General features: G+C 48.4%; 1 protein-coding gene across 1 annotated transcript; it reads left to right on the top strand.

The window, feature by feature from the left end:
* The first annotated feature begins 53,891 nt into the window (after positions 1-53,891).
* Positions 53,892-55,901, top strand: LOC139254945 (uncharacterized). Its single transcript, XM_070873854.1, has 2 exons — positions 53,892-54,575; positions 55,470-55,901. Exons 1-2 carry the CDS (start codon positions 53,892-53,894, stop codon positions 55,899-55,901), a joined length of 1,116 nt encoding a protein of 371 aa, XP_070729955.1.
* Positions 55,902-288,358: the final 232,457 nt, after the last annotated feature.

Raw genomic sequence — 288,358 nt, 5'->3', positions numbered from 1 at the left:
ATGACTCCAAAACCAGGAGTTGCTCATGGCTCTCCCAAACCAGGAGTTGCTCATGTCTCCCAAACCAGGAGTTGCTCATGCCCCTCCCAAACCAGGAGTTTCTCATGCCCTTTCCAAACCAGGAGTTGCTCATGCCTCTCCCAAAGCAAGAGTCGCTCATGTCCCTCAAACCAGGAGTTGCTCATGTCTCCCAAACCAGGAGATTCTCATGCCTCTTCCAAACCAGGAGTTAATCATGCCCCTCCCAATTCAGGAGTTGCTCATGTCTCACCCAAACCAAGAGTTGCTCATTTCTCTCCCTAACCAGGAGTTGTTCATGTCTCTCCCACACCAGGAGTTGCTCATGTCTCCCAAACCAGGAGTTGTTGATATCTCCCAAAAAAAGCAGTTGCTCATGTCTCCCAAACCAGGCGATGCTCACGCCACTCCCAAACAAGGGGTCACTCTGTCTCCCAAACCAGGAGTTGCACGTACCACTTCGAAATCAAGAGTTACCCATGTCTCCCAAACCAGGAGTATCTCATGTCTCCCAAATCAGGAGTTGCTCATGCCACTCCCAAATCAGGAGTCACTCACGCACCTCCCTAAACAGGAGTCACTCATGTCTCTCCCAAAAGAGAAGTTGCTCATGTCTCTCCCAAACCAGGAGTTGCTCCTGTCTCCCAAACCAGGAGTCACTCATGTCTCTCCCAAACCAGGGGTTGCACGTACCACTTCCAAATCAAGAGTTACTCATGTCTCCCAAACCAGGAGTATATCATGTCTCCCAAACCAGGAGTTGCTCATGCCCATCCCAAATCAGGAGTCACTCATGTCTCTCCCAAAAGCAGGAGTCGCTCATGTCTCTCAAACCAGGAGTTGCTCATGTCTCGCAAACCAGGAGTTGCTCATGCCTCTCCCAAAGCAGGAGTCACTCATGTCTCCCAAACCAGGAGTTGCTCATGCCTCTCCCAAAGCAGGAATCGCTCATGTCTCCCAAACCATGAGTTGCTCATGTCTCCCAAACCAGGAGTTGCTCATGTCTCTCCCAAACCAGGAGTTGCTCATGCCACTCCCAAACCAGGAGTTTCACGTGCCACTCCAAAACCAGGAGTCACTCAAGTCTCACAAACCAGGAGTTGCTCATGCCCCTCCCAATCCAGGAGTTGCTCATGCCTCTCCCAAAGCAGGAGTCGCTCATGTCTCTCCCAAAGCAGGAGTCGCTCATGTCTCTCAAACCAGGAGTTGCTCATGTCTCCCAAACCAGGGGTTGCTCATGCCTCTCCAAAAGCAGGAGTCGCTCATGTCTCTCAAACCAGGAGTTGCTCATGTCTCGCAAACCAGGAGTTGCTCATGCCTCTCCCAAAGCAGGAGTCACTCATGTCTCCCAAACCAGGAGTTGCTCATGCCTCTCCCAAAGCAGGAATCACTCATGTCTCCCAAACCATGAGTTGCTCATGTCTCCCAAACCAGGAGTTGCTCATGTCTCTCCCAAACCAGGAGTAGCTCGTGTCTCTCCCAAACCAGGAGTTGCTCATGTGTCTCCCAAACCAGGAGTTGCTCATCTCTCTCCAAAACCAGGAGTTGCTCATGTCTCTCCCAAACCAAGAGTTGCTCATGCCTCTCCCAAAGCAGGAGTCGCTCATGTCTCTCAAACCAGGAGTTGCTCATGTCTCCCAAACCAGGATTTTCTCATGCCTCTTCCAAACCCGGAGTTAATCATGCCCCTCCAAAATCAGGTGTTGCTCATGTCTTACCAAACCAGGAGTTGCTCATGTCTCTCCCACACCAGGAGTTGCTCATGCCCCTCACACACCAGGAGTTTCATCTGCCTCTCCGAAATCAGGAGTCGCTCAAGTCTCGCAAATCAGGAGTTGCTCATGCCTCTCCCAAAGCAGGAGTTGCTCATGTCTCTCCCAAACCAGGAGTTTCTCATGCCTCTTCCAAACCAGGAGTTAATCATGCCCCTCCCAATTCAGGAGTTGCTCATGTCTCACCCAAACCAGGAGTTGCTCATTTTTCTCCCAAACCAGGAGTTGCTCATGTCTCTCCCACACCAGGAGTTGCTCAAGTCTCCCAAACCAGGAGTTGTTGATATCTCTCAAAACAGGAGTTGCTCATATCTCCCAAACCAGGCGATGCTCACGCCACTCCCAAATCAGGAGTCACTCATGCCGCTCCCTAAACAGGAGTCACTCATGTCTCTCCCAAACGAGAAGTTGCTCATGTCTCTCCCAAACCAGGAGTTGCTGCTGTCTCCCAAACCAGGAGTTGTTGATCTCTACCAAACCAGGAGTTGCACATGTCTCTCGCAAAACAGGAGTCACTCATGACTCCAAAACCAGGAGTTGCTCATGTCTCTCCCAAACCAGGAGTTGCTCGTGTCTCCCAAACCAGGAGTTGCTCATGCCCCTCCTAATCCAGGAGATGCTCATGCCTCTCCTAAAAGCAGGAGTCGCTCATGTCTCTCCCAAAGCGGGAGTCGCTCATGTCTCTCAAACCAGGAGTTGCTCATGTCTCGCAAACCAGGAGTTGCTCATGTCTCTCCCAAACCAAGAGTTGCTCATGCCCCTCCCAAACCAGGAGTTTCACCTGCCTCTCCGAAACCAGGAGCCACTCAAGTCTCGCAAACCAAGAGTTGATCATGTCTCACAAACCAGGAGTTGCTCATGACTCTCAAACCAGGAGTTGCTCATGTCACTCCCAAACCAGGGGTTGCTCATGGCTCTCCCAAGCCAGAAGTTGTTCATGTCTGTCCAAAAGCAGGAGTTTCTCATGACCCACCCATACCAAGAGTTGCTCATATCTCCCAAACCAATAGTTGCCAATGTCTCCCAAACCAGGAGTTACTCATGTCTCTCCCAAACCAGGAGTTTCTCATGCCTCTTCCAAACCAGGAGTTAATCATGCCCCTCCCAATTCAGGAGTTATTCATGTCTCACCCAAACCAGGAGTTGCTCATGCCTCTCCCAAACCAGAAGTTGTTCGTGTCTCACAAACCACGAGTTGCTCATGCCAATTCCAAACCAGGAGTCAATCATATCTTTCCCAAACCAGGAGTTGCTCATGTCTCTTCCAAACCAGGATTATCTCAAGCAACTTCCAAATCAGGAGTTGCTCATGTCACTCCCAAACCAGGAATTGTTCATGTCACTCCCAAACCAGGAGTTGATCATGTACCTCCCAAACCAGGCGTCAGTCATGTCGCTCCCAAACTAGGAATTGCTCATATCTCCCAAACCAGGAGTTGCTCATGTTTTCCAAACCAAGAGTTATTCATGTCCCTCCCAAATCAGGAGTTGCTCATCTCTCTACAAAACCAGGAGTTGCTATTTTCTCAAAAGCAGGAGTTGCTCATGTCTGTCCCAAAGCAAGAGTTATTCATGTCCCTCCCAAATCAGGAGTTGCACATCTCTCTCCCAAACCACAAGTTCTTCATGTCTCTCCCAAACCAGGAGTTGCTCATGTCTCTCCCAAACCAGGAGTTGCTCATGTGTCTCCCAAACCAGGAGATGTTCATCTCTCTCCAAAACCAGGAGTTGCTCATGTCTCTCCGACACCAGGAGTTGCTCATATCTCCCAAACCAGGAGTTGTTGATATCTCCCAAATCAGGAGTTGCTCATATCTCCCAAACCAGGCGATGCTCACGCCACTCCCAAACCAGGAGTCACTCTGCCTCCCTAACCAGCAGTTGCACGTACCACTTCCAAGGCAATAGATACTCATGTCTCCCAAACCAGGAGTATCTCATGTCTCCCAAACTAGGAGTTGCTCATGCCCCTCCCAAATCAGAAGTCACTCATGCCCCTCCCTAAACAGGAGTCACTCATGTCTCTCCCAAACATGAAGTTGCTCACGTCTCTCGCAAACCAGGAGTTGCTCCTGTCTCCCAAACCAGGAGATGTTCATGTATACCAAGCCAGGAGTTGCTCAAGCCTCTCGCAAACCAGGAGTCACTCATGACTCCAAAACCAGGAGTTGCTCATGTCTCTCCCAAACCAGGAGTCACTCATGACTCCAAAACCAGGAGTTGCTCATGGCTCTCCCAAACCAGGAGTTGCTCATGTCTCCCAAACCAGGAGTTGCTCATGCCCCTCCCAAACCAGGAGTTTCTCATGCCCTTTCCAAACCAGCAGTTGCTCATGCCTCTCCCAAAGCAGGCGTAGCTCATGTCCCTCAAACCAGGAGTTGCTCATGTCTCCCAAACCAGGAGATTCTCATGCCTCTTCCAAACCAGGAGTTAATCATGCCCCTCCCAATTCAGGAGTTGCTCATGTCTCACCCAAACCAAGAGTTGCTCATTTCTCTCCCAAACCAGGAGTTGTTCATGTCTCTCCCACACCATGAGTTGCTCATGTCTCCCAAACCAGGAGTTGTTGATATCTCCCAAAAAAAGCAGTTGCTCATGTCTCCCAAACCAGGCGATGCTCACGCCACTCCCAAACAAGGGGTCACTCTGTCTCCCAAACCAGGAGTTGCACGTACCACTTCGAAATCAAGAGTTACCCATGTCTCCCAAACCAGGAGTATCTCATGTCTCCCAAACCAGGAGTTGCTCATGCCACTCCCAAATCAGGAGTCACTCACGCCCCTCCCTAAACAGGAGTCACTCATGTCTCTCCCAAAAGAGAAGTTGCTCATGTCTCTCCCAAACCAGGAGTTGCTCCTGTCTCCCAAACCAGGAGTCACTCATGTCTCTCCCAAACGAGAAATTGCTCATGTCTCTCCCAAACCAGGAATTGCTCCTGTCTCCCAAACCAGGAGTTGTTCATGTCTACCAAACCAGGAGTTCCTCATGTCTCTCCCACACCAGGAGTTTCTCATGTCTCCCAAACCAGGAGTTGTTGATATCTCCCGAAACAGGAGTTGCTCATATCTCCCAAACCAAGCGATGCTCACGCCACTCCCAAACCAGGAGTCACTCTATCTCCCAAACCAGGGGTTGCACGTACCACTTCCAAATCAAGAGTTACTCATGTCTCCCAAACCAGGAGTACATCATGTCTCCCAAACCAGGAGTTGCTCATGCCCATCCCAAACCAGGAGTCACTCCCGCCCCTCCCTAAACAGGAGTCACTCATGTCTCTCCCAAATGAGAACTTGCTCATGTCTCTCCCAAACCAGGAGTTGCTCCCGTCTCGCAAACCAGAAGTTGCTCATGTCTCTCCCAAACCAGGAGTTGCTGCTGTCTCCCAAACCAGGAGTTGCTCCTGTCTCCCAAACCAGGAGTTTCTCATGTCTCTCCCAAACCAGGAGTTGCTCATGTCTCCCAAACCAGCAGTTGCTCATGCCCCTCCCAAACCAGGAGTTGCTCATGCCCCTCCCAAACCAGGAGTTGCTCATGCCTCTCCAAAAGCAGGAGTCGCTCATGTCTCTCAAACCAGGAGTTGCTCATGTCTCGCAAACCAGGAGTTGCTCATGCCTCTCCCAAAGCAGGAGTCACTCATGTCTCCCAAACCAGGAGTTGCTCATGCCTCTCCCAAAGCAGGAATTGCTCATGTCTCCCAAACCATGAGTTGCTCATGTCTCCCAAACCAGGAGTTGCTCATGTCTCTCCCAAACCAGGAGTTGCTCATGCCACTCCCAAACCAGGAGTTTCACCTGCCACTCCAAAACCAGGAGTCACTCAAGTCTCACAAACCAGGAGTTGGTCATGTCTCACAAACCAGGAGTTGCTCATATCTCCCAAACAAGGAGTTGCTCATGCCCCTCCCAATCCAGGAGTTGCTCATGCCTCTCCCAAAGCAGGAGTCGCTCATGTCTCTCCCAAATCAGGAGTCGCTCATGTCTCTCAAACCAGGAGTTGCTCATGTCTCCCAAACCAGGAGTTGCTCATGCCTCACCCAAAGCAGGAGTCGCTCATGTCTGTCCAAAAGAGGAGTTTCTCATGACCCACCTATACCAAGAGTTGCTCATATCTCCCAAATGAGTAATTGCCAATGTCTCCCAAACCAGGAGTTACTCATGTCTCTCCCAAACCAGGAGTTTCTCATGCCTCTTCTAAACCAGGAGTTAATCATGCCACTCCCAATTCAGGAGTTATTCATGTCTCACCCAAACCAGGAGTTGCTCATGCCTCTCCCAAACCAGAAGTTGTTCGTGTCTCACAAACCACGAGTTGCTCATGCCAATTCCAAACCAGGAGTCAATCATGTCTCTTCCAAACCAGGATTAGCTCAAGCACCTTCCAAACCAGGAGTTGCTCATGTCACTCCCAAACCAGGAATTGTTCATGTCACTCCCAAACCAGGAGTTGATCATGTCCCTCCCAAACCAGGTGTCAGTCATGTCGCTCCCAAACTAGGAATTGCTCATATCTCCCAAACCAGGAGTTGCTCATGTTTCCCAAACCAAGAGTTATTCATGTCTCTCCCAAATCAGGAGTTGCTCATTTCTCTACAAAACCAGGAGTTGCTATTTTCTCAAAAGCAGCAGTTGCTCATATCTATCCAAAAGCAAGAGTTATTCATGTCCCTCACAAATCAGTAGATGTTCATGTCTCACAAACTACGAGTTGCTCATGCCAAACCCAAACCAGGAGTTGCTCGTGTCTCTCCCAAACCAGGAGTTGCTCATGTGTCTTCCAAACCAGGAGTTGCTCATGTCTCTCCAAAACCAGGAGTTGCTCATGCCTCTCCCAAAGCAGGAGTCGCTCATGTCTCTCAAACCAGGAGTTGCTCATGTCTCCAGAACCAGGAGTTTCTTATGCCTCTTCCAAACCAGGAGTTGCTCATGTGTCTCAGAAACCAGGAGATGTTCATATCTCACAAACTACGAGTTGCTCATGCCAAACCCAAACCAGGAGTTGCTCGTGTCTCTCCCAAACCAGGAGTTGCTCATGTGTCTCCCAAACCTGGAGTTGCTCATCTCTCTCCAAAACCAGGAGTTGCTCATGTCTCTCCCAAACCAGGAGTTGCTCATGCCTCTCCCAAAGCAGGAGATGCTCATGTCTCTCAAACCAGGAGTTGCTCATGTCTCCCAAACCAGGAGTTGCTCATGCCTCTTCCAAACCAGAAGTTAATCATGCCCCTCCCAATCCAGGAGTTGCTCATGTCTCTCCCACACCAGGAGTTGCTCATGTCTCCCAAACCAAGAGTTGTTGATATCTCCCAATACAGGAGTTGCTCATATCTCCCAAACCAGATGATGCTCACGCCTCTCCTAAACCAGGAGTCACTCTCTCTCCCAAACCAGGAGTTGCACATACCACTTCCAAATCAAGAGTTACTCATGTCTCCCAAACCAGGAGTATCTCATGTCTCCCAAACCAGGAGTTGCTCATGCCCATACCAAATCAGGAGTCACTCATGCCCCTCCCAAAACAGGACTCACTCATGTCTCTCCCAAACTAGAAGTTGTTCATGTCACTCCCAAAACAGGAGTTGCTCCTGTCTCCCAAACCAGGAGTTGTACATGTCTACCAAACCAGGATTTGCTCATGTTTCTCGCAAACCAGGAGTCACTCATGACTCAAAAACCAGGAGTTGCTCATGTCTCCCCCAAACCAGGAGTTGCTCGTGTCTCCCAAACCAGGAGTTGCCCATGCCCCTCCCAAACCAGGAGTTGCTCATTCCTCTCCCAAAGCAGGAGTCGCTCATGTCTCTCAAACCAGAAGTTGCTCGTGTGTCTCCCAAACCAGGAGATGTTGATGTCTCACAAACTACGAGTTGCTCATGCCAAACCCAAACCAGGAGTTGCTCGTGTCTCTCCCAAACCAGGAGTTGCTCATATGTCTCCCAAACCAGGAGTTGATCATCTCTCTCCAAAACCAGGAGTTGCTCATGTCTCTCGCAAACCAGGAGTTGCTCATGCCTCTCCCAAAGCAGGAGTTGCTCATGTCTCTCAAACCAGGAGTTTCTCATGCCTCTTCCAAACCAGAAGTTAATCATGCCCCTCCCAATCCAGGAGTTGCTGATGTCTCTCCCATACCAGGAGTTGCTCATGTCTCCCAAACCAAGAGTTGTTGATATCTCCCAATACAGGAGTTGCTCATATCTCCCAAACCAGGCAATGCTCACGCCAGTCCCAAACCAGGAGTCACTCTCTCTCCCAAACCAGGAGTTGCAAGTACCACTTCCAAATCAAGAGTTACTCATGTCTCCCAAACCAGGAGTATCTCATGTCTCCCAAACCAGGAGTTGCTCATGCCCCTCCCAAATCAGGAGTCACTCATGCCCCTCCCTAAACAGGACTCACTCATGTCTCTCCCAAACTAGAAGTTGTTCATGTCACTCCCAAACCAGGAGTTGCTCCTGTCCCCCAAACCAGGAGTTGTACATGTCTACCAAACCAGGATTTGCTCATGTTTCTCGCAAACCAGGAGTCACTCATGACTCTAAAACCAGGAGTTGCTCATGTCTCCCCCAAACCAGGAGTTGCTCGTGTCTCCCAAACCAGGAGTTGCCCATGCCCCTCCCAAACCAGGAGTTGCTCATTCCTTTCCCAAAGCAGGAGTCGCTCATGTCTCTCAAACCAGGAGTTGCTCATGTCTCCCAAACCAGGAGTTCCTCATGCTCTTCCAAACCAGGAGTTTATCATGCCCCTCCCAATTCACGAGTAGCTCATGTCTCACCCAAACCAGAAGTTGCTCATTTCTCTCCCAAACCAGGAGTTGCTCATGTCTCTCCCACACCAGGAGTTGCTCATATCTCCCAAACCAGGCGATGCTCACGCCACTCCCAAACCAGGAGTCACTCTGTCTCCCAAACCAGGAGCTGCACGTACCACTTCCAAATCAAGAGTTACTCATGTCTCCCAAACCAGGAGTATCTCATGTCTCCCAAAGCAGGAGTTGCTCATGCTTTTCCCAAAGCAGGAGTTGCTCATGTCTCTCCCAAACCAGGAGTTTCTCATGCCTCTTCCAAACCCGGAGTTAATCATGCCCCTCCCAATTCAGGAGTTGCTCATGTCTCACCTAAACCAGGAGTTTCTCATTTCTCTCCCAAACCAGGAGTTGCTCATGTCTCTCCCACACCAGGAGTTGCTCATGTCTCCCAAACCAGGAGTTGTTGATATCTCCCAAAACAGGAGTTGTTCATTTCTCACAAACCAGGAGTATCTCATGTCTCCCAAACCAGGAGTTGCTCATGCCCCTCGCAAATCAGGAGTCACTCACGCCCCTCCCTAAACAGGAGTCACTCATGTCTCTCCCAAACGAGAAGTTGCTCATGCCTCTCCCAAAGCAGGAGTCGCTCATGTCTCTCAAACCAGGAGTTGCTCATGTCTCCCAAACCAGGAGTTGCTCATGTCTCTCCCAAAACAGAAGTCACTCAGGTCTCGCAAACCAGGAGTTGATCATGTCTCACAAACCAGGGGTTGCTCATGTCTCTCCCAAGCCAGAAGTTGTTCATGTCTGTCCAAAAGCAGGAGTTTCTCATCACACACCCATACCAAGAGTTGCTCATATCTCCCAAACAAGTAGTTGCCAATGTCTCCCAAACCAGGAGTTACTCATGTCTCTCCCAAACCAGGAGTTTCTCATGCCTCTTCCAAACCAGGATTTAATCGTGCCCCTCCCAATTCAGGAGTTATTCATGTCTCACACAACCAAGAATTGCTCATGCCTCTCCCAAACCAGAAGTTGTTCGTGTCTCACAAACCACGAGTTGCTCATGCCAATTCCAAACCAGGAGTCAATCATGTCTCTCCCAAACCAGGAGTTGCTCATGTCTCTTCCAAACCAGGATTAGCTCATGCACCTTCCAAACCAGGAGTTGCTCATGTCACTCCCAAACCAGGAATTGTTCATGTCACTCCCAAATCAGGAGTTGATCATGTCCCTCCCAAACCAGGTGTCAGTCATGTCGCTCCCAAACTAGGAGTTGCTAATATCTCCCAAACCAGGAGTTGTTCATGTTTCCCAAACCAAGAGTTATTCATGTCCCTCCCAAATCAGGAGTTGCTCATCTCTCTACAAAACCAGGAGTTGCTATTTTCTCAAAAGCAGGCGTTGCTCATGTCTATCCCAAAGCAAGAGTTATTCATGTCCCACCCAAATCAGGAGTTGCTCATCTCTCTCCCAAACCACGAGTTCATCATGTCACTCCCAAACCAGGAGTTGCTCATGTCTCTCCCAAACCAGGAGTTGCTCATGTGTCTCCCAAACCAGGAGTATATCATGTCTCCCAAACCAGGAGTTGCTCATGCCCCTCCCAAACCAGGAGTAGCTCGTGTCTCTCCCAAACCAGGAGTTGCTCATGTGTCTCCCAAACCAGGAGTTTCTCATCTCTCTCCAAAACCAGGAGTTGCTCATGTCTCTCCCAAACCAGGAGTTGCTCATGCCTCTTCCAAAGCAGGAGTCGCTCATGTCTCTCAAACCAGGAGTTGCTCATGTCTCCCAAACTAGGAGTTTCTCATGCCTCTTCCAAACCCGGAGTTAATCATGCCCCTCCAAAATCAGGAGTTGCTCATGTCTTACCAAACCAGGAGTTGCTCATGTCTCTCCCACACCAGGAGTTGCTCATACCCCTCACAAACCAGGAGTTTCATCTGCCTCTCCGAAACCAGGAGTCGCTCAAGTCTCGCAAACCAGAAGTTGCTCATGCCTCTCCCAAAGAAGGAGTTGTTCATGTCTCTTCCAAACCAGGAGTTTCTCATGCCTCTTCCAAACCAGGAGTTAATCATGCCCCTCCCAATTCAGGAGTTGCTCATGTCTCACCCAAACCAGGAGTTGCTCATTTCTCTCCCAAACCAGGAGTTGCTCATGTCTCTCCCACAAGTCTCCCAAACCAGGAGTTGTTGATATCTCCCAAAACAGAAGCTGCTCATATCTCCCAAACCAGGTGATGTTCACGCCACTCCCAAACCAGGAGTCACTCTGTCTCCCAAACCAGGAGTTGCACGTACAACTTCCAAATCAAGAGTTACTCATGTCTCCCAAACCAGGAGTATCTCATGTCTCCCAAACCAGGAGTTGCTCATGCCCCTCCCAAATCAGGAGTCACTCATGTCGCTCCCTAAACAGGAGTCACTCATGTCTCTCCCAAACGAGAAGTTGCTCATGTCTCTCCCAAACCAGGAGTTGCTGCTGTCTCCCAAACCAGGAGTTGTTCATGTCTCCCAAACCAGGAGTTGCTTATGCCCTTCCCAATCCAGGAGAAGCTCATGCCTCTCCCAAAGCAGGAGTCGCTCATGTCTCTCCCAAAGCGGGAGTCGCTCATGTCTCTCAAACCAGGAGTTGCTCATGTCTCCCAAACCAGGAGTTGCTCATGTCTCTCCCAAACCAAGATTTCCTCATGTCCCTCCCAAACCAGGAGAAGCTCATGTCTCTCCCAAAGCGGGAGTCGCTCATGTCTCTCAAACCAGGAGTTGCTCATGTCTCCCAAACCAGGAGTTGCTCATGTCTCTGCCAAACCAAGAGTTGCTCATGCCCCTCCCAAACCAGGAGTTTCACCTGCCTCTCCGAAACCAGGAGTCACTCAAGTCTCGCAAACCAGGAGTTTATCATGTCTCACAAACCAGGAGTTGCTCATGTCTCTCCTACACCAGGAGTTGCTCATGTCTCCCAAACCAGGAGTTGTTGATATCTCCCAAAACAGGAGTTGCTCATATCTCTCAAACCAGGCGATGCTCATGCCACTCCCAAACCAGGAGTCACTCATGTCTCCCAAACCAGGAGTTGCTCATGCCCCTCCCAAATCAGGAGTCACTCATGCCGCTCCCTAAACAAGACTCACTCATGTCTCTCCCAAACGAGAAGTTGCTCATGTCTCTCCCAAACCAGGAGTTGCTGCTGTCTCCCAAACCAGGAGTTGTTCATCTCAACCAAACCAGGAGTTGCACATGTCTCTCGCAAACGAGGAGTCACTCATGACTCCAAAACCAGGAGTTGCTCATGTCTCTCCAAAACCAGGAGTTTCTCGTGTCTCCCAAACCAGGAGTTGCTCATGCCCCTCCTAATCCAGGAGATGCTCATGCCTCTCCTAAAAGCAGGAGTCGCTCATGTCTCTCCCAAAGCGGGAGTCGCTCATGTCTCTCAAACCAGGAGTTGCTCATGTTTCCCAAACCAGGAGTTGCTCATGTCTCTCCCAAACCAAGAGTTGCTCATGCCCCTCCCAAACCAGGAGTTTCACCTGCCTCTCCGAAACCAGGAGCCACTCAAGTCTCGCAAACCAAGAGTTGATCATGTCTCACAAACCAGGAGTTGCTCATGACTCTCAAACCAGGAGTTGCTCATGTCACTCCCAAACCAGGGGTTGCTCATGGCTCTCCCAAGCCAGAAGTTGTTCATGTCTGTCCAAAAGCAGGAGTTTCTCATGACCCACCCATACCAAGAGTTGCTCATATCTCCCAAACCAGTAGTTGCCAATGTCTCCCAAACCAGGAGTTACTCATGTCTCTCCCAAACCAGGAGTTTCTCATGCCTCTTCCAAACCAGGAGTTAATCATGCCCCTCCCAATTCAGGAGTTATTCATGTCTCACCCAAACCAGGAGTTGCTCATGCCTCTCCCAAACCAGAAGTTGTTCGTGTCTCACAAACCACGAGTTGCTCATGCCAATTCCAAACCAGGAGTCAATCATATCTTTCCGAAACCAGGAGTTGCTCATGTCTCTTTCAAAGCAGGATTAGCTCATGCACCTTCCAAACCAGGAGTTGCTCATGTCACTCCCAAACCAGGAATTGTTCATGTCACTCCCAAACCAGGAGTTGATCATGTACCTCCCAAACCAGGTGTCAGTCATGTCGCTCCCAAACTAGGAATTGCTCATATCTCCCAAACCAGGAGTTGCTCATGTTTCCCAAACCAAGAGTTATTCATGTCCCTCCCAAATCAGGAGTTGCTCATCTCTCTACAAAACCAGGAGTTGCTATTATCTCAAAAGCAGTAGTTGCTCATGTCTGTCCCAAAGCAAGAGTTATTCATGTCCCTTCCAAATCAGGAGTTGCACATCTCTCTCCCAAACCACAAGTTCTTCATGTCTCTCCCAAACCAGGAGTTGCTCATGTCTCTCCCAAACCAGGAGTTGCTCATGTGTCTCCCAAACCAGGAGATGTTCATCTCTCTCCAAAACCAGGAGTTGCTCATGTCTCTCCCACACCAGGAGTTGCTCATGTCTCCCAAACCAGGAGTTGTTGATATCTCCCAAACCAGGCGATGCTCATGCCACTCCCAAACCAGGAGTCACTCTGCCTCCCAAACCAGCAGTTGCACGTACCACTTCCAAGGCAATAGATACTCATGTCTCCCAAACCAGGAGTATCTCATGTCTCCAAAACTAGAGTTGCTCATGCCCCTCCCAAATCAGAAGCCACTCATGCCCCTCCCTAAACAGGAGTCACTCATGTCTCTCCCAAACGAGAAGTTGGTCACGTCTCTCCCAAACCAGGAGTTGCTCCTGTCTCCAAAACCAGGAGATGTTCATGTCTACCAAACCAGGAGTTACTCAAGCCTCTCGCAAACCAGGAGTCACTCATGACTCCAAAACCAGGAGTTGCTCATGTCTCTCCCAAACCAGGAGTCACTCATGACTTCAAAATCAGGAGTTGCTCATGGCTCTCCCAAACCAGGAGTTTCTCATGCCCCTTCCAAACCAGGAGTTGCTCATGTCTCACCCAAACCAAGAGTTGCTCATTTCTCTCCCAAACCAGGAGTTGTTCATGTCTCTCCCACACTAGGAGTTGCTGATGTCTCCCAAACCAGGAGTTGTTGATATCTCCCAAAAAAAGGAGTTGCTCATGTCTCCCAAACCAGGCGATGCTCACGCCACTCCCAAACCAGGGGTCACTCTGTCTCCCAAACCAGGAGTGGCACGTACCACTTCCAAATCAAGAGTTACCCATGTCTCCCAAACCAGGAGTATCTCATGTCTCCCAAACCAGGAGTTGCTCATGCCCCTCCCAAATCAGGAGTCATTCACGCCCCTCCCTAAACAGGAGTCACTCATGTCTCTCCCAAAAGAGAAGTTGCTCATGTCTCTCCCAAACCAGGAGTTGCTCCTGTCTCCCAAACCAGGAGTCACTCATGTCTCTCCCAAACGAGAAATTGCTCATGTCTCTCCCAAACCAGGAATTGCTCCTGTCTCCCAAACCAGGAGTTGTTCATGTCTACCAAACCAGGAGTTGCTCATGTCTCTCCCACACCAGGAGTTTCTCATGTCTCCCAAACCAGGAGTTGTTGATATCTCCCAAAACAGAGGTTGCTCATATCTTCCAAACCAGGCGATGCTCAGGCCACTCCCAAATCAGGAGTCACTCTATCTCCCAAACCATGGGTTGCACGTACCACTTCCAAATCAAGAGTTACTCATGTCTCCCAAACCAGGAGTCACTCTATCTCCCAAACCAGGAGTTGCTCATGCCCATCCCAAATCAGGAGTCACTCATGTCTCTCCCAAAAGAGAAGTTGCTGATGTCTCTCCCAAACCAGGAGTTGCTCCTGACTCCCAAACCAGGAGCTGCTCATTTCTCTCCCAAACCAGGAGTTGCTCATGTCTCCCAAACCAGGAGTTGCTCATGCCCCTCCCAAACCAGGAGTTGCTCATGCCCCTCCCAAACCAGGAGTTGCTCATGCCTCTCCAAAAGCAGGAGTCGCTCATGACTCTCAAACCAGGAGTTGCTCATGTCTCCCAACCAGGAGTTGCTCATGCCTCTCCCAAAGCAGGAGTCACTCATGTCTCCCAAACCAGGAGTTGCTCATGCCTCTTCCAAAGCAGGAATCGCTCATGTCTCCCAAACCATGAGTTGCTCATGTCTCCCAAACCAGGAGTTGCTCATGTCTCTCCCAAACCAGGAATTGCTCATGCCCCTCCCAAACCAGGAGTTTCACCTGCCACTCCAAAACCAGGAGTCACTCAAGTCTCACAAACCAGGAGTTGATCATATCTCACAAACCAGGAGTTGCTCATATCTCCCAAACCAGGAGGTGCTCATGCCGCTCCCAATCCAGGAGTTGCTCATGCCTCTCCCAAAGCAGGAGTCGCTCATGTCTCTCCCAAAGCAGGAGTCGCTCATGTCTCTCAAACCAGGAGTTGCTCATGTCTCCCAAACCAGGAGTTGCTCATGCCTCTCCCAAAGCAGGAGTCGCTCATGTCTGTCCAAAAGGAGGAGTTTCTCATGACCCACCTATACCAAGAGTTGCTCATATCTCCCAAACCAGCAGTTGCCAATGTCTCCCAAACCAGGAGTTACTCATGTCTCTCCCAAACCAGGAGTTTCTCATGCCTCTTCCAAACCAGGAGTTAATCATGCCCCTCCCAATTCAGGAGTTATTCATGTCTCACCCAAACCAGGAGTTGCTCACGCCTCTCCCAAACCAGAAGTTGTTCGTGTCTCACAAACCACGAGTTGCTCATGCCAATTCCAAACCAGGAGTCAATCATGTCTCTCCAAAACCAGGAGTTGCTCATGTCTCTTCCAAACCAGGAATTGTTCATGTCACTCCCAAACCAGGAGTTGATCATGTCACTCCCAAACCAGATGTCAGTCATGTCGCTCCCAAACTAGGAATTGCTCATATCTCCCAAACCAGGAGTTGCTCATGTTTCCCAAACCAAGAGTTATTCATGTCCCTCCCAAATCAGGAGTTGCTCATCTCTCTACAAAACCAGGAGTTGCTATTTTCTCAAAAGCAGGAGTTGCTCATGTCTATCCAAAAGCAAGAGTTATTCATGTTCCTCACAAATCAGGAGATGTTCATGACTCACAAACTACGAGTTGCTCATGCCAAAACCAAACCAGGAGTTGCTCGTGTCTCTCCCAAACCAGGAGTTGCTCATGTGTCTTCCAAACCAGGAGTTGCTCATCTCTCTCCAAAACAAGGAGTTGCTCATGCCTCTCCCAAAGCAGGAGTCGCTCATGTCTCTCAAACCAGGAGTTGCTCATGTCTCCCAAACCAGGAGTTTCTTATGCCTCTTCCAAACCAGGAGTTAATCATGCCCCTCCCAATTCAGGAGTTGCTCATGTCTCACCCAAAACAAGAGTTGCTCATTTCTCTCCCAAACCAGGAGTTGCTCATGCCCCTCACAAACCAGGAGTTTCATCTGCCTCTCCGAAACCAGGAGTCGCTTGAGTCTCGCAAACCAGGAGTTGCTCATGCCTCTCCCAAAGCACGAGTTGCTCATGTCTCTCCCAAACCGAGTTTCTCATGCCTCTTCCAAAACAGGAGTTAATCATGCCCCTCCCAATTCAGGAGTTATTCATGTCTCACCCAAACCAGTTGTTCGTATCTCACAAACCATGAGTTGCTCATGCCAATCCAAACCAGGAGTCAATCATGTCTCTCCCAAACCAGGAGTTGCTCATGTCTCTTCCAAACCAAGATTAGCTCATGCACCTTCCAAACCAGGAGTTGCTCATGTCACTCCCAAACCAGGTGCCAGTCATGTCGCTCCCAAACTAGGAATTGCTCATATCTCCCAAACCAGGAGTTGCTCATGTCTCCCAAACCAGGAGTTGCTCATGCCCCTCCCAAACCAGGAGTTGCTCATGCCCCTCCCAAACCAGGAGTTGCTCATGCCTCTCCAAAAGCAGGAGTCGCTCATGACTCTCAAACCAGGAGTTGCTCATGTCTCCCAACCAGGAGTTGCTCATGCCTCTCCCAAAGCAGGAGTCACTCATGTCTCCCAAACCAGGAGTTGCTCATGCCTCTTCCAAAGCAGGAATCGCTCATGTCTCCCAAACCATGAGTTGCTCATGTCTCCCAAACCAGGAGTTGCTCATGTCTCTCCCAAACCAGGAATTGCTCATGCCCCTTCCAAACCAGGAGTTTCACCTGCCACTCCAAAACCAGGAGTCACTCAAGTCTCACAAACCAGGAGTTGATCATATCTCACAAACCAGGAGTTGCTCATATCTCCCAAACCAGGAGGTGCTCATGCCGCTCCCAATCCAGGAGTTGCTCATGCCTCTCCCAAAGCAGGAGTCGCTCATGTCTCTCCCAAAGCAGGAGTCGCTCATGTCTCTCAAACCAGGAGTTGCTCATGTCTCCCAAACCAGGAGTTGCTCATGCCTCTCCCAAAGCAGGAGTCGCTCATGTCTGTCCAAAAGGAGGAGTTTCTCATGACCCACCTATACCAAGAGTTGCTCATATCTCCCAAACCAGCAGTTGCCAATGTCTCCCAAACCAGGAGTTACTCATGTCTCTCCCAAACCAGGAGTTTCTCATGCCTCTTCCAAACCAGGAGTTAATCATGCCCCTCCCAATTCAGGAGTTATTCATGTCTCACCCAAACCAGGAGTTGCTCACGCCTCTCCCAAACCAGAAGTTGTTCGTGTCTCACAAACCACGAGTTGCTCATGCCAATTCCAAACCAGGAGTCAATCATGTCTCTCCAAAACCAGGAGTTGCTCATGTCTCTTCCAAACCAGGAATTGTTCATGTCACTCCCAAACCAGGTGTTGATCATGTCACTCCCAAACCAGATGTCAGTCATGTCGCTCCCAAACTAGGAATTGCTCATATCTCCCAAACCAGGAGTTGCTCATGTTTCCCAAACCAAGAGTTATTCATGTCCCTCCCAAATCAGGAGTTGCTCATCTCTCTACAAAACCAGGAGTTGCTATTTTCTCAAAAGCAGGAGTTGCTCATGTCTATCCAAAAGCAAGAGTTATTCATGTTCCTCACAAATCAGGAGATGTTCATGACTCACAAACTACGAGTTGCTCATGCCAAAACCAAACCAGGAGTTGCTCGTGTCTCTCCCAAACCAGGAGTTGCTCATGTGTCTTCCAAACCAGGAGTTGCTCATCTCTCTCCAAAACAAGGAGTTGCTCATGCCTCTCCCAAAGCAGGAGTCGCTCATGTCTCTCAAACCAGGAGTTGCTCATGTCTCCCAAACCAGGAGTTTCTTATGCCTCTTCCAAACCAGGAGTTAATCATGCCCCTCCCAATTCAGGAGTTGCTCATGTCTCACCCAAAACAAGAGTTGCTCATTTCTCTCCCAAACCAGGAGTTGCTCATGCCCCTCACAAACCAGGAGTTTCATCTGCCTCTCCGAAACCAGGAGTCGCTTGAGTCTCGCAAACCAGGAGTTGCTCATGCCTCTCCCAAAGCACGAGTTGCTCATGTCTCTCCCAAACCGAGTTTCTCATGCCTCTTCCAAAACAGGAGTTAATCATGCCCCTCCCAATTCAGGAGTTATTCATGTCTCACCCAAACCAGGAGTTGTTCGTATCTCACAAACCATGAGTTGCTCATGCCAATTCCAAACCAGGAGTCAATCATGTCTCTCCCAAACCAGGAGTTGCTCATGTCTCTTCCAAACCAAGATTAGCTCATGCACCTTCCAAACCAGGAGTTGCTCATGTCACTCCCAAACCAGGTGCCAGTCATGTCGCTCCCAAACTAGGAATTGCTCATATCTCCCAAACCAGGAGTTGCTTATGTTTCCCAAACCAACAGTTACTCATGTCCCTCCCAAATCAGGAGTTGCTCATCTCTCTACAAAACCAGGAGTTGCTATTTCCTCAAAAGCTGGATTTGCTCATCTCTATCCCAAAGCAAGAGTTATTGATGTCCCTCCCAAATCAGGAGTTGCACATCTCTCTCCCAAACCACGAGTTCTTCATGTCTCTCCCAAACCAGGAGTTGCTCATGTCTCTCCAAAACCAGGAGTTGCTCATGTGTCTCCCAAACCAGGAGATGTTCATGTCTCACAAATTACGAGTTGCTCATGCCAAACCCAAACCAGGAGTTGCTCGTGTCTCTCCCAAAACAGGGTTGCTCATATGTCTCCCAAACCAGGAGTTGCTCATCTCTCTCCAAAACCAGGAGTTGCTCATGTCTCTCCCAAACCAGGAGTTGCTCATGCCTCTCCCAAAGCAGGAGTCGCTCATGTCTCTCAATCCAGGAGTTGCTCATGTCTCCCAAACCAGAAGTTTCTCATGCCTCTACCAAACCAGGAGTTAATCATGCCCCTCCCAATTCAGGAGCTGCTCATGTCTCACCCAAACCAGGAGTTGCTCATGTCTCTCCCACACCAGGAGTTGCTCATGTCTCCGAAACCAGGAGTTGTTGATAGCTCCCAAAACAGGAGTAGTTCATATCTCCCAAACAAGGTGATGCTCACACCACGCCCAAACCAGGAGTCACTCTGTCTCCCAAACCACCAGTTCCACGTACCACTTCCAAGGCAATAGTTACTCATGTCTCCCAAACCAGGAGTATCTCATGTCTCCCAAACCAGGAGTTGCTCATGCCCCTCCCAAATCAGGAGTCACTCATGTCCCTCCCTAAACAGGAGTCACTCATGTCTCTCCCAAACGAGAAGTTGCTCATGTCTCTCCCAAATAAGGAGTTGCTCCTGTCTCCCAAACCAGGAGATGTTCATGTCTACTAAACCAGGAGTTGCTCAAGCCTCTCGCAAAGCAGGAGTCACTCATGACTCCAAAACCATGAGTTGCTCATGTCTCTCCCAAACCAGGAGTTGCTCATGTCTCCTAAACCAGGAGTTGCTCATGTCTCTCCCAAGCCAGGAGTTCCTCATGTCTCTCCCAAACCGGGAGTTGCTCATGTCTCCGAAACCAGGAGTTGCTCATGTCTCTCCCAAGCCAGGAGTTCCTCATGTCTCTCCCAAACCAGGAGTTAATCATGCCCCTTCCAAACCAGGAGTTGCTCATGGCTCTCCCAAAGCAGGAGTCGCTCATGTCCCTCAAACCAGGAGTTGCTCATGTCTCCCAAACCAGGAGTTTCTCAGGCCTCTTCCAAACCAGGAGTTAATCATGCCCCTCCCAATTCAGGAGTTGCTCATGTCTCACTCAAACCAAGAGTTGCTCATTTCTCTCCCAAACCAGGAGTTGTTCATGTCTCTCCCACACCAGGAGTTGCTCATGTTTCCCAAACCAGGAGTTGTTGATATCTCCCAAAAAAAGGAGTTGCTCATGTCTCCCAAACCAGGCGATGCTCACGCCACTCCCAAACCAGGGGTCACTCTGTCTCCCAAACCAGGAGTTGCTCGTACCACTTCCAAATCAAGAGTTACCCATGTCTCCCAAACCAGGAGTATCTCATGTCTCCCAAACCAGGAGTTGCTCATGCCCCTCCCAAATCAGGAGTCACCCACGCCTCTCCCTAAACAGGAGTCACTTATGTCTCTCCCAAAAGAGAAGTTGCTCATGTCTCTCCCAAACCAGGAGTTGCTCCTGTCTCCCAAACCAGTAGTCACTAATGTCTCTCCCAAACGAGAAATTGCTCATGTCTCTCCCAAACCAGGAGTTGCTCCTGTCTCCCAAACCAGGAGTTGTTCATGTCTACCAAACCAGGAGTTGCTCATGTCTCTCCCACACCAGGAGTTGCTCATGTCTCCCAAACCAGGAGTTGTTGATATCTAACAAAACAGGAGTTGCTCATATCTCCCAAACCAGGCGATGCTCACGCCACTCCCAAACCAGGAGTCACTCTATCTCCCAAACCAGGAGTTGCACTTACCACTTTCAAATCAAGAGTTACTCATGTCTCCCAAACCAGGAGTATATCATGTCTCCCAAACCAGGAGTTGCTCATGCCCCTCCCAAACCAGGACTTGCTCATGCCCCTCCCAAACCAGGAGTTGCTCATGCCTCTCCAAAAGCAGGAGTCGCTCATGTCTCTCAAACCAGGAGTTGCTCATGTCTCCCAAACCAGGAGTTGCTCATGCCTCTCCCAAAGCAGGAGTCACTCATGTCTCCCAAACCAGGAGTTGCTCATGCCTCTCCCAAAGCAGGAATCGCTCATGTCTCCCAAACCATGAGTTGCTCATGTCTCCCAAACCAGGAGTTGCTCATGTCTCTCCCAAACCACGAGTTGCTCATGCCCCTTCCAAACCAGGAGTTTCACCTGCCACTCCAAAACCAGGAGTCACTCAAGTCTCACAAACCAGGAGTTGATCATGTCTCACAAACCAGGAGTTGCTCATATCTCCCAAACCAGGAGTTGCTCATGCCCCTCCCAATCCAGGAGTTGCTCATGCCTCTCCCAAAGCAGGAGTCGCTCATGTCTCTCCCAAAGCAGGAGTCGCTCATGTCTCTCAAACCAGGAGTTGCTCATGTCTCCCAAACCAGGAGATGCTCATGCCTCTCCCAAAGCAGGAGTCGCTCATGTCTGTCCAAAAGGAGGAGTTTCTCATGAACCACCTATACCAAGAGTTGCTCATATCTCCCAAACCAGTAGTTGCCAATGTCTCCCAAACCAGGAGTTACTCATGTCTCTCCCAAACCAAGAGTTTCTCATGCCTCTTCCAAACCAGGAGTTAATCATGCCCCTCCCAAACCAGGACTTGCTCATGCCCCTCCCAAACCAGGAGTTGCTCATGCCTCTCCAAAAGCAGGATTCGCTCATGTCTCTCAAACCAGGAGTTGCTCATGTCTCCCAAACCAGGAGTTGCTCATGCCTCTCCCAAAGCAGGAGTCACTCATGTCTCCCAAACCAGGAGTTGCTCATGCCTCTCCCAAAGCAGGAATCGCTCATGTCTCCCAAACCATGAGTTGCTCATGTCTCCCAAACCAGGAGTTGTTCATGTCTCTCCCAAACCAGGAGTTGCTCATGACCCTCCCAAACCAGGAGTTTCACCTGCCACTCCAAAACCAGGAGTCGCTCAAGTCTCACAAACCAGGAGTTGATCATGTCTCACAAACCAGGAGTTGCTCATATCTCCCAAACCAGGAGTTGCTCATGCCCCTCCCAATCCAGGAGTTGCTCATGCCTCTCCCAAAGCAGGAGTCGCTCATGTCTCTCCCAAAGCAGGAGTCGCTCATGTCTCTCAAACCAGGAGTTGCTCATGTCTCCCAATCCAGGAGATGCTCATGCCTCTCCCAAAGCAGGAGTCGCTCATGTCTGTCCAAAAGGAGGAGTTTCTCATGACCCACCTATACCAAGAGTTGCTCATATCTCCCAAACCAGTAGTTGCCAATGTCTCCCAAACCAGGAGTTGCTCATGTCTCTCCCAAACCAAGAGTTTCTCATGCCTCTTCCAAACCAGGAGTTAATCATGCCCCTCCCAATTCAGGAGTTATTCATGTCTCACCCAAACCAGGAGTTGCTCATGCCTCTCCCAAACCAGAAGTTGTTCGTGTCTCACAAACCACGAGTTGCTCATGCCAATTCCAAACCAGGAGTCAATCATGTCTCTCCCAAACCAGGAGTTGCTCATGTCTCTTCCAAACCAGGATTAGCTCATGCACCTTCCAAACCAGGAGTTACTCATGTCTCTCCCAAGCCAGGAGTTGCTCATGTCTCTCCCAAACCAGGATTTGTTCATTCTCTCCCAAACCAGGAGATGCTCATGTCTCACAAACCAGGAATTGGTCATGCCCCATCCCAAAACAAGAGTCATTCATGTCCCTCCCAAACCAGGATTTGCTCATGTCTCCTAAACCAGGAGTTGCTCATGACTCTCACAAACCAGGACTTGCTCATGTCTGCCAAACCAGGATGTTAATCATTCCCCTCCCAATCCAGGAGTTGCTCATACCTCTCCCAAACCAGAGGTTGGTCATGCCTCTCCAAAACCAGGAGTTGCTCATGACTCTCTCAAACCAGGACATGCTCATGTCTGCCAAACCAGGAGTTAATCGTGCCCCTTCCAATCCAGGAGTTGCTCATGTCTCTCTAAAACCAGGGATTGGTCATGACTCTCCAAAACCAGGAGTTGCTCATGTCTCCCAAACCAGGAGTTACCCATGTCTCTCCCAAACCAGGAGTTGCTCCTGTCTCCCAACCCAGGAGTTGTTCATGTCTACCAAGCCAGGAGTTGCTCATGTCTCTCGCAAACCAGGAGTCACTCATGACTCCAAAACTAGGAGTTGCTCATGTCTCTCCCAAACCAGGAGTCACTCATGACTCCAAAACCAGGAGTTGCTCATGTCTCTCCCACACCAGGAGTTGCTCATGTCTCTCAAACCAGGAGTTGCTCATGCCCCTCCCAAACAAGGAGTTGCTCATCTCTCTCCAAAACCAAGAGTTGCTCATGCCTCTCCCAAAGCAGGAGTCGCTCATGTCTCTCAAACCAGGAGTTGCTCATGTCTCCCAAACCAGGAGTTTCTTATGCCTCTTCCAAACCAGGAGTTAATCATGCCCCTCCCAATTCAGGAGTTGCTCATGTCTCACCCAAAACAGGAGTTGCTCATTTCTCTCCCAAACCAGGAGTTGCTCATGCCCCTCACAAACCAGGAGTTTCATCTGCCTCTCCGAAACCAGGAGTCGCTTGAGTCTCGCAAACCAGGAGTTGCTCATGCCTCTCCCAAAGCACGAGTTGCTCATGTCTCTCCCAAACCGAGTTTCTCATGCCTCTTCCAAAACAGGAGTTAATCATGCCCCTCCCAATTCAGGAGTTATTCATGTCTCACCCAAACCAGGAGTTGTTCGTATCTCACAAACCATGAGTTGCTCATGCCAATTCCAAACCAGGAGTCAATCATGTCTCTCCCAAACCAGGAGTTGCTCATGTCTCTTCCAAACCAAGATTAGCTCATGCACCTTCCAAACCAGGAGTTGCTCATGTCACTCCCAAACCAGGTGCCAGTCATGTCGCTCCCAAACTAGGAATTGCTCATATCTCCCAAACCAGGAGTTGCTTATGTTTCCCAAACCAAGAGTTATTCATGTCCCTCCCAAATCAGGAGTTGCTTATCTCTCTACAAAACCAGGAGTTGCTATTTCCTCAAAAGCTGGATTTGCTCATCTCTATCCCAAAGCAAGAGTTATTGATGTCCCTCCCAAATCAGGAGTTGCACATCTCTCTCCCAAACCACGAGTTCTTCATGTCTCTCCCAAACCAGGAGTTGCTCATGTCTCTCCAAAACCAGGAGTTGCTCATGTGTCTCCCAAACCAGGAGATGTTCATGTGTCACAAATTACGAGTTGCTCATGCCAAACCCAAACCAGGAGTTGCTCGTGTCTCTCCCAAAACAGGGTTGCTCATATGTCTCCCAAACCAGGAGTTGCTCATCTCTCTCCAAAACCAGGAGTTGCTCATGTCTCTCCCAAACCAGGAGTTGCTCATGCCTCTCCCAAAGCAGGAGTCGCTCATGTCTCTCAATCCAGGAGTTATCATGTCTCCCAAACCAGAAGTTTCTCATGCCTCTACCAAACCAGGAGTTAATCATGCCCCTCCCAATTCAGGAGCTGCTCATGTCTCACCCAAACCAGGAGTTGCTCATGTCTCTCCCAAACCAGGAGTTGCTCATGTCTCTCCCACACCAGGAGTTGCTCATGTCTCCGAAACCAGGAATTGCTGATAGCTCCCAAAACAGGAGTAGTTCATATCTCCCAAACAAGGTGATGCTCACGCCACGCCCAAACCAGGAGTCACTCTGTCTCCCAAACCACCAGTTCCACGTACCACTTCCAAGGCAATAGTTACTCATGTCTCCCAAACCAGGAGTATCTCATGTCTCCCAAACCAGGAGTTGCTCATGCCCCTCCCAAATCAGGAGTCACTCATGCCCCTCCCTAAACAGGAGTCACTCATGTCTCTCCCAAACGAGAAGTTGCTCATGTCTCTCCCAAACCAGGAGTTGCTCCTGTCTCCCAAATCAGGAGATGTTCATGTCTACTAAACCAGGAGTTGCTCAAGCCTCTCGCAAAGCAGGAGTCACTCATGACTCCAAAACCATGAGTTGCTCATGTCTCTCCCAAACCAGGAGTTGCTCATGTCTCCTAAACCAGGAGTTGCTCATGTCTCTCCCAAGCCAGGAGTTCCTCATGTCTCTCCCAAACCAGGAGTTAATCATGCCCCTTCCAAACCAGGAGTTGCTCATGGCTCTCCCAAAGCAGGAGTCGCTCATGTCCCTCAAAGCAGGAGTTGCTCATGTCTCCCAAACAAGGAGTTTCTCAGGCCTCTTCCAAACCAGGAGTTAATCATGCCCCTCCCAATTCAGGAGTTGCTCATGTCTCACCCAAACCAAGAGTTGCTCATTTCTCTCCCAAACCAGGAGTTGTTCATGTCTCTCCCACACCAGGAGTTGCTCATGTTTCCCAAACCAGGAGTTGTTGATATCTCCCAAAAAAAGGAGTTGCTCATGTCTCCCAAACCAGGCGATGCTCACGCCACTCCCAAACCAGGGGTCACTCTGTCTCCCAAACCAGGAATTGCTCGTACCACTTCCAAATCAAGAGTTACCCATGTCTCCCAAACCAGGAGTATCTCATGTCTCCCAAACCAGGAGTTGCTCATGCCCCTCCCAAATCAGGAGTCACTCACGCCTCTCCCTAAACAGGAGTCACTCATGTCTCTCCCAAAAGAGAAGTTGCTCATGTCTCTCCCACACCAGGAGTTGCTCATGTCTCCCAAACCAGGAGTTGTTGATATCTACCAAAACAGGAGTTGCTCATATCTCCCAAACCAGGCGATGCTCACGCCACTCCCAAACCAGGGGTCACTCTATCTCCCAAACCTTGAGTTGCACTTACCACTTTCAAATCAAGAGTTACTCATGTCTCCCAAACCAGGAGTATATCATGTCTCCCAAACCAGGAGTTGCTCATGCCCCTCCCAAACCAGGACTTGCTCATGCCCCTCCCAAACCAGGAGTTGCTCATGCCTCTCCAAAAGCAGGAGTCGCTCATGTCTCTCAAACCAGGAGTTACTCATGTCTCCCAAACCAGGAGTTGCTCATGCCTCTCCCAAAGCAGGAGTCACTCATGTCTCCCAAACCAGGAGTTGCTCATGCCTCTCCCAAAGCAGGAATCGCTCATGTCTCCCAAACCAGGAGTTGCTCATGTCTCTCCCAAACCACGAGTTGCTCATGCCCCTCCCAAACCAGGAGTTTCACCTGCCACTCCAAAACCAGGAGTCACTCAAGTCTCACAAACCAGGAGTTGATCATGTCTCACAAACCAGGAGTTGCTCATATCTCCCAAACCAGGAGTTGCTCATGCCCCTCCCAATCCAGGAGTTGCTCATGCCTCTCCCAAAGCAGGAGTCGCTCATGTCTCTCCCAAAGCAGGAGTCGCTCATGTCTCTCAAACCAGGAGTTGCTCATGTCTCCCAAACCAGGAGATGCTCATGCCTCTCCCAAAGCAGGAGTCGCTCATGTCTGTCCAAAAGGAGGAGTTTCTCATGACCCACCTATACCAAGAGTTGCTCATATCTCCCAAACCAGTAGTTGCCAATGTCTCCCAAACCAGGAGTTACTCATGTCTCTCCCAAACCAAGAGTTTCTCATGCCTCTTCCAAACCAGAAGTTAATCATGCCCCTCCCAAACCAGGACTTGCTCATGCCCCTCCCAAACCAGGAGTTGCTCATGCCTCTCCAAAAGCAGGATTCGCTCATGTCTCTCAAACCAGGAGTTGCTCATGTCTCCCAAACCAGGAGTTGCTCATGCCTCTCCCAAAGCAGGAGTCACTCAAGTCTCCCAAACCAGGAGTTGCTCATGCCTCTCCCAAAGCAGGAATCGCTCATGTCTCCCAAACCATGAGTTGCTCATGTCTCCCAAACCAGGAGTTGTTCATGTCTCTCCCAAACCAGGAGTTGCTCATGACCCTCCCAAACCAGGAGTTTCACCTGCCACTCCAAAACCAGGAGTCGCTCAAGTCTCACAAACCAGGAGTTGATCATGTCTCACAAACCAGGAGTTGCTCATATCTCCCAAACCAGGAGTTGCTCATGCCCCTCCCAATCCAGGAGTTGCTCATGCCTCTCCCAAAGCAGGAGTCGCTCATGTCTCTCCCAAAGCAGGAGTCGCTCATGTCTCTCAAACCAGGAGTTGCTCATGTCTCCCAATCCAGGAGATGCTCATGCCTCTCCCAAAGCAGGAGTCGCTCATGTCTGTCCAAAAGGAGGAGTTTCTCATGACCCACCTATACCAAGAGTTGCTCATATCTCCCAAACCAGTAGTTGCCAATGTCTCCCAAACCAGGAGTTAATCATGCCCCTCCCAATTCAGGAGTTATTCATGTCTCACCCAAACCAGGAGTTGCTCATGCCTCTCCCAAACCAGAAGTTGTTCGTGTCTCACAAACCACGAGTTGCTCATGCCAATTCCAAACGAGGAGTCAATCATGTCTCTCCCAAACCAGGAGTTGCTCATGTCTCTTCCAAACCAGGATTAGCTCATGCACCTTCCAAACCAGGAGTTGCTCATGTCTCTCCTAAGCCAGGAGTTGCTCATGTCTCTCCCAAACCAGGATTTGTTCATTCTCTCCCAAACCAGGAGATGCTCATGTCTCACAAACCAGGAGTTGGTCATGCCCCATCCCAAAACAAGAGTCATTCATGTCCCTCCCAAACCAGGATTTGCTCATGTCTCCTAAACCAGGAGTTGCTCATGACTCTCACAAACCAGGACTTGCTCATGTCTGCCAAACCAGGATGTTAATCATTCCCCTCCCAATCCAGGAGTTGCTCATGCCTCTCCCAAACCAGGGATTGGTCATGCCTCTCCAAAACCAGGAGTTGCTCATGACTCTCTCAAACCAGGACATGCTCATGTCTGCCAAACCAGGAGTTAATCGTGCCCCTTGCAATCCAGGAGTTGCTCATGTCTCTCTAAAACCAGGGATTGGTCATGACTCTCCAAAACCAGGAGTTGCTCATGTCTCCCAAACCAGGAGTTACCCAAGTCTCTCCCAAACCAGGAGTTGCTCCTGTCTCCCAACCCAGGAGTTGTTCATGTCTACCAAGCCAGGAGTTGCTCATGTCTCTCGCAAACCAGGAGTCACTCATGACTCCAAAACTAGGAGTTGCTCATGTCTCTCCCAAACCAGGAGTCACTCATGACTCCAAAACCAGGAGTTGCTCATGTCTCTCCCACACCAGGAGTTGCTCATGTCTCTCAAACCAGGAGTTGCTCATGCCCCTCCCAAACAAGGAGTTGCTCATGACTCTCCCAAAGCAGGAGTTGCTCATGTCTCTTCCACACCAGGAGTTGCTCATGTCTCCCAAACCAGGAGTCGCTTATGTCTCTCAACCCAGGAGTTGTTCATGTCTACCAAACCAGGAGTTGTTCATGTCTCTCGCAAACCGAGACTCACTCATGACTCCAAAACCAGGAGTTGCTCATTTCTCTCCCAAACCAGGAGTCACTCATGACTCCAAAACCAGGAGTTGCTCATATCTCTCCCAAACCAGGAGTTGCTCATATCTCCCAAACCAGGAGTTGCTCATGCCCCTCCCAATCCAGGAGTTGCTCATGCCTCTCCCAAAGCAGGAGTCGCTCATGTCTCTCCCAAAGCAGGAGTCGCTCATGTCTCTCAAACTAGGAGTTGCTCATGTCTCCCAAACCAGGAGTTGCTCATGCCTCTCCCAAAGCAGGAGTCGCTCATGTCTCCCAAACCAGGAGTTGCTCATGCCTCTCCCAAAGCAGGAGTTGCTCATGTCTCCCAAACCACGACTTGCTCATGTCTCCCAAGCCACGAGTTGCTCATGTCTCTCCCAAACCAAGAGTTGCTCATGCCCCCCCAAACCAGGAGTTTCACCTGCCTCTCCAAAACCAGGAGTCACTCAAGTCTCGCAAACCAGGACTTGATCATGTCTCACAAACCAGGAGTTGCTCATGACTCTCAAACCAGGAGTTGCTCATGTCTCCCAAGACACGAGTTGCTCATGTCTCACCCAAACCAAGAGTTGCTCATTTCTCTCCCAAACCAGGAGTTGTTCATGTCTCTCCCACACCTGGAGTTGCTCATGTCTCCCAAACCAGGAGTTGTTGATATCTCCCAAAAAAAGGAGTTGCTCATGTCTCCCAAACCAGGCGATGCTCACGCCACTCCCAAACCAGGGGTCACTCTGTCTCCCAAACCAGGAGTTGCACGTACCACTTCCAAATCAAGAGTTACCCATGTCTCCCAAACCAGGAGTTGTTGATATCTCCCAAAAAAAGGAGTTGCTCATGTCTCCCAAACCAGGCGATGCTCACGCCACTCCCAAACCAGGGGTCACTCTGTCTCCCAAACCAGGAGTTGCACGTACCACTTCCAAATCAAGAGTTACCCATGTCTCCCAAACCAGGAGTATCTCATGTCTCCCAAACCAGGAGTTGCTCATGCCCCTCCCAAATCAGGAGTCACTCACGCCTCTCCCTAAACAGGAGTCACTCATGTCTCTCCCAAAAGAGAAGTTGCTCATGCCTCTCCCAAAGCAGGAATCGTTCATGTCTCCCAAACCATGAGTTGCTCATGTCTCCCAAACCAGGAGTTGCTCATATCTCTCCCAAACCAAGAGTTGCTCATGCCCCCCCAAACCAGGAGTTTCACCTGCCTCTCCAAAACCAAGAGTTGCTCATGCCCCCCCAAACCAGGAGTTTCACCTGCCTCTCCAAAACCAGGAGTCACTCAAGTCTCGCAAACCATGACTTGATCATGTCTCACAAACCAGGAGTTGCTCATGACTCTCAAACCAGGAGATGCTCAAGTCACTCCCAAACCAGAGGTTGCTCATGTCTCTCCCAAGCCAGAAGTTGTTCATGTCTGTCCAAAAGCAGGAGTTTCTCATGACCCACCCATACCATGAGTTGCTCATATCTCCCAAACCAGTAGTTGCCAATGCCTCCCAAACCAGGAGTTACTCATGTCTCTCCCACACCAGGAGTTGCTCATGTCTCCCAAACCAGGAGTCGCTTATGTCTCTCAACACCAGGAGTTGTTCATGTCCAACAAACCAGGAGTTGCTCTTGTCTCTCGCAAACCAAGAGTGACTCATGACTCCAAAACCAAGAGTTGCTCATGTCTCTCTCAAACCAGGAGTTGCTCATGTCTCCCAAACCAGGAGTTGCTCATGCCTCTCCCAAAGCAGGTGTCGATCATGTCTGTCCAAAAGCAGGAGTTTCTCATGACCCACCCATACCAAGAGATGCTCAGATCTCCCAAACCAGTAGTTGCAAATGTCTCCCAAACCAGGAGTTTATCATGTCTCTCCCAAACCAGGAGTTTCTCATGCCTCTTCTAAACCAGGAGTTGCACGTACCACTTCCAAATCAAGAGTTATTCATATCTCCCAAACCAGGAGTATCTCATGTCTCCCAAACCAGGAGTTACTCATGTCTCCCAATGCAGGCGTTGCTCATGCCCCTCCCAAATCAGGAGTCGCTCAAGCCCCTCCCTAAACAGGAGTCACTCATGTCTCTCCCAAACGAGAAGTTGCTCATGTCTCTCCCAAACCAGGAGTTGCTCCTGTCTCCCAAACCAGGAGTTGTTCATGTCTACCAAGCCAGGAGTTGCTCATGTCTCTCGCAAACCAGGAGTCACTCATGACTCCAAAACCAGGAGTTGCTCATGTCTCTCCCAAACCAGGAGTCACTCATGACTCCAAAACCAGGAGTTGCTCATGTCTCTCCCACACCAAGAGTTGCTCATGTCTCTCAAACCAGGAGTTGTTCATGCCCCTCCCAAACCAGGAGTTGCTCATGCCTCTCCCAAAGCAGGAGTTACTCATGTCTCTCCCACACCAGGAGTTGCTCATGTCTCCCAAACCAGGAGTTGCTTATGTCTCTCAACCCAGGAGTTGCTCATGCCTCTCCCAGAGCAGGAGTCGATAATGTCTCCCAAACCACGAGTTGCTCATGTCTCCCAAACCAGGAGTTGCTCATGTCTCTCCCAAACCAAGAGTTGCTCATGCCCCTCCCAAACCAGGAGTTTCACCTGCCTCTCCAAAACCAGGAGTCACTCAAGTCTCGCAAACCAGGACTTGATCATTTCTCACAAACCAGGAGTTGCTCATGACTCTCAAACCAGGAGTTGCTCATGTCACTCCCAAACCAGGGGTTGTTCATGTCTGTCCAAAAGCAGGAGTTTCTCATGACCCACCCATACCAAGAGTTGCTCATATCTCCCAAACCAGTAGTTGCCAATGTCTGCCAAACCAGGAGTTACTCATGTCTCTCCCAAACCAGGAGTTTCTCATGCCTCTTCCAAACCAGGAGTTAATGATGCCCCTCCCAATTCAGGAGTTATTCATGTCTCACCCAAACCAGGAGTTGCTCATGCCTCTCCCAAACCAGAAGTTGATCGTGTCTCACAAACCACGAGTTGCTCATGCCAATTCCAAACCAGGAGTCAATCATGTCTCTCCCAAACCAGGAGTTGCTCATGGCTCTTCCAAACCAGGATTAGCTCATGCACCTTCCAAACCAGGAGTTGCTCATGTCTCTCCCAAGCCAGGAGTTGCTCATGTCTCTCCCAAACCAGGATTTGTTCATTCTCTCCCAAACCAGGAGATGCTCATGTCTCACAAACCAGGAGTTGGTCATGCCCCATCCCAAAACAAGAGTCATTCATGTCCCTCCCAAACCAGGATTTGCTCATGTCTCTTAACCAGGAGTTGCTCATGACTCTCACAAACCAGGACTTGCTCATGTCTGCCAAACCAGGATGTTAATCATTCCCCTCCCAATCCAGGAGTTGCTCATTCCTCTCCCAAACCAGGGATTGGTCATGCCTCTCCAAAACCAGGAGTTGCTCATGACTCTCTCAAACCAGGACATGTTCATGTCTGCCAAACCAGGAGTTAATCGTGCCCCTTCCAATCCAGGAGTTGCTCATGTCTCTCTAAAACCAGGGATTGGTCATGTCTCTCCAAAACCAGGAGTTGCTCATGTCTCCAAAACCAGGAGTTGCCCATGTCTCTCCCAAACCAAGAGTTGCTCCTGTCTCCCAAACCAGGAGTTGTTCATGTCTACCAAGCCAGGAGTTGCTCATGTCTCTCGCAAACCAGGAGTCACTCATGACTCCAAAACTATTAGTTGCTCATGCCTCTCCCAAAGCAGGAGTTGCTCATGTCTCCCAAACCACGAGTTGCTCATGGCTCCCAAGCCACGAGTTGCTCATGTCTCTCCCAAACCAAGAGTTGCTCATGCCCCCCCAAACTAGGAGTTTCACCTGCCTCTCCAAAACCAGGAGTCACTCAAGTCTCGCAAACCAGGACTTGATCATGTCTCACAAACCAGGAGTTGCTCATGACTCTCAAACCAGGAGTTGCTCAAGTCACTCCCAAACCAGGGGTTGCTCATGTCTCTCCTAAGCCAGAAGTTGTTCATGTCTGTCCAAAAGCAGGAGTTTCTCATGACCCACCCATACCAAGAGTTGCTCATATCTCCCAAACCAGTAGTTGCCAATGCCTCCCAAACCAGGTTTTACTCATGTCTCTCCCACACCAGGAGTTGCTCATGTCTCCCAAACCAGGAGTCGCTTATGTCTCTCAACCCAGGAGTTGTTCATGTCTACCAAACCAGGAGTTGCTCATGTCTCTCGCAAACCAAGAGTCACTCATGACTCCAAAACCAGGAGTTGCTCATATCTCCCAAACCAGGAGTTGCTCATGCCCCTCCCAATCCAGGAGTTGCTCATGCCTCTCCCAAAGCAGGAGTCGCTCATGTCTCTCCCAAAGCAGGAGTCGCTCATGTCTCTCAAACCAGGAGTTGCTCATGTCTCCCAAACCAGGAGGTGTTCATGCCTCTCCCAAAGCAGGAGTCGCTCATGTCTCCCAAACCAGGAGTTGCTCATGCCTCTCCCAAAGCAGGAGTTGCTCATGTCTCCCAAACCACGAGTTGCTCATGGCTCCCAAGCCACGAGTTGCTCATGTCTCTCCCAAACCAAGAGTTGCTCATGCCTCTCCCAAAGCAGGAGTCGATCATGTCTGTCCAAAAGCAGGAGTTTCTCATGACCCACCCATACCAAGAGATGCTCAGATCTCCCAAACCAGTAGTTGCAAATGTCTCCCAAACCAGGAGTTAATCATGTCTCTCCCAAACCAGGAGTTTCTCATGCCTCTTCCAAACCAGGAGTTGCACGTACCACTTCCAAATCAAGAGTTATTCATGTCTCGCAAACCAGGAGTATCTCATGTCTCCCAAACCAGGAGTTACTCATGTCTCCCAATGCAGGCGTTGCTCATGCCCCTCCCAAATCAGGAGTCGCTCAAGCCCCTCCCTAAACAGGAGTCACTCATGTCTCTCCCAAACGAGAAGTTGCTCATGTCTCTCCCAAACCAGGAGTTGCTCCTGTCTCCCAAACCAGGAGTTGTTCATGTCTACCAAGCCAGGAGTTGCTCATGTCTCTCGCAAACCAGGAGTCACTCATGACTCCAAAACCAGGAGTTGCTCATGTGTCTCCCAAACCAGGAGTCACTCATGACTCCAAAACCAGGAGTTTCTCATGTCTCTCCCACACCAGAAGTTGCTCATGTCTCTCAAACCAGGAGTTGCTCATGCCCCTCCCAAACCAGGAGTTGCTCATGCCTCTCCCAAAGCAGGAGTTACTCATGTCTCTCCCACACCAGGAGTTGCTCATGTCTCCCAAACCAGGAGTTGCTTATGTCTCTCAACCCAGGAGTTGCTCATGCCTCTCCCAAAGCAGGAGTCGCTCATGTCTCCCAAACCACGAGTTGCTCATGTCTCCCAAACCACGAGTTGCTCATGTCTCTCCCAAACCAAGAGTTGCTCATGCCCCTCCCAAACCAGGAGTTTCACCTGCCTCTCCAAAACCAGGAGTCACTCAAGTCTCGCAAACCAGGACTTGATCATGTCTCACAAACCAGGAGTCGCTCATGACTCTTAAACCAGGAGTTGCTCATGTCACTCCCAAACCAGGTGTTGTTCATGCCTCTCCCAAGCAAGAAGTTGTTCATGTCTGTCCAAAAGCAGGAGTTTCTCATGACCCACCCATACCAAGAGTTGCTCATATCTCCCAAACCAGTAGTTGCCAATGTCTCCCAAACCAGGAGTTACTTATGTCTCTCCCAAACCAGGAGGTTCTCATGCCTCTTCCAAACCAGGAGTTAATCATGCCCCTCCCAATTCAGGAGTTATTCATGTCTCACCCAAACCAGGAGTTGCTCATGCCTCTCCCAAACCAGAAGTTGTTCGTGTCTCACAAACCACGAGTTGCTCATGCCAATTCCAAACGAGGAGTCAATCATGTCTCTCCCAAACCAGGAGTTGCTCATGTCTCTTCCAAACCAGGATTATCTCATGCACCTTCCAAACCAGGAGTTGCTCATGTCACTCCCAAACCAGGAATTGTTCATTTCACTCCCAAACCAGGAGTTGATCATGTCCCTCCCAAACCAGGTGTCAGTCATGTCGCTCCCAAACTAGGAATTGCTCATATCTCCCAAACCAGGAGTTGCTCATGTTTCCCAAACCAAGAGTTATTCATATCCCTCCCAAATCAGGAGTTGCTCATCTCTCTACAAAACCAGGAGTTGCTATTTTCTCAAAAGCAGGAGTTGCTCATGTCTATCCCAAAGGAAGAGTTATTCATTTCCCTCCTAAATCAGGAGTTGCACATCTTTCGCCCAAACCATGAGTTCTTCATTTCTCTCCCAAACCAGGAGTTTCTCATGTTTCTCCCAAACCAGGAGTTGCTGATGTGTCTCCCAAACCAGGAGATGTTCATGTATCACAAACTGCGAGTTGCTCATGCAAACCCAAACCAGGAGTTGCTCGTGTCTCTCCCAAACCAGGAGTTGCTCATGTGTCTCCTAGACCAGGAGTATCTCATGTCTCCCAAACCAGGAGTTGCTCATGCCCCTCCCAAATCAGGAGTCACTCATGCCTCTCCCTAAACAGGAGTCACTCATGCCTCTCCCAAACGAGAAGTGGCTCATGTCTCTCCCAAACCAGGAGGTGCTCCTGTCTTCCAAACCAGGAGTTGCTCAAGTCTCTCGCAAACCAGGAGTCACTCATGACTCCAAAACCAGGAGTTGCTCATGTCTCTCCCAAACCAGGAGTCACTCATGACTCCAAAACCAGGAGTTGCTCATGTCTCTCTCAAACCAGGAGTCACTCATGACTCCAAAACCAGGAGTTGCTCATGTCTCTCCCAAACCAGGAGTTGCTCATGTCTCCCAAACCAGGAGTTGCTCATGCCCCTCCCAAACAAGGAGTTGCGCATGCCCCTTCCAAAGCAGGAGTTGCTCATGCCTCTCCCAAAGCAGGAGTCGCTCATGTCTCTCAAACCAGGAGTTGCTCATGTCTCCCAAACCAGGAGTTTCTCATGCCACTTCCAAACCAGGAGTTAATCATGCCCCTCCCAATTCAGGAGATGCTCATGTCTCACCCAAACCAGGTGTTGCTCTTTTCTTTCCCAAACCAGGAGTTGCTCATGTCTCTCCCACACCAGGAGTTGATCATGTCTCCCAAACCAGGAGTTGTTGATATCTCCCAAAAAAAGGCGTTGCTCATATCTCCCAAACCAGGCGATGCTCACGCCACTCCCAAACCAGGGGTCACTCTGTCTCCCAAACCAGGAGTTGCACGTACCACTTCAAATCAAAGTTACTCATGTCTCCCAAACCAGGAGTATCTCATGTCTCCCAATCCAGGAGTTGCTCATGCCCCTCACAAATCAGGAGTCACTCACGCCCCTCCCTTAACAGGAGTCACTCATGTCTCTTCCAAACGAGAAGTTGCTCATGTCTCTCTCAAACCAGGAGTTGCTCCTGTCTCCCAAAACAGGAGTCACTCATGTCTCTCGCAAACCAGGAGTTGCTCATGTCTGTCCCAAACCAGGAGTTGCTCCTGTCTCCCAAACCAGGAGTTGCTCATGGCTCTCCCAAACCAGGAGTTGCTCATGTCTCCCAAACCAGGAGTTGCTCATGCCCCTCCAAAACCAGGAGTTGCTCATGCCCCTCCCAAACCAGGAGTTGCTCATGCCTCTCCCAAAGCAGGAGTCGCTCATGTCTCTCAAACCAGGAGTTGCTCATGTCTCCCAAACCAGGAGTTGCTCATGCCTCTCCCAATTCAGGAGTCAATCATGTCTCTCCCAAACCAGGAGTTGCTCATGTCTCTTCCAAACCAGGATGAGCTCATGCACCTTCCAAACCAGGAGTTGCTCATGTCACTCCCAAACCAGGAATTGTTCATGTCACTCCCAAACCAGGAGTTGATCATATCCCTCCCAAACTAGGTGTCACTCATGTCGCTCCCAAACCAGGAGTTGCTCATATCTCCCAAACCAGGAGTTGCTCATGTTTCCAAAACCAAGAGTTATTCATGTCCCTCCCAATTCACGAGTTGCTCATCTCTCTCCAAAACCAGGAGTTGCTATTTTCTCAAAAGCAGTAGATGCTCATGTCTATCCCAAACCACGAGTTCTTCATGTCTCTCCCAAACCAGGAGTTGCTCATGTCTCCCCCAAACCAGGAGTTGCTCATGTGTCTCCCAAACCAGGAGATGTTCATGTCTCACAAACTACTAGTTGCTCATGTGTCTCCCAAAGCAGGAGTTGCTCATCTCTCTCCAAAACCAGGAGTTGCTTATGTGTCTCACAAACAAGGAGTTGCTCATGACACTCCCAAACCAGGAGTTGCTCATGTCTCTCCCAAACCAGGAGTTGCTCATGCTCTCCCAAACCAGGAGATGCTCATGTCTCCCAAACCAGGAGTTGCTCATGGCCCTACCAAACCAGGAATCACTCATGACTCCAAAACCAGGAGTTGCTAATGTATCTCCCACACCATGGGTTGCTCATGTCTCCCAAACCAGGAGTTGCTCATGCCCCTCCCAAACCAGAGTCATTCATGTCCCTCCCAAACCAGGATTTGCTCATAGAAACATAGAAACATAGAAAATAAGTGCAGGAGTAGGCCATTCGGCCCTTCTAGCCTGCACCGCCATTCAATGAGTTCATGGCTGAACATTCAACTTCAGTACCCATTCCTGCTTTCTCGCCATACCCCTTGATCCCCCTAGTAGTAAGGACCTCATCTAACTCCTTTTTGAATATATTTAGTGAATTGGCCTCAACAACTTTCTGTGGTAGAGAATTCCACAGGTTCACCACTCTATGGGTGAAGAAGTTCCTCCGCATCTCGGTCCTAAATGGCTTACCCCTTATCCTTAGACTGTGACCTCTGGTTCTGGACTTCCCCAACATTGGGAGCATTCTTCCTGCATCTAACCTGTCTAACCCCGTCAGAATTTTAAATGTTTCTATGAGGTCCCCTCTCATTCTTCTGAACTCCAGTGAATACAAGCCCAGTTGATCCAGTCTTTCTTGATAGGTCAGTCCCGCCATCCCGGGAATCAGTCTGGTGAACCTTCGCTGCACTCCCTCAATAGCAAGAATGTCCTTCCTCAGGTTAGGAGACCAAAACTGTACACAATACTCCAGGTGTGGCCTCACCAATGCCCTGTACAACTGTAGCAACACCTCCCTGCCCCTGAACTCAAATCCCCTTGCTATGAAGGCCAACATACCATTTGCTTTCTTAACCGCCTGCTGCACCTGCATGCCAACCTTCAATGACTGATGTACCATGACACCCAGGTCTCTTTGCACCTCCCCTTTTCCTAATCTGTCACCATTCAGATAATAGTCTGTCTCTCTGTTTTTACCACCAAAGTGGATAACCTCACATTTATCCACATTATACTTCATCTGCCATGCATTTGCCCACTCACCTAACCTATCCAAGTCGCTCTGCAGCCTCACAGCATCCTCCTCGCAGCTCACACTGCCACCCAACTTAGTGTCATCCGCAAATTTGACTCTCTCCAACCAGGACTTGCTCATGTCTGCCAAACCAGGAGTTAATCGTGCCGCTCCCAATCCAGGAGTTGCTCATGCCTCTCCAAAACCAGGGATTGGTCATATCTCTCCAAAACCAGGAGCTGCTCATATCCCTCCCAAACCAGAAGTTGATCATGTCTGTCCAAAAGCAGGATTTTCTCATGACCCACCCATACCAAGAGCTGCTCATATCTCCCAAACTAGGAGTCACTCATGTCTCTCCAAAACCAGGAGTTGCTCAAGTCTCCCAAACCAGGAGTTGCTCATGTCTCTCCCAAACCAGGAGTTGCCCATGTCTCTCCCAAACCAGGAGTTGCTCCTGTCTCCCAAACCAGGAGTTGTTCATGTCTACCAAGCCAGGAGTTGCTCATGTCTCTCGCAAACCAGGAGTCACTCATGACTCCAAAACCAGGAGTTGCTCATGTCTCTCCCAAACCAGTAGTCACTCATGAATCCAAAACCAGGAGTTGCTCATGTCTCTCCCACACCAGGAGTTGCTCATGTCTCTCAAACCAGGAGTTGCTCATGCCCCTCCCAAACCAGGAGTTGCTCATGCCTCTCCCAAAGCAGGAGTTGCTCATGTCTCTTCCACACCAGGAGTTGCTCATGTCTCCCAAACCAGGAGTCACTTATGTCTCTCAACCAAGGAGTTGTTCATGTCTGCTAAACCAGGAGTTGTTCATGTCTCTCGCAAACCAAGAGTCACTCATGACTCCAAAACCAGGAGTTGCTCATGTCTCTCCCAAACCAGGAGTCACTCATGACTCCAAAACCAGGAGTTGCTCATGTCTCTCCCAAACCAGGAGTTTCTCATATCTCCCAAACCAGGAGTTGCTCATGCCCCTCCCAATCCAGGAGTTGCTCATGCCTCTCCCAAAGCAGGAGCTGCTCATGCCTCTCCCAAAGCAGGAGTCGCTCATGTCTCCCAAACCAGGAGTTGCTCATGCCTCTCCCAAAGCAGGAGTCGCTCATGTCTCCCAAACCAGGAGTTGCTCATGCCTCTCCCAAACCAGGAGTTGCTCATGTCTCTCCCAAACCAAGAGTTGCTCATGCCTTCCCAAACCAGGAGTTTCACCTGCCTCTCCAAAACCAGGAGTCACTCAAGTCTCGCAAACTAGGACTTGATCATGTCTCACAAAGCAAGAGTTGCTCATGACTCTCAACCCAGGAGTTGTTCATGTCTCGCAAACCAGGACTTGATCATGTCTCACAAACCAGGAGTTGCTCATGACTCTCAACCCAGGAGTTGATCATGTCTCACAAACCAGGAGTTTCTCATGATTCTCAAACCAGGAGTTGCTCATGTCACTCCCAAACCAGGGATTGCTCATGTGTCTCCCAAGCCAGAAGTTGTTCATGTCTGTCCAAAAGCAGGAGTTTCTCATGACCCACCCATACCAAGAGTTGCTCATATCTCCCAAACCAGTAGTTGCCAATGTCTCCCAAACCAGGAGTTACTCATGTCTCTCCCACACCAGGAGTTGCTCATGTCTCCCAAACCAGAAGTCGCTTATGTCTCTCAACCCAGGAGTTGTTCATATCTACCAAACCAGGAGTTGCTGAAGCCTCTCGCAAACCAGGAGTCACTCATGAGTCTAAAACCAGCAGTTGCTCATGTCTCTCCCAAACCAGGAGTCACTCATGACTCAAAAACCAGGAGTTGCTCATGTCTCTCCCAAACCAGGAGTTGCTCATGTCACCCAAAGCAGGAGTTGCTCATGTCTCTCCCAATCCAGGAGTTGCTCATGTCTCTCCCACACCAGGAGTTGCTCATGTCTCTCAAACCAGGAGTTGCTCATGCCCCTCCCAAACCAGGAGTTGCTCATGTCTCTCCCAAACCAGGAGTCACTCATGACTCCAAATCCAGGTGTTGCTCATGTCTCTCCCAAACCAGGATTGGCTCATATCTCCCAAACCAGGAGTTGCTCATGCCCCTCCCAATCCAGGAGTTGCTCATGCCTCTCCCAAAGCAGAAGTCGCTCATGTCTCTCCCAAAGCAGGAGTCGCTCATGTCTCTCAAACCAGAAGTTGCTCATGTCTCCCAAACCAGGAGTTGCTCATGCCTCTCCCAAAGCAGGAGTCGCTCATGTCTGTCCAAAAAGCAGCTGTTTCTCATGACCCACCCATACCAAGAGTTGCTCATATCTCCCAAACCAGTAGTTGCCAATGTCTCCCATACAAGGAGTTACTCATGTCTCTCCCAAACCAGGAGTCACTCATGACTCCAAAACCAGGAGTTGCTCATGTCTCTCCCAAACCAGGAGTCACTCATGACTCCAGAACCAGGAGTTGCTCATGTCTCTCCCACACCAGGAGTTGCTCATGTCTCCCAAACCAGGAGATTTGCATATCTACCAAACCAGGAGTTGCTGAAGCCTCTCGCAAACCAGGAGTCACTCATGACTCCAAAACCAGGAGTTGCTCATGTCTCTCCCAAACCAGGAGTCACTCATGACTCCAAAACCAGGAGTTGCTCATATCTCTCGCAAACCCAGAGTCACTCATGACTCCAAAACCAGGAGTTGCTCATGTCTCTCCCAAACCAGGAGTCACTCATGACTCCAAAACCAGGAGTTGCTCATGTCTCTCCCAAACCAGGAGTTGCTCATATCTCCCAAACCATGAGTTGCTCATGCCTCTCCCAAAGCAGGAGTCGCTCATGTCTCTCCCAAAGCAGGAGTCGCTCATGTCTCTCAAACCAGGAGTTGCTCATGTCACCCAAACCAGGAGTTGCTCATGCCTCTCCTAAAGCAGGAGTCGCTCATGTCTCCCAAACCATGAGTTGCTGATGCCTCTCCCAAAGCAGGAGTCGCTCATGTCTCCCAAACCACGAGTTGCTCATGTCTCCCAAACCAGGAGTTGCTCATATCTCCCAAGCCACGAGTTGCTCATGTCTCCCAAACCACGAGTTGCTCATGTCTCTCCCAAACCAAGAGTTGCTCATGCCCCTCCCAAACCAGGAGTTTCACCTGCCTCTCCAAAACCAGGAGTCACTCAAATCTCGCAAACCAGGACTTGATCTTGTCTCACAAACCAGGAGTTGCTCATGTCACTCCCAAACCAGGGGTTGCTCATGTCGTTCCCAAGCCAGAAGTTTTTAATGTCTGTCCAAAAGCAGGAGTTTCTCATGACCCACCCATACCAAGAGTTGCTCATATCTCCCAAACCAGTAGTTGCCAATGTCTCCCAAACCAGGAGTTACTCATGTCTCTCCCAAACCAGGAGTTTCTCATGCCTCTTCCAAACCAGGAGTTAATCATGCCCCTCCCAATTCAGGAGTTATTCATGTCTCACCCAAACCAGGAGTTGCTCATGCCTCTCCCAAACCAGAAGTTGTTCGTGTCTCACAAACCACGAGTTGCTCATGCCAATTCCAAACCAGAAGTCAATCATATATTTCCCAAACCAGGAGTTGCTCATGTCTCTTCCAAACCAGGATTAGCTCATGCACCTTCCAAACCAGGAGTTGCTCATGTCACACCAAAAACCAGGAATTGTTCATGTCACTCCCAAACCAGGATTTCATCATGTCCCTCCCAAACCAGGTGTCAGTCATGTCGCTCCCAAACTAGGAATTGCTCATATCTCCCAAACCAGGCGTTGCTCATGTTTCCCAAACCAAGAGTTATTCATGTCCCTCCCAAATCAGGAGTTGCTCATCTCTCTACAAAACCAGGAGTTGCTATTTTCTCAAAAGCAGGAGTTGCTCATGTCTATCCCAAAGCAAGAGTTATTCATGTCCCTCCCAAATCAGGAGTTGCACATCTCTCTCACAAACCACGAGTTCTTCATGTCTCTCCCACACCAGGAGTTGCTCATGTCTCTCAAACCAGCAGTTGCACGTACCACTTCCAAGTCAATAGTTACTCATGTCTCCCAAATCAGGAGTATCTCATGTCTCCCAAACCAGGAGTTACTCATGCCCCTCCAAAATCAGGAGTCACTCATGCCCCTCCCGAAACAAGAGTCACTCATGTCTCTCCCAAACAAGAAGTTGCTCATGTCTCTCCCAAACCAGGAGTTGCTCCTGTCTCCCGAACCAGGAGATGATCATATCTACCAAACCAGGAGTTGCTGAAGCCTCTCGCAAATCAGGAGTCACTCATGACTCCAAAACCAGGAGGTGCTCATGTCTCTCCCAAACCAGGAGTCACTCATGACTCCAAAACCAGGAGTTACTCATGTCTCTCCCAAACCAGGAGTTGCTCATGTCACCCAAACCAGGAGTTGCTCATGTCTCTCCCAATCCAGGAGTTGCTCATGTCTCTCCCACACCAGGAGTTGCTCATGTCTCTCAAACCAGGAGTTGCTCATGCCCCTCCCAAACCAGGAGTTGCTAATGCCTCTCCCAAAGCAGGAGTTGCTCATGTCTCTCCACACCAGGAGTTGCTCATGTCTCCCAAACCAGGAGATGTTCATATCTACCAAACCAGGAGTTGCTGAAGCCTCTCGCAAACCAGGAGTCACTCATGACTCCAAAACCAGGAGTTCCTCATATCTCTCGCAAACCAAGAGTCACTCATGACTCCAAAACCAAGAGTTGCTCATGTCTCTCCCAAACCAGGAGTCACTCATGACTCCAAAACCAGGAGTTGCTCATGTCTCTCCCAAACCAGAAGTTGCTCATATCTCCCAAACCAGGAGTTGCTCATGCCCCTCCCAATCCAGGAGTTGCTCATGCCTCTCCCAAAGCAGGAGTCGCTCATGTCTCTCCCAAAGCAGGAGTCGCTTTGTCTCTCAAACCAGGAGTTGCTCATGTCTCCCAAACCATGAGTTGCTGATGCCTCTCCCAAAGCAGGAGTCGCTCATGTCTCCCAAACCACGAGTTGCTCATGTCTCCCAAACCAGGAGTTGCTCATGTCTCCCAAGCCACGAGTTGCTCATGTCTCCCAAACCACGAGTTGCTCATGTCTCTCCCAAACCAAGAGTTGCTCATGCACCTCCCAAACCAGGAGTTTCACCTGCCTCTCCAAAACCAGGAGTCACTCAAGTCTCGCAAACCAGGACTTGATCTTGTCTCACAAACCAGGAGTTGCTCATGACTCTCAAACCAGGAGTTGCTCATGTCACTCCCAAACCAGGTATTGCTCATGTCTCTCCCTAGCCAGAAGTTTTTAATGTCTGTCCAAAAGCAGGAGTTTCTCATGACCCACCCATACCAAGAGTTGCTCATATCTCCCAAACCAGTAGTTGCCAATGTCTCCCAAACCAAGAGTTAATCATGTCTCTCCCAAACCAGGAGTTTCTCATGCCTCTCCCAAACCAGAAGTTGTTCGTGTCTCACAAACCACGAGTTGCTCATGCCAATTCCAAACCAGGAGTCAATCATATCTTTCCCAAACCAGGAGTTGCTCATGTCTCTTCCAAGCCAGGATTAGCTCATGCACCTTCCAAACCAGGAGTTGCTCATGTCACTCCCAAACCAGGAATTGTTCATGTCACTCCCAAACCAGGAGTTGATCATGTCCCTTCCAAACCAGGAGTTGCTCATGTTTCCCAAACCAAGAGTTATTCATGTCCCTCCCAAATCAGGAGTTGCTCATCTCTCTGCAAAACCAGGAGTTGCTCATGTCTCTCCCAAACCAGGAGTTGCTCATGTCTCCCAAACCAGGAGTTGCTCATGCCCCTCCCAAACCAGGAGTTGCACATGCCCCTTCCAAACCAGGTGTTGCTCATGCCTCTCCCAAAGCAGGAGTCACTCATGTCTCTCAAAGCAGGAGTTGCTCATGTCTCCAAACCAGGAGTTTCTCATGCCACTTCCAAACCAGGATTTAATCATGTCCCTCCCAATTCAGGAGTTGCTCATGTCTCACCCAAACCAGGAGTTGCTCATTTCTCTCCCAAACCAGGAGTTGCTCATGTCTTTCCCACACCAGGAGTTGCTCATGTCTCCCAAACCAGGAGTTGTTGATATCTCTCAAAAAAAGGAGTTGCTCATATCTCCCAAACCAGGCGATGCTCACGCCACTCCCAAACCAGGGGTCACTCCGTCTCCCAAACCAGGAGTTGGACGTACCACTTCAAATCAAGAGTTACTCAAGTCTCCCAAACCATGAGTATCTCATGTCTCCCAAACCAGGAGTTGCTCATGCCCCTCCCAAATCAGGAGTCACTCACGCCCCTCCCTAAACAGGAGTCACTCATGTCTCTCCCAAACGAGAAGTTGCTCATGTGTCTCCCAAACCAGGAGTTGCTCCTGTCTCCCAAACCAGGAGTTGTTCATGTCTACCAAACCAGGAGTTGCTCATGTCTCTCCCAAACCAGGAGTTGCTCATGTCTCCCAAACCAGGAGTTGTTGATATCTCCCAAAACAGGCGATGCTCATGCCACTCCCAAACCAGGAGTCACTATTTCTCCCAAAACATGAGTTGCACGTACCACTTCCAAATCAAGAGTTACTCATGTCTCCCAAACCAGGAGTATCTCATGTCTCCCAAACCAGGAGTTGCTCATGCCCATCCCAAACCAGGAGTCACCCACGCCCCTTCCTATACAGGAGTCACTCATGTCTCTGCCAAACCAGGAGTTGCTCATGTCTCTCCCAAACCAGGAGTTGCTCATGTCTCCCAAACCAGGAATTGCTCATGCCCCTTCAAAACCAGGAGTTGCTCCTGCCCCTCCCAAACCAGGAGTTGCTCATGCCTCTCTCAAAGCAGGAGTCGCTCATGTCTCTCAAACCAGGAGTTGCTCATGTCTCCCAAACAAGGAGTTGCTAATGCCTCTCCCAAAGCAGGAGTCGCTCATGTCTCCCAAACCACGAGTTGCTCATGTCTCCCAAACCAGGAGTTGCTCATGTCTCCCAAGCCACGAGATGCTCATGTCTCCCAAACCACGAGTTGCTCATGTCTCTCCCAAACCAAGAGTTGCTCATGCACCTCCCAAACCAGGAGTTTCACCTGCCTCTCCAAAACCAGGAGTCACTCAAGTCTCGCAAACCAGGACTTGATCTTGTCTCACAAACCAGGAGTTGCTCATGACTCTCAAACCAGGAGTTGCTCATGTCACTCCCAAACCAGGGGTTGCTCATGTCTCTCCCAAGCCAGAAGTTGTTCATGTCTGTCCAAAAGCAGGAGTTTCTCATGACCCACCCATACCAAGAGTTGCTCATATCTCCCAAACCAGTAGTTGCCAATGTCTCCAAAACCAGGAGTTACTCATGTCTCTCCCAAACCAGGAGTTTCTCATGTCTCTTCCAAACCAGGAGTTAATCACGCCCCTCCCAATTCAGGAGTTATTCATGTCTCACCCAAACCAGGAGTTGCTCATATCTCTCCCAAACCAGAAGTTGTTCGCGTCTCACAAACCACGAGTTGCTCACGCCAATTCCAAACCAGGAGTCAATGATGTCACTCCCAATCCAGGAGTTGATTATGTCACTCCCAAACCAGGTGTCAGTCATGTCGCTCCCAAACTAGGAATTGCTCATATCTCCCAAACCAGGAGTTGCTCATGTTTCCCAAACCAAGAGTTATCATGTCCCTCCCAAATCAGGAGTTGCTCATCTCTCTGCAAAACCAGGAGTTGCTCATGTCTCTCCCAAACCAGGAGTCACTCATGACTCCAAAACCAGGAGTTGCTCATGTCTCTCCCAAACCAGGAGTTGCTCATGTCTCCCAAACCAGGAGTTGCTCATGCCCCTCCCAAACCAGGAGTTGCACATGCCCCTTCCAAACCAGGTGTTGCTCATGCCTCTCCCAAAGCAGGAGTCACTCATGTCTCTCAAAGCAGGAGTTGCTCATGTCTCCAAACCAGGAGTTTCTCATGCCACTTCCAAACCAGGATTTAATCATGTCCCTCCCAATTCAGGAGTTGCTCATGTCTCACCCAAACCAGGAGTTGCTCATTTCTCTCCCAAACCAGGAGTTGCTCATGTCTTTCCCACACCAGGAGTTGCTCATGTCTCCCAAACCAGGAGTTGTTGATATCTCCCAAAAAAAGGAGTTGCTCATATCTCCCAAACCAGGCGATGCTCACGCCACTCCCAAACCAGGGGTCACTCCGTCTCCCAAACCAGGAGTTGGACGTACCACTTCAAATCAAGAGTTACTCAAGTCTCCCAAACCATGAGTATCTCATGTCTCCCAAACCAGGAGTTGCTCATGCCCCTCCCAAATCAGGAGTCACTCACGCCCCTCCCTAAACAGGAGTCACTCATGTCTCTCCCAAACGAGAAGTTGCTCATGTGTCTCCCAAACCAGGAGTTGTTCATGTCTACCAAACCAGGAGTTGCTCATGTCTCTCCCAAACCAGGAGTTGCTCATGTCTCCCAAACCAGGAGTTGTTGATATCTCCCAAAACAGGCGATGCTCACGCCACTCCCAAACCAGGAGTCACTATTTCTCCCAAAACATGAGTTGCACGTACCACTTCCAAATCAAGAGTTACTCATGTCTCCGAAACCAGGAGTATCTCATGTCTCCCAAACCAGGAGTTGCTCATGCCCATCCCAAACCAGGAGTCACCCACGCCCCTTCCTAAACAGGAGTCACTCATGTCTCTGCCAAACCAGGAGTTGCTCATGTCTCTCCCAAACCAGGAGTTGCTCATGTCTCCCAACCAGGAATTGCTCATGCCCCTTCAAAACCAGGAGTTGCTCCTGCCCCTCCCAAACCAGGAGTTGCTCATGCCTCTGTCAAAGCAGGAGTCGCTCATGTCTCTCAAACCAGGAGTTGCTCATGTCTCCCAAACCAGGAGTTGCTCATGCCTCTCCCAAAGCAGGAGTCACTCATGTCTCCCAAACCAGGAGTTGCTCATGTCTCTCCCAACCAGGAGTTGCTCATGCCCCTCCCAAACCAGGAGTTTCATCTGCCTCTCCGAAACCAGGAGTCACTCAATTCTCGCAAACCAGGAGTTGCTCATGACTCTCAAACCAGGAGATGCTCATGTCACTCCCAAACCAGGGATTGCTCATGTCTCTCCCGAGCCAGAAGTTGTTCATGTCTGTCCAAAAGCAGCAGTTTCTCATGACCCACCCATACCAAGAGTTGCTCATATCCCCCAAACCAGTAGTTGCTAATGTCTCCCAAACCAGGAGTTACTAATGTCTCTCCCAAACCAGGAGATTCTCATGCCTCTTCCCAACCATGAGTTAATCATGCTCTTCCCAATTCAGGAGTTATTCATGTCTCACCCAAACCAGGACTTGCTCATGCCTCTCCCAAACCAGAAGTTGTTCGTTTCTCACAAAACACGAGTTGCTCATGCCAATTCCAAACCAGGAGTCAATCATGCCTCTTCCAAACCAGGATTAGCTCATGCACCTTCCAAACCAGGAGTTGCTTATGTCACTCCCAAACCAGGAATTGTTCATGTCACTCCCAAACCAGGAGTTGATCATGTCCCTCCCAAACTAGGTGTCAGTCATGTCGCTCCCAAACCAGGAGTTGCTCATATCACCCAAAGCAGGAGTTGCTCATGCCCCTCCCAATCTAGGAGTTGCTCATGACTCTCCCAAAGCAGGAGTCGCTCATGTCTCTCCCAAAGTAGCAGTCGCTCATGTCTCTCAAACCAGGAGTTGCTCATGTCTCCCAAACCAGGAGTTGCTCATGCCTCTCCCAAAGCAGGAGTCGCTCATGTCGCCCAAACCAGGAGTTGCTCATGCCTCTCCCAAAGCTGGAGACGCTCATGTCTCCCAAACCACGAGTTGCTCATGTCTCCCAAACAACGAGTTGCTCAAGTCTCCCAAACCACGAGTTGCTCATGCCCCTCCCAAACCAGGAGTTTCACCTGCCTCTCCAAAACCAGGAGTCACTCAAGTCTCGCAAACCAGGACTTGATCATGTCTCACAAACCAGGAGTTGCTCATGACTCTCAAACCAGGAGTTGCTCATGTCACTCCCAAACCAGGGGTTGCTCATGTCTCTCCCAAGCCAGAAGTTGTTCATGTCTTTCCAAAAGCAGGAGTTTCTCATGACCCACCCATACCAAGAGTTGCTCATATCTCCCAAACCAGTAGTTGCCAATGTCTCCAAAACAAGGAGTTACTCATGTTTCTCCCACACCAGGAGTTGCTCATGTCTCCCAAACCAGGAGTCGCTTATGTTGCTCAACCCAAGAGTTGTTCATGTCTACCAAACCAGGGGTTGCTCATGCCTCTCCCAAAGCAGGAGTCACTCATGTCTCCCAAACCACAAGTTGCTCATGTCTCCCAAACCACGAGTTGCTCACGTCTCTCCCAAACCAAGAGTTGCTCATGCCCCTCCCAAACCAGGAGTTGCTCATGACTCTCCCAAAGCAGGAGTTGCTCATGTCTCTTCCACACCAGGAGTTGCTCATGTCTCCCAAACCAGGAGTCTCTTATGTCTCTCAACCCAGGAGTTGTTCATGTCTACCAAACCAGGAGTTGTTCATGTCTCTAGCAAACCAAGAGTCACTCATGACTCCAAAGCTAGGAGTTGCTCATGTCTAATCCAAACCAGGAGGTGCTCATGTCTCCCAAACCAGGAGTTGCTCATGCCTCTCCCAAAGCAGGAGTCGCTCATGTCTCCCAAACCACGAGTTGCTCATGTCTCTCCCAAACCAAGAGTTGCTCATGCCACTCCCAAACCAGGAGTTTCTCATGCCCCTCCCAAACCAGGAGTTTCACCTGTCTCTCCAAAACCAGGGGTCACTCAAGTCTCGCAAACCAGGACTTGATCATGTCTCACAAACCAGGAGTTGCTCATGACTCTCAAACCAGGAGTTGCTCATGTCACTCCCGAACCAGGGGTTGCTCATGTCTCTCCCAAGCCAGAAGTTGTTCATGTCTGTCCAAAAGCAGGAATTTCTCATGTCTCTTCCACACCAGGAGTTGCTCATGTCTCCCAAACCAGGAGTCGCTTCTGTCTCTCAACCCAGGAGTTGTTCATGTCTCCCACACCAGGAGTTGCTCATGTCTCTCAAACCAGGAGTTGCTCATGCCCCTCCCAAACCAGGAGTTGCTCATGCCTCTCCCAAAGCAGGAGTTGCTCATGTCTCTTCCACACCAGGAGTTGTTCATGTCTCCCAAACCAGGAGTCTCTTATGTCTCTCAACCCAGGAGTTGTTCATGTCTACCAAACCAGGAGTTGTTCATGTCTCTCGTAAACCAAGAGTCACTCATGACTCCAAAACCAGAAGTTGCTCATGTCTCTCCCAAACCAGGAGTCACTCATGACTCCAAAACTAGGAGTTGTTCATGTCTCTCCTATACCAGGAGTTGCTCCTATCTCCCAAACCAGGAGTTGCTCATGCCCCTCCCAATCCAGGAGTTGCTCATGCCTCTCCCAAAGCAGGAGTCGCTCATTTCTCTCCCAAAGCAGGAGTCGCTAATGTCTCTCAAACCAGGAGTTGCTCATGCCTCTCCCAAAGCAGGAGTCGCTCATGTCTCCCAAACCACGAGTTGCTCATGTCTCCCAAACCACGAGTTGCTCATGTCTCTCCCAAACCAAGAGTTGCTCATGCCCCTCCCAAACCAGGAGTTTCACCAGCCTCTCCAAAACCAGGTGTCACTCAAGTCTCGCAAACCAGGACTTGATCATGTCTCACAAACCAGGAGTTGCTCATGACTCTCAAACCAGGAGTTGCTCATGTCACTCCCAAACCAGGGGTTGCTCATGTCTCTCCCAAGCCAGAAGTTGTTCATGTCTGTCCAAAAGCAGGAGTTTCTCATGATCCACCCATACCAAGAGTTGCTCATATCTCCCAAACCAGTAGTTGCCAATGTCTCCAAAACCAGGAGTTACTCATGTCTCTCCCAAACCAGGAGTTTCTCCTGTCTCTTCCAAACCAGGAGTTAATCACGCCCCTACCAATTCAGGAGTTATTCATGTCTCACCCAAACCAGGAGTTGCTCATATATCTCCCAAACCAGAAGTTGTTCGCGTCTCACAAACCACGAGTTGCTCACGCCAATTCCAAACCAGGAGTCAATGATGTCACTCCCAATCCAGGAGTTGATTATGTCACTCCCAAACCAGGTGTCAGTCATGTCGCTCCCAAACTAGGAATTGCTCATATCTCCCAAACCAGGAGTTGCTCATGTTTCCCAAACCAAGAGTTATTCATGTCCCTCCCAAATCAGGAGTTGCTCATCTTTCTACAAAACCAGGAGTTGCTATTTTCTCAAAAGCAGGAGTTGCTCATGTCTATCGCAAAGCAAGAGTTATTCATGTCCCTCCCAAATCAGGAGTTGCACATCTCTCTCAAAAACCACGAGTTCTTCATGTCTCTCCCAAACCAGGAGTTGCTCATGTCTCTCCCAAACCAGGAGTTGCTCATGTGTCTCCCAAACCAGGAGATGTTCATGTCTCACAAACTACGAGTTGCTCATGCCAAACCCAAACCAGGAGTTGCTCGTGTCTCTCCCAATTCAGGAGTTGCTCATGTGTCTCCCAAACCAGGAGTTGCTCATCTCTCTCCAAAACCAGGAGTTGCTCATGTCTCTCCAAAACCAGTAGTTGCTCATGACTTTCCCAAACCAGGACTTGCTCATGTCTCCCAAACCAGGAGTTGTTCATGTTTCCCAAACCAAGAGTTGCTCATGTCTCTCCCAAACCAGGATTTGCTTATGTGTTCCCCAAACCAGCAGATGTTCATGTCTCACAAACTACGAGTTGCTCATGCCAAACCCAAACCAGGAGTTGCTCGTGTCTCTCCCAAATCAGGAGTTGCTCATGTGTCTCCCAAACCAGGAGTTGCTCATCTCTCTCCAAAACCAGGAGTTGCTCATGTCTCACCCAAACCAGGATTTGCTCAATTCTCTCCCAAACCAGGAGTTGCTCATGTCTCTCCCACACCAGGAGTTGCTCATATCTCCGAAACCAGGAGTTGTTCATATCTCCCAAACAAGGCGATGCTCACGCCACTCCCAAACCAGGAGTCACTCTGTCTCCCAAACCAGCAGTTGCACGTACCACTTCCAAGTCAAGAGTTACACATGTCTCCCAAACCAGGAGTATCTCATGTCTCCCAAACCAGGAGTTGCTCATGCCCCTTCCAAATCAGGAGTCACTCATGCCCTTCCCTAAACAGGAGTCACTCATGTCTCTCCCAAACGAGAAGTTGCTCATGTCTCTCCCAAACCAGGAGTCGCTCATGTCTCCCAAACCAGGAGATGTCCATGTCTACCAAACCAGGAGTTGCTCAAGCCTCTCGCAAACCAGGAGTCACTCATGACTCCAAAACCAGGAGTTGCTCATGTCTCTCCCAAACCAGGAGTTGCTCATGTCTCCCAAACCAGGAGTTGCTCATGCCCCTTCCAAACCAGGAGTTGCTCATGCCTCTCCCAGAGCAGGAGTCGCTCATGCCTCTCCCAAAGCAGGAGTCGCTCATGTCTCCCAAACCACGAGTTGCTCATGTCTCCAAAACCACGAGTTGCTCATGTCTCTCCCTAAACAAGAGTTGCTCATGCCCCTCCCAAACCAGGAGTGTCACCTGCCTCTCCAAAACCAGGAGTCACTCAAGTCTCGCAAACCAGGATTTGCTCATGCCTCTCCCAAAGCAGGAGTCGCTCATGTCTCCCAAACCAGGAGTTGCTCATGCCTCTCCCAAAGCAGGAGTCGCTCATGTCTCCCAAACCACGAGTATCTAATGTCTCCCAAACCAGGAGTTGCTCATGTCTCTCCCAAACCAGGATTAGCTCACGCTCCTTCCAAACCAAGAGTTGCTCATGTCACTCCCAAAAGAGGATTTGCTACATACCTCCCAAACCAGGTGTCAATCATGTCTCCCAAACCAGGAGTTGCTCATGCCCCTACCAAACAAGGAGTCACTCATGACTCCAAAACCAGGAGTTGCTCATGTCTCTCCCAAACCAGAAATTGCTCATGAGTCTCCCAAACCAGGAGTTGCTCATGTCTCCCAAACCAGGAGTTGATCATGCACCTCGCAATCCAGGAGTTGCTCATGCCTCTCCCAAACCAGGAGTTGCTCATGTCTCTCCCAAACCAGGAGTTGTTCATGTCTGTCGCAAAGCAGTATTTTCACTTGACCCACCCATACCAGCCATTGCTCCTATCTCCCAAACCAGGAGTTGCTCATGTTGCGCCCAAACCAGGAGTTGTTCATGTCTCTCCCAAACCAGGATTAGCTCAGGCTCCTTCCAAACCAAGAGTTGCTCATGTCACTCCCAAAAGAGGATTTGCTATATACCTCCCAAACCAGGTGTCAATCATGTCTTCCAAACCAGGAGTTGCTCATGCCCCTCCCAAACAAGGAGTCACTCATGACTCCAAAATCACGAGTTCTTCATGTCTCTCCCAAACCTGGAGTTGCTCATTTCTCTCCCAAACCAGGAGTTGCTCATGTGTCTCCCAAACCAGGAGATGTTCATGTCTCACAAATCAGTGGTTGCTCATGCCAATCCCAAACCAGGAGTTGCTTGTGTATCTCCCAAACCAGGAGTTGCTCATGAGTCTCCCAAACCAGGAGATGTACATGTCCCACAAACTACTAGTTGCTCATTTCCATCCCAAACCAGGAGTTGCTCATCTCTCTCCAAAACCAGGAGTTGCTCATGCCTCTCCCAAACCAGGAGTTTCTCATGTCTCTCCCAAACCAGGAGTTGTTCATGTCTGTCCCAAAGCAGTATTTTCACTTGACCCACCCATACCAGCCGTTGCTCCTATCTCCCAAACCAGGAGTTGCTCATGTCGCCCCAAAACCAGGAGTTATTCATGTCTCTCCCAAACCAGAATTAGCTCACGCTCCTTCCAAATCAAAAGTTGATCATGTCACTCCCAAAAGAGGATTTGCTATATACCTCCCAAACCAGGTGTCAATCATGTCGCTCCAAACCAGGAGTTGCTCATGTCTCCCAAACCAGGAGTTGTTCATGTCGCTCCCAAACCAGGAGTTGCACATGTCTCTCCCAAACCAGGAGTTGCTCATGTTCTCCCAAACCAGGAGACACTCATGTCTCCCAAACAAGGAGTTGCTCATGCCCCTATCAAACAAGGAGTCACTCATGACTCCAAAACCAGGAGTTGCTCATGTCTCTCCCAAACCAGGAGTTGCTCATGTCTCTCCCAAACCAGGAGTTGCTCATGTGTCTCCCAAACCAGGAGATGTTCATGTCTTACAAATTATGAGTTGCTAATGCCATTCCCAAACCAGGAGTTGCTCGTGTCTCTCCCAAACCAGGAGTTGCTCATGTGTCTCTCAAACCAGGAGTTGCTCATCTCTCTCCAAAACCAGCAGTTGCTCATGTCTCTCCCAAACCAGGAGTTGCTCATGCCCCTCCCAAACCAGGAGTTTCACCTGCCTCTCCGAAACCAGGAGTCACTCAAGTCTCGCAAACTAGGACTTGATCATGTCTCACAAACCATGACTCTCAAACCAGGAGATGCTCATGTCACTCCCAAACCAGGGGTTGCTCATGTCTCTCCCAAGCCAGAAGTTGTTCATGTCTGTCCAAAAGCAGGAGTTTCTCATGACCCACCCATACCAAGAGTTGCACATATCCCCCAAACCAGTAGTTGCCAATGTCTCCCAAACTAGGAGTTACTCATGTCTCTCCCAAACCAGGAGTTTCTCATGCATCTTCCAAATCAGGAGTTAATCATGCTCCTCCCAATTCAGGAGTTATTCATGTCTCACCCAAACCAGGAGTTGCTCATGCCTCTCCCAAACAAGAAGTTGTTTGTGTCTCACAAACCACGAGTTGCTCATGCCAATTCCAAACCAGGAGTCAATCATGTCTCTCCCAAACCAGGAGTTGCTCATGTCGCTTCCAAACCAGGATTAGCTCATGCACCTTCCAAACAAGGAGTTGCCCATGTCACTCCCAAACCAGGTGTCAGTCATGTCGCTCCCAAACTAGGAGTTGCTCATATCTCCCAAACCAGGAGTTGCTCATGTTTCCCAAACCAAGAGTTACTCATGTCCCTCCCAAATCAGGAGTTGCTCATCTCTCTACAAAACCAGGAGTTGCTATTTTCTCAAAAGCAGGAGTTGCTCATTTCTATCCCAAAGCAAGAGTTATTCATGTCCCTCCCAAATCAGGAGTTGCTCATCTCTCTCCCAAACCACGAGTTCTTCATGTCTCTCCCAAACCAGGAGTTGCTCATGTCTCTCCCAAACCAGGAGTTGCTCATGTGTCTCCCAAACCAGGAGATGTTCATGTCTCACAAACTACGAGTTGCTCATGCCAAACCCAAACCAGGAGTTGCTCGTGTCTCTCCCAAATCAGGAGTTGCTCATGTGTCTCCCAAACCAGGAGTTGCTCATGAGTCTCCCAAACCAGGAGTTGCTCATGTCTCCCAAACCAGGAGTTGATCATGTCTCACAAACTACGAGTTGCTCATGCCAAACCCAAACCAGGATTTGCTTATGTGTTCCCCAAACCAGCAGATGTTCATGTCTCACAAATCAGGGGTTGCTCATGCCAATCCCAAACCAGGAGTTGCTCGTGTATCTCCCAAACCAGGAGTTGCTCATGAGTCTCCCAAACCAGGAGATGTGCATGTCTTACAAACTACTCGTTGCTCATTTGTCTCCCAAACCAGGAGTTGCTCATGTCTCTCCCAAACCAGAAATTGCTCATGAGTCTCCCAAACCAGGAGTTGCTCATGTCTCCCAAACCAAGAGTTGATCATGTCTCACAAACTACGAGTTGCTCATGCCAAACCCAAACCAGGAGTTGCTCGTGTCTCTCCCAAATCAGGAGTTGCTCATGTGTCTCCCAAACCAGGAGTTGCTCATCTCTCTCCAAAACCAGGAGTTGCTCATGTCTCTCCAAAACCAGAAGTTGCTCATGACTTTCCCAAACCAGGACTTGCTCATGTCTCCCAAACCAGGAGTTGTTCATGTTTCCCAAACCAAGAGTTGCTCATGTCTCTCCCAAACCAGGATTTGCTTATGTGTTCCCCAAACCAGCAGATGTTCATGTCTCACAAACTACGAGTTGCTCATGCCAAACCCAAACCAGGAGTTGCTCGTGTCTCTCCCAAATCAGGAGTTGCTCATGTGTCTCCCAAACCAGGAGTTGCTCATCTCTCTCCAAAACCAGGAGTTGCTCATGTCTCTCCAAAACCAGTAGTTGCTCATGACTTTCCCAAACCAGGACTTGCTCATGTCTCCCAAACCAGGAGTTGTTCATGTTTCCCAAACCAAGAGTTGCTCATGTCTCTCCCAAACCAGGATTTGCTTATGTGTTCCCCAAACCAGCAGATGTTCATGTCTCACAAATCAGGGGTTGCTCATGCCAATCCCAAACCAGAAGTTGCTCGTGTATCTCCCAAACCAGGAGTTGCTCATGAGTCTCCCAAACCAGGAGATGTGCATGTCTTACAAACTACTCGTTGCTCATGTCTCTCCCAAACCAGGAGTTGCTCATGTCTCTCCCAAACCAGGAGTTGCTCATGTCTCTCCCAAACCAGAAATTGCTCATGAGTCTCCCAAACCAGGAGTTGTTCATGTCTCTCCCAAACCAGGATTAGCTCACGCTCCTTCCAAACCAAGAGTTGCTCATGTCACTCCCAAAAGAGGATTTGCTATATACCTCCCAAACCAGGTGTCAATCATATCACCCAAACCAGGAGTTGCTCATGCCCCTACCAAACAAGGAGTCACTCATGACTCCAAAACCAGGAGTTGCTCATGTCTCTCCCAAACCAGAAATTGCTCATGAGTCTCCCAAACCAGGAGTTGCTCATGTCTCCCAACCAGGAGTTGATCATGCACCTCGCAATCCAGGAGTTGCTCATGCCTCTCCCAAACCAGGAATTGCTCATGTCTCTCCCAAACCAGGAGTTGATCATGCACCTCGCAATCCAGGAGTTGCTCATGCCTCTCCCAAACCAGGAGTTGTTCATGTCTGTCGCAAAGCAGTATTTTCACTTGACCCACCCATACCAGTCGTTGCTCCTATTTCCCAAACCAGGAGTTGCTCATGTTGCGCCCAAACCAGGAGTTGTTCATGTCTCTCCCAAACCAGGATTAGCTCACGCTCCTTCCAAACCAAGAGTTGCTCATGTCACTCCCAAAAGGGGATTTGCTATATACCTCCCAAACCAGGTGTCAATCATGTCTCCCAAACCAGGAGTTGCTCATGCCCCTACCAAACAAGGAGTCACTCATGACTCCAAAACCAGGAGTTGCTCATGTCTCTCCCAAACCAGAAATTGCTCATGAATCTCCCAAACCAGGAGTTGCTCATGTCTCCCAAACCAGGAGTTGATCATGCACCTCGCTATCCAGGAGTTGCTCATGCCTCTCCCAAACCAAGAGTTGCTCATGTCTCTCCCAAACCAGGAATTGTTCATGTCTGTCGCAAAGCAGTATTTTCACTTGACCCACCCATACCAGCCGTTGCTCCTATCTCCCAAACCAGGAGTTGCTCATGTTGCGCCCAAACCAGGAGTTGTTCATGTCTCTCCCAAACCAGGATTAGCTCACGCTCCTTCCAAACCAAGAGTTGCTCATGTCACTCCCAAAAGAGGATTTGCTACATACCTCCCAAACCAGGTGTCAATCATGTCTCCCAAACCAGGAGTTGCTCATGCTCCTACCAAACAAGGAGTCACTCATGACTCCAAAACCAGGAGTTGCTCGTGTCTCTCCCAAACCAGGAATTGCTCATGCATCTTCCAAGCCAGGAGTTAATCATCTCTCTCCAAAACCAGCAGTTGCTCATGTCTCTCCCAAACCAGCAGTTGCTCATGCCCCTCCCAAACCAGGAGTTTCACCTGCCTCTCCGAAACCAGGAGTCACTCAAGTCTCGCAAACTAGGACTTGATCATGTCTCACAAACCATGACTCTCAAACCAGGAGATGCTCATGTCACTCCCAAACCAGGGGTTGCTCATGTCTCTCCCAAGCCAGAAGTTGTTCATGTCTGTCCAAAAGCAGGAGTTTCTCATGACCCACCCCTACCAAGAGTTGCTCATATCCCCCAAACCAGTAGTTGCCAATGTCTCCCAAACCAGGAGTTACTCATGTCTCTCCCAAACCAGGAGTTTCTCATGCATCTTCCAAACCAGGAGTTAATCATGCCCCTCCCAATTCAGGAGTTATTCATGTCTCACCCAAACCAGGAGTTGCTCATGTCTCTTCTAAACCAGGATTAGCTCATGCACCTTCCAAACAAGGAGTTGCTCATGTCACTCCCAAACCAGGAATTGTTCATGTCTCACCCAAACCAGGAGTTGCTCATGCCTCTCCCAAACCAGAAGTTGTTCGTGTCTCACAAACCACGAGTTGGTCATGCCAATTCCAAACCAGGAGTCAATCATGTCTCTCCCAAACCAGGAGTTGCTCATGTCTCTTCCAAACCAGGATTAGCTCATGCACCTTCCAAACCAGGAGTTGCTCATGTCACTCCCAAACCAGGAATTGTTCATGTCACTCCCAAACCAGGAGTTGATCATGTCCCACCCAAACCTGGTGTCAGTCATGTCGCTCCCAAACTAGGAATTGCTCATATCTCCCAAACAAGGAGTTGCTCATGTTTACCAAACCAAGAGTTATTCATGTCCCTCCCAAATCAGGAGTGCCACATGTCTCTCCCAAACCACGAGTTCTTCATGACTCTCCCAAACCAGGAGTTGCTCATGTCTCTCCCAAGCCAGGAGTTGCTCATGTGTCTCCCAAACCAGGAGATGTTCATGTCTCACAAACTACGAGTTGCTCATGACAAACCCAAACCAGGAGTTGCTCGTGTCTCTCCCAAACCAGGAGTTGCTCATGTGTCTCCCAAACCAGGATTTGCTCATCTCTCTCCCAAAGCAGGAGTCGTTCATGTCTCTCCCACGCCAGGAGTTGCTCATGACTCCCAAACCAGGAGTTTCTCATGCCTCTTCCAAACCAGGAGTTAATTATGCCCCTCACAATTCAGGAGTTGCTCATGTCTCACCCAAACCAGGAGTTGCTCATTTCTCTCCCAAATCAGGAGTTGCTCATGTCTCTCCCACGCCAGGAGTTGCTCATGTCTCCGAAACCAGTAGTTGTTGATATCTCCCAAAACAGGAGTTGTTCATATCTCCCAAACAACGCGATGCTCACGCCACTCCCAAACCAGGAGTCACTCTGTCTCCCAAACCAGCAGTTGCACGTACCACTTCCAAGTCAATAGTTACTCATGTCTCCCAAACCAGGAGTATCTCATGTCTCCTAAACCAGGAGTTGCTCATGCCCCTCCCAAATCAGGAGTCACTCATGCCCCTCCCTAAACAGGAGTCACTCATGTCTCTCCCAAATGAGAAGTTGCTCATGTCTCTCCCAAATCAGGAGTTGTCTCCTGTCTCCCGAACCAGGAGATGTTCATGTCTACCAAACCAGAAGTTGCTCAAGCCTCTCGCAAACCAGGAGTCACTCATGGCTCCAAAACCAGGAGTTGCTCATGTCTCTCCCAAACCAGGAGCCACTCATGACTCCAAAACCAGGAGAGGCTCATGTCTCCCAAACCAGGAGTTTCTCATGCCTCTTCCAAACCAGGAGTTAATCATGCCCCTACCAATTCAGGAGTTGCTCATGTCTCACCCAAACCAGGAGTTGCTCATTTCTCTCACAAACCAGGAGTTGCTCATGTCTCTCCCACACCAGGAGTTGCTCATGTGTTTCCCAAACCAGGAGATGTTGATATCTCCCAAAATAAGAAGTTGCTCATATCTCCCAAACCAGGCGATGTTCACGCCACTCCCAAACCAGGGGTCACTCTGTCTCCCAAACCAGGAGTTGCACGTACCACTTCCAAATCAAGAGTTACCCATGTCTCCCAAACCAGGAGTAGCTCATGTCTCCCAAACCAGGAGTTGCTCATGCCCCTCCCTAAACAGGAGTCACTCATGTCTCTCCCAAATGAGAAGTTGCTCATGTCTCTCCCAAACCAGGAGTTGCTCCTGTCTCCCAAACCAGGAGTTGTTCATGTCTACCAAACCAGGAGTTGCTCATGTCTCTCCCACACCAGGAGTTGCTCATGTCTCCCAAACCAGGATTTTTTGATAACTAGTAAAACAGGAGTTGCTCATATCTCCCAAACCAGGCGATGCTCACGCCACTCCCAAACCAGGAGTCACTCTGTCTCCCAAACCAGGAGTTGCACGTACCACTTCCAAATCAAGAGTTACTCATGTCTCCCAAACCAGGAGTATCTCATGTCTACCAAACCAGGAGTTGCTCATGCCCATCCCAAACCAGGAGTCACTCACGCCCCTCCCTAAATAGGAGTCACTCATGTCTCTCCCAAATGAGAAGTTGCTCATTTCTCTCCCAAACCAGGAGTTGCTCCTGTCTCCCAAACCAGGAGTTGCTCATGTCTCTCCCAAACCAGGAGTTGCTCATGTCTCCCAAACCAGGAGTTGCTCATGCCCCTCCCAAACCAGGAGTTGCTCATGCCCCTCCCAAACCAGGAGTTGCTCATGCCTCTCCCAAAGCAGGAGTCGATCAAGTCTCTCAAACCAGGAGTTGCTCATGTCTCCCAAACCAGGAGTTGCTCATGCCTCTCCCAAAGCAGGAGTCACTCATGTCTCCCAAACCAGGAGTTGCTCATGCCTCTCCCAAAGTAAGGAGTCGCTCATGTCTCCCAAACCATGAGTTGCTCATGTCTCCCAAACCATGAGTTGCTCATGTCTCTCCCAAACCAGGAGTTGCTCATGTCTCTCCCAAACCAGGAGTTGCTCATGCCCCTTCAAAACCAGGAGTTTCACCTGCCTCTCCGAAACCCGGAGTCACTCAAGTCTCGCAAACCAGGAGTTGATCATGTCTCACAAAGCAGGAGTTGCTCATATCTCCCAAACCAGGACTTGCTCATGCCCCTCCCAATCCAGGAGTTTCTCATGCCTCTCCCAAAGCAGGAGTCGCTCATGTCTCTCCCAAAGCAGGAGTCGCTCATGTCTCTCAAACCAGGAGTTGCTCATGTCTCCAAACCAGGAGTTGCTCATGCCTCTCCCAATGCAGGAGTCGCTCATGTCTGTCCAAAAGCAGGAGTTTCTCATGACCCACCCATACCAAGAGTTGCTCAGATCTCCCAAACCAATAGTTGCCAATGTCTCCCAAACCAGGAGTTACTCATGTCTCTCCAAAACCAGGAGTTTCTCATGCCTCTTCCAAACCAGGAGTTAATCACACCCCTCCCAATTCAGGAGTTATTCATGTCTCACCCAAACCAGGAGTTGCTCATGCCTCTCCCAAACCAGAAGTTGTTCGTGTCTCACAAACCACGAGTTGCTCATGCCAATTCCAAACCTGGAGTCAATCATGTCTCTCCCAAACCAGGAGTTGCTCATGTCTCTTCCAAACCAGGATTAGCTCATGCAACTTCCAAACCAGGAGTTGTTCATGTTACTCCCAAACCAGGAATTGTTCATGTCACTCGCAAACCAGGAGTTGATCATGTCCCTCCCAAACCAGGTGTCAGTCATGTCGCTCCCAAACTAGGAATTGCTCATATCTCCCAAACCAGGAGTTGCTCATGTTTCCCAAAGCAAGAGTTATTCATGTCTCTCCCAAATCAGGAGTTGCTCATTTCTCTACAAAACCAGGAGTTGCTATTTTCTCAAAAGCAGGAGTTGCTCATGTCTATCCCAAAGCAAGAGTTATTCATGTCCCTCCAAAATCAGGAGTTGCACATCTCTTTCCCAAACCACGAGTTCTTCATGTCTCTCCCAAACCAGGAGTTGCTCATGTCTCTCCCAAACCAGGAGTTGCGCATGTGTCTCCCAAACAAGGAGATGTTCATGTCTCACAAACTACGAGTTGTTCATGCCAAACCCAAACCAGGAGTTACTCGTGTCTCTCCCAAACCAGGAGTTGCTCATGTGTCTCCCAAACCAGGAGTTGCTCATCTCTCTCCAAAACCAGGAGTTCCTCATCTCTCTCCCAAACCAGGAGTTGCTCATGCCTCTCCCAAAGCAGGAGTCGCTCATGTCTCTCAAACCAGGAGTTGTTCATGTCTCCCAAACCATGAGTTTCTCATGCCTCTTCCAAACCAGGAGTTAATCATGCCCCTCCCAATTCAGGAGTTGCTCATGTCTTACCCAAACCAGGAGTTGCTCATTTCTCTCCCAAACCAGGAGTTGCTTATGTCTCTCGCACACCAGGAGTTGCTCATGTCTCCGAAACCAGGTGTTGTTGATATCTCCCAAAACAGGAGTTGTTCATATCTCCCAAACAAGGCGATGTTCACGCCACTCCCAAACCAGGAGTCACTCTGTCTCCCAAACCTGCAGTTGCACGTACCACTTTCAAGTCAAGAGTTACTCATGTCTCCCAAACCAAGAGTTGCTCATGCCCCTCCCAAATCAGGACTCACTCATGTCCCTCCCTAAACAGGAGTCACTCATGTCTCTCCCAAACGAGAAGTTGCTCATGTCTCTCCCAAACCAGGAGTTGCTCCTGTCTCCCAAACCAGGAGATGTTCATGTCTACCAAACCAGGAGTTGCTCAAGCCACTCGCAAACCAGGAGTCACTCATGACTCCAAAACCATGAGTTGCTCATATCTCTCCCAATCCAGGAGTCACTCATGACTCAAAACCAGGAGTTGCTTATGTCTCTCCCAAACCAGGAGTTGCTCATGTCTCCCAAACCAGGAGTTGCTCATGCCCCTCCCAAGCCAGGAGTTGCTCATGCCCCTTCCAAACCACGAGTTGCTCATGCCTCTCCCAAAGCAGGAGTCGCTCATGTCTCTCAAACCAGGAGTTGCTCATGTCTCCCAAACCAGGAGTTTCTCATGACTCTTCCAAACCAGGAGTTAATCATGCTCCTCCCAATTCAGGAGTTGCTCATGTCTCACCCAAACCAGGAGTTGCTCATTTCTCTCCCAAACCAGGAGTTGCTCATGTCTCCAAAACCAGGAGTTGTTGATATCTCCCAAAAAAAGCAGTGGCCCATATTTTCCAAACCAGGCGATGCTCACGCCACTCCCAAACCAGGGGTCACTCTGTCTCCCAAACCAGTAATTGCACGTACCACTTCCAAATCAAGAGTTACCCATGTCTCTCAAACCAGGAGTATCTCATGTCTCCCAAACCAGGAGGTGCTCATGCCCCTCCCAATTCAGGAGTCACTCACGCCCCTCCCTAAACAGGAGTCACTCATGTCTCTCCCAAACGAGAAGTTGCTCATGTCTCTCCCAAACCAGGAGTTGCTCCTGTCTCCCAAACCAGGAGTTGTTCATGTCTACCAAACCAGGAGTTGCTCATGTCTCTCCCACACCAGGAGTTGCTCATGTCTCCCAAACCAGGAGTTGTTGATAACTCCCAAAACAGGAGTTGCTCATATCTCCCAAACCAGGCGATGCTCACGCCACTCCCAAACCAGGAGTCACTCTGTCTCCCAAACCAGTAGTTGCACGTACCACTTCCAAATCAAGAGTTACCCATGACTCCCAAACCAGGAGTATCTCATGTCTCCCAAACCAGGAGGTGCTCATGCCCCTCCCAATTCAGGAGTCACTCACGCCCCTCCCTAAACAGAAGTCACTCATGTCTCTCCCAAACGAGAAGTTGCTCATGTCTCTCCCAAACCAGGAGTTGCTCATGTTTCCCAAACCAGGAGTTGCTCATGTCTCTCCCAAACCAGGAGTTGCTCATGTCTCCCAAACCAGGAGTTGCTCATGCCCCTCGCAAACCAGGAATTGCTCATGCCATTCCCAAACCAGGAGTTGCTCATGCCTCTCACAAAGCAGGATTTGCTCATGTCTGTCAAACCAGGAGCTGCTCATGTCTCCCAAACCAGGAGTTGCTCATGCCTCTCCCAAAGCAGGAGTCACTCATGTCTCCCAAACCAGGTGTTGCTCATTCCACTCCCAAAGCAGGAGTCGCTCATGTCTCCCAAACCATGAGTTGCTCATGCCTCCCAAACCAGGAGTTGCTTATGTCTCTCCCAAACCAGGAGTTGCTCATGCCCCTCCCAAACCAGGAGCTTCCTCTGCCTCTCCGAAACCAGGAGTCACTCAAGTCTCGCAAACTAGGACTTGATTATGTCTCACAAACCATGACTCTCAAACCAGGAGATGCTCATGTCACTCCCAAACCAGGGGTTGCTCATGTCTCTCCCAAGCCAGAAGTTGTTCATGTCTGTCCAAAAGCAGGAGTTTCTCATGACCCACCCATACCAAGAGTTGCTCATATCCCCCAAACCAGTAGTTGCCAATGTCTCCCAAACCAGGAGTTACTCATGTCTCTCCCAAACCAGGAGTTTCTCATTGTTGTAGAGAGTAGAAATATATATATAGACTTCGGCATTAGGCACCTGCTGGATATTTAAAACTCACATAAGCTTAAATGGACACACACATAAAATGGCTGCCCAGGCATTATGGGAAATCAGGTAGTCAAACTGTGAACTGTTGAACGTTCACTGACCGAGCAATAACCCTGTGAGGCCCACTGTAGGAATGCCTGGGAAGACAGAGATAAGAAGGAAACCATCTCCTGTGAACAAGGCCATAAACCAATTAATTCCCCAGGAAGAAAGATAAGAGGGAAACCATTTGCTGTAAACAAGGCTATATACCAATTATTTCACCCAGATGAAAGAACTAGGGAGAGAACCTATAAAGCCATCGATCAGCCCAAGCTGACAATAACCGAACATATGGTTCCCTGGATACTAGGAGAATTCTATTGGGTTAAAAGAACCTATATGTAATCTATAATCGTTGTGATTGGCTTGTGTCCAGCCGTGATGGGCTGTGTAACTGTAGTAAACTGTTTTGTAACTGTTGTGAAACATATAAAGGTACATGTAACTCTTTGTTCTGTGAAGAGAAACCTGGATACGGTCCTGAGTTTTTCCTTCCCGCTGAGCGTAATAAAAGCTGCATCAGCATTGGAACCGACCCTGAGTGTTGAGTGATTCTTCTAAGAAAACACTAACGCTAACAATGGCGTAGTCGACGGGATTTCCCGGAGTCGCTGGACGCCCTTGGAAAAAGCCCGGGTGAGTATAAAAAACAATTTTTAAGTATAAAGGGTGCGGAAGGTGGAAGCTGGTTGATCGACATGAGGAGACGGTCTAATATCTCAAACGCCTAGCCTGAGCCTGAATTAAGAGGACTTTTGTCCCACGTGACGGCCAGGAACCAAGTAGGCGTAGGGAACACACTTAGACCGTGGGATCGTGATACCGAGAGACATCTTCTGGACCCAGTAGTGTAATTTGAAATACCCCGGGATAGAACCAAGCGGTGTACAGCGGCTAACGGAATCCAAACCTGTGAACAGGGTCGGACCAACGGGCTGAGCGGTGGTAGGTAGTCGTTAAGGATACGTAGAGCACTGCGGGAATTGCTTAAACGCGTTTTTAAGAATTGTATAAGTTTGTGTAACAGCAGAACTTGTGACCTGACAGTAGCCAAGAGACAGTTTACTACAAGTCGCGCTAGAAAGAAAGCGGACCTCTGAGAGTAGATTCCTAACGGTACTAGTCCTACCCAGGAATGGCCATGAAAACAAGTAAACTCGAGTGGAGACCAGAAGGGTCGCTTACCCGCCACCTGGCGGAAAAAACAAAAGAAGCTAATTGAAAAAATGATTAAAGCAGGGTGGAATCCTCAGGAATTAATTATGTGAGGAATTATTTAGATAAAACTACGAATTCCCTGAAAGGTCATGGATCCAAAAATAGAGCCGGCCAAAACAAGAAGAGAGACTGTTGTAAATCGTTGAGTGAGAAGTGTCTGTGTGATTTTTGACTGCAGAATGAATTTTTTTATGTTTTCATGTTCCGAAAGCCTGGTTGGAAGAGGAATGCAAGTGTCTGTTTATTTTAGAAACAGAGTGAAAGTCTTTTTTTTAACCCTTTGTAATGTTGTCCTGTATGTGGGAAGTTTTAAGACATTTAAGTTAGAAACGCAGGTGTGGATTTATTCGGATGATAAGTTACGGAGCTAGGAAAATAAACAAATAAAGAATAGGTTTGTTAAGCAAAATATTTATTTGACATGCTCACTTACTTGCCGAAAGAAAACATGCAATGATTGATTGGGTTGAAAGACATAAATTTGGTCTCGGAATGAGATAAAGAATGCTTTAAAAAAAGAGAGCTTCTAAAAAAAAAAAGTTTTAAATAAAGATTGAAATTACAAAGTTTGAATTGGGATTTTGAGATATTCAGAGAAGGCACAGGAAATACTGAGGTGGATTTAAAAAAAAAGAAAAAGATTAAATTAAATCTGATCAGGTCAAACTCCTGGGCAAGTGGCGAGCTATCTGCGAAGGTGTAAAAGGAACTTTTGGAAAATGTTAAAAAACAGCAAGCTTTAGTAACGACTTTGAAACTGGAGCATTTTGAGATAACGAAAGGCAGCCCTCAAACTCTCAAAGCTGGTCTCCATTCCAGTTATGGAGAAAAAGAAAAAGATAAAGACGCCACTTTGAAAGTAAACAAATGATTTTAAATTAACAACTTTATGGAGTTACGAACCCTCCGTGTAAAATACAAAACCTAATTTGAAGAAAGAAAAAAAAAGATGTAACGGACTAAATGGAAAAAGACATAACTTACTAAATACTAGTTGATGTTTGCTGTGAAAAAGATATTGGTTTAATTGGAATAAGTAAAAAACACTCTACATGGATTCGAATTTTCAATTATGAAAAAGTTTCAATGCAGTTTGAAAAGATTTCCAAAATGGACAGTGTTTATCAAAAATGTCCCGAACAGTCTAAACAAGCAGGAGGGTTTTGAAGATAACGAGGAGAAAGAGAGAAATAAAAAAAAACAGAATTGAATTTCAGTAAACAAAATTGCTATTGTATGTGTGGTCTTGTTTTAAAACAATTAAAAAAAAAAATTCTTTGGCAAGTACTTGAATTAGAAGTTAAGAAAACATTGGAGTTTACTCTAATGATTTATGCTGTTTTTAACGGATTCCTAATTTCGAAGCCAGTTTTGAAGGCACAAAGACTTTTTTTTCAGATGATTACGTGAAGTCACGTAATGACATCAGGTCTTCTTACAAATCTGGAAAGGAGTTAACCCTTTCCATTGACAGCCGTTTTATACTGAACATTATTAATTTGGATTTCTTAATAGGGAAAAAAAAAGACTCACCTAACAGAGGAAACAAAAATAAAAACAGAACTAGCTTATGTAATAATACTTGCCTGATACAATAAAGAAATAGATATTCAATAAAACAAATTGAAGAGTTAAAAGCTAAGATAAACAGGCTGGAAGAGATAACAGGACTAGACGGATAGTGCAGTGCGCAGCCATAGCACCATCACCTCTGGCAATAGAGCCAATGTACCCCACGGTGGGTAGGTGTAGTCCACAAACCCAACCTAATGGTAAAGCAGACAGCGATGTTTGGAGGAATAGCTTTGGCCTTGGTCATAGGAGTTTGGGTAATATTTAAGTGAGTAAAGACACGGGCGCACGCCCTACAGATTCAGCTCGAAATGGTTCGATTATAACCTTGTGCTTCTGATTTTGCAGGGTGACAGGGACTCTCGTAGAGCAAAAAACTTAACCCCTGGTGACGACCAGGCCGTCTGTTTAAAATTACAGATAATACTTACCGGAATGGGAATACGAACGGCGCTACTCGTAATATGGATAGCCCTGCGACATGCACGTACCCTGGGCAACACCGACGGACAGCAGAGCACGCTGGAAATAAACAACTATATGAACTATGGAGTCTTGTTTAATTTAACGGCCGGAATGTGCATCCCAGCAGCCAAGGACTGGAGCAAGGACAGGACTTATTTTAATGCATGGTTACAAGTGAATCCTAATAAGAATCCTAATAAGAATAAGAGTATGTGTACAGTGCTCCACAGGTATAAGGAGCAGATGCATTAAACGGAGGGATGTCAAAGGGCCTGATGAATGTACTTTCGGCATAATTTGCGCGCCTCCGGGACAATCCCAGCAATCAGTCATCCGCAAGAAGGGAGTGGGGCTGTGTGGGTATTACGAGGAGGCGGGGGCGGCTGCAATATCATTGTATGTATGTTTCTCACCCCCTCCGACACCGCGCCCCATAAGAATCACTACATTGCCCGAGGAACTGCCTTGCCCCATAACTACGAAGGGACCAGAGAATGGGATTGTAATGTACAGCGAGGGGGAACTGTTGTATGATAATGTTAGACATGAAATTGTGCCTGTTCTGATCAATATTTCAGGCATCCAGATGCTGGAATACGGTACAGAACAGTCAAGGAAGATGTACAATGTATTAAGTAAAGTTGTAATGCAGCAGGCTGCCGATGCAATGGGTGCCAGTAGGTTCCGGGGACAGGGGTTAGCCCCAGGATGAAGAGGGAAATAGTTAATGATGTTGCTACCGTTTTCAATACAGAGACCTCCGTAGTGAACTCGATAGACATACAAGGATTAAATGAGAGGGTGGAACAGCTTAGAGGGGTGATGAAGGGGTTATTGGAGAGGGTGGAGCAAAACCAGGAAGACCAGGCCAACCTAGGAAAGGAGGGTGCCAAAATCCAGTTGGATGGCATCTCAGTCCTGGAAGCTCATGCTAAAACCATCAATCACCTCATTGATAGAGAACAAGAAGATACAATAAAGCAAAGACAGGGGCAACTCTGTCATGCTTATGGTCTGTGGATGGTGGGACAGATCCGCCACAACCTCGACCAGATCCAACGCGGGGAAGTACCCGATTGGATAGACAGTTCACATTTAGCTCAGTTGGCGAACCAAAGGGGGACACTGGATAATTGTACTCTGAAGGGACTGACCCGAGTATACCCCGCAATTCCAGATTGCCAGATGGGTAGGACTACCGGGATAGGGATAGTCCTGTTGATCCCTATAGCAACGCCGGACTCAGGGCCGTTCCCCTTATACCAACTAGAGAATATCGGAGTAATACGGGAAAATGTCTCCATACGCTACTACCTAACCACCACCTCTGCCGTTCGTCGAAACAATATACTTACTGGGATTTCCCTAGCAGATTGCAAGCAAAGGGGGAAATCACAGTATGCCCTCACCCGGTGGGCCGAGGGGAACTAGACGAGTGCGGGTTTAACCGAACCAACGGGTGTGTACTAGAAATAGTGCCCGCACACATGCACTTCGCGAGGGCAGGCTACGGAGGGAGGGGAAGATACTGCGTCTCTACCACAGAGCGTTCATACCAGTATAATGACCTACAGTGCCCTATACCGCAGCCAAACTTTTGCTTTACACCACTACGACCTGTCGCGATCGGGCAAGCACATATCACCCAGGTTAGGCGCCGGAAGTCCGAAGTTATTGAAGTAACTGATCAGCTCCATGATCATTTGCAGGATTATGACGAGCCAGAGCAGGTCCCTATCCCACATCTAACCGAGGTATTACGGGAGTTAAGGCTCAGAGTGGGGCAATCCGTAAAACTCTTATCACCAGCTACAAACTAAAATCAAAGAACTGGAAGAAGATACCGAGGTAGACTTACAAAGTCAGAGTTGGTGGAGAAAAGTCTGGGACTGGGGAATAAATGTGAACATCCACCCATGGATCCGAATTATTTCACACACACTGGTCGGAATACAATTAATCTTAGCAATAACATGGGGCGTGATGGCCTGCCAGGTATGCAGGCGCCACAAACGGCGGAAACGGACCAATCACCGTTCCCTGGATATTAAACAAGCCTGTTTGATAAGGGGACGGGAGGAGCTAGCCTATTGTTAATTTGATCTAAGCAACCGTGACTCCTGAAACCGCGTGACTGGCCAGCACGTTGAGGCAAGGAATACCGGGCCGTGCACAAATATCAGATAAAGGCAGTACGGTCGGTTAAAAGGGGACTAGGACTAGTCCCTTTACCGAAAGGGGGAATTGTTGTAGAGAGTAGAAATATATATATAGACTTAGGCATTAGGCACCTGCTGGATATTTAAAACTCACATAAGCTTAAATGGACACACACATAAAATGGCTGCCCAGGCATTATGGGAAATCAGGTAGTCAAACTGTGAACTGTTGAACGTTCACTGACCGAGCAATAACCCTGTGAGGCCCACTGTAGGAATGCCTGGGAAGACAGAGATAAGAAGGAAACCATCTCCTGTGAACAAGGCCATAAACCAATTAATTCCCCAGGAAGAAAGATAAGAGGGAAACCATTTGCTGTAAACAAGGCTATATACCAATTATTTCTCCCAGATGAAAGAACTAGGGAGAGAACCTATAAAGCCATCGATCAGCCCAAGCTGACAATAACCGAACATATGGTTCCCTGGATACTAGGAGAATTCTATTGGGTTAAAAGAACCTATATGTAATCTATAATCGTTGTGATTGGCTTGTGTCCAGCCGTGATGGGCTGTGTAACTGCAGTAAACTGTTTTGTAACTGTTGTGAAACATATAAAGGTACATGTAACTCTTTGTTCTGTGAAGAGAAACCTGGATACGGTCCTGAGTTTTTCCTTCCCGCTGAGCGTAATAAAAGCTGCATCAGCATTGGAACCGACCCTGAGTGTTGAGTGATTCTTCTAAGAAAACACTAACGCTAACACTCATGCATCTTCCAAACCAGGAGTTAATCATGCTCCTCCCAATTCAGGAGTTATTAATGTCTCACCCAAACCAGGAGTTGCTCATGCCTCTCCCAAACCAGAAGTTGTTTGTGTCTCACAAACCACGAGTTGCTCATGCCAATTCCAAACCAGGAGTCAATCATGTCTCTCGCAAACCAGGAGTGGCTCATGTCGCTTCCAAACCAGGATTAGCTCATGCACCTTTCAAACAAGGAGTTGCTCATGTCACTCCCAAACCAGGTGTCAGTCATGTCGCTCCCAAACTAGGAGTTGCTCATATCTCCCAAACCAGGAGTTGCTCATGTTTCCCAAACCAAGAGTTATTCATGTCCCTCCCAAATCAGGAGTTGCTCATCTCTCTACAAAACCAGGAGTTGCTATTTTCTCAAAAGCAGGAGTTGCTCATTTCTATCCCAAAGCTAGAGTTATTCATGTCCCTCCCAAATCAGGAGTTGCTCATCTCTGTCCCAAACCACGAGTTCTTCATGTCTCTCCCAAACCAGGAGTTGCTCATTTCTCTCCCAAACCAGGAGTTGCTCATGTGTCTCCCAAACCAGGAGATGTTCATGTCTCACAAACTACGAGTTGCTCATGCCGAACCCAAACCAGGAGTTGCTCGTGTCTCTCCCAAATCAGGAGTTGCTCATGTGTCTCCCAAACCAGGAGTTGCTCATCTCTCTCCAAAACCAGGAGTTGCTCATGTCTCTCCAAAACCAGTAGTTGCTCATGACTTTCCCAAACCAGGACTTGCTCATGTCTCCCAAACCAGGAGTTGTTCATGTTTCCCAAACCAGGAGTTGCTCATGTCTCTCCCAAACCAGGATTTGCTCATGTGTTTCCCAAACCAGCAGATGTTCATGTCTCACAAATCACGGGTTGCTCATGCCAATCCCAAACCAGGAGTTGCTCGTGTATCTCCCAAACCAGGAGTTGCTCATGAGTCTCCCAAACCAGGAGATGTGCATGTCTTACAAACTACTAGTTGCTCATTTGTCTCCAAAACCAGGAGTTGCTCATCTCTCTCCAAAACCAGGAGTTGCTCATGTCTCTCCCAAACCAGGAGTTGCTCATGTCTCTCCCAAACCAGGAGTTGCTCATGTCTCTCCCAAACCAGAAATTGCTCATGAGTCTCCCAAACCAGGAGTTGCTCATGTCTCCCAAACCAGGAGTTGATCATGCACCTCGCAATCCAGGAGTTGCTCATGCCTCTCCCAAACCAGAAGTTGCTCATGTCTCTCCCAAACCAGGAGTTGTTCATGTCTGTCGCAAAGCAGTATTTTCACTTGACCCACCCATACCAGCCGTTGCTCCTATCTCCCAAACCAGGAGTTGCTCATGTTGCGCCCAAACCAGGAGTTGTTCATGTCTCTCCCAAACCAGGATTAGCTCACGCTCCTTCCAAACCAAGAGTTGCTCATGTCACTCCCAAAAGAGGATTTGCTATATACCTCCCAAACCAGGTGTCAATCATGTCTCCCAAACCAGGAGTTGCTCATGCCCCTACCAAACAAGGAGTCACTCATGACTCCAAAACCAGGAGTTGCTCATGTCTCTCCCAAACCAGGAGTTGCTCATGTCGCTCCCAAACCAGGAGTTGCTCATGTCTCCCAAACCAGGAGTTGATCATGCACCTCGCAATCCAGGAGTTGCTCATGCCACTCCCAAACAAGGAGTTGCTCATGTCTCTCCCAAACCAGGAGTTGTTCATGTCTGTTGCAAAGCAGTATTTTCACTTGAACCACCCATACCAGCTGTTGCTCCTATCTCCCAAACCAGGAGTTGCTCATGTCGCGCCCAAACCAGGAGTTGTTCATGTCTCTCCCAAACCAGGATTAGCTCACGCTCCTTCCAAACCAAGAGTTGCTCATGTCACTCCCAAAAGAGGATTTGCTATATACCTCCCAAACCAGGTGTCAATCATGTCTCCCAAACCAGGAGTTGCTCATGCCCCTCCCAAACAAGGAGTCACTCATGACTCCAAAACCAGGAGTTGCTCATGTCTCTCCCAAACCAGGAGTTGCTCATGTCGCTCCCAAACCAGGAGTTGCTCATGTCTCCCAAACCAGGAGTTGCTCATGTTTCCCAAACCAAGAGTTATTCATGTCCCTCCCAAATCAGGAGTTGCTCATCTATCTCCAAAACCAGGAGTTGCTATTTTCTCAAAAGCAGGAGTTGCTCATGTCTATCCCAAATCACGAGTTCTTCATGTCTCTCCCAAACCAGGAGTTGCTCATTTCTCTCCCAAACCAGGAGTTGCTCATGTGTCTCCCAAACCAGGAGATGTTTATGTCTCACAAATCAGTGGTTGCTCATGCCAATCCAAAACCAGGAGTTGCTTGTGTATCTCCCAAACAAGGAGTTGCTCATGAGTCTCCCAAACCAGGAGATGTACATGTCCCACAAACTACTAGTTGCTCATTTCTCTCCCAAACCAGGAGTTGCTCATCTCTCTCCAAAACCAGGAGTTGCTCATGCCTCTCCCAAACCAGGAGTTTCTCATGTCTCTCCCAAACCAGGAGTTGTTCATGTCTGTCCCAAAGCAGTACTTTCACTTGACCCACCCATACCAGCCGTTGCTCATATCTCCCAAACCAGGAGTTGCTCATGTCGCGCCCAAACCAGGAGTTATTCATGTCTCTCCCAAACCAGGATTAGCTCACGCTCCTTCCAAACCAAGAGTTGCTCATATCACTCCCAAAAGTGGATTTGCTATATACCTCCCAAACCAGGTGTCAATCATGTCGCTCCAAACCAGTAATTGCTCATGTCTCCCAAACCAGGAGTTGTTCATGTCACTCCCAAACCAGGAGTTGCTCATGTCTCTCCCAAACCAGGAGACACTCATGTCTCCCAAACCAGGAGTTGCTCATGCCCCTACCAAACAAGGAGTCACTCATGACTCCAAAACCAGGAGTTGCTCATGTCTCTCCCAAACCAGGTGTCAGTCATGTCGCTCCCAAACTAGGAGTTGCTCATATCTCCCAAACCAGGAGTTGCTCATGTTTCCCAAACCAAGAGTTATTCATGTCCCTCCCAAATCAGGAGTTGCTCATCTCTCTACAAAACCAGGAGTTGCTATTTTCTCAAAAGCAGGAGTTGCTCATTTCTATCCCAAAGCAAGAGTTATTCATGTCCCTCCTAAATCAGGAGTTGCTCATCTCTCTCCCAAACCACGAATTCTTCATGCCAATCCCAAACCAGGAGTTGCTCGTGTATCTCCCAAACCAGGAGTTGCTCATGAGTCTCCCAAACCAGGAGATGTGCATGTCTTACAAACTACTAGTTGCTCATTTGTCTCCAAAACCAGGAGTTGGTCATCTCTCTCCAAAACCAGGAGTTGCTGATGTCTCTCCCAAACCAGGAGTTGCTCATGTCTCTCCCAAACCAGAAATTGCTCATGAGTCTCCCTCACCAGGAGTTGCTCATGTCTCCCAAACTAGGAGTTGATCATGCACCTCGCAATCCAGGAGTTGCTCATGCCTCTCCCAAACCAGGAGTTGCTCATGTCTCTCCCAAAAGAGGATTTGCTATATACCTCCCAAACCAGGTGTCAATCATGTCTCCCAAACCAGGGGTTGCTCATGCCCCTACCAAACAAGGACTCACTCATGACTCCAAAACCAGGAGTTGCTCATGTCTCTCCCAAACCAGAAATTGCTCATGATTCTCCCAAACCAGGAGTTGCTCATGTCTCCCAAACCAGGAGTTGATCATGCACCTCGCAATCCAGGAGTTGCTCATGCCTCTCCCAAACCAGGAGTTGCTCATGTCTCTCCCAAACCAGGAGTTGTTCATGTCTGTCGCAAAGCAGTATTTTCACTTGACCCACCCATACCAGCCGTTGCTCCGATCTCCCAAACCAGGAGTTGCTCATGTTGCGGCCAAAGCAGGAGTTGTTCATGTCTCTCCCAAACCAGGATTAGCTCACGCTCCTTCCAAACCAAGAGTTGCTCATGTCACTCCCAAAAGAGGATTTGCTATATACCTCCCAAACCAGGTGTCAATCATGTCTCCCAAACCAGGAGTTGTTCATGCCCCTACCAAACAAGGAGTCACTCATGACTCCAAAACCAGGAGTTGCTCATGTCTCTCCCAAACCAGGAGTTGCTCATGTCGCTCCCAAACCAGGAGTTGCTCATGTCTCCCAAACCAGGAGTTGATCATGCACCTCGCAATCCAGGAGTTGCTCATGCCTCTCCCAAACCAGGAGTTGCTCATGTCTCTCCCAAACCAGGAGTTGTTCATGTCTGTCGCAAAGCAGTATTTTCACTTGACCCACCCATACCAGCTGTTGCTCCTATCTCCCAAACCAGGAGTTGCTCATGTCGCGCCCAAACCAGGAGTTGTTCATGTCTCTCCCAAACCAGGATTAGCTCACGCTCCTTCCAAACCAAGAGTTGCTCATGTCACTCCCAAAAGAGGATTTGCTATATACCTCCCAAACCAGGTGTCAATCTTGTCTCCCAAACCAGGAGTTGCTCATGCCCCTACCAAACAAGGAGTCACTCATGACTCCAAAACAAGGAGTTGCTCATGTCTCTCCCAAACCAGGAGTTGCTCATGTCGCTCCCAAACCAGGAGTTGCTCATGTCTCCCAAACCAGGAGTTGCTCATGTTTCCCAAACCAAGAGTTATTCATGTCCCTCCCAAATCAGGAGTTGCTCATCTATCTCCAAAACCAGGAGTTGCTATTTTCTCAAAAGCAGGAGTTGCTCATGTCTATCCCAAATCACGAGTTCTTCATGTCTCTCCCAAACCAGGAGTTGCTCATTTCTCTCCCAAACCAGGAGTTGCTCATGTGTTTCCCAAACCAGGAGATGTTCATGTCTCACAAATCAGTGGTTGATCATGCCAATCCCAAACCAGGAGTTGCTTGTGTATCTCCCAAACCAGGAGTTGCTCATGAGTCTCACAAACCAGGAGATGTACATGTCCCACAAACTAATTGTTGCTCATTTCTCTCCCAAACCAGGAGTTGCTCATCTCTCTCCAAAACCAGGAGTTGCTCATGGCTCTCCCAAACCAGGAGTTGCTCATGTCTCTCCAAAACCAGGAGTTGCTCATGTCTCTCCCAAACCAGAAATTGCTCATGAGTCTCCCAAACCAGGAGTTGCTCATGTCTCCCAAACCAGGAGTTGATCATGCACCTCGCAATCCAGGAGTTGCTCATGCCTCTCCCAAACCAGGAGTTTCTCATGTCTCTCCCAAACCAGGAGTTGTTCATGTCTGTCTCAAAGCAGTATTTTCACTTGACCCACCCATACCAGCCGTTGCTCCTATCTCCCAAGCCAGGAGTTGCTCATGTCGCGCCCAAACCAGGAGTTATTCATGTCTCTCCCAAACCAGGATTAGCTCACGCTTCTTCCAAACCAAGAGTTGCTCATGTCATTCCCAAAAGAGGATTTGCTATATACCTCCCAAACCAGGTGTCAATCATGTCGCTCCAAACCAGGAGTTGCTCATGTCTCCCAAACCAGGAGTTGTTCATGTCACTCCCAAATCAGGAGTTGCTCATGTCTCTCCCAAACCAGGAGTTGCTCATGTTCTCCCAAACCAGGAGACACTCATGTCTCCCAAACAAGGAGTTGCTCATGCTCCTACCAAACAAGGAGTCACTCATGACTCCAAAAGCAGGAGTTGCTCATGTCTCTCCCAAACCAGGAGTTGCTCATGTCGCTCCCAAACCAGGAGTTGCTCATGTCTCCCAAACCAGGAGTTGCTCATGTTTCCCAAACCAAGAGTTATTCATATCCCTCCCAAATCAGGAGTTGCTCATCTCTCTCCAAAACCAGGAGATACTATTTTCTCAAAAGCAGGAGTTGCTCATGTCTCTCCCAAATCACGAGTTCTTCATGTCTCTCCCAAACCAGGAGTTGCTCATGTCTCTCCCAAACCAGGAGTTGCTCATGTGTCTCCCAAATCAGGAGATGTTCATGTCTTACAAATTATGAGTTGCTGATGCCATTCCCAAACCAGGAGTTGCTCGTGTCTCTCCCAAACCAGGACTTGCTCATGTGTCTCCCAAACCAGGAGTTGCTCATCTCTCTCCAAAACCAGCAGTTGCTCATGTCTCTCCCAAACCAGGAGTTGCTCATGCCCCTCCCAAACCAGGAGTTTCACCTGCCTCTCCGAAACCAGGAGTCACTCAAGTCTCGCAAACTAGGACTTGATCATGTCTCACAAACCATGACTCTCAAACCAGGAGATGCTCATGTCACTCCCAAATCAGGGGTTGCTCATGTCTCTCCCAAGCCAGAAATTGTTCATGTCTGTCCAAAAGCAGGAGTTTCTCATGACCCACCCATACCAAGAGTTGCTCATATCCCTCAAACCAGTAATTGCCAATGTCTCCCAAACCAGGAGTTACTCATGTCTCTCCCAAACCAGGAGTTTCTCATGCATCTTCCAAACCAGGAGTTAATCATGCTCCTCCCAATTCAGGAGTTATTCATGTCTCACCCAAACCAGGAGTTGCTCATGCCTCTCCCAAACCAGAAGTTGTTTGTGTCTCATAAACCACGAGTTGCTCATGCCAATTCCAAACCAAGAGTCAATCATGTCTCTCCCAAACCAGGAGTTGCTCATGTCGCTTCCAAACCAGGATTAGCTCATGCACCTTCCAAACAAGGAGTTGCTCATGACACTCCCAAACCAGGTGTCAGTCATGTCGCTCCCAAACTAGGAGTTGCTCATATCTCCCAAACCAGGAGTTGCTCATGTTTCCCAAAACAAGAGTTATTCATGTCCCTCCCAAATCAGGAGTTGCTCATCTCTCTACAAAACCAGGAGTAGCTATTTTCTCAAAACCATGAGTTGCTCATTTCTATCCCAAAGCAAGAGTTATTCATGTCCCTCCCAAATCAGGAGTTGCTCATCTCTCTCCCAAACCACAAGTTCTTCATGTCTCTCCCAAACCAGGAGTTGCTCATGTCTCTCCCAAACCAGGAGTTGCTCATGTGTCTCCCAAACCAGGAGATGTTCATGTCTCACAAACTACGAGTTGCTCATGCCAAACGCAAACCAGGAGTTGCTCGTGTCTCTCCCAAATCAGGAGTTGCTCATGTGTCTCCCAAACCAGGAGTTGCTCATCTCTCTCCAAAACCAGGAGTTGCTCATGTCTCTCCCAAACCAGTAGTTGCTCATGACTCTCCTAAACCAGGACTTGCTCATGTCTCCCAAACCAGGAGTTATTCATGTTTCCCAAACCAGGTGTTGCTCATGTCTCTCCCAAACCAGGATTTGCTTATGTGTTTCCCAAACCAGCAGATGTTCATGTCTCACAAATCAGGAGTTGCTCATGCCAATCCCAAACCAGGAGTTGCACGTGTATCTCCCAAACCAGAAGTTGCTCATGAGTCTCCCAAACCAGGAGATGTGCATGTCTCACAAACTACTAGTTGCTCATTTGTCTCCAAAACCAGGAGTTGCTCATCTCTCTCCAAAACCAGGAGTTGCTCATGTCTCTCCCAAACCAGGAGTTGCTCGTGTCTCTCCCAAACCAGGAGTTGCTCATGTCTCTCCCAAACCAGAAATTGCTCATGATTCTCCCAAACCAGCAGTTGCTCATGTCTCCCAAACCAGGAGTTGATCATGCACCTCGCAATCCAGGAGTTGCTCATGCCTCTCCCAAACCAGGAGTTGCTCATGTCTCTCCCAAACCAGGAGTTGTTCATGTCTGTCGCAAAGCAGTATTTTCACTTGACCCACCCATACCAGCCGTTGCTCCTATCTCCCAAACCAGGAGTTGCTCATGTTGCGCCCAAACCAAGAGTTGTTCATGTCTCTCCCAAACCAGGATTAGCTCACGCTCCCTCCAAACCAAGAGTTGCTCATGTCACTCCCAAAAGAGGATTTGCTATATACCTCCAAAACCAGGTGTCAATCATGTCTCCCAAACCAGGAGTTGCTCATGCCCCTACCAAACAAGGAGTCACTCATGACTCCAAAACCAGGAGTTGCTCATGTCTCTCCCAAACCAGGTGTCAGTCATGTCGCTCCCAAACCAGGAGCTGCTCATGTCTCCCAAACCAGGAGTTGCTCATGTTTCCCAAACCAAGAGTTATTCATGTCCCTCCCAAATCAGGAGTTGCTTATCTATCTCCAAAACCAGGAGTTGCTATTTTCTCAAAAGCAGGAGTTGCTCATGTCTATCCCAAATCACGAGTTCTTCATGTCTCTCCCAAACCAGGAGTTGCTCATTTCTCTCCCAAACCAGGAGTTGCTCATGTGTCTCCCAAACCAGGAGATGTTCATGTCTCACAAATCAGGGGTGCTCATGCCAATCCCAAACCAGGAGTTGCTTGTGTATCTCCCAAACCAGGAGTTGCTCATGAATCTCCCAAACCAGGTGATGTACATGTCCCACAAACTACTAGTTGCTCATTTCTCTCCCAAACCAGGAGTTGCTCATCTCTCTTCAAAACCAGGAGTTGCTCATGACTCTCCCAAACCAGGAGTTGCTCATGTCTCTCCAAAACCAGGAGTTGCTCATGTCTCTCCCAAACCAGAAATTGCTCATGAGTCTCCCAAACCAGGAGTTGCTCATGTCTCCCAAACCAGGAGTTGATCATGCACCTTGCAATCCAGGAATTGCTCATGCCTCTCCCAAACCAGGAGTTTCTCATGTCTCTCCCAAACCAGGAGTTGTTCATGTCTGTCCCAAAGCAGTATTTTCACTTGACCCACCCATACCAGCCATTGCTCCTATTTCCCAAACCAGGATTTGCTCATGTCGCGCCCAAACCAAGAGTTATTCATGTCTCTCCCAAACCAGGATTAGCTCACGCTCCTTCCAAACCAAGAGTTGCTCATGTCACTCCCAAAAGAGGATTTGCTATATACCTCCCAAACCAGGTGTCAATCCTGTCGCTCCAAACCAGGAGTTGCTCAAGTCTCCCAAACCAGGAGTTGTTCATGTCACTCCCAAACCAGGAGTTGCTCATGTCTCTCCCAAACCAGGAGATGCTCATGTTCTCCCAAACCAGGAGACGCTCATGACTCCCAAACCAGGAGTTGCTCATGCCCCTACCAAACAAGGAGTCACTCATGACTCCAAAAGCAGGAGTTGCTCATGTCTCTCCCAAACCAGGAGTTGCTCATATCGCTCCCAAACCAGGAGTTGCTCATTTCTCCCAAACCAGGATTTGCTCATGTTTCCCAAACCAAGAGTTATTCATGTCCCTCCCAAATCAGGAGTTGTTTGTGTCTCACAAACCACGAGTTGCTCATGCCAATTCCAAACCAGGAGTCAATCATGTCTCTCCCAAACCAGGATTTGCTCATGTCGCTCCCAAACCAGGATTAGCTCATGCACCTTCCAAACAAGGAGTTGCTCATGTCACTCCAAAACCAGGTGTCAGTCATGTCGCTCCCAAACTAGGAGTTGCTCATATCTGCCAAACCAGGAGTTGCTCATGTTTCCCAAACCAAGAGTTATTCATGTCTCTCCCAAACCAGGAGTTGCTCATGTCTCTCCCAAACCAGGAGTTGCTCATGTGTCTCCCAAACCAGGAGATGTTCATGTCTTACAAATTATGAGTTGCTAATGCCATTCCCAAACCAGGAGTTGCTCGTGTCTCTCCCAAACCAGGAGTTGCTCATGTGTCTCCCAAACCAGGAGATGTTCATGTCTTACAAATTATGAGTTGCTAATGCCATTCCCAAACCAGGAGTTGATCGTGTCTCTCCCAAACCAGGAGTTGCTCATGTGTCTCCCAAACCAGGAGTTGCTCATGTCTCTCCCAAACCAGGAGTTGCTCATGTCTCTCCCAAACCAGAAATTGCTCACGCTCCTTCCAAACCAAGAGTTGCTCATGTCACTCCCAAAAGAGGATTTGCTATATACCTCCCAAACCAGGTGTCAATCTTGTCTCCCAAACCAGGAGTTGCTCATGCCCCTACCAAACAAGGAGTCACTCATGACTCCAAAACAAGGAGTTGCTCATGTCTCTCCCAAACCAGGAGTTGCTCATGTCGCTCCCAAACCAGGAGTTGCTCATGTCTCCCAAACCAGGAGTTGCTCATGTTTCCCAAACCAAGAGTTATTCATGTCCCTCCCAAATCAGGAGTTGCTCATCTATCTCCAAAACCAGGAGTTGCTATTTTCTCAAAAGCAGGAGTTGCTCATGTCTATCCCAAATCACGAGTTCTTCATGTCTCTCCCAAACCAGGAGTTGCTCATTTCTCTCCCAAACCAGGAGTTTCTCATGTGTTTCCCAAACCAGGAGATGTTCATGTCTCACAAATCAGTGGTTGATCATGCCAATCCCAAACCAGGAGTTGCTTGTGTATCTCCCAAACCAGGAGTTGCTCATGAGTCTCACAAACCAGGAGATGTACATGTCCCACAAACTAATTGTTGCTCATTTCTCTCCCAAACCAGGAGTTGCTCATCTCTCTCCAAAACCAGGAGTTGCTCATGGCTCTCCCAAACCAGGAGTTGCTCATGTCTCTCCAAAACCAGGAGTTGCTCATGTCTCTCCCAAACCAGAAATTGCTCATGAGTCTCCCAAACCAGGAGTTGCTCATGTCTCCCAAACCAGGAGTTGATCATGCACCTCGCAATCCAGGAGTTGCTCATGCCTCTCCCAAACCAGGAGTTTCTCATGTCTCTCCCAAACCAGGAGTTGTTCATGTCTGTCTCAAAGCAGTATTTTCACTTGACCCACCCATACCAGCCGTTGCTCCTATCTCCCAAGCCAGGAGTTGCTCATGTCGCGCCCAAACCAGGAGTTATTCATGTCTCTCCCAAACCAGGATTAGCTCACGCTTCTTCCAAACCAAGAGTTGCTCATGTCATTCCCAAAAGAGGATTTGCTATATACCTCCCAAACCAGGTGTCAATCATGTCGCTCCAAACCAGGAGTTGCTCATGTCTCCCAAACCAGGAGTTGTTCATGTCACTCCCAAATCAGGAGTTGCTCATGTCTCTCCCAAACCAGGAGTTGCTCATGTTCTCCCAAACCAGGAGACACTCATGTCTCCCAAACAAGGAGTTGCTCATGCTCCTACCAAACAAGGAGTCACTCATGACTCCAAAAGCAGGAGTTGCTCATGTCTCTCCCAAACCAGGAGTTGCTCATGTCGCTCCCAAACCAGGAGTTGCTCATGTCTCCCAAACCAGGAGTTGCTCATGTTTCCCAAACCAAGAGTTATTCATATCCCTCCCAAATCAGGAGTTGCTCATCTCTCTCCAAAACCAGGAGATACTATTTTCTCAAAAGCAGGAGTTGCTCATGTCTCTCCCAAATCACGAGTTCTTCATGTCTCTCCCAAACCAGGAGTTGCTCATGTCTCTCCCAAACCAGGAGTTGCTCATGTGTCTCCCAAATCAGGAGATGTTCATGTCTTACAAATTATGAGTTGCTGATGCCATTCCCAAACCAGGAGTTGCTCGTGTCTCTCCCAAACCAGGACTTGCTCATGTGTCTCCCAAACCAGGAGTTGCTCATCTCTCTCCAAAACCAGCAGTTGCTCATGTCTCTCCCAAACCAGGAGTTGCTCATGCCCCTCCCAAACCAGGAGTTTCACCTGCCTCTCCGAAACCAGGAGTCACTCAAGTCTCGCAAACTAGGACTTGATCATGTCTCACAAACCATGACTCTCAAACCAGGAGATGCTCATGTCACTCCCAAATCAGGGGTTGCTCATGTCTCTCCCAAGCCAGAAATTGTTCATGTCTGTCCAAAAGCAGGAGTTTCTCATGACCCACCCATACCAAGAGTTGCTCATATCCCTCAAACCAGTAATTGCCAATGTCTCCCAAACCAGGAGTTACTCATGTCTCTCCCAAACCAGGAGTTTCTCATGCATCTTCCAAACCAGGAGTTAATCATGCTCCTCCCAATTCAGGAGTTATTCATGTCTCACCCAAACCAGGAGTTGCTCATGCCTCTCCCAAACCAGAAGTTGTTTGTGTCTCATAAACCACGAGTTGCTCATGCCAATTCCAAACCAAGAGTCAATCATGTCTCTCCCAAACCAGGAGTTGCTCATGTCGCTTCCAAACCAGGATTAGCTCATGCACCTTCCAAACAAGGAGTTGCTCATGACACTCCCAAACCAGGTGTCAGTCATGTCGCTCCCAAACTAGGAGTTGCTCATATCTCCCAAACCAGGAGTTGCTCATGTTTCCCAAAACAAGAGTTATTCATGTCCCTCCCAAATCAGGAGTTGCTCATCTCTCTACAAAACCAGGAGTAGCTATTTTCTCAAAACCATGAGTTGCTCATTTCTATCCCAAAGCAAGAGTTATTCATGTCCCTCCCAAATCAGGAGTTGCTCATCTCTCTCCCAAACCACAAGTTCTTCATGTCTCTCCCAAACCAGGAGTTGCTCATGTCTCTCCCAAACCAGGAGTTGCTCATGTGTCTCCCAAACCAGGAGATGTTCATGTCTCACAAACTACGAGTTGCTCATGCCAAACGCAAACCAGGAGTTGCTCGTGTCTCTCCCAAATCAGGAGTTGCTCATGTGTCTCCCAAACCAGGAGTTGCTCATCTCTCTCCAAAACCAGGAGTTGCTCATGTCTCTCCCAAACCAGTAGTTGCTCATGACTCTCCTAAACCAGGACTTGCTCATGTCTCCCAAACCAGGAGTTATTCATGTTTCCCAAACCAGGTGTTGCTCATGTCTCTCCCAAACCAGGATTTGCTTATGTGTTTCCCAAACCAGCAGATGTTCATGTCTCACAAATCAGGAGTTGCTCATGCCAATCCCAAACCAGGAGTTGCACGTGTATCTCCCAAACCAGAAGTTGCTCATGAGTCTCCCAAACCAGGAGATGTGCATGTCTCACAAACTACTAGTTGCTCATTTGTCTCCAAAACCAGGAGTTGCTCATCTCTCTCCAAAACCAGGAGTTGCTCATGTCTCTCCCAAACCAGGAGTTGCTCATGTCTCTCCCAAACCAGGAGTTGCTCATGTCTCTCCCAAACCAGAAATTGCTCATGATTCTCCCAAACCAGCAGTTGCTCATGTCTCCCAAACCAGGAGTTGATCATGCACCTCGCAATCCAGGAGTTGCTCATGCCTCTCCCAAACCAGGAGTTGCTCATGTCTCTCCCAAACCAGGAGTTGTTCATGTCTGTCGCAAAGCAGTATTTTCACTTGACCCACCCATACCAGCCGTTGCTCCTATCTCCCAAACCAGGAGTTGCTCATGTTGCGCCCAAACCAAGAGTTGTTCATGTCTCTCCCAAACCAGGATTAGCTCACGCTCCCTCCAAACCAAGAGTTGCTCATGTCACTCCCAAAAGAGGATTTGCTATATACCTCCAAAACCAGGTGTCAATCATGTCTCCCAAACCAGGAGTTGCTCATGCCCCTACCAAACAAGGAGTCACTCATGACTCCAAAACCAGGAGTTGCTCATGTCTCTCCCAAACCAGGTGTCAGTCATGTCGCTCCCAAACCAGGAGCTGCTCATGTCTCCCAAACCAGGAGTTGCTCATGTTTCCCAAACCAAGAGTTATTCATGTCCCTCCCAAATCAGGAGTTGCTTATCTATCTCCAAAACCAGGAGTTGCTATTTTCTCAAAAGCAGGAGTTGCTCATGTCTATCCCAAATCACGAGTTCTTCATGTCTCTCCCAAACCAGGAGTTGCTCATTTCTCTCCCAAACCAGGAGTTGCTCATGTGTCTCCCAAACCAGGAGATGTTCATGTCTCACAAATCAGGGGTGCTCATGCCAATCCCAAACCAGGAGTTGCTTGTGTATCTCCCAAACCAGGAGTTGCTCATGAATCTCCCAAACCAGGTGATGTACATGTCCCACAAACTACTAGTTGCTCATTTCTCTCCCAAACCAGGAGTTGCTCATCTCTCTTCAAAACCAGGAGTTGCTCATGACTCTCCCAAACCAGGAGTTGCTCATGTCTCTCCAAAACCAGGAGTTGCTCATGTCTCTCCCAAACCAGAAATTGCTCATGAGTCTCCCAAACCAGGAGTTGCTCATGTCTCCCAAACCAGGAGTTGATCATGCACCTCGCAATCCAGGAATTGCTCATGCCTCTCCCAAACCAGGAGTTTCTCATGTCTCTCCCAAACCAGGAGTTGTTCATGTCTGTCCCAAAGCAGTATTTTCACTTGACCCACCCATACCAGCCATTGCTCCTATTTCCCAAACCAGGATTTGCTCATGTCGCGCCCAAACCAAGAGTTATTCATGTCTCTCCCAAACCAGGATTAGCTCACGCTCCTTCCAAACCAAGAGTTGCTCATGTCACTCCCAAAAGAGGATTTGCTATATACCTCCCAAACCAGGTGTCAATCCTGTCGCTCCAAACCAGGAGTTGCTCAAGTCTCCCAAACCAGGAGTTGTTCATGTCACTCCCAAACCAGGAGTTGCTCATGTCTCTCCCAAACCAGGAGATGCTCATGTTCTCCCAAACCAGGAGACGCTCATGACTCCCAAACCAGGAGTTGCTCATGCCCCTACCAAACAAGGAGTCACTCATGACTCCAAAAGCAGGAGTTGCTCATGTCTCTCCCAAACCAGGAGTTGCTCATATCGCTCCCAAACCAGGAGTTGCTCATTTCTCCCAAACCAGGATTTGCTCATGTTTCCCAAACCAAGAGTTATTCATGTCCCTCCCAAATCAGGAGTTGTTTGTGTCTCACAAACCACGAGTTGCTCATGCCAATTCCAAACCAGGAGTCAATCATGTCTCTCCCAAACCAGGAGTTGCTCATGTCGCTCCCAAACCAGGATTAGCTCATGCACCTTCCAAACAAGGAGTTGCTCATGTCACTCCAAAACCAGGTGTCAGTCATGTCGCTCCCAAACTAGGAGTTGCTCATATCTGCCAAACCAGGAGTTGCTCATGTTTCCCAAACCAAGAGTTATTCATGTCTCTCCCAAACCAGGAGTTGCTCATGTCTCTCCCAAACCAGGAGTTGCTCATGTGTCTCCCAAACCAGGAGATGTTCATGTCTTACAAATTATGAGTTGCTAATGCCATTCCCAAACCAGGAGTTGCTCGTGTCTCTCCCAAACCAGGAGTTGCTCATGTGTCTCCCAAACCAGGAGATGTTCATGTCTTACAAATTATGAGTTGCTAATGCCATTCCCAAACCAGGAGTTGCTCGTGTCTCTCCCAAACCAGGAGTTGCTCATGTGTCTCCCAAACCAGGAGTTGCTCATGTCTCTCCCAAACCAGGAGTTGCTCATGTCTCTCCCAAACCAGAAATTGCTCATGATTCTCCCAAACCAGCAGTTGCTCATGTCTCCCAAACCAGGAGTTGATCATGCACCTCGCAATCCAGGAGTTGCTCATGCCTCTCCCAAACCAGGAGTTGCTCATGTCTCTCCCAAACCAGGAGTTGTTCATGTCTGTCGCAAAGCAGTATTTTCACTTGACCCACCCATACCAGCCGTTGCTCCTATCTCCCAAACCAGGAGTTGCTCATGTTGCGCCCAAACCAAGAGTTGTTCATGTCTCTCCCAAACCAGGATTAGCTCACGCTCCCTCCAAACCAAGAGTTGCTCATGTCACTCCCAAAAGAGGATTTGCTATATACCTCCAAAACCAGGTGTCAATCATGTCTCCCAAACCAGGAGTTGCTCATGCCCCTACCAAACAAGGAGTCACTCATGACTCCAAAACCAGGAGTTGCTCATGTCTCTCCCAAACCAGGTGTCAGTCATGTCGCTCCCAAACCAGGAGCTGCTCATGTCTCCCAAACCAGGAGTTGCTCATGTTTCCCAAACCAAGAGTTATTCATGTCCCTCCCAAATCAGGAGTTGCTTATCTATCTCCAAAACCAGGAGTTGCTATTTTCTCAAAAGCAGGAGTTGCTCATGTCTATCCCAAATCACGAGTTCTTCATGTCTCTCCCAAACCAGGAGTTGCTCATTTCTCTCCCAAACCAGGAGTTGCTCATGTGTCTCCCAAACCAGGAGATGTTCATGTCTCACAAATCAGGGGTGCTCATGCCAATCCCAAACCACGAGTTGCTTGTGTATCTCCCAAACCAGGAGTTGCTCATGAATCTCCCAAACCAGGTGATGTACATGTCCCACAAACTACTAGTTGCTCATTTCTCTCCCAAACCAGGAGTTGCTCATCTCTCTTCAAAACCAGGAGTTGCTCATGACTCTCCCAAACCAGGAGTTGCTCATGTCTCTCCAAAACCAGGAGTTGCTCATGTCTCTCCCAAACCAGAAATTGCTCATGAGTCTCCCAAACCAGGAGTTGCTCATGTCTCCCAAACCAGGAGTTGATCATGCACCTCGCAATCCAGGAATTGCTCATGCCTCTCCCAAACCAGGAGTTTCTCATGTCTCTCCCAAACCAGGAGTTGTTCATGTCTGTCCCAAAGCAGTATTTTCACTTGACCCACCCATACCAGCCATTGCTCCTATTTCCCAAACCAGGATTTGCTCATGTCGCGCCCAAACCAGGAGTTATTCATGTCTCTCCCAAACCAGGATTAGCTCACGCTCCTTCCAAACCAAGAGTTGCTCATGTCACTCCCAAAAGAGGATTTGCTATATACCTCCCAAACCAGGTGTCAATCCTGTCGCTCCAAACCAGGAGTTGCTCAAGTCTCCCAAACCAGGAGTTGTTCATGTCACTCCCAAACCAGGAGTTGCTCATGTCTCTCCCAAACCAGGAGATGCTCATGTTCTCCCAAACCAGGAGACGCTCATGACTCCCAAACCAGGAGTTGCTCATGCCCCTACCAAACAAGGAGTCACTCATGACTCCAAAAGCAGGAGTTGCTCATGTCTCTCCCAAACCAGGAGTTGCTCATATCGCTCCCAAACCAGGAGTTGCTCATTTCTCCCAAACCAGGATTTGCTCATGTTTCCCAAACCAAGAGTTATTCATGTCCCTCCCAAATCAGGAGTTGTTTGTGTCTCACAAACCACGAGTTGCTCATGCCAATTCCAAACCAGGAGTCAATCATGTCTCTCCCAAACCAGGAGTTGCTCATGTCGCTCCCAAACCAGGATTAGCTCATGCACCTTCCAAACAAGGAGTTGCTCATGTCACTCCAAAACCAGGTGTCAGTCATGTCGCTCCCAAACTAGGAGTTGCTCATATCTGCCAAACCAGGAGTTGCTCATGTTTCCCAAACCAAGAGTTATTCATGTCTCTCCCAAACCAGGAGTTGCTCATGTCTCTCCCAAACCAGGAGTTGCTCATGTGTCTCCCAAACCAGGAGATGTTCATGTCTTACAAATTATGAGTTGCTAATGCCATTCCCAAACCAGGAGTTGCTCGTGTCTCTCCCAAACCAGGAGTTGCTCATGTGTCTCCCAAACCAGGAGATGTTCATGTCTTACAAATTATGAGTTGCTAATGCCATTCCCAAACCAGGAGTTGCTCGTGTCTCTCCCAAACCAGGAGTTGCTCATGTGTCTCCCAAACCAGGAGTTGCTCATCTCTCTCCAAAACCAGCAGTTGCTCATGTCTCTCCCAAACCAGGAGTTGCTCATGCCCCTCCCAAACCAGGAGTTTCACCTGCCTCTCCGAAACCAGGAGTCACTCAAGTCTCGCAATCTAGGACTTGATCATGTCTCACAAACCATGACTCTCAAACCAGGAGATGCTCATGTCACTCCCAAACCAGGGGTTGCTCATGTCTCTCCCAAGCCAGAAGTTGTTCATGTCTGTCCAAAAGCAGGAGTTTCTCATGACCCACCCATACCAAGAGTTGCTCATATCACCCAAACCAGTAGTTGCCAATGTCTCCCAAACCAGGAGTTACTCATGTCTCTCCCAAACCAGGAATTTCTCATGCATCTTCCAAAGCAGGAGTTAATCTTGCTCCTCCCAATTCAGGAGTTATTCATGTCTCACCCAAACCAGGAGTTGCTCATGCCTCTCCCAAACCAGAAGTTGTTTGTGTCTCAAAAACCACGAGTTGCTCATGCCAATTCCAAACCAGGAGTCAATCATGTCTCTCCCAAACCAGGAGTTGCTCATGTCCCTTCCAAACCAGGATTAGCTAATGCACCTCCCAAACAAGGAGTTGCTCATGTCACTCCCAAACCAGGTGTCAGTCATGTCGCTCCCAAACTAGGAGTTGCTCATATCTGCCAAACCAGGAGTTGCTCATGTTTCCCAAACCAAGAGTTATTCATGTCTATCCCAAATCACGAGTTCTTCATGTCTCTCCCAAACCAGGAGTTGCTCATGTCTCTCCCAAACCAGGAGTTGCTCATGTGTCTCCCAAACCAGGAGATGTTCATGTCTTACAAATTATGAGTTGCTAATGCCATTCCCAAACCAGGAGTTGCTCGTGTCTCTCCCAAACCAGGATTAGCTCACGCTCCCTCCAAACCAAGAGTTGCTCATGTCACTCCCAAAAGAGGATTTGCTATATACCTCCAAAACCAGGTGTCAATCATGTCTCCCAAACCAGGAGTTGCTCATGCCCCTACCAAACAAGGAGTCACTCATGACTCCAAAACCAGGAGTTGCTCATGTCTCTCCCAAACCAGGTGTCAGTCATGTCGCTCCCAAACCAGGAGCTGCTCATGTCTCCCAAACCAGGAGTTGCTCATGTTTCCCAAACCAAGAGTTATTCATGTCCCTCCCAAATCAGGAGTTGCTTATCTATCTCCAAAACCAGGAGTTGCTATTTTCTCAAAAGCAGGAGTTGCTCATGTCTATCCCAAATCACGAGTTCTTCATGTCTCTCCCAAACCAGGAGTTGCTCATTTCTCTCCCAAACCAGGAGTTGCTCATGTGTCTCCCAAACCAGGAGATGTTCATGTCTCACAAATCAGGGGTGCTCATGCCAATCCCAAACCACGAGTTGCTTGTGTATCTCCCAAACCAGGAGTTGCTCATGAATCTCCCAAACCAGGTGATGTACATGTCCCACAAACTACTAGTTGCTCATTTCTCTCCCAAACCAGGAGTTGCTCATCTCTCTTCAAAACCAGGAGTTGCTCATGACTCTCCCAAACCAGGAGTTGCTCATGTCTCTCCAAAACCAGGAGTTGCTCATGTCTCTCCCAAACCAGAAATTGCTCATGAGTCTCCCAAACCAGGAGTTGCTCATGTCTCCCAAACCAGGAGTTGATCATGCACCTCGCAATCCAGGAATTGCTCATGCCTCTCCCAAACCAGGAGTTTCTCATGTCTCTCCCAAACCAGGAGTTGTTCATGTCTGTCCCAAAGCAGTATTTTCACTTGACCCACCCATACCAGCCATTGCTCCTATTTCCCAAACCAGGATTTGCTCATGTCGCGCCCAAACCAGGAGTTATTCATGTCTCTCCCAAACCAGGATTAGCTCACGCTCCTTCCAAACCAAGAGTTGCTCATGTCACTCCCAAAAGAGGATTTGCTATATACCTCCCAAACCAGGTGTCAATCCTGTCGCTCCAAACCAGGAGTTGCTCAAGTCTCCCAAACCAGAAGTTGTTCATGTCACTCCCAAACCAGGAGTTGCTCATGTCTCTCCCAAACCAGGAGATGCTCATGTTCTCCCAAACCAGGAGACGCTCATGACTCCCAAACCAGGAGTTGCTCATGCCCCTACCAAACAAGGAGTCACTCATGACTCCAAAAGCAGGAGTTGCTCATGTCTCTCCCAAACCAGGAGTTGCTCATATCGCTCCCAAACCAGGAGTTGCTCATTTCTCCCAAACCAGGATTTGCTCATGTTTCCCAAACCAAGAGTTATTCATGTCCCTCCCAAATCAGGAGTTGTTTGTGTCTCACAAACCACGAGTTGCTCATGCCAATTCCAAACCAGGAGTCAATCATGTCTCTCCCAAACCAGGAGTTGCTCATGTCGCTCCCAAACCAGGATTAGCTCATGCACCTTCCAAACAAGGAGTTGCTCATGTCACTCCAAAACCAGGTGTCAGTCATGTCGCTCCCAAACTAGGAGTTGCTCATATCTGCCAAACCAGGAGTTGCTCATGTTTCCCAAACCAGGAGATGTTCATGTCTTACAAATTATGAGTTGCTAATGCCATTCCCAAACCAGGAGTTGCTCGTGTCTCTCCCAAACCAGGAGTTGCTCATGTGTCTCCCAAACCAGGAGATGTTCATGTCTTACAAATTATGAGTTGCTAATGCCATTCCCAAACCAGGAGTTGCTCGTGTCTCTCCCAAACCAGGAGTTGCTCATGTGTCTCCCAAACCAGGAGTTGCTCATCTCTCTCCAAAACCAGCAGTTGCTCATGTCTCTCCCAAACCAGGAGTTGCTCATGCCCCTCCCAAACCAGGAGTTTCACCTGCCTCTCCGAAACCAGGAGTCACTCAAGTCTCGCAATCTAGGACTTGATCATGTCTCACAAACCATGACTCTCAAACCAGGAGATGCTCATGTCACTCCCAAACCAGGGGTTGCTCATGTCTCTCCCAAGCCAGAAGTTGTTCATGTCTGTCCAAAAGCAGGAGTTTCTCATGACCCACCCATACCAAGAGTTGCTCATATCACCCAAACCAGTAGTTGCCAATGTCTCCCAAACCAGGAGTTACTCATGTCTCTCCCAAACCAGGAGTTTCTCATGCATCTTCCAAAGCAGGAGTTAATCTTGCTCCTCCCAATTCAGGAGTTATTCATGTCTCACCCAAACCAGGAGTTGCTCATGCCTCTCCCAAACCAGAAGTTGTTTGTGTCTCAAAAACCACGAGTTGCTCATGCCAATTCCAAACCAGGAGTCAATCATGTCTCTCCCAAACCAGGAGTTGCTCATGTCCCTTCCAAACCAGGATTAGCTAATGCACCTCCCAAACAAGGAGTTGCTCATGTCACTCCCAAACCAGGTGTCAGTCATGTCGCTCCCAAACTAGGAGTTGCTCATATCTGCCAAACCAGGAGTTGCTCATGTTTCCCAAACCAAGAGTTATTCATGTCTATCCCAAATCACGAGTTCTTCATGTCTCTCCCAAACCAGGAGTTGCTCATGTCTCTCCCAAACCAGGAGTTGCTCATGTGTCTCCCAAACCAGGAGATGTTCATGTCTTACAAATTATGAGTTGCTAATGCCATTCCCAAACCAGGAGTTGCTCGTGTCTCTCCCAAACCAGGAGTTGCTCATGTGTCTCCCAAACCAGGAGTTGCTCATGTCTCTCCCAAACCAGGAGTTGCTCATGTCTCTCCCAAACCAGAAATTGCTCATGATTCTCCCAAACCAGCAGTTGCTCATGTCTCCCAAACCAGGAGTTGATCATGCACCTCGCAATCCAGGAATTGCTCATGCCTCTCCCAAACCAGGAGTTTCTCATGTCTCTCCCAAACCAGGAGTTGTTCATGTCTGTCCCAAAGCAGTATTTTCACTTGACCCACCCATACCAGCCATTGCTCCTATTTCCCAAACCAGGATTTGCTCATGTCGCCCAATCCAGGAGTTGTCCATGTTTCCCAAACCAGCAGTTGATCATGTCTCTCCCAAACCAGGAGTTGCTTATGTGTTTCCCAAACCAGGAGGTGTTCAGGTCTCTCCCAAACCAGGAGTTGCTTATTTGTTTCCCAAACCAGGAGCTGCTCATGTCTCTCCCAAACCAAGAGTTGCTCATGTCTCTCCCACACCAGAAGTTGCTCATTGCTCTCCAAAACCAGGAGTTGCTCATGTCTCACAAACCAGGAGTTGATCATGCCACTCCCAAACACAGAGTCGCTCATGTCTCCCAAACCAGGAGTTAATCAAGCACCTCGCAATCCAGGAGTTGCTCATGCCTCTCCCAAACCAGGAGTTGCTCATGTCTCTCCAAAATCAGGAGTTGTTCATGTCTGTCCCAAAGCAGGATTTTCACTTGACCCACCCATACCAGGAGTTGCTCCTATGTCCGAAACCAGGAGTTGCTCATGTCGCTCCCAAACCAGGAGTTATTCATGTCTCTCCCAAACCAAGATTAGTTCACGTTCCTTCCAAACCAGGAGTTGCTCATGTCATTCCCAAAAGCGGAGTTACTATATCCCTCCCAAACCAGGTGTCAGTCATGTCGCTCAAAACTAGGAGTTGCTCAAGTCTCCCAAACCAGGAGATGTTCATGTCTCTCCCAAACCAAGAGTTGCTCATGTCTCTCCCAAACTAGGAGTTGCTCATGTCTCTCCCAAACCACGAGTTGCTCATGTTCTCCCAAACCAGGAGACACTCATGTCTCCCAAACAAGGAGTTGCTCATGCTCCTACCAAACAAGGAGTCACTCATGACTCCAAAAGCAGGAGTTGCTCATGTCTCTCCCAAACCAGGAGTTGCTCATGTCGCTCCCAAACCAGGAGTTGCTCATGTCTCCCAAACCAGGAGTTGCTCATGTTTCCCAAACCAAGAGTTATTCATATCCCTCCCAAATCAGGAGTTGCTCATCTCTCTCCAAAACCAGGAGATACTATTTTCTCAAAAGCAGGAGTTGCTCATGTCTATCCCAAATCACGAGTTCTTCATGTCTCTCCCAAACCAGGAGTTGCTCATGTCTCTCCCAAACCAGGAGTTGCTCATGTGTCTCCCAAATCAGGAGATGTTCATGTCTTACAAATTATGAGTTGTTGATGCCATTCCCAAACCAGGAGTTGCTCGTGTCTCTCCCAAACCAGGACTTGCTCATGTGTCTCCCAAACCAGGAGTTGCTCATCTCTCTCCAAAACCAGCAGTTGCTCATGTCTCTCCCAAACCAGGAGTTGCTCATGCCCCTCCCAAACCAGGAGTTTCACCTGCCTCTCCGAAACCAGGAGTCACTCAAGTCTCGCAAACTAGGACTTGATCATGTCTCACAAACCATGACTCTCAAACCAGGAGATGCTCATGTCACTCCCAAATCAGGGGTTGCTCATGTCTCTCCCAAGCCAGAAATTGTTCATGTCTGTCCAAAAGCAGGAGTTTCTCATGACCCACCCATACCAAGAGTTGCTCATATCCCTCAAACCAGTAATTGCCAATGTCTCCCAAACCAGGAGTTACTCATGTCTCTCCCAAACCAGGAGTTTCTCATGCATCTTCCAAACCAGGAGTTAATCATGCTCCTCCCAATTCAGGAGTTATTCATGTCTCACCCAAACCAGGAGTTGCTCATGCCTCTCCCAAACCAGAAGTTGTTTGTGTCTCTTAAACCACGAGTTGCTCATGCCAATTCCAAACCAAGAGTCAATCATGTCTCTCCCAAACCAGGAGTTGCTCATGTCGCTTCCAAACCAGGATTAGCTCATGCACCTTCCAAACAAGGAGTTGCTCATGACACTCCCAAACCAGGTGTCAGTCATGTCGCTCCCAAACTAGGAGTTGCTCATATCTCCCAAACCAGGAGTTGCTCATGTTTCCCAAAACAAGAGTTATTCATGTCCCTCCCAAATCAGGAGTTGCTCATCTCTCTACAAAACCAGGAGTAGCTATTTTCTCAAAACCATGAGTTGCTCATTTCTATCCCAAAGCAAGAGTTATTCATGTCCCTCCCAAATCAGGAGTTGCTCATCTCTCTCCCAAACCACGAGTTCTTCATGTCTCTCCCAAACCAGGAGTTGCTCATGTCTCTCCCAAACCAGCAGTTGCTCATGTGTCTCCCAAACCAGGAGATGTTCATGTCTCACAAACTACGAGTTGCTCATGCCAAACGCAAACCAGGAGTTGCTCGTGTCTCTCCCAAATCAGGAGTTGCTCATGTGTCTCCCAAACCAGGAGTTGCTCATCTCTCTCCAAAACCAGGAGTTGCTCATGTCTCTCCCAAACCAGTAGTTGCTCATGACTCTCCTAAACCAGGACTTGCTCATGTCTCCCAAACCAGGAGTTATTCATGTTTCCCAAACCAGGTGTTGCTCATGTCTCTCCCAAACCAGGATTTGCTTATGTGTTTCCCAAACCAGCAGATGTTCATGTCTCACAAATCAGGAGTTGCTCATGCCAATCCCAAACCAGGAGTTGCACGTGTATCTCCCAAACCAGAAGTTGCTCATGAGTCTCCCAAACCAGGAGATGTGCATGTCTCACAAACTACTAGTTGCTCATTTGTCTCCAAAACCAGGAGTTGCTCATCTCTCTCCAAAACCAGGAGTTGCTCATGTCTCTCCCAAACCAGGAGTTGCTCATGTCTCTCCCAAACCAGAAATTGCTCATGATTCTCCCAAACCAGCAGTTGCTCATGTCTCCCAAACCAGGAGTTGATCATGCACCTCGCAATCCAGGAGTTGCTCATGCCTCTCCCAAACCAGGAGTTGCTCATGTCTCTCCCAAACCAGGAGTTGTTCATGTCTGTCGCAAAGCAGTATTTTCACTTGACCCACCCATACCAGCCGTTGCTCCTATCTCCCAAACCAGGAGTTGCTCATGTTGCGCCCAAACCAAGAGTTGTTCATGTCTCTCCCAAACCAGGATTAGCTCACGCTCCCTCCAAACCAAGAGTTGCTCATGTCACTCCCAAAAGAGGATTTGCTATATACCTCCAAAACCAGGTGTCAATCATGTCTCCCAAACCAGGAGTTGCTCATGCCCCTACCAAACAAGGAGTCACTCATGACTCCAAAACCAGGAGTTGCTCATGTCTCTCCCAAACCAGGTGTCAGTCATGTCGCTCCCAAACCAGGAGCTGCTCATGTCTCCCAAACCAGGAGTTGCTCATGTTTCCCAAACCAAGAGTTATTCATGTCCCTCCCAAATCAGGAGTTGCTTATCTATCTCCAAAACCAGGAGTTGCTATTTTCTCAAAAGCAGGAGTTGCTCATGTCTATCCCAAATCACGAGTTCTTCATGTCTCTCCCAAACCAGGAGTTGCTCATTTCTCTCCCAAACCAGGAGTTGCTCATGTGTCTCCCAAACCAGGAGATGTTCATGTCTCACAAATCAGGGGTGCTCATGCCAATCCCAAACCAGGAGTTGCTTGTGTATCTCCCAAACCAGGAGTTGCTCATGAATCTCCCAAACCAGGTGATGTACATGTCCCACAAACTACTAGTTGCTCATTTCTCTCCCAAACCAGGAGTTGCTCATCTCTCTTCAAAACCAGGAGTTGCTCATGACTCTCCCAAACCAGGAGTTGCTCATGTCTCTCCAAAACCAGGAGTTGCTCATGTCTCTCCCAAACCAGAAATTGCTCATGAGTCTCCCAAACCAGGAGTTGCTCATGTCTCCCAAACCAGGAGTTGATCATGCACCTCGCAATCCAGGAATTGCTCATGCCTCTCCCAAACCAGGAGTTTCTCATGTCTCTCCCAAACCAGGAGTTGTTCATGTCTGTCCCAAAGCAGTATTTTCACTTGACCCACCCATACCAGCCATTGCTCCTATTTCCCAAACCAGGATTTGCTCATGTCGCGCCCAAACCAGGAGTTATTCATGTCTCTCCCAAACCAGGATTAGCTCACGCTCCTTCCAAACCAAGAGTTGCTCATGTCACTCCCAAAAGAGGATTTGCTATATACCTCCCAAACCAGGTGTCAATCCTGTCGCTCCAAACCAGGAGTTGCTCAAGTCTCCCAAACAAGGAGTTGTTCATGTCACTCCCAAACCAGGAGTTGCTCATGTCTCTCCCAAACCAGGAGATGCTCATGTTCTCCCAAACCAGGAGACGCTCATGACTCCCAAACCAGGAGTTGCTCATGCCCCTACCAAACAAGGAGTCACTCATGACTCCAAAAGCAGGAGTTGCTCATGTCTCTCCCAAACCAGGAGTTGCTCATATCGCTCCCAAACCAGGAGTTGCTCATTTCTCCCAAACCAGGATTTGCTCATGTTTCCCAAACCAAGAGTTATTCATGTCCCTCCCAAATCAGGAGTTGTTTGTGTCTCACAAACCACGAGTTGCTCATGCCAATTCCAAACCAGGAGTCAATCATGTCTCTCCCAAACCAGGAGTTGCTCATGTCGCTCCCAAACCAGGATTAGCTCATGCACCTTCCAAACAAGGAGTTGCTCATGTCACTCCAAAACCAGGTGTCAGTCATGTCGCTCCCAAACTAGGAGTTGCTCATATCTGCCAAACCAGTTGTTGCTCATGTTTCCCAAACCAAGAGTTATTCATGTCTCTCCCAAACCAGGAGTTGCTCATGTCTCTCCCAAACCAGGAGTTGCTCATGTGTCTCCCAAACCAGGAGATGTTCATGTCTTACAAATTATGAGTTGCTAATGCCATTCCCAAACCAGGAGTTGCTCGTGTCTCTCCCAAACCAGGAGTTGCTCATGTGTCTCCCAAACCAGGAGATGTTCATGTCTTACAAATTATGAGTTGCTAATGCCATTCCCAAACCAGGAGTTGCTCGTGTCTCTCCCAAACCAGGAGTTGCTCATGTGTCTCCCAAACCAGGAGTTGCTCATCTCTCTCCAAAACCAGCAGTTGCTCATGTCTCTCCCAAACCAGGAGTTGCTCATGCCCCTCCCAAACCAGGAGTTTCACCTGCCTCTCCGAAACCAGGAGTCACTCAAGTCTCGCAATCTAGGACTTGATCATGTCTCACAAACCATGACTCTCAAACCAGGAGATGCTCAGGTCACTCCCAAACCAGGGGTTGCTCATGTCTCTCCCAAGCCAGAAGTTGTTCATGTCTGTCCAAAAGCAGGAGTTTCTCATGACCCACCCATACCAAGAGTTGCTCATATCACCCAAACCAGTAGTTGCCAATGTCTCCCAAACCAGGAGTTACTCATGTCTCTCCCAAACCAGGAGTTTCTCATGCATCTTCCAAAGCAGGAGTTAATCTTGCTCCTCCCAATTCAGGAGTTATTCATGTCTCACCCAAACCAGGAGTTGCTCATGCCTCTCCCAAACCAGAAGTTGTTTGTGTCTCAAAAACCACGAGTTGCTCATGCCAATTCCAAACCAGGAGTCAATCATGTCTCTCCCAAACCAGGAGTTGCTCATGTCCCTTCCAAACCAGGATTAGCTAATGCACCTCCCAAACAAGGAGTTGCTCATGTCACTCCCAAACCAGGTGTCAGTCATGTCGCTCCCAAACTAGGAGTTGCTCATATCTGCCAAACCAGGAGTTGCTCATGTTTCCCAAACCAAGAGTTATTCATGTCTATCCCAAATCACGAGTTCTTCATGTCTCTCCCAAACCAGGAGTTGCTCATGTCTCTCCCAAACCAGGAGTTGCTCATGTGTCTCCCAAACCAGGAGATGTTCATGTCTTACAAATTATGAGTTGCTAATGCCATTCCCAAACCAGGAGTTGCTCGTGTCTCTCCCAAACCAGGAGTTGCTCATGTGTCTCCCAAACCAGGAGTTGCTCATCTCTCTCCAAAACCAGCAGTTGCTCATGACTCTCCCAAACCAGGACTTGCTCATGTCTCCCAATCCAGGAGTTGTCCATGTTTCCCAAACCAGCAGTTGATCATGTCTCTCCCAAACCAGGAGTTGCTTATGTGTTTCCCAAACCAGGAGGTGTTCAGGTCTCTCCCAAACCAGGAGTTGCTTATTTGTTTCCCAAACCAGGAGCTGCTCATGTCTCTCCCAAACCAAGAGTTGCTCATGTCTCTCCCACACCAGAAGTTGCTCATTGCTCTCCAAAACCAGGAGTTGCTCATGTCTCCCAAACCAGGAGTTGATCATGCCACTCCCAAACACAGAGTCGCTCATGTCTCCCAAACCAGGAGTTAATCAAGCACCTCGCAATCCAGGAGTTGCTCATGCCTCTCCCAAACCAGGAGTTGCTCATGTCTCTCCAAAATCAGGAGTTGTTCATGTCTGTCCCAAAGCAGGATTTTCACTTGACCCACCCATACCAGGAGTTGCTCCTATGTCCGAAACCAGGAGTTGCTCATGTCGCTCCCAAACCAGGAGTTATTCATGTCTCTCCCAAACCAAGATTAGTTCACGTTCCTTCCAAACCAGGAGTTGCTCATGTCATTCCCAAAAGCGGAGTTACTATATCCCTCCCAAACCAGGTGTCAGTCATGTCGCTCAAAACTAGGAGTTGCTCAAGTCTCCCAAACCAGGAGATGTTCATGTCTCTCCCAAACCAAGAGTTGCTCATGTCTCTCCCAAACTAGGAGTTGCTCATGTTCTCCCAAACCAGGAGATGCTCATGTCTCCCAAACCGGAAGTTGCTCATGCCCCTACCAAACCAGGAGTCACTCATGACTCCAAAACCAGGAGTTGCTCATGAGTCTCCCAAACCAGGAGTTGCTCATGTCTCCCAAACCAGGAGTTGATCATGCACCTCACAATCCAGGAGTTGCTCATGCCTCTCACAAACTAAAAGTTGCTCATGCCAATCCCAAACCAGGAGTTGCTCGTGTCTCTCCCAAACCAGGAGTTGCTCATGTGTTTCCCAAACCAAGAGTTGCTCATGACTCTCCCAAACCAGGACTTGCTCATGTCTGTCCCAAAGCAGGATTTTCACTTGACCCACCCATACCAGGAGTTGCTCCTATCTCCCAAACCAGGAGTTGCTCATGTCACTCCCAAACCAGGAGCTGCTCATGTTTCCCAAACCAAGAGTTATTCATGTCCCTCCAAATTCACGAGTTGCTCATCTCTCTCCAAAACCAGGAGTTGCTATTTTCTCAAAAGCAGGAGATGCTCATGTCTATCCCAAACCACGAGTTCTTCATGTCTCTCCCAAACCAGGAGTTGATCATGCTCTCCCAAACCAGGAGTTGCTCATGTCTCCCAAACCAGGAGTTGCTCATGCCTCTACCAAACCAGGAGTCACACATCAGTCCAAAACCAGGAGTTGCTCATGTCTCTCCCAAACCAGGACTTGCTCATGTTTCCCAAACCAGGAGTTGCTCATTTCTCTCCCAAACCAGGAGTTGCTCATGTCTCCCAAACCAGGATTTGTTCATGACTCTCCCAAACCAGGAGTTGCTCATGTCTCTCCCAAACCAGGAGATGCTCATGTCTCCCAAACCAGGAGTTGGTCATGCCCCTACAAAACAAGAGTCATTCATGTCCCTCCGAAACCAGGATTTGCTCATGTCTCCAAAACCAGGAGTTGCTCATGTCTCTCCCAAACCAGGACTTGCTCATGACTCCCAAACGAGGAGTTGCTCATGTCTCTCCCAAACCAGGAGTTGCTCATGTCTCCCAAACCAGGAGTTGTTCATGTCTCTCCCAAACCAGGACTTGCTCATGTCTGCCAAAGCAGGAGTTAATCGTGCCCCTCCCAATCCAGGAGTTGCTCATGCCTCTCCCAAACCAGGGATTGGTCATGTCTCTCCAAATCCAGGAGTTGCTCATGTCTCCCAAACCAGGAGTTGCTCATGACTCTCGCAAACCACGACTTGCTCATGTCTGCCAAACCAGGAGTTAATCATGCCCCTCCCAATCCAGGAGTTGCTCATGCCTCTCCCAAACCAGGGGTTGGTCATGCCTCTCCAAAACCAGGAGTTGCTCATGACGCTCTCAAACCTGGACTTGCTTATGTCTGCCAAACCAGGAGTTGCTCATGTCTCTCCCAAACCAGGAGTTGCTCATGCTCTCCCAAACCAGGAGATGCTCATGTCTCCCAAACCAGGAGTTGCTCATGCCCCTACCAAACCAAGAGTCACCCATGACTCCAAAACCAGGAGATGCTCATGTCTCTCCCAAACCAGAAGTTGCTCATGTTTCATCCAAAACAGGAGATGTTCATGTCTCACAAACTATAAGTTGCTCATGCCAATCCCAAACCAGGAGTTGCTCGTGTCTCTCCCAAAGCAGGAGTTGCTCATGTGTCTCCCAAACCAGGAGTTGCTCATGACTCTCCCAAACTAGGACCTGCTCATGTCTCCCAAACCAGGAGTTGATCATGCACCTCGCAATCCAGGAGTTGCTCATGCCTCTCCCAAACCAGGAGTTGCTCATGTCTCTCCCAAACCAGGAGTTGTTCATGTCTGTCGCAAAGCAGTATTTTCACTTGACCCACCCATACCAGCCGTTGCTCCTATCTCCCAAACCAGGAGTTGCTCATGTTGCGCCCAAACCAAGAGTTGTTCATGTCTCTCCCAAACCAGGATTAGCTCACGCTCCCTCCAAACCAAGAGTTGCTCATGTCACTCCCAAAAGAGGATTTGCTATATACCTCCAAAACCAGGTGTCAATCATGTCTCCCAAACCAGGAGTTGCTCATGCCCCTACCAAACAAGGAGTCACTCATGACTCCAAAACCAGGAGTTGCTCATGTCTCTCCCAAACCAGGTGTCAGTCATGTCGCTCCCAAACCAGGAGCTGCTCATGTCTCCCAAACCAGGAGTTGCTCATGTTTCCCAAACCAAGAGTTATTCATGTCCCTCCCAAATCAGGAGTTGCTTATCTATCTCCAAAACCAGGAGTTGCTATTTTCTCAAAAGCAGGAGTTGCTCATGTCTATCCCAAATCACGAGTTCTTCATGTCTCTCCCAAACCAGGAGTTGCTCATTTCTCTCCCAAACCAGGAGTTGCTCATGTGTCTCCCAAACCAGGAGATGTTCATGTCTCACAAATCAGGGGTGCTCATGCCAATCCCAAACCAGGAGTTGCTTGTGTATCTCCCAAACCAGGAGTTGCTCATGAATCTCCCAAACCAGGTGATGTACATGTCCCACAAACTACTAGTTGCTCATTTCTCTCCCAAACCAGGAGTTGCTCATCTCTCTTCAAAACCAGGAGTTGCTCATGACTCTCCCAAACCAGGAGTTGCTCATGTCTATCCAAAACCAGGAGTTGCTCATGTCTCTCCCAAACCAGAAATTGCTCATGAGTCTCCCAAACCAGGAGTTGCTCATGTCTCCCAAACCAGGAGTTGATCATGCACCTCGCAATCCAGGAATTGCTCATGCCTCTCCCAAACCAGGAGTTTCTCATGTCTCTCCCAAACCAGGAGTTGTTCATGTCTGTCCCAAAGCAGTATTTTCACTTGACCCACCCATACCAGCCATTGCTCCTATTTCCCAAACCAGGATTTGCTCATGTCGCGCCCAAACCAGGAGTTATTCATGTCTCTCCCAAACCAGGATTAGCTCACGCTCCTTCCAAACCAAGAGTTGCTCATGTCACTCCCAAAAGAGGATTTGCTATATACCTCCCAAACCAGGTGTCAATCCTGTCGCTCCAAACCAGGAGTTGCTCAAGTCTCCCAAACCAGGAGTTGTTCATGTCACTCCCAAACCAGGAGTTGCTCATGTCTCTCCCAAACCAGGAGATGCTCATGTTCTCCCAAACCAGGAGACGCTCATGACTCCCAAACCAGGAGTTGCTCATGCCCCTACCAAACAAGGAGTCACTCATGACTCCAAAAGCAGGAGTTGCTCATGTCTCTCCCAAACCAGGAGTTGCTCATATCGCTCCCAAACCAGGAGTTGCTCATTTCTCCCAAACCAGGATTTGCTCATGTTTCCCAAACCAAGAGTTATTCATGTCCCTCCCAAATCAGGAGTTGTTTGTGTCTCACAAACCACGAGTTGCTCATGCCAATTCCAAACCAGGAGTCAATCATGTCTCTCCCAAACCAGGAGTTGCTCATGTCGCTCCCAAACCAGGATTAGCTCATGCACCTTCCAAACAAGGAGTTGCTCATGTCACTCCAAAACCAGGTGTCAGTCATGTCGCTCCCAAACTAGGAGTTGCTCATATCTGCCAAACCAGGAGTTGCTCATGTTTCCCAAACCAAGAGTTATTCATGTCTCTCCCAAACCAGGAGTTGCTCATGTCTCTCCCAAACCAGGAGTTGCTCATGTGTCTCCCAAACCAGGAGATGTTCATGTCTTACAAATTATGAGTTGCTAATGCCATTCCCAAACCAGGAGTTGCTCGTGTCTCTCCCAAACCAGGAGTTGCTCATGTGTCTCCCAAACCAGGAGATGTTCATGTCTTACAAATTATGAGTTGCTAATGCCATTCCCAAACCAGGAGTTGCTCGTGTCTCTCCCAAACCAGGAGTTGCTCATGTGTCTCCCAAACCAGGAGTTGCTCATCTCTCTCCAAAACCAGCAGTTGCTCATGTCTCTCCCAAACCAGGAGTTGCTCATGCCCCTCCCAAACCAGGAGTTTCACCTGCCTCTCCGAAACCAGGAGTCACTCAAGTCTCGCAATCTAGGACTTGATCATGTCTCACAAACCATGACTCTCAAACCAGGAGATGCTCATGTCACTCCCAAACCAGGGGTTGCTCATGTCTCTCCCAAGCCAGAAGTTGTTCATGTCTGTCCAAAAGCAGGAGTTTCTCATGACCCACCCATACCAAGAGTTGCTCATATCACCCAAACCAGTAGTTGCCAATGTCTCCCAAACCAGGAGTTACTCATGTCTCTCCCAAACCAGGAGTTTCTCATGCATCTTCCAAAGCAGGAGTTAATCTTGCTCCTCCCAATTCAGGAGTTATTCATGTCTCACCCAAACCAGGAGTTGCTCATGCCTCTCCCAAACCAGAAGTTGTTTGTGTCTCAAAAACCACGAGTTGCTCATGCCAATTCCAAACCAGGAGTCAATCATGTCTCTCCCAAACCAGGAGTTGCTCATGTCCCTTCCAAACCAGGATTAGCTAATGCACCTCCCAAACAAGGAGTTGCTCATGTCACTCCCAAACCAGGTGTCAGTCATGTCGCTCCCAAACTAGGAGTTGCTCATATCTGCCAAACCAGGAGTTGCTCATGTTTCCCAAACCAAGAGTTATTCATGTCTATCCCAAATCACGAGTTCTTCATGTCTCTCCCAAACCAGGAGTTGCTCATGTCTCTCCCAAACCAGGAGTTGCTCATGTGTCTCCCAAACCAGAAGATGTTCATGTCTTACAAATTATGAGTTGCTAATGCCATTCCCAAACCAGGAGTTGCTCGTGTCTCTCCCAAACCAGGAGTTGCTCATGTGTCTCCCAAACCAGGAGTTGCTCATCTCTCTCCAAAACCAGCAGTTGCTCATGACTCTCCCAAACCAGGACTTGCTCATGTCTCCCAATCCAGGAGTTGTCCATGTTTCCCAAACCAGCAGTTGATCATGTCTCTCCCAAACCAGGAGTTGCTTATGTGTTTCCCAAACCAGGAGGTGTTCAGGTCTCTCCCAAACCAGGAGTTGCTTATTTGTTTCCCAAACCAGGAGCTGCTCATGTCTCTCCCAAACCAAGAGTTGCTCATGTCTCTCCCACACCAGAAGTTGCTCATTGCTCTCCAAAACCAGGAGTTGCTCATGTCTCCCAAACCAGGAGTTGATCATGCCACTCCCAAACACAGAGTCGCTCATGTCTCCCAAACCAGGAGTTAATCAAGCACCTCGCAATCCAGGAGTTGCTCATGCCTCTCCCAAACCAGGAGTTGCTCATGTCTCTCCAAAATCAGGAGTTGTTCATGTCTGTCCCAAAGCAGGATTTTCACTTGACCCACCCATACCAGGAGTTGCTCCTATGTCCGAAACCAGGAGTTGCTCATGTCGCTCCCAAACCAGGAGTTATTCATGTCTCTCCCAAACCAAGATTAGTTCACGTTCCTTCCAAACCAGGAGTTGCTCATGTCATTCCCAAAAGCGGAGTTACTATATCCCTCCCAAACCAGGTGTCAGTCATGTCGCTCAAAACTAGGAGTTGCTCAAGTCTCCCAAACCAGGAGATGTTCATGTCTCTCCCAAACCAAGAGTTGCTCATGTCTCTCCCAAACTAGGAGTTGCTCATGTCTCTCCCAAACCAGGAGTTGCTCATGTTCTCCCAAACCAGGAGACACTCATGTCTCCCAAACAAGGAGTTGCTCATGCTCCTACCAAACAAGGAGTCACTCATGACTCCAAAAGCAGGAGTTGCTCATGTCTCTCCCAAACCAGGAGTTGCTCATGTCGCTCCCAAACCAGGAGTTGCTCATGTCTCCCAAACCAGGAGTTGCTCATGTTTCCCAAACCAAGAGTTATTCATATCCCTCCCAAATCAGGAGTTGCTCATCTCTCTCCAAAACCAGGAGATGCTATTTTCTCAAAAGCAGGAGTTGCTCATGTCTATCCCAAATCACGAGTTCTTCATGTCTCTCCCAAACCAGGAGTTGCTCATGTCTCTCCCAAACCAGGAGTTGCTCATGTGTCTCCCAAATCAGGAGATGTTCATGTCTTACAAATTATGAGTTGCTGATGCCATTCCCAAACCAGGAGTTGCTCGTGTCTCTCCCAAACCAGGACTTGCTCATGTGTCTCCCAAACCAGGAGTTGCTCATCTCTCTCCAAAACCAGCAGTTGCTCATGTCTCTCCCAAACCAGGAGTTGCTCATGCCCCTCCCAAACCAGGAGTTTCACCTGCCTCTCCGAAACCAGGAGTCACTCAAGTCTCGCAAACTAGGACTTGATCATGTCTCACAAACCATGACTCTCAAACCAGGAGATGCTCATGTCACTCCCAAATCAGGGGTTGCTCATGTCTCTCCCAAGCCAGAAATTGTTCATGTCTGTCCAAAAGCAGGAGTTTCTCATGACCCACCCATACCAAGAGTTGCTCATATCCCTCAAACCAGTAATTGCCAATGTCTCCCAAACCAGGAGTTACTCATGTCTCTCCCAAACCAGGAGTTTCTCATGCATCTTCCAAACCAGGAGTTAATCATGCTCCTCCCAATTCAGGAGTTATTCATGTCTCACCCAAACCAGGAGTTGCTCATGCCTCTCCCAAACCAGAAGTTGTTTGTGTCTCTTAAACCACGAGTTGCTCATGCCAATTCCAAACCAAGAGTCAATCATGTCTCTCCCAAACCAGGAGTTGCTCATGTCGCTTCCAAACCAGGATTAGCTCATGCACCTTCCAAACAAGGAGTTGCTCATGACACTCCCAAACCAGGTGTCAGTCATGTCGCTCCCAAACTAGGAGTTGCTCATATCTCCCAAACCAGGAGTTGCTCATGTTTCCCAAAACAAGAGTTATTCATGTCCCTCCCAAATCAGGAGTTGCTCATCTCTCTCCCAAACCACGAGTTCTTCATGTCTCTCCCAAACCAGGAGTTGCTCATGTCTCTCCCAAACCAGCAGTTGCTCATGTGTCTCCCAAACCAGGAGATGTTCATGTCTCACAAACTACGAGTTGCTCATGCCAAACGCAAACCAGGAGTTGCTCGTGTCTCTCCCAAATCAGGAGTTGCTCATGTGTCTCCCAAACCAGGAGTTGCTCATCTCTCTCCAAAACCAGGAGTTGCTCATGTCTCTCCCAAACCAGTAGTTGCTCATGACTCTCCTAAACCAGGACTTGCTCATGTCTCCCAAACCAGGAGTTATTCATGTTTCCCAAACCAGGTGTTGCTCATGTCTCTCCCAAACCAGGATTTGCTTATGTGTTTCCCAAACCAGCAGATGTTCATGTCTCACAAATCAGGAGTTGCTCATGCCAATCCCAAACCAGGAGTTGCACGTGTATCTCCCAAACCAGAAGTTGCTCATGAGTCTCCCAAACCAGGAGATGTGCATGTCTCACAAACTACTAGTTGCTCATTTGTCTCCAAAACCAGGAGTTGCTCATCTCTCTCCAAAACCAGGAGTTGCTCATGTCTCTCCCAAACCAGGAGTTGCTCATGTCTCTCCCAAACCAGAAATTGCTCATGATTCTCCCAAACCAGCAGTTGCTCATGTCTCCCAAACCAGGAGTTGATCATGCACCTCGCAATCCAGGAGTTGCTCATGCCTCTCCCAAACCAGGAGTTGCTCATGTCTCTCCCAAACCAGGAGTTGTTCATGTCTGTCGCAAAGCAGTATTTTCACTTGACCCACCCATACCAGCCGTTGCTCCTATCTCCCAAACCAGGAGTTGCTCATGTTGCGCCCAAACCAAGAGTTGTTCATGTCTCTCCCAAACCAGGATTAGCTCACGCTCCCTCCAAACCAAGAGTTGCTCATGTCACTCCCAAAAGAGGATTTGCTATATACCTCCAAAACCAGGTGTCAATCATGTCTCCCAAACCAGGAGTTGCTCATGCCCCTACCAAACAAGGAGTCACTCATGACTCCAAAACCAGGAGTTGCTCATGTCTCTCCCAAACCAGGTGTCAGTCATGTCGCTCCCAAACCAGGAGCTGCTCATGTCTCCCAAACCAGGAGTTGCTCATGTTTCCCAAACCAAGAGTTATTCATGTCCCTCCCAAATCAGGAGTTGCTTATCTATCTCCAAAACCAGGAGTTGCTATTTTCTCAAAAGCAGGAGTTGCTCATGTCTATCCCAAATCACGAGTTCTTCATGTCTCTCCCAAACCAGGAGTTGCTCATTTCTCTCCCAAACCAGGAGTTGCTCATGTGTCTCCCAAACCAGGAGATGTTCATGTCTCACAAATCAGGGGTGCTCATGCCAATCCCAAACCAGGAGTTGCTTGTGTATCTCCCAAACCAGGAGTTGCTCATGAATCTCCCAAACCAGGTGATGTACATGTCCCACAAACTACTAGTTGCTCATTTCTCTCCCAAACCAGGAGTTGCTCATCTCTCTTCAAAACCAGGAGTTGCTCATGACTCTCCCAAACCAGGAGTTGCTCATGTCTCTCCAAAACCAGGAGTTGCTCATGTCTCTCCCAAACCAGAAATTGCTCATGAGTCTCCCAAACCAGGAGTTGCTCATGTCTCCCAAACCAGGAGTTGATCATGCACCTCGCAATCCAGGAATTGCTCATGCCTCTCCCAAACCAGGAGTTTCTCATGTCTCTCCCAAACCAGGAGTTGTTCATGTCTGTCCCAAAGCAGTATTTTCACTTGACCCACCCATACCAGCCATTGCTCCTATTTCCCAAACCAGGATTTGCTCATGTCGCGCCCAAACCAGGAGTTATTCATGTCTCTCCCAAACCAGGATTAGCTCACGCTCCTTCCAAACCAAGAGTTGCTCATGTCACTCCCAAAAGAGGATTTGCTATATACCTCCCAAACCAGGTGTCAATCCTGTCGCTCCAAACCAGGAGTTGCTCAAGTCTCCCAAACAAGGAGTTGTTCATGTCACTCCCAAACCAGGAGTTGCTCATGTCTCTCCCAAACCAGGAGATGCTCATGTTCTCCCAAACCAGGAGACGCTCATGACTCCCAAACCAGGAGTTGCTCATGCCCCTACCAAACAAGGAGTCACTCATGACTCCAAAAGCAGGAGTTGCTCATGTCTCTCCCAAACCAGGAGTTGCTCATATCGCTCCCAAACCAGGAGTTGCTCATTTCTCCCAAACCAGGATTTGCTCATGTTTCCCAAACCAAGAGTTATTCATGTCCCTCCCAAATCAGGAGTTGTTTGTGTCTCACAAACCACGAGTTGCTCATGCCAATTCCAAACCAGGAGTCAATCATGTCTCTCCCAAACCAGGAGTTGCTCATGTCGCTTCCAAACCAGGATTAGCTCATGCACCTTCCAAACAAGGAGTTGCTCATGACACTCCCAAACCAGGTGTCAGTCATGTCGCTCCCAAACTAGGAGTTGCTCATATCTCCCAAACCAGGAGTTGCTCATGTTTCCCAAAACAAGAGTTATTCATGTCCCTCCCAAATCAGGAGTTGCTCATCTCTCTCCCAAACCACGAGTTCTTCATGTCTCTCCCAAACCAGGAGTTGCTCATGTCTCTCCCAAACCAGCAGTTGCTCATGTGTCTCCCAAACCAGGAGATGTTCATGTCTCACAAACTACGAGTTGCTCATGCCAAACGCAAACCAGGAGTTGCTCGTGTCTCTCCCAAATCAGGAGTTGCTCATGTGTCTCCCAAACCAGGAGTTGCTCATCTCTCTCCAAAACCAGGAGTTGCTCATGTCTCTCCCAAACCAGTAGTTGCTCATGACTCTCCTAAACCAGGACTTGCTCATGTCTCCCAAACCAGGAGTTATTCATGTTTCCCAAACCAGGTGTTGCTCATGTCTCTCCCAAACCAGGATTTGCTTATGTGTTTCCCAAACCAGCAGATGTTCATGTCTCACAAATCAGGAGTTGCTCATGCCAATCCCAAACCAGGAGTTGCACGTGTATCTCCCAAACCAGAAGTTGCTCATGAGTCTCCCAAACCAGGAGATGTGCATGTCTCACAAACTACTAGTTGCTCATTTGTCTCCAAAACCAGGAGTTGCTCATCTCTCTCCAAAACCAGGAGTTGCTCATGTCTCTCCCAAACCAGGAGTTGCTCATGTCTCTCCCAAACCAGAAATTGCTCATGATTCTCCCAAACCAGCAGTTGCTCATGTCTCCCAAACCAGGAGTTGATCATGCACCTCGCAATCCAGGAGTTGCTCATGCCTCTCCCAAACCAGGAGTTGCTCATGTCTCTCCCAAACCAGGAGTTGTTCATGTCTGTCGCAAAGCAGTATTTTCACTTCACCCACCCATACCAGCCGTTGCTCCTATCTCCCAAACCAGGAGTTGCTCATGTTGCGCCCAAACCAAGAGTTGTTCATGTCTCTCCCAAACCAGGATTAGCTCACGCTCCCTCCAAACCAAGAGTTGCTCATGTCACTCCCAAAAGAGGATTTGCTATATACCTCCAAAACCAGGTGTCAATCATGTCTCCCAAACCAGGAGTTGCTCATGCCCCTACCAAACAAGGAGTCACTCATGACTCCAAAACCAGGAGTTGCTCATGTCTCTCCCAAACCAGGTGTCAGTCATGTCGCTCCCAAACCAGGAGCTGCTCATGTCTCCCAAACCAGGAGTTGCTCATGTTTCCCAAACCAAGAGTTATTCATGTCCCTCCCAAATCAGGAGTTGCTTATCTATCTCCAAAACCAGGAGTTGCTATTTTCTCAAAAGCAGGAGTTGCTCATGTCTATCCCAAATCACGAGTTCTTCATGTCTCTCCCAAACCAGGAGTTGCTCATTTCTCTCCCAAACCAGGAGTTGCTCATGTGTCTCCCAAACCAGGAGATGTTCATGTCTCACAAATCAGGGGTGCTCATGCCAATCCCAAACCAGGAGTTGCTTGTGTATCTCCCAAACCAGGAGTTGCTCATGAATCTCCCAAACCAGGTGATGTACATGTCCCACAAACTACTAGTTGCTCATTTCTCTCCCAAACCAGGAGTTGCTCATCTCTCTTCAAAACCAGGAGTTGCTCATGACTCTCCCAAACCAGGAGTTGCTCATGTCTCTCCAAAACCAGGAGTTGCTCATGTCTCTCCCAAACCAGAAATTGCTCATGAGTCTCCCAAACCAGGAGTTGCTCATGTCTCCCAAACCAGGAGTTGATCATGCACCTCGCAATCCAGGAATTGCTCATGCCTCTCCCAAACCAGGAGTTTCTCATGTCTCTCCCAAACCAGGAGTTGTTCATGTCTGTCCCAAAGCAGTATTTTCACTTGACCCACCCATACCAGCCATTGCTCCTATTTCCCAAACCAGGATTTGCTCATGTCGCGCCCAAACCAGGAGTTATTCATGTCTCTCCCAAACCAGGATTAGCTCACGCTCCTTCCAAACCAAGAGTTGCTCATGTCACTCCCAAAAGAGGATTTGCTATATACCTCCCAAACCAGGTGTCAATCCTGTCGCTCCAAACCAGGAGTTGCTCAAGTCTCCCAAACAAGGAGTTGTTCATGTCACTCCCAAACCAGGAGTTGCTCATGTCTCTCCCAAACCAGGAGATGCTCATGTTCTCCCAAACCAGGAGACGCTCATGACTCCCAAACCAGGAGTTGCTCATGCCCCTACCAAACAAGGAGTCACTCATGACTCCAAAAGCAGGAGTTGCTCATGTCTCTCCCAAACCAGGAGTTGCTCATATCGCTCCCAAACCAGGAGTTGCTCATTTCTCCCAAACCAGGATTTGCTCATGTTTCCCAAACCAAGAGTTATTCATGTCCCTCCCAAATCAGGAGTTGTTTGTGTCTCACAAACCACGAGTTGCTCATGCCAATTCCAAACCAGGAGTCAATCATGTCTCTCCCAAACCAGGAGTTGCTCATGTCGCTCCCAAACCAGGATTAGCTCATGCACCTTCCAAACAAGGAGTTGCTCATGTCACTCCAAAACCAGGTGTCAGTCATGTCGCTCCCAAACTAGGAGTTGCTCATATCTGCCAAACCAGGAGTTGCTCATGTTTCCCAAACCAAGAGTTATTCATGTCTCTCCCAAACCAGGAGTTGCTCATGTCTCTCCCAAACCAGGAGTTGCTCATGTGTCTCCCAAACCAGGAGATGTTCATGTCTTACAAATTATGAGTTGCTAATGCCATTCCCAAACCAGGAGTTGCTCGTGTCTCTCCCAAACCAGGAGTTGCTCATGTGTCTCCCAAACCAGGAGATGTTCATGTCTTACAAATTATGAGTTGCTAATGCCATTCCCAAACCAGGAGTTGCTCGTGTCTCTCCCAAACCAGGACTTGCTCATGTGTCTCCCAAACCAGGAGTTGCTCATCTCTCTCCAAAACCAGCAGTTGCTCATGTCTCTCCCAAACCAGGAGTTGCTCATGCCCCTCCCAAACCAGGAGTTTCACCTGCCTCTCCGAAACCAGGAGTCACTCAAGTCTCGCAATCTAGGACTTGATCATGTCTCACAAACCATGACTCTCAAACCAGGAGATGCTCAGGTCACTCCCAAACCAGGGGTTGCTCATGTCTCTCCCAAGCCAGAAGTTGTTCATGTCTGTCCAAAAGCAGGAGTTTCTCATGACCCACACATACCAAGAGTTGCTCATATCACCCAAACCAGTAGTTGCCAATGTCTCCCAAACCAGGAGTTACTCATGTCTCTCCCAAACCAGGAGTTTCTCATGCATCTTCCAAAGCAGGAGTTAATCTTGCTCCTCCCAATTCAGGAGTTATTCATGTCTCACCCAAACCAGGAGTTGCTCATGCCTCTCCCAAACCAGAAGTTGTTTGTGTCTCAAAAACCACGAGTTGCTCATGCCAATTCCAAACCAGGAGTCAATCATGTCTCTCCCAAACCAGGAGTTGCTAATGTCCCTTCCAAACCAGGATTAGCTAATGCACCTCCCAAACAAGGAGTTGCTCATGTCACTCCCAAACCAGGTGTCAGTCATGTCGCTCCCAAACTAGGAGTTGCTCATATCTGCCAAACCAGGAGTTGCTCATGTTTCCCAAACCAAGAGTTATTCATGTCTATCCCAAATCACGAGTTCTTCATGTCTCTCCCAAACCAGGAGTTGCTCATGTCTCTCCCAAACCAGGAGTTGCTCATGTGTCTCCCAAACCAGGAGATGTTCATGTCTTACAAATTATGAGTTGCTAATGCCATTCCCAAACCAGGAGTTGCTCGTGTCTCTCCCAAACCAGGAGTTGCTCATGTGTCTCCCAAACCAGGAGTTGCTCATCTCTCTCCAAAACCAGCAGTTGCTCATGACTCTCCCAAACCAGGACTTGCTCATGTCTCCCAATCCAGGAGTTGTCCATGTTTCCCAAACCAGCAGTTGATCATGTCTCTCCCAAACCAGGAGTTGCTTATGTGTTTCCCAAACCAGGAGGTGTTCAGGTCTCTCCCAAACCAGGAGTTGCTTATTTGTTTCCCAAACCAGGAGCTGCTCATGTCTCTCCCAAACCAAGAGTTGCTCATGTCTCTCCCACACCAGAAGTTGCTCATTGCTCTCCAAAACCAGGAGTTGCTCATGTCTCCCAAACCAGGAGTTGATCATGCCACTCCCAAACACAGAGTCGCTCATGTCTCCCAAACCAGGAGTTAATCAAGCACCTCGCAATCCAGGAGTTGCTCATGCCTCTCCCAAACCAGGAGTTGCTCATGTCTCTCCAAAATCAGGAGTTGTTCATGTCTGTCCCAAAGCAGGATTTTCACTTGACCCACCCATACCAGGAGTTGCTCCTATGTCCGAAACCAGGAGTTGCTCATGTCGCTCCCAAACCAGGAGTTATTCATGTCTCTCCCAAACCAAGATTAGTTCACGTTCCTTCCAAACCAGGAGTTGCTCATGTCATTCCCAAAAGCGGAGTTACTATATCCCTCCCAAACCAGGTGTCAGTCATGTCGCTCAAAACTAGGAGTTGCTCAAGTCTCCCAAACCAGGAGATGTTCATGTCTCTCCCAAACCAAGAGTTGCTCATGTCTCTCCCAAACTAGGAGTTGCTCATGTTCTCCCAAACCAGGAGATGCTCATGTCTCCCAAACCGGAAGTTGCTCATGCCCCTACCAAACCAGGAGTCACTCATGACTCCAAAACCAGGAGTTGCTCATGAGTCTCCCAAACCAGGAGTTGCTCATGTCTCCCAAACCAGGAGTTGATCATGCACCTCACAATCCAGGAGTTGCTCATGCCTCTCACAAACTAAAAGTTGCTCATGCCAATCCCAAACCAGGAGTTGCTCGTGTCTCTCCCAAACCAGGAGTTGCTCATGTGTTTCCCAAACCAAGAGTTGCTCATGACTCTCCCAAACCAGGACTTGCTCATGTCTGTCCCAAAGCAGGATTTTCACTTGACCCACCCATACCAGGAGTTGCTCCTATCTCCCAAACCAGGAGTTGCTCATGTCACTCCCAAACCAGGAGCTGCTCATGTTTCCCAAACCAAGAGTTATTCATGTCCCTCCAAATTCACGAGTTGCTCATCTCTCTCCAAAACCAGGAGTTGCTATTTTCTCAAAAGCAGGAGATGCTCATGTCTATCCCAAACCACGAGTTCTTCATGTCTCTCCCAAACCAGGAGTTGATCATGCTCTCCCAAACCAGGAGTTGCTCATGTCTCCCAAACCAGGAGTTGCTCATGCCTCTACCAAACCAGGAGTCACACATCAGTCCAAAACCAGGAGTTGCTCATGTCTCTCCCAAACCAGGACTTGCTCATGTTTCCCAAACCAGGAGTTGCTCATTTCTCTCCCAAACCAGGAGTTGCTCATGTCTCCCAAACCAGGATTTGTTCATGACTCTCCCAAACCAGGAGTTGCTCATGTCTCTCCCAAACCAGGAGATGCTCATGTCTCCCAAACCAGGAGTTGGTCATGCCCCTACAAAACAAGAGTCATTCATGTCCCTCCGAAACCAGGATTTGCTCATGTCTCCAAAACCAGGAGTTGCTCATGTCTCTCCCAAACCAGGACTTGCTCATGACTCCCAAACGAGGAGTTGCTCATGTCTCTCCCAAACCAGGAGTTGCTCATGTCTCCCAAACCAGGAGTTGTTCATGTCTCTCCCAAACCAGGACTTGCTCATGTCTGCCAAAGCAGGAGTTAATCGTGCCCCTCCCAATCCAGGAGTTGCTCATGCCTCTCCCAAACCAGGGGTTGGTCATGCCTCTCCAAAACCAGGAGTTGCTCATGACGCTCTCAAACCTGGACTTGCTTATGTCTGCCAAACCAGGAGTTGCTCATGTCTCTCCCAAACCAGGAGTTGCTCATGCTCTCCCAAACCAGGAGATGCTCATGTCTCCCAAACCAGGAGTTGCTCATGCCCCTACCAAACCAAGAGTCACCCATGACTCCAAAACCAGGAGATGCTCATGTCTCTCCCAAACCAGAAGTTGCTCATGTTTCATCCAAAACAGGAGATGTTCATGTCTCACAAACTATAAGTTGCTCATGCCAATCCCAAACCAGGAGTTGCTCGTGTCTCTCCCAAAGCAGGAGTTGCTCATGTGTCTCCCAAACCAGGAGTTGCTCATGACTCTCCCAAACTAGGACCTGCTCATGTCTGTCCCAAAGCAGGATTTTCACTTGACCCACCCATACCAGGAGTTGCTCCTATCTCCCAAACCAGAGTTGCTCATGTCACTCCCAAACCAGGAGTTGCTCATGACTCTCCCAAACCAGGACTTGCTAATGTCTGTCCCAAAGCAGGATTTTCACTTGATCTACCCATACCAGGAGTTGCTCATGTTTCCCAAACCAAGAGTTATTCATGTCCCTCCCAATTCACAAGTTGCTCATCTCTCTCCAAAACCAGGAGTTGCTATTTTCTCAAAAGCAGGAGATGCTCATGTCTATCCCAAACCACGAGTTCTTCATGTCTCTCCCAAACCAAGAGTTGCTCATGTCTCTCCCAAACCAGGAGTTGCTCATGTGTCTCCCAAACCATGAGATGTTCATTTCTCACAAACTATTTGTTGCTCATGTGTCTCCCAAAGCAGGAGTTGCTCATCTCTCTCCAAAACCAGGAGTTGCTCATGTGTCTCCCAAACCAGGAGTTGCTCATGACTCTCCCAAACCAGGACTTGCTCATGTCTCCCAAACCAAGAGTTGCTCATGTCTCTCCCAAACCAGGATTGGCTCATGTCTCCCAAACCAGGAGTTGCTCATGACTCTCTCAAACCAGGACTTGCTCATGTCTGCCAAACCAGGAGTTAATAATTCCCCTCCCAATCCAGGAGTTGCTCATGCCTCTCCCAAACCAGGGGTTGGTCATGCCTCTCCAAAACCAGGAGTTGATCATGACTCTCTCAAACCAGGACTTGCTCATGTCTGCCAAACCAGGAGTTGCTCATGTGTCTCCCAAACCAGGAGTTGCTCATGACTCTCCCAAACCAGGACTTGCTCATGTCTCCCAAACCAGGAGTTGCTCATGTCTCTCCCAAACCAGGAGTTGATCATGCTCTCCCAAACCATGAGATGCTCATGTCACTCCAAAACCAGGAGTTGCTCATGCCCCTACCAAACCAGGACTTGCCCATGTCTCCCAAACCAGGAGTTGCTCATGTCTCTCCCAAACCAGGACTTGCTCATGTCTCCCAAACCAGGAGTTGCTCATGTCTCCCAAACCAGGAGTTGCTCATGTCTCTCCCAAACCAGGAGTTGCTCATGTCTCTCCCAAACCAGGAGTTGTTCATGCTCTCCCAAACCAGGAGATGCTCATGACACCCAAACCAGGAGTTGGTCATGCCCCTCCCAAAACAAGAGTCATTCATGTACCTCCGAAACCAGGATTTGCTCATGTCTCCCAAACCAGGAGTTGCTCATCACTCTCTCAAACCAGGACTTTCTCATTTCTACCAAACCAGGAGTTAATCATTCCCCTCCCAATCTAAGAGTTGCTCATGCCTCTCCCAAACCAGGGATTGGTCATGCCTCTCCAAAACCAGGAGTTGCTCATGACTCTCTCAAACCAGGACTTGCTCATGTCTGCCAAACCAGGAGTTAATCGTGCCCCTCCCAATCCAGGAGTTGCTCATGCCTCTCCCAAACCAGGGATTGGTCATGTCTCTCCAAAACCAGGAGTTGCTCATGTCCCTGCCAAACCAGAAGTTGATCATGTCTGTCCAAAAGCAGGATTTTCTCATGACCCACCCATACCAAGAGCTGCTCATATCTTCTAAACCAGGAGTCACTCATGTCTCTTCCAAATCAGGAGTTGCTCATGTCTCCCAAACCAGGAGTTGCTCACGTCTCTCCCAAACCAGGATTTGACCATGTCTCTCCCCAACCATGAGTTGCTCATGCTCTCCAAAACCAGGAGATGTTCATGTCTCCCAAACCAAGAGTTTTTCGTGCCCCTACCAAACCAGGAGTCACTCATAACTCCAAAACCAGGAGTTGCTCATGTCTCTCCCACACCAGGGGTTGCTCATGTCTCCCAAACCAGGAGTTGGTCATGCCCCTCCCAAACCAAGAGTCATTCATGTCCCTCCCAAACCTGGATTTGCTCATGTCTCCCAAACCAGGAGTTGCTCATGACTCTCTCAAACCAGGACTTGCTCATGTCTGCCAAACCAGGAGTTGCTCATGTGTCTCCCAAACCAGGAGTTGTTCATGACTCTCCCAAACCAGGACTTGCTTATGTCTCCCAAACCAGGAGTTGCTCATGTCTCTCCCAAACCAGGACTTGATCATGCTCTCCCAAACCAGGAGATGCTCATGTCACTCCCAAACCAGGAGTTGCTCATGTCTCCCAAACCAGGAGTTGCTCATGTCTCTCCCAAACCAGGAGTTGCTCATGTCTCCCAAACCAGGAGTTGCTCATGTCTCTCCCAAACCAGGAGTTGCTCATGTCTCTCCCAAACCAGGAGTTGTTCATGCTCTCCCAAACCAGGAGATGCTCATGTCTCCCAAACCAGGAGTTGGTCATGCCCCTCCCAAAACAAGAGTCATTCATGTCCCTCCCAAACCAGGATTTGCTCATGTCTCCCAAACCAGGAGTTGCTCATCACTCTCTCAAATCAGGACTTGCTCATTTCTACCAAAGCAGGAGTTAATCATTCCCCTCCTAATCCAGGAGTTGCTCATGCCTCTCCCAAACCAGGGGTTGGTCATGCCTCTCCAAAACCAGGAGTTGCTCATGACTCTCTCAAACCAGGACTTGCTCATGTCTGCCAAACCAGGAGTTAATCGTGCCCCTCCCAATCCAGGAGTTGCTCATGCCTCTCCCAAACCAGGGATTGTTCATGTCCCTCCCAAACCAGAAGTTGATCATGTCTGTCCAAAAGCAGGATTTTCTCATGACCCACCCATACCAAGAGCTGCTCATATCTTCCAAACTAGGAGTCACTCATGTCTCTCCCAAACCAGGAGTTGCTCATGTCTCCCAAACCAGGAGTTGCTCATTTCTCTCCCAAACCAGGAGTTGACCATGTCTCTCCCCAACCAGGAGTTGCTCATGCTCTCCAAAACCAGGAGATGCTCATGTATCCCAAACCAAGGGTTTTTCGTGCGCCTACCAAACCAGGAGTCACTCATAACTCCAAAACCAGGAGTTGCTCATGTCTCCCCCGCACCAGGGGTTGCTCATGTGTCCCAAACCAGGAGTTGGTCATGCCCCTCCCAAACCAAGAGTCATTCATGTCCCTCCCAAACCTGGATTTGCTCATGTCTCCCAAACCAGGAGTTGCTCATGACTCTCGCAAACCACGACTTGCTCATGTCTGACAAACCAGGAGTTAATCATGCCCCTCCCAATCCATGAGTTGCTCATGCCTCTCCCAAACCAGGGGTTGGTCATGCCTCTCCAAAACCAGGAGTTGCTCATGACGCTCTCAAACCTGGACTTGCTTATGTCTGCCAAACCAGGAGTTAATCATGCCCCTCCCAATACAGGAGTTGCTCATGTCTCCCAAACCAGGAGTTGCTCATGCCCCTACCAAACCAGGAGTCACTCATGACTCCAAAACCACGAGTTGCTCATGTCTCTCCCACACCAGGGGTTGCTCATGTCTCCCAAACCAGGAGTTGGTCATGCCCCTCCCAAACCAAGAGTCATTCATGTCCCTCCCAAACCTGCATTTGCTCATGTCTCCCAAACCAGGAGTTGCTCATGACTCTCTCAAAGAAGGACTTGCTCATGTCTGCCAAACCAGGAGTTGCTCATGTGTCTCCCAAACCAGGAGTTGCTCATGCTCTCCCAAACCAGGAGATGCTCATGTCACTCCCAAACCAGGAGTTGCTCATGCCCCTACCAAACCAGGACTTGCTCATGTCTCCCAAACCAGGAGTTGCTCATGTCTCTCCCAAACCAGGACTTGCTCATGTCTCCCAAACCAGGAGTTGCTCATGTCTCTCCCAAACCAGGAGTTGCTCATGTCTCTCCCAAACCAGGAGTTGTTCATGCTCTCCCAAACCAGGAGATGCTCATGTCTCCCAAACCAGGAGTTGGTCATGCCCCTCCCAAAACAAGAGTCATTCATGTCCCTCCCAAACCAGGATTTGCTCATGTCTCCCAAACCAGGAGTTGCTCATCACTCTCTCAAACCAGGACTTGCTCATGTCTGCCAAACCAGGAGTTAATCGTGCCCCTCCCAATCCAGGAGTTGCTCATGCCTCTCCCAAACCAGGGATTGTTCATGTCTCTCCAAAACCAGGAGTTGCTCATGTCCCTTCCAAACCAGAAGTTGATCATGTCTGTTCAAATGCAGGATTTTCTCATGACCCACCCATACCAAGAGCTGCTCATATCTTCCAAACCAGGAGTCACTCATGTCTCTCCCAAACCAGGAGTTGCTCATGTCTCCCAAACCAGGAGTTGCTCATTTCTCTCCCAAACCAGGAGTTGACCATGTCTCTCCCCAACCAGGAGTTGCTCATGCTCTCTAAAACCAGGAAATGCTCATGTCTCCCAAACCAAGGGTTTTTCGTGCCCCTACCAAACCAGGAGTCACTCATAACTCCAAAACCAGGACTTGCTCATGTCTGCCAAACCAGGAGTTAATCGTGCCCCTCCCAATCCAGGAGTTGCTCATGCCTCTCCCAAACCAGGATTGTTCATGTTCTCCAAAACCAGGAGTTGCTCATGTCCCTTCCAAACCAGAAGTTGATCATGTCTGTTCAAATGCAGGATTTTCTCATGACCCACCCATACCAAGAGCTGCTCATATCTTCCAAACCAGGAGTCACTCATGCCTCTCCCAAACCAGGAGTTGCTCATGTCTCCCAAACCAGGAGTTGCTCATTTCTCTCCCAAACCAGGAGTTGACCATGTCTCTCCCCAACCAGGAGTTGCTCATGCTCTCCAAAACCAGGAGATGCTCATGTCTCCCAAACCAAGGGTTTTTCGTGCCCCTACCAAACCAGGAGTCACTCATAACTCCAAAACCAGGAGTTGCTCATGTCTCCCAAACCAGGAGTTGGTCATGCCCCTCCCAAACCAAGAGTCATTCATATCCGTCCCAAACCTGGATTTGCTCATGTCTCCCAAACCAGGAGTTGCTCATGACTCTCGCAAACCACGACTTGCTCATGTCTGACAAACCACTAGTTAATCATGCCCCTCCCAATCCATGAGTTGCTCATGCCTCTCCCAAACCAGGGGTTGGTCATGCCTCTCCAAAACCAGGAGTTGCTCATGACGCTCTCAAACCTGGACTTGCTTATGTCTGCCAAACCAGGAGTTAATCATGCCCCTCCCAATACAGGAGTTGCTCATGTCTCCCAAACCAGGAGTTGCTCATACCCCTACCAAACCAGGAGTCACTCATGACTCCAAAACCACGAGTTGCTCATGTCTCTCCCACACCAGGGGTTGCTCATGTCTCCCAAACCAGGGGATGGTCATGCCACTCCAAAGCCAGGAGTTGCTCATGACGCTCTCAAACCAGGACTTGCTTATGTCTCCCAAAACAGGAGATGTTCATGTCTCACAAACTATAAGTTGCTCATGCCAATCCCAAACCAGGAGTTGCTCGTGTCTCTCCCAAACCAGGAGTTGCTCATGTCTCTCCCAAACCAGGAGTTGCTCATGTCTCTCCCAAACCAGGAGTTGTTCATGCTCTCCCAAACCAGGAGATGCTCATGTCTCCCAAACCAGGAGTTGGTCATGCCCCTCCCAAACCAAGAGTCATTCATATCCGTCCCAAACCTGGATTTGCTCATGTCTCCCAAACCAGGAGTTGCTCATGACTCTCGCAAACCACGACTTGCTCATGTCTGACAAACCACTAGTTAATCATGCCCCTCCCAATCCATGAGTTGCTCATGCCTCTCCCAAACCAGGGGTTGGTCATGCCTCTCCAAAACCAGGAGTTGCTCATGACGCTCTCAAACCTGGACTTGCTTATGTCTGCCAAACCAGGAGTTAATCATGCCCCTCCCAATACAGGAGTTGCTCATGTCTCCCAAACCAGGAGTTGCTCATACCCCTACCAAACCAGGAGTCACTCATGACTCCAAAACCACGAGTTGCTCATGTCTCTCCCACACCAGGGGTTGCTCATGTCTCCCAAACCAGGGGATGGTCATGCAACTCCAAAGCCAGGAGTTGCTCATGACGCTCTCAAACCAGGACTTGCTTATGTCTCCCAAAACAGGAGATGTTCATGTCTCACAAACTATAAGTTGCTCATGCCAATCCCAAACCAGGAGTTGCTCGTGTCTCTCCCAAACCAGGAGTTGCTCATGTCTCTCCCAAACCAGGAGTTGCTCATGTCTCTCCCAAACCAGGAGTTGTTCATGCTCTCCCAAACCAGGAGATGCTCATGTCTCCCAAACCAGGAGTTGGTCATGCCCCTCCCAAACCAAGAGTCATTCATATCCGTCCCAAACCTGGATTTGCTCATGTCTCCCAAACCAGGAGTTGCTCATGACTCTCGCAAACCACGACTTGCTCATGTCTGACAAACCACTAGTTAATCATGCCCCTCCCAATCCATGAGTTGCTCATGCCTCTCCCAAACCAGGGGTTGGTCATGCCTCTCCAAAACCAGGAGTTGCTCATGACGCTCTCAAACCTGGACTTGCTTATGTCTGCCAAACCAGGAGTTAATCATGCCCCTCCCAATACAGGAGTTGCTCATGTCTCCCAAACCAGGAGTTGCTCATACCCCTACCAAACCAGGAGTCACTCATGACTCCAAAACCACGAGTTGCTCATGTCTCTCCCACACCAGGGGTTGCTCATGTCTCCCAAACCAGGGGATGGTCATGCAACTCCAAAGCCAGGAGTTGCTCATGACGCTCTCAAACCAGGACTTGCTTATGTCTCCCAAAACAGGAGATGTTCATGTCTCACAAACTATAAGTTGCTCATGCCAATCCCAAACCAGGAGTTGCTCGTGTCTCTCCCAAACCAGGAGTTGCTCATGTGTCTCCCAAACCAGGAGTTGCTCATGACTCTCCCAACCCAGGACTTGCTCATGTCTGTCCAAAAGCAGGATTTTGACTTGACCCACCCATACCAGGAGTAGCTCCTATCTCCCAAACCAGGAGTTGCTCATGTCACTCCCAAACCAGGAGTTGCTCATGTTTCCCAAACCAAGAGTTATTCATGTCCCTCCCAATTCACGAGTTGCTCATCTCTCTCCAAAACCAAGAGTTGCTATTTTCTCAAAAGCAGGAGATGCTCATGTCTATCCCAAACCACGAGTTCTTCATGTCTCTCCCAAACCAGGAGTTGCTCATGTCTCTCCCAAACCAGGAGTTGCTCATGTGTCTCCCAAACTATGAGATGTTCATTTCTCACAAACTATTTGTTGCTCATGTGTCTCCCAAATCAGGAGTTGCTCATCTCTCTCCAAAACCAGGAGTTGCTCATGTGTCTCCCAAACCAGGAGTTGCTCATGACTCTCCCAAACCAGGACTTGCTCATGTCTCCCAAACCAAGAGTTGCTCATGTCTCTCCCAAACCAGGATTGGCTCATGTCTCCCAAACCAGGAGTTGCTCATGACTCTCTCAAACCAGGACTTGCTCATGTCTGCCAAACCAGGAGTTAATCATTCCCCTCCCAATCCAGGAGTTGCTCATGCCTCTCCCAAACCAGGGGTTGGTCATGCCTCTCCAAAACCAGGAGTTGATCATGACTCTCTCAAACCAGGACTTGCTCATGTCTGCCAAACCAGGAGTTGCTCATGTGTCTCCCAAACCAGGAGTTGCTCATGACTCTCCCAAACCAGGACTTGCTCATGTCTCCCAAACCAGGAGTTGCTCATGTCTCTCCCAAACCAGGAGTTGATCATGCTCTCCCAAACCATGAGATGCTCATGTCACTCCAAAACCAGGAGTTGCTCATGCCCCTACCAAACCAGGACTTGCTCATGTCTCCCAAACCAGGAGTTGCTCATGTCTCTCCCAAACCAGGACTTGCTCATGTCTCCCAAACCAGGAGTTGCTCATGTCTCCCAAACCAGGAGTTGCTCATGTCTCGCCCAAACCAGGAGTTGCTCATGTCTCTCCCAAACCAGGAGTTGTTCATGCTCTCCCAAACCAGGAGATGCTCATGACACCCAAACCAGGAGTTGGTCATGCCCCTCCCAAAACAAGAGTCATTCATGTACCTCCGAAACCAGGATTTGCTCATGTCTCCCAAACCAGGAGTTGCTCATCACTCTCTCAAACCAGGACTTGCTCATTTCTACCAAACCAGGAGTTAATCATTCCCCTCCCAATCTAGGAGTTGCTCATGCCTCTCCCAAACCAGGGATTGGTCATGCCTCTCCAAAACCAGGAGTTGCTCATGACTCTCTCAAACCAGGACTTGCTCATGTCTGCCAAACCAGGAGTTAATCGTGCCCCTCCCAATCCAGGAGTTGCTCATGCCTCTCCCAAACCAGGGATTGGTCATGTCTCTCCAAAACCAGGAGTTGCTCATGTCCCTGCCAAACCAGAAGTTGATCATGTCTGTCCAAAAGCAGGATTTTCTCATGACCCACCCATACCAAGAGCTGCTCATATCTTCTAAACCAGGAGTCACTCATGTCTCTTCCAAATCAGGAGTTGCTCATGTCTCCCAAACCAGGAGTTGCTCACGTCTCTCCCAAACCAGGATTTGACCATGTCTCTCCCCAACCATGAGTTGCTCATGCTCTCCAAAACCAGGAGATGTTCATGTCTCCCAAACCAAGAGTTTTTCGTGCCCCTACCAAACCAGGAGTCACTCATAACTCCAAAACCAGGAGTTGCTCATGTCTCTCCCACACCAGGGGTTGCTCATGTCTCCCAAACCAGGAGTTGGTCATGCCCCTCCAAAACCAAGAGTCATTCATGTCCCTCCCAAACCTGGATTTGCTCATGTCTCCCAAACCAGGAGTTGCTCATGACTCTCTCAAACCAGGACTTGCTCATGTCTGCCAAACCAGGAGTTGCTCATGTGTCTCCCAAACCAGGAGTTGTTCATGACTCTCCCAAACCAGGACTTGCTTATGTCTCCCAAACCAGGAGTTGCTCATGTCTCTCCCAAACCAGGACTTGATCATGCTCTCCCAAACCAGGAGATGCTCATGTCACTCCCAAACCAGGAGTTGCTCATGCCCCTACCAAACCAGGACTTGCTCATGTCTCCCAAACCAGGAGTTGCTCATGTCTCTCCCAAACCAGGACTTGCTCATGTCTCCCAAACCAGGAGTTGCTCATGTCTCTCCCAAACCAGGAGTTGCTCATGTCTCCCAAACCAGGAGTTGCTCATGTCTCTCCCAAACCAGGAGTTGCTCATGTCTCTCCCAAACCAGGAGTTGTTCATGCTCTCCCAAACCAGGAGATGCTCATGTCTCCCAAACCAGGAGTTGGTCATGCCCCTCCCAAAACAAGAGTCATTCATGTCCCTCCCAAACCAGGATTTGCTCATGTCTCCCAAACCAGGAGTTGCTCATCACTCTCTCAAATTAGGACTTGCTCATTTCTACCAAAGCAGGAGTTAATCATTCCCCTCCTAATCCAGGAGTTGCTCATGCCTCTCCCAAACCAGGGGTTGGTCATGCCTCTCCAAAACCAGGAGTTGCTCATGACTCTCTCAAACCAGGACTTGCTCATGTCTGCCAAACCAGGAGTTAATCGTGCCCCTCCCAATCCAGGAGTTGCTCATGCCTCTCCCAAACCAGGGATTGTTCATGTCCCTCCCAAACCAGAAGTTGATCATGTCTGTCCAAAAGCAGGATTTTCTCATGACCCACCCATACCAAGAGCTGCTCATATCTTCCAAACTAGGAGTCACTCATGTCTCTCCCAAACCAGGAGTTGCTCATGTCTCCCAAACCAGGAGTTACTCATTTCTCTCCCAAACCAGGAGTTGACCATGTCTCTCCCCAACCAGGAGTTGCTCATGCTCTCCAAAACCAGGAGATGCTCATGTATCCCAAACCAAGGGTTTTTCGTGCGCCTACCAAACCAGGAGTCACTCATAACTCCAAAACCAGGAGTTGCTCATGTCTCCCCCGCACCAGGGGTTGCTCATGTGTCCCAAACCAGGAGTTGGTCATGCCCCTCCCAAACCAAGAGTCATTCATGTCCCTCCCAAACCTGGATTTGCTCATGTCTCCCAAACCAGGAGTTGCTCATGACTCTCGCAAACCACGACTTGCTCATGTCTGACAAACCAGGAGTTAATCATGCCCCTCCCAATCCATGAGTTGCTCATGCCTCTCCCAAACCAGGGGTTGGTCATGCCTCTCCAAAACCAGGAGTTGCTCATGACGCTCTCAAACCTGGACTTGCTTATGTCTGCCAAACCAGGAGTTAATCATGCCCCTCCCAATACAGGAGTTGCTCATGTCTCCCAAACCAGGAGTTGCTCATGCCCCTACCAAACCAGGAGTCACTCATGACTCCAAAACCACGAGTTGCTCATGTCTCTCCCACACCAGGGGTTGCTCATGTCTCCCAAACCAGGAGTTGGTCATGCCCCTCCCAAACCAAGAGTCATTCATGTCCCTCCCAAACCTGCATTTGCTCATGTCTCCCAAACCAGGAGTTGCTCATGACTCTCTCAAAGAAGGACTTGCTCATGTCTGCCAAACCAGGAGTTGCTCATGTGTCTCCCAAACCAGGAGTTGCTCATGCTCTCCCAAACCAGGAGATGCTCATGTCACTCCCAAACCAGGAGTTGCTCATGCCCCTACCAAACCAGGACTTGCTCATGTCTCCCAAACCAGGAGTTGCTCATGTCTCTCCCAAACCAGGACTTGCTCATGTCTCCCAAACCAGGAGTTGCTCATGTCTCTCCCAAACCAGGAGTTGCTCATGTCTCTCCCAAACCAGGAGTTGTTCATGCTCTCCCAAACCAGGAGATGCTCATGTCTCCCAAACCAGGAGTTGGTCATGCCCCTCCCAAAACAAGAGTCATTCATGTCCCTCCCAAACCAGGATTTGCTCATGTCTCCCAAACCAGGAGTTGCTCATCACTCTCTCAAACCAGGACTTGCTCATGTCTGCCAAACCAGGAGTTAATCGTGCCCCTCCCAATCCAGGAGTTGCTCATGCCTCTCCCAAACCAGGGATTGTTCATGTCTCTCCAAAACCAGGAGTTGCTCATGTCCCTTCCAAACCAGAAGTTGATCATGTCTGTTCAAATGCAGGATTTTCTCATGACCCACCCATACCAAGAGCTGCTCATATCTTCCAAACCAGGAGTCACTCATGTCTCTCCCAAACCAGGAGTTGCTCATGTCTCCCAAACCAGGAGTTGCTCATTTCTCTCCAAAACCAGGAGTTGACCATGTCTCTCCCCAACCAGGAGTTGCTCATGCTCTCTAAAACCAGGAAATGCTCATGTCTCCCAAACCAAGGGTTTTTCGTGCCCCTACCAAACCAAGAGTCACTCATAACTCCAAAACCAGGACTTGCTCATGTCTGCCAAACCAGGAGTTAATCGTGCCCCTCCCAATCCAGGAGTTGCTCATGCCTCTCCCAAACCAGGATTGTTCATGTCTCTCCAAAACCAGGAGTTGCTCATGTCCCTTCCAAACCAGAAGTTGATCATGTCTGTTCAAATGCAGGATTTTCTCATGACCCACCCATACCAAGAGCTGCTCATATCTTCCAAACCAGGAGTCACTCATGCCTCTCCCAAACCAGGAGTTGCTCATGTCTCCCAAACCAGGAGTTGCTCATTTCTCTCCCAAACCAGGAGTTGACCATGTCTCTCCCCAACCAGGAGTTGCTCATGCTCTCCAAAACCAGGAGATGCTCATGTCTCCCAAACCAAGGGTTTTTCGTGCCCCTACCAAACCAGGAGTCACTCATAACTCCAAAACCAGGAGTTGCTCATGTCTCCCAAACCAGGAGTTGGTCATGCCCCTCCCAAACCAAGAGTCATTCATATCCGTCCCAAACCTGGATTTGCTCATGTCTCCCAAACCAGGAGTTGCTCATGACTCTCGCAAACCACGACTTGCTCATGTCTGACAAACCACTAGTTAATCATGCCCCTCCCAATCCATGAGTTGCTCATGCCTCTCCCAAACCAGGGGTTGGTCATGCCTCTCCAAAACCAGGAGTTGCTCATGACGCTCTCAAACCTGGACTTGCTTATGTCTGCCAAACCAGGAGTTAATCATGCCCCTCCCAATACAGGAGTTGCTCATGTCTCCCAAACCAGGAGTTGCTCATACCCCTACCAAACCAGGAGTCACTCATGACTCCAAAACCACGAGTTGCTCATGTCTCTCCCACACCAGGGGTTGCTCATGTCTCCCAAACCAGGGGATGGTCATGCCACTCCAAAGCCAGGAGTTGCTCATGACGCTCTCAAACCAGGACTTGCTTATGTCTCCCAAAACAGGAGATGTTCATGTCTCACAAACTATAAGTTGCTCATGCCAATCCCAAACCAGGAGTTGCTCGTGTCTCTCCCAAACCAGGAGTTGCTCATGTCTCTCCCAAACCAGGAGTTGCTCATGTCTCTCCCAAACCAGGAGTTGTTCATGCTCTCCCAAACCAGGAGATGCTCATGTCTCCCAAACCAGGAGTTGGTCATGCCCCTCCCAAACCAAGAGTCATTCATATCCGTCCCAAACCTGGATTTGCTCATGTCTCCCAAACCAGGAGTTGCTCATGACTCTCGCAAACCACGACTTGCTCATGTCTGACAAACCACTAGTTAATCATGCCCCTCCCAATCCATGAGTTGCTCATGCCTCTCCCAAACCAGGGGTTGGTCATGCCTCTCCAAAACCAGGAGTTGCTCATGACGCTCTCAAACCTGGACTTGCTTATGTCTGCCAAACCAGGAGTTAATCATGCCCCTCCCAATACAGGAGTTGCTCATGTCTCCCAAACCAGGAGTTGCTCATACCCCTACCAAACCAGGAGTCACTCATGACTCCAAAACCACGAGTTGCTCATGTCTCTCCCACACCAGGGGTTGCTCATGTCTCCCAAACCAGGGGATGGTCATGCAACTCCAAAGCCAGGAGTTGCTCATGACGCTCTCAAACCAGGACTTGCTTATGTCTCCCAAAACAGGAGATGTTCATGTCTCACAAACTATAAGTTGCTCATGCCAATCCCAAACCAGGAGTTGCTCGTGTCTCTCCCAAACCAGGAGTTGCTCATGTGTCTCCCAAACCAGGAGTTGCTCATGACTCTCCCAACCCAGGACTTGCTCATGTCTGTCCAAAAGCAGGATTTTGACTTGACCCACCCATACCAGGAGTAGCTCCTATCTCCCAAACCAGGAGTTGCTCATGTCACTCCCAAACCAGGAGTTGCTCATGTTTCCCAAACCAAGAGTTATTCATGTCCCTCCCAATTCACGAGTTGCTCATCTCTCTCCAAAACCAAGAGTTGCTATTTTCTCAAAAGCAGGAGATGCTCATGTCTATCCCAAACCACGAGTTCTTCATGTCTCTCCCAAACCAGGAGTTGCTCATGTCTCTCCCAAACCAGGTGTTGCTCATGTGTCTCCCAAAACAGGAGATGTTCATGTCTCACAAACTAAAAGTTGCTCATGCCAATCACAAACAAGGTGTTGCTCGTGTCTCTCCCAAACCAAGAGTTGCTCATGTGTCTCCCAAACCAGGAGTTGCTCATGACTCTCCCAAACCAGGACTTGCTCATGTCTGTCCCAAAGCAGGATTTTCACTTGACCCACCCATACCAGGAGTTGCTCCTATCTCCCAAACCAGGAGTTGCTCATGTCACTCCCAAACCAGGGAGTTGCTCATGTTTCCCAAACCAAGAGTTATTCATGTCCGTCCCAATTCACGAGTTGCTCATCTCTCTCCAAAACCAGGAGTTGCTATTTTCTCAAAAGCAGGTGATGCTCATGTCTATCCCAAACCACGAGTTCTTCATGTCTCTCCCAAACCAGGAGTTGCTCATGTCTCTCCCAAACCAGGAGTTGCTCATGTGTCTCCCAAACCATGAGATGTTAATTTCTCACAAACTATTAGTTGCTCATGTCTCTCCCAAACCAGGAGTTGATCATGCTCTCCCAAACCAGGAGATGCTCATGTCACTCCCAAACCAGGAGTTGCTCATGCCCCTACAAAACCAGGACTTGCTCATGTCTCCCAAACCAGGAGTTGCTCATGTCTCTCCCAAACCAGGACTTGCTCATGTCTCCCAAACCAGGAGTTGCTCATGTCTCTCCCAAACCAGGAGTTCCTCATGTCTCCCAAACCAGGAGTTGCTCATGTCTCTCCCAAACCAGGAGTTGCTCATGTCTCTCCCAAACCAGGAGTTGTTCATGCTCTCCCAAACCAGGAGATGCTCATGTCTCCCAAACCAGGAGTTGGTCATGCCCCTACAAAACCAGGACTTGCTCATGTCTCCCAAACCAGGAGTTGCTCATGTCTCTCCCAAACCAGGACTTGCTCATGTCTCCCAAACCAGGAGTTGCTCATGTCTCTCCCAAACCAGGAGTTGCTCATGTCTCCCAAACCAGGAGTTGCTCATGTCTCTCCTAAACCAGGAGTTGCTCATGTCTCTCCCAAACCAGGAGCTGTTCATGCTCTCCCAAACCAGGAGATGCTCATGTCTCCCAAACCAGGAGTTGGTCATGCCCCTCCCAAAACAAGAGTCATTCATGTCCCTCCCAAACCAAGATTTGCTCATGTCTCCCAAACCAGGAGTTGCTCATCACTCTCTCAAACCAGGACTTGCTCATTTCTACCAAACCAGGAGTTAATCATTCCCCTCCCAATCCAGGAGTTGCTCATGCCTCTCCCAAACCAGGGGTTGGTCATGCCTCTCCAAAACCAGGAGTTGCTCATGACGCTCTCAAACCTGGACTTGCTTATGTCTGCCAAACCAGGAGGTAATCATGCCCCTCCCAATACAGGAGTTGCTCATGTCTCCCAAACCAGGAGTTGCTCATGCCCCTACCAAACCATGAGTCACTCATGACTCCAAAACCACGAGTTGCTCATGTCTCTCCCACACCAGGGGTTGCTCATGTCTCCCAAACCAGGGGATGGTCATGCCTCTCCAAAGCCAGGAGTTGCTCATGACGCTCTCAAACCAGGACTTGCTTATGTCTCCCAAAACAGGAGATGTTCATGTCTCACAAACTATAAGTTGCTCATGCCAATCCCAAACCAGGAGTTGCTCGTGTCTCTCCCAAACCAGGAGTTGCTCATGTGTCTCCCAAACCAGGAGTTGCTCATGACTCTCCCAAACCAGGACTTGCTCATGTCTGTCCCAAAGCAGGATTTTGACTTGACCCACCCATACCAGGAGTAGCTCCTATCTCCCAAACCAGGAGTTGCTCATGTCACTCCCAAACCAGGAGTTGCTCATGTTTCCCAAACCAAGAGTTATTCATGTCCCTCCCAATTCACGAGTTGCTCATCTCTCTCCAAAACCAAGAGTTGCTATTTTCTCAAAAGCAGGAGATGCTCATGTCTATCCCAAACCACGAGTTCTTCATGTCTCTCCCAAACCAGGAGTTGCTCATGTCTCTCCCAAACCAGGTGTTGCTCATGTGTCTCCCAAAACAGGAGATGTTCATGTCTCACAAACTAAAAGTTGCTCATGCCAATCACAAACCAGGTGTTGCTCGTGTCTCTCCCAAACCAAGAGTTGCTCATGTGTCTCCCAAACCAGGAGTTGCTCATGACTCTCCCAAACCAGGACTTGCTCATGTCTGTCCCAAAGCAGGATTTTCACTTGACCCACCCATACCAGGAGTTGCTCCTATCTCCCAAACCAGGAGTTGCTCATGTCACTCCCAAACCAGGAGTTGCTTATGTTTCCCAAACCAAGAGTTATTCATGTCCCTCCCAATTCACGAGTTGCACATCTCTCTCCAAAACCAGGAGTTGCTATTTTCTCAAAAGCAGGAGATGCTCATGTCTATCCCAAACCACGAGTTCTTCATGTCTCTCCCAAACCAGGAGTTGCTCATGTCTCTCCCAAACCAGGAGTTGCTCATGTGTCTCCCAAACCATGAGATGTTAATTTCTCACAAACTATTAGTTGCTCATGTGTCTTCCAAAGCAGGAGTTGCTCATGACTCTCCCAAACCAGGACTTGCTCATGTCTCCCAAACCAGGAGTTGCTCATGTCTCCCAAACCAGGGGTTGGTCATGCCTCTCCAAAACCAGGAGTTGCTCATGACGCTCTCAAACCAGGACTTGCTCATGCCCCTACCAAACCAGGAGTCACACATCATTCCCAAACCAGGAATTGCTCATGTCTCTCCCAAACCAGGACTTGCTCATGTCTCCCAAACCAGGTGTTGCTCATGCCCCTACCAAACCAGGAGTCACTCATGACTCCCAAACCAGGAGTTAATCATTCCCCTCCAAATCCAGGAGGTACTCATGCCTCTCCCAAACCAGGGGTTGGTCATGCCTCTCCAAAACCACGAGTTGCTCATTATGCTCACAAACCATGGGTTGCTCATGCCAATCACAAACCAGGAGTTGCTCGTGTCTCTCCCAAACCAGGAGTTGCTCATGGCTCTCCCAAACCAGGAGTTGCTCATGTCTCTCCCAACTCAGGAGTTGCTCATGTCTCTCCCAAACCAGAAATTGCTCATGACTCTCCCAAACCAAGAGTTACTCATGTCTCCCAAACCAGGAGTTGATCATACCACTCCCAATTCAGGAGTTATTCATGTCTCACCCAAACCAGGAGTTGTTCATGCCTCTCCCAAACCAGAAGTTGTTCGTTTCTCACAAACCACGAGTTGCTCATGCAATCCCAAACCAGGAGTCAATCATGTCTCTCCCAAACCAGGAGTTGCTCATGTCTCTTCCAAACCAGCATTAGCTCATGCCCCTTCCAAACCAGGAGTTGCTCATGTCGCTCCCAAACCAGGAGTTGCTCATTTCTCCCAAACCAGGATTTGCTCATGTTTCCCAAACCGAGTTATTCATGTCCCTCCCAAATCAGGAGTTGCTCATCTCTCTCCAAAACCAGGAGTTGCTATTTTCTCAAATGCAGGAGTTGCTCATGTCTATCCCAAACCACGAGTTCTTCATGTCTCTCCCAAACCAGGAGTTGCTCATGACTCTCCCAAACCAGGAGTTGCTCATGTCTCCCAAACCAGCAGTTGATCATTCCACTCCCAATTCAGGAGTTGCTCATATCTTACCCAAACCAGGAGTTGCTCATGCCTCCCTCAAATCAGAAGTTGTTCATGTCTCACAAACCACGAGTTGCTCATGCCAATCCCAAGCCAGGAGTCAATCATGTCTCTCCCAAACTAGGAGTTGCTCATGTATCTTCCAAACCAGGATTAGCTCATGCACCTTCCAAACCAGGAGTTGCTCATGGCACTCCCAAACAAGGAGTTGCTCATGTTCCTCCCAAACCAGGTGTCAGTCATGTCGCTCCCAAACCAGGAGCTGCTCATGTCTCCCAAACCAGGAGTTGCTCATGTTTCCCAAACCAAGAGTTATTCATGTCCCTCCCAAATCAGGAGTTGCTCATCTCTCTCCAAAACCAGGAGTTGCTATTTTCTCAAAAGCAGGAGTTGCTCATGTCTATCCCAAACCACGAGTTCTTCATGTCTCTCCCAAATCAGGAGTTGCTCATGTCTCTCCCAAACCAGGAGTTGCTCATGTGTCTCCCAAACCAGGAGTTGCTCATCTCTCTCCAAAACCAGGAGTTGCTCATCTCTCTCCAAAACCAGGAGTTGCTCATGTCTCTCCCAAACCAGAAGTTGCTCATGACTCTCCCAAACCAGGACTTGCTCATGTCTCCCAAACCAGGAGTTGTTCATGTTTCCCAAACCAGGAGTTGCTCATGTCTCTCACAAACCAGGAGTTGCTTATGTGTTTCCCAAACCAGGAGATGTTCAGGTCTCACAAACCATGGGTTGCTCATGTCAATCCCAAACCTGTTGTTTCCCGTGTCTCTCCCAAACCAGTAGTTGCTCATGTCTCTCCCAAACCAGGAGTTGCTTATGTGTTTCCCAAACCAGGAGTTGTTCATGTCTTTCCCAAACCAGGAGTTGCTCATGTCTCTCCCAAACCAGAAATTGCTCATGACTCTCCCAAACCAGGAGTTGCTCATGTCTCCCAAACCAGGAGTTGATCATGCCACTCCCAAACACAGAGTCGCTTATGTCTCCCAAACCAGGAGTTAATCATGCACCTCGCAATCCAGGAGTTGCTCATGCCGGTCCCAAACGAGTAGTTGCTCAGGTATCTCCCAAACCAGGAGTTGTTCATGTCTGTCCCAAAGCAGGATTTTCACTTGACCCACCCATACCAGGTGTTGCTCCTATCTCCCAAACCAGGAGTTGCTCATATCACTCCCAAACCAGGAGTTGCTCATGTTTCCCAAATCAAGAGTTATTCATGTCCCTCCCAAATCAGGAGCTGCTCATCTCTCTCCAAAACCAGGAGTTGCTATTTTCTCAAAAGCCGGAGTTGCTCATGTCTATCCCAAACCACAAGTTCTTCATCTCTCTCCCAAACCAGGAGTTGCTCATGACTCTCCCAAACCAGGACTTGCTCATGTCTGTCCCAAAGCAGGATTTTGACTTGACCCACCCATACCAGGAGTAGCTCCTATCTCCCAAACCAGGAGTTGCTCATGTCACTCCCAAACCAGGAGTTGCTCATGTTTCCCAAACCAAGAGTTATTCATGTCCCTCCCAATTCACGAGTTGCTCATCTCTCTCCAAAACCAAGAGTTGCTATTTTCTCAAAAGCAGGAGATGCTCATGTCTATCCCAAACCACGAGTTCTTCATGTCTCTCCCAAACCAGGAGTTGCTCATGTCTCTCCCAAACCAGGTGTTGCTCATGTGTCTCCCAAAACAGGAGATGTTCATGTCTCACAAACTAAAAGTTGCTCATGCCAATCACAAACCAGGTGTTGCTCGTGTCTCTCCCAAACCAAGAGTTGCTCATGTGTCTCCCAAACCAGGAGTTGCTCATGACTCTCCCAAACCAGGACTTGCTCATGTCTGTCCCAAAGCAGGATTTTCACTTGACCCACCCATACCAGGAGTTGCTCCTATCTCCCAAACCAGGAGTTGCTCATGTCACTCCCAAACCAGGAGTTGCTTATGTTTCCCAAACCAAGAGTTATTCATGTCCCTCCCAATTCACGAGTTGCACATCTCTCTCCAAAACCAGGAGTTGCTATTTTCTCAAAAGCAGGAGATGCTCATGTCTATCCCAAACCACGAGTTCTTCATGTCTCTCCCAAACCAGGAGTTGCTCATGTCTCTCCCAAACCAGGAGTTGCTCATGTGTCTCCCAAACCATGAGATGTTAATTTCTCACAAACTATTAGTTGCTCATGTGTCTTCCAAAGCAGGAGTTGCTCATGACTCTCCCAAACCAGGACTTGCTCATGTCTCCCAAACCAGGAGTTGCTCATGTCTCCCAAACCAGGGGTTGGTCATGCCTCTCCAAAACCAGGAGTTGCTCATGACGCTCTCAAACCAGGACTTGCTCATGCCCCTACCAAACCAGGAGTCACACATCATTCCCAAACCAGGAGTTGCTCATGTCTCTCCCAAACCAGGACTTGCTCATGTCTCCCAAACCAGGTGTTGCTCATGCCCCTACCAAACCAGGAGTCACTCATGACTCCCAAACCAGGAGTTAATCATTCCCCTCCAAATCCAGGAGGTACTCATGCCTCTCCCAAACCAGGGGTTGGTCATGCCTCTCCAAAACCACGAGTTGCTCATTATGCTCACAAACCATGGGTTGCTCATGCCAATCACAAACCAGGAGTTGCTCGTGTCTCTCCCAAACCAGGAGTTGCTCATGGCTCTCCCAAACCAGGAGTTGCTCATGTCTCTCCCAACTCAGGAGTTGCTCATGTCTCTCCCAAACCAGAAATTGCTCATGACTCTCCCAAACCAAGAGTTACTCATGTCTCCCAAACCAGGAGTTGATCATACCACTCCCAATTCAGGAGTTATTCATGTCTCACCCAAACCAGGAGTTGTTCATGCCTCTCCCAAACCAGAAGTTGTTCGTGTCTCACAAACCACGAGTTGCTCATGCAATCCCAAACCAGGAGTCAATCATGTCTCTCCCAAACCAGGAGTTGCTCATGTCTCTTCCAAACCAGCATTAGCTCATGCCCCTTCCAAACCAGGAGTTGCTCATGTCGCTCCCAAACCAGGAGTTGCTCATTTCTCCCAAACCAGGATTTGCTCATGTTTCCCAAACCAAGAGTTATTCATGTCCCTCCCAAATCAGGAGTTGCTCATCTCTCTCCAAAACCAGGAGTTGCTATTTTCTCAAATGCAGGAGTTGCTCATGTCTATCCCAAACCACGAGTTCTTCATGTCTCTCCCAAACCAGGAGTTGCTCATGACTCTCCCAAACCAGGAGTTGCTCATGTCTCCCAAACCAGGAGTTGGTCATGCCACTCCCAATTCAGGAGTTGCTCATATCTTACCCAAACCAGGAGTTGCTCATGCCTCCCTCAAATCAGAAGTTGTTCATGTCTCACAAACCACGAGTTGCTCATGCCAATCCCAAGCCAGGAGTCAATCATGTCTCTCCCAAACCAGGAGTTGCTCATGTATCTTCCAAACCAGGATTAGCTCATGCACCTTCCAAACCAGGAGTTGCTCATGGCACTCCCAAACAAGGAGTTGCTCATGTTCCTCCCAAACCAGGTGTCAGTCATGTCGCTCCCAAACCAGGAGCTGCTCATGTCTCCCAAACCAGGAGTTGCTCATGTTTCCCAAACCAAGAGTTATTCATGTCCCTCCCAAATCAGGAGTTGCTCATCTCTCTCCAAAACCAGGAGTTGCTATTTTCTCAAAAGCAGGAGTTGCTCATGTCTATCCCAAACCACGAGTTCTTCATGTCTCTCCCAAATCAGGAGTTGCTCATGTCTCTCCCAAACCAGGAGTTGCTCATGTGTCTCCCAAACCAGGAGTTGCTCATCTCTCTCCAAAACCAGGAGTTGCTCATCTCTCTCCAAAACCAGGAGTTGCTCATGTCTCTCCCAAACCAGAAGTTGCTCATGACTCTCCCAAACCAGGACTTGCTCATGTCTCCCAAACCAGGAGTTGTTCATGTTTCCCAAACCAGGAGTTGCTCATGTCTCTCACAAACCAGGAGTTGCTTATGTGTTTCCCAAACCAGGAGATGTTCAGGTCTCACAAACCATGGGTTGCTCATGTCAATCCCAAACCTGGAGTTTCCCGTGTCTCTCCCAAACCAGTAGTTGCTCATGTCTCTCCCAAACCAGGAGTTGCTTATGTGTTTCCCAAACCAGGAGTTGTTCATGTCTTTCCCAAACCAGGAGTTGCTCATGTCTCTCCCAAACCAGAAATTGCTCATGACTCTCCAAAACCAGGAGTTGCTCATGTCTCCCAAACCAGGAGTTGATCATGCCACTCCCAAACACAGAGTCGCTTATGTCTCCCAAACCAGGAGTTAATCATGCACCTCGCAATCCAGGAGTTGCTCATGCCGGTCCCAAACGAGTAGTTGCTCAGGTATCTCCCAAACCAGGAGTTGTTCATGTCTGTCCCAAAGCAGGATTTTCACTTGACCCACCCATACCAGGTGTTGCTCCTATCTCCCAAACCAGGAGTTGCTCATATCACTCCCAAACCAGGAGTTGCTCATGTTTCCCAAATCAAGAGTTATTCATGTCCCTCCCAAATCAGGAGCTGCTCATCTCTCTCCAAAACCAGGAGTTGCTATTTTCTCAAAAGCCGGAGTTGCTCATGTCTATCCCAAACCACAAGTTCTTCATCTCTCTCCCAAACCAGGAGTTGCTCATGTCTCTCCCAAAGCAGGAATTGCTCATGTGTCTCCCAAACCATGAGATGTTCATGTCTCACAAAGTACGAGTTGCTCATGCCAATCCCAAACCAGGAGTTGCTCGTGCCTCTCCCAAACCCGGCGTTGCTCATGTTTCCCAAACCAGGAGTCGATCATGTCTCTCCCAAACCAGGAGTTGCTCATGTCTCTCCCAAACCAAGTGTTCCTCATACCCCTCCCAAACCAGGAGTCACTCATGTCTCCCAATCCAGGAGTTCTCATGTCTTCCAAACCGGGAGTTGCTCATGTCTCTCCCAAACCAAGAGTTGCTCCTGCCTCTGCCAAACCAGGAGTTGCTCATGTCTTCCAAATCAGGAGTTGGTCATGCCACTCCCTAACCAGGATTTGCTAATGTCCCTCCTAAACCAGGAGTTGCTGATGTCTCTCCCAAAATGGGAGTTGCTCCTGTCTCCAAAACTAGGAGTTGCTCCTGTCTCCCAAACTAAGAGTTCCTCATGTCTCCCAAAGCTGGAGTATCTCATGTCTCTCCCAAAACAGGAATTGCTCATGTTTCCCAAACCAGGAGTTGATCATATCTCCCAAACCAGGAGTTGCTCCTGTCTCCCAAACCTGGAGTAGCTCATGTCTCTCCCAAACCAGGAGTTGCTCATGTTTCCCAAACCAGGAGTTCCTCATGTTTCCCAAACCAGTTGTTGCTCATGCTCCTCTCAAACCAGGAGCTGCTCATGTCTCCCAAACCGGGAGTTGTTCATGCCACTCCAAAACCAGGATTTTCTCATTTCCCTCCGAAACCAGGAATCGTTCATGACTCCCAAACCAGGAATAGCTCATGTCTCTCCCAAACCAGGAGTTGCTCATGCCTCTCCCAAACCAGGAGTTGGTCATGTTTCCCAAACCAGGAGTTGCTCCTCTCTCCCATACGTGGAGTAGCTCATGTCTCTCCCAAACCAGGTGTTGCTCATATTTCCCAAACCAGGAGTTGTTCATGTCTCCCAAAAAAGGAGTTGCACTTGTCGCTCCCAAAACCGGAGTTGCTCATGCTCCTGCCAAACCAGGAGTTGCTGATATGTCCCAAACCAGGAGTTGCTCATGTCTCCCAAACGTGGAGCAGCTCATGTCTCTCCCAAACCAGGAGTTGCTCATGTCCCTCCCAAACCAGGAGTTGCTCATGTCTCCCAAACCAGGAGTTGCTCATGTCTATCTCAAACCACGAGTTGCTCATGTTTTCCAAACCAGGAGTTGATCATGTCACTCCCAAACCAGGAGTTGCCCATGTCTCCCAAACCGGGGGTTGTTCATACCACTCCCAAACCAGGTTTACTCATGTCCCTCTTAAACCAGGAGTTGCTCCTGTATCCCAAATCGGGAGTTGTTCATGCCACTCCCAAACCAGGTTTACTCATGTCCCTCTTAAACCACGAGTTGCTCATGTCTCTCCCAAACCAGGAGTTACTCATGTCTCCCAAACCAGGAGTTGCTCCTGTCTCCAAGACCTGTAGTAGCTCATGTCTCTCCCAAACCAGGATTTGCTCATGTTTCCCAAACCAGGAGATGAACATGGCCCTCCCAAACCTGGAGTTGCTGATGTCTCCCAATCCAGGAGTTGCTCATGTCTTCCAAATCAGGGGTTGCTGGTGCCCCTCCCAGAGTAGGAGATGCTCAATTCTCTCCCAAACCAGGAGTTGATCGTGTCTCCCAAACCAGGAGTAGCTCTTGTCGGTCCCAAACCATGAATTGCTCATGCACCTATCAAACCAGGAATTGCTCATATCTCCGTAAACAGGAGTTGCTCATGTCTCTCCCAAACCAGGAGTTGCCCATGACTCTCCAAAACAAGTAGATGCTCATACCCCTCCCAAATCAGGAGTTTCTCATGTGTCTCCCAAACCAGGAGTTGCTCATGTCTCTCCCAAACCAGGAGTAGCTCATGACTCTCCCAAACCAGGACTTGCTCATGTCTCCCAAACCAGGAGTTGTTCATGTGTCTCCCAAACCAGGAGATGTTCACGTCTCACAAACTACGAGTTGCTCATGCCAATCCCAAACCAGGAATTGCTCGTGTCTCTCCCAAACCAGGAGTTGCTCATGAGTCTCCCAAACGAGGAGTTGCTCATCTCTCTCCAAAATCAGGAGTTGCTCATCTCTCTCCAAAACCAGGATTTGCTCATGTCTCTCCCAAACCAGGACTTGCTCATGTCTCCCAAACCAGGAGTTGTTCATGTTTCCCAAACCAGGAGTTGCTCATGTCTCTCCCAAACCAGGTGTTGCTTATGTGTTTCCAAAACCAGGAGATGTTCAGGTCTCACAAACCATGGGTTGTTCATGTCAATCCCAAACCTGGAGTTTCCCGTGTCTCTCCCAAACCAGTAGTTGCTCATGTCTCTCCCAAACCAGGAGTTGCTTATGTGTTTCCCAAACCAGGAGTTGTTCATGTCTTTCCCAAATCAGGAGTTGCTCATGTCTCTCCCAAACCAGAAATTGCTCATGCCGCTCCCAAACGAGTAGTTGCTCAGGTCTCTCCCAAACCAGGAGTTGTTCATGTCTGTCCCAAAGCAGGATTTTCACTTGACCCACCCATACCAGGAGTTGCTCCTATCTCCCAAACCAGCAGTTGCTCATGTCACTCCCAAACCAGGAGTTGCTCATGTTTCCCAAATCAAGAGTTATTCATGTCCCTCCCAAATCAGGAGCTGTTCATCTCTCTCCAAAACCAGAAGTTGCTATTTTCTCAAAAGCCGGAGTTGCTCATGTCTATCCCAAACCACAAGTTCTTCATGTCTCTCCCAAACCAGGAGTTGCTCATGTGTCTCCCAAACCAGGAGATGTTCATGTCTCACAAAGTACGAGTTGCTCATGCCAATCCCAAACCAGGAGTTGCTCGTGTCTCTCCCAAACCAGGAGTTGCTCATGAGTCTCCCAAACCAGGAGATGTTCGTGTCTCACAAACTATTAGTTGCTCATTTGTCTCCCAAAGCAGGAGTTGCTCATCTCTCTCCAAAACCAGGAGTTGCTCATGTCTCTCCCAAACCAGGAGTTGCTCATGACTCACCCAAACCAGGACTTTCACATGTCTCCCAAACCAGGAGTTATTCATGTTTCCCAAACCAGGAGTTGCTCATGTCTCTCCCAAATCAGGAGTTGCTCATGTCTCTCCCAAACCAGAATTTCTCACGACTCTCCCAAACCAGGAATTGCTCATGTCTCCCAAACCAGGAGTTAATCATGCACCTCACAATCCAGGAGTTGCTCATGCCTCTCCCAAACCAGGAGTTGCTCAAGTCTCTCCCAAACCAGGAGTTGTTCATGTCTGTCCCAAAGCAGGATTTTCACTTGACCCACCCATACCAGGAGTTGCTCCTATCTCCCAAACCAGGAGTTGCACATGTCACTCCCAAACCAGGAGTTGTTCATGTCTCTCCCAAACCAGGATTAGCTCACGCTCCTTCCAAACCAGGAGTTGCTCATGTCACTCCCAAAAGCGGAGTTGCTATATCCCTCCCAAACCAGGTGCAGTCATGTCACTCCCAAACCAGGAGTTGCTCATGTCTCCCAAACCAGGAGTTGCTCATGTCTCTCCCAAACCAGGAGTTGCTCATGTCTCTCCCAAACCAGGAGTTGCTCATGTTCTTCCAAAACAGGAGATGCTCATGTCTCACAAAACACGAGTTGCTCATGCCAATCGCAAACCAGGAGTTGCTCATGTCTCTCCCAAACCAGGAGTCATTCATGTCCCTCCCAAATCAGGAGTTACTCCTGTCTCCCAAACCAGGAGTTGCTCTTGTCTCCCAATCCAGGAGTTGCTCATGTCTCTCCCAAACCAAGTGTTTCCCATGACCCTGCCAAACCAGGAGTTGCGCATATCTCCCAAACCAGGATTTATTAATACCCCTCCCAAAACAGGAGTTTCTCATGCCTCCCCAAACCCGGCGTTGCTCATGTTTCCCAAACCAGGAGTCGATCATGTCTCTCCCAAACCAGGAGTTGCTCATGTCTCTCCCAAACCAAGTGTTCCTCATACCCCTCCCAAACCAGGAGTTACTCATGTCTCCCAATCCAGGAGTTGCTCATGTCTCCCAAACCGGGAGTTGCTCATGTCTCTCCCAAACCAAGAGTTGCTCCTGCCTCTGCCAAACCAGGAGTTGCTCATGTCTTCCAAATCAGGAGTTGTTCATGGCACTCCCTAACCAGGATTTGCTAATGTCCCTCCTAAACCAGGAGTTGCTCATGTCTCTCCCAAAACGGGAGTTGCTCCTGGCTCCCAAACCAGGAGTTGCTCATGTCTCCCAAAGCTGGAGTATCTCATGTCTCTCCCAAAACAGGAATTGCTCATGTTTCCCAAACCAGGAGTTGCTCATGAGTCTCCCAAACCAGGAGATGTTCGTGTCTCACAAACTATTAGTTGCTCATTTGTCTCCCAAAGCAGGAGTTGCTCATCTCTCTCCAAAACCAGGAGTTGCTCATGTCTCTCCCAAACCAGGAGTTGCTCATGACTCACCCAAACCAGGACTTTCTCATGTCTCCCAAACCAGGAGTTATTCATGTTTCCCAAACCAGGAGTTGCTCATGTCTCTCCCAAATCAGGAGTTGCTCATGTCTCTCCCAAACCAGAATTTCTCACGACTCTCCCAAACCAGGAATTGCTCATGTCTCCCAAACCAGGAGTTAATCATGCACCTCACAATCCAGGAGTTGCTCATGCCTCTCCCAAACCAGGAGTTGCTCAAGTCTCTCCCAAACCAGGAGTTGTTCATGTCTGTCCCAAAGCAGGATTTTCACTTGACCCACCCATACCAGGAGTTGCTCCTATCTCCCAAACCAGGAGTTGCACATGTCACTCCCAAACCAGGAGTTGTTCATGTCTCTCCCAAACCAGGATTAGCTCACGCTCCTTCCAAACCAGGAGTTGCTCATGTCACTCCCAAAAGCGGAGTTGCTATATCCCTCCCAAACCAGGTGCAGTCATGTCACTCCCAAACCAGGAGTTGCTCATGTCTCCCAAACCAGGAGTTGCTCATGTCTCTCCCAAACCAGGAGTTGCTCATGTCTCTCCCAAACCAGGAGTTGCTCATGTTCTTCCAAAACAGGAGATGCTCATGTCTCACAAAACACGAGTTGCTCATGCCAATCGCAAACCAGGAGTTGCTCATGTCTCTCCCAAACCAGGAGTCATTCATGTCCCTCCCAAATCAGGAGTTACTCATGTCTCCCAAACCAGGAGTTGCTCTTGTCTCCCAATCCAGGAGTTGCTCATGTCTCTCCCAAACCAAGTGTTTCCCATGACCCTGCCAAACCAGGAGTTGCGCATATCTCCCAAACCAGGATTTATTAATACCCCTCCCAAAACAGGAGTTTCTCATGCCTCCCCAAACCCGGCGTTGCTCATGTTTCCCAAACCAGGAGTCGATCATGTCTCTCCCAAACCAGGAGTTGCTCATGTCTCTCCCAAACCAAGTGTTCCTCATACCCCTCCCAAACCAGGAGTTACTCATGTCTCCCAATCCAGGAGTTGCTCATGTCTCCCAAACCGGGAGTTGCTCATGTCTCTCCCAAACCAAGAGTTGCTCCTGCCTCTGCCAAACCAGGAGTTGCTCATGTCTTCCAAATCAGGAGTTGTTCATGCCACTCCCTAACCAGGATTTGCTAATGTCCCTCCTAAACCAGGAGTTGCTCATGTCTCTCCCAAAACGGGAGTTGCTCCTGGCTCCCAAACCAGGAGTTGCTCATGTCTCCCAAAGCTGGAGTATCTCATGTCTCTCCCAAAACAGGAATTGCTCATGTTTCCCAAACCAGGAGTTGATCATATCTCCCAAACCAGGAGTTGCTCCTGTCTCCCAAACCTGGAGTAGCTCATGTCTCTCCCAAACCAGGAGTTGCTCATGTTTCCCAAACCAGGAGTTCCTCATGTTTCCCAAACCAGTTGCTGCTCATGCTCCTCTCAAACCAGGAGCTGCTCATGTCTCCCAAACCGGGAGTTGTTCATACCACTCCCAAACCAGGTTTACTCATGTCCCTCTTAAACCACGAGTTGCTCATGTCTCTCCCAAACCAGGAGTTACTCATGTCTCCCAAACCAGGAGTTGCTCCTGTCTCCAAGACCTGTAATATCTCATGTCTCTCCCAAACCAGGATTTGCTCATGTTTCCCAAACCAGGAGATGAACATGGCCCTCCCAAAACTGGAGTTGCTGATGTCTCCCAATCCAGGAGTTGCTCATGTCTTCCAAATCAGGGGTTGCTGGTGCCCCTCCCAGAGTAGGAGATGCTCAATTCTCTCCCAAACCAGGAGTTGATCGTGTCTCCCAAACCAGGAGTAGCTCTTGTCGGTCCCAAACCATGAATTGCTCATGCACCTACCAAACCAGGAATTGCTCATATCTCCGTAAACAGGAGTTGCTCATGTCTCTCCCAAACCAGGAGTTGCCCATGACTCTCCAAAACAAGTAGATGCTCATGCCCCTCCCAAATCAGGAGTTTCTCATGTGTCTCCCAAACCAGGAGTTGCTCATGTCCCTCCCAAACCAGGAGTTGCTCATGACTCTCCCAAACCAGGACTTGCTCATGTCTCCCAAACCAGGAGTTGTTCATGTGTCTCCCAAACCAGGAGATGTTCACGTCTCACAAATTACGAGTTGCTCATGCCAATCCCAAACCAGGAATTGCTCGTGTCTCTCCCAAACTAGGAGTTGCTCATGAGTCTCCCAAACCAGGAGATGTACATGTCTCACAAACTACTAGTTGCTCATGCGTCTCCCAAACCAGGAGTTGCTCATCTCTCTCCAAAATCAGGAGTTGCTCATCTCTCTCCAAAACCAGGATTTGCTCATGTCTCTCCCAAACCAGGACTTGCTCATGTCTCCCAAACCAGGAGTTGTTCATGTTTCCTAAACCAGGAGTTGCTCATGTCTCTCCCAAACCAGGTGTTGCTTATATGTTTCCAAAACCAGGAGATGTTCAGGTCTCACAAACCATGGGTTGCTCATGTCAATCCCAAACCTGGAGTTTCCCGTGTCTCTCCCAAACCAGTAGTTGCTCATGTCTCTCCCAAACCAGGAGTTGCTTATGTGTTTCCCAAACCAGGAGTTGTTCATGTCTTTCCCAAATCAGGAGTTGCTCATGTCTCTCCCAAACCAGAAATTGCTCATGTCTCCCAAACCAGGAGTTAATCATGCACCTCGCAATCCAGGAGTTGCTCATGCCACTCCCAAACCAGGAGTTGTTCATGTCTGTCCCAAAGCAGGATTTTCACTTGACCCACCCATACCAGGAGTTGCTCCTATCTCCCAAACCAGCAGTTGCTCATGTCACTCCCAAACCAGGAGTTGCTCATGTTTCCCAAATCAAGAGTTATTCATGTCCCTCCCAAATCAGGAGCTGCTCATCTCTCTCCAAAACCAGAAGTTGCTATTTTCTCAAAAGCCGGAGTTGCTCATGTCTATCCCAAACCACAAGTTCTTCATGTCTCTCCCAAACCAGGAGTTGCTCATGTGTCTCCCAAACCAGGAGATGTTCATGTCTCACAAAGTACGAGTTGCTCATGCCAATCCCAAACCAGGAGTTGCTCGTGTCTCTCCCAAACCAGGAGTTGCTCATGAGTCACCCAAACCAGGAGATGTTCGTGTCTCACAAACTATTAGTTGCTTATGTGTCTCCCAAAGCAGGAGTTGCTCATCTCTCTCCAAAACCAGGAGTTGCTCATGTCTCTCCCAAACCAGGAGTTGCTCATGACTCACCCAAACCAGGACTTTCTCATGTCTCCCAAACCAGGAGTTATTCATGTTTCCCAAACCAGGAGTTGCTCATGTCTCTCCCAAACCAGAAGTTGCTCATGTCTCTCCCAAACCAGAATTTCTCACGACTCTCCCAAACCAGGAGTTGTTCATGTCTCTCCCAAACCAGGATTAGCTCACGCTCCTTCCAAACCAGGAGTTGCTCATGTCACTCCCAAAAGCGGAGTTGCTATATCCCTCCCAAACTAGGTGCAGTCATGTCACTCCCAAACCAGGAGTTGCTCATGTCTCTCCCAAACCAGGAGTTGCTTATGTGTTTCCCAAACCAGGAGTTGTTCATGTCTTTCCCAAACCAGGATTTGCTCATGTCTCTCCCAAACCAGAAATTGCTCATGACTCTCCAAAACCAGGAGTTGCTCATGTCTCCCAAACCAGGAGTTGATCATGCCACTCCCAAACACAGAGTCGCTTATGTCTCCCAAACCAGGAGTTAATCATGCACCTCGCAATCCAGGAGTTGCTCATGCCGGTCCCAAACGAGTAGTTGCTCAGGTATCTCCCAAACCAGGAGTTGTTCATGTCTGTCCCAAAGCAGGATTTTCACTTGACCCACCCATACCAGGAGTTGCTCCTATCTCCGAAACCAGGAGTTGCTCATATCACTCCCAAACCAGGAGTTGCTCATGTTTCCCAAATCAAGAGTTATTCATGTCCCTCCCAAATCAGGAGCTGCTCATCTCTCTCCAAAACCAGGAGTTGCTATTTTCTCAAAAGCCGGAGTTGCTCATGTCTATCCCAAACCACAAGTTCTTCATCTCTCTCCCAAACCAGGAGTTGCTCATGTCTCTCCCAAAGCAGGAATTGCTCATGTGTCTCCCAAACCATGAGATGTTCATGTCTCACAAAGTACGAGTTGCTCATGCCAATCCCAAACCAGGAGTTGCTCGTGCCTCTCCCAAACCCGGCGTTGCTCATGTTTCCCAAACCAGGAGTCGATCATGTCTCTCCCAAACCAGGAGTTGCTCATGTCTCTCCCAAACCAAGTGTTCCTCATACCCCTCCCAAACCAGGAGTCACTCATGTCTCCCAATCCAGGAGTTCTCATGTCTCCCAAACCGGGAGTTGCTCAGGTCTCTACCAAACCAAGAGTTGCTCCTGCCTCTGCCAAACCAGGAGTTGCTCATGTCTTCCAAATCAGGAGTTGGTCATGCCACTCCCTAACCAGGATTTGCTAATGTCCCTCCTAAACCAGGAGTTGCTGATGTCTCTCCCAAAATGGGAGTTGCTCCTGTCTCCAAAACTAGGAGTTGCTCCTGTCTCCCAAACTAAGAGTTGCTCATGTCTCCCAAAGCTGGAGTATCTCATGTCTCTCCCAAAACAGGAATTGCTCATGTTTCCCAAACCAGGAGTTGATCATATCTCCCAAACCAGGAGTTGCTCCTGTCTCCCAAACCTGGAGTAGCTCATGTCTCTCCCAAACCAGGAGTTGCTCATGTCTCTCCCAAAGCAGGAATTGCTCATGTGTCTCCCAAACCATGAGATGTTCATGTCTCACAAAGTACGAGTTGCTCATGCCAATCCCAAACCAGGAGTTGCTCATGTCTCTCCCAAACCAGGAGTTGCTTATGTGTTTCCCAAACCAGGAGTTGTTCATGTCTTTCCCAAATCAGGAGTTGCTCATGTCTCTCCCAAACCAGAAATTGCTCATGTCTCCCAAACCAGGAGTTAATCATGCACCTCGCAATCCAGGAGTTGCTCATGCCACTCCCAAACCAGGAGTTGTTCATGTCTGTCCCAAAGCAGGATTTTCACTTGACCCACCCATACCAGGAGTTGCTCCTATCTCCCAAACCAGCAGTTGCTCATGTCACTCCCAAACCAGGAGTTGCTCATGTTTCCCAAATCAAGAGTTATTCATGTCCCTCCCAAATCAGGAGCTGCTCATCTCTCTCCAAAACCAGAAGTTGCTATTTTCTCAAAAGCCGGAGTTGCTCATGTCTATCCCAAACCACAAGTTCTTCATGTCTCTCCCAAACCAGGAGTTGCTCATGTGTCTCCCAAACCAGGAGATGTTCATGTCTCACAAAGTACGAGTTGCTCATGCCAATCCCAAACCAGGAGTTGCTCGTGTCTCTCCCAAACCAGGAGTTGCTCATGAGTCACCCAAACCAGGAGATGTTCGTGTCTCACAAACTATTAGTTGCTTATGTGTCTCCCAAAGCAGGAGTTGCTCATCTCTCTCCAAAACCAGGAGTTGCTCATGTCTCTCCCAAACCAGGAGTTGCTCATGACTCACCCAAACCAGGACTTTCTCATGTCTCCCAAACCAGGAGTTATTCATGTTTCCCAAACCAGGAGTTGCTCATGTCTCTCCCAAACCAGAAGTTGCTCATGTCTCTCCCAAACCAGAATTTCTCACGACTCTCCCAAACCAGGAGTTGTTCATGTCTCTCCCAAACCAGGATTAGCTCACGCTCCTTCCAAACCAGGAGTTGCTCATGTCACTCCCAAAAGCGGAGTTGCTATATCCCTCCCAAACTAGGTGCAGTCATGTCACTCCCAAACCAGGAGTTGCTCATGTCTCTCCCAAACCAGGAGTTGCTTATGTGTTTCCCAAACCAGGAGTTGTTCATGTCTTTCCCAAACCAGGATTTGCTCATGTCTCTCCCAAACCAGAAATTGCTCATGACTCTCCAAAACCAGGAGTTGCTCATGTCTCCCAAACCAGGAGTTGATCATGCCACTCCCAAACACAGAGTCGCTTATGTCTCCCAAACCAGGAGTTAATCATGCACCTCGCAATCCAGGAGTTGCTCATGCCGGTCCCAAACGAGTAGTTGCTCAGGTATCTCCCAAACCAGGAGTTGTTCATGTCTGTCCCAAAGCAGGATTTTCACTTGACCCACCCATACCAGGAGTTGCTCCTATCTCCGAAACCAGGAGTTGCTCATATCACTCCCAAACCAGGAGTTGCTCATGTTTCCCAAATCAAGAGTTATTCATGTCCCTCCCAAATCAGGAGCTGCTCATCTCTCTCCAAAACCAGGAGTTGCTATTTTCTCAAAAGCCGGAGTTGCTCATGTCTATCCCAAACCACAAGTTCTTCATCTCTCTCCCAAACCAGGAGTTGCTCATGTCTCTCCCAAAGCAGGAATTGCTCATGTGTCTCCCAAACCATGAGATGTTCATGTCTCACAAAGTACGAGTTGCTCATGCCAATCCCAAACCAGGAGTTGCTCGTGCCTCTCCCAAACCCGGCGTTGCTCATGTTTCCCAAACCAGGAGTCGATCATGTCTCTCCCAAACCAGGAGTTGCTCATGTCTCTCCCAAACCAAGTGTTCCTCATACCCCTCCCAAACCAGGAGTCACTCATGTCTCCCAATCCAGGAGTTCTCATGTCTCCCAAACCGGGAGTTGCTCATGTCTCTCCCAAACCAAGAGTTGCTCCTGCCTCTGCCAAACCAGGAGTTGCTCATGTCTTCCAAATCAGGAGTTGGTCATGCCACTCCCTAACCAGGATTTGCTAATGTCCCTCCTAAACCAGGAGTTGCTGATGTCTCTCCCAAAATGGGAGTTGCTCCTGTCTGCAAAACTAGGAGTTGCTCCTGTCTCCCAAACTAAGAGTTGCTCATGTCTCCCAAAGCTGGAGTATCTCATGTCTCTCCCAAAACAGGAATTGCTCATGTTTCCCAAACCAGGAGTTGATCATATCTCCCAAACCAGGAGTTGCTCCTGTCTCCCAAACCTGGAGTAGCTCATGTCTCTCCCAAACCAGGAGTTGCTCATGTCTCTCCCAAAGCAGGAATTGCTCATGTGTCTCCCAAACCATGAGATGTTCATGTCTCACAAAGTACGAGTTGCTCATGCCAATCCCAAACCAGGAGTTGCTCATGTCTCTCCCAAACCAGGAGTTGCTTATGTGTTTCCCAAACCAGGAGTTGTTCATGTCTTTCCCAAATCAGGAGTTGCTCATGTCTCTCCCAAACCAGAAATTGCTCATGTCTCCCAAACCAGGAGTTAATCATGCACCTCGCAATCCAGGAGTTGCTCATGCCACTCCCAAACCAGGAGTTGTTCATGTCTGTCCCAAAGCAGGATTTTCACTTGACCCACCCATACCAGGAGTTGCTCCTATCTCCCAAACCAGCAGTTGCTCATGTCACTCCCAAACCAGGAGTTGCTCATGTTTCCCAAATCAAGAGTTATTCATGTCCCTCCCAAATCAGGAGCTGCTCATCTCTCTCCAAAACCAGAAGTTGCTATTTTCTCAAAAGCCGGAGTTGCTCATGTCTATCCCAAACCATAAGTTCTTCATGTCTCTCCCAAACCAGGAGTTGCTCATGTGTCTCCCAAACCAGGAGATGTTCATGTCTCACAAAGTACGAGTTGCTCATGCCAATCCCAAACCAGGAGTTGCTCGTGTCTCTCCCAAACCAGGAGTTGCTCATGAGTCACCCAAACCAGGAGATGTTCGTGTCTCACAAACTATTAGTTGCTTATGTGTCTCCCAAAGCAGGAGTTGCTCATCTCTCTCCAAAACCAGGAGTTGCTCATGTCTCTCCCAAACCAGGAGTTGCTCATGACTCACCCAAACCAGGACTTTCTCATGTCTCCCAAACCAGGAGTTATTCATGTTTCCCAAACCAGGAGTTGCTCATGTCTCTCCCAAACCAGAAGTTGCTCATGTCTCTCCCAAACCAGAATTTCTCACGACTCTCCCAAACCAGGAGTTGTTCATGTCTCTCCCAAACCAGGATTAGCTCACGCTCCTTCCAAACCAGGAGTTGCTCATGTCACTCCCAAAAGCGGAGTTGCTATATCCCTCCCAAACTAGGTGCAGTCATGTCACTCCCAAACCAGGAGTTGCTCATGTCTCTCCCAAACCAGGAGTTGCTTATGTGTTTCCCAAACCAGGAGTTGTTCATGTCTTTCCCAAACCAGGATTTGCTCATGTCTCTCCCAAACCAGAAATTGCTCATGACTCTCCAAAACCAGGAGTTGCTCATGTCTCCCAAACCAGGAGTTGATCATGCCACTCCCAAACACAGAGTCGCTTATGTCTCCCAAACCAGGAGTTAATCATGCACCTCGCAATCCAGGAGTTGCTCATGCCGGTCCCAAACGAGTAGTTGCTCAGGTATCTCCCAAACCAGGAGTTGTTCATGTCTGTCCCAAAGCAGGATTTTCACTTGACCCACCCATACCAGGAGTTGCTCCTATCTCCGAAACCAGGAGTTGCTCATATCACTCCCAAACCAGGAGTTGCTCATGTTTCCCAAATCAAGAGTTATTCATGTCCCTCCCAAATCAGGAGCTGCTCATCTCTCTCCAAAACCAGGAGTTGCTATTTTCTCAAAAGCCGGAGTTGCTCATGTCTATCCCAAACCACAAGTTCTTCATCTCTCTCCCAAACCAGGAGTTGCTCATGTCTCTCCCAAAGCAGGAATTGCTCATGTGTCTCCCAAACCATGAGATGTTCATGTCTCACAAAGTACGAGTTGCTCATGCCAATCCCAAACCAGGAGTTGCTCGTGCCTCTCCCAAACCCGGCGTTGCTCATGTTTCCCAAACCAGGAGTCGATCATGTCTCTCCCAAACCAGGAGTTGCTCATGTCTCTCCCAAACCAAGTGTTCCTCATACCCCTCCCAAACCAGGAGTCACTCATGTCTCCCAATCCAGGAGTTCTCATGTCTCCCAAACCGGGAGTTGCTCATGTCTCTCCCAAACCAAGAGTTGCTCCTGCCTCTGCCAAACCAGGAGTTGCTCATGTCTTCCAAATCAGGAGTTGGTCATGCCACTCCCTAACCAGGATTTGCTAATGTCCCTCCTAAACCAGGAGTTGCTGATGTCTCTCCCAAAATGGGAGTTGCTCCTGTCTCCAAAACTAGGAGTTGCTCCTGTCTCCCAAACTAAGAGTTGCTCATGTCTCCCAAAGCTGGAGTATCTCATGTCTCTCCCAAAACAGGAATTGCTCATGTTTCCCAAACCAGGAGTTGCTCCTGTCTCCCAAACCTGGAGTAGCTCATGTCTCTCCCAAACCAGGAGTTGCTCATGTTTCCCAAACCAGGAGTTCCTCATGTTTCCCAAACCAGTTGTTGCTCATGCTCCTCTCAAACCAGGAGCTGCTCATGTCTCCCAAACCGGGAGTTGTTCATGCCACTCCAAAACCAGGATTTTCTCATTTCCCTCCGAAACCAGCAATCGTTCATGACTCCCAAACCAGGAATAGCTCATGTCTCTCCCAAACCAGGAGTTGCTCATGCCTCTCCCAAACCAGGAGTTGGTCATGTTTCCCAAACCAGGAGTTGCTCCTCTCTCCCATACGTGGAGTAGCTCATGTCTCTCCCAAACCAGGTGTTGCTCATATTTCCCAAACCAGGAGTTGTTCATGTCTCCCAAAAAAGGAGTTGCACTTGTCGCTCCCAAAACCGGAGTTGCTCATGCTCCTGCCAAACCAGGAGTTGCTGATATGTCCCAAACCAGGAGTTGCTCATGTCTCCCAAACGTGGAGCAGCTCATGTCTCTCCCAAACCAGGAGTTGCTCATGTCCCTCCCAAACCAGGAGTTGCTCATGTCTCCCAAACCAGGAGTTGCTCATGTCTATCTCAAACCACGAGTTGCTCATGTTTTCCAAACCAGGAGTTGATCATGTCACTCCCAAACCAGGAGTTGCCCATGTCTCCCAAATCGGGGGTTGTTCATACCACTCCCAAACCAGGTTTACTCATGTCCCTCTTAAACCAGGAGTTGCTCCTGTATCCCAAACCGGGAGTTGTTCATGCCACTCCCAAACCAGGTTTACTCATGTCCCTCTTAAACCACGAGTTGCTCATGTCTCTCCCAAACCAGGAGTTACTCATGTCTCCCAAACCAGGAGTTGCTCCTGTCTCCAAGACCTGTAGTAGCTCATGTCTCTCCCAAACCAGGATTTGCTCATGTTTCCCAAACCAGGAGATGAACATGGCCCTCCCAAACCTGGAGTTGCTGATGTCTCCCAATCCAGGAGTTGCTCATGTCTTCCAAATCAGGGGTTGCTGGTGCCCCTCCCAGAGTAGGAGATGCTCAATTCTCTCCCAAACCAGGAGTTGATCGTGTCCCCCAAACCAGGAGTAGCTCTTGTCGGTCCCAAACCATGAATTGCTCATGCACCTACCAAACCAGGAATTGCTCATATCTCCGTAAACAGGAGTTGCTCATGTCTCTCCCAAATCAGGAGTTGCCCATGACTCTCCAAAACAAGTAGATGCTCATGCCCCTCCCAAATCAGGAGTTTCTCATGTCTCTCCCAAACCAGGAGTTGCTCATGACTCTCCCAAACCAGGACTTGCTCATTTCTCCCAAACCAGGAGTTGTTCATGTGTCTCCCAAACCAGGAGATGTTCACGTCTCACAAACTACGAGTTGCTCATGCCAATCCCAAACCAGGAATTGCTCGTGTCTCTCCCAAACCAGGAGTTGCTCATGAGTCAACCAAAACAGGAGATGTACATGTCTCACAAACTACTAGTTGCTCATGCGTCTCCCAAACCAGGAGTTGCTCATCTCTCTCCAAAATCAGGAGTTGCTCATCTCTCTCCAAAACCAGGATTTGCTCATGTCTCTCCCAAACCAGGACTTGCTCATGTCTCCCAAACCAGGAGTTGTTCATGTTTCCCAAACCAGGAGTTGCTCATGTCTCTCCCAAACCAGGTGTTGCTTATGTGTTTTCAAAACCAGGAGATGTTCAGGTCTCACAAACCATGGGTTGCTCATGTCAATCCCAAACCTGGAGTTTCCCGTGTCTCTCCCAAACCAGTAGTTGCTCATGTCTCTCCCAAACCAGGAGTTGCTTATGTGTTTCCCAAACCAGGAGTTGTTCATGTCTTTCCCAAATCAGGAGTTGCTCATGTCTCTCCCAAACCAGAAATTGCTCATGTCTCCCAAACCAGGAGTTAATCATGCAACTCGCAATCCAGGAGTTGCTCATGCCACTCCCAAACGAGTAGTTGCTCAGGTCTCTCCCAAACCAGGAGTTGTTCATGTCTGTCCCAAAGCAGGATTTTCACTTGACCCACCCATACCAGGAGTTGCTCCTATCTCCCAAACCAGCAGTTGCTCATGTCACTCCCAAACCAGGAGTTGCTCATGTTTCCCAAATCAAGAGTTATTCATGTCCCTCCCAAATCAGGAGCTGCTCATCTCTCTCCAAAACCAGAAGTTGCTATTTTCGCAAAAGCCGGAGTTGCTCATGTCTATCCCAAACCACAAGTTCTTCATGTCTCTTCCAAACCAGGAGTTGCTCATGTGTCTCCCAAACCAGGAGATGTTCGTGTCTCACAAAGTACGAGTTGCTCATGCCAATCCCAAACCAGGAGTTGCTCGTGTCTCTCCCAAACCAGGAGTTGCTCATGAGTCTCCCAAACCAGGAGATGTTCGTGTCTCACAAACTATTAGTTGCTCATGTGTCTCCCAAAGCAGGAGTTGCTCATCTCTCTCCAAAACCAGGAGTTGCTCATGTCTCTCCCAAACCACAAGTTCTTCATCTCTCTCCCAAACCAGGAGTTGCTCATGTCTCTCCCAAAGCAGGAATTGCTCATGTGTCTCCCAAACCATGAGATGTTCATGTCTCACAAAGTACGAGTTGCTCATGCCAATCCCAAACCAGGAGTTGCTCGTGCCTCTCCCAAACCCGGCGTTGCTCATGTTTCCCAAACCAGGAGTCGATCATGTCTCTCCCAAACCAGGAGTTGCTCATGTCTCTCCCAAACCAAGTGTTCCTCATACCCCTCCCAAACCAGGAGTCACTCATGTCTCCCAATCCAGGAGTTCTCATGTCTCCCAAACCGGGAGTTGCTCATGTCTCTCCCAAACCAAGAGTTGCTCCTGCCTCTGCCAAACCAGGAGTTGCTCATGTCTTCCAAATCAGGAGTTGGTCATGCCACTCCCTAACCAGGATTTGCTAATGTCCCTCCTAAACCAGGAGTTGCTGATGTCTCTCCCAAAATGGGAGTTGCTCCTGTCTGCAAAACTAGGAGTTGCTCCTGTCTCCCAAACTAAGAGTTGCTCATGTCTCCCAAAGCTGGAGTATCTCATGTCTCTCCCAAAACAGGAATTGCTCATGTTTCCCAAACCAGGAGTTGATCATATCTCCCAAACCAGGAGTTGCTCCTGTCTCCCAAACCTGGAGTAGCTCATGTCTCTCCCAAACCAGGAGTTGCTCATGTCTCTCCCAAAGCAGGAATTGCTCATGTGTCTCCCAAACCATGAGATGTTCATGTCTCACAAAGTACGAGTTGCTCATGCCAATCCCAAACCAGGAGTTGCTCATGTCTCTCCCAAACCAGGAGTTGCTTATGTGTTTCCCAAACCAGGAGTTGTTCATGTCTTTCCCAAATCAGGAGTTGCTCATGTCTCTCCCAAACCAGAAATTGCTCATGTCTCCCAAACCAGGAGTTAATCATGCACCTCGCAATCCAGGAGTTGCTCATGCCACTCCCAAACCAGGAGTTGTTCATGTCTGTCCCAAAGCAGGATTTTCACTTGACCCACCCATACCAGGAGTTGCTCCTATCTCCCAAACCAGCAGTTGCTCATGTCACTCCCAAACCAGGAGTTGCTCATGTTTCCCAAATCAAGAGTTATTCATGTCCCTCCCAAATCAGGAGCTGCTCATCTCTCTCCAAAACCAGAAGTTGCTATTTTCTCAAAAGCCGGAGTTGCTCATGTCTATCCCAAACCATAAGTTCTTCATGTCTCTCCCAAACCAGGAGTTGCTCATGTGTCTCCCAAACCAGGAGATGTTCATGTCTCACAAAGTACGAGTTGCTCATGCCAATCCCAAACCAGGAGTTGCTCGTGTCTCTCCCAAACCAGGAGTTGCTCATGAGTCACCCAAACCAGGAGATGTTCGTGTCTCACAAACTATTAGTTGCTTATGTGTCTCCCAAAGCAGGAGTTGCTCATCTCTCTCCAAAACCAGGAGTTGCTCATGTCTCTCCCAAACCAGGAGTTGCTCATGACTCACCCAAACCAGGACTTTCTCATGTCTCCCAAACCAGGAGTTATTCATGTTTCCCAAACCAGGAGTTGCTCATGTCTCTCCCAAACCAGAAGTTGCTCATGTCTCTCCCAAACCAGAATTTCTCACGACTCTCCCAAACCAGGAGTTGTTCATGTCTCTCCCAAACCAGGATTAGCTCACGCTCCTTCCAAACCAGGAGTTGCTCATGTCACTCCCAAAAGCGGAGTTGCTATATCCCTCCCAAACTAGGTGCAGTCATGTCACTCCCAAACCAGGAGTTGCTCATGTCTCTCCCAAACCAGGAGTTGCTTATGTGTTTCCCAAACCAGGAGTTGTTCATGTCTTTCCCAAACCAGGATTTGCTCATGTCTCTCCCAAACCAGAAATTGCTCATGACTCTCCAAAACCAGGAGTTGCTCATGTCTCCCAAACCAGGAGTTGATCATGCCACTCCCAAACACAGAGTCGCTTATGTCTCCCAAACCAGGAGTTAATCATGCACCTCGCAATCCAGGAGTTGCTCATGCCGGTCCCAAACGAGTAGTTGCTCAGGTATCTCCCAAACCAGGAGTTGTTCATGTCTGTCCCAAAGCAGGATTTTCACTTGACCCACCCATACCAGGAGTTGCTCCTATCTCCGAAACCAGGAGTTGCTCATATCACTCCCAAACCAGGAGTTGCTCATGTTTCCCAAATCAAGAGTTATTCATGTCCCTCCCAAATCAGGAGCTGCTCATCTCTCTCCAAAACCAGGAGTTGCTATTTTCTCAAAAGCCGGAGTTGCTCATGTCTATCCCAAACCACAAGTTCTTCATCTCTCTCCCAAACCAGGAGTTGCTCATGTCTCTCCCAAAGCAGGAATTGCTCATGTGTCTCCCAAACCATGAGATGTTCATGTCTCACAAAGTACGAGTTGCTCATGCCAATCCCAAACCAGGAGTTGCTCGTGCCTCTCCCAAACCCGGCGTTGCTCATGTTTCCCAAACCAGGAGTCGATCATGTCTCTCCCAAACCAGGAGTTGCTCATGTCTCTCCCAAACCAAGTGTTCCTCATACCCCTCCCAAACCAGGAGTCACTCATGTCTCCCAATCCAGGAGTTCTCATGTCTCCCAAACCGGGAGTTGCTCATGTCTCTCCCAAACCAAGAGTTGCTCCTGCCTCTGCCAAACCAGGAGTTGCTCATGTCTTCCAAATCAGGAGTTGGTCATGCCACTCCCTAACCAGGATTTGCTAATGTCCCTCCTAAACCAGGAGTTGCTGATGTCTCTCCCAAAATGGGAGTTGCTCCTGTCTCCAAAACTAGGAGTTGCTCCTGTCTCCCAAACTAAGAGTTGCTCATGTCTCCCAAAGCTGGAGTATCTCATGTCTCTCCCAAAACAGGAATTGCTCATGTTTCCCAAACCAGGAGTTGCTCCTGTCTCCCAAACCTGGAGTAGCTCATGTCTCTCCCAAACCAGGAGTTGCTCATGTTTCCCAAACCAGGAGTTCCTCATGTTTCCCAAACCAGTTGTTGCTCATGCTCCTCTCAAACCAGGAGCTGCTCATGTCTCCCAAACCGGGAGTTGTTCATGCCACTCCAAAACCAGGATTTTCTCATTTCCCTCCGAAACCAGCAATCGTTCATGACTCCCAAACCAGGAATAGCTCATGTCTCTCCCAAACCAGGAGTTGCTCATGCCTCTCCCAAACCAGGAGTTGGTCATGTTTCCCAAACCAGGAGTTGCTCCTCTCTCCCATACGTGGAGTAGCTCATGTCTCTCCCAAACCAGGTGTTGCTCATATTTCCCAAACCAGGAGTTGTTCATGTCTCCCAAAAAAGGAGTTGCACTTGTCGCTCCCAAAACCGGAGTTGCTCATGCTCCTGCCAAACCAGGAGTTGCTGATATGTCCCAAACCAGGAGTTGCTCATGTCTCCCAAACGTGGAGCAGCTCATGTCTCTCCCAAACCAGGAGTTGCTCATGTCCCTCCCAAACCAGGAGTTGCTCATGTCTCCCAAACCAGGAGTTGCTCATGTCTATCTCAAACCACGAGTTGCTCATGTTTTCCAAACCAGGAGTTGATCATGTCACTCCCAAACCAGGAGTTGCCCATGTCTCCCAAATCGGGGGTTGTTCATACCACTCCCAAACCAGGTTTACTCATGTCCCTCTTAAACCAGGAGTTGCTCCTGTATCCCAAACCGGGAGTTGTTCATGCCACTCCCAAACCAGGTTTACTCATGTCCCTCTTAAACCACGAGTTGCTCATGTCTCTCCCAAACCAGGAGTTACTCATGTCTCCCAAACCAGGAGTTGCTCCTGTCTCCAAGACCTGTAGTAGCTCATGTCTCTCCCAAACCAGGATTTGCTCATGTTTCCCAAACCAGGAGATGAACATGGCCCTCCCAAACCTGGAGTTGCTGATGTCTCCCAATCCAGGAGTTGCTCATGTCTTCCAAATCAGGGGTTGCTGGTGCCCCTCCCAGAGTAGGAGATGCTCAATTCTCTCCCAAACCAGGAGTTGATCGTGTCCCCCAAACCAGGAGTAGCTCTTGTCGGTCCCAAACCATGAATTGCTCATGCACCTACCAAACCAGGAATTGCTCATATCTCCGTAAACAGGAGTTGCTCATGTCTCTCCCAAATCAGGAGTTGCCCATGACTCTCCAAAACAAGTAGATGCTCATGCCCCTCCCAAATCAGGAGTTTCTCATGTCTCTCCCAAACCAGGAGTTGCTCATGACTCTCCCAAACCAGGACTTGCTCATTTCTCCCAAACCAGGAGTTGTTCATGTGTCTCCCAAACCAGGAGATGTTCACGTCTCACAAACTACGAGTTGCTCATGCCAATCCCAAACCAGGAATTGCTCGTGTCTCTCCCAAACCAGGAGTTGCTCATGAGTCAACCAAAACAGGAGATGTACATGTCTCACAAACTACTAGTTGCTCATGCGTCTCCCAAACCAGGAGTTGCTCATCTCTCTCCAAAATCAGGAGTTGCTCATCTCTCTCCAAAACCAGGATTTGCTCATGTCTCTCCCAAACCAGGACTTGCTCATGTCTCCCAAACCAGGAGTTGTTCATGTTTCCCAAACCAGGAGTTGCTCATGTCTCTCCCAAACCAGGTGTTGCTTATGTGTTTTCAAAACCAGGAGATGTTCAGGTCTCACAAACCATGGGTTGCTCATGTCAATCCCAAACCTGGAGTTTCCCGTGTCTCTCCCAAACCAGTAGTTGCTCATGTCTCTCCCAAACCAGGAGTTGCTTATGTGTTTCCCAAACCAGGAGTTGTTCATGTCTTTCCCAAATCAGGAGTTGCTCATGTCTCTCCCAAACCAGAAATTGCTCATGTCTCCCAAACCAGGAGTTAATCATGCAACTCGCAATCCAGGAGTTGCTCATGCCACTCCCAAACGAGTAGTTGCTCAGGTCTCTCCCAAACCAGGAGTTGTTCATGTCTGTCCCAAAGCAGGATTTTCACTTGACCCACCCATACCAGGAGTTGCTCCTATCTCCCAAACCAGCAGTTGCTCATGTCACTCCCAAACCAGGAGTTGCTCATGTTTCCCAAATCAAGAGTTATTCATGTCCCTCCCAAATCAGGAGCTGCTCATCTCTCTCCAAAACCAGAAGTTGCTATTTTCGCAAAAGCCGGAGTTGCTCATGTCTATCCCAAACCACAAGTTCTTCATGTCTCTTCCAAACCAGGAGTTGCTCATGTGTCTCCCAAACCAGGAGATGTTCGTGTCTCACAAAGTACGAGTTGCTCATGCCAATCCCAAACCAGGAGTTGCTCGTGTCTCTCCCAAACCAGGAGTTGCTCATGAGTCTCCCAAACCAGGAGATGTTCGTGTCTCACAAACTATTAGTTGCTCATGTGTCTCCCAAAGCAGGAGTTGCTCATCTCTCTCCAAAACCAGGAGTTGCTCATGTCTCTCCCAAACCAGGAGTTGCTCATGACTCACCCAAACCAGGACTTTCTCATGTCTCCCAAACCAGGAGTTATTCATGTTTCCCAAACCAGGAGTTGCTCATGTCTCTCCCAAACCAGGAGTTGCTCATGTCTCTCCCAAACCAGAATTTCTCATGACTCTCCCAAACCAGGAGTTGCTCATGTCTCCCAAACCAGGAGTTAATCATGCACCTCGCAATCCAGGAGTTGCTCATGCCTCTCCCAAACCAGGAGTTGCTCAAGTCTCTCCCAAACCAGGAGTTGTTCATGTCTGTCCCAAAGCAGGATTTTCACTTGACCCACCCATACCAGGAGTTGCTCCTATCTCCCAAACCAGGAGTTGCACATGTCACTCCCAAACCAGGAGTTGTTCATGTCTCTCCCAAACCAGGATTAGCTCACGCTCCTTCCAAACCAGGAGTTGCTCATGTCACTCCCAAAAGCGGAGTTGCTATATCCCTCCCAAACCAGGTGCAGTCATGTCACTCCCAAACCAGGAGTTGCTCATGTCTCCCAAACCAGGAGTTGCTCATGTCTCTCCCAAACCAGGAGTTGTTCATGTCTCTCCCAAACCAGGAGATGCTCATGTCTCACAAAACACGAGTTGCTCATGCCGATCGCAAACCAGGAGTTGCTCATGTCTCTCCCAAACCAGGAGTCATTCATGTCCCTCCCAAATCAGGAGTTACTCATGTCTCCCAAACCAGGAGTTGCTCTTGTCTCCCAATCCAGGAGTTGCTCATGTCTCTCCCAAACCAAGTGTTTCCCATGACCCTGCCAAACCAGGAGTTGCGCATATCTCCCAAACTAGGATTTATTAATAACCCTCCCAAAACAGGAGTTTCTCATGCCTCCCCAAACCCGGCGTTGCTCATGTTTCCCAAACCAGGAGTCGATCATGTCTCTCCCAAACCAGGAGTTGCTCATGTCTCTCCCAAACCAAGTGTTCCTCATACCCCTCCCAAACCAGGAGTTACTCATGTCTCCCAATCCAGGAGTTGCTCATGTCTCCCAAATCGGGAGTTGCTCATGTCTCTCCCAAACCAAGAGTTGCTCCTGCCTCTGCCAAACCAGGAGTTGCTCATGTCTTCCAAATCAGGAGTTGTTCATGGCACTCCATAACCAGGATTTGCTAATGTCCCTCCTAAACCAGGAGTTGCTCATGTCTCTCCCAAAACGGGAGTTGCTCCTGTCTCCCAAACTAGGAGTTGCTCCTGGCTCCAAAACCAGGAGTTGCTCATGTCTCCCAAAGCTGGAGTATCTCATGTCTCTCCCAAAACAGGAATTGCTCATGTTTCCCAAACCAGGAGTTGATCATATCTCCCAAACCAGGAGTTGCTCCTGTCTCCCAAACCTGGAGTAGCTCATGTCTCTCCCAAACCAGGAGTTGCTCATGTTTCCCAAACCAGGAGTTCCTCATGTTTCCCAAACCAGTTGTTGCTCATGCTCCTCTCAAACCAGGAGCTGCACATGTCTCCCAAACCGGTGGTTGTTCATACCACTCCCAAACCAGGTTTACTCATGTCCCTCTTAAACCAGGAGTTGCTCCTGTATCCCAAACCGGGAGTTGTTCTTACCACTCCCAAACCAGGTTTACTCATGTCCCTCTTAAACCACGAGTTGCTCATGTCTCTCCCAAACCAGGAGTTACTCATGTCCCCCAAACCAGGAGTTGCTCCTGTCTCCAAGACCTGTAGTAGCTCATGTCTCTCCCCAACCAGGATTTGCTCATGTTTCCCAAACCAGGAGATGAACATGGCCCTCCCAAACCTGGAGTTGCTGATGTCTCCCAATCCAGGAGTTGCTCATGTCTTCCAAATCAGGGGTTGCTGGTGCCCCTCCCAGAGTAGGAGATGCTCAATTCTCTCCCAAACCAGGAGTTGATCGTGTCCCCCAAACCAGGAGTAGCTCTTGTCGGTCCCAAACCATGAATTGCTCATGCACCTACCAAACCAGGAATTGCTCATATCTCCGTAAACAGGAGTTGCTCATGTCTCTCCCAAATCAGGAGTTGCCCATGACTCTCCAAAACAAGTAGATGCTCATGCCCCTCCCAAATCAGGAGTTTCTCATGTCTCTCCCAAACCAGGAGTTGCTCATGACTCTCCCAAACCAGGACTTGCTCATTTCTCCCAAACCAGGAGTTGTTCATGTGTCTCCCAAACCAGGAGATGTTCACGTCTCACAAACTACGAGTTGCTCATGCCAATCCCAAACCAGGAATTGCTCGTGTCTCTCCCAAACCAGGAGTTGCTCATGAGTCAACCAAAACAGGAGATGTACATGTCTCACAAACTACTAGTTGCTCATGCGTCTCCCAAACCAGGAGTTGCTCATCTCTCTCCAAAATCAGGAGTTGCTCATCTCTCTCCAAAACCAGGATTTGCTCATGTCTCTCCCAAACCAGGACTTGCTCATGTCTCCCAAACCAGGAGTTGTTCATGTTTCCCAAACCAGGAGTTGCTCATGTCTCTCCCAAACCAGGTGTTGCTTATGTGTTTTCAAAACCAGGAGATGTTCAGGTCTCACAAACCATGGGTTGCTCATGTCAATCCCAAACCTGGAGTTTCCCGTGTCTCTCCCAAACCAGTAGTTGCTCATGTCTCTCCCAAACCAGGAGTTGCTTATGTGTTTCCCAAACCAGGAGTTGTTCATGTCTTTCCCAAATCAGGAGTTGCTCATGTCTCTCCCAAACCAGAAATTGCTCATGTCTCCCAAACCAGGAGTTAATCATGCAACTCGCAATCCAGGAGTTGCTCATGCCACTCCCAAACGAGTAGTTGCTCAGGTCTCTCCCAAACCAGGAGTTGTTCATGTCTGTCCCAAAGCAGGATTTTCACTTGACCCACCCATACCAGGAGTTGCTCCTATCTCCCAAACCAGCAGTTGCTCATGTCACTCCCAAACCAGGAGTTGCTCATGTTTCCCAAATCAAGAGTTATTCATGTCCCTCCCAAATCAGGAGCTGCTCATCTCTCTCCAAAACCAGAAGTTGCTATTTTCGCAAAAGCCGGAGTTGCTCATGTCTATCCCAAACCACAAGTTCTTCATGTCTCTTCCAAACCAGGAGTTGCTCATGTGTCTCCCAAACCAGGAGATGTTCGTGTCTCACAAAGTACGAGTTGCTCATGCCAATCCCAAACCAGGAGTTGCTCGTGTCTCTCCCAAACCAGGAGTTGCTCATGAGTCTCCCAAACCAGGAGATGTTCGTGTCTCACAAACTATTAGTTGCTCATGTGTCTCCCAAAGCAGGAGTTGCTCATCTCTCTCCAAAACCAGGAGTTGCTCATGTCTCTCCCAAACCAGGAGTTGCTCATGACTCACCCAAACCAGGACTTTCTCATGTCTCCCAAACCAGGAGTTATTCATGTTTCCCAAACCAGGAGTTGCTCATGTCTCTCCCAAACCAGGAGTTGCTCATGTCTCTCCCAAACCAGAATTTCTCATGACTCTCCCAAACCAGGAGTTGCTCATGTCTCCCAAACCAGGAGTTAATCATGCACCTCGCAATCCAGGAGTTGCTCATGCCTCTCCCAAACCAGGAGTTGCTCAAGTCTCTCCCAAACCAGGAGTTGTTCATGTCTGTCCCAAAGCAGGATTTTCACTTGACCCACCCATACCAGGAGTTGCTCCTATCTCCCAAACCAGGAGTTGCACATGTCACTCCCAAACCAGGAGTTGTTCATGTCTCTCCCAAACCAGGATTAGCTCACGCTCCTTCCAAACCAGGAGTTGCTCATGTCACTCCCAAAAGCGGAGTTGCTATATCCCTCCCAAACCAGGTGCAGTCATGTCACTCCCAAACCAGGAGTTGCTCATGTCTCCCAAACCAGGAGTTGCTCATGTCTCTCCCAAACCAGGAGTTGTTCATGTCTCTCCCAAACCAGGAGATGCTCATGTCTCACAAAACACGAGTTGCTCATGCCGATCGCAAACCAGGAGTTGCTCATGTCTCTCCCAAACCAGGAGTCATTCATGTCCCTCCCAAATCAGGAGTTACTCATGTCTCCCAAACCAGGAGTTGCTCTTGTCTCCCAATCCAGGAGTTGCTCATGTCTCTCCCAAACCAAGTGTTTCCCATGACCCTGCCAAACCAGGAGTTGCGCATATCTCCCAAACTAGGATTTATTAATAACCCTCCCAAAACAGGAGTTTCTCATGCCTCCCCAAACCCGGCGTTGCTCATGTTTCCCAAACCAGGAGTCGATCATGTCTCTCCCAAACCAGGAGTTGCTCATGTCTCTCCCAAACCAAGTGTTCCTCATACCCCTCCCAAACCAGGAGTTACTCATGTCTCCCAATCCAGGAGTTGCTCATGTCTCCCAAATCGGGAGTTGCTCATGTCTCTCCCAAACCAAGAGTTGCTCCTGCCTCTGCCAAACCAGGAGTTGCTCATGTCTTCCAAATCAGGAGTTGTTCATGGCACTCCATAACCAGGATTTGCTAATGTCCCTCCTAAACCAGGAGTTGCTCATGTCTCTCCCAAAACGGGAGTTGCTCCTGTCTCCCAAACTAGGAGTTGCTCCTGGCTCCAAAACCAGGAGTTGCTCATGTCTCCCAAAGCTGGAGTATCTCATGTCTCTCCCAAAACAGGAATTGCTCATGTTTCCCAAACCAGGAGTTGATCATATCTCCCAAACCAGGAGTTGCTCCTGTCTCCCAAACCTGGAGTAGCTCATGTCTCTCCCAAACCAGGAGTTGCTCATGTTTCCCAAACCAGGAGTTCCTCATGTTTCCCAAACCAGTTGTTGCTCATGCTCCTCTCAAACCAGGAGCTGCACATGTCTCCCAAACCGGTGGTTGTTCATACCACTCCCAAACCAGGTTTACTCATGTCCCTCTTAAACCAGGAGTTGCTCCTGTATCCCAAACCGGGAGTTGTTCTTACCACTCCCAAACCAGGTTTACTCATGTCCCTCTTAAACCACGAGTTGCTCATGTCTCTCCCAAACCAGGAGTTACTCATGTCCCCCAAACCAGGAGTTGCTCCTGTCTCCAAGACCTGTAGTAGCTCATGTCTCTCCCCAACGAGGATTTGCTCATGTTTCCCAAACCAGGAGATGAACATGGCCCTCCCAAACCTGGAGTTGCTGATGTCTCCCAATCCAGGAGTTGCTCATGTCTTCCAAATCAGGGGTTGCTGGTGCCCCTCCCAGAGTAGCAGATGCTCAATTCTCTCCCAAACCAGGAGTTGATCGTGTCTCCCAAACCAGGAGTAGCTCTTGTCGGGCCCAAACCATGAATTGCTCATGCACCTACCAAACCAGGAATTGCTCATATCTCCGTAAACAGGAGTTGCTCATGTCTCTCCCAAACCAGGAGTTGCCCATGACTCTCCAAAACAAGTAGATGCTCATGCCCCTCCCAAATCAGGAGTTTCTCATGTGTCTCCCAAACCAGGAGTTGCTCATGTCTCTCCCAAACCAGGAGTTGCTCATGACTCTCCCAAACCAGGACTTGCTCATGTCTCCCAAACCAGGAGTTGTTCATGTGTCTCCCAAACCAGGAGATGTTCACGTCTCACAAACTACGAGTTGCTCATGCCAATCCCAAACCAGGAATTGCTCGTGTCTCTCCCAAACCAGGAGTTGCTCATGAGTCTCCCAAACCAGGAGATGTACATGTCTCACAAACTACTAGTTGCTCATGCGTCTCCCAAACCAGGAGTTGCTCATCTCTCTCCAAAATCAGGAGTTGCTCATCTCTCTCCAAAACCAAGATTTGCTCATGTCTCTCCCAAACCAGGACTTGCTCATGTCTCCCAAACCAGGAGTTGTTCATGTTTCCCAAACCAGGAGTTGCTCATGTCTCTCCCAAACCAGGTGTTGCTTACGTGTTTCCCAAACCAGGAGTTGTTCATGTCTTTCCCAAATCAGGAGTTGCTCATGTCTCTCCCAAACCAGAAATTGCTCATGTCTCCCAAACCAGGAGTTAATCATGCACCTCGCAATCCAGGAGTTGCTCATGCCACTCCCAAACGAGTAGTTGCTCAGGTCTCTCCCAAACCAGGAGTTGTTCATGTCTGTCCCAAAGCAGGATTTTCACTTGACCCACCCATACCAGGAGTTGCTCCTATCTCCCAAACCAGCAGTTGCTCATGTCACTCCCAAACCAGGAGTTGCTCATGTTTCCCAAATCAAGAGTTATTCATGTCCCTCCAAAATCAGGAGCTGCTCATCTCTCTCCAAAACCAGAAGTTGCTATTTTCTCAAAAGCCGGAGTTGCTCATGTCTATCCCAAACCACAAGTTCTTCATGTCTCTTCCAAACCAGGAGTTGCTCATGTGTCTCCCAAACCAGGAGATGTTCGTGTCTCACAAAGTACGAGTTGCTCATGCCAATCCCAAACCAGGAGTTGCTCGTGTCTCTCCCAAACCAGGAGTTGCTCATGAGTCTCCCAAACCAGGAGATGTTCGTGTCTCACAAACTATTAGTTGCTCATGTGTCTCCCAAAGCAGGAGTTGCTCATCTCTCTCCAAAACCAGGAGTTGCTCATGTCTCTCCCAAACCAGGAGTTGCTCATGACTCACCCAAACCAGGACTTTCTCATGTCTCCCAAACCAGGAGTTATTCATGTTTCCCAAACCAGGAGTTGCTCATGTCTCTCCCAAACCAGGAGTTGCTCATGTCTCTCCCAAACCAGAATTTCTCATGACTCTCCCAAACTAGGAGTTGCTCATGTCTCCCAAACCAGGAGTTAATCATGCACCTCGCAATCCAGGAGTTGCTCATGCCTCTCCCAAACCAGGAGTTGCTCAAGTCTCTCCCAAACCAGGAGTTGTTCATGTCTGTCCCAAAGCAGGATTTTCACTTGACCCACCCATACCAGGAGTTGCTCCTATCTCCCAAACCAGGAGTTGCACATGTCACTCCCAAACCAGGAGTTGTTCATGTCTCTCCCAAACCAGGATTAGCTCACGCTCCTTCCAAACCAGGAGTTGCTCATGTCACTCCCAAAAGCAGAGTTGCTATATTCCTCCCAAACCAGGTGCAGTCATGTCACTCCCAAACCAGGAGTTGCTCATGTCTCCCAAACCAGGAGTTGCTCATGTCTCTCCCAAACCAGGAGTTGCTCATGTCTCTCCCAAACCAGGAGATGCTCATGTCTCACAAAACACGAGTTGCTCATGCCGATCGCAAACCAGGAGTTGCTCATGTCTCTCCCAAACCAGGAGTCATTCATGTCCCTCCCAAATCAGGAGTTACTCATGTCTCCCAAACCAGGAGTTGCTCTTGTCTCCCAATCCAGGAGTTGCTCATGTCTCTCCCAAACCAAGTGTTTCCCATGACCCTGCCAAACCAGGAGTTGCGCATATCTCCCAAACTAGGATTTATTAATAACCCTCCCAAAACAGGAGTTTCTCATGCCTCCCCAAACCCGGCGTTGCTCATGTTTCCCAAACCAGGAGTCGATCATGTCTCTCCCAAACCAGGAGTTGCTCATGTCTCTCCCAAACCAAGTGTTCCTCATACCCCTCCCAAACCAGGAGTTACTCATGTCTCCCAATCCAGGAGTTGCTCATGTCTCCCAAATCGGGAGTTGCTCATGTCTCTCCCAAACCAAGAGTTGCTCCTGCCTCTGCCAAACCAGGAGTTGCTCATGTCTTCCAAATCAGGAGTTGTTCATGGCACTCCATAACCAGGATTTGCTAATGTCCCTCCTAAACCAGGAGTTGCTCATGTCTCTCCCAAAACGGGAGTTGCTCCTGTCTCCCAAACTAGGAGTTGCTCCTGGCTCCAAAACCAGGAGTTGCTCATGTCTCCCAAAGCTGGAGTATCTCATGTCTCTCCCAAAACAGGAATTGCTCATGTTTCCCAAACCAGGAGTTGATCATATCTCCCAAACCAGGAGTTGCTCCTGTCTCCCAAACCTGGAGTAGCTCATGTCTCTCCTAAACCAGGAGTTGCTCATGTTTCCCAAACCAGGAGTTCCTCATGTTTCCCAAACCAGTTGTTGCTCATGCTCCTCTCAAACCAGGAGCTGCACATGTCTCCCAAACCGGTGGTTGTTCATACCACTCCCAAACCAGGTTTACTCATGTCCCTCTTAAACCAGGAGTTGCTCCTGTATCCCAAACCGGGAGTTGTTCTTACCACTCCCAAACCAGGTTTACTCATGTCCCTCTTAAACCACGAGTTGCTCATGTCTCTCCCAAACCAGGAGTTACTCATGTCCCCCAAACCAGGAGTTGCTCCTGTCTCCAAGACCTGTAGTAGCTCATGTCTCTCCCAAACCAGGATTTGCTCATGTTTCCCAAACCAGGAGATGAACATGGCCCTCCCAAACCTGGAGTTGCTGATGTCTCCCAATCCAGGAGTTGCTCATGTCTTCCAAATCAGGGGTTGCTGGTGCCCCTCCCAGAGTAGCAGATGCTCAATTCTCTCCCAAACCAGGAGTTGATCGTGTCTCCCAAACCAGGAGTAGCTCTTGTCGGGCCCAAACCATGAATTGCTCATGCACCTACCAAACCAGGAATTGCTCATATCTCCGTAAACAGGAGTTGCTCATGTCTCTCCCAAACCAGGAGTTGCCCATGACTCTCCAAAACAAGTAGATGCTCATGCCCCTCCCAAATCAGGAGTTTCTCATGTGTCTCCCAAACCAGGAGTTGCTCATGTCTCTCCCAAACCAGGAGTTGCTCATGACTCTCCCAAACCAGGACTTGCTCATGTCTCCCAAACCAGGAGTTGTTCATGTGTCTCCCAAACCAGGAGATGTTCACGTCTCACAAACTACGAGTTGCTCATGCCAATCCCAAACCAGGAATTGCTCGTGTCTCTCCCAAACCAGGAGTTGCTCATGAGTCTCCCAAACCAGGAGATGTACATGTCTCACAAACTACTAGTTGCTCATGCGTCTCCCAAACCAGGAGTTGCTCATCTCTCTCCAAAATCAGGAGTTGCTCATCTCTCTCCAAAACTAAGATTCTCTCATGTCTCTCCCAAACCAGGACTTGCTCATGTCTCCCAAACCAGGAGTTGTTCATGTTTCCCAAACCAGGAGTTGCTCATGTCTCTCCCAAACCAGGTGTTGCTTACGTGTTTCCAAAACCAGTAGATGTTCAGGTCTCACAAACCATGGGTTGCTCATGTCAATCCCAAACCTGGAGTTTCCCGTGTCTCTCCCAAACCAGTAGTTGCTCATGTCTCTCCCAAACCAGGAGTTGCTTATGTGTTTCCCAAACCAGGAGTTGTTCATGTCTTTCCCAAATCAGGAGTTGCTCATGTCTCTCCCAAACCAGAAATTGCTCATGTCTCCCAAACCAGGAGTTAATCATGCAACTCGCAATCCAGGAGTTGCTCATGCCACTCCCAAACGAGTAGTTGCTCAGGTCTCTCCCAAACCAGGAGTTGTTCATGTCTGTCCCAAAGCAGGATTTTCACTTGACCCACCCATACCAGGAGTTGCTCCTATCTCCCAAACCAGCAGTTGCTCATGTCACTCCGAAACCAGGAGTTGCTCATGTTTCCCAAATCAAGAGTTATTCATGTCCCTCCCAAATCAGGAGCTGCTCATCTCTCTCCAAAACCAGAAGTTGCTATTTTCTCAAAAGCCGGAGTTGCTCATGTCTATCCCAAACCACAAGTTCTTCATGTCTCTCCCAAACCAGGAGTTGCTCATGTGTCTCCCAAACCAGGAGATGTTCATGTCTCACAAAGTACGAGTTGCTCATGCCAATCCCAAACCAGGAGTTGCTCGTGTCTCTCCCAAACCAAGAGTTGCTCATGAGTCTCCCAAACCAGGAGATGTTCGTGTCTCACAAACTATTAGTTGCTTATGTGTCTCCCAAAGCAGGAGTTGCTCATCTCTCTCCAAAACCAGGAGTTGCTCATGTCTCTCCCAAACCAGGAGTTGCTCATGACTCACCCAAACCAGGACTTTCTCATGTCTCCCAAACCAGGAGTTATTCATGTTTCCCAAACCAGGAGTTGCTCATGTCTCTCCCAAACCAGGAGTTGCTCATGTCTCTCCCAAACCAGAATTTCTCACGACTCTCCCAAACCAGGAGTTGCTCATGTCTCCCAAACCAGGAGTTAATCATGCACCTCGCAATCCAGGAGTTGCTCATGCCTCTCCCAAACCAGGAGTTGCTCAAGTCTCTCCCAAACCAGGAGTTGTTCATGTCTGTCCCAAAGCAGGATTTTCACTTGACCCACCCATACCAGGAGTTGCTCCTATCTCCCAAACCAGGAGTTGCTCATATCACTCCCAAACCAGGAGTTGCTCATGACTCTCCCAAACCAGGACTTGCTCATGTCTCCCAAACCAGGAGTTGTTCATGTGTCTCCCAAACCAGGAGATGTTCACCCTCACAAACTACGAGTTGCTCATGCCAATCCCAAACCAGGAATTGCTCGTGTCTCTCCCAAACCAGGAATTGCTCATGAGTCTCCCAAACCAGGAGATGTACATGTCTCACAAACTACTAGTTGCTCATGCGTCTCCCAAACCAGGAGTTGCTCATCTCTCTCCAAAATCAGGAGTTGCTCATCTCTCTCCAAAACCAAGATTTGCTCATGTCTCTCCCAAACCAGGACTTGCTCATGTCTCCCAAACCAGGAGTTGTTCATGTTTCCCAAACCAGGAGTTGCTCATGTCTCTCCCAAACCAGGTGTTGTTTATGTGTTTCCAAAACCAGTAGATGTTCAGGTCTCACAAACCATGGGTTGCTCATGTCAATCCCAAACCTGGAGTTTCCCGTGTCTCTCCCAAACCAGTAGTTGCTCATGTCTCTCCCAAACCAGGAGTTGCTTATGTGTTTCCCAAACCAGGAGTTGTTCATGTCTTTCCCAAATCAGGAGTTGCTCATGTCTCTCCCAAACCAGAAATTGCTCATGTCTCCCAAACCAGGAGTTAATCATGCAACTCGCAATCCAGGAGTTGCTCATGCCACTCCCAAACGAGTAGTTGCTCAGGTCTCTCCCAAACCAGGAGTTGTTCATGTCTGTCCCAAAGCAGGATTTTCACTTGACCCACCCATACCAGGAGTTGCTCCTATCTCCCAAACCAGCAGTTGCTCATGTCACTCCCAAACCAGGAGTAGCTCATGTTTCCTAAATCAAGAGTTATTCATGTCCCTCCCAAATCAGGAGCTGCTCATCTCTCTCCAAAACCAGAAGTTGCTATTTTCTTAAAAGCCGGAGTTGCTCATGTCTATCCCAAACCACAAGTTCTTCATGTCTCTCCCAAACCAGGAGTTGCTCATGTCTCTCCCAAACCAGAATTTCTCACGACTCTCCCAAACCAGGAGTTGCTCATGTCTCCCAAACCAGGAGTTAATCATGCACCTCGCAATCCAGGAGTTGCTCATGCCTCTCCCAAACCAGGAGTTGCTCAAGTCTCTCCCAAACCAGGAGTTGTTCATGTCTGTCCCAAAGCAGGATTTTCACTTGATCCACCCATACCAGGAGTTGCTCCTATCTCCCAAACCAGGAGTTGCACATGTCACTCCCAAACCAGGAGTTGTTCATGTCTCTCCCAAACCAGGATTAGCTCACGCTCCTTCCAAACCAGGAGTTGCTCATGTCACTCCCAAAAGCGGAGTTGCTATATCCCTCCCAAACCAGGTGCAGTCATGTCACTCCCAAACCAGGAGTTGCTCATGTCTCCCAAACCAGGAGTTGCTCATGTCTCTCCCAAACCAGGAGTTGCTCATGTTCTTCGAAACCAGGAGATGCTCATGTCTCACAAAACACGAGTTGCTCATGCCAATCGCAAACCAGGAGTTGCTTACGTCTCTCCCAAACCAGGAGTCATTCATGTCCCTCCCAAATCAGGAGTTTCTCATGCCTCCCCAAACCCGGCGTTGCTCATGTTTCCCAAACCAGGAGTCGATCATGTCTCTCCCAAACCAGGAGTTGCTCATGTCTCTCCCAAACCAAGTGTTCCTCATACCCCTCCCAAACCAGGAGTTACTCATGTCTCCCAATCCAGGAGTTGCTCATGTCTCCCAAACCGGGAGTTGCTCATGTCTCTCCCAAACCAAGAGTTGCTCCTGCCTCTGCCAAACCAGGAGTTGCTCATGTCTTCCAAATCAGGAATTGTTCATGGCACTCCCTAACCAGGATTTGCTAATGTCCCTCCTAAACCAGGAGTTGCTCATGTCTCTCCCAAAACGGGAGTTGCTCCTGTCTCCCAAACTAGGAGTTGCTCCTGGCTCCAAAACCAGGAGTTGCTCATGTCTCCCAAAGCTGGAGTATCTCATGTCTCTCCCAAAACAGGAATTGCTCATGTTTCCCAAACCAGGAGTTGATCATATCTCCCAAACCAGGAGTTGCTCCTGTCTCCCAAACCTGGAGTAGCTCATGTCTCTCCCAAACCAGGAGTTGCTCATGTTTCCCAAACCAGGAGTTTCTCATGTTTCCCAAACCAGTTGTTGCTCATGCTCCTCTCAAATTAGGAGCTGCTCATGTCTCCCAAACTGGGAGTTGTTCATGCCACTCCAAAACCAGGATTTGCTCATTTCCCTCCTATACCAGGAATCGTTCATGACTCCCACCCAGGAATAGCTCTTGTTTCTCCCAAACCAGGAGTTGCTCATGCCTCTCCTAAACCAGGAGTTGGTCATGTTTCCCAAACCAGGAGTTGCTCATGCCTCTCCCAAACCAGGAGTTGGTCATGTTTCCCAAACCAGGAGTTGCTCCTGTCTCCCATACATGGAGTAGCTCATGTCTCTCCCAAACCAGGTGTTGCTCATATTTCCCAAACCAGGAGTTGTTCATGTCTCCCAAAAAAGGAGTTGCACTTGTCGCTCCCAAAACCGGAGTTGCTCATGCTCCTGCCAAACCAGGAGTTGCTGATATGTCCCTAACCAGGAGTTGCTCATGTCTCCCAAACGTGGAGCAGCTCATGTCTCTCCCAAACCAGGAGTTGCTCATGTCCCTCTCAAACCACGAGTTGCTCATGTTTTCCAAACCAGGAGTTGATCATGTCACTCCCAAACCAGGAGTTGATCATGTCACTCCCAAACCAGGAGTTGCCCATGTCTCCCAAACCGGCAGTTGTTCATACCACTCCCAAACCAGGTTTACTCATGTCCCTCTTAAACCAGGAGTTGCTCCTGTATCCCAAACCGGAAGTTGTTCTTACCACTCCCAAACCAGGTTTACTCATGTCCCTCTTAAACCACGAGTTGCTCCTGTATCCCAAACCAGGAGCTACTCATGTCTCCCAAACCAGGAGTTACTCATGTCTCCCAAACCAGGAGTTACTCATGTCTCCCAAACCAGGAGTTGCTCCTGTCTCCCAGACCTGTAGTAGCTCATGTCTCTCCCAAAACAGGATTTGCTCATGTTTCCCAAACCAGGAGATGAACTTGGCCCTCCCAAACCTGGAGTTGCTGATGTCTCCCAATCCAGGAGTTGCTCATGTCTTCCAAATCAGGGGTTGCTGGTGCCCCTCCCAGAGTAGGAGATGCTCAATTATCTCCCAAACCAGGAGTTGATCGTGTCTCCCAAACCAGGAGTAGCTCTTGTCGGTCCCAAACCATGAATTGCTCATGCACCTACCAAACCAGGAATTGCTCATATCTCCGTAAACAGGAGTTGCTCATGTCTCTCCCAAACCAGGAGTTGCCCATGACTCTCCAAAACAAGTAGATGCTCATGCCCCTCCCAAATCAGGAGTTGCTCATGTCTCCCAAACTAGGAGTTGCTCATCTCTCTCCAAAACCAGGACTTGCTCATGTCTCTTCCAAACCAGGAGTTGATCATGCCTTCTCCCAAACCAGGGGCTAAATTTCCCACATTTTTTGCATGCCTAACGCCTACTTAACATCCATTTTACCGCTGAAATGACATATAACGCCCATATATTACCTATTTAACCACAAAATGGAAACTGACGGGCATTTTTTGAAACCTTATCGGCGAGCATTACCTTCGCCAAGTGCGTAACGCCGGGAAAAAATAATACCGCCACCCCACTTTTTTGGGGTGGAATCAACAGAATGGGCAAAATCAATGCCCATAATATCGCCCAGCGTTACTTTTCGCATTGAATTAACGCCGAGATTCAATAATACCGTCCGCCCATTTTTTTGTCGTAAAGAGCACATTTGGCGAAACTAACGCCCAGGAGATCACCCAGCGTCACTTTCACCACCTCACACACATATCGGCCACCATATCGTTCACCCAAAAAACCATCCGGAAAAAGTGGAACTGTTCTGAACCAAAGCCAGCAGTGTGGCTGCCATTTTTTTAATCGCAGGTCGCTTCATTCAAAAGGCCGCTTCAACCTTGTGGGAGTTTGGATTGACTCTGAAGTTCTTCTCAGGTGAAATGACCTTCTCAACAGACACATTTTCAGACTCTGGACTATTGGGGGTTTACTCTAGGTCTATTTTAGCGAGGAAATTATTGCTTCTGATCAATCACTATTATACTTTCATTGGAATGAGGCCAGCCAATTCTCAGCCTGCATTGATTAATACGCAGATGCTGCAGAGTGCAGATGGCTCAATGTGTGATGCAAATCATTATGTCCCCAATTTAAGATGTGCAAGAATGAGGAGGAGGGCCAGACCATACACACCCCGCACGTACAGGGAAAAGATGTCTTACCTCGATGTGTCCGACCACACCTGCCTTCGGAGACTGCGTTTCCACAAGGTGGTGATCAATGAAATATGTGAGCACATGAGGCCACATATGCAGCCTGCGATCATGACATCAGTGTCGGTTGAGGTCAAGGTCACCGCGGCACTGTCTTTCTTCGCATCTGACTCCTTTTGGGCCTCCGCGGTCGAGATTTGCCCTCCGTCTCACCATGCCACCTACCGCTGCATTAGACAGATCACGGAGGCCCTGTATGTGCAAAGGATGGACTTTATCAGCTTCCCCATGACCACGGAGGCTCAGACTGACAGGGCTGAAGTATTCTATCGCATTGCTAAGTTCCCCAGGGTACAAGGAACAATCCAGTGCACTCACATTGCCATGCGGCCACCTTCTCAGGACCCGGAGCTTTTTCGTAACTGAAAAGAATTTCACTCCCGAAAGGTGCAACTAGTTGTCGACCACAACCAGATCATAATGGCAGTGAATGTCAAATGTCCGGGCACCTTTGATGAGGTTCACATCCTGCGTTAGATCGCTGTCTCTGACATCTTTAAGAGTCAGCCATAAGGACAATGCTGAATGCTTGCTGATAACCGATATGGCCTACACGCAATGTGGTTCACAAAACAATAATTGTGCTTAAGCAGTGCTTCAGATGTCTGGACCACTCAGGAGGGGAGCTACGATACAACCCTGAGCAAGTAGGTAAATTCGTGGTTGTGTGCTCCATGCTGCACAACCTGGCTATCAGGAGGGGTCAAGAATTGCACTGATGCTCCACCTCAGGAGAGAGAGGAAGAGGAAGACGAGGGGCTGGATGCTGATCCAGGGCCAGATAATCAGACTGGCTATGCAACCATGCATACGACCCCCTCCAGATCGCAGGAAAGGGCCCGTGGTGGCTACATAGCTGCAAGACTCTTATGTGAGGAGCTGATATCTGAACAATTTGCCTGAAAGAATGTTGCTGTGAGTGACAACGCTGACACACTGCTGTGTGTGTGCAGCTCAGACATCAATGGTGCACATCACCTTGGTGCCAGTTAAAGTTTACGTTGATTGAAGTTAAGTTCTATTTAACTCTTTCATGTTAAGGAATCGCCAGTGTGTAACGGTCCAGCTATTTGAGACAATGCGGAACAAGGTTATGTTCAATAAAAAAACTTTTATACCAAATTTGGTCTGAAATCATAAGTATCACGGGCAAAAACACCCAACCCCTGCCCACACCCTACTTTTTCCACCATTGACATCAATCAAATGTTCAACATGTCCAGCAACACAGAAGACAAATTCAAAGCAGGAGGGTGGTCCCCTCCCCCCATACATTACAACAAATTACATACACCCAGATGGAGTATAACACAGCCATCACCTGCAGACATAATAAGAACATAAGAACCTAAGAAATAGGAACAGGAGTAGGCCAATAAGATCATGGCTGATCTGATCATGGACTCAGGTTCACTTTCCTGCCCGCTCTCCACAGCTCTCTGAGGCAGCGAATTCCACAGATTTACAACCCTCTGAGAGATAAATTTCTCCTCATCTCTGTTTCAAATAGGCAGCCCCTTATTCTAAGATCATGCCCTCTAGTTCTAGTCTCCCCCATCAGTGGAAACATCCTCTCTGCATCCACCTTGTCAAGCCCCCTCATAATCTTATACATTTCGATAAGATCACCTCTCATTCTTCTGAATTCCAATAAGTAAAGGCCCAACCTACTCAACCTTTCCTCATAAGTCAACCCCCTCATCTCCGGAATCAACCAAGTGAACCTTCTCTGAACTGCCTTCAAAGCAAGTATATCCTTTCGTAGATATGGAAAGCAAAACTGCAGGCACATGCACCTCACTTTCCTCCCCCCCTCCCCTTCTTCTCCCCACCTCTAACCTTTCCCCTCCTCGTTCCATGTGCCTCATTGGGGGGGATGAAGACAGAGGCGGTGGTTGCACAGGTACGGGAGCAGGGGGTGCCAAGGAGAGAACATTCTCTGATGCAGAAGCAGGATCTTCGTCCTTCCTCTCATCTGTCATTGGCAGTGGTGGTGCCAAACCTAGGGGTGGAGTGCTGTGCTCTTGGACCATTGGGAGGCCTGTGCCAGCAGTGTTCCGGGCTAATGCATCAGGTCCTCCGGCATCCGCGGAATGTATTTGGTCATGGTGGCCAGCTGTCGGGATATGCCCTCCAATGCTTCGATGAGCTGGTCTACAGTCCTCCTGGACAACTGTACCATCTCTCCACGGGGTCGACACCGTCCTGGGGACAAATAGGGAGCCCTGTGGTGAGGTGCTTGTGGCCGGTATCTCCAGAGTGGAGGTGGGAATGACCGGAGGAGCACTAGATGGCTTTGGGGTGGAATGGCTTCTGGAGCGTGGCGATGCAGGTTACTCGAAGTCCGCGCTCTCATCTGTAGAGAACAGATCCAGCGGATTGACGGGTGAGAATCGGAGCTCCTCAGCACCAGATGTAGGATCGTCAGGAGAGTCGGGCCCCGTGCCCCCACCTTCCGGCCTCTGTGGTCTTGCCTGGGGCCGTGCTGATGGCTGAGCTGCAAAACACAAATGAGGTTATTAGAGGAGAAGGGGGTGCTTGGGTCACAAGGTGAGTCCAGCGCTACACACAGCATAAGCACGACAAAAGCAGCACCGCTATCAAAATCATCACAGACATCACATTTCATGACATAGAAACATAGAAACATAGAAAATAGGTGCAGCCCTTTGAGCCTGCACCACCATTCAATAAGATCATGGCTGATCATCACCTCAGTACCCCTTCCCTCCTTTCTCTCCATACCCCTCGATCCCTTTAGCCGTAAGGGCCATATCTAACTCCCTCTTGAATATATCCAAAGAATTGGCATCAACAACTCTCTGCGGCAGATAATTCCATAGGTTAACAACTCTCTGAGTGAAGAAGCTTCTCATGACCATCAACACATTTGCATTGCAATGATTTTCATTAGGTCAGCTTTATTTCTAGGACAATTTTAGAAATCATGTATCATATATGATTATTCGGATATGAGTGAGTGTGGCATCTATTGTCTTTACATCACACAATGGTGTAAACTTTACTCACGTGGCATCACTTCAGGGTCTGCAGATGCTTCCATGGCTGTCCAGGTGTGCTTCCTCACGAGTGCGAGCACCCGCTTCTCCATCTTAGTGATGTCGCTGGGGTCTGGTGGCTCCCTATCCGTTCGCCTCTGCACGGATCTCATTGGCGATAGCTTCTTCTGTAAAAGGTGACAGGATGAGATGGCATGAGATCATTGTGTGATATCATTGCTAGATACTGTCACAGAGACTGATGCAACACATAACAGACTGATGTAATCATGATTGTTATGATAATTATCATTCTTTACCTAAAGACGTGCACCGTGACCACAGGCTTTGAGTAAAGCATTCCCGGTAAAAGTGAAAGACCTCACATCTGCTGATAGTTACTCATGACTGTAACAAATCAAATTATATAAATAGATAAGTACATGTAAATCAATGTAATACTTACTCTTACGGATCCCACAAGGTCATTCCATCGTTTGCAGCATTGGTTGCCCTCACGCATCTCGTTGGTCGCCGACGAGACCACCTCTGCTATCTCGCTCCATATCTTCTGGTAGGCCTTTGGGGTGGGCTTCCCACGCCCTCCCTGTGTCAAATCACGCCAACATAACTCAAACTCCTGCAGGAAGGAGGCATTTGCCTCATCCGAGAACATCCTCGCTCTTTTGCGACCTCCAATGTGCTCCTCTCCCATCTCACTGCTCTCGTCAGCATCAGTCTCCACAGCGTGCTATGGTGCCTTCTCCTCTCTCTCGATTATAGGCCAAATTCGGGCAAACATGCAGCTGGTAACAGCTAATTTTTGTTTCCCTATTTTCTCCAAAGCTCTAAGCCCTACCTTCCTCTTCCCAAAGCAGCCACAGAACACCCACACATGCCTTCAGTCCCTCTGAGCTTCCTCTCTCTCTGTTTCCTCTTCTCCGCATGTCATGGTGACCCATGACCTCCTGAATCGTGGAAAGCGAGCATTGCCATGCCATTACTAAGGATGGCGACACTTTACGGCAGAAGGTCAGTGAGATTTAACGCTACCACCGCTTCATATTGCTTGCGGTAATGCCCATTTTCAAAAATGGAGACTAGGTGCTTTGAAAATGGGCGAGAAGCCGGCGATCCAAAAACACTTTATTCCTGCCCAAGCTAGAAATAACACCCATTTTTGGGCAATATTCACAAAAGTATAAAATCTAGCATCAAGAGTTGCTCATGCCACTCCCAAACTAGGAGTTGTTCAACTCTCCAAAACCAGGAGTTGCTCATGTCTTCCAAACCAGGAGTTGCTCATGCCCCTCCCAAACCAGGAGTTGCTCATGTCTCCCGAACCAGGAGTAGCTCATGTCTCCCAAACCAGGAGTTGCTCGTGCCCCTCCCAAACCAAGGGTTGTTCATGTCTTCCAGACAAGGTGTTCCTCATGTCTTTCCCAAACCAGGAGTTTCTCATGTCTCCCAAACCAGGAGTTGCTCATGTCTCCCAAACCAGGAGTTGCTGATGTCTCTCCCAAACCAGGAGTTGCTCATGTCTCTCCCAAACCAGGTAAGCCTTTGTTTCTTTAATGACTTTTTGGCGGGCCAAGGGGAACATAAGGATGTTGTACAGGTTCGATGAGGAGGGGTGGAGGAGGCTTGCGTGGAGCTTAAACACTGGCACAGACCAGTTGGGCCCAATGACCTGTTTCTTTGCTTTACATTCTACGCAGAATGAGGCCCGAATATGAAAATGCTGCATCTGACCTATTGTGCACCAGTAACTCAGTGATCTGCCCATTAACTGCCTGTGTTCAGCGAGCTGTTGTGAATCCTCATTTCTTCTGTGAGCATTATAAAGAACACGTCCCAACAAGGCGGCCATTATCTACGCATTTGGGATTTTTTTTTTTAAAAAGGAACAATGGGCAACTCACATTTAGAATTAGCCGTTGGGACAAAGGTATCTCCTTGACCTTGCCACAGACGCAGTGTTCAAAAGGAAAAAAAGCAGCAAAGAGTTAGACTATCTATTTTGCATGCTTCCACCATTTACGCTACCTTGCTGATGTAAATGTGAGCATAGCCGTCAAGTTACTCAATATTCAGAGAATGAAACGGTCTTGCCTTATTGTCTTTAGTCTTCTAAAGATCATCATCTGTCCAGCCGTGTGACACAAAAACAATTCATTGCAATAACAGAACTGTTTGAAATGGTATCCCAAGGTGATTCAGCTCCTGACGGCGCTGCTTTTCTTAATTTCACTGACTGACAGAGGAAAAATCCTGAAAGTTGGTCTGAATCAGATCATTGAAGGCAATGGAGAGGCTGCTTGGACCTGCTTACCTCATAGCTCACACTGGGAGCTGGCCACAAACCAAAATGCTGAGCTAATTTTTTTCCAAGTAAATTATCTTAATTTTGTGCACAAGATTTATGTAGATTACATTTTCCAAAAGTTTATTTCTCAGGTGTACTGTTTGCCAGTCAATTGTCGTCATAGAAATGGGACAGCATTCGCTGGTCCTGTGTTTTCTCTTCTTACAGGCCCTACTTTGCATGATAAGAGTTCTCAGTTGATGGACAGAGTCCAAGCTCTGGGTTTGGCCCTGCATCCTGCTGTAATTGGACTAAATTCCCAGTGTGCATTAGAGCCTTCACTACACCATTAAGACATTACACATAAATCCCAAGCTAAGCTGCTGATGTCTGGTTTTACAGCCAGTCAAGGACCAGAGCTCCATTATCCAACAATTCTTCTTTCAGTTTTGTGCTATACCAGCATTGGTGGAAGATACTGTAAGATTTTACATATAATATTTGATTGCAGATCTCCTATGGCGCTGCTTGTTGTGAGTTGGAGGATGTGCTGTCGTACAACAATCAGAGGATTGTGAGTAAAGTGAGTGTGAGGAGGGAGGAGTGTGAGGGAAGAAAAGTATGAGGGAGGGAGGAGGAGGAAGTCAGAACTATATGCACGGCTTGCAATATATTACAAGCAGATCTCCTGTCATGTTTCTCATGGTGAGTTGGAGATTACACTGACTTACAACAAAATGCACAATGTATTAAGGGGCCACTGACAGAGTTGACAGAATAAGCCATGCTGTTCTGTCAACTCAATAAAGTGTTACAATTTTCCTTCTTTCATTCTTTCTTTACCAACGAAGTGGGCTACTTTCATGTTGCCAGTTTAGATAAGTTTAGAATAATTGTTGCATTGTTTTGTGAGACTACTTTAAATTGGCTCCGAAACATATGGTGCAATGTGTAATGACTCAAGAGTCTTGTTACTATAAACGGCCTCAGGTGTAAACCTGATCCAACTTTATTCGCGCCCGAAGTACCCGCGTGACATAGTACCCGCGCTTATATACCAGTGACCGTGCGCATGCGCGTACAGCCCAATGACCTCCAACAGTGGCGCCCCCTGGTGTCTGGTGATCCCAAGCATCAATACAAACAACATCCCCCTTTCAAGATCTTAATATCAGTCTCTTTACAAATTGATATAGTCTGGGACTTTCCTCTCAGGAGTTGATCGTCTCAGTTCAACTTTAGTTCTAGGTGAGCGTTCTGAGTCAGTTGTGACTGAAGGCTGAGTAACCGATCTGAAGGGAGTGGTAATGACCACATCAGAGACTGAAGGTCCAGGTTCAGTACTGACAGCAAAGTCCTCTGATGAATGAACATTGGTTGGTTGGTCACTAACTGCATCTTCCTCAAATGGTTCCAGTTCATCCATGTGCCGCAGTTTTACCTGATCAACATGTTTCCTGCATGTTTGCCCATTCTTGAGCACGACAATAAACACTCTGTTACCATCCTTGGCTGTAACAGTGCCGGCGATCCATTTTGGACTTTAACCATAGTTCAGTACATAAACCGGATCGTTGACAGAGATGTCACGTGGCACAGCAGTACAATCATGATACCATTGCTGACTTTGACATCTGTTTGCAATACAATCATTCAGATCAGGATGAACAAGTGAAAGCTTGGTCTTGAGATGTCTCTTCATCAGTAGTTCAGCAGGGGAAACCTCAGTAAACGTATGAGGTCTTGTCCTGTAATTGAGCAATAGACATGACAAACGTGTCTGCAGTGAACCCTGAGTTACACATTTCATACTCTGCTTCATCGTTTGAACAGCATGTTCTGCTTGACCATTAGAAGCAGGTTTGAATGGAGCTGACCTCATATGTCTAATACCATTGAGTTTCATGAACTCCTGAAACTCAAGACTTGTGAAGCAAGATACGTTGTCACTCACAACAATGTCAGGCAAACCATGAGTAGTAAACATGACACGAAGACATTCAATGGATGACATAATAATACACTCTATCCACTTTGAATATGCATCCACCACAACAAAAATCATCTTTCCCATGAAAGGGTCCGCATGATCCTTACCACAGTTTAGATGGCCACGACCAAAGACTCAGCGGAAATTCCGTTGGTACTTTACTTAGCTGCATGCAAGTATTGCACTGATGCACACATGATTCCAGATCAGAGTTAATTTCAGGCCACCATACATGAGACCTAGCAATGCTTTTAATCATGACAATACCAGGATGAGTGCTATGTCGTTCACATACAAATTTTTCTCTACCCTTCTTAGGCATAATGACATGATTACCCCACAGTAAACAATCTGACTGAATGGACAGCTCATCTTTATGAGGGTTGTAAGGTTTGGTCTCATCATACATCTCCATAGGTATTGCAGAACAATCACCACTGAGGACACAACGTTTCACAACCGATAAAATAGGGTCATGGCTGGTCCAGATCCTAACTTGTTGAGCAGTGACAGGAATTCCTTCACTCTCAAAAGCATTCATTACTTACAGTAAATCTGCAGGTTGAGGCATCTCCATATCAGGTGTGGGCAACGGCAGACGACTCAGTGCATCGGCACAATTCTCAGTGCCCAGTCTATGACGAATAACATAATCATAGGCAGACAATGTCAACACCTACCTCTGGATATGGGATGATGCATTGGTATTAATACTTTTGTTTTCCAAAAGCAATGAAACGAGTGGCTTGTGATCCGTTTCGAGCTCAAAGCGAAGAACAAACAGGTACTGATGCATCTTTTTGACCCCATACACACAGACCAAAGCTTCTTTTTCTACCATGCTGTAAGTTCATTCCACCTTTGACAAACTTCTCAATGCATACGCAACAGGTTGTAGCTTACCCAACTCATTTGCTTGTTGGAGTACACAACCAACCCCATATGATGAAGCATCACAGGCCAATACAAGATGCTAACATGGATTATAATGAACAAGCAACTTGTTTGAACAGAGCAGATTCTTAGCTTTCTCAAAGGCTCTATCTTGAGACATACCCCAGACCCAGTTGTCTCCTTTTCTGAGTAGCCTGTGCAGTGACTCTAATAAAGTGTTCAATCTGGGTAAGAAATTACCAAAGTAGTTGAGTAGCCCAAGGAATGACACAGCTCCGTTACATTCTGAGGCCTGGGTGCATTTTTGATGGCCTTGGTTTTCGAATCAGTAGGCCTGATGCCATCAGCAGCAATCTTCCTCGTCAGGAATTCAACTTCAGGTGCCATGATGACATACTTCGAACATTTCAGCCTGAGTCCAACTTTGTCAAGACGATGTAGTACTTCTTCAAGATTGTTCAAATGTTCAGCAGTGTCACGACCTGTGACCAGAATGTCATCTTGAAACACAACAGTTCAAGGAATGGACTTCAATAGACTCTCCATATTCCTCTGAACTATAGCTGTAGCCAAATTAATTCCAAAAGGACATCTGTTGTAGACCAACAGTCCTTTATGGGTATTGATGCAGGTGAGTTTCTTCGAAGTGTCAACAAGCTCCTGTGTCATATAGGCCAATGTCAGATCTAGTTTAGTGAACGACTTTCCACCAGCTAGCATGGCGAACTGGTCATCAGCGTTCAGTAACGGATACTAATCCTGTTTCAAAAAGCGGTTAATCGTAACCTAGTAGTCTCCACAAATCCTGACAGTGCCATCACTCTTCAATACAGGAACAATGCAACTGGCCCACTTGTCAAACTCGACCGGTGATATGATCCCTTCACGTTGTAGTCTGTCAAGCTCAATTTCAACCTTCTCCCTCATCATGTAAGTAACAGACCGAGCTTTATGATAGACAGGCTTTGCATCAGAATCCAGGTGAATCTGCAGCTTGGCTCCAGTAAAATTACCAATGCCTGGTTCAAAAAAAGAAGGAAACTTCTTCAACACTTGAGCAAACGAAGTGTCATCTACCGAGGACAATGCTTTGACATCATTCCAGTTCCATTTGATTTTCTTGAGCCAATTCCTGTCGAACAGCATTGGACCATTACCTGGGATGACTCATAATGGTAGATCATGAACCACACCATCATATGACATCTTGACTACTGCACTGCCAATCATCGGTATGAGTTCCTTAGTGTAAGTACGCAACTTGGCATTGACTAGACTCAGCTTAAGCTTCACAACCTCAGTGTCCCACAGCTTGTCGAATGTCCCATGTCCAGCTCTATTGATACAGGCACGCCATTCAGCTTCACATTAACGATTATCGGCTGGCTCTTTCCCAAGAACGAATACAGACCATACACTTCCTCCCCGGGTTGTGTATCCAGGCCAGCACTGGACTGGTCATCATCAATAATGTGATGAGCGGCAGCATGCTTGCTCAGTTGTGGGCACATTCTCTGAAGATGCCCCACTTTCAAACAGCAATTACAGGCGTATTGGTTTAACCGACACCGATGAGGCCGATAATTGCCCCCACAACGTCAACAGGGTGAAATTAGATTCATACCAGTTGGCGGACTCTGAACAGCTACAGGTTTCACATAAACAGTCGAGTAGGCCCTGCCATAAGCACCTGTGCCAGAAGACGACACAATCTTGTTTGCAGAACCTGCCTTGGAGCTCTGACCCTTCGATGATATCTGCCTCAAATTATCATCAGTCGTCATGCATGCCTGGGCAGTCGCGATAGTCTTTCTCAAATCCAGCTTCTCTACATCAATAACTTCCAAAGAATCACATCATGGTTGATGCCTATCACAAAGAAATCTCGCAACATGTCTTCCAACACGTTCCCGAACTTACACAGCTCAGCAAGACGTCGTAGGTCGGCGACGAGTCCTGAGACATCCTGGCCCTCAGCACGAACATGCGGATAGAAACGATACCATGAGATGGTGATCCTCTCTTTTGGCTTAAGATGGTCATGCACCAAAGCACACAAATCCTCGTACTCTTTGTCTATTGGACGTAAAGGCGAGAGAAGGTTCTTCATAAGGCTGTAAATTTTCGGACTACAAACGGTGAGGAAAACTGTGTCAGCCTCTCCCTCCATTTTGTTGGCCACAAAATACTGATCCAAGCGGTCGATAAAATCCGCCCAATCCTGGCCTTCCACAAATCTCTCCAGAATTCCAATAGTGCCCATTGTACATGCGAAGATTTTTAAGTTACCTCGTCGCCAATTGTAATGACTCAAGAGTCTTGTTACTGTAAACAGTCTCAGGTGTAAACCTGATCCAACTTTATTTGTGCCCAAAACTATCCGTGTGACATAGTACCCGCGCTTATATACCAGTGACCGCGCACACGCGCATACAGCCCAATGACCTCCAACAGTGGTGCCCCCTGATGTCTGGTGGTCCCAAGCATCAATACATAATACAATGACATTACCAGCATGCAAGCATCTATTATTTTACCAGGACGACAATGTTCCTTTGAAGACTTTATGATGAGAGGCCGAAATTAACTGGATAGCCAAGTAACACTTAAAAACCTTCCATTCAAAATGACTGCTTCACCCATCGGATCTGGAATGCTAATCCCACTCTCTCCACTGTGCCCAATCTCGACACCAATGAGACCTATTTATCTTGCGGTACTGGCCCGGGTAGAGACTTGAATTCAGTTTCGACCCTTGGCACACCCTAAGCTTGGCTGGACCTTGCCTCACTGGTGAAACATCTACAACAGCTCAAGAGTGTGCAGGCAGAGAGGAAGTGAGCGACCATCAGACAGAAGAGGAGAGTTAGGCAGGTAGTGCAGGAATCCCCTGAGTTCATCTCGCTCTCCAACCGGTACTCTGTTCTGTGTACTGGTGGGGGCGATGGTGCCTCTGGGGCGTGCAGCCAAAGCCAAATCCAAGGCACCACGGGTGGCTCAACTGCACGGGGAGGGGAGGCAGTGGGGGGGGAGGGGAGGGAGGAAGAAAAATGGGAAGAGCTATAGCGGTAGGGGATTCAATAGTCAGGGGAACAGACAGGCATTTCTGTGGCTGCAGTCGTGACTCCAGGATGGTATGTTGCCTCCCTGGTGCCGGGGTCTCAGATGTCACCGAGCGGCTGCAGGGCATTCTGATGCGAGAGGGTGAACAGCCAGAAATCGTGGTCCATATCGGGATTAATGACATAGGTAGAAAGAGGGATGAGGTCCTGCAGGCAGAGTTTAGGGAGCTAGGCACGAGATTAAAAAGCAGGACTTCAAAGGTAGTTTTCTCCGGAATACTCCCAGTACCACGAGCTAGTGAGTACAGAAACATAGAAACATAGAAACATAGAAAATAGGTGCAGGAGCAGGCCATTCAGCCCTTCTAGCCTGCACCGCCATTCAATGAGTTCATGGCTGAACATGAAACTTCAGTACTCCCTTCCTGCTTTCTCGCCATAACCCTTGATCCCCCGAGTAGTAAGGACTTCATCTAACTCCCTTTTGAATATATTTAGTGAATTGGCCTCAACTACTTTCTGTGGTAGAGAATTCCACAGGTTCACCACTCTCTGGGTGAAGAAGTTTCTCCTCATCTCGGTCCTAAATGGTTTACCCCTTATCCTCAGACTGTGATCCCTGGTTCTGGACTTCCCCAACATTGGGAACATTCTTCCTGCATCTAACCGGTCTAAACCCGTCAGAATTTTAAACGTTTCCATGAGGTCCCCTCTCATTCTTCTGAACTCCAGTGAATACAAGCCCAGTTGATCCAGTCTTTCTTGATAGGTCAGTCCCGCCATCCCGGGAATCAGTCTGGTGAATCTTCGCTGCACTCCCTCAATAGCAAGAATGTCCTTCCTCAAGTTAGGAGACCAAAACTGTACACAATACTCCAGGTGTGGCCTCACCAAGGCCCTGTACAACTGTAGCAACACCTACCTGCCCCTGTATTCAAATCCCCTCGCTATGAAGGCCAACATGCCATTTGCTTTCTTAACCGCCTGCTGTACCTGCATGCTAACCTTCAATGACTGATGTACCATGACACCCAGGTCTCGTTGCACCTTCCCTTTTCCTAATCTGTCACCATTCAGATAATAGTCTGTCTCTCTGTTTTTACCACCAAAGTGGATAACCTCACATTTATCCACATTATACTTCATCTGCCATGCATTTGCCCACTCACCTAACCTATCCAAGTCACTCTGCAGCCTAATAGCATCCTCCTCGCAGCTCACACTGCCACCCAACTTAGTGTCATCCACAAATTTGGAGATACTACATTTAATCCCCTCATCTAAATCATTAATGTACAATGTAAACAGCTGGGGCCCCAGCACAGAACCTTGCGGCACCCCACTAGTCACTGCCTGCCATTCTGAAAAGTACCCGTTTACTCCTACTCTTTGCTTCCTGTCTGACAACCAGTTCTCAATCCACGTCAGCACACTACCCCCAATCCCATGTGCTTTAACTTTGCACATTAATCTCTTGTGTGGAACCTTGTCGAAAGCCTTCTGAAAGTCCAAATATACCACATCAACTGGTTCTCCTTTGTCCACTTTACTGGAAACATCCTCAAAAAATTCCAGAAAATTTGTCAAGCATGATTTCCTTTTCACAAATCCATGCTGACTTGGACCTATCATGTCACCATTTTCCAGATGCACTGCTATGACATCCTTAATAATTGAAATAGGAGGATAGAGCAGATGAATGTGTGGCTGGAGGGCTGGTGCAGGTGGGAAGGCTTTAGATTCCTGAGGCATTGGGACCACTTCTGGGGAGGTGGGCTGTACAAATCGGGCGGGTTGCACCTCAACAGAGCCGGGACCAATATCCATGCGGGGGTAGCGGAGGAGGGCTTAAACTAGCTTGGCAGGGGGATGGGAACCTGAGAATAGAGTTAGCAGGGATGGGAGTAAAGCTGGAATTGGAAAGCAAAAATGTAGAAAGCGAATTTGAGGGACACAGGAAACGAACAGGAAAAAAGGGTAAAAAAAACAAATTTAAAAGCTTTTTGTCTAAATGCATGTAACAGTCATAACAAAATAGATGAGTTGATGGCACAAATAGATACAAATGGGTCTGATCTGATCTGATAGCCATGACAGAGATGTGGTTACAAGGTGATCAGGACTGCGGACTAAATACTCATGGGTATTTAACAATTTGGAAGGACAGACAGAAAAGAAAAGGAGATGGGATAGCACTGTTAATAAAGGATGCGATCAGTGTGTTAATGAGAAACGATATTGGCTCAGAGGATCAAGATGTTGAATCAGTTTAGGTTGCGATAAGGAATAATAAAGGGAAAAAGTCGCTGGTGGGCGTAGTCTATCGGCCCCCTAACAGTAGCTACACTGTTGGACGGAGTATAAATCAAGAAATAAAGAAGGCTTGTAATAAAGGAACGGTAATACTCATGGGCGATTTTAACCTTCATATTGATTGGACAAAGCAAATTGGCCAGGGTAGCCTTGAGGAAGAGTTCATAGAGTGTATCCGGGATAGTTACCTTGAACAGTATGTTGCGGAACCAACCAGGGAGCAGGCTATCTTAGCTCTGGTACTGTGTAATGAGACAGGATTAATAAATGATCCCGTAGTAAAGGATCCTCTAGGAATGAGTGACCACAATATGGTTGAATTTCAAATTCAGTTGGAGGGTGAGAAAGTTGGTCCTCAAACCAGGATCCTAAGCTTAAATAAAGGAGACTACAAAGGTATGAGTGCAGAGTTGGCTAAAGTGGACTGGGAAAATAGATTAAATTATGGGATGGTTGATGAGCAGTGGCAGACATTTAAAGAGATATTTAATAACGCGCAACAAAAATATATCCCAATGAGAAGGAAAGATTGTAAGCTAAGGGATAACCATCTGTGGCTATCTAAGGAAATAAGGGAGGGTATCAAATTGAAATCAAGGTCATATAATGTGGCTAAGACTAGTGGGAGGCCAGAGGATTGGGACATTTTTAAAAGCCAGCAAAGAATGACTAAAAAAATGATAAAGAGAGGGAAGATAGATTATGAAAGGAAAGTAGCACGAAATATAAAAGCAGATAGCAAGAGTTTCTACAGGTACATAAAAAGGAAAAGAGTGGCTAAAGTAAATGTTGGTCCACTAGGGGATGAGACTGGGGAATTAATAATGGAGAACAAGGAAATGGCAGAGACGTTGAACAAATATTTTGAATCAGTCTTCACAGTGGAAGACACTAAAAACATTCCAATAGTGGATAATCAAGTGGCTATAGGTAGGGAGGAACTTAATACAATCACTATCACTAATGAAGTAGTACTTGGTAAAATAATGGGACTAAAGGCGGACAAGTCCCCTGGACCTGATGGCTTACATCCTAGGGTCTTAAAACAAGTGGCTGCAGAGATAGTGAATGCATTGCTTGTAATCTACCAAAATTCTCTGGACCCTGGGGCAGCAGTCCCAGCAGATTGAAAAACCGCAAATGTAACTCCCCTATTTAAAAAAGGAGGCAGACGAAAAGCAGGAAACTATAGACCAGTTAGCCAAACATCTGTCGTTGGGAAAATGCTGGAGTCCATTATTAAGGAAGCCATAGCGGGACATTTGAAAAAGCATGACTCAATCAAGCAGAGTCAGCATGGTTTTGTAAAAGGGAAATCAAGTTTGATAAATTTGCTGGAGTTTTTTGAGGATGTAACGAGCAGAGTGGATAAGGGGGAACCAGTGGATGTGGTGTATTTGGGATTTCCAGAAGGCATTCGATAAGGTGCCACATAAGAGGTTACTGCACAAGGTAACATCTCACGAAGTTGGGGATAATATATTAGCATGATAGAGGATTAACAGAAAACAGAGATTTGGGATAAATGGGTCATTTTCTGGTTGGCAAACAGTGACTAGTGGAGTGCGTTGCTGGGTCCTCAACTATTTACAATCTATATTAATGACTTGGATGAAAGGACCGAGTGTAATGTAGCCAAGTTTGCTGATGATACAAAGATGGGTGGGAAAGCAAATTGTAAGGAGGACAAAAAAAATCTGCACAGGGATATAGACAGGCTAAGTGAGTGGGCAAAAATTTGGCAGATGGAGTATAATGTGGAAAAATGTGAGGTTTTCTACTTTGGCAGAAATAATAGAAAAGCAAATTATAATTTAAATGGAGAAAAATTGCAAAGTGCTGCAGTACAGAGGGACCTGGGAGTCCTTGTGCATGAAACACAAAAAGTTAGTATGAAGGTACAGCAAGTAATCAGGAAGGCAAATGAAAATTTGGCCTTTATTGCAAAGGGGATAAAAGCAGAGAAGTCCTGCTGCAACTGTACAGGGTATTGGTGAGGCCACACCGGGAGTAATGCATGCAGATTTTGATACATATGCTTATCACTGTAATGATCACACATGGCCCATTGCTGAAGCTGATCACCTTGTGGCCTTTAGTTTAATGTAAACTCCAAAAGTGAAACCTGCAGGGGGAGCCTGCTTTATATAGGGAGGCAGCAGGAGGTGCAGTAATGTGTGCCTCCCGGGCTTTCCCCATCTGTTGGCTATTACATGTAATTACATGGTACAATGCATGGTACAGAGCATGGCTGCAAATACATGACAACACGTCCCCCCAAGTCTTAGATGCGGTTTACAGGTCGAGCCTGACCAGGGGTCTGCGCTCTCCGGTTGAGCGTCTGAGTTGCACGCTGGGTGTGGGCGGCCTGACCGGAGTGTTGCTGCCTTGTGGTGCTGTGGCTCTGGTCGGACTGTCCAGTGCGATGGGTTCTGTCTATTGGTGAACCGCTGGTTCTGTTGCTTGTGGTTGGAAGTCGATGTCACTGTAGTCATCCAGCGGTTCTGGATCATCGGTGAACCTCAATTTGGTTTGATCGATGTGCTTCTTGCAGGTTTGGCCATTAGTGAGTCTTACCATGAATACCCTACTCCCCTCTTTAGCTCCGACAGTGCCTGCGAGCCACTTGGGGCCCGTACCAAAGGTCAGCACGAAAACAGGGTCATCGACATTGATACAACGCGTTACAGAGTTGCAGTCATGATGTGTACATTGCTTAAGACGCCGGTTTTCGACAATCTCACTTAAAACCGTGTGCACGAGGGACAACCTTGTTTTGAGGGTCCTCTTCATGAGGAGTTCGGCGGGTGGAACCCCTGTGAGTGAGTGGGGCCTCGTCCGATATGCAAGCAGCACGCGAGACAGACGGGTCTGCAAGGGGCCTTCCGTCACTTGCTGCAGGCCCTGCTTTATGATCTGTATTGCCCATTCAGCTTGACCATTGGAGGCTGGTTTGAACGGGGCCGACCTGACATGCTTTATGCCGTTACAACACATAAATTCACGAAATTTGGAACTCGTAAAGCATGGTCCATTGTCACTAACAAGGACGTCGGGCAGGTCATGGGTGGCGATCATTGTCCGAAGGCTCTCTATTGTGGCGGTGGATGTGCTGGATGACATTATAACACATTCGATCCATTTAAAATAAGCATCAATTACAACCAGGAAAATATTTCCTAGAAAGGGACCCGCGTAGTCTACGTGGATGTGGGACCAGGGTTTGGAGGGCCAGGACCTCTGGGTGCGTTTCTGAGTTGCGCGCACGTGTTGCACCGCCATACGACCGACTCCAAGTCTGCGTCAATGCCTGGCCACCACACGTGTGATCTAGCAATGGCTTTCAACATTACGATGCCGGGGTGTGTGCTATGGAGATCCTTGACAAATAAATCTCTGCCCTTCTTGGGCAGGACTACGGGAATTCCCCACAAAATGCAGTCGGCCTGGATGGATAACTCGTCGTTGCACTGGTGAAACGGCTTAAAATCGCCATGCATCTCTCCATATGGGTTGCCCAGTTTCCACTTAATATACAGTTTTTCACCTGGGACAGCAGTGGGTCTTGACTGGTCCAGATTATTATCTGGCGCACCGTGACGGGTGACCCTTCGCCCCTCAAAGACTTCCATGCCATTACCAGTTTCGCATGCTGCTCCGCTTCACCCTCAGTGGTGGCGAGCGGGAGCCGGCTGAACGCATCTGTGTAGCTATCGGTGCCTGGTCTGTGGCGGATCATGTAGTCGTAAGCGGACAGCGTTAATGCCCACCTCTGAATGTGAGCCGAGGCGTTGGTATTAATTCCTTTGCTCTCAGAGAATAACGATTTGAGAGGCTTGTGGTCGGTTTCTAGTTCGAACCACCGGCCAAATAGGTACTGGTGCATCTTTTTTACTGCGTACACACAAGCTAGGGCCTCCTTTTTGACCATGCTGTACCCCCTTTCAGCCTTGGAAAGGCTGCGGGACGCATATGCTACAGGTTGGAGCTTATGCAACACTTTCGCTTGCTGAAGCACACACCCGATCCCGTAGGATGACGCATCGCACGCTAAAACAAGATGCCTACAGGGATCATAGAATGCCAGTACCTTGTTTGAACATAATAAGTTTCTGGCCTTCTTGAAGGCAGTTTCTTGGTTTTTACCCCAGACCCAGTCATCAGCCTTATGGAGCAGTACATGTAATGGTTCAAGAAAAGTGCTCAGCCCAGGCAGAAAGTTACCAAAGTAGTTCAGTAGTCCTAGGAACGAGCGCAGCTCCGTTGTGTTGCGTGGTCTCGGAGCCTTCTGGATCGCCTCCGTCTTGGAGTCTGAGGGTCCGATGCCATCTGCTGCGATTCTCCTTCCCAGGAATTCCATCTCTGGTGCCAAGAAGACGCATTTGGTTCATTTCAATCTTAGACCTACTCGATTTAGTCAGCGTAGCACCTCTTCCAGGTTATGGAGGTGTTCATCGGTGTCATGTCCGGTGAGCAAGATGTCGTCTTGGAAGACAACCGTTCCCGGGAAAGATTTCAGCAGGCTCTCCATGTTTCGTTGGAAGATCGCCGCCGCTGAACAGATCCCGAAGGGGCACTGATTGTATACGTACAACCCCTTGTGTGTGTTTAGGCACTTCAGCTTCTTGGACGATTCCACCAGCTCCTGGGTCATGTACGCCGAGGTGAGGTCCAATTTCGAAAACAGCTTTCCACCCAACAGGGTCGCGAACAAATCCTCTGCCTTGGGTAGCGGATACTGGTCCTGTAATGATACTCAGTTTATGGTTACTTTATAATCCCCACAGATTCTAATTGTCCCATCACTTTTAAGAACTTTTAAGGGACAATGGGACTGGTCCAGTCATTAAATTCCACTGGCGATATAATGCCTTCGTGCTGAAGCCGATCTAGCTCGACTTCTACTTTCTCCCGCATCATGTAAGGGACCGCTCTGTCCTTGTGGTGAATGGGACTCGCGTCTGAGTTGAGGTGAATTGTCACCTTGGCCCCTGTGAAGCTCCCAATGCCAGGCTAGAACAGTGACGGAAACTTATCTAAGACTTGCGCACACATGGCTTTCTCCACCGATGATAATGCTTTGACATCGCCCCATTTCCAGTTAAGATTCCGTAGCCAGCTTCTGACAAGCAGCGTGAGCCCATTGCTGGGAACAATCATAGTGGGAATTTATGCAAGAACCATTGCACTTCCGAGGACTGGGATAATCTCTCTGGTGTAGGTGAGCAGCTTCACTTCGATCGGTCTCAGCTTGGGCCTGTGTGCCTTGTTTGCTGATAACTTCTCGAAGGCCTTCTGGCTCATGATCGATTGGCTCACACCCGTGCTCATTTCCATCGATTAAAGTATGCTGTTCATCATAATCGGGGGACTCTTGTTGGTAAAAGTGTGCACTTCATGCACGTGCACCCCATGTACCTCTTCCTCCTCGTTCATCTCTGCACGATCCTCAGGATCTACGCATGACATCCCATCCTCCACTATGTATCGAGTTGTAGCATGTTTACACATTCGTTAGAGGTGCCCCATCATTGAACAATTCTTGCAGACATATTGTTTGAACCTGCACTGGTTTGCGCGATGAGCCTCTCCACAGCGCCATCAGCTTGCTGATAGACTTGCATTCACAGGTACTGATCTCTTCGCATTAGTCCATTGTTGTGGTGAGTGAGTCATCTCAGGTCGAGCAGAGGTCGCATTAGCCCAGCTGGGGGCACTTTTCCTGTCTGCCGACGAATTTAGCTTATTCACGGTGTTTGGCCCCGGGTTATTCCGAAGTTGTGAGTAGAGTAGCTTTGTTTCTTCCTCTCTGGCCATGTATGCCTGAGCAATCAGGGTGGCTTTGGCTAAGTCCAATTCTCCCTCCGCTAGCAATTTGCGGAAAATCCCTTCGTGCCCAATTCCCAAAACAAAGAAGTCTCTTAACATTGCTTCAAGAACTGTCCCAAATTTGCATGGCCCAGCAAGACGCCTTAGCTCAGCGATTAATGCTGTCACGTCCTGGCCTACTCCGCGCCAGTGTGCGTAGAAACGGTACCTCGCCATGATCGCACTGCATTTCGGCTTTAGGTGGTTTTGTACTAGCTCGCACAGTTCTACGTAACTTTTCTCAGCGGGTTTCGTTGGGGCCAGTAGGTCCTTGATCAATGCGTATGTCCGTGATCCGCAGACCTTGAGGGGAATGGCCCTGCGTTTGTTGGAATTCGCGTCTCCCTGTAAGTTTTTCACGACAAAACATTGATCCAGGCGGTCAATGACATTATCCCAGTCTTCCCCGACGCAATATCGCTCAATGTAGTCAATGGCGGCCATAGATGCGTTTTAGTATCCCACTCTCGCCGCCAGTTGATACATATGCTTATCACTGTAATGATCACACGTGGCCCATTGCTGAAGCTGATCACCTTGTGACCTTTAGGTTTAATGTAAACTCCAAAAGTAAAACCTGCATTGGGAGCCTGCTTTATATAGGGAGGCAGCACGAGGTGCAGTAATGTGTGCCTCTCAGGCTTTCCCCATCTGTTGGCTGCTACATGTAATTACATCATGGTACAGAGCATGGCTGCAAATACATCACAGTTTTGGTCTCCTTGTTTAAGGAAGGATATACTTGCATTGGATTAAGTAGGTTGGGCCTATACACATTGGAGTTCAGCAGAATGAGAGGTGATCTTATTGAACCATAAGATAATGAGGGAGATCGAGAAGGTAGATTCAGAGAGGATATTTCCATCATAGCAGAAACTAAAACTAGGGGACATAATCTTAGAATAAGGGGTCGCCCATTTAAAACTGAGATGAGGAGGAATTTTTTCTCTCAGAGGGTTTTAAATCTATGGAATTCTCTGACCCAGAGAGCTGTGAAGGCTGGGTCATTGAGTATATTTATGGTGGAGATAGACCATAAGCGAGTAAAAGGTTATGGGGAGCGGGCAGGGAAATGGAGCTGAGTCCATGATCAGATCAGCCATGATCTTATTGAATGGCGGAGCAAGCTCAAGGGGCCGTATGAGAAGGTTGGCATGCAGGTACAGCAGGCGGTTAAGAAAGCAAATGGCATGTTGGCCTTCATAGCGAGGGGATTTGAATACAGGGGCAGGGAGGTGTTGCTACAGTTGTACAGGGCCTTGGTGAGGCCACACCTGGAGTATTGTGTACAGTTTTGGTCCCCTAACTTGAGGAAGGACATTCTTGCTATTAAGGGAGTGCAGCGAAGGTTCACCAGACTGATTCCCGGGATGGCGGGACTGACCTATCAAGAAAGATTGGATCAATTGGGCTTGTATTCACTGGAGTTCAGAAGAATGAGAGGGGACCTCATAGAAACGTTTAAAATTCTGACGGGTTTAGACAGGTTAGATGCAGAAAGAATGTTCCCAATGTTGGGGAGGTCCAGAACCAGGGGTCACAGTCTGAGGATAAGGGGTAAGCCATTTAGGACCGAGATGAGGAGAAACTTCTTCACCCAGAGAGTGGTGAACCTGTGGAATTCTCTACCACAGAAAGTAGTTGAGGCCAATTCACTAAATATATTCAAAAGGGAGTTAGATGAAGTCCTTACTACTCGGGGGATCAAGGGTTATGGCGAGAAAGCAGGAAGGGGGTACTGAAGTTTCATGTTCAGCCATGAACTCATTGAATGGCGGTGCAGGCTAGAAGGGCTGAATGGCCTGCTCCTGCACCTATTTTCTATGTTTCTATGTTTCTAATCCTGCTCCTATTTCTTATTTTCTTATGTTCTTATAACGTAGTATGAGCTTCCAGTGAAAAGGACCTGCAAACACTGGCAGATATCTTCCATTTGTTCAGTTCTGAATTTGTGTTTTTCTCAGTCCCTGAGCAAAGCATCTGCTAAAGTGTTTAATAAAATATTTGTGTTTTGAGGATATTCAAGAGCGGCAATTACATCGACTTTCGGAGAATTTGCAGAATTCTGACGTCTGAAAACCAAAATTAATCATTAAAGTGGAAGCATATGTTTATAAAATGGGCTGATTCCCAGAATTCATCATACAAATGGATGCTCAAAAGTGACATCTCAGTTTGTGACGTATAATCTGTGCTTATTGATTAGAGCACGACAGAAAGATTTCTGTTGTTTTGTTACTTATAGCCAAATTGCAAGCATGCTTTTCATGCACATTTACGCTTTCACTATACATAATGCCCAGCAGAAATCTTCCCTATTGTTTTTTAACCTATCCCGTAGCAATAAAGAAAACTAGCCAATTCTATTCAGACTGTTGTTAAAGATGGCAAGTGATATTGCAACTTTAGTGCAGCACAGGGAAAGTAGGAATGCCCAGGTCTGGAACAGTCTATTGCAACTCATCGAGCCAATCCCAGTGATTTGCATCAAGAGCCATTTTGGGACAGAAAAGGAAGGAAAGAAGCTAACCCATCCAAATAATCTCCATCGAAACTGAAATCGAGTCTACAATATAGACTGACCCGAGCCCTTGATATGGACTTTGGATAAAACAAGGAAAATGGTTCATTCTCCAGCACTGACATCCATCCCTCATCTTGATGAGCAGAAAATTGATCAAAACTTAAAAAGACACCAGAGAAATCATTTGGGAATCCATTGACTCCATGTTGGTAGGGTGTTACTTGCCAGTGCTGAGCATGAGTCGCCCCTTGTGTGCACTACACAAGGAGGAAACTGGAAAACAGGAAGCACCTCATTTTTCACATTAAGAAAGAACTTGCATTATATAGTGCGTTTCATGAGCCCTAGACATCACAAAGCATTTCACAGCCAATGAAATATTAAAAATAATGTAGTCACTGTTGTAACCTAGGAAACACCTTATTTGTGCACAATAAGGTCCCACAAACAGCAATGTGATAAATGACCAATTAAACTGTTTTAGTGATTTTGGTTGAAAGAAAACGAAAGAAAGACTTGTATTTATATAGCGCCTTTCATGACCTCAAGACATCCCAAAGCGCTTCACAACCAATGAAGTACTCCTGAAACGCAGTTACTGTTGTACTGTAGGAAACATTGAAGGATAAATATTGGCCACGACACCAGGCAAACTTTCCTGTTCTTCAAAATCATGCCTTGGGATCTTTTACGTCCAGCTGAGAGGGCAAACAGGCCTCGATTTAAAATCTCATCTGAAAGGCAGTATTGGCAATATTTGCACAGGGTACCCTGGGACTGTATGAATATTTGCATAGGGTCCCATGGGAGTGTGCCCACTGGAAATGTCGACATTCCCAGGGGACTTCCTGTCCCAACTTCTAAAAGACAGCTTCATCTCTTCAAAGGAAAACAATGCTCTCATGGCAGTAAACATTTTCTAATATCCAACAACAGAACTAACACGCTGGCAAGTGAACCAGTACAGAAATCTGATGAATCAGCAAAATCACTGGGAATTCCTTATGGGTCTGCCTGGAGAGCAGGATCTCCAGTTTGCTGGGGTTTCCCACCATTGCATCAATATTGAGAGTGTTAGGAAGCAGGGTTTCTTTGAAGGGGTCAAGGGTAACATTCCTGCAGCTTCTTCGAATTGGCGGGAGAGAGGTGGAGCTTCACCATTGCCCTGATGATATCACGTGCGAGTGACACTGCTGATGAGTGGTGGCAATCTCTATTTGCACTGGCTGTTTCCAAACGCTTGTTGGGCACTTTTTCAAGATGATATATCAACAAATAATAAAATTAAAACAGAAACAAAGTAAATTGATTGAAACAATTCCCCACTGGCTTTTCAAAGAACAAGCATTTTATAAGCTGTCGCACTATCTGTGTAATCAGAACTGAAAAGCAACTTCTGGCAGAGTTGCTTCTAGGTGCTCTGTCTTTCTGAAGCTTCTTCAATGAAAGCATTTCTCATCTTGTGATTGCTAATGATAATAATACAACAATTTGCATTTATATAGCCCCTATAACATACTAATATGTCACAAGACGTTTCACAGGAGTGTAATCAGGCAAACTTTGACACTGAGCCAAAGAAGGAGATAGGGGGGGTTAAATTGGATAGTCCCTGAAAACGGGGCATAATTAACCCGTGCCCATTCCTTGCAATGCAGGCAGCACGGCCTACTCATTCCATGCTTCCGTGATGCAGCCAGTGCTCTCCTCGCTGTTCATTGGCTGCACTCATCAGAAGACGGCCTGATATCATTACTGTCTAGCACTACTTAAAGCAGGAGTGAGGTTGGGGCCAAGGGCCAGGGGCAGCACGGGCCAGCCCACACTGTGATATGTTTCTGCACTAGGTCCGTGCAGCAGAGCAGGTCTCCAGTCGTCTTGGACAATCCTTGCCACTGGATCAAGACCTAGCTCTGCCAAGCCCGTGGGGTGGCTGGTGTGCAACAGCCACCCCACATTAAAAAAATTCCATGCACAGGCATCTTCCACCCTTCAGGATGTAGTTCAGGACCTGGAATATTAGGTCCTTCATTGAAACACCTATGAACTCATCCTTTTTTGGCGTGGAAGCAAGTCATCCTCGCTTCGAGGGACTGCCTATGATAATGATGACTTAAAGCTAGCCTGAATCTCTTAAGGGGGATGTGCATTGTGGCTGCTGATGATGCTGAGATCATTCTGACTATTGTGCTGCAGAAGAATCAACAATTGCTGACCATGGGAGAGAATGTGCACCAAGGTTTTTGGCGCTGCACTGGAGGCCTTGGTGGAAAAGAGAGATGTCCTATATCCTCAGGGATCCCCAAGACCCTCCAGGCACATACTTAGAAGGTGTGGTAAGAGGTAACGGCAGAGGTCAATGCCAGCAGTCCAGCCCCAAGGAACTGGATGCAGTGCAGGAAGACATTTAATGATCTCACGGACTGTCGAGGCCAGTGAGTGCATATTCAAATGCCATACCCTATGAACTGCACCACTAGTCTCATCCACTGCTCAATTCACTATACCACATCATTGACCTACCAACAATCTCTATCAATCAGGATTCATACCCTCACACACTTAGCACTGTTACAAGCTTCGCATCAATGTCTCAAAACTTGCAGCTATTCAACCATGACAGACACATCACCCAAACATATTCATGACACTTACTGACACACTTTCCTCTTTCCTGCAGGAGAAGGTGGTGCACAACAGGAGGCAGGAGGAATTAACGGGAGGAGGAGAGACGTACCTACATGTTTTAACCCCTATTGAGGAAACAGTGCTGGCCATTATGAGAAGGGCCACTGCTGAGGCCATGGCTACTGATGGGGTTGAAGCCATTGAAGATGAGGGTATCCGTACACCTAATCTTCCTTCTCTCATCCACATCTCCATCATCCCTCAATCTGTTCTGACTTATAAGCTGTAGAGGGTGTAAACATGCACTTTCTCCTCTCCCCTCACAAACCAATCCTTGTCCCAAGTTCATTTCAGACACTCAAGAATTGGAACCTGCCTAGGCAGCAGAGAAAGAGGAAGAAGAAAGCGAAAATGAAGGGACATGTCACTCGATTTCACAGTCGTAGCCACCAGCTCAGATGCTGACACTGCGTGTAATTTAGAGGCTGTGATAGAGGAGGGATCTGCACATGGTGAGACATCAGGCACAAATGCGCTGGAGCCATGGTTGGGGCGTGGGGAGCGTGAAGGATAGCACAGTTGGCAGCTCGCTGGAAGGCACACAGAAATGCCTCCTCCCTCTTCTAACAGCTTGTCCTGCTCTGTGTGGCCTCTGCTCATTCTCCCAGTCATGCTCAATGCCAAGAGGAAGCCCTCCTAGGCCACCCATGTCTGGAAGTAACTGGTTTGTGCACAAGTCTTTAAGTCACCAAAAAAGTGCTTCAGCACCAGCCAGACCACTCCCTGCAGACTAATGAAACTTTAAACAAATATGGAAAAGCACCCGAAATGTGAAGAATTGCAGCAACAGACATAAGAAATAATCCAGGAACTAACCTGTAAGTAGTTGATGATCCCTCTAAATAGTGCTGGTGGGGTGGGGGTTCCTTCATGCCATTGAACGTCATGTTCAGCTGTGCGAGGTTAAGGCTGGAGCATGGAGCTCCAAAATGGCAGCGCTGGCATCAGGACAGTGTTACAGGCTTATTGACGTCATGATCTGCCTGCTCCCGGCAGTCATTAGATGCCCGTACGCAAACCCCTTTACAAGTATGACATCTAGCGCACTTCCCGTCAGAAGTGTACATGCGCATTGTGGACACCATTTTCGTAGTTTAAGAGGCCTCATGGCACTGAAATAACGGGCGTTACAGTGGCCAATTTTGTCCCCTTTGGACAGGTGACTAAACGCTGGGTAAAGAGGTAGGTTTTAAGAAGATTCTTAAAGAAGGAGAGAGAGCTGGGGAGACGGAGAGGTTTATGGAGGGAATTCCAGAGCTTAGGGCCCAGACGATTGAAGGCACTGACACCTATTGTGGGGTGGAGGAAGTGGGAAGGCATGGGAGGCCCGAGTTAGAGAAGTACAGAGGACACGGAGGGGTGCAGGTACAGTTGTAATAAGGGAGCATGTTCACAGTATGCTGTTGCACTTCTACGTTAAGCAGTCGCTGGAGGTCAGCATCCCAGTCTGCTGCTGTATGTACACGAGGAGGTGCATCTGTTCAGAGCAAGACTGTATTTTATGGAGATAAGGTGGGGAGAGTCCCACCAAGATAGAGAAAAAGACCCTGTTGGCTACTAAGAAGGTTGAGGAGCTGGAACTTCATGCGTCTATATTTCGTTGAAGTCACATTGCAAGAACACTTCAATCTTGAACTCCATTAAAAATTCACAAAACTGTCATTGCTTCTTTTGTATTTTTCTCTGTGCCTTTCTTCCCCCACTTAAATAGTGAGCGCTGATAGCATTATCTAAGAAATGTTTTGGATGTGTTACTAAATTATAGTGTGGTGAAGCCCGATTAACATAGTTAGAGGTAGAGTCAGTAACACAAAGCTGTTCTGCTTCCTTCGGGCACCATGCAGGTAAGTGCACCTTGGTAAGTTTTAAAATCATTGAAGCTACTGCATGGTGTACCCCCTGATATAACACCTTTTCGGTCGGTACCAATACTAATCCGTTCCCTAGTCCTTTGGTGGTGGTAGGACACCTTTCTATTATTGTTTGCACTGACGGGGACGTGGGAAGGGGTTTCTTAATATGTGCTCTAAGTTCGGTGGCGTTAATTGGGAGTGGGGAGTGTGGAATCCCACCCCATCCCTTCCCCGTCATCTTGCCATTGCCTAACGAAGGCAATCGATATGCCTGCAGGACAAATCTTCTCTGACCCCCACATGCAAATGTAAATTCCCTGTTCAAACTCCCACCACTTGTTCCAACATACCTTCACTCCTCCCCGTGTCCCTGTGATGGTACGGTACGTGCCATTACCGAATCTTTCCCAGTCAGATTCCTGGTCCCCCGCATCCTCGCTCAGCTTCCTGAGCCACCACCATCTACCCAGGGGAATCTGTTCTATACAAATCAAACACACATGTTTTCCCTCCGTAATACTGACCCGCGCAGCAACGACCCGTATCCTGGGGCATGGAATGGACGGCGCCCCAGAGGTAAACCCTTCCTGGCTGGAGTAGTGAGTGGAATTAGACCCCATCCACCCTGGCCACCTCCCTTCGTGGGCATAAACGGCAAGCTCTTCCACACCCGGTGTGCCACCCCCTGCAGTCACAATCGGTGCTCTCTCTCCTGAGCACCCATAAATGAGGGATTCTTCCACATCTCCTCGGCCGCCGCTGCTCATCCTTATCAGGGTGAGCAGGAACAGAACCCTTTTCATATCGTTCTCTTTCCTGTAGGGGCACATAAAACAGATTATCCATCCCTGAGAAAAGCTCTCTGGCTTGACAAAAGGTGATCAAGTTCCAATTTGGGCTCATTTCTTCTCGGAAAACACAATAAAGTCTTTAATCAACTGGCTGTCTTTTCCAGTTCCCGGAGGAACTGATGTCTGTTATCAACTTTGGTCTCATCTTACTCTTATCGTTCTTGTAGTGCCTATTTTACAGCCTACAAGATGGGGTCTTTTCCTTTCCTCAAGAAACTATTACTGGTGCTTCCTTCAAATACTACTCGGTCTATGTCACTAATTTGGCACCGGCTGGGGTCCGGGGCTCTTCCCTTACATATTTACACAAATGCTTTTATCCTATTTTACTTGTTTCACTACTTCCATACATGTGGTTTGCTTTCGGTCATGGTAACCCAAAAATAACCTTACACTCATAATCCTACGCTATGCTCGATTCTTATCATCCTAATTATGTACATCTGCCACCCATCTCCAGGTGGCCAGGTTAACTCCTGTTCTCCTGTTCTTCTCCTTTCTTCTCTGGCCTCTGGGTTTCCAGCGGGGCTGGTAGCAGGTTGGCCGGTACCGCAGGACCCGGAGTGTCCAGACCGGAGGTGGGTCTGAGTCCCACACTATTGGGGGAACATCCCCTCCAGTGCTGCAGCACACCGCCCCTTTGGGGCTGGCTGCACGGTTCATTTCATCACCTGAGGGTTCTACCTGGTCGAGGGCTGTGGGTTGGGGACTCTCAATTGGTGGCTGGCCCACCACTATCTCTTCCGGGGGTCCCCCGTCGCCAAGGTCTACCGTCTGGGGGTCCCTTCTCGCAGGCTGGTCCCTGATCCTAGCTACCCCTTTGTGGCTGGTCCCTCTCCTGGGGCTGAACCACTTAAATTGGGGCACTGGTGACCACGGTGTCTTAGGCTGTGGTGGGCGGAGAGTTCTTGTCAGGGCTCTGACTACTGGGGGTGCGTCCGAGTCCCAAATGATTGGGGGAGTAGTCCCTCCAGTAACACAGTCCACCGCTGCTAGATGCAGTCTGTGGGTCTGCCACGTCCTTTGTGGGATCTTCATAGTCGGGGGCTGCTGGCTGAGGGTCCCTGCCTTTAGCACGGTTCACTGTTTCGGGCTGTCCCTTATGCTTAGCTGCTATCCCGGGGTTGAAAAGTTTGCACTGGTTTATGTGAAACTACTTTGTATGGTGGGGCATCTTTACAGCATTGACCATGGGGCTTGCCTTGTCGACAATGTGGTATGGTCCCATGTACAGTGCCTTAAAAACCTCTACTCGAGCGTAGTTCCTACCTCCCAGTCGTGGTGTTTGCGGGGTTCTAGCAGCATTCGGTTGCTCCGATGCTGTTTTCCCATGTTGTTAGCAGCCTGCCAGTGAATCTGTTTGAGGTGTTCAAACAGATTCCTGACAAAGCTGTCCCAGCCCGCTTCCCTAAGCTGACCTTCCGTGAGTACCGGGGCTAACACATGGGTGGGTGTTCGCATGGCTCTGCTGGTCATGAGCTCGTACGGGGAGTACCCCATGCTCTTTGACTGGCTGGCCCGGATCCCCATGAGGACCAGTGGTAGGACCTCCACCCACTTCTTGGGTGAGTCCATCGTCTCCTTACGTAACCTTTCTTTAATAGTGCGGTTCAAGCGCTCCACAGGCCCGGATGACTGCGGGTTGTAGGTGACATGCCATTTCCCCTTGATGCTGAGCACCTTAAGGGTCTCGTGCATCACCTGCCCGGTGAAGTGACTCCCTTGGTCGGACTCCATGTACTGGGGTAGTCCCCATCGGGAGAACACCTCCCTTACCAGGATCCTAGCTGTTCCCAGAGCAGTGGCTGTTCGGCATGGGAATGCTTCCGCCCATTTGGTGAATACATCCACCAATACTAGGCAGTACTTGTAACCTCCCTGGGTAGTGGTAAGCAACCTGGATCGACTGCCAGGGTCCCTCTACCCTCCTGATATGTCCCATAGACATCTTCCTTTTCTGAGGGTCAGGGTTGTTGGCAGCGCACACCAGACAGCTGCCGCAGAACTCGCGGACGTCTTCCCTGAGTCCCGGCCACCACCCGTTGTTTCACCCGTTGCCAGGTGGTTTCAGGTGCAGGGTGTCCTGCTCCTGGACCCTCGTGGGCCAGCTGGAGGAATTCTCTCTGGTGTTGTTGCGGTACCACTCATTGCTCCCCGCTGAACAGCATGCCTTCTTTAATGGCGATCGCTGTGGTGCCGTACAGGCCGTCTATCTTTTTCCCTTTAGCTAGCGTGTTCAGGACAGTTTTGAGGACAGGGTCTTGGGTCTGAACTATTTTCAGGTCCGGGGGCAATGTTACCCCTTCCCTCCCTGTCATCCCAATCCTGCTCCTGACTGCTGCAATGGGGCCTGGATTGTACAGATCCCTGAGCTTGCCCGTGCAGGCACCTTGCTTGGCCAACAAGTCAGCCTACTGATTTCCCTCACTACGTGGTTCAGTGCCTTCACTTTATGTATATAGACCTTCCATTCCTCCCCCATGGCTGTCATGATCTTTTCCAGTAAAGGCTTAATTGCCAGGGGTCTCCCGTCTGCAGATGTGTATCTGCGACGGAGCAGATAGCCAGGTACTCCGTACAGGAAATGCATGTGAACATATTGTCCGAGAAAATCGTGTATGGGGTAGGGAATTCTTCGGGGTGTGTGACCACGTACACCACCGCTGACAGTTCAGCGTGCTGGGCGCTCATAGTGCAGGGGAGTTTAATCGCCAGGGTCATAAACTCCGCAGCCTGTGAATCGTTCACCTGCAGATACCGTGCTTGAACCGTGCACATAGATCTCTCGGCCTGTGGGGTGTAACCCGGACTAAAAGCCTATGTTAATTTCCCATACCCTTTCTACGGAACACCGATGCGCTGTCCCTGGATAAATCATGTTGGCTGCGAGTCTTGGCTCGCAGAGACCCTTTACCCTTAGGTCCATCTGAGAGAGGAGTAGGGTCCAGCGAGAAATGTGGGCACTGCTCACCGTCCCGTCCTTGATTCTCCCGTCCAGGAGCATTTGGGTGGGCATATGGTGAGTAAGGAGTGTGATAGGGGACCCCCCTGTGAAGATCAGTGATCTTTTCACAGCCCAGTGAGTGGCTAGGAGATGCCTCTCAAAGTTGCAGTATCCCTTCTCCACGTCCGTGAGTACCCTGGAGGAGTAACCATTGGTCTCAGCCGGCCGTGCCACTCCTGGCGCAGTACTGCGCTCAGGCTGTCCCCACTGGCTGCTACTTCCAGGAAAAACTCTATACCCCCATCAATAGCCCCTAGAGCTGACACGGTCTGCAGCTCTTTCTTGAGATGGATAAATGCTGCCTCGCAACCTTTGTCCCAATCCCACTCCACTCCCTTGTGTAGGAGTTGGAGCAGAGGGGCTGCGGTGGCTGCATAATCCTCAATGAAATCTCTGCAGTACCCAGTTAGCCCTCGAAAAGATCTTACTACTGTTACTGCGTTGGGGGCTGGTAACTTCTGCACTGCTTCCCTTCTAGCTTTGTCAACAGCCCTTTCCCCAGCGCGCACAGCCAGTGCCAGGAATTTTACTTCCTTCTGGCCGATCTGCGCCTTCTTGCGGTTTACTTTAAATCCTTCTTCTTTCAGCAGCTCCAGCAGCTCAGCCAGCAGTGGGCCATGCTCCTCCCCCTCATCGGTGAATAGGAGCAGGTCGTCTACATACTGTACCAACTGCTGGGGTCTGCTGAAGCTCTTTAAACAGTTGGCCCTACATTGATGGAAAATGCTCGGACTGTTGTGGAAGCCCCGAGGGAGACAGTTCCAAGTTTATTGCTGTCCTTTCAAGGTAAAAGCAAACTTGTACTGGTCTTCTCTTCGTAAAGGAATGGACCAAAACCTTTTGGAAATAACCAGCACCGTGAAGGTGGTCGCGGAGGCTGGGATACTTCCAATGAGGTCGGCGACGGCAGCAACCGTGGGTGCACAGGCAGGGATGTTATGGTTGAGTACTCGATTGTCCACCATGGCTCTCCAGGAGTTGTCCGGTTTCTTAACTGGCCACAATGGAGAGTTCACATGGGTAGCTATTGGTCTCAATACCCCCTGTTTAACCAGAGAACCCAAGACTGTTTCCATGTCTGCCTTCGCCTCCCTGGGAAAGTTGTACTGTTTCTGTGGTCGGGTCATGGGGTCCCCATCTATGCTAACCTCGACCCCGTTTATCCTTCCACAGTGATGTTGATGTGTGGCAAATTCTGCAAAGTTTGCCCTCACATACTCTAAGTACTCCATCGGAGTGTTACTGACCAGTGATTCAAGGTCGTAACCCTCCTTTGGCTTCATTGTGCACACCGTCCCTTTTCCCCATTTTTCTGGGATAACCACCACCTCACTCTCCTGTCCCGTACATACTGCCCCCCAAAGACAGTGGTTTCTTAAATCCATTAGGATTCTGTGGCCTAGAATGAAGTCAGCCCTCAGGTTCCTCCTCCCTTCCTGTTCCCACTTCATCAGGACACAAGTTCACTTGGTGTGGAGTGTTCCCAAACGAATAGAGAGCAGAATGGAGAAAGAGCCAGTCTGCTCAGCGCCTGTGAAACCCACCAAGCTGTAGGGGACACCGTTAGTCAGAGGTGAGGTGGTGGGGTTAGCTGCATCGATGAGGGTGCTTGATGCCCAGGTATCCAGCAGATAAATCCCTTTCACCTTTTCCACTTCCATCTGAGAAGTCGGTCTCCCCCACGCATCATACTCGAGGGAACACAGGTGAACAGGCTGCGCCTGATCTAGTCACTGTTTTGGCTGGGATGGGGCAGATGGGATTTCGGTACCGGTGGTGATGGCTACCCTCCCAGGGGCATCTCGCATTGTTCGGAGCGCAGTCATGAATGTGTCAAACGTATGAAGAGTGATTGGTTTCTCCGTCTCGGTCTTTTGGGCAGGGACTGGAGAATTCTTCCCTGCGTTACTCTTCCATGGATTCCTACAATCCTTTCTCCAGTACCCACTCTTTCCGCACCCAAAACATATACGTTTTGTATCGGAGGGGTTACCACCCTCCTGGCGCCATTCCCTCTTATCCTGACTAGGTCGGATTTTGTGGACCCTTCCCTTGGATGGGTGCTCTTCCGTCCCCCTGCTGTTCCGGTAAGCTAGGGTCAGTTGCCTGACCACTCCCTGATCGGTGGCCTGGGGACCTCTCGGGTCAAACCAGGCCTCAGCCTTTGTTCTGATCCGCGCTGAACTGTTTGTCACCAGGCTTCAGAGCCAACGGGCTCTTTCGTCCCTGGTTAGGTGATCCCGGTTGAGGTCCCCACCACAGGCGCTCTGGTACACAGGCCACAGTCTGTCTGCGAAAGCCTATGGGGTTTCCCCTGTGAGCTGCACTGTCTTCTCCACTCTGGAGAAGGGACTCCCGTCATTACAGCCCTTGGCTTCCAGAATGTCTTCCTGGATGGTGACACAGGTGCTCTGCCATCTTTTGCTCTCGGCAGAGAGGGACTGGTACAGCTTGCCGTCATTCTGTAGGGGGTGGTGTGTGGGGTCAGGTTCATCTCTGACCTTCTGAATGGTTCGAATCACTCCCACTCCCTAGGTTCTAGACTTTGGTGCAAGAGACAACTAGTTTGGTGCAAAGAACTTCGATTTTATTAAAGACAAGAAAATACAAGGTCAAACTTGTAATCATTCAAATAAAGAACACTATATCACACATTCAAAGGGGTTACAGAAATAATACATCTCCCACCTCCCAATGCCTAACTCTGACTAGGTTAGACTTCAGGGAAAACAGGGACCATGCTGACCAATCCTTTATTGTCAGTTGGCGGTGGTTCACGGTTTCTGGGTTTGCTGGACTCTGTAGGTTCTGCTTGCCATACCCCGAACGTCGTAGAGGATTTCTGACTGCGTAGTCTTCAGTTGGGTGGTGTCCGTTAATGCAATAGGGTGCATATTGGACTTATGGGGTGAGTACCCACTTTCTTTCGTTAGCAATAGGTTTCAAAAGTCTCTTTAGATAATGCTTCATTTGTTGTTAGTCAGGACTAGATTGTAGAGTGGAAACTTTCGAATCTTCAGTTTCTTCTTTGAGGAGTTTTGTTTCGGAGTTGGTTGATCGCGGTGTTTTCGATGGTACCACGTTGGCTGTGGTCGGTTGCTGCCGCAATGGTGATGTCCGGAGTTACTGGGGCTGCTTTCTCTGCTGTGGTGATGTTCTTCCTTCCTTCTTGATAGCAGGGCAGTGTGGTCCCAGGAGTGTTGTCGAGGCTGAAGAGGCTTGTTAAAACTGCTGCGGTGGTCTCTCTCTCTCCTCCCTTCTTGATGCTCTATGATGCTATGCATAAACTTCGTTAAAAAAGGGCCCCAGTTATACCTTGGGAGCTGTTTTAATCTTCACGCTAAATCACCCTGATTCTTTGTTTAATTTTTGGCGGGCTTGATATCACTTTGTCATATTTTGGTGGGCCCATTAAATGTTAACCTGTCTCGGATGTGTCGACCTTTTAAATTTGTTTCTTGATGAGGAAAAATTAGTGTTGGTATTTGTAATGTCTGCCTAGGCCTGGGTTTTCCATGCGGGCTGGATGTGCCATTGTCATTATGTATATGCTGGAATGGGTTTCCTGCTTAGAGTGATGGCTGGCTATCTCTGGATTGATTGTTGCTATGTTAATATCTCCTGGGGAGAAGGGTTTTTGAGTTTACACAATTCCCCAGACAATTTGTTTTAGCTTCAATACCCCAGACAGTTTGAATACTCAAAACTGGTTTGTTTTGAAAGATAGTTATCCTTTAGTTTTCAGCCCTTCCCACACGGACCCAATCTGCCTTGTAAAATCCCAAATTCGATTAAAACTCGTAGTTTCTTCCATGCACACTTCAGGATCTCAAACTTTCTGGTTGATAGTTCCAAATTAAATTTCCTTTCCAATGAGTCCAAACACTGGGCGGGGGGGGGGCAGGCGGTTTCCCATCAATTTTGCAGCCTTACACCCTTCCACCCAACCCCCTCTCTCAATCCCTCTACCCAAACACTCCTCCCAATCCTTCCTCCCAACCTTTCCACCAAACCCTCCACCAAACCTTCCACCCAACCCCTCCACCTAACCCTCCACCCAATCCCTCCTACCAAATGCTCTGCCCAAACCCTCCTCCCAATCCTTCCTCCCAACCTTTCCACCAAACCTTCCACCCAACCCCTCCTCCCAAACCTTCTGTCCAACCCCTCCTCCCAAGCCCTCCTCCAAACCCCCGCATCCAACACCTCCTTCCAATCTCTGCTCCCAACACCCCCACCCAACACCACCATCTAACAGCTGCACCCAGTACCTGCACTCAACATAAGCCGCCCAACAATGCTGTGATTAGGAGCTGGGTGCTGTGGGAATTGACGGGCGTAGACCATAACCCTATTATTTCATACGCCATGGAATGTGCCGGTGATGGTCTCTCGTTGAGGTAGGGAGGAATTAAACCCACATCCTTCGTGGCAAAAGTACATACTGACTCTAGAGTTACCACAAAGACTGAGTGAGATAGGCGATCAGGCAGAGTGATGTATACCAGTGAATGCAAGCATGACTGTCTAGGTTGCTGTTTAGTGCCAGGGCTGGCTCTATGCCACAAGATAGGATTCAATCAAAGTTGTTCATTAATATAATCATTTAAATTTACAGAGAGAATATTACTTTGTTAACTGAATCTTAAAAAGTACTTGATGTAACATAATGCAAACTAAGCATATTAAACTAATAATTGGATTTCACTCCCTTTATTATTTGGTTGTGTAAATTTAAACATGGCTCAAAGCCCAGGTTCTGTTGCATAAAGTAATGGTTAAAGCCTGCATACTATTTTACAGAAATCAAACCAGGATCAAAATACTGGCAGTTGCGATAAATTATTTAATTGCATCTAAAGTTGATTCAGCTGGCAAGCTGATATGTTAAAACACTTCTTTCAAAAAAAAGGCACAATTATGATTCAGTCAAGAATTTAGGAAATAGGTAGATCCCCAAGGGACACTGACTGTCAATGATAGTACATGTTACCAATCTCCAGATCATCCCATCATTTAATTTTATAAGGGAGTAAAGGATTGCTTGGATCCTCTGAATGCAGATCAAATCAGATCAAATCCCATTATGTCAACATTCCAAAGCTGCTGTAAAATGTAACATGATTATGTAGGATTACATAGGATTTACGGCACAGAAACAGGCCATTCGACCAAACCAGTCCATGCCGGTGCTTATGCTTCACTCGAGCCTCTTCCTTTTATCCTCATCTAAGTCTATCAGCATAACCCTCTCTTCCCTTCTCTCTCATATGCTTGTGTAGCCTCCCCTTAAATGCATCTATACTATTCGCTTGAACCATTCCCTGTGGTAGCGAGTTCCACATTCTCACCACTCTTTGGGTAAAGAAGTTTCTTCTGAAGTCCCAATTGGATTTCTTGATGACTATCTTACATTGATGGCCTCTAGTCATGCTCTTCCTCACAAGTGGAAACAGTCTCTCTGAATCCACTCTATCAAAACCTTTCATAATTTTACAGAGAAAAGAGACCGAGCACCCTCTCCAGTGCCTCTATATTCTTTTTATAATATGGCTACCAGAACTGTACGTAGTACTCTGTGTGGTCGAACCAAGTTTCGATAGATAGACTCAGCTTCTTTGATGGTTACACTATATTAATCATGTTTGATTTCCAATGATGCATACAAACTCAATTTTATCAATTTTTTTGAATGGGTATTTACCGCAGACAGTGCATGAAACCATCCACTGGATTATTAGATCTAATGATACAAAATAAATTATAAATTATATATAATCCAGAAAGGAACCACTTCACCCTTTCGTGACACATGTTCCTTGTTGCAATGTATGACTTTTACTGCTTTGGCCTGGAAGGGATTTTGTTTTAATTTATTTCACGTAATTACTACAAGTTCAGATTTGGCATCACAAAGCGATAATTCTCAGAGATACAAACGTCATTCAGAATATTCATTTGGATGATTGCCATGATGGGATACCAGGAAGACCAGCCATCGACTGTTTACTTTTGCATATTATAAGCGTTTTCAGGCAATCAGGTTTGTTAAGGCAAAAGCAAAATACTGCGGATGCTGGAATCTTAAATAGAAACAGAAAATGCTGGAAATCTCAGCGGGTCAGGTAGCATCTGTGGAGATGTTCCAGTCCTACTCGGTTCCCCTCCCTCACCTCTTTTTCCGGTACATTGATGGCTGTATCGGTGCCGTTTCCTGCTCTCACCCTGAACTAGTTTTCCCTTGTCCTCACTTTTCACCCCACCAGCCTCCACATTCAATGGATCATCCTCCGCCATTTCTGCCACCTCCAGCGTGATCCCACTACCAAGATTTTCCCCTCCCCTCCCCTCTCAACATTCCAAAGGGACCGCTCCCTCCGTGACACCCTGGTCCATTCTGCAGTAACCCCAGCAGCCCCTCTCCTTCCCAAAGCACAGGAGATGCAACATCTGCCCTTTTACATCCTCCTTTCCCTCTATCTGTTCTGTCCTTAGATACTCTAATAATGACTCCACGAGACAATGTGTTGTACTTGAACTGTAAAGACCTTAGTCCTTTATTTGTTAACGCCAGAGTGAGGATCACACCTGGTGGCCTGCCTTTTATACTAGGCCAGGCACACCTGTACAGGTAACCTACAAGTCTCCCACTGCTGTGCCCTCTGGTGACACTCCTTGTAATAGTACAAGCAGTAACCATGTAGGATACATGACATCACTCTCCCCTAAGCCTTTAGTGCAAATCGCCTCTGCACTGACTGTGCTCTGGGCTTAGCTCTATCTGGGCTCTATCTGATTGACACTTGGCAGGTCGTTTCAATCTTGGGTGAGTGGTTGGTGCAGTAGAGTGCTGGTGTTGCTGTTTGTGTGCGTCCCTGACCACTCCATTCTCGCCGCCTCTCCCCCCCCCCCCCCCCCATATATAGATTATGCTGGAGGCTCATTGCATTCATGTACATTCAAGTTCAGAAAAACAAGTTTGCATTACATTTGTGGTTCCATTGTGAGACAAGTACGTTAGACTGGTGAGATACATTATCGATGCAGTGACCGGTGCGTAAGGACAAACTAGTTCCAAAACTGCTGGATGGTTTCCCTGCAGTCTGGTGGTGATGCGGTGCCCAGCGCTGGCAGTGGGAACCCGGTTGACTCAAGTTGCCTGCTCTATGGGCTGTTGCCGTGGTTCCTAACATTGGGCAGGTTCACAGATGCCTGTGACCTCCCCGTCCTTTCTTTGCGCCCTGGGTCACTGCTGCTCCCTGAGGAGCTGTCGTCTAGCAGTGCACAGGGAACTGCTGACTCGCTTGCCTGGGCGTTGTTTGGTTTGGGATCCTGGCTGGTCCCGGTCCCCTTTGGGGGGGATTGTAGTGGGTGACCTTTCATTTCCGGGTATGGCCTTGGTGGCGATGGGGTCTGGGGGCTGCGCCTTAGCACAGTTTGCTCTTTCAGGCTTGTGGAGGTTGGTGCCATCGGGTGCCTGAGAGGTGGAGCCAATCAGGGGCATGGTATCGATACCGCTGCCGTTGCCCTGCTGAGGTCGCTTGCTCTGCAGCTCGTGTGTATTGGCTGCTTGTGGCCACACTCCATGATGCATAACTCTGGTCCCCGGGACGCAGGCTACAGCATTGGGTAGCTCGCTGTTGAAATCCTACATCGTACAACTTGTCATTACTTATGGTGGATACTCTGTAGCTCCGATCGCGATTGCGCGACTTTTCCTTGCTGGTTGCATGTACACAATTCTGATCATCAATTACACATTTTACATGATCGCACAACTTTTCCTTGCTTATTGCATGTACACAACTCTGATTGTCAGTTACACATTTTGTCTCTAACTTACAGTTGCTATTACATTGCTTGAGTGTGTGGAACTGTCCCTTTAATTGTAGTGGGTTGCAGGTCTCCTTTAAGAGAGCCTTGCTTTCTTTATCCCAATCCTCTTCTCTGTTTGGTGCCACATGTTGCTCCATCAGCACTGCATTTCGTGGTCTGGCCGCGGCCATCTTTTTCTTCAGCACCTCATCTCGTGGTTTGGCCGCCATCTTTCCTCCATCCACGATGTCGACTGCGGTGATCCTCTTCTCCCCAGGTTCTGCCACCGAAGCTGGGAAGTCAGCTTTGGATCAGATTTTCTTCCTCCGGAGTCCTGCCACTGGCGCCTGGAAGGTGTGCTCGGGTCATCTCAGCTGGATCATCTCCTCGCAATCATGTTGAGCGGTCTGTGCCTCGGGTGCTGTGCTGGTCTGCTCTCTGGTGCCGGCTCCACCCTCAAGTGAGGGCTTGCTGTGCCTCCGAATGCAGAGGACGTCGATCGCTGGAGGGTTGAAATCTTCCCACTTCTAATGGATCTTCTCCATCCACCTTCTGCCGAGCAGTGTTGGTCCAACACCTGCAACAATCCACAGAGGTAACTTGTGCACTGTGCCATCATGGAGTACCTTTACATTCGCACTACCAATGACTGGGATAAGTTCATCGGTGTAGGTGCACAGCTTTGCCTGAACCGGGACCAACTTGGGTCGTTCAGCTTGATTGTCCCATAGCCTCTCAAAGGCTTCTTGATTCATTACTGACTGGTTCGCCCCCGTGTCCACTTCCATGAAGACTGGAATGCCATCTATCTCGACTTCCATCTTCAGCAGGAACACTCGGTGATGCAAGTAAACATGCTATATACCTCATCGTGGGGCTTAGCTGCCTCTCTGCCTATCGTTTCATAATCCGCGCTGGATTCATAGCCATCTGCAGACTCTTCATCGACACAATGAGTCATATTTCTCTTAAACTTCACTGGAGGTGGCCCTTTGTGATGCAGTCCTTGCACACATAGTCTTTAAAGCGGCAGTGGTGAGCCCTGTGATTCAAAGTGATAACTTTGATTGGCAGCTCAGTGGGCTAATTCGAACCACTAGAGTTGAGGAAGGGTCAGAGGACAGTGTTTGTTTGTTTCTTTCCCTCTAGAGGAGATTCTGAACCAGTGAGAAAGAGAGAGAAAGTTCTCACTCTCTGATCAGTTTGGGTGATTGAGAGACTCCAGGCCTATATATGACTGCATGCAGCCTTTAACAGAGGAGGTCAGGTGCCTGGTCGCTCAGGGACAGTTAACATGTAAATGACTTTAGCCTATAAGAGTGATTGAGTTGCATATTTCTTATTTTCTGGGACATGGAAGGGTAGAGAATTAATTGAATCTCATTGTGCGAACTGTATTCTGTTCATTTATGTAGTTGATGTGCAATGACTTGGTTTGTTAGTATATAATTAAGCCCCATCTCATTAGAGTGCTTTTCAGTCTGCTTTCCATTAAGACAAGAGAATGTACAAGGCAACACATGTAAGAACATAGGGCTAGACTTTCCATTAGGTGGCTAAGGCCCAACAAAATGGGCCATGTTCCAGCGATATGGGATGTCTCGCCTGTGTTGATCGGCGGCACAAGGCCCATTTTTTTCCCCGCGATTTTCCACTCTGCCTTACCCCGGCGATGTCAAAGGGCGATCTGATTTTTCGGTGATCTCACAATCGCCCAAAGAAAGCGGAAGTCAAACAGAAGTCATAGAAAAAAAAAACTTCCCTAGCAACACTATTGTGCGCAGGTGTGGGATGTTTTTTTTGGTTGATTTTTTTTGCCGCATTTGGAGAGGTCATGGGTCATCACACATGCTCAGAAGCACAGGGAGGGTCAGAGAGAGCGGGAGAGAGAGAAGGAGATAGGATTGTCCATTTGCTCTGTGAAATATTTGACTAATCTAGTATCTAGTATCTAGTATCTAGTATCTTAAAGTATCTTAAAGCAATGTCGATGCAGCTAGAAAAGGAAAGGGATAGTGAAAGGAGAAGGGCCAAAGCCTTTAGCGAGGAGGCCAATGAGACCCTTCTAAATGTAGTGATTAATAGGTGGGAGGACTTGGCACGGGGTGGGCATGGGAAACCTCCACTCCGTGCATTTCGCAGAATATGGGTGGAGATTTCCGATGTTGTGACATGGGCATCTAATGAGATGCGGACTGCTGACCAGTGCCGCAAGAGATGGAACAACCTGCTGGCAGCAGCCAGAGTAAGTTGCATTTTATATTCTATATTTAAAACATATTTAAAAGTCATATTTTAAATCATATATATGTTTTATTTACTTGATGTTTATAAATTCTAATTAGAATCTTCAATGTCATTTATTTATAATATAAAAGAATTAAATTATAAATACATTTATTCACCCTAACACTCAGTTGAATCTTATAGAATTAAAAATTATTCATATGCACTGCAATGTTAAGTAATAATTGAACATTTAAATCTGTCAGTCTTAAATGTTTATTGTCAAGTCCATTAGCTTATGCCGTGCAATGTTATCTTATCATTTACAGAAGAAGATAACTATCAACCATGCAGAGCAAAGGTTTCGCAACGGTGCACATGCTAACACAACATGAGGAGCTTGCAGTGGCCTTGGTGGGGCTTGAAAGCCATTCGGTCATGATCCGTCGTGTGGCCGAGCCCACCCTTCGTCTCGTGAGTAATGCGAACTGTGCAATGTGACAAACATTACTAAATACATATTAAAATATTGTCGTTATGCATGTAATGTTATGCAATTAAAATTCAATAATTTTGATGTACTTTGATATACGAATGAGGCCATGTTACCCCTGGTAACCCTTGTGCATATAGGGTTTTGAAAAGTATTGCAATGTTTTGGGTTATTGAAATATTGATATTGATATTGAAATATTGAAATATATTGCTAGGTATTGTTCTAAGTTGTTTAGAAATTTCATTCATCTTTCTAAGGTCAAGTGTCCATTGAATCAAGTGAATTAGCGGAGACATCCGCAAATATCGACCCTTAGGATAGCTCGCAGGAGGAAGAGACGGAGGAGCACGATGTTAACACTCAATCCTGTAGAGGGTGGTGTGTAGGGTCAGGTTCACCTCTGATCTTCTGAGCGATTCACATCGCTCCCACTCCCTGGGTTCTAGACTTTGGATTTATTTGGGGGACGTGACAAAGTGCAAGAGACAACTAGTTTGGTGCAAAGAACTTTGATTTTATTAAAGACAAGAAAATACAAGGTCAAACTTGTAATCATTCAAATAAAGAACACAATATCACACGTTCGAAGGGGTTACAGAAATAATATACCTCCCACCTCCCAATGCCTAACTCTGATTAGGTCAAACTCGAGGGCAAACAGGGACCATGCTGACCAATCCTTTATTTTCAGTTGGCGGTGGTTTGCGATTTCAGGGTTCGCTGGACTCTGTAGGTTCTGCTTGCTGTACCCCGAATGTCGTAGAGGATTTCTCACTGCATAGCCTTCAGTTGGGTGATGTCCGCTGATGTGGTAGGGCGCGTATTGGACTTATGGGGTGAGTACCCACTTTCTTTCATTAGAAATAGGTTTCAAAAGTCTCTTTAGATAACGCTTCACCTGTTGGTAGTCAGGACTAGATTATAGAGCGGAAACTTTTGAATCTTCGGTTTCTTCTTTGAGGAGTTTTGTTTCGGAGTTGGTTGATTGCGGTGTTTTCGATGGTACCACGTTGGCTGTGGTCGGTTGCTGCCGCGATGGTGAGGTTCGGGGGCTGCTTTCTCTGCTGTGGCGATGTTTTCCTTCCTTCTCGATAGCAGGGCAGTCTGGCCCCGATAGTGTCGCTGAGGCTGGATACGCTTGTTAGAACTGCTGCGGTGGTTTCCCTCTCCTCCTTTCTTGATGCTCTATGATGCTATACATTAAACTTCATTAAAACAGGGCCCCAGTTATACCTTGGGAGCTGTTCTAATCTTCGTGCCAAATCAGCCCTGATTCTTTGTTTAATTTTTGGCGGGCTTGATATCTCTTTGTCATATTTTGGCGGGCTCATTAATGTTAACCTGTCTCGGATGTGTCGATCTTTTAAATTTGTTTCTTGATGGGGAAAAATTAGCTTTGGTATTTGCAATGTCTGCCTAGGCCTGGGTTTTCCATGCGGGCTGGATGTGCCATCGTCATTATGTATATGCTGGATTGTTTTTTTGCTCAGGGTGATGGCTGGCCATCTCTGGGTTAATTGTTGCTATGTTAATGTCTCCTGTGAAGAAGGGTTTTCGAATTTACACAATTTCCCCGACAATTTGTTTTAGCTTCAATACCCCAGACAGTTTCAATACTCAAAACTGGTTTCTTTTGAAGGATAATTATCCTTTAGTCCTTAGCCCTTCCCACACGGACCCAATCTGCCTTGTAAAATCCCAAATTCGATTAAAACTCATAGTTTCTTCCATGCGTAGTTTCTTCAGGATCTCAAACTTTCTGATTGATAGTTCCAAATTAAATTTCCTTTCCAATGAGTCCAAACACTGGGGGGGGGGGGGGGGGGGGGGGGGGGAATTCCCACGAATTTTGGAACTCTGCAATCCCTCCTGTGACATGCTACATGCTAGAGTGTCAAGCTCGGTGAGCAAAATTACTGATCTCCCGAGAGTCAACCTTCCCCTGTATTTACCTAACTAAAACTTAAATGTACCTCCCCCTTTGAAATGTAATGCAGTTCATAGGCGGATACAATCATTTCAATTATGTTACAGCATAGATGGGGTCCAACACCCCTCCATTACCTGTTTTACAGAAAATAAAGGTACATAGTCAAACACATTTTTAAGTAACATTCTTACAACACTCGATCTCTGCGTTTTTACAGCAGGTGAAAATTAAAACAAATCAAACGTGGTAATATGGTGTTGCCCCTCCCTGTGCGATCCCCAAGTTTGGCCAGGGAGCGTACTGCACCCTTTGGTGCCTGACCTGACGGCCTCTGCATTTCACTCAACAAGTGAGACACCATAAGTAAAGAATAATCGCGAGTTGACAGACAACCAAAACGTGGGAAGCTATTCTGATCCCAGCAGGAACTGCGATATTCCTGAAAATGTCCCACCAAGGTGGAATTGTGATCTCTAGAATTTTTCTCCCTATCTCAATTGTTTTCTGTTCCAGAGTATAGAAATGTTTTGGTGAGATTACTACAGCTTCTACCAGAGCAGTAAGATGTTCGGGTAGAGGGGAAATTTCATAGCCAAAATGTACAACATAATCCTGCAGGTTTGTGATGTTTTCTCTCACAGTGAGGTGAACAGTGGAGGGTTCGGGAATGGGGACAATCCGTTCCTGGGCCACGAACTTCTGCCTCGGGTTTAAAGCAAAAACTGCTGTCACTCAGTGGACACCAGAAGTGTCCATGCAGGTAGTGGGGTGCACTGGTGGTGAACAGTATGTCCCACCCCCTATGTATGTTACCTGTGGAGGGACATGGCCTTGTGCCATTACCTCCATGGTACAGTTGATAGGCTGTGTGCCAGCAGTTTTAAACCCACACTGTGGTTTAGAATAGGCATTCAAATGCTGGGGACACAGTATTATGTGTGCAGCCCGGCTCCGGCACCCGGAGAGGTTAGTACCTGTCATTGCGTGCTCCCACTTCTGCAGATGTGTATCCGCGATGGAAGCAGATAGCCAGGTACTCCCTACACGAATTGCATGTGAACATACTGTCTGAGCAAGTCGTGAATGGGGTAGGGAATTCTTCAGGGTGTGTGGCCACTTACAGCACCGCTGACAATTCAGCATGCTGGGCACTCATAGTACTGGGGAGTTTAATCGCCAGGGCAATGCCTGCCTTTGGGTCATACACTCCGCAGCCTGTGAGTCGTTCACCCGCAGATACTGTGCTTGAACCGTCCACATAGATCTCTCGGCCTGTGGGGTGTAACCCGGTCTGAAAGCCTCGGTTAATTTCCATACTACTTTTACGGAATACCGGTGGGCTGTCGCTGAATAGATCATGTTGGCTGCGAGCCTTGGCTCTCAGAGACCCTTTACCCTTAGGTCCATCTGAGAGAGGAGTAGGGTCCAGCGAGCAATGCGGGCACTGCTCACTGTCGCGTCCTTGATTCTCCCATCCAGGAGCATTTGGGTGAGCGTATGGTGGGTAAGGATTGTGTTAGGGATCCCCTTGTGAAGATCAGTGATCTTTTCACAGCCTAGTGAGTGGCTTGGAGGTGCCGCTCACAGTTGGAGTATCCCTTCTCCACGTCCATGAGTATCTTGGAGGAGTAGACCACTGGCCTCAGCCGATCATGCCGCTCCTGGAGCAGTACTGTGCTCAGGTTGTCCCCACTGGTTGCTACTTCCAGGAAAAACTCCTTTCTCCCATCAATAGCTACTAGAGCTGGCGTGGTCTGCAGGTCTTTCTTGAGTTGGATAAAGGCGGCCTCACAACCTTTGTCCCATTCCCACTCCATTCCCTTGTGTAGGAGTTGGAGCAGAGGGGCTGCTGTGGCTGCATAATCCTCAATGAAATCTCTGCAGTACCCGGTTAGCCCTAGACAAGATCTTACTCCTGTTGCTGCGTTGGGGGCTGGTAACCTCTGCACTGCTTCCCTTCTAGCTTTGTCAAAGGCCCTTTCCTCAGCGCGCACAGCCAGTGCCAGGAATTTTACTTCTTTCTGGCCGATCTGTGCCTTCTTGGGATTTACTTGGGATTCGTCTTTCTGCAGCTCCAGCAGCTCAGCCAGCATTGGGCCTTGCTCCTCCCCCTCATCAGTGAACAGGAGCAGGTCATCCACATACTGTACCAGCTGCTGGGGTCTGATGAAGCTCTTTAAACAGTTGGCCCTACATTGATGGAAAATGCTCGGGCTGTTGTGGAAGCTCTGATGGAGACAGTTCTAAGTGTATTGCTGTCCTTTAAAGGTAAAAGCAAACTTGTACTGGTCTTCTCCTCATAAAGGGATGGACCAACGCCCATTGGAAATATCCAGCACCGTGAAGGTGGTCGCGGAGGCTGGGATACTTCCAATGAGGTCGGCGACGGCAGTAACCGTGGGTGCACAGGCGGGGATGTTACGGTTGAGTACTCGATAGTGCACCGTGGCTCACCAGGAGTTGCCTGGTTTCTTAACCAGCCACAATGGAGAGTTCACATGGGTAGCTATTGGTCTCAATACCCCCTGTTTAACCAAAGGATCCAATGCTGTTTCCATGTCTGCCTCCACTTCCCTGGGGAAGTTATACTGTTTCTGTGGTTGGGTCATGGGGTCCCCATCTATGCTAACCTCGATCCTCTTTATCCTCCTACAGTGATGTTTGTGAGTAGCAAAAGCTGCAAGGTGTGCCCTCACATACTCTTGGTACTCCATCGGAATGTTACTGACCAGTGATTCAAGGTCGCAACCCTCCTTTGGCTTCATGTTGCACACCGTTCCTTTTCCCCGTTTTTCTGGGAAAACCACCACCTCACTCTCCTGTCCCGTACATACTGCCCCCCAAAGACAGTGGTTTCTTAAATCCACTAGGATCCCATGGCCTTGAATGAAGGCAGCCCCCAGGATCCCCCTCCCTTCCTTTCCCACATCATCACAGCACAAGTCCACTTGGTGTGGAGTTTTCCCAAATGAATAGAGAGTGGAACGGAGAATGAGCCAGCCTGCTCAGCGCCTGTAAAACCCACCAAGCTGTCGGGGACCCCGCTAGTCAGAGATGAGGTGGCGGGGTTAGCTGTGTAGACGAGGGTGCTTGATGCATCGGTATCCAGCAGAAAAGTCCCTTTCATCTTTTCCACTTCCATCTGGATGGTCGGTCTCCCCCACATATCATACTCGAGAGAACTCAAATGAACAGGCTCCGCCTGCCCTAGTCACTGTTTTGGATGGGATGGGGCAGCTGGCATTTCGGTACCGGTGACGGTGGCTACCCTCCCAGGACCATCTCGCATTATTTGGAGCGCAGTCATGAATGTGTCAAACATGTGGGGAGTGACTGGTTTCTCGGTCTCGGTCTTTTGGGCAGGGGCTGGAGAATTCTTCCCTACGCTACTCTTCCATGGGTTCCTACAATCCTTTCTCCAGTACCCACTCTTTCCGCACCCAAAACAGGTACGTTTTGTATCGGAGGGGTTGCCCCCATCCTGGCGCCATTCCCTCCTATCCTGCATAGGTCTGATTTCATGGACCCTTCCCTTGGGTGAGTGCTTTTCTATCCCCCTTCCGTTCTGGTAGGCTAGGATCAGTTGCCTGACTACTCCCTGCTCGGTGGCCTGGGGACCTCTTGGGTCAAACCAGGCCTCAGTCTTTGCTCTTATTCATGGCAAACTGTTTGCCACCAGACTTCGGAGCCAGCGGGCTCTTTCGTTCCGGTTTAGGTGGCCCCGGTTGAGGTCCAAATCACAGGCACTCTGGTACACAGGCCACATTGTGTGCGAAGCCTGTGGGATTTCCCCTGTGAGTTGCACTGTCTTCTCCACTCTGGAGAAGGGACTCCCGTCATTACAGCCCATGGCTTCTAGAATGTCTTCCTGGACAGCAGCACTGTACTCTGCACTCTCTGTACTCTCTACGCTGCATACCAGTCAGTTTGATAGGCCCCAACAATATCAGTAAATAACTTCACTATGTAAAAGCTATTTACAAAATAATGTCAATATATAAAAGCTATTTACCAAAAATAACTTGATAATAACTATTTATATTCCCTGTCCCAATATTCTGAGTCCAATTATCTTTAAATTACCTCTCTAAAAACCTCACAACTAATCCTCCACCCTTCCTCTGAAGTCAAAATGGGGTCCGTAGTGCCCATTTTCCTTCTCTAAGGCCCAGAAAAAACAACTATTTCTCAGCACTCTTTTGGGCCTTGCATTGGCCCAGCGAAGTGCATGCTAGGTGCTGGAACTTGGGATGGGCCTTGTTTGTCTATAATTTCGGCGATCTTCTTGGCGATCAAAGTGGAAACTCAGACTCCTGTTTTTCGGGCGATATTTTGGGCCTAGTTTCCATTTTTTGCTCAAAATGGGCGATACAGGTCCATTTCACATGAGCGATGTGAAGTGGAAAGTCTAGCCCATAGTATCCAATACACGCAACGAGAGATCTAAGTTACAATGTTACAATGTCTGGTTCATGCCATCATTTAACTAGATATAGGGGAGTAATGGTGCACTCCAGATCATAGGGAACATAAGCTCCACTTCCAAGACTAATCAGTGAAACCAAAGGTAAAAGAATATCTTGTGCCGAATCGTGAGAATCTATTTATAACAGTGCTGGATACAGCAAAGTGACATACAGACCCAAATTAAAATATAACATACCTCTGGGTCAGGAGTTTGAGATTTTATTGAAAAGAATTGTTTTTAAAGAAAGAATCAGCTCTTTCTTCTGTGTCAAATTGTCAAAAACTACAGGAATTAAAATGCCTCCAAATAGCCCAGAAATGTAATCATATTTCATAAAGCATGAAAAATTGCATCATAGTAATGGGAACAGATTCCCTGAGGTAATGGCAAAATAATCAGAGGATGAATCATTAACTACAGCAAAGATATTGGCCCATAATCTGCTGTCAAGATAACAGTGAGGCTAATAACGCTTGCTGTTATTTATGCGCAAATGGTACAGCAACTTTAGGCGAGGGGCAGTTGTGCAGTTAAACGCAGATATCCAAAAGTTGCTGTCAGAGTTGCAATTAGCTTTGCAAAAACGCCATTTTGCTGTCTGCCTCACCTTTAAAATGCATTGAACATTTTGAGGTTGCTGTATTTGCATGGGAGATACGAACTCAACACACCACACAAAGTTAAGTCTTGACCATTCCAGTCTAAGTACCCTTTTAGTAATGTGATAACTGTTAATTACTGCCAATCAAACTCTCTGGCACTGAAAATTAACTATTACAGGTGTGGAGTCTCATTCCTTCAGGTTTTAATTGTTGGAGAATTAAAAAATGTCAAATTACATTTTTTTTTACTTTCCCTTTCTGTCTCTTTTCTGTCTCTTTTAATCCAATTTTTCTTTCCCTCTCTATTTATCTTTCTGTACCTGATTTGACACTGAATTCACCCACTCTAATTTATACTTTCCACTCAGTGCTTGTGCTGTTAATTTTCAATCCTTCAATCTGATTGGTTAAGGAGATACGCAGTTGTTTGCTCTGTTTACAGGTCATCCTCGCTGCACTCACACCTTCAGCAACTTGCCACGCAGAAAATGTAAAAACCTAAACGTGCAAGGGCAAGTCTAACTGATGGCAGACCCCGTTCGATGCCTTGCTGCAGTAAATTATGGCCCAAAAGAGAAAAGAGCAATTGGCTACAAGTGTAACTTTGGTGGAAGACTATATATGATCATTTGTTTAGAAATGCTTTGTGCCAAAAGCTGAAACTGCTTTGAAGAACGTGTAGTGGTTGGGTTAGTGGATTAGTAATCCAGAGAATGTAAGTTCAAGTCTCACCATGGCAGTTTGAGAATTTGAATTCAGTTAAAAAAAAATCTGGAATAAAATGCTCTATCAGTAAAAGTGACCATGAAGCTAACCAACGGATCCACCACAGACCCAATTGAGGTCAGGCAAGGCTGTGTCATCGCACCAACGTTTTTCTCAATCCTCCTTGCTGCAATGCTTCAACTCACCCTCAGTAAGCTCTCCACTGGAGTGGAGTTGACCTACAGAACAAACGGGCAACTGTTCAACCTCTGCCACCTCCATACCAGATCCAAGGTCGTCCCATTCTCTGTCATTGAATTACAGTAGGCAGACGATGCCTGCATCTGTGCACACTCGGAGGCCGAACTCCAAGCCATTGTCAACACCTTCACCGAAGCGGACGAGAGCATGGGCCTTACACTAAACATCCGTAAGACAAAGGTCCTCTACCAACCTGCCCCTGCCACACGGCACTGCTCCCCAATTATCAAAATCCATGACAAGACCTTGAACAATGTGAACCATTTTCCATACCTCGGGAGCCTACTGTCAATGAGGACAGACATGAAGTCCAGCACTGTCTTCAGTGTGCCAATGCAGCCTTCAGTCACCTGAGTAAGAGAGTGTTTGAAGACCAGGACCTCAAACTCAGAACCAAGTTCTTGGACTACAGAGCAGTAGTGATACCCTCCCTCCTATATGCATCAAAGACATGGACGATGTACAGCAGTCATCTCAAAGCACTGGAGAAGTACCACCGATGCTGTCTCTGCATGATCCTGCAATCCATTGGCAAAATAGGTGCACCAACGTCAGTGTACTCACTCAGGCCAACATCCCCAGCATCAAAGCATTGACCACGCTCGATCAGCTCTGCTGGGCGGGCCACGTCGTCCGCATGCCCGATACTAGACTCCCAAAACAAGCACTCTAGTCAGAGCTCGACACAACAAGCGAGTCCCAGGTGGACAGAGGAAAAGCTTCAAGGGCATCCTCAAAGCCTCCTTGAAAAAGTGCAACATCTCCACCAACACCCGGGAATCCTTGGCCCAAGACCACTCAAAGTGGAGGAAATGCATCCGGGAAGGTGCCGAACACCTCGAGTCTCTTCGCCAGGAACAAGCTGAAGCCAAGCATAGACAGCGGAAGGAGCGCACGACAACCCAAACACTCCACCCACCTGTCCCTTCAACCACCATCTGCCCCACCGGTGACAGAGGCTGTGGGTCCCGCATTGGACTCAACGGTCACCTGAGAACTCATTTTTAGCGAGGAAGCAAGTCATCCTCGACTCCGAGCGACTGCCTAAGAAGAAGAATTGGATTGTCATAAAAACCCAACTGGTTCACCAAAGCCTTTTAGCGAAGGAAACCTTCTGGTCTTACCTGATCTGGCCTAAATGTGACTCCAGTCCAACACCAATGTGGTTGACTCTTAACTGTCCTCTGAAGTGGCCTAGCAAGCCACTCAGTTGTATCAAAGTAAGGATGGGCAAAAATGTTGACTTTCCCAATGATGCCCACATCCCGAGAATTATTTTTTTTTAATGAAATCCATGACCATGACAAATGAAGCAGCAAGTGATAGAGAGTTGAGTTCCATGAGGTAAGTAGCAAAGGTAAGAAAGCTGCCAGTATGACAGACCTGCAGTCCTTGGTAATACTTTTAGCTAAAAATCAGTGCTGTGAGCCAACCGCTCATAAGCAGACTCACTGTGGCAGGGAAAAAGAATTGGCCTTAATGTCCTCCAGTGAACAAGGAAAAGGTGAGCCAGGATTACTTCTCCTGATAGCTATCTTGTGACTTTGCATGTGTGTGCGTCTGTTTGTGTTTCGACTTTGTGTGAAAGGAGATGATCATTTTGGCTCAAATACACTCCTCACACCCACGACTGAGTTGTTTACTGACACTGTCTTGGCCCAAACATGAAGACCAGCCACTTTGGCAGAGTTTTCCAGGTATTGTAAAGTATTTGTAAAGCTGTAGCCCAGACTGAGTCAATGCTTTCTGGAAAGAGGAGATAACTTTCATTTACCTGAGTTTTCTGGCACATATCTATTCCCTAATTCCTCATTTGCTTTCCGTATGTCTGTAGATGGTGGGCTGTCTTGTGTCAGGGTGCCAAAAAAAAAAGGATTAACTTATTGGAACACCAAATTAGGTTGGGTAAAAAAAGTGGCTATTTACAGAAACCTGCTCTTACAGGAGATGATCTGCACAAAGGACTATGTCACACCAGAGTGGCAGAGGGTGCAAATGAAGGTTCAACTGTGTCATCAGGGAAGGCGAAGAGCAGGGATGTGAGGAGAGCGGGTCACCCTGGCACTGATGTAATTTGCATCGCAACAGCCAGCTCAAGGGCAAAGGTTGCACTTCTGTGGAGAGAATAGAGAGGCTGGAATTGTTCTTCGGAGGTAAAGGAGAGATTTACTATGCGTGTCCAAAATTATGAAGGGTTTTGATAAAGTAAATCGGGAGAAACTTTTTCCACTGGTATGAAGGTCGGTAACCAGAGGACACAGATTTAAGATAATTAGCAAAAGAACTAGAGGGGAGATGAGATATTTTTTAATGTAACGAGTGGTTAGGATCTGGCATGCACTTCCTGAAAGGGTGAAGGAGGCAGATTCAATACTAACATTCAAAAGGGAATTGAATAAATACTTGAAAAGGTAAAAAATGCATGGCTGCAGGGAAAGGGCAGGGTAGTGGGATTAATTGGATTGCTCGTTCAAAGTGCAGGCATAGGCATGACCAGAGCTGAAGCTCATTTAAAAAACAATGAATTTTCATACTTATCATTACTTTTCATATGACGGGATAAGCTTATAATGGGATGTCTAGATTAGCTATCCATTCGATGGCCTCCTGAGATGCCGAGCGGAGAAATGAGGTGCCTCCTGCATCAGATCTTAGTTGATGTGATGTGTTGCATGGTCTGAGACTCATGACCACAGTCGTACTTCGGGTCGTCCCTCACCATCCACTTGTGGAGCAGGTGGCCATATCATCCATGCCCTGTGCAGATTCGGTTAAGCGTGCTCCACTGTCTTCGAGGGAGGTCAAAGGTTGTTGGGTCAGTGATGAGGTGTTGGTTCTTTATGTTGCATGCATTTCACGATTCCGACCATCTGAATAGTGGGTTGATACCAGCTGAACGTGGTCTCCCTGTATGTGTGAGTTCACCGAAAACATGCCAGCTAATGTAATCAAGAGGAAGACTGAATGCCCAAAAGTGGCCTCCCAGTCTGAAAAGCATGACAGAATGATTATTATTGTATAAGTGCTGGGCGAGGGAACATATTTGGCGTATAGCTCCAACATCAAGTCCTCTCAGTTGAGGTATAACACAGCTGGCTGAAGTGTAAAGCTGTCTTTACTTTGCTCTGATAATGTGACCTAACCCCAACCCAGAAGCACTTTGCTGAACTATGTGGCATTTGTCATTTCCTGCAGTAGCGAAACCTTCCAAGTGTAGCTGACACGTTAATTGCTGAATTAGGCTTAGCTTATGTTGTAGGCTCATGCTCACCAACAACTGAGTGGAGACAGTCCGAACTCATTTAACACAGGATCCCAACAGCTGGAAAAAAACAAGAAATGACTTTGATCCATTCGGTCTGAGCTGAATTCAAATCCAGGTCCCAGAGATGAAAGGATCATGTGTGAGGCCACTGAACCACTCAGACCCCTGAAGCTTTACAGAACAAAACCATAGTCACGTTGCCTTCTCATGCTCCCTATAGCAAAGCACGATCCCTTTGATCTTTCTATTGTAAGTAAAGTGCTATTGCTTAAAAAGAATATCATTCATGATATTTGCACCCACTTTAGTTTTGTTATGTGGAAGGTCCTTTAGTTTCGAGGGAGGAAGAGAAGTTTTCAGTTTGTGTACTTGAAGGCAACAAAATAAGTGTTGCAAGGTAGTCCAAGCAATACCGAAACCTCTATCAATACCAGCCTTAAATAAATGGCCAAGAGCTCTTATATTTGGTAGAATGCAGAACCTTTCTGTATTTGTGCAGTTTGGCCATTTTTGCTATTTATTTCCTCATTCAAAGCTGTTTAATTTAAACTATCACATAATTTGGATTTTCTGGAGCACCTGACTGGCCTTTCGCCTCTGGGTGCTGGGTTCAAATGCAGCCCAGACTGATAAGATGACATCCTGTATCTACTGGTGTTAAGGATCCTGTGTGAACTAATTTTGAGTGGTTTTAATCCAGTTCTTTGTGCCTGAGGTACATGCTACTGACAGGCGTAAGGGAAATGGGAAAAAAAAGTAGGGGGATACTCTTCTGAGGTTGTGCCTGAGGTACATGGTGCAGGATCTGTGCACTTTATCTGCAGGGCTTTCTCGGATCTGAGACTGCTTGATGCTGATGCCTCAAATGGATAGTGCTCCATTCCTCAGCAATAACATCCTTCATTTCGATAAGCACTAAAGCGAATCAAATTGCATTCTTAAAAAGTGAGGCACATTGACACACATGTATAACTAAATTCTTCTTATGTGGCTCGGTGTCAAATTTATCTGTTTGTCTTATAACACTGCTGTGAAGCACCTTGGAATGTTTTACTACGTTACAGGTGCTATATATAAAATAAAGAAAGAAAGAAAGACTTGCATTTATGTAGCACCTTTCATGACCATCGGACGTCTCAAAGCGCTTTACAGCCATGAAGTACTTTTGGAGTGTAGTCACTGTTGTAATGTGGGAAACAACAAAATAAAAGTTGTTGTTGTTGTTGAATTAGCAACAGGCACATCTACTGAGTCAGTCAGAATAGAAGTCTGAATCAACAGAAACCAAGTAGGAAATTGATACAGTTAATGAGGAAGGCCTTCAAGAAGCCAGGAAAACTGAATAGTTTGAAGGTTGCTGCAGTAATAAAGAAGTGAAAATACAAGCCATCTTGGATTTAATCCAACTCATACCATCATTTGAAAGGAAGTGCAGTTTTGATAAGGCAGAAATACATGCAAGCAAAATGATGATTGCCAGATTTGCAAAGACATTTGTAAGATTCCAAAATTCATGGAAACGCCCCAGTGTTTGGACTCACTGAAAAGGAAATTCGATTTGGGCCTATTAAACAGAAAGTTTGGGATCCTAAAATGAATATGGAAGAAATCTACGAGTCTTAACCAAGTTTGGGATTTCAAAAGGCATGTTTGGGCCTGTGGGGAAAAGCTGCAGAGGCAGAGGGGTAGAATCAACCTTTACCTTTAGAATTTGGATATTGCAGCTAATCAGTTTGTCTGGGGGAGTTGTTTAACCATAGTCGGGTTCCCAGAAAACATTAGCATTTAAACAATCGACCACGGAAGAAACATTATCCACCCCACCCACAGGACCCAAATAGAACATACATATTCCAACACCTTTTTAACATACATGGAAATATCTGGCTCAGTCCAGAATTCCTGAAGCCAAAGAAGTGAAACTACAATGGACAAGAGCTTATCAGCTCATAACTAAGGAGTACCGCGATCCCAAAGTCTATCAATGCCAGATTTGATGCGAAGATTAAGCAGTCTCTCAGAGGATAACTGAGGGCCTATCGTACCAAGAGAAGGTTCTGACCATCATTTCGGAACAACAAGATCAAGATTGAGAGCACACGGCGAGAAAACACAGGAAGAAACATTGTGACATCGGAGAAAGGAACTTCAAATACCAATCAGTGGAACATCAATACCAACTGACTGGGTAACAGCCATCAACCAGACCACCGCGGCCAACGAAACCAACCAGGAAAATCAACCACCAAAAAAACCGGGGTCCACGCAAGTTTTCCACTCTACAATTTGTGCCTAGACTATCCAGTGGGTAAAAATTACCTTACGAACTTAAAACCCTATTGATAACAAGGAAAATTGGGTACTTACCAGAGATAAATTCAAAACGTGTTTAACCGCATCAGCGGACTCACCCCAACTGCAGCAGATGTCTTCCACCATGTCCGGAGTATGGCAAGGCAAACTGGCTATAACCAAGGAACCCCAAAACCGCAAAACAGCCCGAGCTGTCAAAGGAAGGATCTGGTGAACATAAATCCCTGGAGCCCTAGAGTTTGACCTAGTTAGAGAGTAAGTGGGAGGTGGGAGATATTTCTGTTGTGTTTATTACCTGTAATAAAGTATTCCTCATTGTTTAGAACCTTTTATAAGATTTTACAGTTTTATTGGAGTGTATTTGTGCTATTTGTTTTCTTGAATAAAACCCAAACCTTCTTTGTACAAAGCAGTTGTCTGCTGTACTTTATCACACCCTGATTAATAAATCCAAGGTCGAGAACCAGGGAGTGGGAGCAACTCGAAACTGCTCTGGTCAGGAAGGCAAACTGAAAGATCCATCAACCCCGACAGAATGGCGAGCCAGGTAGGAGCTTGGTCAAAAGGGTGTGTTGCAGTAGACACTGTTTTTGAGGAAAGAAGCTGTTGTATATGTAAACTTCTATTTACTCTGCACAGCTACCAAAGGGCTCATCCCCTGGAGTCCCAAGGGATCCCATAATCTCTTGGAAGCACAGGTATTTAAGGAGGCCTCACAGGTTGGAGAGGCAGTCTGGAGACCTGCAATAAAAGACTACGGTCACACTTTACTTTGAGCTCACGGTGTTCAGTCTGACTCTGTCTCCATACATAACAACTGGCGATGAGATACAGATAGCGAACCCAAAGATGCAGAGAACAATGGGCATCTTGGAGAAATTCTCAGAGGGAGATGATTGGGAAACTTTTGTGGAGCAACTCGACCAATACTTCATAGCCAACGAGCTAGATGGGGAAGAGAATGCTGCCAAACACAGGGCGATCCTCTTCGCCAACGTATGGCCTCATAAAGAATCTGTTCACTCCAGCGAAACCCATGGTGAAATCGTACGACGATTTGTGCACACTGGTCTGAGAGCAGTTGAACCCGAAGGAAAGCATTCTGATGGCGAGGTACCAGTTCTACACCTACAAAAGGTCTGAAGGCCAGGAAGTGGCGAGTTATGTCGCCGAGCTAAGAAGCCTTGCAGGACATTGCGAATTTGAAGGACATTTGGAGCACATACTCAGAGACTTTTTCATACTTGGCATTGGCCACGAAATCATACTTTGCAAACTTTTCACTGTAGAGACCCCAAACTTGAGTAAGGCCATAGCGATAGCCTAGGCGTTCATTGCCACCAGTGACAATACGAAGCAAATCTCTCAGCACACAAGTGCTGCTACAAGTACAAAGTGATGCTGTTTTCAAATCGTAATGTACAGGGCAGGTCACACATACCTGCAGCTGCATGTCAGCAGATGTCTCAGAGTCCACCATCAAGGGTGATGAATGTAAGGCCATTAACACCTTGTTGGCGCTGTGGGGGTGATCATCATTTCCATTCATAAGATTCAAAGGTTACGTTTGCAAGGGCTGTGGAACAATCAGACACCTCCAACGAGTGTGCAGGCGAACTGCAAATCCTGCTAAACCTGCAAACCACCATGTTGCAGAGGAGGACAGATCCACGGAGGATCACGACGAACCAGAGCCTCAAACCGAGGAGGAAGAGGTACATGGGCTGCACACATTCACCACGAATTGTCCTCCGATAATGCTGAATGTTGAACTAAATGGACTCCCGGTGTTAATGGAGCTGGACACGGGCGCGAGCCAGTCCATCATGGGCAAAAAGACTTTTGAAAGACTGTGGTGCAACAAGGCCTCAAGGCCAGTGTTAACTCCAGTTCGCACAAAACTAAGAACTTACACAAAACAACTGATTCCTGTAATCGGCAGTGCTACCGTAAAGGTCTCCTATGATGGAGCGGTGCACAAGCTACCACTCTGGGTGTTACCGGGCGATTGTCCCACGCTGCTCGGCAGGAGTTGGCTGGGAAAGATACGCTGGAACTGGGAAAACGTCCGAGCGCTATCGCCTGCTGACGACACTTCGTGTGCCCAGGTCTTAAACAAATTCCCTTCGCTATTCGAAAAAGGCATCGGGAAATTCCAAGGTGCAAAAGTGCAGATCCAGGGGGTGCGACCCATCCATCACAAGGTGAAAGCAGTACCGTACATGATGAGAGAAAGGGTAGAGATTGAGCTAGACCGGCTGCAAAGAGAGTGCATCATTTCACCAATAGAGTTCAACGAGTGGGCCAGTCCTATCGTCCCAGACCTCAAGGGAGACGGCACTGTCAGAATCTGTGGCGATTAGAAAGTAACTATCAATCGTTTCTCCCTGTAGGACCAATACACAATACCAAAGGCCGACGACCTCTTTGCAACGCTGGCGGGAGGAAAGACGTTCACGAAGCTGGATCTAACTTCAGCCTACATGACGCAGGAACTGGAGGAATCATTGAAGGCCCTCACCTGCATCAACACGCACAAAGGTTTTTTTGTTTATAACAGATGCCCATTTGGAATCCGATCAGCGGCAGCGATATTCCAGAGAAACATGGAAAGCCCACTGAAGTCAGTCCCGCACACAGTCGAGCATCTGTAGTACCTGGAGAAGGTTCTTAGTCGACTCAACCGCGTGGGGCTCAGATTAAAATGCTCGAAGTGTGTTTTCCTGTCCCTGAAGTGGAGTTCTTGGGAAGAAGGATTGCGGCGGACGGCATCAGGTCCACCAACGCGAAGATGGAGGCAATCGAGAACGCACCGAGGCCACAGAATGTGACGGAGCTGCGGTCGTTTCTGGGACTCCTGAACTAATTTGGTAACTTCTTTCTGGGTCTTAGCGCACTGTTAGAACCACTGCATGTTTTACTACAGTAAGGGGATGAATGGGTTTGGGGCAAAGGCCAAGAAAATGCCTTTGTAAAAGTGAGAAAACTGTTATGCTCAAACAAATTGCTTGTGTTGTATGATCCATGTCAGATTTTGGTACTAGCATGTGATGCGTCGTCATATGGCGTCAGGTGTGTATTGCAAGAAGCTAATGATTTTGGGAAACTGCAACCGGTTACTTATGTATCCAGGAGTCTTCCTAAGGCTGAGCGAGCCTACAGCATGATTGACAATGAAGCATTAGCGTGTGACTATGAGGTAAAGAAAATGCATCAATATCTGTTTAGGTTAAAATTCAATTTGGAAACTGACCATAAGCCACTTATATCCCTGTTTTCCGAGAGTAAAGGCATAAATACGAACACATCGGGTCGCATCCAGAGATGGGCGCTCACGATGTCCGCATACAATTATGCCATCTGCCACAGGCCAGGCACTGAAAACTGCGCCGATGCTCTCAGTAGGCTGCCATTGCCCACCATGCCTGCAGATCTAGCCATGCGTTCACAGATGTAATACATGCTCGCAACTAAGCAATGTATCCAGGGAGGCGATGCGAAGTTCATGATCTTGGCCCTCCAAACCGTGGTCTAGGGTACACGTCGACTATGCAGGCCCGTTCTTGCGCAAAATGTTCCTTGTGGTTGTAGACGCGTATTCGAAGTGGATTGAATGGGAGATAATGTCGGCTTGCATGTCTGTTGCCACTACTGAAAGCCTGCGGGCCATGTTTGCCACTCACAATTTATCTGATGTCCTGGTGAGCGACAACGGGCCATGTTTTACCAGTGCTGAGTTCAAAAAATTCATGACTCGCAATGGGATCAAATATGTCACATCTGCCCCGTTTAAACCAGCGTCCAATTGTCAGGCAGAGAGAGCAGTGCAAACCATCAAGCAAGGCTTGAAGAGGGTAACTGAAGGCTCATTGCAGACTCGCCTATCCCGAATCCTGCTTAGCTACCGCACGAGACCCCACTCGCTCACTGGGATCCCACCTGCTGAACTGCTCATGAAAAGAACACTTAAGACAAGGCTCTCGATAGTTCACCCTGATCTACATGAACAGGTAGCGAGCAGGCGGCTTCAACAAAGTACATACCATGATAGCGCAAATGTGTCACACGAGATTAAAATCAATGATCCTGTGTTTGTATGAAATTATGGACAAGGTCCCAAGTGGCTTCCAAACACTGTCGTGGCCAAAGAGGGGAGCAGGGTGTTTCGCATCAAACTTTCAAATGGACTCATTCACCGGAAACACTTGGACCAAACAAACTCAGATTCACGGACTATCCTGAGCAACCCACCTTGGACCTTGCCTTTTTTGATCCCCAAACATACACACCAGTGTCAACCGGCACCACGGTTGATCACGAAGCAGAACCCATCATCCACGGCAGCCCAGCAGGACCCAACAAATGATTCAACAACACCAGCTTTCACACCGAGACAATCAACCAGGGCAACCAGCTCGCCTCACATTGTAAATAGTTACACTATTGACTTTGGGGGGGAGTGTTGTTATATATGTGGACTTGTATTTACTCTGTACAGCCACCAGAGGGCTCATCCCCTAGAGTCCCAAGGGATCCCATATTTAAGAAGGTCTCACAGGTTGGAGTGGCACTCTGGAGACCTGCAATAAAAGACGAAGGTCACACTTTACTTTGAGCTCACAGCGTTCAGTCTGACTCTTTCTCCATACACAACGCTATCCATTTGGGGTATGCATCCACCACCACAAAAAACATTTTACCGAGGAAGGGGCCCGCAAAGTCGATGTGGATTCTAGACCACGGTTTGGATGGCCATGACCACAGACTGAGTGGAGCTTCCTTTGGGGCATTGCTTGACTGCATGCAAGTGCTGCACTGATGCACGCTTGACTCTAAGTAACAGAAGCAAAATGGAAGAGAGAATTTCCTCTTATATATTCAAGAAAGTCAAGATAACCAAGAAATGGGTACTGAACCTATTGCGCGCTGAGCGTCCTGTAGACGCTGCAGCCAAATGGACTGAGAGTAAGGACCATAAGCGCTGTGTGGAGAAAGCAATATGGTTAGTCTGCCTACAGCGACAGATCCAGCAATTGGACAAGAAAGTCGAGTCGCTAGAGGCAGACATCAGGAAGTCCGAGGAACACTCGAGTGCCAGAGCTATCATGGGGGAGAGATGATTTGAGGAGTTAGGCAAGCAAAAGCAAGGGAAACTACGGTTAGTGGAAACACATAGAAACTGCCAGGATTACCTTCAGTGCCAGGTCACCGAAGCGAAGGGTCAAGAACTGGTGTTGCGGGAGGAAAACACCCGCCTCACCAGGATAATTAAAGAGCAGGAGGAGAAGTTAAGGGATGTACAGGTCACTTGTAAGGTAGCAAGCAGCAGAGGGTTCAGACTGAAGACCACGGTCCCTGCTAAAAGCAAATTGAAAGTCTGAACCTTGCTCTTTCCAAGGCCAAAGGCATGTTCTGCCTGATAAACCTGAGTACGGCTCGGGCAGACCTGGAAGAGCAGGAGGGGACCGTTCGACCAGTACCTGTGGCTTAGCCCGGTCTGGCAGCAGGAGGGGTTAACGGAGAGGGACATTCACCCAGTACCTGTGGCTCCGGGGCTTAGCCCGGTCAGGCAGCAGGAAGGGTTAACGGAGAGGGACATTCACCCAGTACCTGTGGCGCCGGGGCTTAGCCTGGTCTGGCAGTAGGAGGGGCGAACAGTTTGTGGGGCAGACAGGGACGGTGCACCACCACCTGTGGCGTCGGGTTGTGACTCGGCTTGGCAGCAGGAAGAGGTGGGAGCGACACCAGTACTACAAGGGCCGGGACCAGGGCCGATGTGCCCAGTACGGCAGCAGAAGTACAGTGCGCCCACTCTCGGTGGGGCAGCAGGGCCCCTCGAAAGTCACTTCGTGGTCCCCCACAGCACCCAACAGCTTAGAACCATGGTAGCCCACCTGGACAAGCTCACCCATAAATGGAACCCTTCGGTTCACTTTCTGGAAGTAGACCAAGCGGCAGGCATCGAAGGATGTGACGACTCCAAAACGGTAAAAATGCTCCTATTCTCTCAGACAATAGATTGTACCAGTCTCTCTCTGCAGAAAGCAAGAGAAGGCAGAGTACATACGCAACTGTCAGTTTAGAAGTCTTGGAAGTTATGGGCCCAAATGGCGGGAGTCCCTTCTCCCGAGTGGAGAAGACGATGCAACAGGCAGGGGAAACCCCACAAGCTTTCACAGACAGGCTGTGGCCTATCTACGAGAGTGCCTGCAGTGGGACCCTCGCCTGGGATCACTTGACCCAGGATGAGAGGGCCCACTAGTTCCGGAGCCTGGTGGCAAACAGTTTGCCACGGGTGAAGGCCAAAGTCGAGCTGTGGTTCGATCCTAAGGATCCCAACGCCACCAAGGAGTCAGTGATTAGGCAACTAACCCTGGCTTTTAGGAGCGGCCAAGGGACGGAGGAAAACCCACCCAAGGGGAGGGTACATGAGTTAAGGTCCCACCAAGCAAAGAGGGAATGGCACCAGGAAGGGGGTATCTCTTCCGACACCAAGCATAACTGCTTTAGATGCAGGAAAAGTGGGCATTGGAGAAAGGATTGTAGGAACCCTTGGAAGGATAACGTAGCTAAGGAACCCCCAGCAACCTGCCCAAAAGACCGGACCAGGACCCGGAGCGCAGAACTCTCCCTCTTCCTTCGAGGAGTTCGTGGCCATGCTCCGGTCCGTATTGGGCGGCCCAGGGAAGGTAGCTACGGCCATCGGGAGAGAAACCCCATCCGCCACATACAACGCCGAGCAATGACTAGAACGGGCGCAGCCTGTATACCTGTGTCCCTTGGAGTACGATGCATGGAGGAGGCCATGCATCAAGATGAAGGTGAAAAGGGTAAAGGGGACCTATCTGCTAGAGACTGGAGCTTCGAGCACCATTGTCTATGCAGATAGCCCAGCCACCACACCTCTATCCAACGGGGTCCCTTACAGCCTCATAGGGTTCACAGGGAACGAGTAGGCTGGCTCATTCTCCATCCTGCTCACCATTCATCTAGGAGCATTACACACCAAGTGGACGTGCGTCCTGATGAAGTGGGAGCAGGAAGGGAAGGGGATCTTGGGATCCGACTTCATTATAGGCCACAAGATCCTAGTGGCTCTCCAGAACCACTGTCTTTGGGGGGCGGTGTGCAGTGGAAAGGAGGAAGAGGTGGTAGTTATCCCGGACAAGCAGGGGAAGGGAACCTTGTGTACCGTAAAACCAAAGGAGGGTTATGTCCTCGACCAACTGGTCAGTGACACTCCTTTGGAATACCAGGCATATGTGCGGGCTAATCTCGCAGCATTCACCACCCACAAACACGATTGTGGGAGGTTAAACGGGGTCGAGGTTAGTGTGGAAGGGGACCCCATGTCCCATCCACAAAAGCAATACAACTTCCCCAGGATGGCGGAGGCAGATATGGAGATGGCCCTGGATTCCCTAGTTAAACAGGGGGTGTTGAGGCCGATAGCCACCCATGTAAACTCTCCACTTTGGCCAGTTAGGAAACCGGACAACTCTTGGAGAGCTATGGTGTACAACCGCCACCCGTCTCCGGGTGGCCAGGCTAATCCCTGTCAGGCCCATGCCTTGTGCGGCCTGATAGCCACCTGGATGCTAGGGTTTCCTCACAGCCGGTGAGCTGGAGACCCTTGTCTCTGGGACAGCTTGTTGCTACTGCTCCTGTGAGAACCTCACCACTGGAGGCGGCTGGCTAGGGGTCCCTACTCTGAGCGGCCTCTGTACTTCTGACCTTTGGCCTTCCCTGTCGGGCTGCCCATCTCTTCGGGTAGAATCGCTGAGGCTCAGATGCCGGTGGCCACGGTATCTTTGGCCGTGGTGTATGGAGGGTCCTTCTCAGGGCTTCGGTTACTGGGGGTGCGTCCGAATCCCAAAAGATAGGTGGGATAGCCCCTCCAGTAGTGCAATTCACCACCCCTATAGGCACGGTTTCTGAGCCTGCCACGTTCCCTGTGGGTCGTCCACCATCGGGGGTGGCCAACGGAGGGTCCCCGTCCTGAGGACGGTTCACCCCTCCCGGCTGCCCTCTGTGCCTGGATTGTACAGCTTGCATTGGTTGATGTGGAACCACTTAGTACGGCGGGGCAGCTTTATGGCATAGACCATCGGGCTTGCCTTGTCCACAATGCTGTATGGCCCCATATATAATGCTTCAAAAACCCCTACCCGAGCATAGTTCCTCACCATGACCTGGTTCCCTATCTCCCATTCGTGGTGTTTGCTGGGTTCTAGCAGCAATCGGTTACTCCGATGCTGTCTGCCCATGTTACTAGCAGCCTGCCAGTGAATCTGTTTGAGGTGTCCAAACAGGTTCCTGACAAACCGGTCCCGGTTCACCTCTCGGAGCTGACCTTCTGTGAGCACCGGGGCTAGGACATGGGTGGGGGTCTGCATGATCCGGCCAGTCATGAGCTCGTATGGGGAATACCCCGTGCTCTTTGACTGGCTGGCTCGGATCCCCATTAGGACCAACGGTAAGACCTCCACCCACTTTTGGGGTGAGTCTCCCATCTTCTTCCACAGCCTTTCTTTAATGGTGCGGTTTAAATGCTCCACAATACCCGATGACTGTGGATTGTGGGCAACATGCCATTTCCCCTCAATGCCGAGCACCTTAAGGGTTGCCTGCATTACCTGCCTGGTGAAATGGCTCCCCTGGTTCGACTCCACATACTGTGGGAGTCCCCACCAGGAGAACACTTCCCTCACTAGAATCTTAGTTGTCCCTAGTGCGGTAGCTGTTCGGCAGGGGAAGGCTTCAACCCATTTTGAGAACACATCCACCAGGACTAGGCAGTATTTGTAGCCTCCCTGGGCGGTGGGTAGGGGCCCGATGTAGTCAATTTGGATTGACTGCCATGGTCCCTCTACCCTCCTGACATGTCCACCTTCCTTTTCTGGGAGTCAGGGTTGCTCGCAGCACACACCAGGCAGTTCGCACAGAACTCGCGGACGTCCTCCCTGAGTCCCGGCCACCATCCTGCCCGTTCCACCCGTTGCCAGGTGGTCTCAGGCCCGTGGTGTCCCGCTCCTGGACCCTCATGGGCCAGTTTTAGGAATTCTCTCTGGTGCTGCTGCAGCATGACCCATTGTCCCTCTTTAAACAGCATGCCTTCCTTAATGGTAATGGCTGCTGTGCCGTATGGACCTTCTACGCTCTCTCCTCTAGCTAGCGCGTTCAGGACAGCTTTCAAGACCAGGTCCTGTGCCTGAACTGTTTTTAAGTCCGGGGCCAAAGCTATCCCTGTACTCTCTGCTGCCCTGTTCTTATTCTTGACCGCTGCTATGCGGCCGGTGTCATAGGGGTCCCAGAACTTTCCCGTGCGGGCACCTTCTTTGGCCAGTTTGTCAGCCTGTTGGTTTCCCTCTGCACGGGGTTCGGTTTTTGAATGGGCCTTCACCTTATGTATGTAGACCTTTCCCTCTTCCCCCACCGCTGTCATGATTTTCTCCAGCAGGGGCTTGATTGCCAGGGGTCTCCCGTCAGCGGATGTGTATCCGCGACAGGACCAGATAGCCAGGTACTCCGTACACGAATTGCAGGTGAACATACTGTCCGAGCAAATCGTGTACGGGGTAGGGAATTCCTTGGGGTGGGACACCACGTACATTATGGCAGACAGTTCAGCATGCTGGGCACTCATGGTGCTAGGGAGCTTGATTGCCAGGGCAATACGTGCCCTTGGGTCATAGACTCCGCACCCGGTGAGTCGCTCGCCAGCAGATACCGTGCGGGGCCCCTCCACATAGCTGTCCCGGACTGTAGGGTGTAACCCCGCCCGAAGGCCAATGTTCACCTCCCATACCCCTTCTATGAAGCACCTGTGGGCTTTCCCTGGGTAGATTAGGTTGGCTGCGAGCCTTGGCTCACGGGGGCCTTCTATCTGAGATCCATCTGGGAGAGGAGCAGGGTCCAGCGAGCAATGCGGGTACTGCTCACCATCCCGTCCTTAATCCTCCCATCTCGGAGCATCTGAGTAGGTGTGTGGTGGCTTAGGAGTGTTAGAGGAGACCCTCCCGTGAAGATCAAGAATCTTTTCACTGCCCAATGTGTGGCTAGGAGGTATCTCTCACAGTTGAGTACCCCTTCTCCACATCTGTGAGGATCCTGGAGGAGTAAACCACCGGCCTCAGCTGGCCGTGCCGCTCTTGAAGCAGCACTGAGCTCAAACTGTCCCCGCTGGCTGCCACCTCCAGAAAAAACTCCTTTCCTACATCTATCGCTCCTAAGGCTGGTGCGGTCTGCAAGTCCTTCTTGAGCTGATTAAATGCTGCCTCGCAACCCTCATCCCAGTCCCACTCTACACCCTTGTGTAGGAGCCTGAGCAGAGGGGCTGCGGTGGCTGCATAATCCTCAATGAAGTCTCTGCAGTACCCGGTGAGTCCCAGAAAGGATCTTACCCCTGTCACTGTGTTGGGGGCTGGTAACTCCTGTACTGCCTCCCTTCTAGCCTTGTCTGTGACCCTTTCCCCAGCGCGCACAGTCAGCCCCAGGAATTTGACTTCCTTCTGGCCGATCTGTGCCTTCTTGCGGTTTACTTTAAACCCTTCTTCTTTTAGCAGCTCCAGCAGCTCGGCCAGCAGTGGGCCATGCTCCTCCCCCGATCGGTGAACAGGAGCAGGTCATCCACATACTGTACTAATTGCTGGGGTCTGCTAAAGCCCTTTAAACAGTTCGCCATGCATTGGTGAAAAATGATGGGGCTGTTGTGGAAGCCTTGGGGAAGACAGTTCCACGTATATTGTTGGCCGTTAAAGGTAAAGGCGAACTTGTACTGGTCCTCCCGTTTTAAAGGAATGGACCAGAACCCATTTGAAATGTCCAGCACCGTGAAAGTGGTCGCAGATGCTGGAATACTCCCTATGAGGTCCGCTACGGCTGCTACAGTAGGTGCACAGGCAGGGATATTCTTATTTCATATTTGATAGTCCATGATGGCCCTTCATGAGTTGTCCGGTTTCTTGACCAGCCACAGTGGAGAGTTCATATGGGTAGCTATTGGTCTTAACACCCCTTGCTCTACCAGTGATCCCAGCGCCGTTGTCAGGTCTGCCTCTGCCTCCCTGGGGAAGTTATATTGCTTTTGTGGTCGGGTCATGGGGTCCCCTTCTATACTAACTTCCACCCCCGTTACCCTACCACAGTCATGTTTGTGGGTGGCGAATGCTGCAAGGTGTGCCCGTACATATGCCTGGTACTCCACTGGGGTGTTACTGACCAGTAATTCCAAGTCGTAACCCTCCTTTGGCTTCACGGTACACAACGTTCCCTTGGCCCCTTTTTCTGGGATCACCGCCACCTCACTTTCCCTGTCTGTCCCTATGGCTCCCCATAGACAGTGGTTCCTGAGATCCACTAGGATCTGGTGGCTAATGATAAAATCAGCTCCCAGGATCCCTTTTCCCTTCTGCTCCCATTTCATCAGGACACACTTCCATTTGGTTTTGAGTGTCCCTAACTGAATGGTGAGCGGGATGGAAAACGAACCAGTTTGCTCATTGCCTGTGAACCCCACTAGACTGTACGGGACCCCGTTCGATAGAGGTGAGGTAGTTGGGTTATCTGCATATACAAGGGTGCTGGAAGCACTAGTATCTAGGTAGGTCCCTTTCACTTTCTCCACCTCCATCGTAACGCACAGTCTCTTCCAGGCATTGTACTCTAGGGAACACAGGTACACAGGCTGCGCTGGCTCCAGTCATGTATCTGGGTGGGTTGGAGCAGAGGGTTTTACCATACCGGCTACTGCACCGGTTGCGATGGCTACTGCTCCCTGTCCGTTTATGAGTGTCTGTAGGGCGGCTACGAGTGTCTCATATGAGTCGGGTGTTCCTGCCCCTGCCTTACGGGCTGGGGCTGGAGTGGCCTTTCCCTTAGTCTCTTTCCAGGGGTTCCTACAGTCCTTCCTCCAGTGCCCACTTTTCCCACACCCAAAACACTCACCCCCTTTGTGGGGAGGGTTTCCACCTTCCTGATGCCACTCTCTCTTGCCTTGGCTGGGTTTAATCTCATGGACCCTCCCTTTAGAGGCGGGCTTCTCTGTCCCTCTACCGTTCCGGTAAGCCAGGGTCAACTGTCTGACCAGTGTCTCCTCAGTGGTTCTGGGATCTCTTGGATCGAACCAGACCTCGGCTTTTGCCTTTACTCCAGGTAAGCTGTTTGCCACCAGGCTGCGGAGCCAGTGAGCCAGCTCGTTAGGGTTCAGGTGGGCCTGGTCAAGAACCCCACTACAGGCCCTTTCATAGACCGGCCACAACCTGTCGGCGAAAGCCTGTGGAGTCTCCCCATCGAGCTGCACTGTTTTCTCCACTTGGGAGAAAGGATTCCCGTCGTTCAGGCCTCTAGAACCTCCTCCTTAACCGTAGCGTACGTGTTTCGCCCCTTTCTGCTGTCTGCAGAGAGGGAATGGCACAGCTTGGTGTCTAGCGAGAAGAGCAACAGCTTAGCCTGCTCTGAATCATCGCACCCGTTAATATCCCCTGTGTGTTCCACTTCCAGGAAGTGTACCGAGAGATCCCCCTGTTGGGTGAGCTTACTTAGGTGGCCTATCATAGCCCTCAGTTTTTGAGTGTCGTGGGGGACTACGAAGTTGCTTTCTAGGGGTCCTGCTGCCCCATTGGCGCCTGTCGGACCAAACCTCTGCTGCCAGACCGGGTGCATTGGACCTGGTTCCGGCCCTCCTTGTATTGACTCGCCCGCTTCCCCCTGCTGCCAAACCGAGTTAAAACTCGGGGCCGCCGGTGTTGGTAGTTCACAAACCTTGCCTGCCCCGCACTATGGCTGACACCCCTGCTGCTCCGGGCCGTTCCCGGGAGCTGCAGGCGGTGACTGAGGGGTTTCTCCTTGCTCTACCAGGCGTTCCTGGGCTAAATCCGGGTTTATCAGGCACACCATGCCTTTAGCCTGGGATAGAGCAAGGTTCAAGCTTTGGATCTGCTGCTGGCAGGGGCCGTGGTCTCCTGCCTCAAATTCCCTGGTACTAGCTACCTTATAGGCTACTGAATATCTCTCACCCTCTTCCCGTACTCTTTAACTTGCTTGGCGAGGCAGGAATTCTCTTCCCGCAACGCCCGTTCGCTATTCTTGGCTTCATTAATCTGACACTGTAAAAGGTCCAATTGGGCTTTGTGTCTTTCTTTAGTGAGCTCTCTACTTTCCTTTAACTGCCCCACCTCTGTCCACAGCCTTTCCCCTACTGTGGCCCTTGCACTGGACCACTCTTCTGCCTGCCTCAATACTCCCTTGAATTTCTCATTCTCCTCATCTAGAAGCCGGATCTGTTTAAATGCTAATGTTTTCTAGGGGCAAGTTTCGAGGGTAAACAGTTCGCAGACAATTTGATTAGCTCCAATGTCCAAACTGGCCCTTTAGAGATTGACCCCACCCCTTTTCTTGCAGACTCAACATTAACCTTTTAAAAATCCCAAATTCGATTAAAGTTTGTAGTTTCTTCCATGTGCACTTTAGGATTTAAAACTTTCTGGTAGATAGTTCCAAATTAAATTCCCTTTCTTATGAGTCCAAACGGGGGTGGAGGCCGGGGGGGTTCTCCATGAATGCATCCCCTTTTATCCCCTGCAGGCCTCGTCTCCCCCTTTAAAACTCATTTGTGTCCCAAAGTTTTTCCTTCCATTTTAAAAGTCTAGAAAGTTATTCTTCTCTTCTGCAGGGGAAAGGTACCAGGAATATTGGTAAATTCTACAGCACAGTGCAAGAACTGCCACTCTGGATTGTCCTTGGCGACGGCCCCACACTGCTTGGAAGGAGCTGGCTGGGCAAAATTCGCTGGAACTGGGATGGCATCCGAGCGCTATCACATGTCGATGATGCCTCATGTACCCAGGTTCTTAACAAATTTCCTTCTCTTTTTGAGCCAGGCATTGGAAACTTTTCCGGGGCGAAGGTGCGGATCCACTTGGTCCCAGAGGCACGACACATTGACCACAATGCGTGAGCTGTACCTCACATGATGAGGGAGAGAGTGGAAATCGAGCTGGACAGGCTGCAATGCGAGGGCATCATCTCCCCAGTGGAATTCAACGAGTGGGCCAGCCCGATTATTCCAGTACTCAAAAATGATGGCACGGTCAGAATTTGCGGCGATTATAAAGTAGGTATTAATCGTTTCTCGCTACAGGACCAATACCCGCTACCTAAGGCAGATGACCTATTTGCGACGCTGGCAGGAGGCAAAACGTTCACCAAGCTCGACCTGACTTCGGCCTACATGATGCAGGAGCTGGAGGAGTCTTCGAAGGGCCTCACCTGCATCAACACGCACAAGGGACTGTTCATCTACAACATGTCATGGATCTCACATTACTGTATATAACTGTATCTTACCATGCTATACATGACTCTAACGGGATAGGACCTGTAACAATAAGCATACCATACGACCAGGGATGCACTTGCAGGAGACACTCCATACCTGTCCCACTAAGGTACATAAAGGGAGGTCTCAGGAAAGTGCAGCACTGGAGATCTGGAATTAAAGGTGCAGGTCCTGAGTGACCTTGACTTCAGCATGTGTCTCGTGTAAGTCAGTACATTAGAGTCAGGACTTAACAGTGGCGACGAGTTATGGGATCACAGAATCCACAGAATGGCTACCAACAGCTCAGATGAGAAATACAATGCTGGAGACAATTGGGAGGACTTTATAGAAAGGCTCCAGCAAAGCTTTGTGACCAAAGACTGGCTGCCGATGATAAGGCAGACAAGAGAAGAGCCCATCTCTTGACCAGCTGTGGCTCGAAAACATACGCTTTAATGAAAGACCCGCTGGCACCCGAGAAACCAGCAAGCAAGTCGTTTGAGGAGTTGAGCACACTGGTGAGAGACCACCTGAAGCCAGCGAGCAGCCTACACATGGCCAGTCACAGGTTCTACAATGACAGATGCTGTGTGGGCCAAAGCATACCCGCCTTCGTGGCGGAACTTCGGAGACTGGCTAGTTTATGTGAGTTCCCCGATGAACTAAAGAGAGACGTACTGAGAGACTTTTTTATTGAAGGAATCAGCCACGCAGGCATATTCCGAAAGCTTATAGAGACTAAGAACTTGAATCTAGAGGCAGCAGCACTGTCGCACAGATGTTCTTGGCAGGCGAAGAAGAAACGAGGCTGATCTATACTTCGGGTACGACAACCAAAGAGGCATCGGAACAAGGGGTTCACATTGTGAAACAAACCGCTACCCCCACACACAGACAAAGGCAGGAGAGCAGGCCTTCAACAGTAGACAGTGGCACCAGAAGCAATCAAAATCAAGGGCCACATGAACGGCCGATCACACCTCATCAACCCACAATGCGAGCAATCAACAACAGATTGAGAGAAGCTCAAGGGAGATCAGCCAGACACAGCTCATCCTTCGGAAATAATGGAAATGGTTTGTGTTGGCGATGTGGGGGAAGGCACTCAACCAGGATGTGTCAATTTCAGCATGCCATTTGCAGAAACTGCAACTACACAGGGCATCTGGCTTGCATGCGCAGAAAAACAGCAGCTCGGCTGGTATACATAGAAACATAGAAACATAGAAAATAGGTGCAGGAGCAGACCAGTCAGCCCTTCTAGCCTGCACCGCCATTCAATGAGTTCATGGCTGAACATGAAACTTCTGTACCCCATTCCTGCTTTCTCGCCATACCCCTTGATCCCCCGAGTAGTAAGGACTTCATCTAACTCCCTTTTGAATATATTTAGTGAATTGGCCTCCACTACTTTCTGTGGTAGAGAATTCCACAGGTTCACCACTCTCTGGGTGAAGAAGTTTCTCCTCATCTCGGTCCTAAATGGCTTACCCCTTATCCTTAGACTGTGACCCCTGGTTCTGGACTTCCCCAACATTGGGAACATTCTTCCTGCATCTAACCTGTCTAAACCCGTCAGAATTTTAAACGTTTCTATGAGGTCACCTCTCATTCTTCTGAACTCCAGTGAATACAAGCCCAGTTGATCCAGTCTTTCTTGATAGGTCAGTCCCACCATCCCGGAAATCAGTCTGGTGAATCTTCGCTGCACTCCCTCAATAGCAAGAATGTCCTTCCTCAAGTTAGGAGACCAAAACTGTACACAGTACTCCAGGTGTGGCCACACCAAGGCCCTGTACAACTGTAGCAACACCTCCCTGCCCCTGTACTCAAATCCCCTCGCTATGAAGGCCAACATGCCATTTGCTTTCTTAACCGCCTGCTGTACCTGCATGCCAACCTTCAATGACTGATGTACCATGACACCCAGGTCTCGTTGCACCTTCCCTTTTCCTAATCTGTCACCATTCAGATAATAGTCTGTCTCTCTGTTTTTACCACCAAAGTGGATAACCTCACATTTATCCACATTATACTACATCTGCCATTCATTTGCCCACTCACCTAACCTATCCAAGTCACTCTGCAGCCTCATAGCATCCTCCTCGCAGCTCACACTGCCACCCAACTTAGTGTCATCTGCAAATTTGGAGATACTACATTTAATCCCCTCGTCTAAATCATTAATGTACAATGTAAACAGCTGGGGCCCCAGCACAGAACCTTGCGGTACCCCAATAGTCACTGCCTGCCATTCTGAAAAGTACCCATTTACTCCTACTCTTTGTTTCCTGTCTGACAACCAGTTCTCAATCCACGTCAGCACACTACCCCCAATCCCATGTGCTTTAACTTTGCACATTAATCTCTTGTGTGGGACCTTGTCGAAAGCCTTCTGAAAGTCCAAATATACCACATCAACTGGTTCTCCTTTGTCCACTTTACTGGAAATATCCTCAAAAAATTCCAGAAGATTTGTCAAGCATGATTTCCCTTTCAAAAATCCATGCTGACTTGGACCTATCATGTCACCATTTTCCAAATGCGCTGCTATGACATCCTTAATAATTGATTCCATCATTTTACCCACTACTGAGGTCAGGCTGACCGGTCTATAATTCCCTGTTTTCTCTCTCCCTCCTTTTTTAAAAGTTGGGGTTACATTGGCTACCCTCCACTCGATAGGAACTGATCCAGAGTCAATGGAATGTTGGAAAATGACTGTCAATGCATCCGCTATTTCCAAGGCCACCTCCTTAAGTACTCTGGGATGCAGTCCATCAGGCCTTGGGGATTTATCGGCCTTCAATCCCATCAATTTCCCCAACACAATTTCCCAACTAATAAAGATTTCCCTCAGTTCCTCCTCCTTACTAGACCCTCTGACCCCTTTTATATCCGGAAGGTTGTTTGTGTCCTCCTTCGTGAATACCGAACCAAAGTACTTGTTCAATTGGTCTGCCATTTCTTTGTTCCCCTGATTCTGACTGCAGGGGACCTACGTTTGTCTTTACTAACCTTTTTCTCTTTACATACCTATAGAAACTTTTGCAATCCGCCTTAATGTTCCCTGCGAGCTTCTTCTCGTACTCCATTTTCCCTGCCCTAATCAAACCCTTTGTCCTCCTCTGCTGAGTTCTAAATTTCTCCCAGTCCCCAGGTTCGCTGCTATTTCTGGCCAATTTGTATGCCACTTCCTTGGCTTTAATACTATCCCTGATTTCCCTAGATAGCCATGGTTGAGCCACCTTCCCTTTTTTATTTTTACACCAGACAGGAATGTGCAATTGTTGTAATTCATCCATGTGGTCTCTAAATGTCTGCCATTGCCCATCCACAGTCAACCCCTTAAGTATCATTCGCCAATCTATCCTAGCCAATTCACGCCTCATACCTTCAAAGTTACCCTTCTTTAAGTTCTGGACCATGGTCTCTGAATTAACTGTTTCATTCTCCATCCTAATGCAGAATTCCACCATATTATGGTCACTCTTCCCCAAGGGGCCTCGCACAATGAAATTGCTAATTAATCTTCTCTCATTACACAACACCCAGTCTAAGATGGCCTCCCCCCTAGTTGGTTCCTCGACATATTGGTCTAGAAATCCATCCCTTATGCACTCCAGGAAATCCTCCTCCACCGTATTGCTTCCAGTTTGGCTAGCCCAATCTATGTGCATATTAAAGTCACCCATTATTACGAATCGGAAGGGTCGGAGAGCGGACCAGAAGACGGTCGGAACAGTGCACGGCACACCGAGGTACAGCGGGTGAACACGATCAATGTCCACTGTTCTTACACCAAGATGCCTCCAATTATGATGAGGGTTCTACTCAACGGGATACCCGTCAACATGGAACTGGACACGGGGGCCAGTCAATCCCTCATGAGCGTTCAACAATTTGAACAGCTGTGGCCGCACAAAAGCAACGGACCAAAACTCACAAAGATCGACACCAAGCTAAAGACCTATACTAAAGAAATCGTCCCTGTCCTTGACAGCGTCATGCTCTCAGTCACACACAAAGGAATGGTGAACCGACTTTCCCTGTGGATTGTCCCCAGGGATCTCCCAGCCCTATTGGGGAGAAGCTGGCTAGCAGAACTTAATTGGAAATGGGATGATGTTCACGCCATGTCGTCAGAGGAACGGACCTCCTGCTCAACAGTTCTAAGCCATTTTGAACATCTATTTCAGCCAGGTGTGGGCATTTTCAAAGGGACTAAAGTTAGAATCTACATCACACAGAATGCCAGACAGGTTAATCACAAGGCTAGAGCTGTGCCTTATGTGATGAGGGAAAAAATTGAAAACGAACTGGACCGGCTTCTACGGGAAGGCATAATATCTTCCGTGGAATTCAGCGACTGGGCAAGCCTCATCGTCCTCGTCATGAAGCCTGATGGATCCATGCGAATCTGTTGGGATTACAGGTCTACCATAAACAGAGTCTCCCTAGAGGACCAATACCCGCTGCCCAGAGCGGAGGACCTATTTGCCACGTTGGCTGGAGGAAAACTTTTCTCGAAACTTGACCTCACATCTGCGTATATGACGCAAGAACTGACCGAAGAATCTAAGCTACTCACCACCATCAACACACATCGAGGCCTTTTTGTGTACAATCGATGCCCATTCGGCATCAGGTCGGCAGCTGCTATATTCCAGCTCAACATGGAGAGTCTGCTCAAGTCCATCCTGGGGACGGTTGTGTTTCAAGATGACATACTCATCACGGGCAGGGACACCGACTCTCATCTCCGCAATCTTGAGGAAGTAATAAGTCGATTGGATCGGGTAGGCCGAAGAGTTAAGAAATCCAAGTGTCTGTTTCTCGCGCCTGAGGTTGAATTTTTGGGCAGAAGGATTGCCGCTGATGGAATCCGCCCAACCGAATCCAAAACCGAAGCAATTCGCCTGGCACCCAGGCCCCGGAATGTCTCGGAACTGTGCGCCTTTCTCAGGCTCCTCAATTACTTTGGGAACTTTATGCAGAACTTGAGCATGTTGCTGGAGCCTCCCCATGTGCTACTCAGAAAGGGGTGCGATTGGTTTTGGGGGGACGCCCAAGAACGCGCCTTCAATAAGGCACGTAACCTTTTATGCTCCAAGAGTGTTTTGGCCTTTTTTGACACAGGTAAAAAGCTAGTCCTTACGTGTGATGCATCAGCATACGGGGTCGGGTGCGGTTTACAGCACATCAATGATGCGGGTAAATTGCAGCCCGTTGCTTATGCCTCCAGGTCACTTTCGAGGGCGAAGCGCGGGTACGGTATGGTTGAGAAGGAGGCGCTCACGTGCGTGTACGGTGTCAAAAAGATGCACCAATAACTTTTCTGGGCCAAGTTTGCATTAGAAACCAACCACAAACCCCTCACGTCCCTACTATCCAAGTGCAAGGCAATCAATGCCAACGCCTCGGCGCGCATTCAGCGGTGGGCACTCATGCTGGCGGCTTACGACTACACGATAAGGCACAGACCAGGCACAGACAACTGTGCCGACGCGCTTAGAAGGCTGCCCCTGGCGACCACAGAAGGGTCCGACAAACAGGACTGTGAGATGGTCATGGCAATCAATGCCTTTGAATCTACAGGGTCGCCCATGACGGCTCGCCAAATCAGAGCCTGGATGACCAGCGACCCCACATTATCTCTAGTTAAAAAATGCATTTTAACCGGTGAATGGGCAGAGGCTTGCGATGTCACTACAGGCAGACTGCCTGATGTGGGGCAGCCGAGTAGTTATGCCGTTACGAGGCAAGGAGGCGTTTGTCTGGGAGCTCCATCGTGAACACCCGGTGATTGTCCTTATGAAGGCCATAGCCAGATCTCATGTCTGGTGGCCTGGCATTGACGCGGACATGGAGCTCTGCGTCCGTCGGTGCACCATTTGTGCCCAACTCAGTAATGCCCCCAGAGAGGCCCCCCTAATCCCTTGGCCCACCAAACCGTGGTCGCAGGTGCATGTAGATTATGCAGGCCCATTCATGGGCAAAATGTTCCTCGTAGTCGTTGATGCATTTTCAAAATGGATCGCGTGCACCATTTTAAACTCGAGCACCAACTCCACCACTGTGGAGAGCCTTAGAACCATGTTTGCAACGCATGGCATTCCTGACATATTGGTCAGTGATAATGGTCCGTGCTTCACCAGTGCAGAATTTCACAATTTTATAGTTGAGTTAATTTTATAGTTGACCACTGTATAAATCACGTTAAGACGGCCTCTTTCAAGCTGACCTCCAATGGCCAGGCGGAGCGAGCAGTGCAGATTATTAAACAAGGCATGCTCAGAATCCAAGGTCCCACGCTACAGAGCCGCCTGTTGTGACTGCTGCTGGCATACAGATCTCGTCCGCATTCATTGACTGGGGTTCCCCCCGCGCAACTATTGATGAAACGAAACTTAAAGACCAGGCTCTCGTTAATTAAGGAATCAATTATTAAGGATGTCATAGCAGCGCATTTTGAAAGAGGTGACATGATAGGTCCAAGTCAGCATGGATTTGTGAAAGGGAAATCATGCTTGACAAATCTTCTGGAATTTTTCGAGGATGTTTCCAGTAGAGTGGACAAGGGAGTACCAGTTGATGTGGTGTATTTGGACTTTCAGAAGGCTTTCGACAAGGTCCCACACAAGAGATTAATGTGCAATGTTAAAGCACATGGGATTGGGGGTAGTGTGCTGACGTGGATTGAGAACTGGTTGGCAGACAGGAAGCAAAGAGTAGGAGTAAATGGGTACTTTTCAGAATAGCAGGCAATGACTAGTAGGGTACCGCAAGGTTCTGTGCTGGGGCCCCAGCTGTTTACATTGTACATTAATGATTTAGACGAGGGGATTAAATGTAGTATCTCCAAATTTGTGGATGACACTAAGTTGGGTGGCAGTGTGAGCTGCGAGGAGGATGCTATGAGGCTGCAGAGTGACTTGGATAGGTTAGGTGAGTGGGCAAATGCATGGCAGATGAAGTATAATGTGGATAAATATGAGGTTATTCACTTTGGTGGTAAAAACAGAGAAACAGACTATTATCTGAATGGTGACAGATTAGGAAAAGGGGAGGTGCAACGAGACCTGGGTGTCATGGTACATCAGTCATTGAAGGTTGGCATGCAGGTACAGCAGGCGGTTAAGAAAGCAAATGGCATGTTGGCCTTCATAGCGAGGGGATTTGAGTACTGGGGCAGGGAGGTTTAATATAGTTGTACAGGGCCTTGGTGAGGCCACACCTGGAGTATTGTGTACAGTTTTGGTCTCCTAACTTGAGGAAGGACATTCTTGTGATTGAGAGAGTGCAGCGAAGGTTCACCAGACTGATTCCCGGGATGGCGGGACTGACATATCAAGAAAGACTGGATCAACTGGGCTTGTATTCACTGGAGTTCAAAAGAATGAGAGGGGATCTCATAGAAACGTTTAAAATTCTGATGGGTTTAGACAGGTTAGATGCAGGAAGAATGTTCCCAATGTTGGGGAAGTGAACCAGGGGTCACATAGAAACATAGAAAATAGGTGCAGGAGTAGGCCATTCTGCCCTTCGAGCCTGCACCACCAGTCTAAGGATATGGGGTAAGCCATTTAGGACCGAGATGAGGAGAAACCTCTTCACCCAGAGAGTGGTGAACCTGTGGAATTCTCTACCACAGAAAGTTGTTGAGGCCAATTCACTAAATATATTCAAAAAGGAGTTAGATGTAGTCCTTACTACTAGGGGGATCAAGGGGTATGGCGAGAAAGCAGGAATGGGGTACTGAAGTTGCATGTTCAGCCATGAACTCATTGAATGGCGGTGCAGGCTCGAAGGGCCGAATGGCCTACTCCTGCACCTATTTTCCATGTTTCTATGTTTCTATGTTTCTAATCCTCCCAGACATGCATGAAATCGTTGAGGCTAAGCGTCAAAAGCTAACTGAGTACCATGGCCGAAATTCGAGGGGGAGGTGGAATGAGACAAAGTGTTTGTGCTAAACGATGGCCGGGGTCCCAAATGGCTTGCAGGGACAGTAACAGACAACGAGGGAAACAGGCTACTGGTTGTACAAATGGACAATGGCCAAACCTGCCAAGTAAAAAGTAGATTCACTGATAACACTGAAGAACCAGAGGCAGACTACAATGTGGAACTCACACCACACCTGGTGGACAGACAAGTGGAACAACCTAAGGAAAGGGTAGTCTCAACAGACAGCCCAGGCGAGATACCAGCAATCACACTGAACGAAACAGACAGCCCAGGCGAGATACCAGCAATCACACCGAACGAAAAACAGGCACCAAGGCAAACAACTGAACCACAACTAAGACGCTCCACGCGAGAGCGCAGACCACCTGAGAGACTGAATCTATAAAGGCAATAAGACCTTGGAGGAGGGTGATGTCATGTATCTCACATTACTGTATATAACTGTGTCTTACCATGCTATACATGACTGTAATTGGATATGACCTGTAACAATAAGCATACCTTACCACTTGCAGGAGACACTCCATACCTGTCCCACTGAGGTATATAAAGGGAGGTCTCAGGCAAGTGCAGCACTGGAGAGCTGGAATTAAAGGTGCAGGTCCTGAGTGACCTTGACTTCATCATGTGTCTCGTGTAAGTCAGTACATTAGAGTCAGGACTTAACACAACAGATGCCCATTTGGAATTCGGTCGGCTGCAGCGATCTTCCAGAGAAACATGGAGAGCCTGCTCAAGTCGGTACCACACATGGTGGTTTTTCAGGACGACATATTGGTCACGGGTCAGGACACCTTCGAGCACCTACAAAACCTGGAGGAGGTCCTCCAGCGACTGGATCGCGTCGGGCTGCGGCTGAAGAGGTCGAAATGCGTCTTCATGTCAACAGAAATGGAGTTTTTGGGGAGAAAGATCACGGCGGACGGCATTCGGCCCACAGACACCAAGACAGAGGCTATCAGGAACGCGCCCAGGCCACAGAACGTCACGGAGCTGCGGTCGTTCCTGGGGCTCATCAACTATTTTGGTAACTTCCTACCGGGGTTAAGCACCCTCTTAGAGCCCCTGCATGTGTTATTGCGCAAAGGTGAGAACTGGGTATGGGGAAAAAAAACAAGTAATTGCTTTTGAGAAAGCCAGAAACATTTTATGCTCCAACAAGTTGCTTGTGCTGTATAACCCATGTAAAAGACTTGTGCTAGCATGTGATGCGTCGTCGTACGGAGTCGGTTGTATAACGTTGCGGGGAAGTTGCAACCTGTCGCCTCTGCCTCCAGGAGCTTGTCTAAGGCCGAGAGGGCCGACAGCATGATTGATAAAGAGGCATTAGCGTGTGTGTTCGGGGTAAAGAAAATGCATCAGTACCTGTTTGGCCTCAAATTTGAGCTGGAAACCGATCACAAGCCCCTCATATCCCTGTTCGCTGAAAACAAGGGGATAAATACTAATGCCTCAGCCCGCACACAAAGGTAGGCACTCGCGCTATCAGCGTATAACTATACCATCCGTCACAGGCCAGGCACCGAGAACTGTGCGGATGCTCTCAGTCGGCTACCATTGCCCACCACGGGGGTGGAAATGGCGCAGCCTCCGAACTTGTTGATGGTGGCGCAGCCCGCAGACTTGTTGATGGTCATGGAAGCGTTTGAAAAAGATAAATCATCGATCACAGCCTGCCAGCCAAGATCCTCTGCTGTCCCTAGTAAAAAACTGTGTACTGCTTGGGAGCTGGCCAAGCATCCCCGTTGAAATGCAAGAGCTAATCAAGCTGTTCCAGCGGCGAAAGGACGAGCTGTCCATTCAAGCAGACTGCCTGTTGTGGGGTAACCGCGTAGTGCTACCCAAAAAGGGCAGGGAGACATTCATCTCGGATCTCCACAGCACACACCCGGGTACAGTAATGATGAAAGCGATAGCCAGATCCCATGTGTGGTGGCCCGGTATCGACTCTGACTTAGAGTCCTGTGTACGCAATGCAGTGTGTGTGCTCAGTTGAGCAATGCGCCTAGAGAGGCACCACTAATTTTTGTGGTCCTGACCCTCCAGACCATGGTTGAGGATCCATGTCGACTATGCGGGCTCGTTTCTGGTAGTGGTGGATGCTTTTTCAAAATGGATTGAATGTGAAATAATGTCGGGAAGCATTGCCATCGCCACCATTGAAAGCCTGAGGGCCATGTTTGCCACCCACGGCCTGCCTGACATACTGGTCAGTGACAACGGGCCATGTTTCACCAGTGCCGAATTTAAAGATCCCCGCAATGGGATCAAACATGTCACCTCAGCCCCGTTTAAACCAGCCTCCAATGAGCAGGCAGAGCAGGCAGTACAAACAATCAAACAGAGCCTTAAACGAGTCACAGAAGGCTCACTCCAAACCCGCCTGTCCCGAGTACTGCTCAGCTACCGCACGAGACCTCACTCAGTCACAGGGGTGCCCCCGGCTGAGCTACTCATGAAAAGGACACTTAAAACCAGACCCTCACTGGTTCACCCCAACCTGCATGACCAGGTAGAGAGCAGGCGGCAGCAACAAAATGTAAACGATGGTCGCGCCACTGTGTCACGGGAAATTGATCTGAATGACCCTGTGTATGTGCTAAACTATGGACATGGTTCCAAGTGGATCGCGGGCACGGTGATAGCTAAAGAAGGGAGTAGGGTGTTTGTAGTCAAACTAGACAATGGACAAATTTGCAGAAAGCACCTGGACCAAACGAGGCTGCGGTTCACAGACTGCCCTGAACAACCCACAGCAGACACCACCTCTTTTGAGCCCACAACACACACCCAAAGGATCAACGACACCACCCCGGACCAGGAAATTGAACCCATCACGCCCAACAGCCCAGCAAGGTCAGGCTCACCCAGCAGCCTTGCAGGGCCAACAACACGCCAGCCCAGCGAGGGCACAGCCAACAACCAGAACAGACATTTGTACCGAGGCAGTCCACCAGGGAAAGAAAGGCTCCCGACCGCCTCACCTTGTAAATAGTTTTCACTTTGACTTTGGCGGGGGAGTGATGGAATGATGTTGTGTATTTGTAAAGCATGCACTCCCATGTTCCGCCACCAGGGAGTGCACCCCCTGAAGTCCCAAGGAATCCCAGCATCCCTTGGGAGCACTGTATATAAGCCAGCCCCTAAGGCCTGTTCCTCACTCTGGAGTGTCTTAATAAAGACTGAGGTCACTGTTACTTTAACCTCCCTGTGTGCAGTCTCATCTGTGTTAGGAACACAATAAGAACCATTAAGGAAAGGCTACAAAAGGAGATGGGAGACTCACCCAAGAAATGGGTGGAGGTCTTGCCGTTGGTCCTAATGGGGGTCTGGCCCAGCCAGTCTAAAAGCATGGGGTACTCCCCATATGAGCTTATGACTTACAGGATCATGCGTACCCCACCCATGTGCTAGCTCTGGTGCTCACGGAAGGCCAGATCATAGAGGTGATCCGGGACAGCTTTATCAGGAATCTGTTTGAACACCTCAAGCAGATTCACTGGCAGGCTGCTCGCAACATGGGGAGGCAACATCGGAGCAACCGACTGCTGCTAGAGCCCCACAAACACCATGAATGGGAGATAGGGAATCAGGTCATGGTGAGGCACTATGCTCGGGTAGGGGTCTTTGAAGCATTGTACATGGGGCCATACTGTTTTGTCGATAAAGCAAACCCCATGGTGTATGCCGTAAAGATGCCCTGCCGCACGAAATGCTTTCATATAAACCAGTGCAAACTGTTGTGTATGCATGCCTGTTTACTGTGTGATGTCTGTAACACTGTTATGCCACATTGAATGTACCCTTATACTGTACACACCTTACTGGTACACCAGAGGGTGCTGCTGCTGGAGACCTAAGGGTTGCCTGCACACGGCAGGTAACCCAGTATAAAAGGGAACTCACAGCTTGTTGTCATCACTCAAGAGCTGCAAATAAAGGACTACAGGTCTACACAGTTTAAGTATCATACCCTGTCTCGTGGAGTCATTACTAACGGTGCCTACATATACTACAACTGGTGACGGGAATACGAGGTCACGAACTACACACTCAACATGTCTAACCTCAGCAACCTTCAGCAATTTACAGAGGGGGAAGATTGGGATGCTTTTGTGGAAAGATTCAAACACTTCTTTATAGCCAATGACCTGGACGGGGACACACCGGCTACACTACCGAACAAACGCAGGGCCATCCTGCTTAGCAGTTGTGGGCCCACCATCTACGGTCTTGTCAGGGACTTACTAGCACCGGAGAAGACAACCACCAAGAGCTATGAGCAACTTGTAACAATCATACAGGAACAACTAAAACCGAAAGAAAGCATCCTCATAGCGAGGCACCGGTTCTACACTTACCGACGACCTGAGGGCCAAGAAATTGCCAAGTATGCTGCACACTTAAGAAGACTAGCTGCACCGTGTGAGTTTGGCGACCACCTTAATGAAGCACTAAGGGACATATCTGTCATGGAATCAGCCACGAAGGCCTCCTACACAAATTGCTGTCGGCTGACATCACGGTCCCCCTGCAGAAAGCAATTCAAGTGAGCCAGGCCTACATGGTTTCGTCCAGTGACTCTAGGCGAATACTGACCCAGGACTCTAAACCGGCGAGCGCAGTGCACCGCATGGATACTTCTAAAGGCAGATATGCTGCCCCGAGTCCCGCAACCCTGAGTCCGCCACATGGGGAAAACCGGATAGCCCCATGCTGGCGCTGTGGAGGAAACCACAGGGCCCACCGGTGCCGCTACAAAGACTATGCATGCAAGGGCTGCAAAGAGAAAGGGCACCTTCAGAGAATGTGCAGAAAAGGCTGTACTCACCACGTCACTGATGAGTTGGCTGATCACCGGGGCTCTGACACAGATGAAGGTGAAGCTGCTCAAACCCTGGAAGAAGAGTATGGCATCTTTACCTGCTCCAACGGAAGTTCTCTGTGGATGATGGAAGTGGACATCGATGGGGTCCCAATTTCCATGGAGATCGACACCGGGCGAGCCAGTCTGTAATGAGCCAAATAACCTTTGAAAAAATTTGGATGAATCCTGCCACTCGACCAAAACTGTCTCCTGTCCAGGCAAAGCTGCTCACCTATACCAAAAGTAAAATCCAAATTGTTGTCAGTGTAGACGTCCAGGTCTCCCATGGCGGCGTGTTGAACAAACTCCCCCTGCGGATTGTAGCCGGCGATGGTCCCACGCTGCTGGACAGGAATTGGATGAACCGGGTTCACATCAGGTGAAGTGGCCCTGTGGAAGAAAAGACCACCACAGCCTACCTGCAGGAAAGCCAGGAAATGGCTACAGCACCAGCAGCACAAGGAGAAACACTTGCAATCAAAATGGCCGCCGCCATGCCACCAGTGAGCATGGAGGAGCATCACATGACACCGAGCGGCCAATCGGATTTGAAGGCTCCCTTAAAGGAGACCGGTAACCAAAGAAATTTAAAGGGGAAGTTTCAACTATTTGAGTACACGGACTTTAAAGCTAAAGATGCGATTAAAGGGTGCAAGTATGAAAATGTATGTAATGTAACAATGAATTGTGATGCTGGTTTAACTAATGTGACTAATGAGATGAATGCATGTGTCAGTAAGGTTAAGAACAAGTTTATTATGCTTAACAGTAATGATAGAGATTGTGAAATGCCAAATGTAACCATGTCTGTTGAAACCAGGACACCCAAAAGTGATGCAAATGCTAGAATGTATAATGCAGGCTCGACTATGTGTGATGAGAGCCAAGGTGTCATGTATACCGGTAGGAAACTGCCAAAGGACATTGGGTCCTACAGGGACCATGCTGATGCCAATGGAATCCCCCTGTGGGAGACCCCCAGGTCCAGCAGGCTACCTGACCATGTAGCCTGGACCTTTGGAACAAATGTGATGCCCCTTGCAGGACATACACACAGGCAGTGGGAGCAGACCCACTACAGGGACAGTGGTCAATGGGCAGCCCAGCCACCATCAATGGCAACCGGCACCAGACCCCTGGCCACCAGAGCCAACACAAGAAGCATGAGGCCAATACCCTCCAGCTTCCCTGGCAAACCCTGACAAGCAGCCCACCCAGTCTTGTGGCCCTGCCCACCACCCCACAACTACCCACCTCACAGTGTATACACACCACCCGCTGCTGCCGTGGTTATCTCCCCGAGGGATCCCACAACAGTGACACCCACTTGGTTTGTGTGTGAGGGAGGGGAAACGTACGAGGTCAGCCTCAAGCACAGGGGTCACATCTGGCAACCACACAACCCTCACCATAACCTCCCATAGCCCACCACTGATCACCTCCCCTGGTCATGACAATAAGGATATGAAAAATGCTCAGGGAGGAGTATTGTTGTGTATGCATGCCTGTTTACTGTGTGATGTCTGTAACACTGTTACGCCACATTGAAGGTACCCTTATACTGTACACAGCTTACCGGTACACCAGAGGATGCTGCTGTTGGAGACCTAGGGGTTGCCTGCACACGGCAGGTAACCCAGTATAAAAGGGAACTCACAGCTTGTTGTCGTCACTCAGGAGTTGCAAATAAAGGACTACAGGTCTACACAGTTTAAGTATCATACCCTGCCTCGTGGAGTCATTACTAAAGGTGCCTACATATACTACACAAACTGTTCAACCCGGGGAAGGCCGCCAAACGCAAAGGGCAGCCAGGGGCAGTGAACCGTCCCGAGAATAAGGGTCCCCAGCCAGCAGCCTCCGATAGTGGGAATCCCACAGGGGAAGTCGCCGACCTGCAGACCATACCATTGGGGGCAGTGAGCTGCGCTACAGGAGGGGCTATCCCACCCATCATCTGGGACTCGGACAGACCTCTAGTAGTCGTAGCCAAAGGAGAACCTCCCGCACACCATGGTCAAGTACTCCGTGGTCACCAGCGCCCCAATTCACATTGCTCAGACCCGAGCGGGCTACAAGACGAAAAAGATTGATTGAGGTGGGGGACCATTTAAAGGACAAGGGACCACAGCCTGCAGCTTCCAACTATGAGGGATTCACAGGAGAGGTGGTGGTGGACCAGCCGCCAAATGAAGGTCCCCAGCCGGCAGCCTCCGGCTGTGCGGAACCCACAGAAGAAGTAGCGGACTCACCGGCCCTACTGCAAGGGGTGGTGAACTGTAGTACAGGAGGAGCTATCCCGCCCATTATCTGGGGCTCGGGAAAGGCCCCAGCTACCGTGAGAAGAACTCTCCGAGTTCGGAGGCACAAGCCACTGTACACTCAAATGCACAAGCAGCCAAAGGACCAGAAAAGGCATGGGGCAAGCAGGACCTAGCTTGGCCACCCGGGGATGGGTGGCGGTGTATATAGCTTTTCCAGGATTGTTTTTTTAGTTTAAGTTTTAGTATTTTAGTTGGAATTTTTTAAAATTTTAAAGTTTAAGTTGGATTGTAGAACTGGATCACCTTTGCCAAGCCAGAGAACTGTTTTTCTCAAGGGCAAGGCTATCTATTTTGTGTCCCTACAGGGAAGGAACCGAATGATGAGAGGGGCTTTGCTCCTGCTCGCCCTAATGGGGGCGAGTATGAGTCACAAAGGTGACATCGAGGAATCTCGTATCTCTGGGATGCTCAGGAGGAAGAGCACCCACCGTTACTGCTGGAGTACACCAGGCGTAGAGGAGGTCGCCGCCTACTCCCACGAGGGGAGTTGGTCAGGATGGCTGGGGTCCAATTCTACCCGATACTCCAGCCAGGCCGGGTTCACCTACGGGGAGGCCTCCATCCCATGGCCCAGGGTACAGGTCGTTGCAGCACGGGTCAGTGTCACTAAGGGGATACGAGTGTGTTTGACATGTAAGGGGCAGATTCCCCAGGATAGGCGGTGGTGGCTCAGGAAGCTGAGCAAGGACACAGGGGACCATAGAGCCGACTGGGAATGACTGGGGAATGACACCTACCGGACGATCACGGGGACCCAGGGGGGAGTGAGTGTGTGTTGGGTTAAGTGGTGGGAGTCTGAACAGGGGATCTATCCATGCATGTTGGGGTCAGAGAGGGTCTGTTCCGCAGGCATATCCATTGTATTTTCCAGGCAGTGGCAGGGGAGGGGATGGGCTGGGATCAGAGCTTGGAATCATCTGTGATCCCACATCCCCCGATCCCAGTCAACGCCACAGGACTCGTAGCATGCACCAGAAAGCCCCTGCCCATGACCCCGATAGTACGGACAGTGATAGAGAGTTGTCCTACCACCACCAAGGGCCAGGGAATGGGTTAGTGTTAGTACCGACTGTAAAGGTATTATACCAAGGGGTACATTATGCAGTAGCTTCAGTCATCTTAAACCTTACAGAAGTACACTTACCTGCATGGTGCTCGAAGGAGACAGAGCAGCTATACCAGGTCCTACTCAGAGAAATGTTCAGGACATTTTACGAATTATATTTTGGCAATGTAGACAAAGCAGATTTATACACACTATATGCTGGGAACACTATGGGCACAGGGAGACAAAGGAGGGGAACCTGGAACGATAGTTTCACTGCATATAATACAGGATCCTCTGTGATAAATAGCATGGATGATATGGAACTGCAAATGCAAATAAATGGTCTAAAAAACCAACTACGGAAGATCCTAAGGGAAGAGAACACAGTGGTAGGCTCAGAGCTACACGAGGACCAGGCTATGACGGTCCATTTGGAAGAGATTATTGCAGAGCTGGAAAGACATGCAAGAACAGTAAATGCACTTATATGGAAGGATAGGAATGCCTCGGATCGGGCTGCGAGGAATGAGATGTGTGTGCTGTATGGGGCATGGTGGCTGGGTGAGGGCCGCAGCAACCTAGAGGATCTAAAGCAAGGCCAAGTCCCCTCTTGGATCAGCAACAAACACCTCGCAGCCCTCCACCCGTATAGCAATTTGTTGAGTCCGTGTCAGCTGCGTCTAGCTTCTGAAGCCTACCCTGTCCCAGTAGATTGTGGGCGGTCCAACCATACCATCATGGATATAGTTGTAAGGATGCCGGTTGTGGGTGGGACAGCCCGACCCGCGCCGATGTACAGGGTGGAGAATATGGGGATCATTCAAGGAGGCGCATATGTCTGTTTCACAGCGGTCCCACCGTATGTCATAAAGTGGGAGCACGCTAAGACAGGTACTGACTTCTCCGGGTGCCGGAGCCGGGGTGCACACGTAATACTGTGTTCCCAGCACTTGAATGCCTACTCCATACTACAATGCGGGTTTAAAGCTGCTGGCGCACAGCCTATCAACTGTACCATGGAGGTAATGGCACAAGACCAGGTCCCTCCACAGGTAGCATGTATAGGGGGTGGGACATATTGTGTCACCAGCATGCCCCACTACCAACATGGACAACACTCCGGTGAGTGAAAGCAGTTTTTGTTATTAAATCTGAGGCGGAAGTTCAAGTGGCCCAAGAACGGATTGTTCCTATTCCTGAACCTTCCACTATTCACCTCACCGTAAATAACAATTTCACAAATTTACAAGATTACGTTGCACATTTTGGATATGAAATCCCTCCTCTACCTGAACATCTTACCGCCCTACTGAAAGCTGTAGAAGTATCACAGAAACATTTCTATACTCGAGAACAAAAAACAGTTGAAATAGGGGGCAAAATTTCAGATATCACCATTCCACCCTGGTGGGATATTGTCAGAAATATAGAAATCCCTCCCCTGGATCAGAATAACTTCCCACGTTTTAGTTATCTGCCAGCTCATGATTATTCTTTATTTATGGTGTACTACCTGCAGGGTGAGAGGCAGAGGTTGTCGGTCCCAGCACCAGAGGGTGCTGGATTAGCCCTAGCTGAACTTAAGGATTGTATCAGGGAGGGAAACACAAAATATTATAGAACACTGCAGAAAAATCGCAGTCACGTGGTGATGTCCGGTTTAGATTCCACCAGTTGTAAAAACGCAGAGGTCAAGTGTTGTAAAAAGTGTGTTTTTACTGTGTATTTTTGTGAAACTGGAGTAATGGAGGGGTGTTGCCCTCTACAGAATAGCTTCCTATGCTGTAATGTAATTGGAATGACTGAATTTACCTGTAAATAGCAATACATTTCAAAGGGGAATATACGTTTGGGTTTAGCTATGTAAGTGCCAGGGGAAGGTTTTAGCTCTCGGGTTCCAAGAATTTTGTTCACTTAGAGTGATGCTCTGTGGCGAAAAGTGTCAAATGGGGATTGTAAGATTCCAAAATTCATGGAAACCCCCCAGTGTTTGGACTCACTGAAAAGGAAATTCAATTTGGGCCTCTAAAAACAGAAAGTTTGGGATCCTAAAATGAATATGGAAGAAATCTACGAATCTTAATCAAGTTTGAGATTTTAAAAGGCATGTTTGGGCCTGTGGGGAAAAGCTGCAGCGACAGAGGGGTGGGATCAACCTATACCTTTAGAATTTGGATATTGCAGCTAATCAATTTGTCTGGGGGAGCTGTTTAACCATAGTCAGGTTCCCAGAAAACATTAGCATTTAAAAAATCGACCACGGAAGAAACATTATCCACCCCACCCATAGGACCCAAATAGAACATACATATTCCAACACCTTTTCGACATGCATGAAAATATCTGGCTCAGTCCAGAATTCCCGAAGCCAAAGCAGTGATACTACAATGGATAAGCTTATCAGCTCATAACTAAGGAGTACCACGATCCCAAAGGCCAGATTAAAACATTTAATCAAGTTTCAGTTAGCTAGCCCGCCAAAACTTAAACAAAGAAGACCACTTAAAATCAATGAGCAGCAAAACTCAAACAAAAGAAACGTTAGATTTGACGCAAAGACTAAGCAGCCTCTCAGAGTATAACTGAGGGCCTATCATACCAAGAGAAGGTTCTGACCATCACTTCGGAACAACAAGATCAAAATCGAGAGCACACGGCGAGAAAACACAGGAAGAAACATCGCGACATCGGAGAAAAGAACTTCAAATACCAATCAGTGGAACATCAATACCAACTGACTTGGTAACAGCCATCAACTGGACCACCGCGACCGACGAAACCAACCAGGAAAATCAACCACCAAGAAAACCGGGGTCCACGCAAGTTTTCCACTCTACAATTTGTGCCTAGATTATCCAGCGGGTAAAAGTTACCTAAGGAACTTAAAACCCTATTGATAACAAGGAAAATTGGATACTTACCAGAGATAAATCCAAAACGCATCCAATCGCATCAGCGGACTCACCCCAACTGGCTTCAATACGCAGCAGGGGTCTTCTACCATGTCCAGTGTACGGTAAGGCAAACCGGCTATAACCAAGGAACCCCAAAACCGCGAAACAGCCCGAGCTGTCAAAGGAAGGATCTGGTGAGCATGAATCCCTGGAGCCCTAGAGTTTGACCTAGTTAGAGAGTAAGTGGCAGGTGGGAGATATTTCTACCAGATCCTTCCTTTGACAGCTCGGGCTGTTTTGCGGTTTCGGGGTTCCTTGGTTATAGCCGGTTTGCCTTACCGTACCCCGGACATGGTAGAAAACCTTCCTGTAATAAAGTATTCATCATTGTTTAGAACCCTTTTGTAAGATTTTACAGTTTTATTGGAGTGTATTTGTGCTATTTGTTTTCTTGAATAAAACCCAAACCTTCTTTGTACAAAGCAGTTGTCTGCTGTACTTTATCGCACCCTGATTAATAAATCCAAGGTCAAGAACCAGGGAATGGGAGCGACTCGAAACCGCTCTGGTCAGGAAGGCAAGCTGACAGACCCACCACCCCCTACACATTGCAAAATTTGCATTAATTCTGGTGATGGAATGGGTGCTATATGAATGCAGGGCTTTCTTTCACTGGGAACAAAATTGAAACGGCAAATAGATCTTTTAACAGCCACTAAATATAAAATAATTTTGACCCACCTGTTTGGGCTGGATTGGAAAATTAGGCTCCTGAGGTGAGAAGACAGCATTGTAACTTCTAACGTGGCATGTAAAGCAAGTCTCAAAGCTCCCATTCCATCGCCAGAATTAATGCAAATTTTGCAGTGACTAGGTGTTTCATTACATACTTGGCTACCTTCATAATCATTAAAACACACACACCCTGGTGACATCACATACTGTTCCTAGCAACACAGAAAATACAATTATTTAACACAAGTAATCGTGAAAGATCATGACGCAGACTCAATAGGCAGACAGCGAAGGTAACGTGTGTGTAATTAATGAAATACTAGAGCACTCCTTGCTGTACATACTGGGCATAGGTTCAGCACAGGCTGAATACAGAGTCAAGTTTTAATCTATTTTGTCCCATCAAGCACAGATTGGATTCAGATTAAAGCTCCCTCTGCAGGGACTGAGATTAGGAGAAATTTCTTCACTCAGAGGGTGGTGAATTTTTGGAATTATCTACCCCAGAGGGCTGTGGATGCTCAGTCATTGAATACATTCAAGACAGAGATCAATAGATTTTGGGGCACTAAGGTAATCAAGGGATATGGGTGATATGTCCTTACTATACAGTACAAATGCACACGAGGCCTATGCTTGAGAGAAGGTCATTCTGTGACTAGCAACTTTTATTTCAGCACTGAAGTGATGAAGGTGGGTGGAGCTTCCCCTTTTATACCTGAAAGACCAGGTTAGGAGTGTCTCCCACAAGTTCACCACCTAGTGGTCAATGTTCTCACAGTGTACAACTAGTCAGTTTATACATGGGTTACAATGACAGTTAAATACATGACATCACCTCCCCCCCAAAGTCTTATTGGGATCACAGGTTAAGTCTCTCTGGTGGTTTACGCTCTCTTGTACAGCGCCTGAGTTGGGGCTCCGGTTGTTGGGCGCTGGCCTGAGTGTCTGCTGTTTGCGGTGCCTCAGACCTGACCGGACTGCCCACAGTGACTGGGCTCTCCTCCACTTGGTTCCGGTGTTCGGCCACCTGTGGAGGAGTGAACTCTACATCGTGTTCTTCCTCTGCTTCTTATATGGGATTGCTGAACCTCCTTTTTGTTTGATCCACGTGTTTGCAGCAGATTTGTCCACTGGTAAGTTTAACTACCAGAATCCTATTCCCCTCTTTGGCAATCACAGTGCCTGCGAGCCATTTAGGCCCTGCAGCGTAGTTGAGAACAAAGACAGGGTCATTGACATCAATACATCGCGCCCTCGCATTCCCGTCGTGGTAGTCACATTGTGACTGACGCCTGCTCTCAACAATTTCATTCATGGTGGGGTGTATAAGGGATAACCTGGTTTTGAGCATCCTTTTCATTAGCAGCTCTGTGAGTGGGACCCCTGTGAGCGAATGTGGCCGGGATCTATTGGCCAACAGGAGGCGTGATAAGCTGCTTTGTAGGCAACCCCCTTGGATTCTGAGCATCCCGTTTGATTATCTGCACTGCTCGTTCCGCGTTGACATTTGAGGCCGGCTTGAACAGTGCCGTCCTGACATGGTTGATACCATTTTCTGCCATGAAGTCCTGGAATTCAATGCTTGTAAAGCATGGGCCATTGTCACTGACCAAGACATCAGGTAGACCATGGGCAGCGAACATTGCCCGTAGACTTTCTACCGTGGCCGAGGATGTGCTTGAATTGAAAATGTCACACTCAATCCATTTGGAGTAGGCGTCTACTACAACCAAAAACATTTTTCCCATGAAAGGACCTACGTAGTCCACATGGATGCGTGACCATGGTTTAGCGGGCCAGGATCAGGAGCTAAGGGGGGGCTTCCCTGGGCGCATTGCCCAGCTGAGTGCACGTGTTGCACCTGCGAACACAAAGTTCCAGGTCTGCATCTATCCCTGGCCACCAAACGTGGTACCTTGCAATTGCCTTCATCATGACAATGCCTGGGTGCTCATTGTGGAGTTCTCTGATGGACATCTCTCTGCCCATCTGGCGCATGACTACTCGGTTTCCCCATAGTAGGCAATCGGCCTGAATCGAGAGTTCATCCTTGCGACTATGAAATGGTTTGAATTCCTCAGGGCATGCCCCGTATCTGGCTGCCCAGTCCCTATTAAGGACACATTTCTTGACTAAAGACAGTAGCGAGTCTCTATTTGTCCAGACATAGATCTGACAGGCTGTCACAGGTGAGCCTTCACTTTCGAAAGCTTCTACAGCCATGACCATCTCAGCAGCATGCTCGGTTGCCCCCTCGGTGGTGGCTAGTGGGAGCCTGCTGAGTGCATCGGCGCAGTTGTCAGTGCCCGGTATGTGCCGAATTGTATAGTCATAGGCGGCTAACGTGAGTGGCCACCTCTGTATGCGGGCCGATGCATTTGCATTTATGGCCTTGTTGTCGGCCAAAAGGGACGTTAGGGGTTTGTGATCTGTCTCCAACTCAAATTTCCTGCCGAGCAGGTACTGGTGCATTTTTTTTACAGCATATACATACGCAAGCGCTTACTTTTCTACCATCCCGTAGCCCCGTTCTGCCTGGGACAGACTTCTGGAGGCATAAGCTACCGGCTGTAACAGACCCTTGGCATTAACATGCTGCAACACACACCCGACACCATAGGACGACGCGTTGCGTGTTAAAACAAGTTTCTTACATGGGTCATATAGCGTTAACAGATTGTTGCAGCATAACAAATTTCGTGCTCTTTCAAAAGCCCTTTCTTGGCTGTCCCCCGAGACCCATTCACCACCTTTGCGTAGGAGCACGTGTAGCGGCTCTAACAGCGTGCTCAATTTGGGAAGAAAGTTACCAAAATAGTTCTGGAGCCCCAGGAACGAACGCAGCTCCATCGTGTTACGGGGTCTGGGTGCTCTCTGGATCGCTTCTGTTTTGGACGCAGTAGGTCTGATCCCATTTGCTGCTACCCTCATCACCAGGAATTCTACTCTGGAGCTAGGAAGACGCACTTCGCCTTTTTCAGTCGCAGACCTACCCGGTCCAGTCTGTGTAGCACCTCCTCCAGGTTGCGGAGGTGTTCTTCAGTATCACAACCCGTGATGAGGATGTCGTCTTGAAAAATCACTGTTCTTGAAATCGACTTGAGGAGGTTTTCCATATTGCGTTGAAAGATCGCGGCGGCCAAGCGAATCCCAAATGGACATCTGTTGTACTCAAACAACCCCTTGTGTGTCGTGATGGTGGTCAGCTTCTGCGACTCACTCGCCAACTCCTGGGTCATGGAAGCTGAGGTTAGGTCCAATTTTGAGAAAAGTTTGCCACCAGATAGCGTCGCAAAGAGGTCCTCCGCTCTCGGTAGTGGGTACTGGTCTTGGAGTGACACCCTATTGATGGTGGCCTTGTAATCGCCACATATCCTGACCAACCCATCCGCCTTGAGCACCAGCACAATCGGGCTCGCCCAGTCACTGAATTCGACTGGCGAGATGATGCCTTCCCTCAGCAGGCGGTCCAATTCGCATTCTATCTTTTCCTGCATCACGTACGGCACCGCTCTGGCCTTGTGGTGTACTCGCCTGGCGTCCGGGTTTATGTGAATCACTACCTTGGTCCCCATGAAAGTGCCAATGCCAAGCTGAAATAATGAGTCAAATTTGTCCAGGACCTGTGAGCATGATATTCGCTCCACAAAAGAAATTGCACTGACATCGCCCCATTTCCAGTTCATGACAGCCAGCCAACTCCTCCCCAGTAATACGGGACCATTCCCCGGAACAATCCAGAGTGGCAACCTGTTCTCCGAATCTTTGTGGGTCACGACTACCGTGGCGCTGCCTAGCACTGGAATGATCTCCTTTGTATATGTACATAGCTGTGTGTCGATCGGCAATAACTTTGGCCTCCTGGCCTTGGATGCCCACAACTTGTCAAACTGTTTGATACTCATCAGGGCCTGGCTGGCCCCTGTGTCTAGCTCCATTGATACTGGGATGCCATTGAGGAGCACTTTCATCATTATCGGTGGTGTCCTGGTGTATGAACTGTACATGTGCTCCACATGAACTCGCCGAACTTCAGCTTCCAGCGATTTCCTCCCGTGTCCATTTGGCCTCGTAGGGCTTACATCATCCCCATCCTCCTCGTACATCAACCTGGCTGCAGGCTTCCTGCACATACGCGTCAAGTGACCGCTGACGTTGCAATTTCTGCAGGTGTATTGCTGCAGAGCATGAGCCATTGTTAGAAACAAAAGGTCCATTACCAGTCGATCGTTTCTGACTGTCTGTGTAACTGTTTTTAAGCACACCATTAACAGGTGTTGATGGCCCCATTACTGGCCGCATTGTCCCTTGCGATGGCATGAATCGCCGTTCAGCTGGCCATTGTCTCTGTTGAATTCCCCCTTTGGATTTGACTACATGCCCTCGGGCATGTCCGATTGCCATTGTCTGCCTGGGGAACTGTGTGCTGTGTTAACAATGTTGACTCCCTTTCCATTTGCTGCACTTAAACCAAGATTTTTGTCAATCATCATTCTGGTTTCTTCCTCCCCTGAGATCAATGTCTGGGCCATCAAAGCCGCCGTTTCCAGGGTCAAGACTTTGGTCTCAATCAGTTTCCTGAAAATCCCAGCGTGCCCGATGCCCTCAATAAAAAAGTCTGGCAGCATCTCCGTTCTGCATGCATCTGGGAACTTACATAGGTTCGCCAGTCGCCGGAGGTCTGCCACGAAGTCTGGAACGCTTTGCCCTTCTCAACCGCCGGTGCGTATAAAACCAGTGTCTCACCATGTGCATGCTGCTCGTCAGTTTAAAGTGTTCCCCGATCAACTTACTGAGCTCTTCAAAAGTCTTGTCCACCGGCTTCTCTGGCGCTAGAAGGTCCTTCATCAGGGAGTATGTCCTGGACCCACAAACCGTCAGGAGATGAGCCTTGCGTTTGTCGGCCGAATCCTGTCCCAGCCATTCCTTAGTGACGAAGCTTTGCTATAGTCTTTCAATAAAGTCGTCCCAATCATCACCAACACAGTACATCTCGTCTGTGCTGCTAGTTGCCATGCGCGCGTGGTTTAAATCCCAGTTTCTCGTCGCCAATGATATGTCCTTACTATACAGTACAAATGCAAACGAGGCCCATGCTTGAGAGAAGGTCACTCTGTGACCAACAACTTTTATTTCAGCACTGACGTGATGAAGGTGGGTGGAGTTTCCCCTTTTTATACCTGAAAGAGCAGGTTAGAAGTGTCTCTCACAAGTTCACCACCTAGTGGTCAATGTTCTCACAGTGTACAATTAGTCAGTTTATACATGGGTTACAATGATAGTTAAATACACGACAATGGAGTTAGGTGGAGTTGAGGTAGAAGATCAGTCATGATCTTATTGAATGGTGGAGCAAGGTTGAGGGGCCGCATGGACTACTCTTGCTCCTATTTCTTATGCACAGCTCCAAAAATGTGCTTTAAATCAAAATAGACAGTTAGTCAGTCCATACCAATTAGTGACAGGAATTTTCTTTTAGTGATCAGTTGGTTGATAAGAATATGTGTCGGAAACAATGGGTGTGAACTTCCACGAGGATTCTCTCGCTTGTGCGCCAAAATTTTGGCAGCAGAGCCCTGGGAAAGCTGTTTACGCTGTGTGCCTAGAGTTTCTTTCTGGCTCTTCTCCCAAAGAGACAGTGGACAAGCAAGAGAACCCCACTTGCGGGAATTCACCCCCAGTGCATTCGAGGGTCACAGGTTTATTTGGCCAAACTGTTGGTCTCCAATTTCTGGCATATTTATATTGGGTGACTCTCTAGGTTATTGCTAGGCATTCTTGGATCTGGGCTCAAATCAAAGATTAGTACAGAATCATAGAATATTACAGAATCATAGAATAGTACAAAAGGAGCCATTTGGCCCATCGAGTCTGCACATAGAGCATCTCACTTTGACCAATAAAGCACAGATTGATGAGATGAAGGCTTCCTATGTCTGTTGACTGTAAAATGAACCAGGAGCCATCTCAACCAGCTGTTAGAGGACATAGTTCAAAGCACAAAAGTTCATAATGCAACAAAGAATTGACCATCTCACTTTGACAAGCCATGAAGGTAGTTGCCATAGGAAACTGAAGTCCTCCATGGTCCCTCTGACAATGAACCTCCTTCAGCCAAGCAAGTGTGCTGACAGCTTGCTCACAGGAGCTTGCCCATGTTGTTCTAATCCAGCTTGCAGGATCCTACAAGAATCATCTGTGGTCAATTGTCTTCCTTCCTTCCTGTCCCCCAGGGTAAGTACTTGGCTCCTAATCAACATCTTGCAACAGCAGTGTGGGTGAAACTGGGCACTCAGTAGCTTGGGGCATGATTAAACCTGCGACCCCACCCTCTTATCAAGTAATGCTCCAACACACTGAACATGTTGTATGTTTTTATAATTAGTTTTATTTTGTTTACTATATTAATACATTAATAACATTTCAGGCTGCAAATCTAACATTTGCTTTGGCAAAAAATATGATTTAACAGCTGATATGTACTTTGAATAGGAATCAGTACATTTGTTTTGGCAAAGGTCCCTGTTGACTGTGTATAGTCCAGGGCCCATGTGTTTTTTTTGCTTAATTAGACCATTTTATAGTCAACAGTCATTGCATGATGTTACCCTGTTTCCCCAATAAACTGATGAAATAATTTCCAGAACTACATGCTTTTATTGTGTTTTTATAGAATATGCACATGTTCTTTGATAAATCCATTAAATACACAAGTCATAAAAATGATTAGCAACTGCACCCAATATAAATGAGATAATGGGAAGCAATCCAGCAACGGCAACAGAATGAGAAATAAAATACAGCTCAAGAATTGATGGCATAACAAATGTCTTGTAGGGGGATTTGCTTTTCGATGTATATGCATTCACCAGGTGATAGGTGGCATCAGTAAGAAAAAAATCAAAGCCGGTTTTAAGTCCTCACACTGTGCCGTGGCACACGAAGGATATACAAACAACATGGCAATTATTCCAAAATTTAACTGATGGAAATACAAAGTCCAGTTTGCTTTTTTTGTGGTTTGGATGAACTTTTGAATCTTGACTGCGAAGGAAGCCAGTGCTGCAGAAAATGAACATTACTATTTTCAAACATAATCGAGTCATCCAACACGCTAGATACAAAATAAAACTCCCTCAACTGCCGTATAAGAAATAATTGGGTCAGGCACAGCAGGGGCTAGATGCAGAGTAAAACTCTCCCTACACTGCCGTATAGAGCCCAGGTTAGGTGCAGCATGGGTTAGATTGAAAGTAACTGCATTATGTATCTGCGCACCTCCAACTACATAAATGCGACATTTCCATTTTCCACAGCAGCCACCCCTGTGCAACTAAGTGTCAGATTTGGAAATAAATATGCGCCAAAATTCACACTATTGTTCAACCAATAACTATCATAAGAGCCTGCTTCAAATAAATATAGATTATCATATAATCAATGCTCTCTACAAGGACAGTGACGAAGGTCTTCGATCTGAAGTACCAAGAGTCAGGCCATGGATAGCCTTCCCAGGTCATGGGCTAGTAAATGACACAGCCCTCGCTGCTCAGAGCATGTTTTATGGGAGTCAGAGTCAGCCTATCATGGGACAGAGAGGCAGTCAGTGCCCGTTGGAAGGAACACTTCGAAGACCTCCATAACCAAGACTCTGTCTTTGACATGAGTGTTCTTGACTCCATCCCACAGCATGCTACCCACCACTACTTCAGCACAACACCAGCCCAGCATGAGGTTGAAAAGGCCATCCAACAACTGAAGAACAACAAGGCCTCAGGAGCAGATGGAATCCCCGCCGAAGTACTAAAGCACGAAGGAGAAGTACTCTTGGCACGAATCCATGACCTCATCTCTCTTATCTGGAAGGAGGAGAGCATGCCAGGGAATTTCAGAAACGCAGTAATTGTGATCATCTTCAAGAAAGATGACAAGTCCGATTGCGATAATTACAGAGGAGTTTCCCTGCTGTCTGCTGCAGGGAAAATCATCGCAAGAATCCTCCTCAATCATCTTCTCCCTGTGGCTGAAGAGCTCCTCCCAGACTCGCCATGCGTCTTCCGCCCACAAGGGGCACAACGAACATGATCTTCACCAAGTGACAAATCGAAGATAAATTTCGGGGGCAGCATTAACCTTTGTACACGGCTTTCTTTGACCTCACAAAGGCCTTTGACTCTGTCAATCGTGAGGGATTATGGAGTGTCCTTCTCAAATTTGGCTGTCCCCAAAAAATTGTCATCATCCTCCGCCTGCTTCACAATGACAGGTGAGCCGTGATTCTTACCAGCGGATCCACCACAGACCCAATACACATGCAGACCAGTGTCAAGCAAGACTGTGGCATCGCACCATCACTCTTCTCAATCTTCCTCTCACCTTCAACAAGCTCCCCGCTGGAGTGGAGTTAATCTACAGGACAAGCGGGAAATTGTTCAACCTCCGACACCTCCAGTCCAAAAGAACATAAGAAATAGGAGCAGGAGTAGGGCATACGGCCCCTCGAGCAAGCTCCACCATTTAATACAATCATGGCTGATCCGATCATGGACTCAGGTCCACTTCCCAGCCCACTCCCCATAACCCCTTATTCATTTATAAGTTAAGAAACTGTATATTTCTGTCTTAAATGTATTCAATGACCCAGCTCTCTGAGGCAGCGAATTCCACAGATTTATAACCCTCTGAGAGAAGAAATTCCTTCTCATCTCAGTTTTAAATGGACGGCCCCTTATTCTAAATTATGCCCTCTAATTCTAGTCTCCCCTATCAGTGGAAACATCCTCTCTGCATCCACCTTATCAAGCCCTCTCATAATCTTATACATTTCGATAAGAGCACCTCTCATTCTTCTGAATTCCAATGAGTAGAGGCCCAAACTACTCAACCGTTCCTCATAAGTCAACCCCTCATTCCCGGAATCAACCTAGTGAACCTTCTCTGAACTGCCTCCAAAGCAAATATATCCTTTCTTAAATATAGAAACCAAAACTGTGCACAGTATTCCAGGTGTGGCCTCACCAATACCAAGTATAACTGTAGCAAGACTTCCCTGCTTTTATACTCCAATCTCTTTGCAATAAAGGCCAAGATTCCATTTGCCTTCCTGATCAATTGCTGTACCTGCATACTATCCTTTTGTGTTTCATGCACCAGGACTGCAAATGTAACGCCCCTATTTAAAAAAAGAGGCAGACAAAAAGCAGGAAACTATAGACCAGTTATCCTAACATCTGTGGTTGGGAAAATGTTGGAGTCCATTATTAAAGAAGCAGTAGCAGGACATTTGGAAAAGCAAAATTCGGTCAGGCAGAGTCAGCATGGATTTATGAAGGAGAAGTCATGTTTGACAAATTTGCTGGATGTAACAAACAGGGTGGATAAAGGGGAACTAGTGGATGTGGTGTATTTGGACTTCCAGAAGGCATTTGACAAGGTACCACATAAAAGGTTACTGCACAAGATAAAAGTTCACGGGGTTGGGGGTAATATATTAGCATGGATAGAGGATTGACTAACGAACAGAAAACAGAGAGTCAGGATAAATGGTCCGTTCTCTGGTTGGCAATCAGTAATTAGTGGGGTGCCGCAGGGATCAGTGCTGGGACCCCAATTATTTACAATCTACATTAACGACTTGGAAGAAGGGACCGAGTGTAACGTAGCCAAGTTTGCTGATGATACAAAGATGGGAGAAAAAGCAATGTGTGAGGAGGACACAAAAAATCTGCAAAAGGACATAGACAGGCTAAGTGAGTGAGCAAAAATTTGGCAGATGGAGTATAATGTTGGAAAGTATGAGGTCATGCACTTTGGCAGAAAAAAATCAAAGAGCAAGTTATTATTTAAATGGAGAAAGATTGCAAAGTGCTGCAGTACAGTGGGACCTGGGGGTACTTGTGCATGAAACACAAAAAAATAGTATGCAGGTACAGCAAGTGATCAGGAAGGTTAATGGAATCTTGGCCCTTATTGCAAAGGGGATGGAGTATAAAAGCAGGGAAGCCTTGCTACAGCTATACAGGGTATTGGTGAGGCCACACCTGGAATACTGCGTGCAGTTTTGGTTTCCATATTTACGAAAGGATATATTTGCTTTGGAGGCAGTTCAGAGAAGGGTCACTAGGTTGATTCCGGAGATGAGGGAGTTGACTTATGAGGAAAGGTTGAGTAGGTTGGGCCTCTACTCATTGGAATTCAGAAGAATGAGAGGTGATCTTATCGAAATATATAAAATTATGAGGGGACTTGAAAAGGTGGATGCAGAGAGGATGTTTCCACTGATGGGGGAGACTGGAACTAGGGGGCATAATCTTAGAATAAGGGGCCGCCCATTTAAAACTGAGATGCGGAGAAATTTCTTCTCTCAGAGGATTATAAATCTGTAGAATTCGTTGCCTCAGAGAGCTGTGAAAGCTGGGACATTGAATAAATTTAAGACAAAAATAGACAGTTTTTTAAACGATAAGGGGATAAGGGGCTAGGGAGAGTGGGCGGGGAAGTGGACCTGAGTCCATGATCGGATCAGCCATGATCGTATTAAATGGTGGAGCAGGCTCGAGGGGCCGTATGGCCTACTCCTGCTCCTATTTCTTATGTTCTTATGTTCTTATGACCCCCAGGTCCCACTGTACGGCAGCACTTTGCAATTTTTCTCAGATCCAAGCTTTGCAGTGCACCTCCGTTCAGTCCACAAGTGTGACCCTGTGATTCCAATTGCCTATCACTTTAATTCTCCACTCCATTCCCACTCTGACCTCTCTGTCCTCGGTCTCCTACACTGTTCCAACGAAGCTCAATGCAAGCTCGAGGGACAGCACCTCATCTTTCGTTTTGGCACTTTACAGCCTTCTGGACTTAGCATCAAGTTCAAACAATTCAGACTGCAACCGCTGCCAATCTTTGGCTCCCTTCCCCCCCGCACCCACCCTCCTCCCAACCCCACCCCTCTCTTTCTTTTTTTCTGCTTGTCTCTAATGGCAGTTGGTCATTATCACGCCATTCACACCCTAGCTTGACTAATGTTTTTCTAACTCCTGACATTACTATTTGAATTTGGGCCATCATTCCTTTTGTCTCTCTAATCTCTCCTGTCTTCCAACCTATCACAGACCTTCCCTTTTGTTCTCTCTTCTACTCCCCCTTTCAGTGCTTGTTAAGAATTTGTTCTTTCTGAACACACTCCAGTTCTGACGAAGGCTCTTTGACCTGAAGCGTTAACTCTGCTTCCTCTCCACAGATGCTGCCTGACCTGCTGAGATTTTTCGCATTTTCTCTTTTTATTCCAGATCCAAGGTTGTTCCAACCTCTGTCATTGAATTACAGTATGCAGATGACACTTCCGTTTGTGCACATTCAGAGGCCGAACTCCAAACCATCGTTGACACCTTCACTGAAGCCTTACGAGAGTCTGGGCCTTACTTTGAACATCCGTAGGACAAAGGTTCGCTACCAACCTGCCCCTGTCACACAATCCTGTTCCTCGATTATCAAGATCCATGACGAGACTTTGGACAATGTCGACCATTTCCCATATCTTGGGAGCCTACTGTCAGCAAGGACAGACGTTGATGACGAAGTCCAACACCGCCTTCAGTGTACCAGTGCAGCCTTCGGTCGGCTGAGGAAAAGTGTGTTCAAACCCGGCACAAAGCTCATGGTCTACAGAGCAGTAGTGATACCCACCCTCATATATGCTTCAGGGACATGCACTGTGTACAGTAGGCACCTCAAAGCACTGGAGAAGTACCACCAATGCTGTCTCCACAAATTACTGCAAATTCATTGGCAGGATATGCGCACCAACAACAGTGTTCTCTCTCAGGCCAACATCCCCAGCATCAAGGCATTGACCACGCTCGATCAGCTCCGCTGGGCGGGCCACATTGTTCACATGCCCGATACTAGACTCCTGAAACAAGCACTCTACTCCCAGCTACATCACAGCAATGAGTCCCAGGAGGGCAGAGAAAATGCTTCAAGGACACCTTCAAAGCCTCCCTAAAAAAATGTAACATCTCCACCGACTCTTGGGAATCCCTGGCCCAAGACCGCTCAAAGTGGAGGAGAAGCATCCGTGAAAGCGCCGAACACTTCGAGTCTCTTCGTTGGGAGCACGCGGAAGCCAGGTACAAACAGCGGGAGGAGCATAAGACAAACCAGGCACCCCATCCACCCATCCCTCCAACCACCATCTGCCCCACCTGTGACAGTGATTGTAGATCCCGCATTGGTCTCATCAGTTACCTTAGAACTCATTTAGTGTGGAAACAAGTCATCCTCGACTCCGAAGGATTGCCTAAGAAGAAGACCATCAGCCAAATCTGAGCTCTGTTTACCACTAGTAATTCCTCGAGATCTGAATCAGTGCCACAGTAAAGGAGATCCAGACTACGGTCATGTGGCCACATAAACTGCCAGTATCAACTGCTACTTCACTCAGCAACAACTTGCATTGATATAGTGTCTTTAACATAGGAAAATATCCCAAGATGTGGCGCTTCACAGGAGCGTAACAGCGAAGAATTGACACTGGGCCAAAGATGACGACCGAAATTGCCCTCCGCCCCAAATGGGGCACACTTACCATTTTGTAACTTACTGTTCTGTCTGCACCAATGCATGGGGCAGATAGTCTGGCGTGATCCAGGACTTTGTTTTTGCAGCGGGTGGATGTGAGGTCATCAGCGGGGTCTAAGTGTGGGCAGGTTGGAATGGCCGTCACTCCGAGTCATCAGCGCCACGCTAACACGTTGCAATGTCCCTCCCCTTCAGTTAAAGGGGAGGGCCGCTGTGAACTCTGCAGCCACTTTACCGTCAAACACTGGGCCACCAGGGAGGGTTTGGCCGGGCCAGCCACCTGGTACCCAAGAGGGGTATCCTGTTGGCAGTCCAGCCGAACTCGAGGTCACCATTGTCGGGCCAACCTGGAAGTCGACTGACAATTAAAATAAAATGGCGGCCGCGGCAGTGTGCCCTCCCCTTTAAGGGCAGATGCATTTTGTCCAGTCACAAGAAGTTTACTGTCGGGAAAAGCTGTCGGGGGCACCGAGCGGCAGCCAATCCTCGCCCACGGGGCAATTTCCCATGCGGGATGGAAAGATGGCCGGGGCAGTCCCGTACACTGCTTCAAAATTAAAGGAGGGCAATTTTCAAAATGGCGGCCCCTCTGCGTCAACCGAGCAGTGAGTCCTTACCAATCCGTGGCCGCCTCTTTGAGGCTGTCATGGCTCTTATAAAAAGGGACAATTTTGGCTCGCATCTCCCCAAATGGAATCCTTCTATCTCATGTGAAATCTACCTCACGCACCCCATGTTCTTCCTGTTTCCTCATGTAGCACTGATCCACTTGTACTATAATTTGTCCCTTGCCTATCAGCTGTTAATACAAATATGGAATGCTTTTTTCTTATGTTGGTACATGCACATGAACACAAAAAATACAGGTACAACTTCTGAATTCCGGAAACCTCGGGACTGAGGCCATTCCGGTTTTCGGGTTTTTCCTGATTTCAGAATAGAAATCCGAAGTGCCGAATCCGGAAACCCGTGGGCCGAGTATGAGGGTATAAGAAGGTTGGAGTGAGGAGGGTTGGGAAGGAGAAAAATTGATTTTGCTTTAACACTGGATACTTACAATCAAAATTAATAGGGCTAGAAGTTCACCAACCTTGCGCCCATTTTTTCGGCGATGTTTCACCATTTTTGGTGAAAAACGGTGATCCGCTAGTTCCACCGAAGTCTTGCGCTGGTGGATTTTAAATACCGCTGAAAAGCAGACCACCGGCATGCAAGACTGTAAATACCGCTGTCGCCTTAATTTTGACTTTTGGCGCACCCGTATTTTGGGCGTTGCAGCCCCAATAACAGCGGTAGACCTGCAAAAAAGGTAAGTGAAAGTTTTTATTTTTAAATTCTTTTTCAGCGATTAAATAATGAAGTGTTTTGTGAATATTTTGTGATTTTTTTTGCTATTTATTTTGTGTTTTTCCCCCTCCCAAGACCTCTCTCACAGCGGTAATCGGCCTCGGACTAAAGTTGGCAAGGACCGGGGTTTCTGCTGCAAATCCTCGTGCTATGACGATTTTTACCCTGAGCGCATTTTCTAACAAAACTTAGGCCTTTAAAAAATAGCAGAGTGATTAGCGGTATTTTTGGCGAAAAATGCCGAAAAAAGTAGCGCTATCACAAAAAAATATTTTCCAGCCCTTTGATTGCAATAAGTGCTTATATGCAAAGTTCACTGATGGACACGTCTACCCTCGGATTATCCAGTCAAGTTCCTTTTTTTGTGTAGGGGACTAACAAGTTGAAACACCTCTAGATTAGGTTAAAAATAGGTGGACCACTTCTAGTGACAGTATTGTGTGTTTCTGGCCAATAACCAGCTCCTCAACACCTCTGGAACCATGTCTCAGGAAAGATCAGCACTTTAGGATGTCTTGAGATTGTGAAAACTGCAATATAAATGCAAGTCATTCTTTCTTTTCAGGAGGATGGGAAAAGGTTTGGGTTGGTGGGGGGAAATGGGGACAGTAATTTTATAGTATTGTGTAAGAGTTCTGGTTGAGTTTAATTTGATCAAGTGGAATTTGTCTGTGAACTGTGAAGTGAGGAAGTGTGAACTGATTATACTGAGAAGCGCCGTTAAAAAAAATGTCCAGATTTCGAAACATATTTCCGAATTTCGGACGACCTGTCCACCGATCAGTGTGATGTCCGGATTTTGGAACATTCCGGTTTTTGGCACTCCAGATTTGGGAGGTTACACCTGTAGTATAAGCGCGTGCATTCAATTGATCTGCCCATCCACTGAAGCTGCCAATAGGCACTTGGTGGGCTGGGTTGCATAAGTGTATAGTCTCAGGAAAAATGTGCAACAGGTCATCTGCATATTGCAGGTGGTAATGCTAGGTCCTCCCTTCAACCTGGAGATTGAGATTAGTTTTGCTCTGAGGAAGGATCAACATCACTAAATCAGATCATCTGGTCATTTATCTCATTGCTGTTAGTGGCATCTTGTTGTGTGCACATTGGCTGCCATGTTTACCTACATTACTGTGAAGCGCTTTGGGATGTCCTGAGGTTGTGCAAGCTCTTTCTTTCTTGGCTCATGATCATGCATTTTTTACAACAACAACACTAACAACTTGTTTTTATATAGCGTCTTTAAAGTAGTAAAATGTCCCAAGGCGCTTCACAGGAGTATTACGCAACAAAAAAATTGGCCCTGAGCCACACAAGGAGAAATTAGGGCAGGTGACCAAAAGTTTGGTCAAAGAGGTAGGTTTTAAGGAGCATCTTAAAGGAGGAAAGTGAGGTAGAGAGGCGGAGAGGTTTAGGCAGGGAATTCCAGAGCTTAGGGCCAAGGCAACAGAAGGCACGGCTATCAATGGTTGAGCGATTATAATCAGAGATGCTCAAGAGACAATTTATGGTGCCATCGGGATGATTGGCTGCAAATCACTGTGGTCATTTTCACTGTTCACGTAAAAATCTAATTTAACCCAAGTGAAATAAATAAGCAGTCAGTCAATCAGTCATAAGATAGTGCTAATCACCAGTTTTCCGCTGTTCATTATATACTATAAATCTTGCAGGGATCATATCATTTATTTAATCTTTGAGTTGAGGGCCACAAAGTACATCAGTTCAGTGAAGCATCCTGGCTGTCAGTTTCAGCAGTGATACGCGTGTCCAGAAAAGTACCTTCCACACAGAAACAATATAGGCTAGATTTACCTTATATATATATAAACTGAATTAGGTTCCGCGATGGTTCATCACATTAAGGCACACAGAGACGCGATCTACATAGGCTACAAAGACCTTGGTTTGGAGTCCTGGTCTGTGTTCAGGTAACTGGGATCAGCTGGTGTAAGGTTTACACATTTTCACGATCGAGGCACAGCAAGAGGCCACGGACTAAAATGGTTCAAAAGAAACCTTTGGGACTGCTTGGGCGGGAGAAAAGAGTGCCAGCCTGAGGAAGGTGATGAATCATCACCGATTAATGCAATTTCTCCTGCAGGAGAAATTGCATTAATCAGTGAGCTAGACCTCATTAAATATTGAGACAAAGGGTTTGATACAATCAAGAAGAGGAGCCCCTGGATTGATTGGCCAGAGGGGGAAAACCAGTTCCCTATGGAGACTACAAGTCTGAGAAAACCCAGGACAACAATGGATCCCACAAGGGATGCATTTTTGGATAACGGAGCACAAAAGATAAGGAATTATCTTTTGCTCTGTCGACTCCGTGTGCAAATTGTGGCCATCCAAATCCATCATCACAGTCATTCAGATCATCGCAGCCATCCAAACAGATCATCACAGCCATCAAGACTGGTCCAGACGCATTAACTGAAAAGCAGCCCAGCAGGAGATGTAGTCACCAAATGGATATATATGTAAGAGCTGAGAACAGCAGCTCAGAGGAGCAAGAACAGGAAGGGAAGGAAAACATCAGATCAACAAGCAAAACGAGAAGGAGGAAACATTGGAGAGGAACAGCAGGTCAAAGGAACAATGACCATGAGCCTACAATCGACAACAGCAGCAATTGGCTGGATGGATGATTGTATGTCTTTGGTCAATTCTCTCAGAAGTCTTGCTCTGTAGCTTTTAGTTAGTTTTTGTGTAATAAAATTGAAAATTAGGTTAAGCCTAAATTTTGTGTCAAGTGTAGTCCTTTCCTATAATTCCCGAGGTCTATCGGATTGTAATGGTGGTCCCGGAGGAACGTATACTTAAGGTCCGAGTCCCAGATACGCAGCCTAGCGTATGGGCTCACTCATCCCAGGGATGTAAGCGCAACCTGGGATCACATGGGCCTGGACCACCAATGACATCACCAATGAACATGGACTATTCTCCGTTTTTACAAGCTCCCATTACAATCAATGAGAATACCCCCCAAAACACAGAAACACAACACAATAAATAAAAAACACCTCACATATTTAAAATTAATTGAAATTAATAGAGAATTCCAAAGTTTCACAACCCTTTGAGAGAAGAAATTCTTCCTCATTTCTGTTTTAAATGGGCGACCCCTTATTCTGTAACCACGCCACCTAGTTCTAGATTCCCCCATGAGGAAAACCATCTTCTCTGCATCGACCCTATCAAGCCCCCTCAGAATCTTATACATTTCAATAAGATCACCCCTCAGTCTTCTAAACTCCAATGAGTATAGGCCCAACCTGCTCAACCTTTCTTCATATTCATCTCAGGAATCAACCAATGCAAGTATATCCCTTCTTAAATATGGAGACCAAAACTGCACACAGTACTCCAGGTGTGGTCTCATCAATGCCTTGTACAGTTGTAGGAGGACTTCCCTACTTTTATATTCCATCCCCCTTGCAATAAAGGCAAACATTCCATTTACCTTCCTAATTACTTGCTGTACCTGCATGCTAACTTTTTATATTTCATGTACAAGGACCCCCGGATCCCTCTGTACCACAGCATTTTGTAATTGCTCCCAATTTAAATCTAAATGTTATTTTTTATTTTTCCTACCAAGGTGGATAACCTCACATGTTCCCACATTATACTCCATCTGCAAATTTTTTGCCCACTCACTAAACCTACCTATATCCCTTTGCAGATTATTTGCGTCTCCATATTTAAGGAGGGATTGGCCTCATGGGTGAAGCGCATACCCACTGCTTTCCCTCTTCCTCCTCCTCCTCCATCTCAGCAGAAGTGGCTGACGTGGGCTGGTTTAAATGCGCATGCGTGCAGAAAGTTGTTGCACCCTGCATTAGCGTCTGTGACCGGAAAAGAAACCAGGAGGTGGAAAAACGCCCCCCCACCAAAATACAGGCGCAAAATGGCCGCCTCCTTCAATGCCGGAAGTTTCAGCTCTGGCGCACAGATTCTGTCGTGCAATGCCGGACTTAACGCCAATGCTCATCCAGAGCTTTCTGTTGGCAAAAGGTCCTCGCTGGGTCGCTAACATTTTCCCGGCGCAAACTTTTGCAGTCCGCTGGGAATTAGGCCCGGAAATCCTAAAACCCGAAAATCCAGCCCAATAACGACATTAAATCATGTTTATCAGGTTCAGCATTCTAGGGCTGCACAAACAGCTGTTTCTGTTCAGAGAGCAGTCTGATGATAGTCACATGCCTGGCTGTTTATACAGTATTCTGTACCAACTATTAATGGAATCAGGGATGAATCCTCATGAAATGTCATTAATGTATGATCAACTTCAATGTTCTTCCGACAGCACAAGATGGTTTTGACCCATGTTCAAAGAAGGTTCATTAGAAAACCTTTAGTGGTTGTTTTCATGAAATTAATGGCATGTGTACGCGTGTGTGTTTGTGTCCTTGTGTCATGGGTGAGTGTGTGTGTGATCTCGTGTCATATGTGTGCCTCCCTGTGTCATGCATATGTGTATCCCCACAAAGGATGTCAGTTCTGGCCACAGCAAACCTTTTGACTTTAGATACCTGGGGTGGGGGTTGGGTGGGTTGCGGGGAGGGGGATAGATCTTGACTTTGAACGTTAGTGTAAAGCGGGTGAGAGCAAGTCAGCAGCCCATTTAACATCTCTCCCCATTTTGAAATAAGATGTGAATTCCTGATTTGTTGCTGGTTGAGCTCTGGGAATCCTGTGCATTTACTTACGAATAGCCCGCACTATTGAAATCTCCATTGTCATTGGTTGAGGTAGGACTTTGCAGCAGACACTTTGGGCTGATTTTTGGCTTTTTGAATTTTGGGATGTTAATCGCGGCGGGGTGTAAAAGTTTGCGCCTGAAAATAGTTTGTGCCTTCGACTGGAAGTTTTGGAAAAAACGTTACGTGGAGGAGCATTGGCATTAAATTAGGCAGTTGCTGGGGGCGATGCTGAGCCCCTTTCGGGTAGTGAGGGTATGTAAATGGATGGCGTGACTCAAGATACTGCATTGAGAGATAGTATGGAGTTGCAGTGGCCCTTCAAATGAACATGTGTAATACCAGCTTCCTCATGTCACCCTGCCCCCTCCCCTGCTATTAACCACTCTGTTGTTTTCTACTTGGAGATGATCTTGAGGGAGGCCTCCATGTCAGGCCATGGTGGAGACCATAAGGGAGGGGAGGAGATAGCTCCTGGAGACCATCGCAGACCACCAGTTGCCCCATCGGGGCTAAGTTCATCTGGGGACGCTGCTGACTTCCTGGGCTTTGAGGATTCAGAGGTTCCTGGTCCCAGTGACATACAACAATGCAATGCCGGGGTGGAATCTCGCAGGCTAGCTCTCCGGAGGGTGAGTCAGCAACGTCGCTCTGCTCAAAGACAGGCAGACGTGGAACTGGACCTGGTGGAAACGTCCAGGGAAACCACAGCTCACTGTGATTGTTGTGGAGGCAGCTTTGCAGATTGTTGTTGCAAATCGTGAGTCCAGCGAGGCCATCATTGCTCACACACAGAGGCTGGTGGCATCCAGCAGCAACAGTGGAATTCCAGAGAGTGTGGCACATGCCATTGATCACGCTGCAGACTCAGGCACATCACAGGCACAAGCTTTGCTTCAGCTTGGCCAAGTGATACAAGCCATGTCAGCTTCCATACTCTCTGCGTTCCCCATTATCCAACGGGGAAGCTACAGTGCCAAAGCAGGCCAGCAAGTTGTGGGGAGACCATGTGTTCCGGTTGCTAAGGTCCAGCCCCATTGGAGAGTCAGTGGCTCCACAGGAATGGCAGGTGGTCTCACTCCTCAGGATGACAGCATTCCGGCTCCCACCATTCACTTGCCAACCATGTACCATAGACGGTTGACACCCCAGCCACCTGTGACTGGTCACGCCGATGATGAGATGCCCCAGTTCAAAGCCAGGCCTTCCAGGCCAAGAGCTGGTCCAGGCAGTCTGCATTGTCTGGCCCCCCAAAACAGCAGCCCTCTCGCAGTCTTGCTGTGTGCCCTGAGATTCATTGAGGAGGAGCAGCAGGCATAGCGCCGGTGGGGGGGGGGGCGGGGGGCGGTGCTGGGGTGGGGGGGTTTGAAGAGAAAGGAGTAGAAATGTCGTGCAAAGACTCATTAATGGCTGGCAACACCTCTTTGCCAGAAACGTCTGTACCATTGTCCATATTGTTCATAGTTGTGTGGTAACAATGCACTCTTCTTCAATGGTCTTGCGTTAATTTACATTTTGTTCACTGCAGGGAGCAGTTTCGTGTTCACTTACGATGGGCTCAATTTTCCCCGAGCAGATTTTCTGACGTATTGCCTGAGTTGTGGCACTTAATTAGGTAAATAGATGCTCTAGAAAAAAATCTCCGAAGTTTCCCCGACGTTTGGCCTCTAATCTGCAGCCGCGCAGCGTGGCCAGTCGCCTCGAGTGGTGGAGCCTGCGGTCTGCGCTGAAAAAAGGAGCCAGGCTTTCTGCGCCTGCGTGGGGGAATAAACTGACATTCTTGATTTTGCTGAAATGGCCGCACATGCGCAGTAGAGCTCCGAGTGAGGTGCCTTCCTGGTCAGCTGCGGTGAGTACCCTCCCCCGCTGAGCCTTTCCAGAGCCTTCCTGCCGCTCTGTGACCCCGATTTCGTGCCGATCCAAGTCCGCTCCGCTTCCTGCCCCTAGCCCAGGCCAAATGGCCTCCGGTGTACTTACCTGCGCCGATTTCTTTAACTCTCCGCAAAGGTTTTCTCAAGTGGCCACAAACTCTGGCCTAAGTAGAAATGGAGCAACTATTAGCTGGCCAAAATTGCCTAAATGGCCAGAATTGGTGTAGGTGGTTGGTAACGCCCCCTTTTGAGGAAAAATAAACTTATCTTAAAAAAAACGTAACTAACTGAGTTACGTTGGTGCAAATTGATTGGGGAAACTGGGGATTTTTAAGTTCGGCCAGAAAAAGTAACCTACTCCAAAAAAAACCAGCGCAAATACTGGACAAAATTGAGCCCATAATCTTTAAACATTGTATAGTTTTAGATTTTTTGGTGGTGGAGGGGGGGCGGAAATTGTAAATTTCGATAACAATGTTTGCAGATTTGAGTTAGAATAGTCAGCATAGTGGCGTTGAATAGCGAGTCAATGCTGCAACCCCACCCTCCCCCTTTAACCAGACTGGTCAATGATGAGCTGCCGATGTAAGGCTCTTGCTGTGGCCACATCTCCATTCCCATATTGGACTGTTCAGTCACCTAAGAACCACCGTTAGAGTGGAAGCAAGTCTCCCTCGATTTCGAGGGACTGACTATGGTGATGGGTAAATTAATCCCTGCATGTAACATGGAGGAGCAGCTCGTTCAACCTGTTTAGGGTGCAGGTTTTTAATTGTGAGGGTCAAAAAGTATACAAAACTTAAGATTAGGCTCATTTACAACTTTCTTCCTGTGCGAAATTTCGCTGCAAACATACTGGATGTTACTATAAAAGGTTCTGCTCAACAAAACAAGTTCAAATTCAAGGCTTTCATTCGGAACCTCCGTCAACAATAGCATGCACTTATAAAATACCTTCAACATAATTATAACATCCAAAAGCACTTCACATGGGCAAAGGTAACTGGACACTGAGTAGTGGTGGGAGAACAACTAAAAGGGCAAGATTGAAAAAGTAGGCTTTGAGGAAGCTTTTCAAAGAGGAGAGAGAGCTAGCGAGGCAGAACAGTTTAGGGAGAGCATTCCACAGTGTAGAATTGGGTCAATCTCTAAAGGCCTTAACTTTTCTTTATTATGCAGCAGATCTTTCTTTCTGTCTCCAGTGTCATCGAAGTTCAGACACAAGACTGCCGAATGTGGGGCCAGAATGACTGAGAGCTCGGATGAGATGGAGGAAGGGCAAAGAAGCAAAGGAAACAAAGGTTGGAAGAATTAGGGGGTGAGGCAGGGTGTGGGGTGATTGTATGCTGGAACAGGGGGCTGAAGAAGTTGCAAAGCTAGGGAGAGGTGAGGGACTTCTAGTTTTAAGAACATGGGCTAGAACCTCCACTTTTTTTTCTGCTTAACGCCCACGTAGCGCCCATTTTACCGCTGAAATGACGTATAACGCCCATATAGCGCCCATTTTGGCACAAAATGGAAACTGGCTGGGCATTTTTCAGAAACTTATCGGCGAGCGTTACTTTCCCCATGTGCTTAACGGCGAGAAAAAATATTACAGCCCGCCCACTTTTTTGGGGCAGAATCAACAGAATGGGCGAAATCAACACCCATAATATCGCCCAGCATTACTTTCCACACGGAATTAATGCCGAGATTTAACATTAACACCCAGCGACTGTTTTTTGTCGTAAAGAGCATTTTTACCCAAACTATTGGCCATGGAGATCATCCATCGTCAATTTCACCACCACGCACACATTTCGCCCACAATATCGCTCGATCAAAAAAAACGCCCACAAAAAATGGAACTAACCGGATAAATCACAGCGTTATGGACACCATGTTGTAGATCACATGTTGCATCCTTTAAAAGGCTGCTGTGCTTCAACCTCGGCGGAGTTCGGATGTACTCTGTGGGTCGTTGGAGTTGATGTGAACATCTCTATAAACATCTTGACCACACTGTGACCGATTGGAATTGAAGAGGTGTGTTCGTCGCGACGTTTCTTGTTTGTGTGCAATCGGTGGAAAACAGAGAGCTACTGCAATGGGGCCTGTCCTTTCTCACCCTCTCTTGGTGACCAAATACATGCAGCAGACTCGACATCACCGAAGGAACGATGCACTGCATTATATGCCCAATGTACAAAGTGACAGACAGATGAGGAGGACCAGACATTACACCCCCCACAAGTACAAGGAGAAGCATTCTTACCTCGATTTGCCCGACACCACCTGCCTTCGGAGACTGCACTTCCACAAAGGTATGCCAGCTGATAATGGCAGATCTGCAGCCTGCCAGCACCATCAGAACTGCACTGTCCATTGAGGTCAAAGTCACCATGGCACTGTCGTTCTATGCCATGGGTTCTTTTCAGGCCACAGCTGGCGACATTAGCAGACTTTCTCAGCTTTCCACACATCGCTGCATTAGACAAGTCACTGAAGCCTGTATGCACACAGGAAGGACTTGATCAGCTTCCCTATGACCAGGGACGCACAGAGTGAGAGGGCTCTAGGATTCTCCAGAATTGCAAACTTCCCCAAATGCAGGGAGCAATAGACTGTACGCACATCGGGATGCGGGCATCTTTTCAGGCTGCTGAGATTTTCAGGAACCGCAAGGAATTCCACTCCCTGAATGACCACCAGCAAATTATATTGGCAGTGAATGCTCAATTTCTGGGCAGCATCCATGATGCGCACATCCTGCATGAGAGCACTGTATCTGACTTGTTTAACAATGAGCCACAAGGTCAGTGCTGGATGCTTGGGGACAAAGGATATGGCCTTGCCACCTGGCTGATGACCCCCCTGCATGACACCCACACCGAGGCCGAGAGGCGATACAACGAGAGCCACAGAGCAACTCACAATATCGTGGAGAAAACCATTGGAGTGCTGAAGCAGCGCTTCAGGTGCCTGGACCACTCAGGAGGCGAGCTCCAATACCACCCTGAGCAGGTAGCTCAATTCGTGGTGGTCTGCTCCATGCTATACAACTTGGCTATCAGGAGGGGACAAGAATTGCCTGATGAGTTTGACAGTCCACCATACCAGAGAGAGGAAGAGGAGAAGGATGAGGAGGCAGACGCTGACATTGGGCCAGACAATCAGGCTGATGCTGAAGCCATACCCCGCCCCCCTGTAGACAGCATGAAAGGGCCCATGGTGGCATGATAGCTGCAAGAGCCTTACGTCAGGAGCTCATCAATGATTGCTTTGCCTGAAAGAACGTTGGTGTTATTTACAAGGCTGACACACTGCTGGGTGTGCAGGTCACACATCAATCGTGGGAATCACCTTGGTGACAGTTAAAGTTTAAGTTGATTGAAGTTAAGTGTGATTATACCCTTTGATGTTGAAGAATCACCAGTGTGCAACGGTGCAGCTATCTGAGCCAATGTGCTGCAAGTTTTGTGAAGTAAAAAACATTTAAACCGGACATTAGTCTGAAATCATCAGTATTTCTGTTCAAACCAACCCTTCCCCACCACCCCCTGCTTCTCCTCCCCACTTCTACCCCTTCCCCTTACCCTCCTGACTCCAAGCTGCCTGGCCTAGGAGGTCCTCAGGCGATGCTTCATTGGAGGGGCGGGGGGGAGGGGTGATGGCCGAAGTACTGCTTGGATGGATACGGGAGAGGACGGTCCTGAGGTGGGAGCGTGCTCTGAGCCATAAGCAAGATGGTGCTGCTGGCTCTCATGTGTGGTTGGCAATGGGGGTGCGGCACCTTGAGGTGCAGTGCGGTGCTCCGGGACCTCTGGGAGCCCTCTGCCACCAGTGTTACTGGCTACCAGCTCCAGGGCCTCCACCATCCCTTCCGTTTTATGTTATTTGTTGGACAAAAACTCGGTGCCAACTATGTTCTTGGTGCTTATTGGGCTTTTTGCTGCTGGTGAACCTCTGTCATTCCTTCCACAACAGCCAGACAAGCACACACCACAGCCACACACACTTTCAGTGCCTCTGAGCTCCCTCTCTCTCTGGCTCCTCTTCTGCGCATGTCATGATGACCCTTGACCTCCTGAATAGCGGGAATCGAGCTTTGCCATGCCGTTTCTTAGGACGGCCACACTTTACGGCAGGTCAGAAAAATTTAACGCTACCACCCATTTGATATCGATCGCGGTAACGCCCATTTTCAAAAATGTAAACTAGGTGTTTTGAGAATGGGCGAGAAGCTGGCGATCTGAAAACCCTTTTTTAATGACCACGCCGGAAATAAAGCCCATTTTTGGGCGATAAGCTCAAAAGTGGAGGTTAGAACTGTGCCTCCCTTGCACCTTCTGTTAGCCGGGGGGCAATAACGGGGCGCTAGCAGCTCTGCAACTGGCCGCGGCGAGTTCCCGTTGAGGTTTGCTGTGGCTGTAACCCCTCCTATGCCTGCGCCACAATGTCCTATGCCCGGAGATCGTGACGTCATCGTGCTGTGTAATGCTCCGGCAGCACCCGGACCCGAACTTCGGTTCTGCCGCGTGTAGCATCACTGGCCAACAACACCGACAGCTGCGGGAGGCAATGTTAAAAAAAATTGTGAATCCCTTACTTCAATTTTTCAACATTTTCTTCGGCCGCGATCAATCTGCCATGCAATCTGCCGTTGACAATGAGGGACCTCATTTCAATGCACAACCTGCAGCAATGGCCCTTCCCTTTACGGGAGGGAAGGAGCCTTCATTCCCAGCAGCACTGTGTTGTAAACGGCTGTCTTGCTCTTTTTCACTGTTGCTTTTAACTTCGAGTTACCCGCACACACTCAGTTGTAGTAAAGGCAGGATCGGGTCTTTTATTTAAACATTCATTCTAAACAAACCAAGTCTGAAAGTTATTGAGAACACTTCATAAAGGCAGCTTGCATCGATTTCTGTGGCTGCTTGAGACACACACCTTCCGAATGTCCAGTGATTATTTTTTTTCCAAAATATACCTTATTCATATAAAATTTTCACAATATATTGGAAAATAGTTCAGTACCTTGCGGTCAGCAATTCTATACAATTCGTTTGGATGCTGACAGCAGTTTCATACAATGCATTAGCGGGCATTTCATTTCAAGTTCCAGTTTAGTACAATCCGTAAATCACGTTACAAGTACAGCCCGAGGGGGTCTGATTCCATCCCCTGGGTTTATTGTGGCGGAGGGGTGTTAAACTGTGGCTCTTCCCCATCGTGCCTTTGCGACGTCTGAACCAATCTTTAGTGCGTCCCTCAGCACGTACTCCTGGACCTTGGATTGTGCCAGTCTGCAGCACTCAGCCGTGGAGATCTCCTTGCTCTGGAAAGCCAGCAACTTTCGGGAAGACCAAAATGCATCTTTCACCGAGTTGATAGCTCTCCAGCAGCAGATGATGTCTGTCTCGGTGTGCGTCTCTGGGAACTGTCATGTATCTTACATTATTATATATAACTGTATCCTAACATGCTATACATGACTGTAATAAGATATGACCTGTAACCACCAGCATACCTTACCACCAGGGGTGCACTTGCAAGAGACAGGTATATAAGGGCAGGTCTCAGGCAAGTGCAGCATTCCAGAGCTGTGAAATAAAGGTGCAGGTCCAGAGTGACCTTGACTTCACTACATGCCTCGTGTGAATCTGTACTGAGGGGACAGGACTTTACAGTGGCGAAGAGTTACGGGATTACAAAATCCACAGAATACCAAACAACGGATCAGATGAAAAGTAAAATGCGGGAGTCAATTGGGAGGACTTTATAGAAAGGCTCCAGCAAAGCTTTGTAACCAAAGACTGGTTAGGCGATGATAAGGCAGACAAGAGAAGAGCTCATCTCTTGACCAGTTGTGGCTCGAAAACGTACGCTTTAATGAAGGATCTGTTGGCACCCGAGAAACCAGCAAGCAAGTCATTTGAAGAATTGAACACACTGGTAAGAGACCACCTGAAGCCAGCGAGCAGCCTACACATGGCTAGACACAGGTTCTACAACTACAGACGCTGTGTGGGCCAGAGCATACCCGACTTCGTGGCGGAACTTTGGAGGTTGGCTAGTTTATGTGAGTTCTCCGATGAACTGAGGAGAGAAATGCTGAGAGACTTTTTCATTGAACGAATAGGCCAAGCAGGCATATTCCGAAAGCTCATAGAGACCAAGAACCTGACCTTAGAGGCAGCAGCACTGGTTGCACAGACATTCTTGGTAGGGGAAGAAGAAACGAGGTTGATTTACAATGCAGGTACGACAACGAACGAAATATTGGAACAAGAAGTTCACAGCACTAAACAAGCTGCTAACCCAAACACGCAGACAAAACCGGGAGAACAGGTTCTCGACAGTAGGCAGAAGCCATCAAGGGCCACAGGAACGGCCATTCACACCTCATCAACCCACAATGCGAGCAATCAACTACAAACTGAGAGAAGCTCAAGAGAGATCAGCCAGACACAGCTCATTCTTTGGAAACTCTTTGAACAATGGAACAGGTCTGTTCTGGAGGTGTGGGGGTGGGCACTCGGAAAGGGGATGTCGATTTCAGCAGGCTGTTTGCAGAAATTGTGAATATACAGGGCATTTGGCCCGCATGTGCAAACAAACGGCAGCTCGGCTGGTATACGAATCGGATGGGTCGGAAAGCGGACCAGAATATGGTGGGGACAGTACCCGGGACACCAATGTACAGCGGGTCAACACGATCAATGGCTGCTGCTCCTACAACAGGACGCCTCCTATAATGATGAGGGTCCTACTCAACGGGATATCTGTCAACATGGAGCTGGATACGGGAACGAGTCAATCTCTCATGGGCGCTCAACAATTTGAACAACTGTGGCCGCATAAAAGAGACAGACCAAAACTCACAAGGGTCGACACCACACTAAGGACCTATACCAAAGAAATCGTACCAGTCCTCGGCAGCGCCATGCTCTCTGTCACACACAAAGGGACAGTGAACTGACTTCCCCTGTGGATTGTCCCCGGAGACCCCCCCAGCACTACTGGGGAGAAGCTGGCTGGCAAAACTAAACTGGAAATGGGATGATGTCCATGCCATGTCATTAGAGGAATGGACCTCCTGCTCAACAGTTATAAAGCGATTTGAACATCTCTTTCAGCCAGGTGTGGGCACTTTCAAAGGGGCCAAAGTCAAAATCTACATCATAAGAACATAAGAACATTAGAATTAGGAACAGGAGTAGGCCATCTAGCCCCTAGAGCCTGCTCCGCCATTCAATAAGATCATGGCTGATCTGGTCGTGGACTCAGCTCCACTTACCCGCCCTCTCCCCGTAACCCATAATTCCCTTATTGCTTAAAAATCTATCTATCTTTGACTTGAAAACATTCAATGAGCCAGCCTCAACTGCTTCCTTGGGCAGAGAATTTCACAGATTCACAACTCTCTGGGAGAAGAAATTCTTTCTCAACTCGGTTTTAAATTGGCTCCTCCGTATTTTGAGGCTGTGCCCCCTAGTTCGAGTCTCCCCCACCAATGGAAACAACCTCTCTGCCTCTATCGTGTCTATCCCTTTCATGATTTTAAATGTTTCTATAAGATCACCCTCATCCTTCTGAACTCCAAGGAGTAAAGACCCAATCTACTCAATCTATCATCATAAGGTAACCCCCTCATTTCTCGAATCAGCCTAGTGAATCGTCTCTGTACCCCTTCCAAAGCTAGTATATCGTTCCTTAAGTAAGGTGACCAAAACTGCATGCAGTACTCCAGGTGCGGCCTTATCAACACCTTATACAGTTGCAGCAACACCTCCCTGCTTTTGTACTCCATCCCTCTTGCAATGAAGGCCAACATTCCATTTGCCTTCCTGATTACCTGCTGCACCTGCAAACTAACCTTTTGGGATTCATGCACAAGGACCCCCAGGTCCCTCTGCACCACAGCATGTTGTAATTTCTCCCCATTCAAATAATATTCCCTTTTACTGTTTTTTTTCCAAGGTGGATGACCTCACACTTTCCGACATTGTATTCCATCTGCCAAACCTTAGCCCATTCGCTTAACCTATCCAAATCTCCTTGTAGCCTCTCTGTGTCCTCCACACAACCCGCTTTCCCACTAATCTTAGTGTCATCTGCAAATTTTGTTGCACTACACTCTGTCCCCTCCTCTAGGTCATCTATGTATATTGTAAACAGTTGTGGTCCCAGCACTGATCCCTGTGGCACACCACTAACCACTGATTTCCAACCGGAAAAGGACCCATTTATCCCGACTCTCTGCTTTCTGTTCGCCAGCCAATTCTCTATCCATGCTAATACATTTCCTCTGACTCCACGTATATTTATCTTCTGCAGTAACCTTTTGTGTGGCACCTTATCGAATGCCTTTTGGAAATCTAAATACACCACATCCATCGGTACACCTCTATCCACCATGCTCGTTATATCCTCAAAGAATTCCAGTAAGTTAGTTAAACATGATTTCCCTTTCATGAATCCATGCTGCGTCTGCTTGATTGCACTATTCCTATCCCGATGTCCCGCTATTTCTTCCTTAATGATAGTTTCAAGCATTTTCCCCACTACAGATGTTAAACTAACCGGCCTATAGTTACCTGCCTTTTGCCTGCCCCCTTTTTTAAACAGAGGCGTTACATTAACTGCTCTCCAATCCGCTGGTACCTCCCCAGAGTCCAGAGAATTTTGGTAGATTATAACAAATGCATCTGCTATAACTTCCGCCATCCCTTTTAATACCCTGGGATGCATTTCATCAGGACCAGGGGACTTGTCTACCTTCAATCCCATTAGTCTGTCCAGCACTACCTCCCTAGTGATAGTGATCATCTCAAGGTCATCCCTTCCCACATTCCTATGACCAGCAATTTTTGGCATGATTTTTGTGTCTTCCACTGTGAAGACAGAAGCAAAATAATTGTTTAAGGTCTCAGCCATTTCCACATTTCCCATTATTAAATCCCCCTTTTCATCTTCTAAGGGACCAACATTTACTTTAGTCACTCTTTTCCGTTTTATATATCTGCAAAAGCTTTTATTATCTGTTTTTATGTTTTGCGCAAGTTTACCTTCGTAATCTATCTTCCCTTTCTTTATTGCTTTTTTAGTCATTCTTTGCTGTTGCTTAAAATCTTCCCAATCCTTCAGTTTCCCACTAACCTTGGCCACCTTATACGCATTGGTCTTTGATTTGATACTTTCCTTTATTTCCTTGGTTATCCACGGCTGGTTATCTCTTCTCTTGCCGCCCTTCTTTTTCACTGGAATATATTTTTGTTGCGCATTGTGAAAGAGCTCCTTAAAAGTCCTCCAATG

The sequence above is a fragment of the Pristiophorus japonicus genome, chromosome 3 (assembly GCF_044704955.1).
Source record: "Pristiophorus japonicus isolate sPriJap1 chromosome 3, sPriJap1.hap1, whole genome shotgun sequence".
In the NCBI taxonomy this organism is placed as follows: domain Eukaryota; kingdom Metazoa; phylum Chordata; class Chondrichthyes; family Pristiophoridae; genus Pristiophorus; species Pristiophorus japonicus.
The sequence above is the reverse complement of the archived record's forward strand: the minus strand, read 5'-3'. Positions and strand labels throughout refer to the sequence as shown.

Coding starts and splice junctions, on each gene's coding strand:
- LOC139254945 (XM_070873854.1), top strand. CDS start 53,892: ATGTCTCACAAACTACGAGTTGCTCATGCCAAACCCAAACCAGGAGTT. Junction 54,576..55,469: donor AGTCTCCCAAACCAGGAGAT/GTGCATGTCTTA, acceptor CTCCCAAACCAG/GAGTTGATCATGCACCTCGC.